The following is a 288,358-nucleotide window of genomic DNA, read 5'->3' on the forward strand; positions in this document are numbered from 1 at the left end:
TTGACAGCACAAGCCGTCCACATGAACACCACCACGGAATGGCTTGACTATTTTTGTCACTTCACCCATACAGACTTGGCTAAAGCAACTCTGTCAGAGCCAAGACAGTTCTAAATCTAAAAGTGGAGACCATTACGCCTAGTTAATAGATGCGGAGCTACAGAAATGAAATACCCACGTGTGGACTGGTAGTCCAACCAAGGGAACAAGTGTGCACTGGAAAAGTAAGTTGCAAAGTTCCTCTGTTTCTCACACAAGAAAGCTGGAGCCCATCTCTAGTCAGCGGCCACACAGCTGCATTTGCAGATCGGCCCTGGGCCGTTCCTTCTTCCAGGAGGAAGCCCAGAAGATGCAGCCATTTTCTAACTGCTGCGAGTGCCTGGGGGAGGGGCTCAAGTGCGGCCAGCACCGGGGAGCCCTCGCCTAGGACTGCCTTGTCCTGAAAGAAATAGCCCAGGCTAGACGTGGACCTAGGAAAACTTTGTATCTCTCCTCTTTACTTCTCCCCACCCCACAGAAGATCTGTTGAAGCAGGGAGACTATATCAATAGGAGTCTCAAATAACCGGTAGGATATCTGTAGCCCTATCCTGGCCATGGTGATGAGCTTTACATGGGAGAATGAAGGCATCAGTGCACCTTACATTACTTAGCCAGGCTACCTTTCTTTCCCTCCCACATGCTGCTTTCTGAGCCACTGCTTCTCTGTCCTCCCAGTTGTAGGAACCCAGTGTGCCTTACCCTAAGGCAGTGGTTGGCAAACTGCCGGTTTCCCGTTCTGTTGACTGCTGAGATCACTCTTAGGGAAAACAGTTAAAAAAACATTTTAATAATGTACTAATGTCTTTAACCTGAAGTCAAAACTTCTGGGTAAGGGAATGCCTCTAAAAGGGGGCTGCTCTTACGACAGGCACCCCTTTATTTGCAGTCTTGCTTTCTTTGGTTTCAGGTTGATTACAAAGCTGAAGAGGTTGGGGAAGGACTGCTTCTCCCGGACTGAAAGTTATTGAACAAAGAAGCCGCTCATTTTAATCTATGAAGGCCAGATTGAAAGCGTAATCATACAAATAGCATGTCCATAATTTCTTATTAACTCCTCCAGATTGTGTAGCAAGCACATCTTGGCGGTTATAACCACGAGAAGAGGTACATGGACTAGGACTAAAAGAAAACAACACAACTTTTTTAGCGTTTTTGAAAAAGAATAGTGTTATACCTGTGTTTTATTATAAATAACCAGGTTCTGTCATTTTTATCTTCTTGCCAGCAAATGAAAGACATTGTTTCATAAAGCTTCTAAAATGTACATGAATATTTAATTAAATCATATTTCCTTGAGAAAATAAAGTTCATTCGCATTTATAGCAGACGGTTGTGAGGAGTATATAATTTTCTTAAGACCAGGGTAGCCAGTACCGGTTGCTTGTGGAACAAAACTCCTCAATTTTTTAAAACTTCTTTTTAAAAAATAAACATACAATCATAAGTGTTCATTTACTTTAAAAATTCTAAAGATGAAGAAAATTATTGTATATATATTTAAGTCCTTGTATAAATTACAAAACTCAAGTTTATGTTACAGAGTCCCTTCCCCATAGGAAGCATAAAGCACTTTTGTGGTACCTTTCACCAGTAAATACTTGTATCACATTGAATTTGACAAACAAAATAAAAGTTGATATTGCATCTGTAAGCCCCAAGTGAACATTCTTCTAAGCTGTCTCTCGTGATGAATGAACTTCAAAAGTCATTTGATTGCCACAATTTAACTCAATCTCAGATAAAGATATATAAAAGTACTACCTATATTGACTTCAGTAGAAATCTGAAAAAAATCAGTGAATTGCAGACTCTTCTTGCTCGAGGTCAACAAACACCCTTTGGAAGACAACCAAGAGTTGTTTAAGACCGGGACAACAAAATAAAATTATGACAATAATAATTATAACAATAAAAATAACAATAATAAAAATAACACCACCAACAATGAGGTAAACTCCCCTTTAAAAAGGCAATGTGTGTTGCCTGGACTGTCAGGAGAGAGTTCGATTGTACCTGACACCCAAATGTTTTTCCAACCAGAGTTCAGCCAGTTGCATGGTTGAGGCAAAAGTGCTTGCCTTGGATCCTAAGCACATCTTATACTGCTTCGGGTCCAAGTTAGGGTCACAATGAACTGGGTGGAAAATATGTACCACTCCTACTTCTTGACTTCTGAAGGGCCTTAAGCCAGATAGAATAACTTTATTGTAGAGATCTACGTCTTCCAGGCCCCAGCCCTGTATTGAGGTATCAAATCCACCTGCACCCAGAAGATCACTTTTATAAATACAGGTAATTCCATATCCATAGTCTCTCCAGAATCCAGTCTTCTTTGAGAAGACAAAGTCATCATCCCTGGGAGGCTTTCCCCCATTGGTTACCTTTGGGTCGTACTGGCTAAAGATGATGGGGTAGTACACCTGTTGTCCCTGAATTGTATTGTCCCTACATCGTTGGAGAAAGTCTCCTCTGAAAATCAAGTCAACGTCACAAAATAGCAGCAAAGTATCATTGTCAAACTGGGAGGAAGCCACTTCGAGGCCGAGACCTCTGGAAAACTCTCCCTTCATGGGGATCAGGGCCATTTCTGCTTCGGGGTACTTGTTCCGATAGTCTTGTATCAGCTCAATGTGCTTGCTGGCATCTTGGCCAGAATCCCCACTGAAAAGGATGATGACCAGTTTTACGTTCTGCTTTGGGATAAGACAAGTATTTTCAAAGCTCTCCATGAACCTCAGGAAAATGTCGTACCTTCCAACGAGAGGAACGAGGATGTGTATCTTCTTTTCGTTGTGCCCTCCCATTTCTTTGCCTCCTTGAAAAGAGGATAGTATCTTTAACGAGTTAGATATAAAGGAAGATGACTGAGTGTCACTGTTGATACTCTCCACGAGACTGTTGACATCCAGCTCTTCCGTTTCTCGGAAGAAAGGCTTGCTGAACAACTGCTGAAGGTAGGCATGCCGCCTCACCGGCACGGTCACTTTTCTCCCCTTGTGCCTTTTGTATAAGAGGAGCAAATCCAAAATGTACTCCACGCCGTGCATAGGATCAACCCTGCGGTAGCCATACTGGATTTCCTTGAAGTCAATGACCCGGCCCCTACTCTTGGCATTCTCATTGATCATCTCCATCACCTGCAGGACGGTGTCATCCAGCGCGGTTCGGAGGATGCTGCTGATGCTCTGTCGAGGAGGCTGGTTCTCAGATGCCGAGTAAAGGAGCTTTCCTGTCAGGAACTCCCATTCTATCACCTCATCCCTCTCCCGAGGCTGGAAGTGGTTGAAAGAAGGCATCACTCCCAGCTGCTGATCCTCTTTGCTCACTTCACTGTCGCTGAGCTTGCTCATCAGCGCCCTCTCGCGGTGGAGCTGGATGGTGCGGTAGCGAAGTTCGGAAATTTTGCGGCTCAGCATGTAATTATGAAGCCTGTATTGGTAGGCAGGCCTTTTGTTGGGATGAAGGGTTATGGCTGCGTGGATTTTGCTGTTGTGAAGGTCTTGAATATAACCCTTTCGATTGTGTTCATAATTTTCATGGAACAGTTGCTGCATCTGAAAAGCAAAAGGAAAACAGTACATTAAATTTTAAAAGAAATGAAGCAATAAACTAAAACGTCAATTAAAATATTTAATAAAATTAGTTATATGGTATTTTGGAACAAAATGGCTTGTCAAATCTATATATAAAAGAAATAAAAATAGATTTTAATGTCAAATTCATATGCTCAAATACTGCAAACTAACCTGTCAATTCATATGCATAGTTCCAACTAACCTCCAGCTATATATTTTGAAGTAAAGAATCTTTGTCCCTCTACCCATTCTAAAATCACCCTAAAGTATCAAAGAAAACAAGAATTGAATATATCCTTAACCCTATAATGGATCACTCTCAGGGAGAGGCACAGTGGTAGAGAATGGATTTTTCAAAATATGGTGGTGGTGGGGGTGGGGTGGGGATGGGTTTTCAACTGAAGTGTGACCTCAATGTCCTGTTGCTTGGAATGACACTATCACCCTCCCAAAACAGAAGTAAATTTTTATCTAGTATCCTGATATACCATTTTTATAGAATAAATTCTTGGTAAAGTAAGGTGGGACAGAAACTACATCGATCTATGCTACTGGTTTAAAGGATCACATCCAAAATCAGACATGCTTGACATCATTATGTACCAGAAAGTCTCTCTGTTAGTCTAGAACAAGTTCTCTACTTCAGGTTAAAAACAAAAATGAGGGAAAGGTAGAATTACGAGAGCACACTTCAAACGGCTAGCTAATTCCTCCTATACCAATCAGTAAAGAGTTCTCTATCACACCCATTAAGATAAGTACTAAAGAAAGAAGAGAAAGAAGAGAAGGAGAAATCTGTGACTTCATTAATGAATAAGGACAAAAGAAATACTGCAAACCTAAGAATACATATCCAAAGCAAGAAAAAGTCATTGATCTATCAAATAGACCAGTGATCGGCAAACTCATTAGTCAACAGAGCGGCAAACCGTGGGTTGGGAGCCGCATGTGGCTCTGAGCTGCAGTTTGCCAACCACTGAAATAGACAATACAATTTCCATAAAAAAGAACTCAAGGAATGGAGAAATGAGCTTAAAGAAGATAATAAAACTACTAATAGTTATATTACAAGAAGCATAGAAACAGATTTCTGGCAAACACAGGAAGAAGAGACTTGAGAAAATTATCAAAATAATAGGAATTAAAAGAGGTTAAAAGTTTGGAGATATATATCTCTGGGTATATATACATACTTCATATACATATACACATATACACATACACACCATATATACACATACACACACATATATATTTAATATAGACTTAAAAGTATGGATACCTATTTAATACTATTAAAAGCTGATATATGTATGCAATTAGGCCAAGAGAAAAACAAAATAAAATAAACAAGTAGAACCCACTTTGGCCCTAAGTAGTAAAAGAATGAATCTTGTCACAGCATTTTCCACAGAAACATTCCATGTTGAAAAACAGTAGACTCCAATGAAGCAAATTAATGAATCATAATTTTATATTCAATCAAACTGGAGCTCAAGTTATTCCAACCAAGTGAGAGTTCAAATTTTATTGCAAAAATAAATAGTTCCTGACATGTAAAAACTTGTGCCAGATTGGTGGTGGTACATTCTTTGACACTTCTCCCACAGAAAGGTGGGGTCTGTGTCCCCTTCTCTTAAGTTTGGGTGGCTTTGTGAATACTCTAACTAGTAGACCACAGTAGAAGTGACACTGTGCCAGTTTCCAGATTAGCGACTTCTGTCTTTTGGCAATGTCACTCTGCAGAAGCCAGCTGCTAAGTAAGAAGTCTCAGTTAGTTTCCTTGTTGCTGGCAAGGTCCTTCAGTCAAATGTGCTATAGCAGAATCCTTGTTCCAATCCCAGAGTCAGAGATGAAGTATCTCTTTTTAAAACATTAAAGTTCCTTTCCAGTGCTAGTTTGCAAAGAGTTTTTATCATGGATGAATTTTAATGTTGAGCAAATGTTTTTTTCTCCACCCAGTGAGAAGATTTTGGGATTTTTTTTTTTTTTTTCCTGTTATAGTGATTTGCACTGGTTGATTTTTTTTTTTTAAATTTTTATTCCTTGACTAAACTCATCATGATCCCGATATATCCTCTTTACATTTGGCTGGAATATATTTACAAATGTTTGTTTAGTATATACTATAAGATATCAACTCTCCCTAATTGGTATAGAGATTCAGTGTAGTTCTGGTATAAATCTCATCATAAAAAGTTGCTATTAATATTAACAAGTTGATTCTGAAATTTATATAGAAATGAAAAGTCAAGGATACTCAGAACAATTTTACAAAAAAGATATACTACTAATGGGAAGTTATTTAGACAGTATGATATTGGTATAAGGATAAATAGAACAAAGGACCAAAATAAACCATAAATAAATGTACACATGGCATAGGACTTATCATTTGACTTATAACAAATATGACACTGAAGAATGAAGGGTGGTCTTTTCAGTAAACAGTATAAGATCACTTGGATATTCATATGGAACCTGATAAAAACATTCCACAATTTTAAAAAATCCATCTCAGATGAATTGTTTGTCTTTTAAAGGCAAAAGAATTTAATTTCTAAAAGTTAACATGAGAAAATACCTGTATGACTTTTGGTTACATGGAGATTCCTTATATATGACACAAGGTACTAATCATAAAAATAGGTTGATAAATTAGGCTGCATTAAAATTAAAAACTCTGTTCCTCAAAAACACCATTAAGAGATCATTAAAAGGATCCCAACTGGCATGGCTCAGTGGTTGAGCACCTATGAACCTGCAGGTCACGGTTCCAGGTGAGGGTACATGCCCAGGTTGTGGGCTCTATCACCATTGGGGGGTGCGCAGGAGGCAGCCAATTGATGATTCACTCTCATCATTGATCTCTCTCTCTCTCTCTCTCTCTCTCTCTCTCTCTCTCTTTCTCTCCTCTCTCTCTCTCTCTCTCTCTCTCTCTCTCTCTCTCTCTCTCTCTCTCTCTCTCTCTCTCTCTCTCTCTCTCTCTCTCCTTCCCTCCCTCCCTCCCTCCCCTTCCTTTCTGAAATCAATAAAAATATTTAAAAAATATTTCCTTTATGATCATAAAAGGAAAACTAGACAGTGGGACAAACATTTTTAACAGATCTTACCAAAAATGACTAAAACCCAGAATATGTAATGAATCCATACAAATTAGTAAGAAAGGACAAACCCAATTAAAAATGAGAAAAAAAAACCTGAATGAGCACTTCACAAAAGATAATATGCAAATACCCAATAAACATATAAATACATTCTCTAGTTCATTCATCATTAGAGTAATGCTATTTAAAGTCACAATGAGATAACATTATGGACTTAAAGAATGCCTAAAACTGAACATACTGATAATGCACTATCAAGATCTGGAACTTTCCTACGTGGTTTGTGAGAATGGAACTTGGTTCAAACACTATGGAAAACTGTATCAACTAAAATGACCATAAACGGCCGAAACCGGTTTGGCTCAGTGGATATAGTGTCAGCCTGCGGACTGAAGGGTCCCGGGTTCCATTTCAGTCAAGGGCATGTACGTTGGTTGTGGGCACATCCCCAGTAGGATGTGATAGATGACTCTTTCATCGATGTTTCTAACTCTCTCTCTCTCTCCCTTCCTCTCTTTAAAAATCAATAAAATATATTTAAAAAATAAATAAAATGACCATATACATTCCTGAGACTCTAGATATATGTCTGATAAAAATGCATTCTACTCTAGATATATGTCTGATAAAAATGCATACATTCGTGCACCTAAACATATATAAGAATTTTCATAGTATCATTATTCAAAATACCCTCAAACTGAAAATAACTCAAATGTACATCAAGAGTAGACTAGATAAATAAATATAATGTATTCATTTAATAGAAAACAAGACATAAATTAAAAAAATGAAACACTATGATTCACAACAATGTGGGCAGATCTCACAAACAAGTGAAAGAAGCCATATACAAAGAAATACATTTGCTTTATTCTATTTATATGGTAGTCAGAAACAGGTAAAGCTAACCTATAGTTAGCTATTAGAATAGTGATCAAAGATCAAAAGAGGGAGCTGGGAGCTGTAGAGTGCTGTTAATGTTGCTCTAGGTCATCGCCACAGGTATGCATTCCATTTGTGAACATTCATTGAATTGTTATTTAAGACGTTTGTCGGTTATACTCCACTGAATAAAATACTTTATTTTAAAAGTATACATATACGTGCATGTAGAATTAGGAAGATTTTCAAATATGTGTGTACATAAACGTGTGTGTGAATATGTGGGTGGAGAGAGAGAGAAAAAAAAAATGTTTTCCTAAAAAAGGTGACCTAAAAGGAATAAGGCTAAGACCATAGCAGATCCTTTATCATCAGTATTTCATCTGGTTGCTTTTCCATACTCAGATTTTTCAAATCAACATCCTTTGGCTTTGAAGATGGGAACTGTAGATATTTCGAGAAGGATTTTGGGTTTGATTCAAGACTGATTTGATTCAGTTTCATCCATTTTTTTTTTTTCCTGAAAACACATGCCAATTGTTATTTGAAACTATGAACTATGTTAAATCAAATTAAATCTATAACATGCAGTAGGTTGTTATATCTCCATTTTTGTAGTATTATTATTTTTACCTGAATTTAAAAAACATTTTACTTTATGTAATTTTCCATATACATTTTTTTTCTTTCTATGCAAGAAGGTTAAAAAAAAAAACCTTCTGATTACACACAGACTACTATTTATACCACCTCTAAAAAGTATTGACTATCTGAAACTATTCTTTCTTAAGGCATGCTTTATATTACTAAGAAAAAGGAAACATTGCTTAGAAATAAACTGTTAAACTGCAGACTTATCCAGCTCTTTTAGTGATACTGATATTAATGCTGGACAATTTGATAAAGATGACATTTTGTAATAGAACAAATGATGTCTTAGTACTGAGAAGTTTAACTAAATTGCATCACTCATCATTTATAACCCAAGCTGTCTCTATAGTGCTTATCTTTCTAATGTATTCCTTTTCACCAAGACAGGGATGGGGGCAATCCTTAAAATTAACACATTACAGCTCTAGCCGGTTTGGCTCAGTGGATAGAGTGTCAGCCTGTGGACTGATGGGTCCTGGGTTTGATTCCGGTCACGGACACATGCCCAGATTGTGGGCTCCATCCCACAATGGTGGGTGTGCAAGAGGCAGCTGACCAATGATTCTCTCTCACCATTGATGTTTCGCTCTCTCCCTCTCCCTTCCTCTCTGAAATCAATAAAAATATGTATGAAAAAAGTAGCACGTTACTACATACTTCAGGAAGTACAGTAATAATGAGAACATCTTGAATTTATATTACATTTTCCACTGGGAAGCATACAGCATACACTTTTATAGTATATATGGGGCTCCAAGCTATACAAGGATAGATATGAAAATGTTACAGATGAGAATGTTTAAGGGTCTGGCTATGGAGTTAGCCAGATTTGGATTTGAGTACTGGCTCCACAGCTCCTAATCCACTCCTTAGCCAGTCTGTCTAAATCTCAGTCTCCTTATTTACAAAAGGGAAAATGCCAACTACCTCAATGTACATTAAAATGTTTCTAAAAAAGAAAATAATATATACAATGCTTAGCATTGTGTGTGGCTCACAGAAAACACTTCAGCTGTATGAACAACAAATAGTTCAGGGATTTGCCCACCTGCCCCTGAGATTGCTCTTTTTAGCTGGGGGTTTTCAGAGAATGAGAGTCGTACTCTGATTGGCTCGCTGCATCGTTGCTCACATCTAGAAACGCCTGGGAAGTGATGATTTGAGCACACACACACTCAGTGATTCAATGTATCTAACATGCCATCGAGGCACCTTCTGCTAACAAAAGTCCTCAACATTTTGCTAAAAGAAAGATAACTTACTGTAGAGATTTCAGAAAACCAAGGCTCGAGAGGGCTCAGTGCCGAAACCGGTTTGGCTCAGTGGATAGAGTGTCGGTCTGTGGACTGAAAGGTCCCAGGTTCAATTCTGGTCAAGGGCATGTATCGATACATTGGTTGTGGGCACATTCCCGGTGGTGGTGGTGGTGGGTGGGGGCTGGAGGCAGCTGGTTGATGTTTCTCTCTCATCGATGTTTCTAGATCTCTATCCCTCTCCCTTCCTCTCTGTGGAAAATCAATAAAATTTATTTAAAAAAAAAAGAGGGCTCTGATTTAACCAAAGTTCTAATGACAAGAATGACATTATGACTAAAGCTAGAATAAGCAGCTAGATTTGCTGCTAAATTTTGCATGTAGCATATTATTTTAAAGTGTACAATTTACTTTTAAATGTATATTACTTATGTGAAATAGCTCTGATTTAACTTGGCTTCCTCTCCTTTACAGAATTTTCAAGTGATGTCATGGTGCCTCCAGAGCCTTATCCTGAAAGGGGAAATCATGTCACAGTAACAAAATCACAGCAGCAATTAACATCAATGTGTCCGTCTGACCCCAGAGCTGTAAGTGCATCCATCACTCAAAACCTCACCCTCTGGGAAGGAAATGATTTGAGAAGCTATAAACAACTTATTAGAAAAATCCAGAGTGGAAGAATAAATGCCAAAATACAGTTGTATGTTATTAATCTTCTACTAGATTAAACTTCCATTTCCTCCTTAGATTTATTACTAATGAAAACATAGCAGAGGTAATTTCTGTAATGATATCAGCCATGCAAATTTAGGGCCTTGAACTTCAGCAATTAAAATCTTAAAAGGAACAGTAAGGGGGCACAAGGCGACTTTTGGAGCAATGCAAAGTTCAAAAAAACTAGACTGTGGCAATGGCTGCACACTGTATCATTTTACTTAGTATTATTAAACTGGGGAGAGTTTGCAGAATGTAAGTTATACCTCAAAAAAGGCTAGTTTTAAAAAGACATAGGGCATGTTAAAAATGAAATACAGCAAGCTCCAGCTTTAAAGTGGAAGAGAGAATGGAACAATATGTCGTCACTAAAATATGCGTAAGAGTTTCCAGAAGTCAGGGAGGTTGAGCAGGATCATCTGGAAGCAAGTGGAGACAAAAGGCCAAGCAGAGCAATGTCAGTGGCAAAAGGGCTCAAAGCAGATACCAAAGGAACCAGGAAAAATACACTGTTTGGCAATGGTTCTATGCATGTGACTGTGGGAGCAGGAGCTACGCTGACCAGGGCGGGTACATGAGGCCCTGGTGGAAATGCTTTGCTTCAGAGAAGTAGAAAGGATGTAGAAGAGACAGAGCCACCAAAAGCAAAGAACTAAGCAGCTCAGCCATGTTTGCATGAGGCAGGTTTAGTCGGAGACAGCAGCGAGGACCAATGCCTTTTCGTGGTGCAGATTAGCAAGCCCAGAACTGTAACATCTCTGCCCAAATAAATCCCTGGCGACAGAAAGAGAGGTGACTGTGAGTGGTGGGCACACAATGCAATGTACAGGTGATGTGTCATAGAAATGTACACTGAAACCTACATAATCTTATTAACCAATGTCACCCCAATAGATGTGATTAGAAAACAAACCTATGGTGAAGGGCTTTCTTTCCAGGAGAGAGTAATGTTTCCAGAGATAAGTATGTTTCCTAAAAAGAGGGAAAGAGTATAGCACTAACACACAATTTCTATTTAAAAAAACGAAAACTAGATGAAAAAACTAGCCTTCATCCCGCGCCCCTCCCCAAAACAAACAAACAAACAAACAAACAAACAAACAAACACACACCTGTAGCCGAGAAACTGAGGAAAACATTAAGCAACTGTTTTATAATACACTAGAGGCTCGGTGCACAAATCTGTGCATGGGTGGGATCCCTCAGCCTGGTCAGCAATCGGGGCCAATGGGGTGCGGGCAGCTGGCTGTGGGAGGGGGCTAGCTGGGGTAGGGACTGCGGGAGGTTGACTGTGGGAGCACACTGATCACCAGGAGGCAACTCCTGTATTGAATATCTGCCCCCTGGTGGTCAGTGTATGTCATAGCAACTGGTCAAACAGTCGTTTAAATCACTTAGTCTTTTATATATATAGATAAGAAGCATTCTACCTTTGAAAATAACATAAAAGAAATATAAGACCTCAAGGATGTGATGGTAAGATGTAATGCTAACTCACAGACCGAAGAAGTAAAGAAAGAATTAAAAATAAACTACCACAGATATGAAAAAAACAAACAAAACCCCAAAAAACCCCACAAAAAAAAAAAAAAAAAAAAAAAAAAAAAAAAAAAAAACAGAAGAAAGATATAGACACTGTGGAAAGCTCAGATAGAAAAAAATGAAAATTAAGAAAACTTGCCGAAACCGGTTTGGCTCAGTGGATAGAGCGTCAGCCCGTAGACTGAAAGGTCCCGGGTTCGATTCCGGTCAAGGGCATGTACATTGGTTGAGGGCACATCCCCAGTCGGGGGTGGGCAAGAGGCAGCTGGTCGATGTTTCTCTCTCATCGATGTTTCTAACTCTCTATCCCTCTCAATTCCTCTCTGTGTAAAATCAATAAGATATATTAAAAAAAAGAAAAAAAAAAGAAAATTAAGAAAACTAAAAAATATAATAGAAAGACTAGAAGATGAAAGTAAATCCTAAAATATGGACTATAGAGCTTCATGCATGCAACATAGATAAACTGGGAAACACTACATGGTATACTGAAAAAAGCATATTTTAAAGGAAAAACATGCAAAAGTGTAGATTTAAAGAAAATAGTAAAATGGATTAGAAAAACAATTTAGAACTTTGAGGAGCATTTGGTATGTAGTAACCGCTATTTGAGTTGTAAGAGTTAGCTATTATTATTGTAGTTGTTATTTGTGTTTACTATTATTATTAGTGTAGGTATTGACTGAATGTGTAAATAAAAATGATCGTGATTAAATTTTCCTCATAAAATAATTGGAATATACTTAGTATAGCCATCTTTTGATGTCAGATCATCAATCAAACACTAAAATACTTACTTGACATTATTGAGATCTCTGCTCAAATGAAGAGAAAATAAGAGGCCAAGCCATGATTGGAAAGCTGTTTGCAAACATCTTTCATAATTGCATTATTATTTTTTTATATTAGGTAGAATATTTCCTTCATTTAATTGTGTAAAGAAGCCTTTTCAATTTAGTGCAAGTTATTTTGTTCCTCTCATGCCACTCATTTTTCCTCAAAAGAAAGAACCCCACTAACTTAAAAAAATTCTCTTTGAATCTCTTCCTGGGTATGAGATTCAGAGAAAAGGATGGATTCTTGTTCTAGGAAGTACAGACTGTAAATGTGAATAATTAATGAAGGTAAATAAGGAAGTAAATCATTAGAGAGGTATAAAATATAATGGTGCATTTGTATCTCAGGGTTAGTTAATTTGCCCTACAAATATTTAATCTAATTTTATTCTCTATGATTTAGTTATGCATTATTACATAACCACATGAAGAGTTTTATTGCCCTTAATGCAAATGCCTAATGATCTTTTTGCTTTAAAATCAGTATTTATAGAATGATTCTAAGCAAAATAGTGAATTTTATAATTAAAACTATTAGTCTTCCTCAATTCTTGTCTTCAAATATTAATAGTAAAGTTCTTAAGGTGTGTCTAGTGATAATGACACAATTAAAACAGTACCTAATTTAAAATTAAAGGGAAATACACTTATATCATTCCACAATTATAGAGAAAATAATAATGTCAAAGGGTACAGCTTGGATAATTTGTCACATAAAATTAAAAGCATTATTTTGCTACTGAGATTTATAAATATAATAGCCCCTGGAAATAGCCAGATCTAATACAGAAACTGTACTTTAAAAATTTACTGTACAGCATGTAATAAAATTATATGGAGCTAAATACATGTATGTGTGCATATATGCACATATAAATACAAGTAAAACTGGGGAAATCTGAATGAGACCAGGTGAATATATCAATGTCAATATCCTGACTGTGATATTTAAGTTCTGTTTTGTAAGATTTAGCCATCGGGAGAACCTAGGTAAGGGATACATGGAATTTTTTTTTGCATTGCTCTTTTTTAAAAAAAATATTTTTTATATTATTTAAAAAAATATATTTTATTGCTTTTTTACAGAGAGAAAGGGAGAGAGATAGAGAGCTAGAAACATCAATGAGAGAGAAACATTGACCAGCTGCCTCTTGCACATCCCCTACTGGGGATGTGCCCACAACCAACGTCCATGCCCCTGACCAGAATTGAACCTGGGACCTTTCAGTCCGCAGACTGACGCTCTACCACTGAGCCAAACCAGTTTCGGCTGCATTACTCTTTTTACAACTGCATATGGACCAATAATTATCTAAAAATAAAGGTTGAATTAAAACTATATGCAGAAAATTTTAAAATAAAGTACTTTGTCTTTTTTTTTTTTTAGAAATCACCCCAAAGTATACTTAAAAGTATCAAGTATTTAAAACTTATAGTCTATAGACTGTAGTTGTGATTTTAATTTTTTTTTTTTTTTGTAACCACAGGGCTTTGAATTAATTTGAGTTTGAAAAATAAAGTGAGGAGTGTATTGTCCAGTGAGTTTTAGTCCCACAAACTTCATGCTTGTTTTATGAATTTTAGTTACATGGGGACATTTATGTTCTTGGGTATCTCTTTAAAGTAAATAAAACATATTTTAAATGTCTTCCTTTTGAAATCCTACCATGTGCTAACAGATGAACCCTGAGGACATTATACTAAATGAAATAAGCCTGTCACAAAAAGACAACGACTGTATGATTCCACTTCTCTGAAGTAGGGAAACTCAGCCCGGCTGGCATGGCTCAGTGGTTCAGAGTCAAACTATGAACCAGGAGGTCACGGTTCTATTCCCGGTCAGGGCATATGCCCAGGTTGTGAGCTTGATCCCCAGTGGGGGGCATGCAGGAGGCAGCCAATCAACGATACTCTCTCATCACTGATGTTTTTAAGTCTCTCTTCCTTTTTTTCCAGAAATAAATAAAACATTAATATATATATATATATATATATATATATATATATATATATATATATATATATATAGTATGGAAACTCATATAAACAGAAAGTAGAATGGTAGTTTCAGGGGCTGGGGGATTGGAATGGAGAGTTGTTTAATGGGCACAGACTTTAGTTTTGCAGATGAAGAAAAAGTTCTACTAGAGATCTGTTGCACAACATTGTGAATATAGTTGACAATACTGAATTTTATACTTAAAAATTATTAAGATGGTGAAAAAAAAATCACTTCCTTTTCATTTCACATGGTCCTCACCTAAATAGGACTATAATTCACAGTCTGGCCAATTAATATACTTTGCTATGAAATTTAATCCAGGTGAGCTTCATTCATGGGCAAGACCTCTCTCACCGTAGCAACAAAGGGTTCCCTTTGCAGGTTCACACGTTGCACATTGTAATCCCACAGACAGAAAGGCAAACCTTGCCACCCAAACCAGCTAGAGAAGTGACACGAGAGAGACAGTGTGTGGAGAGCGTTGCGCTCGGACTTTCTGGTTCTTGGAAAGTAGGTCCTCTTCTGTTTCAGGTAGATTAGTTGTGGCTCTGTCATGTGTGACCAAAGGAATCCTGTTGAAAATGAGTTGATAAACTGATATGCTCTAATTTCAGTTGTCCACTAACGATCTTTATGATTCCTTAGTGCCGCTGCTTGATTAGCTAGTTCAGTCTTGGTTGGAATCCGGTCTCACATGGCCACTCTGTACCATTAAAACTGGTACTTTTCTTCCTTCTACATTGCATTTTGATAGTTATTTTAGTTTTAAAAAAATCTGTCAGACCACACAGAAAATAGCTCCCGGATTTTATAGTATATGATCAAGTGTTCTCAACAGTATATTCTCTACGGTTTAAAAATACTTTCAGGTAACATAAAATAATCGTGTGACACAGGTTTCCCAGCAGGGTATGTTTTGGACATATGCTATCTAGAGCAAATATCAAAGAGATTTAAAATCAGAAAGAAATTACTAAGCTTATCAAATTTCAGTTTATAATGTTATATAGCACCTAGTACATAATCACTTTTAGTTCAATAAACACATATACCTTAATTTAAATTATCCTGTGAGAATTAAAAAAAACAAACAAACCCTTATTAAAAACTACTAATGATAATTGAACGTGACTGCTCATCAATTTGCCTGATATAAGGACATTCAGGCAATGGTCACATAGATGCATCCTGGCCTATAGTTAGGATAATAGTGGATGATTGTCAAAACCTACTCCCTTGTAGATATTTAAACATTTTTGGTAAACTGTGCAGTAAATGTTTGCATTCGCTATTTCCTGAAACTTTTTTTCTACTCATAATTTATTGCAGGGAAGAGGCAAAGAAGAATTTAAAGAGCTTGTCAAGGTGGCATTTTGCAAGCAGCACAATCCTTTTTTCATGTAATACCGATATACACTGAGTGGCCAGATTATTATTATCTCTGAACACATAATACTCTGTGTGCATGTGTGTGTGTGTGTGTGTGTGAGGCCTGGTGCATGAATTTGTGCATGAGTGGGGTCTGCCAGCCTGGCCAGGGGGAGGGGACATGGGCAGTTGGCTGGCCTGCCTGCTGGTCGAACTCCTGGTAGAGCAGACAATTTGCATATTAGCCTTTTATTATATAGAATATACACTGAGTAGCCAGATTATTATGTGTTCAGAGATCATAATAATCTGGCCACCCAGTGTGATTTATCCCTCACGGGTGGTCTGATTTATCACACCGTAACTAATAACAAACAATAGGAAGGAGAGAGGTATCACTTCCAAACTGGGCTTTCAAGATGTCTGCAAAACACAACGTAAAGGCGGCCATACACGTCTGTGAGGCTTAATGAACACATTGCATCAATTGGAGGGAATGTATGGACTGTATGATGGCACTGATCACGCACACAATTACATCTCACTTCCCAAATGAAAAGAAGAGAAAACAATTCGTTTTTTACTCCATGGGTTTTATTCCAGTTATGAAACATTTCAAATCTCAAGTGGATTCCTATGAAACTAAAGATGCTAAAGCTAAAGTGAAAGATTTTCTTGGTTGCTGCTGCAGCTGATTTTTTTATTTCTATTCTCCCTCAATTCCAGCAACCAGCCATTGTACCTCATGAAAAATTATGAGCTTATCTGGTTCTGCGTAAACACCATGCCATTCACTAGCAGGTCTAAGAATGGGGCAGATAAGGATGAGGAAAAACATGATATTTTCTACAAAGACTTTGTCAACATAACGGTTTTTAGTGATCCTCATGAATGTTTCTATAGTAACCTTCAGGGCAATTTGGAAGGCTGTGTGTAGGAAGCTGATGTTTGATGACCTTCCAACAAAAAGAAGAAGGGCCACGGCATAGTGTTCAATGTTAACTGTTTATGTTCAGTTTCTTATGTCAGTAGATCTAGGTTCAAATATATTCTGACCAAACCATCACTGCTCTAAACCTCCAAACATTTGGGCCACCTGATTCACTCATTTAAGAATACTCATTGAGTTTCTAAAATGTGTCAGTTGCTAGAGATAGAGCAATTTTTAAAAAATATATTTTTTTGATTTTTTACAGAAATGAAGGGAGAGAGATAGAGAGCTAGAAATGTCGATGAGAGAGAAACACCGACCAGCTGCCTCTTGCACACCCCCTACTGGGGATGTGCCCACAACCAGCATACATGCTCCTTACCGGAATCGAACCTGGGACCTTTCAGTCAGCAGACCGAAGCTCTACCACTGAGCCAAACCGGTTTCGGCGAGATAGAGCAATTTTTAAAAGAAACACAGTCCCTGCCCTCCTGGAGCTAACTGGCTGGATGGGGGAGACAAGCACTAATTACACAAACTCATAAACAGCTGTGCAACTTGGACAAGTGCTCATTGCACTAATTGTACCATATTGAACTTGCTGCTTTATTTGACCACATGCCTTTCTAGATGGCCTGATTCCAGAGGGTAGCCTGGGCCTGATAACTAATAAAATATTTATGTGTAATTTTAAATGAATACATGCTCCCCAAAACTAGTTGTTGATCAAAGAGAGGTCAAAATATGTACTGAAAGAATTTTAATTCTCCCATGAAAAATCCTCAGCATTCCACATTATTTCCAAGGTTTCTAAATGTTTCTTTAGATCAAAAAGTAAAGTGTAATCAAGCACTCATACATCTGCATTACACGCGATTTGGTACAGATCTTGAAGCTTGTCCACCTTCCCGAAGCAGAGCCTGTAGCGCCTCACAGACCAGTACTGTTGTGCGGTGAGTGAAGGTGGCCGGATGTCTCTTTAGCAGCTGTAATTGATGTAATCATCCACGCAGGGAGACAGGTGGAGAACACCCACCACCGTTCCCGCTCTGCGCCACTGGAATGTGAAGTGACTGTAGGAGACCAAAAGGATTTTCAATAAGGCTAGACTGCTGAAACAGGTTTGGCTCAGTGGATAGAGCGTTGGCCTGGGGACTGAAAGGTCCCGGGTTCGATTCCGGTCAAGGGCATGTACCTTGGTTGTAGGCACATCCCCAGTGGGAGGTGTGCAAGAGACAGCTGATGGATGATTCTCTCTCATCGATGTTTTTAACTCTCTATCCCTCTCTCTTCCTCTCTGTGAAAAATCAATAAAATATATTAAAAAAAATAAGGCTAGACTGTGTCACCTTAATATTTCTGCACAAATAAACAACGTGTTGCTGAGCGGTCACAGTAAATGAGAATGAAAGGTCTTTGCCACCTGCTTCTCCGACTTCTCCCATTCAAGGAACAGGACATAACGGAGGCTTACGTAGGAATTGTTGAAATGGTGTGGGGTAGGCCTGGCTTCTGGGGACATTTCAATTACTTATGGCAACAGAGAGAAACGAACCTCTCCTGCGTGCTCCTCTGTCACTCTTCCAGCTTGTGCTCATGCATGTCTATTTTGGGTCAAGTCTTGGCTCTGGAGTTATAGGCCTGGTTTGGGGATCTGTTCTTTCATTCCTGGTCTGACCTCGGGCAAGTTGTGACTTCTGGGAAAAGAACTCATGGACTGCCCTCTGCACGCTATGAAACATGCCTAAAACAATGTCTGGCATAGATTACTCAATAGGTATCTTTATTATTATTTAGTAAACTTTAGATGGTGAAATTTCTTGCAGAGACATCCCTGTTATATGCCAATATCTAATATAGCAGGTTACTAGTAAGTAATCTTTATAATAAAGTTTGAAGATTTTAAGATTGTAAATCATTTGCCGGTAGGAAGAACTTGTATTTTTAGATCACATCAGGTAAAATCCAGTGGTCTACCAATGGGTGGCCAAGATGTCCTTAGAATTGCCTTCAACTTGACTAAACTTCAGACAGAATTCCTCCTGACTATGGGCCCTGACCTCCCTTTTAAAATAGCATTTACTTTAGAAAGCTTGTAATTGTAAATTCACTCTCTGCCTCTTTGAGATATAAATCTTCTTCCAGCCTTTTTTCAGTATTACAACATAGGAATGTCTTTTTCAAAGAACCCTGGGGCCATCTTCTTCAAATGTAATCCTCAAGAAAGATAGGAGCCTTGTCTCCCAGCCTCTCTGAGAGGGTAGGAGTCTTAGCAAACACAAAGGGTCTAATCACATTGACGAAAGCTCCTGCAGAAGTCCTCAAGTCCTTTTTCACTAGCTCACCCCTAAGAGTATTTAAAAACTATCTTCCTATTGTTTCAGCAGGAGTGGAGTCCAATCTCTCTCCCCTATCACCATAGTCTTGACTAAAATATTCCTTCCCTATTTCATTCTATCCTGTGCCATTTTTCTTTCACGTGTGTCACATGGGTCAGTGTTTATTTAGATCCCTCAATCCACTCTTTGCTCTCATTAACTTAGTAAAGAAAAGTAAAGGAAAGAAAAGAAAAGAAAAGGAAATAAAGGCCCAAATTAAGATCCTACTCCTTATGGTGTAATCAAGGAAATAAGTAGTGCTTCCTTCCAGCTAATTTTATTAACATTAAAGTTTTATGATAAATTTTGAAGATTCCTAGAGCTAAACACCCAATTAAAATGACATAAGCATGGCAAGATGTCTATTATAATGTTTTTCTTGGAAGAAAAATCCTAATTATAGTGCCGTAGACTTCTGCATGGCACAGCGCTGCTGAGGGGATGGATGGGAATCACAGCTCTAATTAAGAGGTAGGTGTTTCCAAGATGGTGCTAAACTAAAAATACGTGAAGCCTACTTTTTAAAAGTCAAGTGTTCTGGGAATGCAAACATAATTACTTATGTCATTTTAACTTTATAATTATACTTAGATTTCCGTACTGGAGGCTTTGTTTCTCACATATAAATTTGCACAACAGAAAAAGATAATTTACACAGCAGTGGGCAAAAGTAGGCTTACAGTTGTGAGTACATAAAACAGTTAATAAAGCTATTTTTATAGTCATAACCTGAGTGCCTCTTCCCATACTGAATAAATGTAGACCTACTTTTGCCCATCCCAATCATTTCATGAGACTCAGTAAGTTTCACAGTGCACTCATTAACTTTGTAAAAGAGTAAAGGATAATGGATTTCAATTTTGCACGGTTATCTTTCAAATGACTTGGAATTAAAATTTAATATATGGGTTATAGGACAATTAGCTATTTATAAAAAATTTAGATCCATACCTATCTCAAATCTTGAACTAAATACATTACAGTATATATACATATACATATACATATACATATATATATACACGTATACATATTTATACTCATATATACACATGTATGCATCTCAGATGTATTAAAGACTTAAATCTTACTGTAACCACCCCCTGCGAAAAGAAAATGATACCATAAGAGCATGGGGAGAAACTATAGGTAAATGTTTCCATCTTCTAAACATGTGGAGAATGTCTGTTTTTAGCAAAAACAAAAGTATTAACAAAAATTAACAAATGAAAAAAATAATAGGTTTTATAGTACATTAACATTACAAAATTTTCATATCAAAAGCACCATAAATAAAATTAAAAAGCAAACATTAAATTGGGAAAGTGATTTTTACAATAATGAATTATGCCATGTCATTAATCTATTATTGCTCTCCTTTAATCCTCATCATCAATTCCGACCTATTTTACCTCCTATCTCTTGAATCTCAACACTCTTCTTTATATCTTTAGAGTAGCCACTCTGGTCCTGTCCAAGCAACCAAGAACCTTCTCTGCATTTCTGCCGTAGTCAGCTGTCTGACCATGTCTCAGTTAGCCACTGTGCAGTTTTCCGTGATTCAGAGTCATCTTTCAAAACCTGAATGGTAATGTGACACCAATGCTGTCAGAATAATAATATTTTCAGAATAATGCCTTCCTCTCCAGCTTTCTCTCTAACCTCTCCCGTTCTATCTCCCAGCCATTTTGGTATCCTCTCTCCTTAGTGCCTTTGCATATGCCTTCTCCTTTACTTGGAAATTTCTCCCATCTTTCAATTCCATTTCTTCTGCTGTTTATCTGCTACTCAGCTTCCATGCCACTGTCTCATGGATACTTTCTCTGACTAGATCAGGACTGGTATATGTTCTCATACCATTCTTCTCCACTATTTTACCCAGTTTTAACTTTACATTTATCTATTCATCTAAATACATGTGTCTCCCCACCAAACTTGGGAGTTTTCTGAAGGCGGGTCTTCTTTTCACTCTGTCTCCAAGGCCAGACGTGATGAAAATGAGGCAGGGCCAGGGCTGTCTGGTGATGGGAGCTTTGATGCACATCACACACCTATGAGCAGGTTCCAGATTTTCATAAAAGACAGAGAACTAAAGATCCACTTGAATAAATCTGGTCCTTATGTTCCCGCTTTAAAGTTTCTATCAGCACAGTGTTATATTGAAAGGGGAGGGGATTGACTAACGCATATACATACTAACACAGAGAAACAAGTATACTCTCTTCTTCCTAGTTCTCTAACTAGTACAGCTGTTTTTACTCCTGATATAGAAGCATGACTCAGACTCCTCCTTACTTCCTTTTCCCAGTGTTCCTGTCAACAAATTGTGTGTTTTTAAAAATGCTCTCTAATTATCCTTTCTGTATTCTTCCCCTCTTACTGCACGTTTGCATCCTGATGCAAGTGTGAATTATTTCAAAGGCCTCCATCACAGGATTCAAATATTAGTGCTCAAGGAAGCCACCCAAGGTGCAGATACAAACGGAATACAAACGGCTGGCTGGGGACCTGCTGACTCAGAGGAGCAGGAGGAAAACCGGAAGGCGTATTGACAGATGTCCATTTCCCTTCTATCAGAGCAGCTCTACTCTAAGCTGTTATGGACTGGGTTTCAAAGTAATAGTTCAAGAAAAATTTCTGCAAGTGGGAAAAAATGCTCGGAAAGAACTGTTTTCAATTCACTGAGGTTGCCCCTTCTGCACCGTCATGACAATTCAAACGCTCCCGACCCTTCCAAATCCAGCGAAACTCCTACCATGAGAGGCACCCTCTACCATGTCCAGGAGAGCCTGACTCTTCTCTGTAAGATAGTACAGGGCTCGCCATATCACACAGCTTGATAGTTACCGTAATACGGAGGGTGGGGCTTTCTAACTTATCATCTTACCAATTATGGGGTTGTTGAGTTATTTAATTATTCTCACTCCTCCCCTATCCACAGTTAGATTTTTAAGTTTATTTTGGCAAAGAAACGACCTAACAGATTCTTCATTTAGCTCCCAATGACGAGTGTTGGGATAATTGGGACCCAAAGTGGAGAAAGATCAGAAGTTGAAGGGAGAGAGCACCATGATCCGTTGGGAATGAGTCCCATGGGCCTGGCATTTGTCATGTGTGCAAGGCAAGGAGATGTCAGGGCGCCCTCTTTCTGCCCCAAATAGCTTCTCTGTCCAAACAAACAGTTCCCATGTATGCTTATATAAGTTATAGAAAAAGAAGGGAAAATTAACCAAGCATAAAATACACTTGATGACAAGTACTTTGTTTTTCTATTAAGTAAAATCGTGTATCACTGTAATAGCTTTATTCTATTCTTCTCACATATAACTTTTTTTTTTAATAATAAGAACCAACTCAGATATTATCTTTGTCTTCCACATGTTTGCTTTCCATATAATCGTTCTTTAAACTTCTTGCTGTGTTTTTTTTTTCCTAGGAGGGTGGGGCTGGGCCTTAAGAAGTGCATAATAAATGATTGAATAATTCATGGCAGCCAAAACTGGTTTGGCTCAGTGGATAGAGCATCAGCCTGCGGACGGAAGGGTTCCAGGTTCGATTCTAGTCAAGGGCATGTACCTTGGTTGGAGCACATGTTTTTCTCTCTCCCTCTCCATTCCTCTCTAAAATCAATAAAAATATATTTTTAAAAATGTAACTTGAGATGTTTATCATAAAATATCTATGGTTGTTGAATAAAATTAGTCAAAAAGTCTTGCAAAGGAGAATATCTTTGAGTGATTTAAATAATGTGATAATAGCACAAGAAAGAGAAATAGATTAATAGAATAGAATGAACAATCCAGAAAAAGTCCTACACAGATAACAGAAATTTAATAAATTAAAAGGTAGTATTTCCAATAGGTGAGTAAAGGATAAATTATTCAACAAATGCTGTTAGCATAACTGTCTATAATACAGAAACATACAATTGATTCCCAATTTAGAACACACACACAAATATATAATTTAGATAATTAGTTTAATATATGCATAGTAGTATTGGAGAAGAATTATCTTTTTTTTCTCTCTCTCTCTTGTTTTTTAATTTTTTTTATTGATCTTTTACAGAGAGGAAGGGAGAGAGATAGAGAGCTAGAAACATCGATGAGAGAGAAACATCGACCAGCTGCCTCTTGCACACCCCCTACTGGGGATGTGCCCGCAACCAATGTACATGCCCTTGACTGGAATAGAACCTGGGACCTTTCAGTCCGCAGACCGATGCTCTACCACTGAGCCAAACCGGTTTTGGCTCTCTCTCTCTTTTTTAAAGATGAAATATGTTAGAGACTACTTTGAATAATTATAGGAAGCATTTTCATAAAAGAAAGGAGTGCACATGTTATGGGGGTATACACAGGAAAAATCCCCATATGGATCCCAAGAATTATCTGTTTCTGCCACTTTAATTTCATAGAAAAAGACTCAAGATTAATAGATTTTACTCTTTGTTCTTTTAAGTAAAGTACACAAAAGCCACTGAGTAAATTTACTGAGGGAACACGGGAAACTTTTTGTTGAGCCTCTTTTAGACGGCCTTCCTAAGTACATTACAGAGAACTTTGGCCAGGGGTGAGAGAACTGGCTGGTGTCAGATAAGACTTGAATCTTGCTCTACCATATATGACACAGCACAAATCATTTAATATTTCCTTATCCTTGTGTTCTTACCAAAACAATGTAAATAGTATTGTGGTGATCGTGAAGATTATATTAAATAGCAACAACACATTTCGAAGACTGTCTGCCATGCAGTAACCACTCAATAAACAAGCATTTCACCATGAATAGAAGTAGTAATCGAATAACACTGAAAGCCCACGGCCTGTGCTTACTGGAAAGTAATAAGAAAGACTAGAATTTTGTTCCACTTTCTGGAGCTGAAATTACCTCTACTATTGGCCATCCCTTCATCCTCCACCCCTGTGATTGACACCATCCCCAGATCAGAAACTTCCTAACAACCGAAGAGTCCTTTCTGGAGGCAGAGTTGAAACCAGTGTAGGTTTTTTCTAGCTACTGTTAGAATATTGCACTTAATGAGAGAAAGAAGGAAGGTTTCCATGAATTTCCTCCTCTGTGAGAAGAAAGGAATCAAAACTTTATCTAGCTCAGAGGCAGGAAACACTAAGGGAGACACCAGAATAGCACAGAGTAGGTCCTCAGAAAACAGTTTAATGGATTTTGAAAGAAAGCAAGAGGCAAAAGGAGGGACTTACAAAGAGAGGAAGGCAGGTGTTTGCAAAGAAAAGATGGCCAGGCCTTTGACAGGAGCAGACATTTCTTGTGCTACATACGAGGGAATGAGGAGAGGGGGGCACAGAGGCAGGAGGGCTGAGGATTTGGTGGTGGGCAGATGAGGGGCTGCCTATAGTAGGGCTTTTGAGCAGCTACTTTCAATTTCGGCGAGTATGGGGAGTAGGATAGTCCAGGAGCTTGCTTGTTCTCAATTTAACTCTGCTTGGTTGGAATGAGTAAATCTGTGATTCTAATTTACATAATCTTTCCATGAACAAAAATAGGATACAAAAACTCAATCTGCTCCAGATTTAGACCCAAACTGCAATGCAAGATTCGAAAGAAATCATCTTCTAAGATGGAATTGTCTTTAAATGGTGCTAAACAAATCTCAAAATAACGTATCTCTAAACACATGTGCCTCTTTTTTTCTGGAGCCAGGGTGAAACCTTCAAACTCTTTTCCACCCACTGTGCTGCCTTTGGCATTCTTTTAAGAAAAGTACTATTAGGGATTTTTATAGGAAGTGCTTCATGTCACAGTAGGTAGGCACTTCAACCTCGAAGCTGTTCCAAGGTAAGTATTGCCAGTAACCGTTTACCTTGGATGCATTTCTTGGCTCACTTACAGTGACCAGTGACGCCCATCTCTGCTCTCAGTGGCCTTTTCAATTACTACCAATATACTACGTTCCATTCACACCTTTAATCAGGTGTACAAAATTGTTATGATAAGTATAATTGATATGTGCTAATTCAGTTTTTTAAAGTAATTAGATTCATTTGCATTCTTACGGAGGAAATTCCTATTATGTAATTAAGATATTGCATTTAAGCTTTTATTTCATGTACTTCTGATGCCTCCATTGAAATGGCTGAAAAGGATAAAGGGGGAAAAATGTAAAAGAAATGTAAAAGAAAATGTAAAAGAAAAGTACTTATGACTAAATTTGAAGTCATCTCAAGTACAACTTATGAGTGAAACACACTTTGAATTATCTTAATACAGGATCCTATATAATAAAAGGATAATATGCAAATAGACCGTAATGGAACAACTGGGGATAATTGGTTGCTATGATGCGCACTGACCACCAGGGGGCAAATGCTCAATGCAGGAGCTGCCCCCTGTTGGTCAATGTGTTTCCACAGGGAGAGCACTGCTCAGCCGGAAGCCGGCTCATGGCTGGCCAGCCCAGCTGCGGTGGCAGAAGCTTCTCCCACCTCTATGCAGTGCTAAGGACGTCTGATTAATGGTTTAGGCTCACTTCCCATGGGAAGCAGGCCTAATCAGTTAGTCATCCCCCAAGGGCTCCCAGGCTGCAAAGAGGGATGTTGATCCCGCCCCCCCCCACCTCCCCCCCCCCACCCCAAGCGAGCCTAAGCCAACAGCAGAACATTCCCTGAGGGCTCCTGGACTGTGAGAGGGTGCAGGCGGGGCTGGGGGACCCCCCCCCCCCTCCTCTTGCACAGAATTTTGTGCACTGGGCTTCTAGTTAAGAAATACATTTCTAAATAATATGCTAAAAATCTATCTGACTACAATTTTCTCTTTCTCTCTACACTGAGGAACATTTTCCAGAGACCTGCTGCAAAAACTTTGGAACAAACTTACAAGTCATCTGGATTTTCCTTTATTAAATATCCCCATTGACAAAATCCATTCCCCTGTCAATAGCTGTCCTGATTTAGAAACCAAAAGCCCTCCAGGGCACAATGCTGAGCCTTTAAAGTGCACATTGTCTAAGGCCCATTTGATGTTAAATGCTTTCTACGAGGCTCCTCTAAGGTAAGAAACTGATATTAAAGACTTACTAGGTGCTCTTATTGGCAATATAACAGAGGGCAGACCCTATTGTTACCTGATTCCTCAAGAACGAGATAACATCAGGGCAAATAGCAGAGTTGGGATTCACACTCGGGCCACACCACTCACCATTGCAGTCAAATGACTGATGACTGGGACTCAGTACCTCCCTGGTTAACAAATTTATTGCTTGGATAGATTTGACTCTCAACAATTTTCCAACTCAACAGGCTTTTGGCCCTTTAACTCTAACTCACTGGTGTTAATTCTAACATCGAGTGTTCCAGTGCCTAAAGCAGGTTCTATTTCTTCTTCCACAGGACATCTCTTCATGTGAAAGATGGCTGTGATCATTTAGGTCTGCTTCTAGCCACCTAAGAGTTCCTATAAACCTTCCAGTCACTCTCCTCAAAACATATTTCTGCTAGATTTTAGTTCCCTTAAAGTATAATCACTGAACTAAACACTCAGTAGTGTTCCAAGTGTGGCCTGATCAGCACAGGACTTGATCTGGCTCATTGTCTCAGCCTTTTGAAAATTTCAACTATCCTTATTCTCCTATGCAACATCGATGCCAATGCTATTCTTCCTCACAGGGCTCTTGCATATGAGTGCTTGTTATCTATGACTCTATCTGCATCCCTGATAAGAAGGAGTGAGAGAGAAGTCAATTCTGGGCAGCTGGCCAATAAAGGTCTTCTCTCCAGGCTGATACTTAACCTTATCGGTTGGATGTTTGGGGACCACAGATAAATTACTCATGAATTTGTGTTTGATTCCAAGCCTGACCTCAACTCCCTCAAGTGATGTGGACAAGGAATTTCACCCATAAACCTCAGTTCCTTAATTCTGCAACCTGGGAATGGCAATCCCTCTGCATAGGTGTCATAAGCAATGACGTCTGTGGATTTTAAGATCTCCTTAGATTGGATATTCAGAAACAAGTATTTCCTTGCTGCTTAAAAACACACACACAAAAAAGTGTCCTTGATGTTGGTGCCACAGAGCTGGGTGTCAAGGAGCCTGATCCTATAGTTTCAGTTAGTAGCTCCCCATATGATCTACTTGCTTACACATAGTTGACCCAGTTCATGTAGTCATTAACTAAACACTTTAATGATGTGTCCCGTTGCTGCATAAGTAAATCTTAGCATTTACTAATATTAAACCCCCGCTGAGCCCTGATGCTGTTGAGTGCGGCATGTCTGGCCTCCCAGGCTGTCTGACTTGGTCCGCTAGTGTTTCCTCACTCAGACATCTCCACGGCTGTCATCCCACTCTTCTGATCTGGATGATGACACTGACCCACCTCACCAGCGTGCTGTGAAGCGGATGCTAATTAATGTTGACTGAATACTTTGAAAACGAAAATTGCTATTTAAATGCCAAATAGGTGTATTCAACAGAGGACAACGGTACCTGGGGACTGACATGTCCTCCATGCGGAAATGGCTTTGCCTTGCTTAACGTGGGAAGCCAAATAAACAACCTGACAGCTGCCCCAAACCCATCTTTTTCTCACTGTTTTGAAGCAACACAATTTTTATGGATTTTGTGACTGAAAGCCAGCAATCTGCAGTAACTCAAATGTCTCTCTCTCTAACACAAATGTCTCTCTGTACCTTAAGGGACTGTCAGAAAGAGAAGCGCCTAAATTGCTCAGGGGGAAAAAAAAAATAATTCCAGGTGGTAGGGTATGGTATGGTGAGAAAGCTGACAGTTCAAGACTTTTTTTTCCTGTAAAAACTCAATATATCTAATAAAGGGATCACGGCTCTCCTCTCAGACAATAAGGCCCATTGATTTGGAGGAACAGATACAGCTTGCTCTCAACTTCTAAACTGCCAGGTTAGGAAAATACTTGGAGATTGCAAAGTAGATTAGGGGTGTGAAGGGCTGACACACCAGAGACTGCACAGCCACCCCAGCCTCCTGCTCTGGCAGCTCCGCCCCAGCCAGCAGCTGCCAGCGGCTCTCACCCATGTGGGAGCGGGACGGCTGTCACCGGCTTCTGAGGAGGAAGCTGCTAACGGTTCCCCAAAATGACTTCTCCCTAACGGCCTCCCTCGCTCCGAGGACATAAAAAGCAAAATGCCTAAACCATCTGGAAACGTTTTATGTGAGTTGTCTTTTTACCCCACCAGGGGCCTGCGGCAGCAGGATTTGCATTTTCGGGGCTTTTCCACTTTAAACAGTTTAATCATCTGGGAGGACGGGGACATGCAAAGCTGGCGGTGCTTCTGGGAGGCTTGATAGCAACTCCGGGGAGGAAAGGAAACGTTTCGAGTCTGAAGTGGAAGGTTGCATTAAACATGAAATAAACACTGCTTCCTGGGCTGCCAGAGTCTAAAAATAGGCCCTTGAACAGATTTTGAAGTGCCAGTCTCCGCTCTCTCCAATGAAGCCACCGGCACCATTAGCCTGATTGCTGCGCAAGGAGAGGGCCAGATGGCTCGCCCTTGAACTGAAATCAAAGGGCCCTCTTTTATGGGAACTTTTTCCCCCCCAAAGTGAGGGCTTCCTAACCAGGAGAGGCCCATGCTTACTGTGCAAAGGGAACCTGCTGGCCATTACAAACTCTCTCCCCGAGTCCAGCACACCGAAGAATGGAAACCACAGTGAGGTCAACTCAGGGAAATGCCTCCCTCAGCCCTTGTCTTCAGACTCCAATGTGTCCCAGAGAGCTGGTCTACCATGTAGCCAACTTCAAATTCTCTATTAAAGAACTGAATATGATGGACTTGCTACTCAAGATGCTGGCAGAGCATGACCTTGGAGTTGCTACAGATGCAGACTCTCAGGCTCCACCCTGGGATGACTGTATCAGAAGCAGCAATTTACCAAGATCCCTAAGTGATTCGGTGCTAGTCAGTTCCTATCCAATTCTGTCTCCATAGCAAGACCTCTAACTTCCTCAGTTTTATTACCTCCCACTCCTAACAAGAACTTTTATTCCTCTGCTGCAATATTGAATAGAAAATAATTTAATCTGAGGGATACACGGCAATATCACAGACACCTCACGACCAAGTTAATGCTTTAACACACTGCTATTTATTGAACGTCTACCAGGTATTTGCTTCATAACATTCGGAAATAAGAAGATACACGTCAACTGAAAGAGCTAAGAATATCTAGACACACAAGAATCACAATGCAGGATGGATAGACACGGAGAAGCACGGCACTGACAGTCTGAATGGGCAAAACTAAGACATGGATGAAGAGAATCTTGGATTAGATGTGGTGATGGTTTGAACTCCATTCTGGGCACAAAAAGAGGCCACATGCTAACCTGACAAGCTCAGAGAAGGCCACCACACGTGGCCTTGCAAACTCAGAGACTTAAATAACCACAAAGGATGGTTTGAAACGAAAATTTCCTAACTGAAAGCAGTTTATGGCAGGTAGTCTTGCCCTAGGCTAGGGCCTTCCCTGACAAAATTCAATCTTAACCATAACTGAGCCTGTCTATTGTCATTTGCATCTATGATAACATACCATTGGAGTAACTTCTTGTTTTCCGGACCCCTCAGGGCACAACCCTTGCACCAGCGCAGAAACTACAGATCCTCTTTGCTATTTTTACCATATTAATTGCTGACTTTTAACTATCCTATACCCATCTATGTAAAGGATGTACATGCCTATTATTTTACTTTTTATCCCACCCCTGAGGTTCCCTCCCCTCTTTTGCTTTCTACTGCATCCCTACTCTATCACCAACAAACTTCATGTAACCCACTTACGTCTTTTCTTTTTATTGTAATGTATAAAATTAGGTGCAAAACTGCCATTCTCGGGCGCGTTATCTTAATCTGTTGAGATTTTGCCTCCCCAGCAATTGTCAATAGTTTGACTCAAACTCACAAGAATCCTTCACAGGATTGAATGTTTCTTACGTTGACAATCCGGAGGCATTTGGAATTTAAATAAAATTCTAATATCTATAAGGATCAGGAGCCCAGTATTGCCATATCTTCTGATTTAAAAAAAAAAAAAAAGTATTTTATTGATTTTTTTACAGAGAGGAAGGTAGAGGGATAGAGAGTTAGAAACATCAATGAGAGAGAGACATGCGAGAGAGACATCAATCAGCTGCCTCCTGCATAGCCCGCCCCTGGGGATGTGCCCGCAACCAAGGTACATGCCCTTAACCGGAATCGAACCCGGGACCCTTCAGTCCACAGGCCAACACTCTATCCACTGAGCCAAACCGGTTTTGGCTGATTTTTAAAACTAGCCAGAAATCCAGAGTTTATGCTATGTGCAATCTCCTGATTTAAGTACTGGCCACAACAAACACACTCAAACAGCAACAAGACCTAACAATGAATGGACCAAACAAAATACCTCAGTGGGCTGAACTTTGAACCTCGGGGTACTTTGATTGAACAGAGGCGTGGCAGCAGCCATACAATGGGGTTTGCATGTGAGGCTGTGACATTCCCAGGGACAGCCAGAGCAAGGAACACACTGTGACATGTGCTGGAGTAGAATCCTGTATGCAGAAGGCTGGGACTAACTTCCCAGAGCAATGAGGAAGGCGAACCAGACCAGGGATAATGAGCTGTGGTTTCCAGATCAAAAGATGCAAAGTATAAAGGAAGAGAGATAATGGGAGAAAGTATTCCAGGTGAGAAAACTGAACTTGCAAAATGTAAAGACTTGACAGAGAATAACTTTCTGATTAAATATGAGAGTTTCAGAAGGGCCAGGAAGAGAGTACACAAAGGCAACAAACTGCTTAATTTTAGAGTTGGGGAATAATATATGATTTCTTTTTAAGAATGACCATTCTGCAGGCTGAGGTAAAATAAATAGGAAACTCTCTCTTATCAGTAATTGCTGTTATGTAATATATCTCTGATTTGACTACACTAGAGAAAATGCACATAGAAGTAGAGAATTTTATACTATTTCACCAGACAGAAACTCATATTCCTTCGGCTAGCAGGTAGTTTGTAATAATTCCTTCAGGTTTTAGATATCACTAGGGAGCAGATTTTGCCACCCCAAAATATGCCTCGTTGGCTAAAGGCTTATCTGGAGCGGGGTACCTATTTTTAAAGAAACAGCAAACATAGGAGAAGCTCTGAAAACTGTGTAGAAGTTACCCCTCTCTAAGGTACCTTTATGTTTATAAGGGGAATCTCCATTTGTAAGGGCGTCTCCTTCTCTGTACCCGGAAGATGAGGATGACTCAGCCTCTTCTCATTGGAGAAGGCATGGACTGAAATCTGCATAACAACTGTACTTTTGTTTTCTGTGCTTTTCCTAGTAACCTCCCATAATCAACCTCTCCCAAGCCAGAACATTTTCGGTCGTCTTTAGTTGGAGAGGGTATTTAAGGTGGTGGCATGGGCCATTTTGGAGAGTAAGCCATTTTTCCTCCCATGTATAGAAGGGGTATACATGTTATTAAATTTCTGTATATTTTTCTCCTCCTAATCTGTCTTTTCATTACAGGGGAATCTCATCCAATAACCTAAGAGTGGAGGAAAAATTATTTTCCTCCCCTACATTACCAAAAATGAAGAGAGGGCTTTCAACAGATGTTCAAAAGGCACTAAGTATTATCAATCAAGCTGACTTCATATTTCTTTGCAAAACAGCTTTTAACAACATCTGTCATTCTTTTATTTGCAGCTTCTAAAGGAAAGGAAACTTTTATATCTATTGCTATATCTGTAGTTTTAATTTTAAGTATTCCATCTGTGATTTTTAGTTATTTATTTACCCCCAAAGTTAGCAAAAGAGCATCAATAACTCTCTGCTCTCTTAGCCATCATCAGAGAACTAATAGAAAAAATTTTAAATGTTCTTTGGTGGAGAAAAATCTAAACACAAAATATCTTTAAAAATTACCAGAAGAAGAGAACTGATGAAAATTATTAGAGTAGTATAACATGCTGTTATGCATATTTTATTTTTTAATATGTGTTCTGCAAATCATCAGTATAATCAACCTACAGCTGCTTCTTTCTGAATACAGAGAGTTAGAAAGGGAAGATAACAGTACCAATGGCAAGTCAACAATTTTGGTTTTGGTCACAAGTTTTGCAAATTAACCTAGCCTCAAATAATTTGCTACTATTTCTTCATAATAATTTTAGAAAAAAATTGAACCACTTTATTGAGTAATGTGTGACGTAAAAAGCTATACATATTTAATATATACAATTTGAAGAATCTGCTGATAAATATACACTCATGAAACTATCATCACCATTAAGGCCACAGATATATCCATCACTTCCCAACGTTTCCTCCCATCCCCATTATTATTATTTGTGTGTGTGTGTGTGTGTGTGTGTGTGTGTTAGGAACATTTAACAGAAGATCTACCCTCCTGGATCAGTGGTTTTTCAGTGTGAACAGATAGCTGGTGGGGGCATGGTGCTTATTAAAATGCAGATTTCCAGGCTTGTCTGCAGAACATCTGATTCTGATTTTTAAAGGTGTCCTAAGTGATTCTGATGCAAATGGTCCCAGAAATATATTTTAAATGATGCTGAGCTGATAATGCACTTAGTATTTGGCTCAGCCAAGTCTTCAAGGAAATTAAGAACTTCTGAGATGTGTCCACACTGATAATGCCAGTGAGGGCAAGCTCTGTGAGGGGGTGGGTTTTCCCTGTTTTGTTCACAGCCATATCCCAGCACTGAGATTGGCACACAGGGAAACTTCATAGTCATTTGTTGACTAAATACATGAAAAAATGAACTGAGCGCTTGCTTTCTGGACTTCATGCCTTTCACTTGTTTCTCCATAGCACACTGATCATCAGTCAGTTAAAGGGCTCATGTCACAACTCATCAAAAGAGGCATTTGCAGGCTCAGAACGATGACATTTTACCAGTACAAAGTCACCAGCAGTCCTGAAACTATAATGTTCTTTTTCTTTTTAAATATATTTTATTGATCTTTACAGAGAAGAAGAGAGAGGGATAGAGAATTAGAAACATCAATGAAAGAGAATCATTGATCAGCTGCCTCCTGCACACCCCCCACCTTTCAGTCCTCAGGCCGACGCTCTATCCACTGAACCAAACCGGTCCAGGCAAAACTATAATGTTGATTAAAATTTTTTTTTCTCACCACCTACAAAACTGAACATGGACATGAAAGAGTTGCAACAACTGGTGGATCACAACCAATCAGATCCCACACTCCAAATACATTCTCTAACACATCACACAAAATATGGCTATAGTCCTAGCAAAATGTGGTGTGGGTCTGAATGATACTGAGCTAGAGTATTCCTTTTATTTTTTTCAGACCATGTGAGCTTGTGAAGAGTTTTTGTATTGGTTGTCATGCTCTGAAACCAATTTGGTATGGTGTTGCAACTGGATCAAGAGGTGATGGGGTACAGACCCACATAAACATATGATTTCTTTTAAAAAATATTTTAGTATTTATCAAGGACACATGAAAATATTTTTTATGAAACTTTAAAGTTATTTAAAACATGGAGTGAGAAACCAATGTAGCTGCAAGTTTTCTCCTGAAGAGGTTCAGAAGAGATGGATCATTCATGGCATTAACCACTAAGCAGACTCAGTGCTCCTTCAAATGTGCTTTTCATTAGTAAGGACATAAGCAATAGTGCAGTTCTGACTGAGGTCCTAATTTATCCTGTAAGTTCGCACATTCAGCAAATGAAAGTTCACAGCTAAAAATAATCGTCCTGACACTGCTTTAGTCCTAAATATCATGCAAGCATTAGAATTCTATTGACAGTATATATTCAAGTATTGATTGTTGTTAACTAATACTAGTTGACTAAACACTTCTCTGCTAATCAATATAATTTTAAATGGTTCTCTAGCAAACATTATCTCTACTTTTTTCATGTAAAGTAATAAATACTTAAACCAAAAGAAAGCCAAAATAGCTATAGTTATATTAGACAAAATAGGCTTAAAATAAAGACTGTAATAAGAGACAAAGAAGGGCATTGAATAATGATAGGTCAATTCAATAGGAGAATATAACATTTAACAAAACTAATGCACCTAACATAGGAGCACTAAATATAAATAGGTGAACCCAATAAAGCAAATATTAACAGACCTAAAGGGAGAAGTAGACAGTATTACAGTAATAATAGGGAACTTTAATACCCCACTTATATCAAATGATAGATCATCCAGACAGAAAATCAATAAGGAAGCACGGGCCTTAACAATGTGTTAGAACAAATGGAAATAGATATTTACAGAACAAGTCATCCCAAAGAATATAAAGCATATTCTTCTCAAGTGCACATGGAACATTTTCTAAGATAGATCATGTATTAGTCCACTACAGAAGTCTTAAAAATGTGATGACTTTCCAGCTGCTGTGGTCCAGTGGTTGAGTGACCCATGAACTAAGAGGTCACTGGTTCAATTACTGGTCAGGGAATATGCCCGGGTTGTGGACTCGATCCCTAGTAGGGTTGTGAAGGAGGCAGCCAATCAATGTTTCTCTCTCATTGATGTTTCTATCTCTCCATCCTTTTCCCTTCCTCTCTCTCTAAAATCAATAAAAACAATTTTTTAAAAAAACTGATGATTGAAGTCATACCAAGCATCATTTCTGATCACAATGGTATGATATCAGAACTTAATTACATGAAGAACACTGGAAAATTCACAAATATGTGAAGATTAAACAATATTAACAAAATGCAAATGTGACATACCAAAATTTATGAGCTGCAGCAAAAGCAGTTCTAAGAGGGAAGTTCATAGCAACAAATGCTCTTCTCAAGAAACAAGAAAGGTCTCAAATAAGAAGCCTCACTTTATACCTCAATAAACTAGAAAAAAGAATAAACCAAGCCCCAAGTTAGAAGAAGGAAGGAAATAAGAAAGATTAGAGTGGCAATAAATGAAATAGAGACTAAAAAGACAATAGAAATAAAGTTAATGAACTAAAAGCTAGTTCTTTGAAAAGATAAACCTTCAGCTAGACTCACACACACACACAAAAGAGAGGACTAAAAACAAAATAAAAAAAGAAGATATGTTAAAACTGATACCACAGAAAGACAAAGGATAAGAGACTACTATGAACAATTATACACTAACAACTTGGACAATATAATAAAGCTTACAACTAACATAATACTGAACAGTGAAATGCTGAAAGCTTTTACTTTAATTAAGATCAGAAATAAGAGAAAAATATTTTTTTGCCATTTTTGTTCAATATATTATTGGAAGTCTGAGCCAGAGGAATTAGGAAAGGAAAAGAAATAAAAGGCATCCAAAAAAAGAAAGGAAGAAGTAAATCTCACTATTTGCATATGGCAATTACATTTAAAAAACCCTAAAGATTCCACACACCAAAAACAAAACAAAACAAAAAAAACAAAACCTGTTAGAACTAATAAATAAATTCAGTAAAGTTGCAGGATACAAAATTAATTTTAAAAAATCTGTTTTAGTTCTTTACACTAATTGTCAACTATCAGAAAGAGAAATTAAGGAAGCAATCTATCTTACATAAAAAAATTAAAATACATAGGAATAAGTTTAACAACTCAGAGGGCAGCCACATGTCCCCATGAGCAGGACATAAGAAAACTTTTTAAACTTAAAATGAAGCAGCTCCTATTATAAAATACTGCTTTTAGATTTTCTTACTAAGCATTGCTCCGATCTATTCTGGTTGACAGCTTTTTGCCTCACTAGCTACTCGGCTTCAGTTTCAAGAGGTAAAGCTATCATTTCATTGTAACCTGGAGCTCAGGCTAAGTAAGACTTCGGTGTCCTGCTAAAGTGTGACAGAGTCCACACCGCTTGCCTGGAGCTTCTGAACTTCAAAAAGTCATTACCTCCTGCAATCTCTCTCTTCTCAGATGGTTTCCCAGGTGTCTTGCCCAAAGGAACACCCTTAGCCAATCTATTACCCTGGCTGAACCACAGTTCTGACTATATTTCTTTTGAGAGGTTCATCCTTATTTTAGTTGCACAAAAGGGATTCAGGTACAAGCTACAGGAAATGTACAAGCTCTGGAGTTAACATACCCTTACCTCACAATTCATCACTATTTTAGCAATCTCTTTCTGATTGATAAATTAGAAGAAGGGCTCATTCTTTAAGTGGCCTCTATTTTCTCTGTATTATCCTTGGCAATGATTATGAAATGGAACCAAATTGGCTAGAATGATCCCTTTTTATATATAGGGCAAAAGTAAGCTCATATGGAAAATAGTACATTAATTAATAAATAATACAAGAGTATACTGTGTTTCACATGCTCATGACTGTATACCTACTTTTGCACCAACATGTATATTACATATGATTATTCCATAAAAGGTAGCTTTTTAACAAAGAATATACTGACATGTGACTATAATATAATAGTTTATATTTTAATATGGGTTAATCTAGCCTTTTGGGACCTGCAAGTAATATTAACATAAATGCTCACTTTGGAAAATTGTGTGTGTTTTTTATACAATATCATAAAACAAAATTTCCTACACATGTTTTTTATTATCATTCTTGTGAAAAATACATCACCCTCAAGCACAAATTAAGAGGAAACTTTCACTTATCTCTCTCCTAGAAGACTTTAAACCACTTTCCATACTATGAAACATTCATTTATTCCACAAATATTAATCAAGCACCAATATACAATGTGAATCGTGCCAGACTAGGTAGTAAAGGCAAATTCAATGATGTGCTACAGATTCTCTACTAGGCTGTTTTCTTTTTCAAACAGTTGATTTCAGATACTCATGAGGATTATCAAGAAATTCTCCTTTAGAAACTATATATATATTTTAGAGGCACAGTGCATGAAATTTGTGCACGGGTAGGGTCCCTAAGCCTGTCTGGCGATCAGGGCTGATTGGGCCTTCCTGTTCTGGCCAGGGCCTTCCTTCCCTGGCTGCTGGCTGCAAGTTGGGGCCTTCCTACATCCCACCCCACCCCCTGGTGGTCAGCGCATGTCATAGTGAGCAATCGAAGTTCCGGTCTCCTGGTCAAACTTCTGAGGGGACACTTAGCATATTAGCCTTTAGCAAAGGGAATAATACACACACACACACACACACACACACACACACACACACACACCTATTTGTACACTTAAAATCATTTTTTTGTCCCTAGAGACTTTAGGTAAAGAATAAAATTGCCTCTGATAAAGTGCCTGATTTTTGTTTGCTTGTTTTTATTTATTTTTATTTTTTTATTATCATATTCCTGCTTCACTCCCTCCTACTTTATCAAGCACCTTTTATCCACTGCGGGTTCAGCGTCATTCTCAGCTCTGGCACCAATTGTTTCTGGACAGAGGATACAGTGGCCTCTCGGCTAATCCATCAGCATCAAGTCCAAGTTGCTGCCTGCTCTTATTCTAGTATCTGCTGTCTTTCTTGCCTTCTTTTCCTATAACCCACCTTCCGCCATGAAAACAGCCTCTGAATTTCCTGCCTCTAAAGCCATGCCCTCTTTAGTGCCCCTGTGGGCACAGTGTCCTTCCTTGTTGGCTTCACCAGCTTTCCAGATAAAGCCTGACTACTTGTTCTGTGGGTGTGAGTCCTCACTGCTGCTGACAGCCTGTCTACCTCTGGCCACCGCCTGCTGCCAGACTCCTAAGGAGAAGCTGCCCTTGGCTAATTTAGATATGCCCTGGCACCTGGTATGCTCAGTCCTCGCACAGCCTCTTCAGCCCATCTGTGCCTCTCTGGCTTCCCACTTCTGCCAAATAAGCTTCAATCTTAAAAACAACATCTGTAGTAGTGACTGGTAAGCAAGAGTTAGAAATCTGCCATATCTGGCATACAGATGTATTTTGCTTGGCAAGTCTGTATTGAAACACAGATATTATTTTTTCTTTTAAAAAAATATTGATTTCAGAGAGGGAGGGAGAGGGAGAGAGGAGAAACATCAATGATGAAAGACAATCATTGATTGGCTGCCTCCTGCACACCCCACATTCGGCTTTTATTCTTTCTTGCTTGCTTACCTGAATATTCTGTATATATGTCCAAATTTCTATATGTTTACATAGACATAGCTACAATTCCATCTATATCTTGTGATTTCTCATAAAAAGTGAGGATTTATTGGAAGTATAGAAATAAATATATTTTGATGCAGTGAAATTTGCCTTTAAAGGTGAAAAGGCAAGTCACAAACTGGGGGAAAATATGTACAACACATAGAGTTGACACAGGTCAACCTTATGCATAGCAATAGCATAAATCAATGGAAAAATAGGCAAAAGATGCAGACATTTCAAACCAAAGGAATATGAATGGCTGATAAATTATAAAAAGATGCCTAACCTTATAAGCAATCAGGGAAATGGACTTAAATCTCAGTGAGAAATTATTTCTATTTATCCAGCTGGCAAATGGTAAAAAGTCAGAAGGTGTTAATGATGATTTGGGCTATGGAAAGACCCCCATACAAGACTGCTGTTTTCTACAAAATATTTAAAATCTTTGAAGTACTGATGACAAAGCAAATAAAAAAATTGAAACAGATCATTCAACAAAGACAGTTTGAGAAGCACCACTCTAGAAAACTCTTGTGCAGAAAGCTGTCAAGCATATTCACCTCAATATTGTTTGTCATCGCAAAACAACAACACGAACCTTAACATCAAAATTGAAATAAACCTATAAGAAGAGAAAAGTCCATTAAAAACCTATAATAAGAGAAAAGTCCATTTATGGGATACCCACATTGTGGTAAAAATTAATGCCTAATATTCTAAAACTACATATGAATATATGAAACTGTCATGGTCTTTCTGTAAGTCCACATATAGTTGAAAAGACAAATAAAGCTGACAATTATATATCCCATATATACAAAGAAAATCACAACTGGTGTTAGAAATTTGGTGTTCTTTCAGAGTTCAAATATTTCTCAGGCACCTATAATACCTTGGGCATAAATCCAGGGCTGGAAGTAGTGAAGATCCCACATCATGGCACTTCAAGATGGAGGGAATTAGGAGACGCAGAGGGATACTAAATAAGTGATCATCCAAACTCATTGGGATATATGCTATGAAGATAATAACACATGGGGACTGTGATAGAGATGACAGGGATATGAAAGGGAGGGGGTGATGGTTCTTATACAGAGTTGTCAGAGATGTCCTCTATGAAGAAGTAGCCATTAAGCAAAACATTTTCCGCAGAAAAAACCTGCTCCTTCCATGGCCCTACATGGGAACAGGGTTGGTATTAAAAGAATAGTAAAAAGATCTGTAAGGCTAAAGCCATGAACTTGGCATTTTCCAGAGGAGTTTTCATGTGGCCCTTGCCCATCATGGGGAAGAGTTTCTCAGAAGTTTGTTCATCAACTTCCTTTGAGATCATTAACACACTTTTCCTGAACATTCAGGTACATCTTCACGCCACACAAAAATTCTCAGACTGTTTTTCCATCTTTTGCCAGACAGCACTGTTGATGTTCAATCCCATATATTCAGCCATCAAATGAACTTCACTTTGTGTTTTCACGGGTTCCTAAAACTCAACAGAACCCAAAGCTGACACATTGCACCTCCCATGAATGCAGTCTCCTGTGTGGTATTCCTGTCCTGTTCACTCAGTGGCCATCCAGAAAGTGGAGTCATCTTTGATTATCTTGTTCTACTCACCTCTCTACCTCATGACTACATACTCTTAATTTTAACTCATAACAGCTGTCTTGTGCCCCCACACCCCCTTCATTCCGTACCATGAACTTTAGTACTTCTCATCTCAGCTAGATTATTAAATGAGCCTTTTTACTGTTCTTTCTGCTTTAGGTCTTGTCCCAGCTCCGATCTGTCTTCCACACAATTTTCACAGTAGACTTCTGAAAGGCCAACTGCTTTCCTTGCCTAGAGGACAAAGTCCAAATTCTTTCTTTCTTTTTTTTTTTTTTTTTTTTAAAGAACACATGAGTAATTGATTTCAGAGAGAGGAAGGAAAAAGAAGAGAAAGATAGAAACATAAATGGCACAGAAACATGGATAGACTGCTTCCTGCATGACCCCTACTGGGGTTCGAGCCTGCAACCTGGGCATGTGCCCTGACTGGGAATTGAACCAGAAACCTTCTGGTTCATGGTATGATGCTCAATCAACTGAGCCACACCGGCCAGGCAAAATCCAAATCTTTTTTTTTTTTTTTTTTTTTTTTTTTTTTTTTTTTTTAAATATATTTTATTGATTTTTTACAGAGAGGAAGAGAGAGGGATAGAGAGTTAGAAACATCGATGAGAGAGAATCATCGATCAGCTGCCTCCTGCACACCCCCTACTGGGGATATGCCCGCAACCAAGGTACATGCCCTTGACCGGAATCGAACCCGGGACCTTTCAGTCCACAGGCCGACGCTCTATCCACTGAGCCAAACCGGTCCCGGCCAAAATCCAAATCTTAATGAGGCATGTAAGGCCTTTGGGATCTATGCCCAGACTCACTTTTTCTGCCATTCACACGGAACGCTCCAGCAGGACTGTGACCACAGTCCCCCCATAGAAATAATTACTCATTGCACTGCATATAAACTTGCAATGAAGAGTATCACTGCTCCTAGGGGATAATTTGCCTCTTCTTTATATGCCCAATGGATCTTCAGGATTTAGGACAGAGTCTGCTAGTCAGGAGGTCCTGGGTAGCTTCTTACTGGATGACTCAGGACTGAATTAAGCTCTGTCTGTTTCATTTCTAGATAAATCTCAAACTATTATTTTCTTTCTCTCATCCCTGCCAATGCTCAGGCCTGTGTTTCATCAGCTCTTGCCTGGGTTATTTCAGTAGCTTCTGAAATGGTCCACTGTCATCTTTCTCAACACCATCTGCCAAACAGCTGCCAGAGCTAACGTCCACTCACATTGCTCCGTGCCTGGACACTCCAGCTGCTCAGAGCTTCCTGGCAGGAGGACCCACGACAGTCCCTGGGACCTCTTTGCAGCCATCACACACACAGTGCGCTCCACTTACGTCAAACCACTTATAGTTTCCCAAATACAAGATGCTGCCTCTTGCCTTGGATTGAGTTAGTTCCTTCTGCTTGAACCTGTCCCCATTTCTCTATCTCTTGCAATGTTACTCCCCAACTCCTTTCTCTAGCTGGCTTAATCTTCTCGGCCATTAAAATCCAAATAAAGCATTATCTTTTTAGTGAAGCCTTCATCTGACCCCTACCTGGTGGCCTTCCAATTCCCACCATATCCAATGCACACCTTGGTTATATTATTTTTCACCCACTCGCTTGTCTCCTTTGCTAGCTTTATTGAAGGTAGGGGCGTGGGACGTTTCTTAGTGAATCTTGAACACCTGGCATAATGGTTAGGCAATACGGGGCCTTCAATAACAGTTGGAAAACAGAACTCCTCACCTCTTCACCACTCTCACCCAGTCCAAGCCAACATCATCTCCCATCTGTCTCCTACTGGCCTGAGCACTCTATCTGAAATATATCCTTTCTCTTCATTTTTATCCACAATTTTTGAATGCATAATATAATTTATCTCTCTCCACCACTAAAATGGATGCCCCATGAGGGTGAGAATTTGGCTCATTTTGTTCACTGCTGTATCCCCAGTTCCCCAGAACACTGCTTAGCCCATGGAAGATGTTTAATTATAATGCATTGAATGGTTGACAATAAATACACCAAGGCAAATTATAAAGAGGGTAATATAGTAAAAATAAATAAATCTATGTTTGGAAGGGCAAAAGCAAAATTAACATTCTTACGTTTGGTCTATTGGTAAGGTACAGCCTCTAAACAACTAGATAAGTGGCTTTTTCTGATTTCTTCTGAGTCTGAAGATTAGCAAGAGTACAAAATAATCTTCTGTCACTCTTACCTTCATTAGGAAACATAATTAAGGCGCAGTCTCTCCTGAGAAACACTAGCTTATTTCCAGGGCAACCGATTCAGTACTATTTGCAAAGCCTGAGAGCTTTCTGCATAGTATTTCAGTGACAGTTTTGACATCCAGGGAAACCAATTCATTGTAATGTGAGGAGGGGAAGAAAAATGATGGCAACAAGACAAATACTATTACATTTGAAACTGTGAAAATTCGTGAAAGAACATGATTGTCATGAGCTCCACAGCTAAATTAAACAAATGAAAATATGTGAAGAGGAATTAAAAGTTTATTTTACAAAATTGAGATGCTTCTGAGGCTCATTTTCCAAAGACAAATCTCAACATCTATTCAGTAATTCACTTTGCAGTTCTTAAAAGGAATGCAGTAAATCTGTATTTGTTAGCGTGAAATATTTTAAGAGGTACTGCGAAGTGAAAGAAAATTAAAGTACAGAAGTGCATTCATATAATATACTCCCTTTTATAGCAAAAAAAGAGCCCATTTATATACACGTGTATGTATATGTATATAAGTGTATATGTGTGTATATCTATAGCTATTTATGTCTCCCCTCTACAGAATATTCTGGGAAAATAAGATTCATAAATGGGTGACTGTGGTGAGTCCAAGGAATGGGCTTTAAAGACTGATATTGGAGAGGAACACTTTTCATTGTTTACCCTTGTGTAGCTTGTGACTATTTAGCCACATGCCACATAGCAATCAGCAGGAAAAAAACAAAACAAAAACACGAAGTGTGAAAGAACACTTAAGTAAATAAAACCAGAGAAGATTGTGCAATTTAATTATTCGCTTTGCTTTAAGAAAACTATGCTGTTCTTACCACTGAAATATGACACTGTGCATAGAGTAAAAAATATGACATTTGGTTAGTTAAAACCTTCTATCATAAGATCTTAAATCAATTAAAGTAATAGTATTAATAGTTATCAGCCATTTCTTTCTTTTGTTTTTATTTATTTATTTTTTTATTGTTTAAAGTATTACAAATAGTAGAACATATAATATCTCCTTTCCCCCCTATTAACCTCCCCCCGGCCTAACCCCTTCCCGCACATGCCCTGATTCCCCCTAGTGTCTGTGTCCATTGGTAATGCTTATGTCCATGCATTCAAATCATTTGGTTGATCTCTTACCCGTCCCCCACAACCCTCTCTTGCCTTCCTGCTGAAGTTTGACAGCCTGTTCGATGCTTCTTTTTCTCTGTATCTATTATATTTTTGTTCATCAGTTTATGATGTTTATTATATTCCACAAATGATGAGATCATGTGATGTTTATCTTTCTCTGACTGGCTTATTTCGCTTAGCATAATGCTCTCCAGTTCCATCCATGCTGTTGCAAATGGTAAGAATTCCTTCTTTCTTTTACAGCAGTGTAGCATTCCATTGTGTAGATGTACCACAGTTTTCAATTTCAATAATGTTTGGGAATAGCATTTTAAACTCGGTAAACAGGTGCAGCTCTCTTTAAGAGAGTCAATGTCTTCAACATGTAAATCAGATGCCACATAAACCCATAATCAGAGATTAGGATTCAGAACAATGCTTCACGTTCTTGACCAGTACCTGCCATTGTCAACCTAATGATCCCAATCCTTTTTGTTCCTTATCAAAATGTATAACCTGTATATTATATTTTGATATTTAAGGCTCCCCTTCTAAAGGTGTCATAAAACTTATGAGTTTTCTAATGGAAAAAAATACAACAAAGTAAATCATTTAAAGATTAGACTAAATCACCATGTGCACCCGAATAGTTATAACTTGGTGATCAGGACCATGTACCGAAGCAGAAAAACCTGGGTTTGAATCCAGATCTGTCACTTACAAACTGTGTGGCTCCAGGAAAGCAATAGAGCTTCTTTCAGCCTCATTGTCCCCTCTAATAACAAGAGGAACAAATCGCGGTAGGCTGTACAAAGGATTGGTAGAAAAATGTACATAAATAATTAAGTAAATGGCATTTAGTAGATGCGCAAATGTTTTAACATAACACACACAGTTGCTAATAATAATACTCTGGTACTATTTTCATAAAACAACTGAAATTAAGAATTAGAAGTAAGCTTAGGGTGAAAGTAGGTGATCAAAACCCAGCTTTTCCCACTGCTGCTCTCGCTCAGGTTGGTGGCTGTTCTTAGTGATCCTCTCACTGTCTTTTTCATCTTATGAACTTATTTCTGTGCTTAACTTCTGAAATCTACTTTTTGGGGTACAGTGAAAATCATAATAGTCATTAATTCCAAGTTCTTGACAATTAAAAGTATAAATTTCGTGTCCCAGAGAGGACCCAAGGCCACCCAAAAGACCATGTGTCTATAACCACAAGGGGTCAATTCCAAGACTGACTCTGAGAAGAAAAACATATTACAAGTAATATGCACAATTATTTCATAGACGATTGAGAGTTTAATGAACACAAAACTATTAAAAGTGTCTAATTCTGCCTTTGTCATAGTGCTGAGATTATGAGTCCTTCTTATGTCTACCAAGAGGAGCTTTTGGTAATTTGGTAAATGACTATATAGTCTTTTACATAAAAATCCCAGGACTCAGTGCTAATAACCATCTCTCCAATGGGTACAATTAAAATACAGAATGAGTCAAGAAGTGCCATACCTTATAGACCCATAGTAATTTCCAATAAAAATTTTCTGAGTAAATTATACTCAGCAAAGGACTTAGAAAGTATTAACTGTGACTTTTATGTCTTTGGGGAAAGACTACAGAAGTCTGATAATGAGACCTGTATTAGGTTGTCTCAAATTTTTCAAACCTTGGTGCTATTGATATTTGGGGCTAGAAAATGTGCGTGTGTGTGTGTGTGTGTGTGTGTGTGTGTGTGTGTAGGGGGTATCCTGCACATTGTAGGATGTAGGAAATTTGGCATTTATTTGACTTCTATTGACTAGATGTACCCCCAGCTCTGACAATCATGAATATCTCCAGACAGGCCATTGCAAAATAAAAGGTGTAGCTATTTATACCACCTTGTATTTTGGCACTGTGGCTTAAACACCAAGAATAATGGATTGGCTCAGTGGTTGAGTGTCAAATTAAGAACCAAGAGGTCATGGTTTGATTCTTGGTCAGGGCACATACCCGAGTTTTGGGTTTGATCTCCCATGTGGGACGTGCAGGAGAAAACTGATCAATGATTCTGTCTCATCATTGATGTTTCTCTATCTTTCTCCCTCTCCCTTCTCTTTGGAATTAATAAAAATATATGTTTAAAAAAAGAATAATGTGTTATTTTACATTATATTATAATCACTTACTAGTATTGTTTTAAATATTTTTTCTTATTCTAGACTGTGAGCTCTCTGAGGTTCAGGACCCTATTTAACTTACTGTGGCATCTCCAATTCCTATTACAGAATTAGCCTCATGACAGATGGCTTAAGTCTGATGAATTTATGATGAGCAGAAATAAGTATGCTTGTTTGAGGTTGTCTCTGAGCTTGGACAGCTTAAAGTTGAAATGAAAATTCAATCGATACTTTCTGAATGCCTACTATAGGGACACTGGGTTTACAACAGCACGGATGTCTAGGCCCTGTAAACAGGGAGGATTTCTGACAAAGCCAGGGGATTCCATTGTTTATGGAAAAGTCTGGGACCCTTAACCAGTGGCACAGCATGCGTAATGAGCATTAAAGCCCTTGTTTGACTGACCCTTTTGAATGAGCCCACATTTCAGGTTGGTCAAACACTGACCCAAACAATCTTCCATGAGCCCATCAGTCAAGGAAAGGTCTGAGCTACATTGATGATACCTTTTATGAATGTTTTATTTCAGGCATACTATACAGTGGAGAATAACACACTGCTGCAGACCATGCACATAATCGGCATGGATTATCTTGAGGACATTGGGCACAGGGGACTGCCTGTGCCCATCCAGTTTAGATGGGCACCCCTAGACGTGAGGAGATAAGTGTTTGCCTGTGGACATTTCCCTAAAGTATCAGCCAACTAGAAGAGCCATCACTTTGCTTGAGCATTGAGTCTTCGGGGGCGCAGGGGCACAGAGGGAATCCCACAGTTTCATCAGTACACACAAGCCCCTGCCCTTCCTTTAATGAGAAACAAGGGTGTTAGGAAATGTCTTTTAACCTCAAAAAAATGTTTTTTAATACTCTGTGGGATTTAGCTGTTTTAATTCCTCAGTATGTGCTCATCTTTAGAACTGAAAACATTCTCATGGAACAAACTAAAAACATTCCTTTTTATATGATATTCTCCATAACGATAAAGTTGGGATATACCTCTCTCAAACTTGGTGAACAATTTAAAGTTGCAAATTGTTAGTGTGGTGGTGGCAATTTAGGTACATACTTCCTTTCTGAGTTGATAAGGTGTGGAAATTGTACCCCATTGCTATATTTCAAAGCATATATTTATAGAATTGAGAACACCAATAGTGCGTAATCACAACAAAGCATCCTACGCTCTGAAATAATCTTTAGAACAAAACCTTGTTAGTGCATCTTCATGAAGAAAAAGCACAAAAAACAGGTTAACCCTTCAGCAGCTGCTGCTAGGTTCAGAATTTCAGCATCGGTAAGTTCCTTTATTTACCTAAGTTGAGTACTCGAGAATTTTGTGACTGTCTAGTGCAGTGGTTGCCAATTGGTGGTCCGCGGACCACAGGTGGCCCATGAAGTCCGAAAGGTTGGTGACCACTGGTCTACTGTTCCCAATGTATGAATTAACAATAGTCATAAGTAACATGAAGATAAAATAAAATACTATTATTCATAGCATTATAGAAAATGACTACCAGATAATAAGTGAGAACAAGACATAATGGTGTTATAGAGTTGGTGGTTGTTATTAATTAAAGAGGCATCAGGGCTTTGTAGAAAGAACACGGCCTTTGAGTCAGAGAGATCTAGGACGCAACCCAGAATCTGCAGTTTATTGAGTAGGCAAATCTCCAATCTCTCTGCTCTTCTTCTTCAGATTTCACATGGGGATATGACACTTAGCTTGGAGGGTGGGTTGTTTTAATGACGAGAGATAAAGCAGGAAAGGGGCATGGTGTATGGCATAAAAAAAGGGCCTACTTCGGATATGTTAATAGAATTGACATAATTCCCCACAGGTTGAAATTTAGAAAAAAGGCAAAATCCATGATGATTAGTTCAAGAGAGAAATCTGGTCCGAGTCACACTGACTCTTGCTACAGCACTTTTGCCCAGCGCAGGGTGTTTGATAATATCTGCTTGGGAAACAAAGCTGCTGCTAGACTCAGATTAGATGCCCCGATCGTGTCTGCTGATGTGTCAGAGAAAAATAGATGCAGCCTTTGCTGGGCGATGCTGGTGTCTTCCTTGTCCTTTAAAAGATGGGGCAAAGCCGGGAAGCCCCAGCAGAGCCAGGCAGCCCTGAGCAGCAGCACCCAGCAAGGCCCTTCTGTGCCTCTGCTGAAGTCAGACAGAGGTGGCTGGCAAGTGACGTAAGAGCGTGAAGGGAAAAAGACAGCAATGACCAGGTGACCCGACAGTTCCTGAGAGCACTTTTCATCCCCAGACAATCATACAAGTGCCTCTTTTATCTCAAACTGTCCTGGTTTGTATGACCTAATATACGGTCATGCCACTCTTAAATTATGGGGGAGAAAATAATTGCCAAGAAATGAAATGTGAATGACCTGACCATCCACATTCTGGCTTACCAGGGCAAAAACACAAAATCATAAATTCATAAGATCAACATGCACGCCTCGGCTTCCAGACAGAGCGGGTGTCTCTCCCATTCTCTCATTCTCGCGCTCTCTCACTGTCGTCTCCTATAACACAATGACATGCCAATCTTATCACTGCCGGGGAAAAAGGCCAGCTAGACAGCATTCTTACTTGGAAGCGCTGCTTAATGCCACAAACAAATCACATCTCCGCTGATTCAGAATTGGTTCCTTCACGACTATACACACGGCCCAACATGGTGCATAAGGATTTGGAAGCAGAGCAACAAGATTGCATGTTACAGCCTCAGACGCAACGATTTTCACGAAGGCCATATAAACCGCCAACCCCGGTCTTTCTTCCTCATGTAAGGTTAATGAGCCCGGCAGAGGCCATTCAGCAGGAAATCAATACACACATATTTACCGAGTAGTCACAATGTGTTAGAGACTCTGTATTGGTAAGAAAACTATACTGGGGACAGACATGAAATCAATTCTCAGCCAATCTCACACGTGATTATTAATTAGAGTAGCATTTGCCAAAGGACAAGAGGAAATAAGTGTATTAAAAGGTAGGCAAAAGCTAAAGCCCATGTATTAGCACAATGAACAATATCAAATATATCAAAGATATATATATATATATCAAAGATGGAGGCACCTGGAGAGCTGGGAGGTTATAGTCCAGCTTAAAAGCTTGGATTAATTGTGCCCCTGTTATTAGCGACAAAGTGGGAGGAATGACATTCCTGGGACTAGTTTGTACAATCATAAGAGGTAAATTCAAAAAGTATAAAAGTCAGGCCCCCTCTACAAGGACATCTTGGAGAGTAGCACATCCTTCCAGAAGCAGCTCTCTGGGACCACTTACCTGTTTTGCCACCATCGATTCAAGACATTCAAAGGCAAACACACCTGCCCCCCAGCGACCATCGCATTCCTGCACAGGTTTGGGATCAGAATGGGGATCAGGAGGCTAAGTTTTAACCCTCTTAATCTTACCGTAAATAGATACTTATTTGGAGTTCGTCGCTATCTCTATATTGAAATTTCATTATTCATAGCTCTGCATTTCTTTTCTAACCCTTCCTCCTGTTCTCTAGGGATGAAGTGAAAAAGCAGAAAAATGCAGCATGAGGGACACTCAATCCATTTATTTTTTAAACAAGCATTCTCTTGGCTAGAATTTTTGCTGACATTGAGAGCAAAATGTGAGAGATGTTTTAAGAATAAGGAGAGAGAAATCACACTTAGAGCCAGATTTTTAAAGAGCCTCATTTCTGAACAGTATAAGTTCAAAGTGCATGTTTTTAATATTCTTACAAAAAGGACTTTTTAGCAAATGGAAGCATGGATAAACTTGTAAGTTGCAAACACAGTCTCCCGTTTTGTAGTCATGGTATAAAGATTACTGCTGCTGCTCCTTCTCAGTAGGGTGTTTCCACAGAGGGATTTGGGGGCAGAGAACAAGGGATATGCAAGCCGAGGTTGGTCGGCTTAGCAGTGATTTCAGTGCTTGGAGACACTGCTCTGCCACCAGAGTGCCCATCCTGTAGACATCTCTTATAAACTATCCAGCAAATCCCATCCTCTATTTTATGATATGACTTTTCTGAAACGTAAATGGTTTAATCCATTCTCTGATTTTCCCCCATTGCTCTTAGGACTGTTTATCTTAATTTGTTTATATTAATTTTTAAAAATATATTTTATTGATTTTTTTAGAGAGGAAGAGAGAGGGATAGAGAGTTGGAAACATCGATGAGAGAGAAACATCAATCAGCTGCCTCCTGCACACCCGCTACTGGGGATGTGCCTGCAACCAAGGTAGATGCCCTTGACCGGAATTGAACCTGGGACCTTTCAGTCCGCAGGCCGACACTCTATCCCACATGTGTCAAACACACGGCCCGCGGGCCAAATCCAGCCAGCCAGGCCTTGCAATGTGGCCCACACCGCGCTGTCATCACTGCACTCCGCTGTCAGTTTATGACATTGTCAGTTTATGACTGTTCAGTAAACCATTCGGCCCGCGATTTAGGCTGGATTTTAGATTTTGGCCCCTTCTCTGATTGAGTTCGACACCCCTACAGAGTCTATCCACTGAGCCAAACTAGTTTCAGCTGTTTACATTAATTTTGTCACCACTGTGTTACAAGCTATTTTATGTGTGTGTGTGTGTGTTTGTGTGTGTGTGTGTGTGTGTTGGCACTTGTGAACTTAAGAGAAAAAGCAGTAACTGATGTGTCTTAACAGACTTATTTGTAAAATCACCATATACATTAGATTGAAAATGGTGAATTTAAAACCTACTCTTTTTATGAAAATGGCCTCTCTATTTGGGACTCAATAATATGGTTTCAAATATCTCCAATTTTATTTTTAACACTCTGGCAACTCTTTAAAATGACTCTTCTACTTTATAAATATTAGGTGGAAATGTTTTTAGTTTATAGCTCTCTTGGCTATTGGGCCTTTAACTAACCTTATTTTTTCTCCACTTTCTGAGGATGGGGGTCACACCTAGCAATTCAAGCAAAGGCGAGTGGGATGGATTCTAGCACATTTGTTTCAAGTGCATGAAATCTAATGGCTAGATAGCATCTGACACCACAGAAAAATTTCCAGGTGGTCAATCAACATCACCTCTCTGGACCACTAATGTGAGAGCAAATGGACAAAAGGAGAGCAAACGCTCCTATGTAGGCAATTCTCTCATGTTAGATGCTGCCTCTAATATGTGTTGGTATAACATTTAGAAGTGACATGAAAGGGAAATGTGTGTGTGTATATATATATATATATATATCCTATATAGTATATATTATAATATATTTATTTAAATATATATAATATATCCTATATAATACAAGCCTAATATACTAAGTGTCTGGCCAGCTGTTCAACAAATCAAAGCATAATATGTTAAATGATAGCGCTAAGGCTGCTTGACTGCTTGCTATAACGTGCACTGACCACCAGGGGGCAGACAGTTGATTGGTTGACCAGTCGCTATGACATGCACTGACCATCATGGGGAAGATGCTCTGACCAGTAGATGACCTTGCTGCTGGGGTCTGGTAGATTGGGATTGAGACAGTAAGATACAGCCTGGAGTCCTTCCTCAGTCCCTCCCCGGCTGGCCAACCTCCGGATCCCTCCCTGGCCCCGGTGGGGGTCCCTCGGCCTGGCCTGCACCTTCTCGCAATCTGGGACCCCTTGGGGACTGTCAGAGAGCTGGTTTTGGACTGACCCTGCAGGCCAGGCTGAGGGACCCCACTGGTGCATGAATTCATGAACCAGGCCTCTAGTGCTTTAAGAAGTTTACTCCTGGCTGACAATAATCTCTTTCCTTTGACTGTGAACTATTTAGGTAGGCCAAAATATTTATAAGTTTCCTGGAAATATCTGTTCAGTTTGAAAACTACCGTAAGCAACATGACCCTCAACCTAACAGCCCACCCTAGCTGTTGTGTAGCCACACTGTGGAAGAAGCACCTTTCTCTGAAGATGGACACAGAGACTTCCTTCCAGACAGCGTTGTTAGAATCGGTGCTACTTGCCACGGGCTCTTAGAGAACAATGTCTGCTTTTTTCTTCCTTTCCAGTAAGGCTTCAAGAACAAGCCTAAGTGGGGAATCGTTCCTCATTAAGACACGAACAGCCACACAATACAAAAGTCTGCTTAGATAAGACCCATCTTTTGCTTTGCCCAAATCTTAAAATCTGAAAAGAGCTTTAATTCATCTCCAGGAAGAAATATAATGATAGAGGGGGGAATAACAAAAGAAGCAATCCATTGAAGAGTGCCTAAATCTGCTGTTATCACAGATTGTTTTCATGTGTGTGTATATTCATTTACTTATTTACTTATTCGTTCATGTATTCATGCCTACTTCGAAATTAGCGACTTTACGACTGAAAAAGGGTCCTGCAGTCACCCAACTCACTGTACTTACGCATCCCACCGTGGGTCCAGGATCTTCACACACGGTCACCACTCCTGCCGGGTTGAGAGCTGTGCAGGGAGGGCAGGGAGGCCCAGAGACACTTGTCTAGGGTCACTGGGCCATGAACCGCCAGGGCAGCTCTTGCTTCCAGTCCATTGCCAGCTCCATTACACCCAGCCTCATCCTTCTCAGCCTCCCTCTCCTCACTTCCAAAATGAGATACGCAATTTGGAGATAAAACAAATGTGTTTTTCCTTATTGCTTATCCATCACCAAAGACAAAGTATGCACTTTTTGTTATTGCTTAGAGGAAAACAAGAAAATGAATGGGTTTAAGTCTATTCAACAAGATTATTGCCCTAAATTCCTCAAAAATTACATAAACATCCCAGCACACAAACATCTCACAGTAATTACTGAACACGAGATGTACCCCATGTATATAGGTATGTCTAGGCCCTGGGGACATGACTTCATGGTTAGGCCTCCAGAGAAACTCCAGGGAACACAGAGAACTCCTCTAATGGATTCACAGTCTGAATTGTGGGGGGAAAATCACCATTCTCCTCTGTCATTTTATCTTTACTTTGCATCTTTTATCTCAATACATTAGAAAGATAGATCTTTAGGACTCTGGTGTGTATGAAATATGGCTTTATCCATCTGCCCCTCCCTTCCTTCCATTCAGCCATCTAGCCCCTGCTATATCCGAAGAACACTTCTAGATCTGAGGACCTTGCTATTTGAAGAGTGGCTCAGCAGCACCAGCTCTCAGAATCACTGAATCAGAATTTGCATTTTATAAGACCCCCCCATGGGCAAATGATTCATATTTTAATTCAAATTAGGAAAGTACTATAAAGACAGTCCCCACCCTTGAGATTAGGAAACCACTATAAAGACAGTCCCCACCCATGAGCAGCTGGGCACATTTTTATAAGGTGCTGATTCCCAGATGGATGAAGCCCTATGGGCACATGGCTTGGAGAGTGGAGAAATTTTTGTGCAAATTAGAAAAAGGAGTCTCTCCTCCCAGGCAGTCCCAGCCACATGCTTGGACTCGGGGCTACAGAAAGCAGCATGCACACCAGAATAGAGCACCTGGTGGACTTGGTTATCCAATGTGTCCCTGAGACAGTCACATTCTTCTTTCTCCCTCCTTTTTTCCCTCCTCCTTTCCTCTCTCTCTCTCTCTCTCTCTCTCTCTCTCTCTCTCTCTCTCTCTCTCTCTCTCTCTCTCCCTCCCTCTTTCTCCAGATCGTCTTTCATTGTGGGAAGACAATGTCATCTGCAGGCATTGGACACCATAGAATCAATCCAAGTTGTGCTATGATCAGGTTTTTTTTTTTTTCAGGAAGAGACCTTAGTGGGAATGTAAGAAAAAAACAAAAAACAAAAACATAGCAGAGTGATTTGAGGGAAGCCCCTACAGATATCTAAACAAGAGGTCATGAGGCCCTGGAGGAGGTGAAGGACACCACGAAGCAAGCATGGAAGCCTCTCCATGTAAATGAGAGGATGGGGGCTGCCAGGGCGCAAAGCAGGGGTTTCTAATTTAGAAAACAACATAGATAATGAGTCAAGAATACAAGCAATGAGCCTCCACCAGGGGAAAGAAATCCCTGCAGCTGGGAATAAAGACTGAATATTCAAACAGAAGCTTGGAATTCGGATGGGAACTCAGAGCCCATGCTGCTCCAGGTGGGAGAGGCAGATGAGTAGCCATGAGGTCTGAGGCCCTTCAAAGGCACTTCATACACTAAACACCTACACGAATCAACCGCACAGAGAACTAGCTGGGGCAGTTAGCACAGTTCCAATGTCCTCAAACATTCAACCCTTACCCCTGCAATCGCAGCCACAAAATGGCATGTTTGTGCAAACAACCTGGGAAATGCTGAACCGTGCAGAAAGAAAATATAGACAATCTGCTCTGGGGTCAGCCAGTTCAGGGTTGAAATCCTGCACATTCCACTTTTTAAATATGACCTTGGGCAAATTATTTCTCTCTAAATCTCAGTGTTCCAACCTGTACAATGGGAGGGTTGGATGCCCTCGTCTGGGGGTCAAAGATGAGATGGCTACCCTCTTGGTGTTCCAGGATAGTCTTTGTTTACCTGTTACCCGAGTAATTATCAACAATGGTGTCATTTGTTCTAAGATGTGTCCAGTATGAAAGCAAACTGGACTTCTGGTTGACTTTCTCCATCCTCCCCTCTGCACACGAAAGAAGAGGGAGATTTGGCAGGATCTTTGCTGGCACGGCCTTCAGGCTAGCATTCCGACCAGTGCCACACAGATGGACTCTGTGTGATCCCAGGCAATCCGTACAGGTAGCAGACTCTGCATTTCAGGAGGAGCAATGGGCTAATGGAGTCAGCTGACCCATTTGGGAAATCATGCATTCTACTGGGAACCAGCCAACTGCCCGAAGAGGTGGAACAATTCATCAGAGCCAACTGCAGCAACATCAGGAAGAAAAGCATGTGCCAACCGAGCTTCTTGCCCAGACTATTAAAGTTATAAGATTAATACTGCCCATGAAGCTTCCTGCTCTTTAATTCAGAGGAACTCTTGTTCAGACCACAGAAACAGACATGCCAGAAGAAGTAAATGTTGGATACAAAAAGTGACAAACTTACTTCTAGAATATATTTAAAAGCATGGTGCTGACCTGGACCCAGAAGACAGTATGTATAGCCTGCTTGTGTCAGAGAGTGAACATTACAATTAATAATGTGTCCTTGCCACATTTTTGTGAACTCTTGTGAGATAATTAGTGTGATTGCTTAAGGCTGTAGGAGTGTAACTAACCCTCCTCTTTTTGCTGCTGGAAATGCTATTGTTGCTATTTGGGTCAGCTATCTTAAAACCTCCCAGAAAGGATTTTCAGAAATAATTCTGGGAGGAAAATGAGGGAGTCGCCAGGGAGATTCTGCAGGAGAAAGGAGGCACTGAGGCACATAAGCTGTGTCACTTTGGGCTCTAGACAATGAACTGGGGGTAAAAAAAAAAATTAAAAAAGCCTCTTCTAGACAAGAAATGAGAACCTCTTGTGTGATCTGTGAGGGGAGACAACTTGGGAACAGGAGCAGAAGGAACCTTTGAGCCATTAGAAGAGGAACCTGCCCTGAGCTCGGAAGACCCATGCTGGGCTTGCCCAGGAAGCTAGTCTGGAAGAAGAACACAGGACAGTTTCATTCCAAAGAGCAGCTCTGCCTTGAGTATCATTATGCAACCTGACTGCTGAGATCAAACGTTAGTTAGCGCTAATGATGACAAGTACTTTGTTCCCACTTGTTTGAATTTCACCAATACAGCTGGGCACAGGCAGGAAGTCAGCAGAGACAATGCTCCAGTCCCCAGGTGAGAAAGGATAGTGGGCTGCAAATTAATAGTGTCACAGACTGGGGCAGAGCTTGTGTAAGTATGAGTAGCTATAGGAACAGAGAGAAAGCTGAATCATTGGTTTAAGAAATTCTGGGAAAAGGGGCAATGAAGTATCAGATTCTGGCTTGTGCAGAGTGATCAGGGCTATCGTGTACAAGGAGCCTCATAAATAATTTGGTGATTTAAGCTACGGCAAGTCGGAGATATAAAACATAATGTTAGAAAACGTTAACATGGAGAAGCATTTTCTAGAAATGGAAAATTCACGCTACGCAGTGACCTTTTCAGATCTAATACTACAACTTAGGAATATAAACATATTTCCATCAAAAATTAAATTTGATTATTTGGTCACAAAATGATTCTGTTTTCTTTATTCATGGAAGTAAAATATATATATATAAAAAAAGAGAGAACTAAAACCTTTCTTTTTGAAGTGCGGAATGGGGAGAGGGGATGCGATTTAAAAAATAAAAAAGGTCTTCTCTGCAATCATCTTTCAACATCATTGGGGAAGGTTTATAAAAAGAAAATAGAATCATCTGAGTCCAATAAACACTTAGGCAATATTTGCTTACTTTTTTCCTGCGCGCGCGCACACACACACACACACACACACACACACACACACACTTTGCGATCATACTCGACATACATGGTTGTTGTCATTATTCAGGTTTTAACCTGTGTCAAATGCACATTCCAAAGGGACAGCTACAGACCCCAGGGAGAGCTGACAGATCCAGGACTGATTTAGGGAGAACTGCTCCACGCTAGAATGGTATCTTCAGGAGTCCCCCAAGGACAGGTGTTCCTGCAGGCAATCAGCAGGAAAAGAAATAGGTACAAGGAAAGGGAGCGGGAGGATCATGTCACTCAGCCCGGAGCTGCTAGACAATATCCTAAAGCAGAGTGAGGAAGGAAGGCAATCTGAAGAGAACATGCAGGCAATTTGAAAATGGCAAGGGCGATTTAAAAAATGAAGTGTTGTGCTTCAGGAACAACACATGAGAAGGCTTTCCTGGAATCTGTTTCTGGCGAATACATTACTGTACTGATCAAACACGCCCCCTGAACTGCATGTTCACGACACCTCTAGAGGTGGGCACTCTTACTGCTGTGAGTGTGCAGAGATTAAAAAGTATTACATGCTTTCACCTGTCTAACTTAGGAGCTTTTTAAAAATTTAATTTATTGGGGTGACATTCATTTACAAAACCAGACAGGTTTCAAGTGTACAACTCAATAGCACTTCATCTGCTCACGGCATCACACGCTCAAGAGCAAAGTCTCTTTCCATCCCCATCCACACCCCCCTGTGCCAACCCCCGTCTACCCCCTCTCTCTTTCCCTGTAGCTATCACCACACTGCTGTTGGTGTCTATCTGTTTTATACATAGGTGTCACAAAAATGTACACACACTTTAACAGCTGATAGTTCAATTGATGTTTCTTTCTTTTCCAGTTTTAACCCTTTGGAATTAACAATGGCAAAGTATGTATACATTTTTGGGATATCATAAATATGATTTAAAAAAATATATTTTATTGTTTTTTTTTTACAGAGAGGACAAGAGAGTGATAGAGAATTAGAAACATCGATGAGAGAGAAACATCGATCAGCTGCCTCTTGCACACACTCTACTGGGGATGTGCCCGCAACCAAAGTACATGCCCTTGACCGGAATCGAACCTTGGACCCTTCAGTCCGCAGGCCAACGCTCTATCCACTGAGGCAAACCGGTTTTGGCCATAAATATGATTTTTATTTTTGCTTAATCCCTTCACCATCTTTCATCCAGTCCCCCTGCATCCCTCCTCTTTGAGAGTTGTCAGTCTGTTCCATGTGTCTATGGCTCTGTTTCTGTTGTTCATCAGTTTATTTTGTGCATTAGATTCCATGTATAAGTGAGATCATATACTTATCTTTCTCTAACTGGTTTATTTCACCTAACTTAATATTCTCCAGGTCTATCCATGCTGTCAGAAAAGGTAAGAGTGGTATTCCATTGTATAAACATATCACAGCTTTTTTGTCCACTCATCTACTGATGGACACTTGGGCTGTTTCCAGATCTTGGCTATTGTACAATAAATAACACTGTAATGAACATAGGGGTGCATATATTATTTCGAATTAGTGTTTCAGGAGTCTTAGGATACATTCCTAGAAGGAGGACCACTGGGTCAAAAGGCAGTTTCATTTTTAAAATTTTTGAGGAAATTCCATACTGTTTTCCATAATGGCTGCAACAGTCTGCATTCCCACCACTAGTGCACTGGGGTCCTCTTTTCTCCACATCCTCATCAGCACTTACTGTTTGTTGATTAGTTTATGATAGCTATTCTGACAGGTGTGAGGTGATAGCTCACTGTGGTTTTAATTTGCATTTCTCTAATGATTAGTGAGGTTACACATTTTTTCATTTGTCTCTTGGCCATTTGTCATTTTCATTTGTCTGTATGTCCTCTTTAGAGAAGTATCTCTTCAGGTTCTTTACCAACCTTGCATCCCTGGAATAAATCTCAATTGGTCAATGGTGTATGATTCCCTGACTAATTGAACCATCGACCTCCTGGTGCATGGGATGATACTCAACTAGCTGAGCTGCAGCATACTTTTATAGGAGATCATTGATTTGTATGTGCCTATAAAAAAAAGGCACTAAAAAGTGACTCCAGCCTGGCTGGTGTTGCTCAGTGGTTGAGCATCAACCCATGAATTAGGAGGTGATTGATTTCTGGTCAGAGCATGTGCTTGGGTTGTGAGTTCCATCCCCAGTAAGGGACATGCAGGAGGCAGCTTATCAATGATTCTCTCTCATCATTGATGTTTCTATCTCTCCCTCTCCCTTCCTCTCTGAAATTAATAAAAAAATTATAAAATGATTCCATTTGCTGATGGATATGGTTGGTAAAACAGCTTACGATGTAAGTCTGTCTTTCCTATAAGTCAGTCTCTCCTGCAACTCCTAGGAAGCATCAGACTGATGAATACAGATAGAGAGAAAGCCATATTTCAGACAAAGAAATCATGTGACAGGAGCAGAACTCATCAGACATCTGATGCCTACTTAGTGCCATGTCATGAAGTAAAAGTGTATCCACTGATATTTCTCTCACAACAATGTTTCTCTTTCTCTCTCCCTCTCCCTTCCTCTCTCTAAAATCAATTTTTTAAAAAAGTGTATCCATATCACCTAACTACTAGGTCTCTTTAAAAAAAATTCTGGATTACTAGCTATAACAGAAAACAGAATTTTGTAGAATGAACTTAAATGCCCTTTGAATAGTTTTGCTTCTGAGTTTGAATACAGTGTGACATTTATTGACTATGAGATAATGAAGTACACAGAATTGTGCTGAAAATACATTCTTACAGAGATCGAAACTCACACTTGTACTTGACAAGGTCATATGAAAGATCTAAGCTCTGACAAAATATATTGGGATATTATAAATGATTCATATAAACACTAATGTTTTGTAGTGGAAATATTACCAGAAAAATAATCTATGAATTCATCATTTATTTTCCCTCCTATGAACATTAGTTGATATTCTGTCTCATTTTTTAACAGAAATTCTCTCTGATATATATGATATATATCATATATAAATAAATCATCTTTACAGCATGACTTACAGTTATACAATTCCAAACATACTAATATATCTCTCATTGTAACACAGTTACACAAGACTCAAAATTAATACTATTACTAGCTTAATTTCCTCTAAATATCATCTACAAATGAGCCCATAAGAGTAATTTCATGCATTATATTGCTAACCACTGAATTGTTTAGCCAAAGGATAATGGAGTAAGAATGGCATAGAACGAAGTACCAAAAGGAAGAAACAGTGGTCGAAGGACTAGTGAATGAGGATACTCTGTACCTACAATCTCACTTCTCTCTCATTGCCTTTTTGTCTATTTAATCTCACTTTCCCGATCTCTCCTCAAAGACTCAGTGGCAACCTATGCAATTTATACATTGAGTTATCAACTCTGAACGATGCCAGCCCATGCCTCTTCACATTGACAAAGAGATAACAAAAGTATTTTTATGTTTATTGGGACCTGGACTTTCACACTTACATCATTCTTATAATTAGAGAGACTACAGTGGAGGTTAGCTGGACACTTTAGAGAGCCCCTGTCCTATTCTGCAGTGGTTTTCCAGGTGTGATGACCAGAGCACAGCAGCAGCACTGTGAGAGTTAGATAGGTAATGCACAGGCCCCACTGAGGTTTACTGAATAACAAACTCTAGGGTTGAGGCCTGAGAATTCGCATTTCTAACAAGTTCCCAGCTAATTCAGGGATCCCACTTGGAGAACCAAGGGACTGGAGCACGGCTTCTGAAGTCAGGCTCACCCCCTCGACAGCTCAGTGGTCTTGAGAAACATAGGTCCATTTTCTCACCTGTACGAGGGGGTAATTTAGTGTACACCTCAAAAAATTGCCAGAAGGGTTAAGTGAGTCAACCACTTAAGACTCTGCCTGACATCTAGCAAGTCCTGTATGTATTTTTAAAAATAAAACTGTGTGAAATCTGTTGCATTTGTTATATCTTACTTGCATAGTCAACTTGTTTTACCTGCTTATACTCTTCCAGCATTTTATTTCCAGATGGCTGAAATAAATCAGTTTAACCCAGTGGTTCCCAACCCCTGCTGACTATTAGAATCACCAGGGACACTTTTTAAAAAATTACTGATTTCATGATTTTGATTTATTTAATCTGGGGTGAAGCATAGGTATTAGAATACTCTAAATTAGGGGTGTCGAACTCAATCAGAGAAGGGGCCAAAATCTAAAATCCAGCCTAAATCGCGGGCCGAATGGTTTACTGAACAGTCATAAACTGACAATGTCATAAACTGACAGTGGAGTGTAGTGATGACAGCACGGTGCGGGCCACATTGCAAGGCCTGGCGGGCTGGATTTGGCCCGCGGGCCTTGTGTTTGACACATGTGCTCTAAATGCTCCCCAGGAAATTCTAACATTCAACCAGGATTGGAAACTATTGCCTTGCCATGGTATGTTCCTAGAATACAAAGGTCATTTTTGGGATCCTTTGTTAATCGATGTAAAGAACTTAGTACTGAATAGAGCAGAACTCTACTGCCATATACAGAGCTATTTAGAAACCTGGGCTGACTGCATAATTTACTCACAAACTGAACATTTGGATCTTGACATATCTGAGGCCTTGATAAAATCAGCCATATGTATTCAGGGCTATAAAATGTATACTTTCAGGCAACCTATTGCAATGTGCTCAGAATTTTAAGCACCTGACTGACTGAAGAGGTGTTCCTTCAATCCTGGCAATCCTAGCGAAAACACAGCCTAGCCGATTCTTGTCCTTTGAGCATTTAACATGACTAGTTTTCATCCTGAGGGTGCATAGCTATGGTGATTTGTACTTTACTGAAACATAACAGATTTGAAGGGTTCATGCCATGGGCCTGGGGAATTGGATTCAAGCTGCTGAACTAGTTTGTAGTGAGCCTTGCCCACCGGGCAGCAGACTTTCCCCACATTCATCACGTTCTCAGAGATAAAAACGTGCAGGTTTGTGGATGGGTAACAGGAACATGTCAGAAATACAATGTCAGCAAAAGCTGGAAAAGTAGCTACTCCAAGCAAAATTTCAATACTTAACAAAAGCAGAGGACTATCCAAACATTTTTAGTTCCCAAGCCTGGAGATTTCTAAAGATCTTATAAATATTCTCCTTTGGAAGATATCAAGAATATGCTGTACATAGACTTTAAAGATCTCAAATGCTACATATTTTATTTAGATCTAATTAATCCCCAAGTTAATAAAATATAAAGAAGCAATACTTCTTACATGAAATAAAAGTAAGTTGGAATTATTTTTTTTAATCTAAAAATACTGCAAGGAATTGTCCATCCATTCTGAAGATTATCGCCCTAAGCTACGAGAAGGATTACTGAGATCTGAGCTTCACACACTGTCAGCATAAAACCCTCTGGGCAGAAGGAAAGCCACAGATTAGATTGTGGTTTATCTGAGTTCCCCCTTGAGAAAGGTTAGAACATATTTCTTATAAGTTACAAAAACTAGAGAAGCAATAACTCTCAATAGCTGCTCCTCTGTGTGTTTTCATAGGCATGGGAGCAAGCTGAAGAAAATCAGATCAGAAGTATATTTTTTCAACCCTAAATTTAGTATCCATTGCATTTAAAAAACAACTTTTTACGGTGAAAGCTCTGACTAAAGGCAAAACTTGAGTCAAATTTTTATCAGGAAATTAAATGAGAAACAATGGTGACTATATCAAACTGATGCTCACCAGAAGCCAAAGCTAATTTTCAAAGTCATTATATAAACAAGGTTCTAAAGCATTTCTTTTAGACAAAACCCAGGGGGGTAAAATCAGAAGCAGCCAGCTTTGCTCTCGATGCCCCTGATCTCTCAATGTTTCTCTTTATCAGGGAAATCACAGGCTGTTTTATTTCCCACTTCTGTACTTCAAAGCCTTTTACTTTAGTAAATGATTAGTGATGGTTTTCAACGTGATTTTGAAGCTCCGATTCTCTATCCCATATCAAAACTGCCTAATACTCCATCTCTAGCCAACTGCCTCTTTAGAGTTCTGCAGTCTTTGAGTCTTGACAGGCTATACAAGAAAACTGTGAAGACTAAATGAGAGGATGTATGAAACTCGCCTACCACAGTGCCTGATTCTGAGTAGGCACTAGATTATTTTCAGATTCCAACCTCTCAAGTCTCCACCCCGTATTTTCAATATTCATCTCCACACTATTTTAAAGAGTATTTCATATGCAAAATTTTGCTTTGGAAATTGCTCTCTTCAGACTAGGAAATTTCGTTATTTAAACAGATGCAAAGGTGAAGTCCTCTTTAATGGAAATGCTACTTGTATTCTACACTAATGAGAAAAACAGCTTGAACTCCTGAAATTAGGAAGTTGAAAAAAAATGTAATAAAGATTTTAAAGTTCTTGTTGGAGACAACTCCAAAGGTATTAATTTTATTTTTTCTTACTTTTACTGAAGATCTTTTAGCTGAGAGCTTTCTACCAAGACTTTCCATTTTGCATTGGTGGGAAGGGCCACAGTGTGTTTCCGAACCTTCTCTTCTTACTACTTTCAATGGGAGATCACCCCCTAGTGGGAATGTAGTAGGGCACCTCGTATTTCTGTGCTTCACTGGTGAGAATTTAAAGAACACCCATGAGACTTACAGTGATGCTTATCCTCCTAAGCAAAGACTGAAAAGCGACTGTTTGGTAAGCAATGTAGATTTCTAAGTTGTAGTGAGTCCCCATTTGCATAAGAACAGGTTAATAGTTTTAAAGTTTCTTGGACTTGTTTCCCAGTTAACAATTAATGCCTATTTCCATTGAACATTTATCTTATTTTTAGAGAACTGTATGACTGCTAAGGTAATTTATAATATATAACTGTAATAGATTGCAATATTCTATCCTCCCAAGAAATCTGAGGGCTAAGACATGCTCAAATGAGTAGTGCCCATGCAAATTTAGATTATTTAGGCTTCTTTGTATAACAAATTGTTCACAAAATATGAAATATTAATATTGACCTTATATTGATTAAATGCCTAATACCAGGACCATTCTGTGGGCTTGAGAGATGTTAATCCATTGATAAACCTTTAAAATACTTCTGGTTAAAAATGCTTAGTTATTGTCTCTATTTGTGGATCCACTCTGAGATATTCTAGTTAGAAACCTAAGTATCAATGAAGTTGTTCTTTTAAATGTGTTAAAATCTTATTATATTTGTATAGCAAGGCCAATAAATTCAATCTCACCTTTGATCAAACCTCACATTAACGCATCACAGCCTCACATAGATATAATAACACAAGTTTGACAATACACTACAACTGGATTGTTAGTTTTACATGGTTTAATCAATACATCATTATATAGTATATTGGTTAAAAATATCATTCCTGAAAGACTAAAACTTCAATCTTAAGTAAATGAGATATTATCACTTAAAATAAATTAGCCAAAGAAACTTACTTAATTGTATTAAGGTACTTTACATAGACTTTGGGTTGCCCTATAAAATCTCTATGTATAAAAGCCTAAGTGACCATTATGACAGGTTACTATGACCCACACTGACCACTAGGGGGCAGGCGCTCAATGCAGAAGCTGCCCCTGGTGGTCAGTGCGCTCCTACAGCCAAACTCCCTTGGCTGGCCAATCACCTGCGGTCCCACTCCCCCCTCCTCCTGCCACAAATTCATGCACCGGACCTCTAGTGTATGTATAAAGCAGAAAGAAAAAAACTTCAAATTTATTTTAATATTAGTACCATTTCCTTTATATAGACATGCGATATACCTATAAGAAATGCTTAATTATTTAGGAAAAGGGACTTCAAGTAAGACAACTTCATTTAAAAATATATATTACTTGTTTTGCTGAGCTGGTGGAAACTCTACATTACTAAATTAACATTAGCTATCAGAACATTGTGAAGAAGGTCAGGGAAATTTATCCTTTATATAATACTTGGATGGCAGAACTGCAATTCAGATGAAGAATAAAAAACTAAGGCTCTGATCCAAATAATACAAATTATGCAAGTACAAATCATTTTGCTTTGAAAAACACAGCATTAACTGAGTAACTTTGATCAATGTTAGGCTACTTAAAACATATTTATAAACTTAGTAACTCATATTTTAGTAAACAATCTAAGATCATTCAATGGTAAAGCCAGAATTGGAACCTTATGGTGACAAATTGACAAACCTAATATATAAAAAGCCAGGGGCCGTTATGACCTACACAACTGGATGGATGACTGAACAAGCAGGCTCCATCGATCGGGGGGATGGCTAAGGAGGAAACTGAGGTCCCTCAGGCTCAGGTGAATCCATGGCAGCAGCGACTGGCGAGCTGGCAGAAGGCAGACTGCTTGATCCCTCCCCCAGCCCGCAGGCTCCCATTCATCAAGGGGTGGCTAACAGGGGAACTAGGGACCTCAGACTCTGATGAATCTGTGGCAGCCGTGACTGGTGAACGGGTGGGAAGAAGGCAGACCTCTTGGTCCCTCCTCCCGGCCCTCAGACTCCAATCGGTCAGCGGCAGAGGTGGGGTGGGGGAACTGGGGACTGGCTCCCTGTGTAGTCCTGCAGGTTCAATCTCCAGAGGACAGGCCAGGCACCAATGGACCAGAACCACTGGCATGATCCTGACAATCCTGGAACTCAGCCTCCAGCACTGCAGCCACTTCCCCTCCCTAGCCACTCCACAAGGAAGAAAGGAGACCGCCAGCAGTGCCAGGGTGACCAGCAATGACTGCTTTCCCCATGCTTCCTCCAGGTCACTCGAGCTGGCCTCCCACCTGCCCAGCTCCAGATGAAGTGTGAGCCCTCCACACAGAAGGAATGTAGTAAAAAAACAAAAACTGATGACCAAGAGAATGCTGCAGTCAATGTTTGGAGTCTGGCTCAGGAGAACGGAGAGAAGGGAGGATTCCATAAATTGGCCGATGCCAAGATATTTCTGAGTGACTGCCTGGCGTGTGACAGTTGTGTGACCGCAGAGGAAGGAGTCCAAGTTTCTCAACAGAACACCAAGGACTTCTTCCGTGTTCTGAACCTTAATAAGAAATGTGAGAACTCACAGCACAAGGTGCTGGCCGTGTCCATGTGTCCTCAGTCTTTGCCTTATTTTGCTGCTAAAGTCAGCCTCAGTGTCACTGATGCATCCAGAAGGCTCTGGGGCTTTCTCAAAAGCCTTGGGGGGCACTGTCTTTGAAATGAAGATAGCTGCGGATTTCAGCATCCTTAACTTTCATGCAGAGCTGACTTGATTTATTTTTATTTTTATTTTTATTTTATTTTATTTTATTGATTTTTAACAGAGAGGAAGAGAGAGGGATAGAGAGACAGAAACATCGATGAGAGAGAAACATCGATCAGCTGCCTCCTGCACACCCCCTATTGGGGATGTGCCTGCAACCAAGGTACATGCCCTTGACCGGAATCAAACCCAAGACCTTCTAGTCCGCAGGCCGACGCTCTATCCACTGAGCCAAACCAGTTTCGGCAGTGTCATTTTTCTTACCAGGCTAACTTCCAGGTTTTATTGCCCATGCAAGAAATAAATGTATTGTACTAAGTGGCACATCATGATGCCTAGAGGTAGGTATCATGACTTCAAGAACAGTAACCACCTGAGATTATAAATCTGGGGACAGACAAGCATAACTGTAACAACGTGTCATACGATTATGAATATTTATAATAGATGATGTCAGGTCTTATCTAGGGCAGGTGAAGCTGTGTTTGATACTTCCCTGCCAGCCACCCCTTCTTACTCCTATCCCACTTTATTTCCTTCAGGGAACTTCACACTGCCTGTGTCCCTGCAGTAGAATAAAAGCTGCTTGAAGGCGGGACTTGATCTATTTTATTTCCTGCTGTATCCCCAGTGCCTGGCACATACAAGGGGTGGTTCTCCGTAATTGGTGTGCTCCTGGGATGTGAATTGTCCTCCTGTACAGCAGGGGGCAATAGGACCTAAAAATGAAGTAAAGGATTTTGTGACAAGGTGGATCATTTACACTATTCAAAAGCATATTCTAAAATTATGTGAATTAATGAAAAAGCATAAGTGCATGGTAGTTTAATACACCCACTCAAGCCATTGCAGAGTTAAGCATAGTTTCTTCATATGACTAATAACATTCTCTTACAATTAATATGGCTGATTAAATGCATCCTATGGTACAGTAAAATAAAATAAAATAAAGTAAAGTAAAATAAAATAAATATACTATTTTTTCAAAAGGAGCCTGAGACTCTTATTCTCATATCTAAATCCACTTGGACTTGTTTGCTTTGAGAGGATATAGTAAGAGCCTCAATCAGAGTGAAACACTTCCACATATTCACAATGAAAAATATACACAAACACAAAACTATTCACTAGAAAGAAGAACGGTAACATCCTAGTTCTTTGGGGAATGCTAGGGAAAGGCATTTTGATACAATTATGACTGGACATAAGTAAACCAATTATTGGGACTTTGAGAACAGAATACTTGAATTGTTACATACCACCTTTTCAAGAATAACTCGATCTCCACCTTTGTTTTCATAACCTTGCTTTACATTTGATGTTTTGATAAGATAATCTGGACATGATTTAATGGTCATAACAATGACATAAACACAACTGAGAAGTACTGATTAAAGGTGGAATACTTTAGTGAACTCTTCCAAAATTTAACGAGTCAAGAGGCTATAAATGTGAATATAATTTTTAATATCTAGCTAGTAGCTACTGTACAGGAATGTGAATATGACAGCATAATCAGAAGCTATTTTCAGAATGAAACAGAGCATGTGATTAAAAGTTATACTTAACTCCGTGACACTTCATTCTAACAGTGTGTTACTTCATGCAGGCCTCTAAAAGAATTCTCAGCATACATTTATTTTAAACCTTCACAGTACATACTGAATATAATAAATGTCCATATAATTTAGCTTAATGTTTACAAAACCAATATTGAATAGAACTCTGTTCCATCACGCAGGTCTTTCTTGAGTTAATAACAAATCTCTGCCTGTCACCTTTGCACATCTGACCTTTGAACAATGCAGGGGTTAGAGGTGCTGACCCCCCCTCCCCCCACACACAGAGACAAATATCCACATATTGCTTCTGATTCCCCCCAAACGTAACTACTAATAGCCTACTGTTGACCAAAGTCTTAGTGACAGCAGTCCAATAACATATTTTCTATGTTATATGTATTATCTACTGTAATATTAAGAGAATTATAAGGAAGAAAAATATTTTTATAGTCCTGTACTGTACTTACTGATAAGTTTACATTTTCTACTTATAAGATGAATTGTTTGCCAGTACCTACATCAATATAATTCAATCTGATACAAAACACTGTAGACGCTATACATATTACTAACATTAGACATCAATGAAAAGATAATGTGAAAAAGCATACAGGATTACAATTATATTCATAGTATAATATTGGAAATACTGTTAAAAAAACCCCTCTTATCTGTGATGATAGACTCATAGGTAGTTTCTTCAATTACAGAGAGTGAAGCATACTTTATGGTAATGTAATTCTTTGAAAGCAGTTATAAAACAGTAAGAAAAAACTAACACATTTTAAATTTCACATTAAATATCACTCACATTGCATATATGCAAGAACAGGCCATCTACTTCCATACACGTCTTGCACATAATGTTCTTCATGATGAAAACTTAGGTGATGGTGATAATGATGATGACACAACAACGTTTCATACAGTTCTTGCTGCATAGTTATTAATTGTTCACATATAGACAATCACACACATGGACAAGTTTATTAATTATGCAGCATGACGATTATTCCCTATTCATTAAGTGGAAGTGGATGGTCACAAAAGTCTTAATCTAGTCATCTCATGTTGAGTAGGTGAAGGAGGGATTCATCTTGCCATTTTAGGAATGGCAGAGGAGGAGGAGGAAGAGGAAGAGAAGGAAGAGGAGGAGGAGGAGGAGGAAGAAGAAGAGGAGGAGGAGGAGGAGGAGGAGGAGGAGGAGGAGGAGGAGGAGCGGTAGGGGAGGCAGGCATACATCATCATTTCCGTCTGGAGTTTTTGCTTTTCCATCTCTCTAAAAGTGTTTCTATTTGGTACCAAGTCTTCTACCATTTGCTTTAGTTTTGTGTCTGTATCAGAGAAGGTCTATGTCATCAACAGAGAAGGTCTATGTCATCAAAGCGGTCTTGAATAATCAGAACACTACCTCCAGGTGGCCTAATGTCAGTTTGTTTTCTGGCACTGCTGCTTCTTCTGTCTTCTTCCTCATCATTGGGCACTGGGCTCAGCTGCATCCATCACGTGGCCTTCTGTTAATTCCTCTGGTGTGGTGCTATGAGCTCTTGAATTTCTCCAGTGCCTTATCTGGAAACCCTCCCCCATTCTCCCCCTTTTAGCCATATTCCCAATCTCATGATCCTCTTGCCTGGCTCTGTAGCACACCCTGTGAAGTCAGCACATCTGGACAGTTTTCTCCAGCAGCATTCCTTGTTCAGGCGTGATGGCTTTCGCAGCTTTTCCTGTAACAACCATGGCACCTTCCATGGTGTGATCCCTCCAGGCCCTCATGAACTCGCCCACTGCTTCTTGCTTGGCAGAAGCTGCTTTTCCTGTTATCCTGACATCTTCTAAGCCACCTTTTTCTAAAATTGTGATCATTTTTGTGTGGCATTAAGTTCCCCAGCTTTAAATCCTTCACCTTTCTCTTGCTTTAAGTTGTATTAAGAAGTGACTTTGCTTTTTTTCCCAAGTCATAATAGAGTCTTGAGGTATTCCTTTCTTATAGCAACCCTGCACCCACATAAAAGCTGCATTTTCAATGCAGGATAAAAAGTTATATTGTAAAAAGCTCGCACATTTCATTTTCTTTTTATTTTACAATGGTCCTTTGGACTCATTTACCTTGAATGTTGGAGACTGCAGCAGCAAACTTCAATCTACGGCACCCAGCCAGCAATTCCGCTCGTTCTTGTAATGTCATGACTTTTCTCTGCCTCCTGGGAGCACTTCCAGCATCACTAGTGGCACCTCGTATGGGCCGCATGGTGTTATTGAGGTTTATGGCACTGCACTAAACATGATGAAAAATATGCAAGAACATATTTTTCATAGTTAATGCAAGAGATCACTTCTGACTGTGACACACAATTTACTGGAGAGATGAACTGCTCACGTGGAGTTGATTAGTGTTGTCTGTGTTTTAAGTGGGTATTAGGAACATGAGCTCACCCCAACAGCAACAGGAGGTGGGTACACAATTATTACAGTAGTTCACTATGTACTACAGGCACTTTTATGCAGCTATAGCTTAAAATTGCAGCTTTACATTTAGTTATATTTTTCCTGACTATGAAGGACATCAAGTACATTGATAAATTTTAATAACAGATTTGTGTATATTTTATGGTAGAAAAATGGTAAAATACACTAGTATCTACATATATTTTATGCATTCATGACATACCTAAATTTTTCTTTCTTTTTTTTTTTAATCTCTAGGCTACATGACTTATCTGTGAGTTTTTTCCAATTGTCATAAATCTCCAAAAATTTTTTCTAATATATTTATTGAAAAGAAATCCTTGTATAGGTAGATGCAAGCAGTTCAAATCTGTGTTCAAGGGTCAACTGTATGTGACTGGATCTGGATCAACTCAGATAACTAACTATAAACTATGTCACAGTGCAAATGTCGGCATGCAGCATGAAATGAACTGCAAACTTTACTTACCAAGGGACCATTTCTGTCTTAATGAATGACTCTGGTAGCGAGACAATTATTTTGTCTAAACCTTAGATATCTTAAATAAAACAGTACTTCGCAGTTCTGAAATTTTTTTGTTCAAATTATTATTACTTTTAAATGTGTTTAAAAAAATGTTTTCACTGATTTTGTAGAGAGAGAAAGGGAGAGAGAAATGGAAACACTGATGAGAGAGAAATGTAGACAGGCTGCACGTCCCCCACTGGAGATTGACCCTGTAACCCAGGCATGTGCCCTGACCAGGAATTGAACCAGTGACATCTTGGTACATAAATCAATGCTTAACCACTGAACCACACCAGTTGGGCTCAAATTATTTTAAGAATTGAGAGAAGAGGGGCAGAGAGAGAGTGTGTGTGTGTGTCTAGGGCTGTATTGCTGAAAGATCTCACACTTAGCCCTTAATCTCATATTCATACTTTCCACTGCCAATTGATCGCCATGTTGTGGTCACATTAATCATCCCTAGAAACTACTTAGGCCACTCTGCTCAAACAGCGAGAATGGTTTCTTTGACCTGATGAAAGTAACCCAAATTCCCCTATCAGCTGAAGCCTTACCCTATTTATCTCACATTAGCACCTGTGATAGCGTTAAAAACTGTCCTGGAAAATCCAACCCTAAGCACCTTACCCCACGTGTTTGCTCCCCCGGTGCTCTCTTCCTTCTCTCTGGTAACCTGACAGCTCGCACTATGACTTTTGCTGCGAAGTCTCTCCTGAAACAAGGCAATTTCTCCCCCAATCCTCAAACCCCCAATTTTTCTTCTTTGAGCCTCATTATGTTTCATCAACAAAGCACATTAGTGACAGAAGGTGGTATTTGAAAACACATTTAGTTAATTTGATGAAGAGTGCTAATTCATTCCCAAAGCCACACATGTATGTGTGAGAGCTCTTTAGTGAGAAAGAATTCCCATAAGAAAACATCACAGCGAAGACGTGCTGAAATATGTGTTTAATCAACAGCTTCCATTTTAATCTGCTGGCGAAAACTGTGGAAGCATTTTTTTTTATTAATGTGAATAATCAAGCTCTCTATGCTTCTGCTGAGCTTTATGGGCAGGTGATATAAGCAGTAAAAGGCAAGCTTCCCAAAGCAAAAATCAACTTTAAAAAAATAACCTAAAATAAAATTAACATAAAAATGTGCTTTCAAGTTCAACTACCAAAAGAACAGATGCATTTAGCCATTTATGAAAAAGGAGTGCTTAAAGTCCATCAGCACACATTTAATCTCTGCCTAGAACAACTGCTACTTTTAAGATATCAGGGACTCCTGGCAACCCCATTATTAATGAATTCTCACAGAGCAAACAATGGACCTTCACAAGCTCAAGAAACGTGGCATGTACAAAGCAAGGGAGAGCCAGAATGAGGGTGATATTTTATGAACAGAGTGCAATGCTAATACATACAAATAAGGCTTGCCTCTATGTGAGAACCTAATGTCTTCAGGTAAGCTATGGAGAACACTGAGAATCTCCTATTTGTACTAGTATATTAAGACTGTTCACACACAAAAATTTTAATTTTCAGTACAACAAAACAAAACAAAAAATCCCACATTTTATACACACATATCTCTATTTTTTTCCTCCCAACTGTGTGAGTTTCCTCTCTTAACACATGTGATAACACAATTTCCTATGTCTAGAGCAGTGGTCGGCAAACTCATTAGTCAACAGAGCCAAATATCAACAGTACAAAGATTGACATTTCTTTTGAGAGCCGAAAACCGACTTCTGCACATGGGCCATAAAGTTTCAATCGCACTGTACATGCACACCCACACGTGGTATTTTGTGGAAGAGCCACATTCAAGGGGCCAAAGAGCTGCATGTGGCTCTCAAGCTGCAGTTTGCTGATCACTGGTCTAGAGAATGCTCAGCAAAAGGGTGGAACTCAAATGGATCAACATAATACAAAGAAGATGATTATAATAATAATGAAACTGCAGCTCATACAGGGAACATGTTTGCATGCCTAATAAGACATACTTAGCTTTTACATATTTACCTTACTTTCTGCTCTCCATGTGGTACAATACCATAGAAGCCAAAAAACTCACCGAAGGAATTTTAACATAATCTTCACAATATCTTAATTTCAGAATTCCACAAATCCCTTCACTTCTGGATTGCCTACAACCCATCTCCTGCATAAGTAGGTTTGTCACACAACTTGCCAATGTGGCCAGAAGGTTAAACAAGACCACAGAAGATGCTGTTGCTAGAAAATGTCAATATCCTAGCAATGACTCTGAAAGTGTGTGGCTTGCTCCCAGTGGGAGTCTCTTAATTAGTCTCTGCCTTATGTTCAGCTGGCTGAATTCATAGTTGTATCTAGGCAAAAGGAAGCTAAGCAGCCCTATTTTCCTGGGAGGGCATGTAATTCAAGTTTTTGTGAGGCAAATAACCCCTTTGTTGCCCTTTGAGATCAGCCTCAACTGGAATAGTATGCTAGAGTCATTATACGGTCTTCTCAGGGAACAAGCTGCTAGGAAAACATGTGGGAAGAAGGTCCATAAGAAAGGGAGCAGGAGATTCTTGGTGGCCCGTTCTCAGATTCCTTCTCCACAACCAGGCCGATATGTAGACTTCTAAATTCCAACTAATCCATATTCATAACTTACACTTCAGCTCTGGAGTCAAGGATTATTCATGGTCACAGAATTATCCCATTCATTATCATCTCATAGCTAGCAGGTAAATGTTCAGGCATGTGCTTAAATACCAGCAAAATAGCAAGCCCCAGCTGCAAGTGGAATCATTGTCTTGCTCTTCAGCTAGACCAGTGGTTCTCAACCTTTCTAATGCTGCGACCCTTTAATACAGTGCCTCATGTTATGGTGACCCCCAACCATAAAGTTATTTTCATTGCTACTTCATAACTGTAATGAATCATAATGTAAATGTCTGTGTTTTCTGATGGTCTCAGGCGAGAACAGGTTGAGAACCTCTAGCAGGGTCGCCTAAGACCATCAGAAAACACAGATATTTACATTACGATTCATAACAGTAGCAAAATTACAGTCATGAAGAAGCAACGAAAATAATTTTATGGTTGGGGGTCACCACAACATGAGGGACTGTATTAAAGGGTCGCAGCATTAGAAACGTTGAGAACCACTGGTCTAGACCATAAAGCAAATGTGGTTCCTGATAAAAATGATTGGAAATATTACTGCTCACAAGGTGGAATTTTATTTTATTTTTTGATAGGAGGAGAGTGGCTAAAAAACAAAAGGAGAATCTAGCTCAGTAGTTAACTCTCAGTAAAGTTTTTGAATTACATTAATTTATTAAATAATTTTAAATTACTTTGATTTATTAAATAGTAAACATTTTACTGTTGTTTTAATTAAAACAGTATTCACAATTGATGATCAAAAAGATAATTTTGGAAAGATTTTAAAGTCCAATGTATTAATACATTAAGATATAAGGAGTTATATTTTGACTTAGATAAAATTCAATCTTGTGATAGGTACTAAGCTCAGTTCTGTGTGTGTGTAGGTGATCACTTTTTTGGTTTTCCAGTTTTGTTGCGATATCATTGACATAACATTGTGTAAGTGTAAGGTAGAGAGTGTAATGATTTCATATACCCAGAACTTATTCATATTATCACTGGAGGTGAAACACTTGGACCATATCTTGGTGAAAAAAAACATAGCTGACATCTTCAGGGTAATAACAAAGCACTTCAATATCATAATGCTACAAACAATGATGTTTTTCTTACTGCAGTCTCATTTTCAACATCCCTTACAAGGTGCAATGCAAAAATTAAATATTCTGATTCTCTCAAACTAAGGCAGAGGGAGCAACAGAATCATGACAAGGCTCATAAAAAATTGAAGACTGATAGAGAGTTAATATGGCTTAATTTTCAGCCATTGGCAGAGTTCAGATACTTCCGAAGTCAAAATACTGAAAGTAATTGCAATCAAGTGACTTTCCAACATCTTTTTATTATACAATGACAGAATTATGCACCTATACATGAATTTCTGAATATAATGACTTACTTGGGCTATCTTACTTGAGATACTTAACCTTCAAGACTGATATAATTTGAAAAATATCTTACAGATTTGATTGATATGGTCATGTCATTTTGGTGATTTATTTTCCAGGAAAAGCTTTTGTGCTGTGCAGTGTTTCTCAGAAGTCTGTAATAATTGCTCCGTTGATGGTAATGAAGAATAATAGCACATACTCTGTTTTTCGATGTGGAAAGTGAGAAAGAAAAAGGTGGCATTTATTTGGTGATTAATCTGGGTGGAACTACTCTTTGACAATGTTAAATAGAAAAGCAAAACCATGGATGAGTTTTTCCAGATTTTGCAGCATTGTGATCACTGGTGAGAAAGTGGGGTATGAAGAAATAGTCTGGTGAATGCCAGCTCCTCAGAGATACTCCAGCTGTCAGACAATTGCTAGCAGCCCTAGTTTTCAATTAAAGAGCACTTTAGAGACTGTTTAATGTGTTTAGATTCAAAAGGGTAGTTTATCTCTTTGGGGCACCTCAACTAGAGAAATTTAGACCAGATAAGACAAGTGAAACATTTACATTTCAAAGCAAAGTCGAAGTGAGCTTTTTCAATACTGGTACAGCTGATGTTTGATTAAATCAATATATTTACAATCTGGGTTAAATTATCTTCTTTAAGCCTCAGTTTACTGTATTATTATCATGAAATATCAGCCTCATCAGGTTAGTTTGAGGATTAAATGATACAGTTCATGCAAACTACTTGATGCAGTGTTTGGAGCATAATGGCAGCTGTTTATTTAACTACTAGAGGCCCGATGCATGAAATTCATGCAAGGGCCTTGGTCCCAGCCCCTGCTCACTGCTGTGGTGGCTGGGGGCCTCTGCAGCCTCTGCCCCGGCCCCCGCCTGCTGTGGCTTTGAATGTAAGGAAGGACGTCGGGAAGGACGTCTGGTCTAATTAGCATATTACCCTTTTATTATTATAAATGATCACTAGGTGACCTAAATTTGGCTTTTGTATTCAAGCTTTAGGTGAAATCTAGATAAAAATCTATTATCAAGTGACAGATACTTTGATACATGAAGCATAAGACATATAAATGAATTGGAAGCAAAAGTCTTCAAATAGCAGATACTGAAAGCCCCCTTTTAATAGTGTCCCTGTGCTCATAAAAGCATTCTCCCATGAATCCTGATGTTTTCCTAAGCACAGTATGTACTTTCTAAGTTGCTCCCTGCAACACTGTCTCTGTATCTTGTGACCATTTCAGATAAAGAGAAGAGTAAATGGCAGATGCCCAGGGGCTCATTACCGATGACTCTGCCCACCTGTGACAAAGCCCGGCATTAGCTGGGCCAGTGTTCCCGCCACACTCACCAGGCAGCTCTGACAGCTCGGCAGAGTCTGGCATCAAGAGATTGACATGGTTCTTAGGTGCCATGGCTTACCTCATGATATCAGCCTGGGAATCTCTGGAAGGAAGGACACCCCCCCTCGCCACCCCGTCAATGCTTCCCCATTTGCCTCTGACCCAATTCTAGGCTCACAAATGCAATTAATAATAATAAACACCTCCCCACATAAAAGACATGAAAATATCAATTGCTCAACCTCACTTTTGTAGGCATTGACGAGTCTATTTAAAGGAATAAATTACATTTAAAATCATTCTTAGCATTCCTATGTGAACCAATATGCTAATTCACTTATAAAGGCCAGGATCATTCCCATTGTTAAGCCATGTGAGTTTTGAGAATTTTGTGAGTTGTCAAACAGCCACTAAATCCCTAGCATATGTGGTACAACGTGATCCAGTTTTGGTGAAAGAAGGTATGACTCACAATGAACACGTCTCCTTGCTTCCATATTGCTAGCAGCCAAAGAAGGCATGGACAATGGAAAGCATTACTGTGCGAATATTTGCCCAAAGAGACCTGTTTGGAAAGGGGCATTGGAGATGCCAGAAATAAAAACAAATTCAATGTGAGTATTCCATTTTACCAACTGCCAAACAAGCAATAGCAGATAGTCTTCAAACCGGTTGATAGGAGGGAGAATTAAGGTTTATTTTTAGGTGTATAGAGCTGCATGACTCACCAGGGGGGAATAAATGTGTTGATTTACCAATATGTTATATCAATTACAGACACTGCTCTGCCCACCTTCTCTGGAGACCTGCGTGCTCAGTGAAAGTGGATTTAAGTCTGTCTGGGCGCACATTTAGAGCTGAGCTGTGAAGTCAAGTCAAGCCCAGATTTTAAAATAAAGTCACCTTTAGTGGGAAATTCTAATACAGTCACAAAATCTCAAGGACACTGATAGGTACTGATTATAGAAAATGAAGAGAAAATATGACTACTCACTGCTATTCAAAGCTGGTCAAGAATCCTTTCCCATTTTAATTCTAATTTCATATTTTCAATTATCTTGATGATTCCTTTTGGTGAATAACCTTACATAAATCTGATTTTTTTTCCTCCTGGGTTTGAGAAAGTAAAGCTAGGAATTTGGGTTTTCTGATGTCACTTGGCTTTCCCTCACTTTCTGAACTCTTCTGGAGTCACCTCCATCAAGTAATTAGTTCTAGAAAAAATTAGTTAAGTACTATAGCAATACTTCAGTCATTAACTTAAATCATTTCATGTAGTTCTCTCTCCACACTTAAAGGTAAAACATCTTTATTCTCCCCTACTCTGGTGAGAAAATTTTATTTCAGAGAATTCCTTTGTCTAATGTCACACAGCCAGTAAGAGACAGAGTGGATATATGATCCCTGATAGCTTGGTGCTGAGACCTATGAATTGACCACCAAACTTTGAGTGCACATAATGATGGTGATGGTAATGGTGGTGATGATGATAAAGATGTATCTGAAAGTCAATATAGTAAAAAAAAAAAAAAAAGCCGAATCTGTAAAGCTACAAGATGCTGTTGTTCTAAACTATATTAGTGCTTCTATTTGGCCTTTAAATGGGGCTGAACAGCTCAAAATTTTGCACCATGGATTTTGTTGTTAATTTTCCCCGCTTTGTTTACATTTTAAATCTTCGGAGCAGTCCACGGTTCAGCTTTAGGAAGGGAAACTCTCTGTCCTCCACGTGGTGGCAGACCTTGTTTCTGGAGAGCAGTCAGATTACCAGGTCTGCCAGGCCTACCCCTCCCTGCCTCTGCAGAGCGTGCTAACACCCAACGGCTCATGTAGACAGTGCTAGTACATTTGTGTATGTGTCATGTTATTTTATTATTACTGTGGGTAGCAGTGGACGATGGTAAAGGGATGGAAACAAACAATTGGCACGGGGTAAGAGAAGGAAATAAAAGAGATTGTAATACTTTTTAGTCAACAGAGAAAAAGTTTCCAAACCACTTCTGATTATCATTGTATGGACTTTTCCTATGTCTAAACAGCAATTTTCTCAAAGTGTGTTTCCTGGTGGTTATTACCCGAGGCTACAAAAAGATACAAGGATGGAAAGCACACACCATTCTTGGAGAAGATGCTATCTCCTTGAGGCATAAACAAGCAGAGAAGGTCATGTCCAAAGCACGAACTTTGCTGTTACCCTGGGCCAGCGGCTGTGTGATTCTGGACAACCCACTACACTTCCCGTAAGTTTCCTTCCATGCAAAAGAAGTCATATAATATATAACTGCCAAGGTTACTGTAATAAGTAAACAAGTTCAAACATAGGTAGCACCCAGGACAACTAAGTATGCAATAATAATAATGACAGCAAATATTAATACTAGTGTGTGTGTATATTTTCTTAGGTGATAGGGAAATCTAATTATATGGGAGTAGCAAGCAGTGTTTAATTTCCAATATAATAAAAGCGTAGTATGCAAATTGTTCCCTTGACCAGGAGTTGTCTGGGAGTTCGACCAGGGAGTGTAGGGCTGGCCAGGGAAGGGAGGGAGTACCCAGCGGGCAGCCAGCAGCTATTAGGGACACTCCCAGGGTATGGATTTCATGCACTGGGCCTCTAGTTTTACAAATAATATTAAACACTTTTAAATAACCATGATTACAAAGAACTTTTATGTGGTTAGATCATTCAAATAAACTAAATAGAATGTGTTTTTTAAAAAATGATAAGATAGCATACACTGATACATCTAAACGTATGTCTGCATCTGACTCTCTTACAGAGTGGAGTTCTGGGAGGCGAAACCAGGCCTTTTTCATATTTGTATCTCCAGGGCCTTCCAACAGTAGATATAAGAAAGCACTCTATATTCAAACTGAATAATAAATGCTTATAGCAATGGCTAGTATATAAAATGAAAAGTGGTTAGGAATGTCTTGGGTACATTAAAAATCTCTGTATTAGGGTAGCCCAGTTAGTGAGATTGTTGTCCATCAGATGCCAAGGTTGCAGGTGTGATCCCCAATCAGGGTACATATAAGAATCAACCAATGAATGTGTAAATAAGTGGAACACCAAATCAATTTCTCTCTCTCTCTCTCTCTCTCTCTCTCTCTCTCTCTCTCTCTCTCTCTCTCAAATAAATAAATAACTTCATTAAAAGTCTACATTTTAGAACTTTAAGGAATCTAAAGAACACTCTGTCTTTGGAATAGAGAGTATATAGTCCCTTTGGGTTTATACTTTACAGTAAAGTATGCTCTAAGTAGAGGTCCTAGCTCAAGACTATGCCAAAATCACAGTGGGCTTTGGCCAATTTATACAAGCCTGGCTTATTCGTAGAGTAGGCCTGCCAGTACACTTCCTATTTTATGACATTTGTAACTCAGATTTGTCCCCCAAACTAGCCTCTTTGCCAGAGTGTGACAAATGGGGCAGGACGGGCAGAAAGCATTCTCCCACAGGAACCAGTCAGTGTTTTGAGGGCTCCAAAGATTATGGGTCCGCCTGCCGCCTGGAGAGGTCCGCGGCAGCAGCACTGAGGTCCATACCAGCAGAGGACTTCCACAACCCTCAGTATCAGACCTCACTTAAAGCAACAGGAACAGAGAGGAAGAAAATGACAGACCCCAGAGAGCCACCGATGGGGTTTACTCATGAAAATAGATGAGAGCAGATTCCCTCTCTGGGATTTCCAAATACAACTGCTGACTTGGAATCCTATTTTAAATCCCAGGCTGGTTAACGTTATTTTATGATGGGGTACCTAGAAATATCAGTTAACTTTGCAAAGAGGATAGTAATATTGGAATTTTAAGAAGATTTCTTGACATACCCTTTTCTCAAGTCAGTTTTAAAATCACAATTATAAAAATATCTAAATATAAATTATAGAGAAAACAAGCATTTATTTCATATCTTATTTTAGACACTGTTATATGACACAATATTCTTATGAACTTTATGAAATATAATTACTTGAATCTTACAGATAAAGAACCTGTTAAAGAAATGCAAAAAGAAATGCAAAAAAAAATTTTTTTCAGTGATGTATGTTCTTAGCCATATTATAGGACTAAGACCTAGAAGGATCTTTGAAGACCTGTTGGCCTAGACCTGCCAGCAAACATTTCAGCTACTTGCAGCTGTTTTGCAGATAAAGCAGTGGGTGCTCAGAGTTTCCCCCTTCTTTTTGGGGGTTATGTTTCAAGAAGAATTCTCTTTACCAAGTAGGGATTCCAATCCACGTGTTTGCATCCAGGATCACAATAGCACAAGGGAAAACAAAAAGCTTCAGAAGATTTCCAAAGCTGAACAGCACTGCTCTCTGACAAAAATAGAGATTCGCACTTTAGCAAATCGAGGACACTGGGATAATTGCACGCTGAAAAGACTGAATCACAGCCCCGATAATAGGAAAGCAAAAGCCTACATAATTAAACTGAACAAAAGCAAAGCCTTTTTTTTCCCCCCCCTCAAAAAAGTTCAGAAACAGCAGATGTGGTGCTTTTGGCAATGGTTCCAATTCATTTGTGGAAAACAGAAATCATAAATACTTCATAAACAGAACATCCCCAATGGAAAAACAGATCTGAAAGGCAAGAATGCACCCAGGAGTCAGCTTCTAGCAGGCTGTACCAACAACGTGCTCCAAACAGCATGTTCATTCGCTCGTTTCATAGACAAAAGCGAAGTATAAAGGATTTATGAAGTCCCCATGTGGGGAAGTATCAATGTGACAGGCCGCGCGGCTCATGAAGTAATTGCTCCCTTCTCTCCTGCAGGTGATATCACGAGCCTGGCACTCTTAAATGGAGACAACTCAATGTTACCCATGAGCAACCTCAGTTCATAAATATGCACGAAGTCCATGGGCAAGGTATGTAACTGTTGGGGAAAGAACATGCAGGCTCTGCAATGGGATACCTGTTCTCCAGAGTTTGGAGGATGCAGGGATTGGTATAAGCTCACAGCTGTACATGTTTCAATGCTCCATAGACCTCGAGCCTTCAGAGTTCGGAGAGAGCAACAGTGGTGAGAGGGGGGAGGGGTCAGAGGTGGACCCATCAGAGAGGGGGCCCACCTTGCATTTTCCTAAAAGCCACGCCCAAGTGACCACAAGGGAGGCCCTGGTGGTCAGGCTCTGAGAAGGAGTTAGGTGTAGGGGTGGACTGGTGGGGCTTCTTCAGGCCAGGGAATTAGAAGACTCCAGTGGTGGCCCTCAGAGGAACCATGAAAGCCACTGTAAATTAAAGTAATCTGGACAGCCAGCTCTCTCAGAAGGTGCCGACCCGTATCCTTTCTCCCTCCTCCTCACCCCACTCTCTAAAACAGAGGCAGCTGTGAGCAGGGGAGGACAGACCTTTTCAATTTAATAAGATTGTAGCTTTGATGTTATGCTGGAGTGGACTTTTTATTGCCTGAAAACAAACAAACAAACTAACAAACAAACAAAAACACACACAAACAAATTCTTAGTATCTGCACTAAATGCAAAAGCCATGGGAACTATGAAGGATGCTAGCCCCGGGCATGAGGGAAAGAGTAGTATGAAAGAATGCCCCTTACTGTGTTCAGCCAGTTCAATAAATCAGTTAAAACTGCATTTTCACATTGAAGTGTAAATACTGCATGAACAGCCTTGTTAGCCACAGGTGCTATCTGAACACATGCTGGCAATAATAAGCTTTCACTTCCTTGTCATCAGGACTTCATGGATACCAATTTACAGAGCTCCACGTGGCATTTATGCTTCTGCCTACACACACCCCCACGGAGAGAAATGTAGGTAATTATACACACACAAATAAGCCACAGAAACCCAGTTCTCTAAATAGAGGAGAAGAGGTCCAGCAGGCCTGGTCAGGCGATGCAGATTCCTCTAACATCAATTCAGCAAGTAATTTTCAACCTATCTACTGTCCCAAATAGACAAGATACTGGAAATTCAAGTCAGGGTTCTACAACTGAATACCCTTTGCACATTTTCAAATTGAAACTACTGTTAAGAAAAATATTAACACCCCTTGAAGGCAGCATTTTTTTCCTTGATGTTTAATGAAATCTATTAAAAATGTTTTCTTTTATTAATAAAATAACTTCATATCAATCAAAATAGGAAATGCTCTGATTTACAAATCATAATTTCAGACAAATTTTCTGATAGTGAGTTGACTCCTTTTAACCTGCTCATGATTTTTCAAGACTGCTTTACATATTACATATCCATGTCACTATTTGATTAACAACATATTTACATTTTCAATTTTAAAAAAGTCTGTTATAGATAAAGAACCAAGATGGCGGCATAGGGCAGACACCCGAATGCAGCTTACCACAAGTTTGAATTTAGAACTGAAAAACAGGGGAAACATCACCCTGAAGCGCCGGACGGCTGGCTGAGGGGAGGCTCTACCATATGGGAAGGAGAGAGAAGGCGCACTGAACCTCAGGAACTGTGAAGGTACAGAAAACTGTGCACGTGAAAAAGCGGCCACAGAGTTCACTGCCACCAACTTGCGGAGCGCGGAGAGGGCGGGCTGAGTTTGCTACCGGCTTACTCCCTGCGCGCGGAGAGTGCGGACAGCTAATGCGTGGCTGGCTTTCTGGTTCGGGAGGAAAACAGAACCACCCTATTGCGCTGATAGATGGCCCCAGACAGGGAGAGGCCAGACTGTCGGGCAGTGGGCTGGGATCTCTTGGAGGTGTGTGAAGCCAGCGGCCATTACTGCGGGACTCAGAAACCAGACCCTCATAGGGAGGGGCTGAATAAAGCTTGTCTGCACCACCGGAGAATCCGCCCCATCCAAGCGGAGCACAGAAGCCCTTCCAGTGTCTAGCTTCCTTGTTCGCTGCCAATAGGACTCTCCCAGGGAAGGGCAGACAGGAATCTAAAGCTTGTCTGTGCCTATACCAAAGAGGTGCGCGCGCCTGCAACCAATTGTGCAGGATTCAACAAAGCTTGTCTGTGCCACCCTGAGACTCCGCCCATCCAAGTGGAATACAGAAACCCTCCTAGCTGAGATACTTCTGATCCTCATAGCCAATTGGCTTGGAGATTAACGCTTCCCAGTGATACCAACAACAAGCAAGGCTTAACAACAATACTGCACACACAGCCCACAAAGGGCTACACCAAGACTGTCCACCTCAGGTAACTGGGAGGCTGACTCACTGAACCATGTAGGACACCTTGGCACACAAAGCCACCCTTTCAACTCAGGGAAGATGTGAAAATGCCAAGACAAGGAAATAGATCACAAACAAAAGAAATGGAGAAAAAGAAGAGACTGGATATAGAGTTCAAAACTACGCTTTATAAGGTTTTTCAAGAATTTACTAGAAAAGGTCGATAAGACCTATGAGGAGATAAAAAGGGATCAACAAGAACTAATAAGGGATCAACAAGAACTAATAAGGGATCAACAAGAAATAATAAGGGATCAACAAGAAATAAAGAATACATTGTCTGAAATAAAAAATATTATACAGAGTCCTAAATACAAAATGGAAGATCGCAAGAATCAAGTCAAAGATTTGGAACATAAAGAACCAGAAGACACTCCTCCAGAGAAGCAAGAAGACAAGAGAATCCAGAAAGTTGAAGATAATGTAAGAAATCTCTGGGACAACTTCAAGTGGGGATCCCAGAAAATGAGAGAGAGCAAGATATCGAAAACATACTGAAAAAAATAGTGACAGAAAACTTCCCCCACCTGGTGAAAGAATTAGACTTACAAGTCCAGGAAGTGCACAGAACTCCAAACAAAAGGAATCTAAAGAAGACCACACCAAGACACATCATAATTAAAATTCCAAGAGCAAAAGACAAAGAGAGAATATTAAAAGCAGCAAGAGCAAAGCAGGTAGTTACCTATAAAGGAGCACCTATATGATTGTCAGCTGATTTCTCAACAGAAACCATGCAGGCCAGATGGGAATGGCAAGAAATATTCAAAGTGATGAATAGCAAGAACCTACAGCCAAAAATAATCTACCCAGCAAAGCTATCACTCAGAATCGAAGGCCAGATAAAGAGCTTTACTAATAAAAAAAAGCTAAAGGAGTTTATCACCGCCAAACCAGAATTATATGAATTGCTGAAGGGGGTTCTTTCAGAAGAGAAAGTAAATAAAGATAAAAACTATGAACAACAAATACCTAACTATCAACAAATGAATCTAAAAACCAAGGGAATTAAAAAAAAAAATCTGATGAACAATATTAACTGGTGAATATAATAGAATCAGAGGTATAGAAGGGGAGTAGACTGATGATTCTTGGGGAAAAAGGGAGAGGGGGGTGTGAGAAGAGACTGAACATAAACTGTGCACCTATGGATGAGGACAATGGGGGGTGGGGAAAGGGCAGAGGATGGGGTGGGAACCTGGTGGAGGGGAGCAATGGGGGGGGGGATGAGGAACATTTGTAATAATATGAACAATAAAGATTTATTTTTTTAAAAAAAGTCTGTTATAAGAAAGTCCCACTTGTTGAAGAGAGTAAATTTCCAGCAATTTCAACTATCTGAAACATAATCATAAATTCAGAAGTCAGTGGAGAAAGGGCCTCTCTAAGGGTATCATAGAGCAGAATAAATAATGTTAAGAGAACTATAAAACATCCTTACACTATAGAAAACTCCAGTTGTAGCCAAACTATATTACTTGATTTAACTCAATTAGTTATTTGGTTACATTAAAGACAGGTAAATATGAGGAGTAGGCAGTAGGGCTATTTAATTGATAAGAATGTACATTTTATATTCAGAAGGAGGAAAATACTAGAATACAATCTCCAAGGTGAAAAAGTAAAAAGAAAACAGAAAGACTAGCACAAGTCTATTTATAAGGATGCCAAAAAAATGTACACTCTGAAAAGCTTCTAAGGTATTACAATACAGAAAAAAATAAAACAACAAAAATTATTCCTTAGGATGTTCTTGAATCATCATAAAAATGTTTAGCGGTGCCCAGCTGGTGTGATTCAGTGGTTGAGTGTCGACCTATGAACCAGGAGGTTCTGGTTTGATTCCCAGTCAGGGCACATGCCCAGGTTGCAGTCTCAATCCCCAGTAGGGGGCATACAAGAGGCAGATAATCAGATAATCAATGATTCTCTCTCATCATTGATGTTTCTATTTCTCTCTCTCTCTTCTTCCTCTCTGAAATCAATAATATATATATATATATATATATATATATATATATATATATATATATATATATATATATATATATAAATATTTACTGGTAGTTGGAAAAATATATATCAAGAATTCATAGAAATATAAATGCATTTTAGAAAGATGTGTTGAAGAAAACATACTATAAGGAAAAGGCATAGGAGGAAATATCTATTATCTAACACATTCATTTATATTCATCATCTAACTGAATAATGACATCAGATAAATTAGAGGTAATCACATGTAATGATTCAAATTGGTTTGAACATTTTTCTTGCCTTATTTTTGGCTAAGTAATAATACCCGATTATAACATGGCATTGTTAGCCTTAGGAGAGTGGAAATGAGTGGGAAAAGAGAATGATAGGATGTATTTTCCTATGCTTACATTTCCATAATATGCTAACATAGCAGAGACATATCCTAATATATAAAAAGCCAGGGGCCATCATGTCTGAAACATCTGAACAGTTGACTGAACACAGGTGGCATGGGGCGACCAGGCCAGCAAGGGAGTTAGTGAGGGATGACCAATGACTGAACAGCTGGCTGCGTGGAGTGACCAGACTGGCAGGGGGGTTAGTGAGGGACAACCAAACAACTAAACAGTAGGCTGTGGGGGGTGATCAGATCAGCAGTGGTGTTAGTGAGGGGCGACCAAACAACTGAACAGCAGGCTGCATGGGGTGACCAGGCTGGCAGGGGGAGAAATTTGGGGTGACCAGACCAGCAGGGGAGGCATTTAGGGGCAACCAGACTGGCAAGGGGGGCAGTTGGGGGTGACTAGGCCAGTAGAGGGGGTAGTTAGGTGTGATCAGGCTGGCAGGGGGGACAGTTAGAGGCAATCAGGCAAGCAGGCAAGTGAGCAGTTAGGAGCCAGCAGACCTGGATTTTGAGAGGGATGTCCGGGGATTGGGCCTAAGCCAGTAGTTGGACATCCTTGAGGGGTCCTGGATTGAAGAGGGTGCAGGCTGGGCTCAGGGGACCCCCACCATGCATGAATTTCGTGCACTGGGCCTCTAGTTTAAAATAATAGAACAGGATCAAGTTAAAAAGATGCCTTGCCAGCTCAGCACTTGCTCTATTTCCACATAAATACAGAGGCAGGACGATGAGGAATTGGTAAATGAATTGGCTTTCCTGATGATCAAATGTACATATCCCAAATATAAAGTAAAATAATCATTTATTATATTAAAGAAGAGAAAGACAAATATTCAGGTCTTGGGCAAGTTAAGTTTCCACACTGTAATCAATGGAAACTTGCTACACTGAAAATACTTGAAGCTCTTTATTTCTGTCATCACTGTTTCTATGACTAACACAGTTCCTTCTTAAAAGGGCTGAAACCAGTTTGGCTCAGTGGTAGAGCATCGGTCTGCAGACTGAAAGGTCCCAGGTTCGATTCCGGTCAGGGGCACGTACGTTGGTTGCGGGGTGTGCAAGAGGCAGCTGGTCTATGTTTCTCTCTCATCGACGTTTCTAGCTCTCTATCTCTCTCCCTTCCTCTCTGTAAAAAATCAATAAAAATATATTTTAAAATAAATAAAAATAAAATAAAATAAAAAGGTCTTTAAACATCAGGAATTGGCAGAGGGATAAATAGGTGGAGCACAGAGAATATTTAGGGCATTGAAAATGCTCTGTGATACTATAACATGTCATTATACATTTGTCCAAAACCCAAGAGTGCATTCTAATGTAAACTATGGACTTTGAATGTTTATCATGTGTCAATTTAATTCATCAATTACAACAAATGTCCCCTCTGGGGGGTATTGATAATAAGGGAAGCTAAGCATGTGTGAGAGAAGGTGGCATATGAGAAGTCTCTATGCCTTCCTCTCAATTTTTAAAAATTAACTTATTTTTATTGAGATATAATTGACATATAACATTATGTTAATTCCACATGTACAACATGATTCAAAATATTTATATGTAAAATGATCACCTCAATAATTGTAGTCAGCATCCATCACTGCATATAGTTACACATTTTTTCTTATGATCAGACTTTTAAAAATTTTATTAGCAACTTTCTCTGAATTTTGTTGTGGTCCTAAAACTGCTCTTAAAAAATAAGTCTTTAAAAAAATGTTCTCCAGCCTCTTAGGAGAACTCCTGAACCTAAGCATGTGCGAGTAACTATATACACCCTGTTTCTGCAACTGGAAAACTAGTGTTTGTTATGTGTTTGTTGAAGACTTTTTATAAGCACAGCCAAGAACATGTAAACATGTCTCCTCACCCCTGCTCCACCCCTACTCAACCACACTCTTTGGGCATAAACACAATATATTCAATAGGGAAAGAGTCATTTTAAAATCAGGAGACAGCGGATTTGGTCCGATTCTTTGATAAGGGTTTAGCACTAATGAGATTTATTCACATAAACTATTATAACAATAGAAGAGACTCCTTTCACAGCATTCAGTACCAAATATAAAGCATCATGAGAAAATGCCCTATTAAATCAAACACAGGATTTGAAACAAACTCTATTGGGATTTCTTATTTCAGAATAAAATATACTAGTAACTGTCTCATATATTTTTTTTATCTATTCATCTACTAATGGGCTCTTGGACTGTTTCCAAATCTTAACTATCTTACCTAATAATAGGCAAACATGTAAAATAACCATACCTCTGCTACACCCACAGCCAATCAGAGTGAGTATGCAAATTAGAAGGAAAAAAATGGCCATCTCCCAGCTGCTCCAGGCATGGAGTGGCCAGATGGGGCAGGACACCTGCTATGAGAGGGAAGGTGGGGGCAAAGGGATCTAAAGGAGCGGAGTGCTGCAGTGAAGACAAGACTGCAGACCAGTCTGCAGTGAAGACAAAGATGGCAGACTCCAGCCAGAGTCTGCAGCAAAGACAAAGACAGCAGTCTGTAGTGAAGATGGCAGGCTCTGGCCAGAGTCTGCAGCGAAGACAAAGACAGCAGATTCAGGCTGGAGTGAAGGCCTGGGTCCCGGGTGCTGGAGGAAAACCGGTGCTGGAAGCCAAGGGAAGGAAGACCCATTGCACGAATCTTTTTGTGCAACGGGCCTCTAGTTATAAATAATGCTACTATGAACACAGGGGTGCATACACAAGGAAATACTATACAGCTGTAAAAAAGAGGGATCTCTTACCCTTTGGGACGGCATGGATGAACCTAGAGACTATTATGCTAAGTGAAATAAACCAATCTGAGAAAGACAAATATCACATGATCTCACTTATTTCTGGAATCTAATGAACAAAATGAATTGACCAACAAAATAAGAATGGAGGCATGGAACAGACAGGCATGCCTCGATGTGAGGATGGATGGATGAAAGGAGATAAACTGAAGAACTTATATACTTATATGCATAGCCCATGGACACAGGCAATAGGGTAGTGAATACCTGGGGATGGGTAGGCATAGCCCTGGAAGGAGGGAAGTAAAGGGGTGGAGGGAAGACCTCTGTAATACTATCAACAACAATATAACTACTTCTCAAATTTGTCACATCCAGAATCCCTTGTGTTAATTCTTTACAGAGAATTTATGTGTTTTTTTTTTTAAAGTAATGAATCATACTGGAATTATCAATAACTTATTTGTTAAAATCAAAGGTCTTTTTCATATAACACATAACCCAGAATTGAGCAGTGTACTCTAAATATCATGTCTGCTGGGCTTTGTAAATAGTGACCATCATCATAATTCTATGAATCTTTCGTGGAGATGACCAATGCTAACACTTGGGTTTGCATTCGTTTTAACTCAGGTGAGAAACCATAATGCATGCACCAGACTGTGGGTTATTCTTGGAAAAAGATTATGTTCAATACAGAATATCTTTAGAATTTAATTTTTTAAAAATATTTTTTATTGATTTTTTACAGAGAGGAAGGGAGAGGAATAGAGAGCTAGAAACATCGATGAGAGAGAAACATCGACCAGCTGCCTCCTGCACACCCCCTACCGGAGGTGTGCCTGCAACTAATGTACATGCCCTTGACCGGAATCGAACCTGGGACCTTTCAGTCCGCAGACCAACGCTCTATCCATTGAGCCAAACTGATTTCAGCTTTAGAATTTACTTTTTACTAAAGGCACATAAGCAGAGAGAATTTCTAGTTTTAGCAATACCTTAAAGATGCTTTCCCTAATGCCTCTGTTAAATCTTTGTGTCAAATATTTTAAAAGAGAGAAAAAGAATATAGGTTGGGTGCAAGATGCTGCTTTGCGATGTTATACAATATTTTTAATTTAATCCCCGCTATGCCATTGGATATATAATCTTCAATTAGAAACAGGGGCTTGGAGAATTTCGAAGACTGACCAGGATCACACAGTCAGTGAGGTATCTCAGCAGAGCACTCAGCTCTTTCCTCTGCGTGCTGCCCACAATTTTTAGGAATTAATGAGACTATCCAGATGGTCTTCTATAAGAGAGGCCAATCTGTTCACTCTGCACACATTGATTTCTGGTCTTGATTATATTCCAAAGATTACATTAAATAATGACTAAAATTTTGTTTACATTCCCAGATTTTATCTAGTACTTTAAGAACAGGGCCAACACATTATAAATAAAACACTAGACTCATTTGAAAATGGCCTGTTTGCAGAAATAAACTGTGAGAAGAAACAGATTCTTAGTGGGTTTCAATTGTCAATTCACAGAAATCATCCCAGTTATAAAACAGTCCTCAATCAATAGGGACAGAGTCTGCTGTGCTGGGGACGGGCAGACTGGGCATCACAGAAATCACAGGCCCGTGGCCGGAGAGGGACGGGCACACGGTTCAGGGACTGTGCAATGGAGGGATGACCTAGGCAGAGAGAGTAGATAGGCTTCCTTGGTAACTATATTTGGAGATAAAAAGAAAGGATACATTTTAAAATCTTAAAAATTTAGAATTGGGAGTTCAACTCATACAAACTCTCCATTTTATAGATGAATAACCTGAGGGCCAATCTATTCATTTTGGCCACGGAGTCATTAAATACATTGAATCCTTCAGTCTTGAGGTGCCAGCTTCATTCAGACAGATAGTTCAATGGTGATGGTGATAATGATGATGACGGATAGAAAGATAGATATGTATATATGTGTATTTGTTTGTATTCATATAAAATATATTTAAGTGCATGTGTGTGTATGTATATAATGTTCAGGTGTATTTCTTTCTTTTAAATCCTCATCTGAGGATATGTGTTCATTGAATTTTTTAGAGAGAGAAATGGAGAGAGAAAAACTTGGATATGAAAGGAACATCAATCAGTTACCTCCTGTACTAGTATGTGCCCCAATGGGGAATCAAACCTGCAACCTAACCATGTGCCCTGACTGGGAATCAAACCCACAACCTTTTGGTGTATGGGACAATGCTCTAACCAACTGAGCCACCTGGCCTGGGCCACGTGTATTTCTTACGGGCTGACAATATTTCCCTGTATGGCCAACTAGGAGCCTGACAGAAAACAAACAACAGAAAAATGTATGGCTCCACTAGGCCATCCAGATCCTAGGAAAGAAGCCAGAGAGAAAGGCGTTAGTGATTTAATTCTTGTACTGAGGTCGTGCCCACAGATGTCTTTGCTTCTGACCTGTATTTTAAAAGCACAGAAGCATCATCATTTGAAACTTATGCTGAGTATTTCCTATGAGTATCTGGTTTCTTAATAACATCTCTGTGCAACAAGCATGATTTTTATTCTATGTTTACAGAAGAAAGAACAAAACAACAAGAAAAAAAATACACAGAGGTAGCTAGTAAGTGGCAGATTCGGTATTTTGAACCCAAGTCTGTAAAATGTTGATCTGCACCCTTGAACTGTCTTCTGCCTCTCTTCAAAACAATGTTCAATGGATCCTGGTGAGAACCTCATCCTACATATGAGAACAATCACTGACATCACAAACGCAAGTAGCAAAAATACTGCTTTTAAGCCTAATAATACAACATTGTTCTCCACATATAGCCTGCAATACATCCCAATGTCAAAAATCAACACTGCACAGCCAGGAAAAAGTTCTCCTTGTAAGATGTGATTTCAAGTCTTTTTCAGAAAGGAATATTCACTTATTCAAATACATCTATAGGTGCATAAAATCTGTTTGAAAGGAAACACTCTTAGAAGAGATGCTAGCAATACAAGTCAGACCTCCAAGCTGAAGGAAGGCAGCTGGGGACTCAGCTTTGAGCTCTGTCCCCTTTACAATCTACACTCAGGCTGGAAAACTGCTAGAATGAATGCTGCCCAGGGTCTCAGAAGCAGAAAAGAGAAAAAAGCAGAGATGAATGGTGTTTTGCTTGCAATGCAACAGCTCTGGTTGTGCAGCCAGTACTTTCATTTGATGTTTGCTGGAATCTTGCACAATGTACTCTCATCAATCCTCAGAATAACCTTTGGAGGAAAAGGAACCTCTGTAGTTAACATCCAGCTTTGATGACTAGGGCATCTTGGACAAGAGAGCGCAGAGGGTCAGGGGACTGGAGGGAGGCTGAGCTGCGGGGTCAGGCACCAGCGGATCCTCTGCTCCTCCACCGCTCTGCACAGCATCCCTGACAAGCACAGCTATTTCCTAGGCAGCTGCCTGTCTTCCTCTGGATGCCAGTGGGGCATCAGCAAAGGTTCAATCCCTGAGAAAAACAGTCAGGGCTGCTTTGATGAAGCCAACAGAAATTTACTTTGGGGTTTTGTGTTTTATGTGTGTGTGTCTTCCTTTTATTTTTCAACCACAGTTTATATTCAGTATCTCCACAAAGTGGCCGGAAAACCACGCACTCTGCAGAGCGGTCCCCCACGGCTCTGAGCCCCATTGCCCATGATCTCAACATCATTGATTGTATTCTCCATGCTGCAATCTGCATCTCTGGGCTACTCTGCAGCTACCAATTTGCACTGCTTAATCCCTTAATCTTTGTTACCCAGCCCCCCGAACCTCCTCCCAGGCAAGGTTGTCTGGGTGGCCCCCAATGTGGTGCACTCTGGATTTGGAGTCAGACAGCCCAATTTAAAATCCTATCACAATTACTTATAAGCTATTTACCTTGGATGAGTTATCTAAACTCTCACATTCACACACACATGCATGTATACACGCATATACATACATATTTCAAAACTACTAGTAGATTAATTGAAAACCTGGACACAATAATTAAGCATCATGTATTTAGGCTTATAGGAACTTTAATGGGTAACATGAGTACTTTTGAATTATCCCTGTTGATATCAGATTTCTTGGATAATCTCAAATTTTCATTTATCAGGATAAAACACCTACTTGTATATAAAATATAATGTGCATTAAGAATTTTCCAGTTCCTTTTCTTGCCTACTTCTCTCAACTGAACATACTGTCTTGAATGGTAGAGAATATTGTTTCATAAGTCCTTTGCATATGGCATATACAGATGTTGTTGGATCAATACCTTCACAAAGACAATGTCCCATATTTATTCTTCTAGCCTCGTTTAAAATTTCTGTCCTGGTCTCTGCCACACTCTATCCATATTATGGTATCTAGCTACTGCACGTTGTAAGGGGTAGTTGCCAGTATACCTTCATTTTGTATATGTGGTTGAAGTGAATCACTGGGAATGTGGGTATGGAATTTTAAAAATTCTGTGAAGCAGTCCATAATTCTCTTCCAGCTGTGTGGGTGCTATTTACGTGTCTCTTCCATCTATTTTTGTCACCATTTTTCCTAATCTAACATTTTTAACTCAAAGGAATGACCATCAACTCCTCCACCCCAAATGTTACATTCAAAGCCCAGCAGGAATAATGGGGCATCCTTAGGAAGAAGACCTGATTATTTTTATTTGAGAGTAAATTTCAAGTAACACTCTACATGTATGTGTATCTAAACATATATTTTTCTTTAGAGAATTTTTAAAGTATGTATGTAGGAATATTATTAAAATTAATATCAAGGAAATGTCGTTAAATCATTTAAGTCTGAAATTATCTATGGTTAAGCATTCATTCATTCATTCATTCATTCATTCATATACAAATATTTATTACTCTCTTACTCAGGATACCAAAATGAAAAAGAAACAGTCCTTTTCCAGTAGGGCCTTTTAAGCTAGTTAGGAAATTTATTTTGAGTAATTATAATGTGGTGTAGTATGGGATGAAGTAGAAATTGAGGTCCATGGGATTTTTAAAAAGAGACACGTTAGCAGGGAGGACGGGATGTCCTGCGACGCCAAGGTCCACGGTGAAATGGAGAACAGGAGAGGTTCATGGGCAAGACTGCACCTGAGCCAGCTGTTTGCAGCATCAGGAAACAATTTAAATAACTGTAAAGGAAGGGCATTGCAGGGGGAGGAGAACAGAAATGCCAGGGTTCAGAGGAGCAATGGTATAGGGTCCACATACAAAGTGGGAAGTAGTTCAAAGTGAGGCCTGAACCAGGAAAGCAATAGGCAGAAAAAATGTAATTTCCTATAAGACACAGATTCGGCCCTAGTTGGTTTTGCTCTAGTGGGTAGAGCGTCAACCTGTGGACTGAGGGTCCTGGGTTTGATTCTGGTCACATGCCTAGGTTATGGCCTCAATACCCAGTAGGGGGTGTGCAGGAGGCAGCCAATCAATGATTCTTTCTCATCATTGATGTTTCTTTCTCCCTCTCTCAAATCAATATATATATATTTTTTATATATATTTTTATATATATATTTTTTATATATATATTTTAAAAAAGACATCGATTCAGAGTCTGGACATGGAGAATGGGGAAGAATTAAAGATTAGGAAGACTTTAAGCCTCCATAGATGAGATGAGGATGATACCTTTAAAAGTAGGAAAATCAGGTTAAATAAAAATAGTATTTTAGGAAACCATGATAAATTCAGGTTGTATATCCTTAAATGTGAGGTACTGAGTTAGCAACATAACTCTCATAAGTGATATGGATAAATTATTTCGGCCCATATGGAAAGGACCTCAGGTGGCACAGGCCCTACTTACCCTCATGCCACTGACATGGCCCTGGCCTCCTCAAAGATGGCACAGCAAGCACTGTCTCATTTCCTGTCTTCTTTGCATTTTGTATTTCATACGCATCTTCCACTGATTTAAACCCTATTAGAAGCTAAGCAATTTGAAGTCAAGATATATACCTGTTTTCTCATCATATTCTTCATAGTGCTTAGTAAAATGTCTTCTGTATATAATAGGCACTTGAAAAAGAAAAGTTTGAATGAATATGGAAAGGAAACGAGTCCACTGGGAGAATCTAAAAAAGATCAGGAGAAAGAGAACAAAGAGGAACGCTGCTATATTCCAAAAGGAATGTTTCTCTATTGACTGAAGACTATTGTGTTAGCTAAAGTAATTAAAGTATATGATATGTAAATACAACCAATCTCTTTAAATTTCACACAGCTTTATTGTGTCATGGCTGGCCCCTGGTGATCAGTGCACTCCCACAGGGGGAGCACGGCTCAGCCAGGAGCTAGGCTCACAGCTGGTGAGCGCAGCTGCCATGGTTGGAGCCTCTCTCTCCAGACTCCGCAGCAGCACTACTGAGTGGCAGCAGCAGGCGCAGCACACCAAGATGAGCATCATGGCACCCAGCCCTGATTCGGGCTCCTCCCTGGCCGTCTGTTGCCTGGCGCACTGCTATATCCCCCCCGAGGGATCCCGGACTGTGAGAGGGATGTCGACTGCCAGCTTAGGCCCGGTCCCAGTGCCATTCTCTGTAGAAGGCATTCAGTCTGAACAACTCAGTGACTCAGGGAAGCGCAGGGAACTCTGGGTGAGCCTGCCTCCGCGCTTGACTCACCCACTCGATGGTGTTCACAGGACAGACTGTGGTGGCCCAGCCTGTGGTGGCCCAGCCCATGCATGTGTATCAGTTGCTGAAGCTCAAGCAGCAGCAGAAAGCCATACAGACATAAGCTGGCAGGCAGTCATCCCCCAAGGGGTCCCAGACTATGAGAGGGTGCAGGCCAGGCTGAGGGACATCCCCCCTCCAGTGCACAAATTTCCTGCACCGGGCCTCTAGTTAAGTATAAAAGCAGTTTTCACCTGGCAGGCATGGCTCAATGGTTGAGTATTGACCTATGAACAAGGAGGTTCGATTCCCAGTCAGGGCACATGCCTGGGTTGTTGGCTTGATCCTCAGTGTGAAGCATGCAGGAGGCAGCCAATCAATGATTCTCTCTCATCATTGATATTTCATCTCTCTCTCTCTCTCCTTTCCCTTTCTCTCTGAAATCAATAAAAATGCATTTTTTTTTTTTAAAAGCAAAGCTTCCAATTGCACTCTATAACTGTTGGATCCCAAGTGTAGAAGCAAGATTTATGTGTGGCAGTACTGAACATTTATGCCACTAGTAGGTTAATGTAAAAATATTATAATTTTTAATAAATTATTTCTTCTCCCAAGACTACTTACTAGAGCAAACTGATTCCTATCTTCAGAGCCAATAAATAGAAGTATTCCAAATATTTCCCACATATATATATAGTTTGACCTTTATAAATACTTTTTGGAGGAATTATATAGCAATTCCCTATTCTACCAATATTTTACTTTCATCAGTTCCAAGATTTGAAGACAGTTAATTTGTTTACATCCAAATCTATCTTCTTATTTCCGTGTTGTTAGTTTTATTCTACAATGTTGCTGTGTCTTTTAGAAATGTGTACCATTTCTCCTCTTAGGCAGAAATTGTTAGATTATCTAATGTGGTTTCATTTTACGAGAACAGATAAGGAAATAAAGTCAAGTGAACTAAAGTCTGACCCCCATTTGGAGAATATTGGTCTTAACATAGAAATTTTATAAACAGGTTTGTCACTTCAAATCTCTGTTATCTCATTTCCCCTATCTGTGAAATTTATTATGAGAATAAGGTAAAAAATAAATGTGAATAAGCTTTGAAAACTTTGTGCAATATACTCTCCAACATGAAAATTTGGAAAATACTATTATACTGATTTCAATTTCGCCAATGGTAATTTTTTTTTTATTCAGCTATATGAACTTTGTTCTGTACTATAAGGTGAAATAAAACTACTTAGTTTTCTCACACAGACATGGTGGGTGTTTTTCCTCATTTATTAATACTGTCCAAACTGTTCAAAGGGTGGGCTCAAATCTTTTCCTAAAAATATGCATATGTTGAGTTTAAAATTTAATTTTGAATGGAAACCTTCATTCATTTCTAGGCAAACATCTAAATTTAAGACTAGGCCATACCAAAAAACTTTGTTCCTATTTCACTGAATAAGATACTTTTCGTATAGAGTTATAAAAATGTGCCTTTACTGGTTTTCCAATTAGTTAAAAAACAACAGATATGCTTATGAGGCTCTCTAAATGGTGCTATTTTCAAGAGAACATTATACTGATTTATTGTCAATGCCAATTTATTATAATACTTGAAGCCTGGTGCAATAAATTCGTGCACTCAAGGGAGGGGGTAGGTCCCTCAGCCTGGCCTGTGCCCTCTTGCAGTCCAGAAGCTGTCAGTTGGACATCCTTAGTGCTGTTGTGGAGGCGGGATAGTCTCCTGCCAGCAGCTCCTGCATTGAGCATCTGCCCCCTGGTGGTCAGTGTGCATCATAGCTAACTGTTGTTCTGCTGTTTGGCAGATTTGCATATTACCCTTTTATTATATAGGATTGGCTTTCACAATTTTTTAAAGAAGTTAATATCATCTTTAAAAATATATAGTTAAAAGGCATTGACATAGGACCATGCATGAAACTTCCAAACCATATCCCCTGCAAATAAAAAATTAAAAAACAAACAAACACCTGACTTCTAATCTTTAAAGCCATCAAAATCTGACTGTTCTTACTGTGTAAATTCCTGGCCAGTTCTATTTTGCTGCCGTGATTTATCTTACTTTTACTAGCACTTCAACAGTATTGAAGATCTGTATATTTCACCAAAGTACTAAAAGTTGAATTTATTTTTGTAAAACTATAATAAATAAGTCAAGAGCACAGCCTTTAGCCAAATAAATGAGCACTGACTGAAAAATCATTTTCCAGTTTCAACTTTCAATAAAATCAATTATATTTAATCACTTCAAAACAGCACTGACTTCTATAATTAATTGCATGTTTGTACCTAAAAGCTATTTTTATTTCATGATTTCATCCAAAAAAATAAATGAGAATGCACTATGATGAACCAGGAAAACTAGATTTTGAGTATTCATTCATCCAAGTCTTTGGTTTTCAATCATGTGTCCTAATATTGGCTCATTTTTGGCTAAACACCCAATTTTCTAGTCTTCACTAGCAAGTAGCTTGATAACACAATATCTAATCAATTCTAGGAACAGCTCAAATTACTTAATTAGTTTAATAGCTACCATTTCTTTGAGTGCAAAACAATGAGTGCATACCAATAATCCAAATGAAATTAAAATATTTTTTCTTCAAAAAATTTTACATATCTTTATTATATATGTAATATATACAGATGTCACGAAGAGAAACATTTGCATAAACAATACTCCTATAAGTTGATATTGAATGGAAAGATGTTTCTGAAGTTCTGAAGAATGTACTGTGCTTGAAGATAGCCCATAAACTATAAAATCCAATTTTTCATTATATCTACTACTAGTGCATTTTTTAAGACATGTGATCTCAATGTTTCTATTTCTATAACCATAAAGTAGATAATATGCACACAAATATATGTGCATATATACACATAATAGTTTCACAAAAAAAGTTAATGCTTCTACAAAAATTTAAAATAAATTGATGAACAAAATAGCTCCAGAGATATACAAACATAGAACAGATTTCAGAGGGAAGCTGGGAGAGAGTGTATGGGTGGGAGGAGAAAAAAGAACTTGTATGCATATATGCATATCCCTTGGACACAGACAATAGGGTGCTGAAGGTCTTGGGGAGGGAGGGTTCAGCGCAGGCCAGAAGGTTTCCATGGTACTTTCAAGAATAAAGATTTAATTTAAAAAATTAAGATAAATGCCAAATGCAAATACTATAGTAGTAATGGTAATAATGTGACCTCTTATTGAAATATTAAAAATTTCAAAAGTAATTCATTATGTTTTAGTTACAGTAGAATTATCAACCAACATCTTACTTTAGAAAAAAATTGGTCATTAGAAAGAGAAACATAAATGTAATTAGTAGAAATTTTTGTTTTCTAAATTTTGAGATTCCTACCTACTAGCAATATCTGGAGCAGAGTATAGAATATGCTATGTATCCTGGAACTTTAATCCAATAATAATAAAACAAAGAAGAAGTAGTATATAATGAATCATGCAAATACTGCCTAAAATTTCACAAATGTTAAATATCCAAGTCAGCAAAAATACGTATGTATATACTTGCGTAATAGGCCTTGGGCAAGGAAAAGAGTTTTCTGGAAAAACTGTTTCATGCAAGCTCTTTTTAGTATAATTAATGAAATGGAAATGTATACTTTGTTCCTAACCATTCTTTTAGTTATAAATGAATATTAAAAATAACTTCCTCCTACACAGTCTTAGATCTTCAAATACATATATGTCCCACATCTGAAAAGATGATATGCAGGTGTGTGCCTGTGTGTACATGTGTTCATGCACAGTCTCTTTGATGATAAGCCTGAACTTGGACATTTCTGTCTCTTTGATAACACTGTCTATTTAATGAGCTCATTAGTACTCAGGTTCTAAGCCCTGCTAAATTAATTTAAAAGTGATTAAAACCTAGATAGCCTAACAGGGAATAAATGAATTTTCTATGACAACATGCTTACAAATAGAATAAAATATGTGCACATATTTTGGGTATCTCATCCACTTACTCATTCAAAAAATAATTATTGAGTTCTAGACTGGTAATAGACTCTGGCACTAGATTCTATGGATGCTAAAATGGCTAAAACTGAATACTTTTACTCAACATGTTTGCTCTATGGGTATTACTGAACTAATACAAATCATCTTTTTCTATTCCTGAACTGTGATTTTTCTTTCTGACAGTAGAAAACACAAGCGTGAACTAGTTATTCAAATAACCAAAAAAATGCCTTGCAAGTCTTGTTTCTTTGGCCAGTGATAATTCCAAACTCTAGATGAAAATAACAAAATGTAGAAGTCATTCACTCTAATATGCAAATATCAGTAAATGTTAACCAAGGTTTACACTATACGTTATCCAAAGCAGAATGAACACACGTTCTCCTTGATGTGAGTGTGTAAATCCTTTAATTGGGTGGAATTTCTCATTTCCTTCCTAGGGAAGCTGATATGAACAATTATTGCAGATACTCCTACAGATGGCCGCCCACTCACAGTCACTCTCCTTGCTGTGAAACGGTCTTAGATGCCTGATTATAGGAGTGCCCCCAAGCCCTGCTCCTGACCAGAGCTTATCAACGCAAGGTGAAGACCCCTGATCCAAGCTGGAACACTCAAATTCTCTCCCCTAGGAAGTTCACATGTGGATGGAGAAGCCAGGAACAGGAAGCCATTGGCAGTGAACTGCTGTAAAGGGCCAGCACCCTGTGATGCCATGGTGGCCAGAACTACTGAGCCATGTTGGTCAGCTCTTCCTTCAACTAAGCAACCCACCCAGGCTTTCCTCAATAAATCCTCAAAACCAGAGAGGGCTGTGTCAATTTGTGTCGCTTGTAAGACAGGTAATTGATAAAATATGCAAGTAATGGGATGGAGGGAGATGGAGGAACAAAATAAAATCACTTAATCGCAGGTCTGGTATTCATTACAGATGATATCACCAAATGTGAGATGACAGTTACCCCTCTAAAGAGCCTGGCCGTTCAGAAAATATGACACATCGACAGGATTAAGAGTACCGTTATAAAAAAGAAGCAAGGTACAATGTGTCTCTCTAACTTTGTAAAAGTAAGTAAATCTCAGTCTACTGAATTTAGAACTGAAGGTTAAAAAACTCATGTTAGTGAATGCTTATCATTCATGAGCATCTTTGACTTAAAAGTTTAATCTATGACATACAATAATCTAACGTTGCTATACAAAATCCTTGTATACATTTTACTTAAATACAACTTAAGTATTTAAAAAGAATCGTTTTAATTTAAACCACAATTTGAAGGTTGTTTTTTTGTTTGGTTTGGTTTTTGTAGCCACAGTCTATAACAGAAAAAAAAAAAAAATGGTATAGAAAACCAATGTATACCCAACTGAAGAAAAAAAATACTGTGACTTGATGGCAGAAGGGCAGTTTGGGAAGAAAGAGGAAAAATATCTCCCCAGTAAATAAGGTGAAAAGTTCCAGGTTTTTACACTGTTAAATCTCTCTATCTTCTTCCTACCACCATCATTTGTGGGGAAATACAGAATTAAATTGGCTAAAAGTGATGTGGATCATTTGTCATGCTGTAGTGACCACGTGTAGAAAAACAAATATGTGTCCGAATAACCCGCAGAAAAATAAGTCTGTGATACTAAGAAGAAAATTTGGAACAAGCCACAGAAAAAGATTTTTAAGTCCATGATAAGACCCCCAAATTTAAAAAGTTAATTATTATTCAGATATATATCAAACTATCTTATTTTTTTTAAAGCCTGCTCCAAAATAAGTATCTGCTATTCTGTTCAATGTTTACAGAAATTAGGATGCTTAAGGAATAGTTGCATTTTTTTTATAGGCACCATTCCTAATCAGGCACAGAGACTATTCAAGAATCCATTTCTTTCTCTGGCCAGGTGGCTTAGTTGGCTAGGTGTCAGCCCATACATCAAAAGGTTGCTGGTTCAATTCCAGGTCAGAGTGCATGCCACAGGCCCTGGTTGCTGGCTCAGTCCCCTATAGGGGGTGTGCAGAAGGCAGCTGATCTATGTTTTGCTGTCACATCAATGTTTCTCTTTCTCTTTCCCTCTCCCTTCCTTCCTCTCTAAAATCAATAAAAAAAAATCTTAAACTAAAAAAGAATCAATTTCTTTAACTTGTGTAGAGAACACTTTTTTATTGACGATTTCTTGGAGGCTTGTCTGGGAGTTGCATACAACCAGTTTCAGTTCCAGTTTTGCTAATAACTACCTTTATGTATTTGAGCATTTTCATAATGAATATCTCCATTTCATTTTTTTTAGTATGTATTTTAATGAATTCCTACTGGAACCAATAAACTCTATTACACTGAATTGTGTATTTCTATGATATCCTATATAATAAAGATGTAATATGCAAATGGTCATTATGCCGTGAAGCATAACAACCGAAAGGCGTAATGTCTGGATCATGGATCAGCAGGAGGGTGAGGCAGTGAGCTACAAGCTGGTGGCAGAGAGCCACAGGAGGGGGCAGGGCAGCAAGGTATGAGAAGGGGGATGGAAGCGGCAGAGGGAACTACAGGAGGGTGGGCACAGGTGGAGAGCTCCAGGAGGGCGGTAGCAGGCTACTGGTGCACGGATTCGTGTGCAGGGCTACTAGTATCTACATAACAAGATTTCCACCCATTTTCCTGATATAAAACTCTGTGGAGAACATAACATCCCCGAGTGTGTATTAGAAGTGTAGCAAGACAAGAGGGTACAAGGAGAGGTGGGCTGCTTGCTCTTCAAGGTCATTTATGGCACTGACGCAATAAAACAGTTAAAATCAGTAAACAAACCAATGAAATAATAAATATATAAGACTATTAGAAAAATTTCTAGCAAATCATTTAACTTAGGCATTAGCCTTCCTTCTTGAACAGCTGGCTCATAAAGAACTACATCTTCGAGGCATCATTCAGGGTGGGCACTCAGGTCAGAACAAGGAGGGAGAGTAAGACCCTAGGAAAATTCTTTAACAAGTGGAATAGGGAAACTGAGACAGACAGCTGAACAAACTAGCTGAGCAATTTATAGCCACATACAGAAGGTCACCAGGGTGGAAAGCCCCAGGTACCTGGCAACGGGCAAAACTGGAGCTGGACCTTGTCCCAGGGTGGCCTTCCCTCCTCTGGCAATGGTCAGCGGAAGCTCCTCCCGGGCTAAACCTCTGAACCTGTTCTCACCTTTGCTCTGACTTCCAGAGAGCTGACAGCAGCCCCACGTGGCTCACTTCTTTCCCATAATGTTTCCAGAGGCCACAGCAGCCCCGCCCCGGCTCTCTCCTGTAGCTTCCTTTATCCTAAGCACGTGGTCAGCAAACTGCGGCTCTCGAGCCACATGCGGCTCTTTGGCCCCTTGAGTGTGGCTCTTGTACAAAATACCACGGCCTGGGCGAGTCTATTTTGAAGTAGTGGGGTTAGAAGAAGTTTAAGTTTAAAAAATTTGGCTCTCAAAAGAAATTTCAATCGTTGTACTGTTCATATTTGGCTCTGTTGACTAATGACTTTGCCGACCACCTAGGCCATTCCTTATTTCACTGACCCCAGCTTTAATAAACTCTCCAAGGCACCTGGGCTCATATTGTGAAATCTTTCCTGCATAAAGTCAAGAACCCACACACTCCAGGCCGGCCTGAGGCAGACCTGCTCTGGACCTGGTCCTTCCCTGTCCAGTAACGTGACCACCTGCTCTGCCAGGCCTAACACCTACCAGTACGAGCTTGGGGACCTTAAGAAAGTTACTTCTGGATTCTGGCTTCTTTATCTGAAAAAAGAATTTGGTAATAGTTCTCACCTCATAGTGTTGTTGTGAAAATGCAATGAAATAATTCACAGAAGGTGCTTAGCACGGCACCTGGTACAGAGCGGTAAGTGTTAGTTATTTTTAATACATTCTATCAGCTTACCTAAAGCAAAGGGTCAGATCTTTGACCTAAACCCTGTCAGTGGCAGACTACAAATACAATGGCTACAAACATCACATACCACCATACCTGGTGAATGTGGTTAGAAGATGTTTTCATAGAATCATACTTTTCGAGACTGCTCTTCAGAAGGAAAGCTATCATGGTGTGACCTTGCTTCCTATCATCTGCCCAGACTTTTCTACTTGGCATCCTTTTTGCCCTGCTATTTCCCTCCCAAAACTCACCCACAGATGGTAAGTGAATTCCCCAAAGATTTTTATATTAGGAAAGAAAATAGGAATTTTGATAAGTAGTCTTTTGTGCTTTAGAAAAGTATGTCACACTTTTTCTGGTGACTACTAACAAATAGGAAATTGGCACAACGGAAAAGAGCCCATCCTGTGAGCACCTGGACCATAATTTACAGTTGGAGGCATCAATTAAAGCGGCAGAGAGACACTTCAGTAATTATGAAATCTTCTGAAAGAGAAATAGGCAATTAGTGGATTTCCATCTTATTTGTAAATCTTCTTGGGAAACTCAAGTGTATTCAATTCTTCCACTTGCAATTATAGGGCTAATTAACAGAATTGGTGGCGCTCTATGTATGATAATGACACTTAGTTGTTGGCTGGAAAACCAACTGCAAATGAAATTTAACTCAATATGAAAATAGGGCACATTGAAGAAGGGGTAAGAAGAGGTGCCGGCAATTAAATATTTAACAGTGACACACAATATATACTTATAGTTTGCCTGGACATTTATGTGCCAAGTATTATTATTCAATGGGACAGTTATTTATAAACTGACAAGCATTAAAGTTTCACAAACTTAAACTATGGCTCAGTTATATTTTCTAAAAAGTCCTAGATATATTTGGGAACCAATATAACATTAAATCATTCAACCATGCTTTATTGTGATAGATGCTTGAAATCCAAAGATGAATAAAATGTAGTCTAACGCCTCTGATATAAAAATTGAGTAAAAAAAAAGGCACAGATATGTCAGCATCCATAATCACTCATATTCTCTACCTGAATATTCCTTTCACCTTCTTGCTCTACCCTCCTTGCTCTAACCCTCTCTGCCATGAGGGCTTCACTCTCCCTAGAACCTTCTTGAGAAGTGGCTCTTTTCTCTCCTAAAAACTCAGCACTATCAAGTAGAGAAATTCAGCAGGTATCGTAACTGCCACTGCATATGTTCCCCTTCTCTCCTCCTCAAAACACCCAGTTCTGAATTTCCAATCATTAAATTATACCCACTATCCCTTCCCTTCTTGTCACAGTCAACTATGGCAACCCTGGACCATTGTTCCTCAGTTCTTGACAAATTTAGCCCCTGGTTCCTCTAAATGCCTTCACTACTCTCATAATTCTTTATTGTGTCAACATCCACAAAAACTAACTTTCCAATATTTTGGCTTCTCAAATCCTTAACCTCTGACCTCTAATAATATAAAAACTCATCACTATTTTATTTCACCCCTTCTCTCGTAAGCCATACTCTCTGTCTTCCAAAAAATGCAAGCAATAATCTCAATTTCCATTAGCCCATCCTATGACAACTAGCTTCCATCATTATTCCAACTCACTCTTTCAGTATCACAACTATTCAACCCTCTAGAACCAACAGTTGATTAATCTAATCATTATTTTTACTTATGCCCTTACTCTCCTCCTTATTTAGCTTAAAACCCGTGGTATTTTATTGTAATCTTTATAATAATATACACCCTCAACTATTGACACTCATCTGCTTACTCATTCAGTTTTTGAAAACATATCTGTAAATACATTCAACTCTCTACCTGCACGGTTGAATAAGTTGGGAGGAAAAAATGCTTTCCATGTCATCCTTACCATCTCAAGTTCTCAGGTCAAAATATGTGGGGTCATCTCTGACTCTTATATTTCTCTCACATCCCCACATCAACTTCAACAGCAAATCCTGTTGATTCTAAAACATACCGAGCACCTAACCACTTCTAACCACATGTACTGCTGCCATCCTAATCCAAGCCATCATGTGTCTTCTGTGGATGAAAGGATTCCTGCTTCCTGCATTGCTCCACTCTGGTATTGTTAACACACCATCCTGTACTACTTACTCTCCTTCTTGTATACTGCCTACCAATCATACTAAACTTCTTTTTTTTTTAAATATATTTTATTGATTTTTTACAGAGAGGAGGAGAGAGGGATAGAGAGCTAGAAATGTCGATCAGCTGCCTCTTGCACACCCCCCACTGGGGATGTGCCCGCAACCAATGTACATGCCCTTGACCGGAATCGAACCTGGGAACTTTCAGTCCTCAGACAGACGCTCTACTACTGAGCCAAACCGGTTTCGGCCCAATCATACTAAACTTCTTGTTATCCTTAGAGTTACCCAGGCACAAGTCAGGACCTTTTTGCACTGACTTCCCTGTCTGAAATGCCCTTCCCCCAACGAGCCACGTGGCACATACCCTGAGATTGGATGGTAATTATAGTATCAAAATTAAGAAAATGGGAACCAGCCCAGTGTGCCTCAGTCCGGTGAGTGTCATCCCAGCACCAGGAGGTCACTGGTTCCATTCCTGGTCAGGGCACATGCCGGGGTTGTGGGCTCAATACCTGTGGGAGGTGTGTAAGAGGCAGCGGATTGATGTTTCCCTCTCATTGGTGTTTTTTATCTTTCTCCTTCACCATTTCTCTTTCTCTAAAAAAAAAAACAAACAAAAAAAAACAAACAAACAAAAAAAAACAACAACAACAAAAAAAACCACACACACACACACAATAAAACCATACTTAAAAAAAAAAAAAAAAGAAAGAAAATGGGTACCAATAAACTGTTGAGAGAAAAGACAGCAAGAACTTTTGGATGGCCAATTTAGCAAGGAGGAGTGAAAAGAAAAGCCAAAAGAATCAAATATGGTAAAAGATGTTATAAAAAAAAATTCAAGAAAGAGAATATCCTATTACGCATGTAATGATTTCTCTAATCAGAAGGTATGCCCTTAAAAATATAGATAGATGAAGCAGAAATAGTCACATAGGAAAATGACACTTTAAAATAACAAATTTATTGGTTTAAATTAGTGTCACTTTTTTTTTTTTTTTTTTTTTTTGGCATGGAAGCTAACGGGGGGTGGGGGGAGGGGGCTCCAATCTAAAGATTTGACACCTAAGAATAACAATTATTAATTATTTCATCTAGTTACTCAAAGGCATTGGTTTCCTTCCTATCTCTCTTCAGTTTATATACTATAAAAAAACTTCAACTCTTCTAAATAAACCCCCAAATTCTGTTTAATATAAATATTCCAGATTCATGCTTTATTTTGCAGCTATTTGAGAAGTTGGGAGAGAGAATAAAATTTTACCTCAAAGAGTCATCTAATTAGAAAATATCTGAGTGCCGCTCCATGCAAACCATTCTATTAAGTTTGTGTAGGATATGCCAATTTTATAAATAGCCTCTCCATGCAAACTATATTACAAAAAAGAACTATAGGGACACAGCTAATAAAACATAGAAAAACGGTATATTCATAGAGAAGTTTAGACGATACTAAATGATTGTGAAACTTAATGGAAACAGAACTATTTGCCTAGTGTAGTGGTCGGCAAACTCATTGGTCAACAGAGCCAAATTTCAACAGTACAACGATTGAAATTTCTTTTGAGAGCCAAAGTTTTTAAACTTAAACTTCTTCTAACACCACTTCTTCAAAATAGACTCGCCCAGGCCACGGTATTTTATGGAAGAGCCACACTCAAGGGGCCAAAGAGCTGCAGTTTGCTGACCATGGGCCTAGTGGAATTAAAGACTTTATGAAGGGGACTATTTTGCTGTTGTTAGCATTCCTCCTTGTGAGTTTTAGTAAACTGTAATGTGATTACTTTAGTAAATAATCAATTACCACCCAAAGTCACTACAACTTGTGTTGTACAATATATATACATAGATATAGATAGATAGATAGATAGATAGATAGATAGATAGATAGATAGATAGATATATACTAGGGGTCCAGTGCACTAATTTGTGCACCTTGAAAGAAACTGTAGACCACGACGCTGCGGTAGGAACAGGAACAGGTCTCGGCCCATCCTCCATGTCCCCACTGTACCCGATCATGGCATGGAGCGATTGGGGCTGGGGCCAGCAGGAGTGCAAGCGGCGGCTGCTGCCCCTATTGCCTCTCAAGAGCAGGGGGAGGTGGAGAAACCTTCAGGGATGATCAGGGATGGCAGCAGCCTCTCGCTCCCGCTGATGGTGCCAAGTGATCAGGACTGGCGCTGGGATCCAGCAGCGGGTGCGAGCGGGGCCAGCACTGACAGCAGGTGTGAGTGCTAGGTGGGACCCTGGCATGCAGGAGCAAAGAATTTTCAGTAACCATCAGAGGCTTACTCCAATGAGTGAGTGGTGCCCTGCCTTGGTCTGGTGCCCCTGCTTATCTACTCCACCATCCCACCATGGCCAACACCCACCATGTTCTGCAAACACCCCGTGGTGGTCAACACACATCATACCAACTGGTTGTTCAGTTGTTCTGCTGCTTGGTCTATTTGCATATTAGCCTTTTATTATATAGGATATGTTTTGTTTTGTTTGTTAATCTTCTTCCATGGATGTTTCTCCACTGATTTTTAAAGAGAGTGGAAGGGAGGGGGAGAGATAGCGGGAAACATTGATGTGAGAGAGAGACAAGGGTTGGTTGCCTCCCACCCGAGCCCCAAGTGATTGAGCCTGTAATTGAGGCATGTTCCTCCACCAGAACAGAACCCAGGACCCTTCAGTCTGAGGGCCGACACTCTATCCACTGAGCAAACTGGCTAGGGAACAAAATATATTTTAAAATAATAAAAATGAAATACACTCAGGATGAGAAACTGAAGTGTTACTCGCCAAATTCTAAAACATTATTATGCAACACATTTCTGATATTATCAGGTCACTGGAAAGGAAACTAGTGCCAGGCCTGGCTGGCAGAAGTCTAGTCTAGGATCAAATAACACCCTAGCTGAAGTAGTCACCAGGAGCCAACGGCAGACCCTCGTTCTGAACATGTGCTAATAAGCAGGGTCAGAACTGGGGGTGCTTGTGTGCTCACCAGGCAACTTGCATTTTTAGGCCTTTTCCTGGTCTGAAGAAGATGACTTTTTCTTTTCTTCATGGAAAAATTAGATTATATACTGAAAATTACCTAAAGATGTCAAATGGCTTATGCAAGTTAAATACAAATCATAAAAAAAGAACAAGTAGGCTAAGCAAACCTTACCCAGAAGGAAAAGGGTGGCAGGGAATATGAGTTGTGGGGAAGCTGTGCCTTGGTTTCTCCTCTCATTCTTTTTGTAGCAGCCAAGCCCTGCCGCCCCAAACAGCCGAGTTCCACTTTGCTTTGAGACCATTCTCACAAAGCCTGTGGCTCCACACAGTGTGGAAAAAACATGGGGCTTGCCGTAAGGGGTCCTGAGTTCAAATTTCATCTCTACTCAGGTGTGGACCTTTGGACAGCACTCTTAGCTCTCACGCTCCTTAGTTCTCTTATTCAAAAGTAGGAAGGTTGACCAAGCAGTTTCTGTGGCCCATCATGTGCTATCATTTTGGGGACAACACGAGAGTATAGCCAGAGCGTTCTGGAATAACACCTAGCACAGCTGTGTGTGAAATCGATAGGAATAGAACTCAATAATCACCTCTGTATCCTCTTTAGGGGTGGGGAACCGTGTTGGTGCCATTTGGATATTAATAACTTCACTCCCGGGCCATACAGAATTGTCAACTTAAACCTTAGCCTGCTCTGTGTGATCAAACATTCAATGAACTCACCTCTAATGCCTTGGCAGTGCCAGACCAAATGATTTCACAGGTCTTATTAGGCCTGAGGGTTGGACTTTTCCCACCCCTGCTCCAGAATATGATAAAAGAGAGAAAATCACGAATAGGGATATGTAAAAGGAAGTGATGATTAGCAGAACCTCCAAGAGAAGTAGCAGATAAAGCGGGCTTGAGGAAGTATGGAGAAGTGGTGGCAAAATCCCTGACTCTTTGTGCTGGTGGTCATAGGGGACGGTATGTCCAATTTTGGGTTTATTTTCCACGGTAGAAGCCAGTATGTGCTTGGGAACAATGAATTAATTAGTGCAGCACAACTGAAAGCACATTGGGGAGATCTTAGTCTAATCTAAAGCAGCATGAACAAGGAAACTGTTTAGAATTAGGACAATAAGGGCCCTGAACCAATGTGACAAGGGAGGGTATCCTGTGTGAACCAGACATTTCAGTTTACACTACTAAGCTGGAATCTCACCAAACTGCAGACGCCCATGAATAGCTGTGATTAAATAATGATGCTAGGCCATAAATTTAGGAACGTATTAACAAATTGGAACAAATGCCAGACTAGAGGTTCCTCTTTCTCTCATCTTTTCATACTGTGGTGAAACAGCAGCGATATCTTACACGTAACCAGCTTTCCTTTTAGGGGAAGTCTTAAGTCCTCTGTGATCTCTACCGGGGTCTCAGAGGCCCCAAGAACAAAAAGCTGTCCCAGGGAAGAGCCACATGCAGGTGGACCTCAGTAAGCTCCACACAAACAGCCACCTCATTTTACATGAAGAGCTTTAAAATCCCTGTCATCAGCCTGGCCAGTGTTGCTCAGTGGTTGAGCGTCGACCTATAAACAGGAGGTCATGGTTAGATTCCCGGTCAGGGCACATGCCTGGATGGTGGGCTCAATCCCCAGTGTGGGGCATTCAGGAAGCAGCCAGTCGATCATTTCATTATTATCGTTTCTATTTCTCTCTTCCTCTCCCTTCCTCTCTGAAATCAATAAAATATATTTAAAAATAAACCAAAATCCCTGTCATCAGAATTGTCTTCCGAAAGGTACAGAGGAAGGGCCGCTGTCCTCCCTGGCTTGGTTTTTGTTTGTTTGTTTGTTTCCTGTTTGCTTTTATAAGCATAAGACTGAGAGCTGAGAGCTACTACTAATTATTCAACGCGTTTTCAAACATTGCTAAGGGAGGACTTGCACACCAGTTAGTTCTAAATGTCAAACTTGTTGGCCAGCAACAGTGCCCATCTTCCTTCAAAGTGAATTTATTCTTTCAGAATAACAAACACCAAGTTTACATATTAAAGGCGAACTGGAACAAGCATCACAGTAAGCAATGGATTTTTAAATAAATTCAATTGTTCTGAGGCATTTGCATCTATTGACTCAGTAGTAGCAAAATAATGGACTTCTTCCAGATGAATGAGTTCCAGGAAAGCAAGTTCTATTCAGGGCATAGGCAGGGAAACATTGCACACACAGTAAAGAAAAGAAGAAAAGGAAACTTGCAAGCTGATGCATGCAAAGTAGAAGACTTGGACCCCTGACTGTTCAAAATAAAAATATTCCTCCCAGGCAGCTAGCTACTCAGAGAGGCACATCCTTAAACTTGAGACAAAGGCGCATCTGAAGGAGGGAAAGAAAACAGTGTTTGGCATGCTGCATGAGTACGTGGTGACCTTTCCAGCCTTTTTCTGTTCTCACGGGGAATGACTCTGGTTGACTGAACTTTCTAGACCCTGAAAATTATTCGGAAGAGTCCTGGGAGCAGCCCTCGCCCTTGGGAACCCTGTCAGATCTAGTTCTAGAGAAGATTCAGGCATCTGCAGACTTAAACATCATACATTCACTCTGTAAAACATGAAGGCAATGAGTAGCAAACGTGACTCTCATCTGTTCCCCAAATAAAGTAAAATTATTTGAACTATTTTCTAAATTCTTAACATGTGTCATAGAAGTAGGTTTGCTCCTGAAACATGCCTGGAGCAAGTCAAGACCATTTCAAAACCACCTCCTTTGTCCCAAACCCAAAACCGATGGCCAATGAAGAATTGGAGCAATAAACAGACCTCACCTCTAGTCATGGCTCAGCTACTGGGTAATTGTGTGCAAATTCCTTAATGTCAGTTTTTCCATACAAAATGGACCTTAATACCTAAGAGATCAGGAAATAATATGTATAAAACACCTGGCATGTTGATGACAGAGTATGGGTAGCTAAAAATGATTGCTAATATGTTAATAATGAAAATACTTTTAAGTGCAAAATGGTCTCCAGCTCAAATGCCAAGACAGTAGTGTTCTGTCTTCGTTAGCACTTCTTTGTTATTTTGAGAAGCCTCCTACAATTCCTCTTTCTTTATTCTAGAAATTTTATATATTTAAAATAAATTTATTGGGGTGACATTGGTTAATAGGATCATATATGTTTCAAGTGTACATTTCTATGATGTGTGATCTGTATGTTTTGTTGTGTGGCCACCACCCAAAGTCACACCATCTCCCATGACCATATCTTAGGCCTCCTCTAACCCCCTCAACCCCACCTCCAACCCCTTCCCTCTGATAACCACCACACTGTTGTCTGTGTCCATGAGTTTCAGTTTTATATCCCACATGAGTGAAATATGGTTAACTTTTCATGGCTGACTGATTTCACTTAGCATAATATTCTCAAGGTCTATCCATGTTATCACAAATGGCAGTAGTATGTTGTCTTTTCTTCCAGCTGAGTATTATTCCGTTGCATATGTGTATTAGATATTCTTTATGCAATACTCTATTGTAGGACCCTTTGGTTGTCTACATGTCTTGGCCACTATGAATAATGCTGCAGTGAACATAGGGACACATATATCTTTGTGAATACATGTTTTTGAGTTTTTCAGGTGTATAAGGAGGAGAAGGATTGTTGGGTCATAAGGTAATTTTTTGAGGAACCGCCACACTGATTTCCATAGTGGCTCTATCAGTCTATATTCCCACAGAGGTGAATGAGAGTTTCCGTTTCTCCACAACCTCTCCAACACTGGTAATTCTTATCTTGTTGATAACAGTCATTTTAACAGGTATGAGGTGATAGCTCATTGTAGTTTTGATTTGTATTTCCCTAAATACATAGTAAAGTTGAACATCTTTTCGTATTGTTGGCCATTTAATGTGTCTTCTTGGGAGAGGTGTCTGTTCAGGTCCTCTGCCCAGCTTTTAATTGGATTTTTTGTTTGTTGTTGAGTTTTAGGAATTCTTTATATATTTTGGATATTAAACCTTTGTCAGAGCTGTCCTTTGCAATTATCATCTCTCATTTGGTCGGTTGCCTTTTTGTTTTGTTGTTGGGTTTTTTTTGGGTTTTTTTTTGCTATGCAGAAGCTTTTAAAAATAAATATTCTTATTGATTTCAGAGAGGAAGGGAGAGGGGAAGAGAGAGATAGAAACATCAATGATGAGAATTATTGATTGACTGCCTCCGAGCCCACAACCCGGCATGTGCCCTGATTGGAGATCAGACTGTGACCTCCTGCTTCACAGGTCGAAGCTCAACCACTGAGCCACTAATTTTAGTTCGATATAGTCACATTTATTTATTTTTTCTTCTAATTCCCTTAATTCATGAAATGTTCTCTATGACCAAGGTCCATAAGTTCAATACCTATATTTTTTTCTATGTAACTTGTTTCAAATATTATATTTATGTCTTTGAGCTATTTTAAATTAATTTTTCTATGCAGGATACAAACTGTATTCTAGTTTCATTCTTTTGCATGTGGCTTTCCAATTTTCCCAGAACCATTTATTAAAAAGGCTTTCTTTTTTTCATTGTGTGGTTTGGCTTCTTTATCGAAAATTATCTGCCATATACATGTGGTTTTATTTCTGGGCTTTCCATTCTGTTCCATTGGTCCATATGTCTGTTTTCTGCCAAGACCATGCTGTTTTGATTACCATGACCCTGTAGTATAATTTGAAGTCAGGTAGTGTGACATCACTGGCTATGATCTTTTTTCTCAGGATTGCTAAGGCCATTCAGGATCTTTTACAGTTCTACATAAATCTGGTTATTTATTTATTTATTTGTGCTCTATTTCTTTGAAAAATGACATTGGGGTTTTGATGGAGATTGCATTAAATTTGTATATTGCTTTGGGTAATATGGCCATTTTACTATGTTGATTCTTCCAATCCATGAACATGAAATATCTTCCATTTTGTTATGTTTTTTCCAGTCTCTTTTAATAATGCTTTGTAGTTTTCAGTATATAAGTCTTTCACATCCTTTGTTAAGTTTTTTCCTAGGTATTTTAATTTTTGGTTGCAATTGCAAAATAATTTATTTTTCTGAAGTTTCATTGTTAGTGTATAGGGAAGCAGTTGATTATTTTTGTACATTGACTTTGTATCTTGCACTTTACTGTATTTAATTATTGATTCTAAAATAGTTGTTTTATTGTTGTCTTCACATTTTTGATATGCAGAATCATGTCATATGCAAAAAGTGACACTTTTACATCTTCCTTCCCAATTTGGATGTCTTTTATTCCTTTCTCTTGTCTGATTGCTTCCAGAACTATGTTGGATAAGAGTAACGAGAGTGGGCATCCTTGTCTTGTTCCTGATTTTAGAGGAAAACCTTTCAGTTTTTCACCATAGAGTATGATATTGGCTGCGGGTCTGTCTATATGGCCTTTATCACGTTGTGTTACTTTCCTTCCATACCAATTTTATTGAGTGTTTTATTCATAAATTGATGTTAAGATAATGTAATTTTTATCTTGAGTTGCCTGCTGAATGAATAAGCGAAGGAAAATTATAAATCAAATCTTTGGGAGCAGGTGATTAGGAAAATAAGGGTACATCGGACAAGAAGTTGAGCAGAGGTGCTGTGTGTGACAGGCTGATGTAGGAAGAGTAAGGAGAATAAGAAAGGAGGGCAGCAAGCCTATGTGATAAAAACTCAAGTTTTCAGTATATTAAATTTGAGGGGTTGAATAAACATTTTTATATGAATATTTTCATCAACAGAGTTAACATTGAAGAAGATACAAAGAGAAAACATCCAAGAACTATAGATGATTCCCTTATTAGCCTTTTTATACTTAAATATAAGGCATTGTTAATCAATAAATGCAAAAATTTAATGTAATTTTTGCCATCAGCTCTGTCAATGAATAAAAAGCTATAAATAGTAATGATATTTTGAGCTATGCCATCAATGACAAATGTTAATTTATGTGATTATTTATAACATTTTTCTTTCAAAAATGGCACAATGCTTTCTGTATTTTTTTAATAAGGAGTTATCTAAAGGAAACAATGATACCAGTAACAACAATTATTGTTTAATTATCTGACAGTAACTGTGGATGTTATTTAATAGTAATTTATGACACATAATATCATAAACTCACAATAATTTCTATAACCAGTTTCAGAAATAAAATCACTTTTATACAATCTAAGATTAAGACTTCCATAATATCAGGTGGTTTCCTTTAAAGGAAATACTAATAGCAAACACATATCAATACATAGGGTTTGCATGCAGCAGGCATTATGCTCTGTGTTTTTTGTGTATTGACTCATGATTCTCTGAACAACTCTATTAAGAAGATATAACTATTGTTCCTCGTTTATTTATGAGGGCATTGAGTCCAGTGCAGTTAAGAATCTTGTCCTAGACCATAGCTACTAGAATTTAAACCAGGATTTTACCCAGGATCCAAATAATTACGCTGAACTACTCTATGTAATAATGCTGGTTTATAAATAAAGGCTGATATTCACTTTAGGAGAATGTGATAGGTATGTAAAGTTCGTTTCTTTTTTATTTAAGTAGAAACCAGCTGTAAAACAAAAAGATCAATTATGAAAGTCAACCTTCCATTTATCCTTTGCTCTTATACTGAGATCAATGAAAATTAATCTTTGACTCCTTTTGAAGTTCCTTTTATTTCTTCCAAATAAAATTTTGAAATTTCCTTTTATTCCCCTTGCACTGTGCTACAACCCAACTATCAAAGCTCTTTAAGCAAAAGAAAGAAAAATAGTCTAAAGATGGGAACCACAATAAATGAAATGCTAACAAGAGGGCAGCATATGTTAAATCAACGTGAACACTAAGCTGTCAGATGAATTGCTCAAGTTTTTTAGTTGTTTTTTTTTCTCTTAAGTTTAATTTCTGATGACCCAGAACTTTCTTTAACCAGCTGAGTCAGAGATTTTGTTTAAGTGCCAAATCAATGCCATCAGATACTTTCTGGGTCAATGAATTACATCCATCACAGAGAAGTTAAGATGTACAGAGGAAAGAAATTACAGTATGGGGTTTTCAAGGCATGCCACATAAACCAAATCCTTAGATAGGGCGTTAGAGACTTTCCTCTCTTCTACCAGGGAAAGTATTAATATTAATAAGCACCAAATTCTAGGCAACATTAACTCTTGAGCTCAAAGAAAGAAAGAAAATCAACATCAGTGCTCATCACCCTTCCAAATCATTCTGCTGGCATCATTTTTCTCATACGTCATTTCTTGGTGGAGATGACCACTTACCACAATGACAGCTCTGCAGGAAAGGGATAAAAGTGCTGCTACCATCACCCTGAATGAGCTCAGGCACTGAATACATCATCTCTTCAAAATGCCTGGGCACCCAGCGTGGAAAATTGAGAACACTCCCACCACAGTGCTTCTGGCCACTGCCGCTGCTGTGCTACTAATGTTTTCAAGCTATCCTTGGGAACTTGGAGGGAACATAGGACTACCACTAAGATACCTGTACCTTCTCATTTTCTGCCCTAAAGACATTATTTTATTCCATGAAAGTAGATAAAACAGCTCCTCTAAGTGACAGCTGAAGAAACGCCCATGCCTCTTCTAATATTTCAGCCCACAAAAAGGCCAAGGACTCAATATTATTGTTTCCCAGTGTTCCCAACTCTTCTTTCCAAACCCAACACAGAGAAGTGAAAACCTCAGCTCACAAGGAAAAGTCTATACTCTGTGACAATATCAAATATATTTAGACACTATAGCCACGTATTATAAACTATAAAACCATGGTCTTATCTTTATAACACTTTTGCAGATTGTCCTATTCTTAGCTAAAAGTGACCATTTTGACAAGGGGCAAATACTAAGACCTACTGGGAGAGAGGTGGGCATGTCAAAATTACAGAATGGTTTCTCAAACAGTATTATGCTACTTATATTTGAAATAATCATTGAGAATCTGCTCGAGATGAAGGTCAGAACACAGGCTGCACTTCACTTTCTTGTCAGAAATCCCTACAAATCACAGAAGATACAGACTCATAAGGAGACACGCCCACTAGGGTGAAGAGTGGTGATACTGGATTGGAGTGGCTGGAGCATCCTCTGCCTCTGCACACACACTCGGGGTGAGGAAGAGAAAACATGCTCTCTCAACCACATCTCCGGACCCTACATGCCCCCTTGGAATAGTCAAAGCCACAGGTGGCTGATCACATTCAGTAAGATCAGAAAGCACCCACACCTAGAAGACACACTACTGGTAAGCTTCTCCCAGCAGCAGCATCATGAGTCTGGATACAATAAAATGCTTCAGTAGTCACACAATATCAACAGCTAGTATTTATCAATACTAAATACTTCATTGCTCTCATAACATGAAAACTTAATGCTTATTGAGTGGTAGGGATGGAGTGTGTGCTAGATTGCCTTCCAAAAGTTTGGCGTATCTTAATAGTTTAAATCTCACAAATACCCTGTGGGATGGGGGCTCTAATTGCCTTTAATTTATAGATGTGGAAAGTGACACAGAAATGTGAAGTTTTTAATCACATACCAGGCATGGGGCTCTCTGGACCTCACAATCTTGACTACTTCACTAGACTTTTTCTTGAGCTAATGGAATCTCAATCACAAAGGTGAGCACACAGACATTTGAGGATATCCAATGTCATGAAAAGCAGACTAAACTGCTTAAGAATTTAAATTAAGTATAATTAATATCATCAGGGAAACAAGAGGCTATAACATCCACAAGAAAGAATCAATCAATTTATAGAGAAATGACAAAAGTGATCATTGACATTTAAATCTTAATAGGTGAGCTGAGAGATTTGAAGATGGTGGTGTAGGTAAATGCCTGTGCTCGACCCCTCCCACAACTACAACAAATGGAAGTCCTACAACTAGAGAAGTAAAGCAGAAAGCACACTGAGACTGGTAGGAGATGCAGAGGTGAAGAATGGGCTAGTCTAGCACCCATGTGTGGCGCTTTTTTTAATCAGACATAAACAGATGAAAGAACATAGCATGTTCATGGATTGGTAGATTCAACAACATTAAAATGCCCATACTAACTAAAGCAATCTATAGATTCAATGCTTTCTATTTCACAGACCTAGAATGAATTCTCCAAAAATGAATCTGGAATAACAATAATAATAATAATAAAAGACCCTGAGTAGCTGCAGCAATCCTGAAAAAGAAGAACAAAGAAGGAGGGATCTCAATACAAGATATCAAGGTGTGTTACAAAGCCACTGTTCTCAAAACTGCCTAGTACTGGTACAAGAACAGACATATAGATCAATAGAACAGAATAGAGAACCCAGAAATCGACCCAAAACATTATGCTCAATTAATATTTGACAAAGGAGGCAAGAGCTTACAATGGAGTCAAGATAGTCTCTTCAATAAATGGTGTTCGGAAAATTGGACAGATATCACCTTCCTCTGAACTTATAATGTTTATCATTATACTACTACTCAGCAGTTAATCATAGGTTTGCTGTCCAATTCACTTCTTCTTCACTGTCTTTCATAGTTACCAATTGTTTTTTGATTATTTATCATGGCTTTTAACATGTTTTTTAAGGCATTTTTTTTTTTCTGGAATTGTTGCCCTTTCTAGTACTTAATGTTACGGGTTTATTGATTCGAGTCCATTTTACTCAGTCCTAGGTAGCTTTGAGAAAACGTAAGTGCTTCAGCTTTTCCATTTTCAAAATAAGGGTAGAAAGGAGCAATCAAAGCTTGTAGGTAGCAGCTAATTATACCATTTAAGTAGTATTAAAGCACAGAAAGTCATGACTAAAGACATAGGCTCCATTAGAAGAGTCAGAAAAAAAAAATCCCCAGGATTGCATTCAGCACTCCTTGATTGGGCAGAAATCTGTTTTTCCTTTTGACTAAAATGTCTGCTTATATTCTCTCAGAGAAGAGGAATCCATAAAATAAAAGTTGTTACTATTGGTGGTGAACTGGTGTGACTAGTGCCGTGGGAACTATGCTCCGCCACAAAATATTTCTTGACAATACTTTTATGAATGATAGCTCCAAAAGGAAAATCTCCACAATGGCTATTATATAAGATTTAAAGACTTACTAGATGGAGACGGTACATGGTTCACTACATAACCCCCCACTGTCTGCGGGAACTTCATCCCCTCATTGGGGTGAACTCATAGGAGTTGTGATTGGACTATGCAACAGCTCACTACTCCTCACTAGAGATGACTGCAGGGGTTCTATAGCCAAGCTTGGCTAATCCAATTTCTCTCTCCCCGCAAGAAGATTTGAGTGAGAGGAAGTCCAGTGCCTCTATGTGCTGCACCATGCGGAGTGGGAGCTGTGGGAGTAGACGACTGTGGCAAGGTGGACTGAGAGTCCATGAGAGAAAGTAAAGAATGACACAAATACAGAAGAGCAGAGTATTGCTCTTGGTTTACTCTAACCTAAACCTTCCAGTACATCCATTTTTGTTTTCAAATCTTAATGGACACAGTTGTCATTCTACAACCAAATTTGTCACTTCAGTGTATTGCATCTACTTTTACATAACTTATCACTCCTTGGACAACTCTAAACCTTGATATGAGCCCTAACTGGGAATGGAACCCAACCTTTTGGTGTATGGGATGACACTCCAACCAACCCGACCAGCCAGGGCTAAAACACATCTTTTTGTTCCTAAATGTTAGTGTTTATTAAATTTTCATTAAAGGGTAAAATTATATATGCTACTAGCTATTATATAATGTTCATTAAAATCATTTTTTAGAAATTGCTTGTATTTCAACAAAGCAGATGGTTAGATCAAGATTTCACAACATAACAATAAATTGGTATTCGTTATGTAACGTAGCACTATGCTTCCCTCTATTTGGCAGATGGTGTCATTTAAAAATGCCCACTTTTAACTATAATATATTGTTTGAAGAGACCACAAATTAAATTAAAAAAATTTTTAAACAGGAAAATATAACAAATGAAAGCTAATTTGAACTAGTCTCACAAAATCTTTAACAACAGATAATAGAAGACAATTGATATACAACTGGCAGCATTTATATTATACCGGGAAGGAAAGCACAAGTTGGAAGAGCAGCACTTAAGCACAACCCTGCTAGAATTGCATGTGTGGAATAGTTCAACGAAGTCCTACAATACGAAGAGGCTTAGGAATAATATTCTGGTTCTTAAGTTCAAATATTAGGAAAATACCGCTTACACATTATAGCCACCAAAGGTTCTTCTAGGTGCCTCTGAAGGGCTGAAGAAACAGTCTTCAGATACGGGGTCTACTTTAAACTCCGCTGGCAAGGCGTCAAATAAATACAAACCACAGAGGGATTCTGCTATCCAACCAAGAGAGCAACACCATGACCAGTTTGTTAACTCCCTCAACTGACTTCACAGAACTTTATTTCCTCCCATCTGAGAACTGCTAAGAAGAGGCATAGTTATTGACAATCTCAATGAAGGACATGGGAAGATATGTAGGAAATGTTTTATCATTGATTGATCACTGGCTGGGGAAGAGAAACACTCAATTATGCGCTAATTAATGAGTTCATCAAACAGCATTTTATCATGATGTTTACAAAGCACCTCCTAAGTGGAGCTTATCCTCAAGCTTATCCTGTGACTAGAGTGTTCTGACAGCTTCTCTCTCTCTCTTTTTTTATTGTTTAAAGTATTACATAGTAGTACATATAACTCCTTCCCCCCCCCCCATTGACTTTCCCCCAGTGACAGCTTCCCTTTCAATTAAAATATGTATATTCAGCTTCAAATAAAACATCCTGAGGGTTTTTCCCAGAAGTCTGGTTAGACTTCCTAATGCTGATGAGCTGCTACATGGTGGCCTTTGGCTTAGGACAACACGGAAGGGAACATGTGAGAATGATTTCTTGTTCTTTTTCAAGGCATGGGCCAGCTATCTGCAGGCAAAGAGTAAGGGGACACAGCTTTAACAGATCATTTCCTTTCATAAGAGAAGCCTGGTAGGACGTAAGCATGTTCCCGGCTGACAGAAAGAGAAACTCCAGTTGCTGTTCATGAGAAAATTTTATTAAATATATTCTTGGAGTGATAATTTTTTCCCAACCATGAAAACCAAAGCTCTCAACTCTGGGGAAATGAATAACATACTTGATCCTTTACTTAGATACTCTACATCCATTTCTAAAATGAGAGTTTGGGATGAATAAACCTATCTAATGGCTTAGGCCCCATTAAAAATGTTGTAAATTATGTAGGTGCTATTTCATCTCTTTTCCTGCAACTACGGGAAAGGGGGAAAAACGAGGGCTGAAAAGTGGGTTTCATGTAAAGCCATATTTTAGCATCTATCTTCATCATCTCACTCACAAGTGGAAGAAGATTGGGAACAGAGAACTTATAGAATAGGTAAATAACAGAGCAAAGAAGAAAAAGAAGAATAGAGTAGAAGAAAGAAAGGATGGAAGGAAAACAAGAAAGGAAGGAAGGGAAGGAAGGAGGGAGGGAGGACGGGGAAATGTGCCTATATCTAAACTTGGTGTGGTTCCTAACTGAAGACAGGAACCTTCAGAGACCCTCAGAGACCTGGCTCTGTCCACCCACTTCCACCGCTACCTCACCCTGTGCTCCATACAGTTGAGGGGACACAAAAAGAGAGGAATGGCATCTGCTGAAATAATCATGCACAGAGTGGTCATTTTTCAGACCACACATTGAAAATTACAAACTGTAAGGTAAAATAAGGACAAGAAATTATAAAGTACATAGAAATATTCATGGGGAGTGCAAGTATATTTCAGGGAGTAGCTATATATTTCACTTTTCCCCCCTTTTTATTTTTTTCTTAATTTCCTTCTTTTTAAAGGCACACACTTGCAAAGGAGATAGGGTTATACTTACTTTTACTTACAAAAGAAGCAAAAAGAATGGATACTACTAAGATTTGCAAGTTAAAACAAAACAAAACAAAAAAATAAACACCTGACAATATATTTGTACAGTAATTATAGAAAGTAAAATGTTATAATAAAAATTGAATTTATAAAAGTAGTTAAAACATATATGCATATGATATGAAATGGCATCATTCTATTTGATCTAATTAGATAATGGCAAAAGAAAAAAGTGATGAAAATGTAAAGCGTTGGTCTTTATTCTCTTGTTTCTACAGTCCAGATGAAATGAGATATTACTGTTATAATGAATGGCATTAGTGAGAATTCAGTATATAGCTTTTGAGGCTTTTTAGAATATATTATGTAAGAAGTATTTTTCTAAATCATCTCAGCTAATAAATTGTACCCAACAGGAATTTTCCTATTATATTGAAGTGATACCTGATACAGAAAACACCTAGATGATGAATAAGACAACATGATGATTTCCAGGTGGCCAATGAATTTCCATCTCAAATACATTGGAAAACACTTTTTTCCCTACATTGTGGCATTTAACTTGTAATTTGGTCAGGGTGTATTTATAAGATCTGTGTGGATAAAAGCCCCTGTCTGATATAGAAATCCACACTCGGAACTCACATAGTGCTTTATACAGAGTCGGTGAAGAATAAATGTTTGTTGGATGACTGAGTCATTACTTTCCTTAAAAGTAGTTAAATCTAAAGAGAGAAATAAGCAAAAAGGTGAGGTGAGCTAAAGTCATTTCAATGCCTTCTTGAATACGAACATAAGTCATACAGGCCAAAGATAAATATTTTCATTTGAAAATATTTTCTCTTTCCTTTATATCAGCCCAAGGATTTCATAGAACCAGATTTTAACAACTTCTCAAATATACTTTTAAAATTTGAGGGGCTTTTTTTGTTGTATTTATGGAATATCTGCACAAAAAAGTCTGACTTTCTAGGCAGACCTTTTACCAGTAAATTAAAAAAAACACACACAAAACTCTGAAATTCTGATTTCATGCAGAGATCTCTGTGAAAATTATTTATTGATGCTTAGATCTTCATTCATTTGAGAAGTCTGCCCTGACACCCTTCCCCAAGTTTAGGTTCCCTAATCTTCCAATGTAAATGGTTCGAGTATTGTAATTGTCTATTGATTGCATCTTTTACTAGATGGTAAATTCACTCAAGTCAGGAAGTATGTCATATTTAATACTGTGCCTGCAAGTACAGCTTCAGTCAGCTCAGTTGTTCAACAGATATTTGAGATATCTGTTGAACAAGATATCACAAGAGCAACTCTATTAGCCTACAAGTTTAAGGTCATAGTGAAAATGTCAAGTCTTGAAGCACCTTATTTACTAGCTAGGTGTTGCTGTTTTTTCCATTATGACCTCCCTCTCGGCATCTCCTCAAACTTAAACCATGTATTTTAGCACACACTAAAAGAACAGCCTAGCATATATGGTATTTCATTATTAACCAGTTTAATTTTTTTGTCATGGATGAAGTAGCTCACCTTCATTTCTATGCTACATTGCTTTCTAACATTCAGAAAGATTGGAAAGCAAGACATCTAAGTTCCAAGTGTCATATCATTTCTACTTAAATGTAATGTGATAATAATAAAGTGGCCTGCCTGAGCCAGTGCTTTCTTCCCTTTAATGGGGTAATCTTAAAGACACGAGTCATAACACCTGTTTCCCACTTTCCAGCTTTATTGCCCTCCATAGAATTGAGACTGTTGCTTACCAAATGGGCAGAAAAGTACATGGAAGTCACAATAAACAAACAAAAAAATTGTCAAGAGCCTGGTGCAGCTAGATACTCAGTGAACGTTCATTCCCTTCACTCCTGGCCCTGCCATCCGGCACGGAGAACCTTCCGAAGCCGTCAGGTTTGAAGCACACACCCCCTGCCAGGGCTGGGAACCTTTGTCCACTCTGAGGACACACAGTGTGTTCCTATTTACTGACCTAAGAGTACGCATTTTCTACCTCAGAAGACTCACCAGATTTTGCAGGACCCATACGGAGGCCGATCAAAGGAGGACCGCACCACGCGTCCACATTCTTCTCCAGAACAGCAGTTCCCAGGCCTTCGCATCACCACACACTCCCACGGAGAGCACCGAACCCTCTATAGCAGATGCATTTTCCGGCACACAGAGCTGATCGATCTTCCTTCAACTCTGATGCTCTCAGGACTAATGGCATCTTGCCCACAGCCCTGGGCACCAGCAAAAAGCAAACCTCACAATCACCTTACTCGCTTTCACCCCGTCTGTTACTTGCACATGTTCTAATTCTTCACTACCCTACGCCCTTCCAAACACTTCAATGTGTCCTCTCCAACCCCTGTCTACACTGGCTAACCTCGTGCTCTTTAAATATTTCCTTCGTGTTCCATACCCAGATGTGAATTACCCTGAGCACATTGTTTTCTTTCTTTCTTTTTTTTAACCAGCCCTCCTTTAATGAGTCCTTCTTAACTTTCTTGTATGACCTATCTATGTGCCTTAGTGCCAAGTTGAGATGAGAGTTCTTTACCTATTTTCCCATTTGCAATTCTTTTAGTCCCATTAAAAACCCGAATCCCTTCTGCCACACCAAGGCGTCACCCACCAAATTTCTCATTAGGGTCATTTATCAAACTCAGGTCATTCATTGACAACATTGGTATCTTCTCTGTCATCCTTCTGAGTGACATCAATATCCTGTAAATGACCCTCCAATACTCTAATATTAGTCTTTATGCCTGATGTAATCACCTCCAATGAACTTTTCCTATTCCCCTCCTCAACCTATTCCCCTAAGAATACCGTAGTCCTATTTTTCACCTGGACATATTCCAGCTCCTTCCTCTTGTGTACAGGTATCTCACACTGACTCAATGACCCTTCCACTTTTTCACTGTCATCACCATCCTCTTAGCTTCCCTTATTTCCTTACCTGGCTCTAATTCTGTGGCCCATCATTATAGTCCATGCCTTGTAAATGTTTCCAGTGTCTTGGCCACCATAGAAAAATCCTCACCCAATTTCAACACAATTTCCTGCCATTATGTGCATCTGTGTCTGAGCATCTAACGTTGCTGGAAGAAATCCAACAGTGGGCTGACTGGTTCCACATTAGACTCACAAAAACAAACAGCACATGGCACTCAAAACTGCCAGGAAATTCTTTTATGCTTCCTAATAAACTCAATTTCCTAGTCTCTGAGATGATTATTTAACACATTTCACTCTCCGCTGAACTGTCCCAATTCCTTCCCCTACTCATTCTTACCTAGTAATTATACTCTTTACATTATTGAGAAAATAGAAGCTATCACATGAGGATTCCCCCATCTTCCCATCATCGAATCTACAAATCGGCCTGCACTTGAACCCATCCTCTTTACCTTCCCTCCTGTCACCATGGAGGAGGCGGTCCTTCTTTTACTGAAGACCAATTGCTCCCCTGTGCTCTGGAGCCCACCTTCCCTCGTCTCCTCTGGGAGTTTGCTCTCGCAAGATATTATCTTTGCTTTGTATTACGAATTCTTCCTTTCTATTAGGTCATTCTAATCAGTGTGTGAAAACATGGTTAAGAATTTTATATCTTTAAAAAACATAGACATCTTTTGATCTCATATTCTCCCTAGCAACCATTTTTCTTCTCCCTGTTATAAAGCAAAAGATTTCACTTTCTTCCTGTCCTCTTTCTTTTCCTACCAATCATGCTTCAGTACCCTGCAATTGGATGTCTGCCTACCATGTTTCTGAAACTTCTCATCAAGGCCACCTACAAACCCCCATGTTGCTAAATTCAATGATGTCTCTAGCTTAATTTTTTAGCAAAAGCTGACATAGCTGACCTCCTCTCCCCTTCCTGAAACAATCTGTTCTGCTGGTCTCATAATACTACACCCTACTGGTTTTTATCCTCCTTTCTTAGTGACTTCTTGATCCTATTTCCTTATTCTTTTTCTTAACTCGACCTCCAAACAATGAAATTCATTATTAGATTCATTTCAGGTTTTCTCAATTTATGTTGTCTTCTTACAGTAAATTTACAACCCTGAGCCCTTAAATGCCATCTATAAACACTGTAGAAATATATATTTGAAGATATGTACTTCCAACTCTCTAAGCTATAGACTCAATTCAGCTTTGTACCTGACGTGCCCATATTGCTGTCTAACATGAATTTCAATGCTAGCATAGCCAAATCTAAGTCCTGATTACCCAGTCTAGTCTCCCTAATCTCATCACCTCAATAAATAACATCACCATTCACCCAGTATACTGAAATAAAAAAATAAAGATAGCCTTGATTATTCTATTTCCTCTTCCTAAATCAGCAAGTCTTACTAGTTCTGTCTCTCAAATTTATCAGTAAGCCATCAATTTCTAATTCTTTTTACTGTTAACACACTCATTTGCAAGCATCTTGGTAGTCTAACTGGTCTAGCTTCTACCTCTGTCCCCCTCTTCTAATTCTCCAGAGAAAGCTGGAGAGATCTCTTAAAGATAGTAATTAGATTACATAGCGTCCCTGTTTTTTTTTTGTTGTTGTTGTTTTTTAAAGTTATCTATTTGTCTATAAGACCATGTGAGATGTGGGCCCTCTCTACCCTTTGGCCTCAGCTCCAGCACTCTCAGTATTGCTTGGTGGGGCACCAGTGAGCCTGACCTTGCCTTTCCTCAAATATGCGGACCCTGGTCCTGGCAGGTTCCTTCCTAGACAATCTCCTTAAAGTAGTCTCCTCTCATTACTTTCTACCACATCACATCATTAGCTCCCTTCGCTGCCTTTTCAAGATGTGTACTTGTCTGTTTTCCTGTTTATTTGACTCCTCCGTGAGGCCTTAAGTTTCATAAAGGTGGGAATCTGCTCTTCCGTTTACCTCAATGTTCCCAGCACTTAGCACAGTGAAGAACATTGAGTATACACTCAATAAATATTTGCTTAATGAACAAAACGAATGAAGAAATGTATGAGAACACACCAAATTCCTGTTCAAAGTCTTCATTTATAAACACTCATTTGTTACAGAACCACAGAGCTGACATTAGAGGCCTTGTATGTTGAAATGGTGTTTTTCAACATAACAATACACTGATCTTAAATCTAGAACTAAACTGTAATTAGGTCCAGAAGCCAATATTTTTCAGTAAATAAGTTTTAAAGACTGCTTCCATGGCCTTGAGCAAAATGATAACGATCATAAAACTTGTGTATACATCAGATGCTTTCCCAAGGATTTCTTACACTAGTTCTGCTACATGACATCGAGGACAATAAGTGAATGACCAGCATTATGTGTGACTTGCTTCTAGGGTAGAAGGCAAATCCCTGTGCAGTAGTACTGCAAAGGATAATTATACTGTCCATGTCCCTCATCTAGCACTGTAGATGAGCCATGCTCTAACACTTGATTTAGGGACCGTGTATGCATTATTCCTGTCAGCCTAGAAATAACGCAACCAAAACTATGCAGACTTGATTGTGAAATAGGGAAAATAGCTCAAGTGGCCTGCTACTTATCTCCAAATCTAGGTCCTCTCTTCTCCAGACATCTGAATCCATGTAAACCTTCCTTTTTCCCCTTTTCCCTTTATAAGTGATGGCCTGGGGCTGGGGCTGGGGGAGGGAAGTGGTCTAGAAGGGATCAATGGGGGTAAAATGGGGACATCTATAACACTTTCAACAATAAATACAAATTTTTTATAAAGTAAAAAATCTATACTCAGGGAAAGATCTGATGGATCATCAACCTGGTGTTATAAATTATAGGATAGCAAAATAGGTGACTTCCTATTTGAACATTTAACATAATCTGAACTTTTTAACAATAAGGTTCCAATTTAGCAGAACAAACAAAACTAACTAAAAACACACCAAACAAACAAAAAGTCAACTCTAACATGGAAGATTTTTGCATTTCTGACCTAGTTAATGGAGGAAGTCTTGAAGACAAGAGGACTGCTTGTTCAGATAAAACTTACGTCAAGACTGAAAAAAAAATCTCAGCTTGTTTACAGGTCAGTGATCGTTTTGCCTAACTTTCAGGATTTAGGATGACTACTTGAGGTCGGTTACTTAACTCCCAGGGATCAAAGTTGGCGATGCCAGTTCTTGATGTTGAATTCTATTATATAAGTCACTATCATGAGCCTGCTGAGAAAGCAAAACATCAAGCTACTTTCCTGAACTTATTTTTTGTTTCTACTAATGAGGTTTAGGTAATATGTGCCTCTGTGACAAGCAGGAACTCCTCTAGGGCACTCCACACAAGAAACAGAATAATGCATTCATGTTCCCTTGCTATCTGGAGAGTGAGGGAAATTAAAGACAGCAATGCACCACTTTGCCCATAACTCTGTCATGCAATCGGTTAACTATTACATATTTCCCTACGTGATAAGTAATTGATTTTATCTCTAAAACAACATCATTTTAAAAATTCAAAACAAAATCTCAAAGAGAACCTTTACCAAGCGTAGGACATAAACACTATAGACATTAAAAAGAAACACAAGTAAATATTGAAAACCTATCTCATATGTGCAGGATGCTAATCAAACAAAATGATAAACCTGACTTGTTAAAACCAGTAGTCAAATATAATTGATACTACAATAATTTAGCATTTTAAAATTGTAATAGGACGTATAAATAATTCAAAATAGAGTGTATGAATATTTATTTTGCCTTCATCTAATTAAAGATTTGCCTGAATGATTACTTTCTGATGGGAACTGCCTATTTGTTAAATGCATGTACAATACATTTATATGCAAATTAAAATCTAGAAGGTAGTAATGATATCTGGTAACAGAGGAGATTGTTGATTCTTAATTTCAAGCTTCCTTAAATTTTTTTAGAAAGCTTTCATCACTTCTACCATGGTTACCCTTTTTGTGCTCTTCCCAACGTATAATTTATAGACACAGGCATCCCTAAAAGATGTAAGAAATAATTTTACATTTCTTAAAATTTAGAATGCAATGATTATGCATTTAATCTCCATCACACACTACTAATTTATGTCTATATTAAATATTATTTTATAACTCTAAGAATAAGCAAAATTAGCCGGGACTGGTTTGACTCAATAGATAGAGCATTGGCTTGGGGACTGAAGGGCCCCGGGTTCGATTCCGGTCAAGGGCATGTACCTTGGTTGCAGGCATATCCCCAGTAGGGGGTGTGCAAGAGGCAGCTGATCGATGACGCTCTCTCATTGATGTTTCTAACTATCTCTCTCCCTTCCTCTCTGTACAAAAATCAATAAAATATTTTTTTAAAAAAAAGAATAAGCAAAATTAAAACAATATATCAAAAGAGAAAAATTTAATGTCCCTACATCAGTATTTTAAAGTCCCTATCTGTGCCTTTCTCTTTCATTAACCTCATCTTTACATAATTATGATATACCTTTGATGAAACAAGATTTTTATTATTATGTCAGTTTATTTAAAAAATAATTCATTATTATTATTATTATTATTATTATTATTATCATCTTGTCAGTTTAGTAAAATGACCAGAGCTAAGTAACAAAAGCCTTTCTAGTCACTTCTGTCATCTCTTATATTTGATACTAGTAATGCAATAGTCTACTTAGAAATGTAGCATTTCTGAAGTCTAACTGCAGCTTGTCTTGTGTTGGGTGCGTAAGTCTGATTAGGGAGCACTTTTGAGGAAAAGGGAGCGAGATAAGCAGATAGAGCAGAAGGAGCTAAGCTCAGCATGGCCTACAGGCCCACCTTCTATATCCCCTTATTATTTGGTCATTGTGTGGGGAAGGGAAGCGTACCTCTGTGGGGGGTAAGACAATTCAACTCCTGTTGGAGACAGGTTGAGTTGCTAGCAGTCAAAACTTAGAGAAGCTGGCTAAGGACTCAGGTTTGTATAGGCAGGAATCTGAGCCATCCCCCACCAGCTGAAATAGCTAGGATCTCCCTTACTACTGTATCTGCTCATCAGTTCGAATTTACTTCTGATAAAGAAATAGCTAAACAATTTTTCTGCATGATTTACTAAATAGCATTTCTCTTCTGAAAATAAAATGACCACTTAGTGTATTTAATCATATAGGTGGCCTCCAAAAGCAATCTGTATGGAGCACACACAGTAGCAAGGGCCTTGAAAGAACCACTTTCTCTCTTTCCTCAAGAAATACTGTCAGCACAGGTTGAAAATTGCTCATTTAGCTGGTTGATGTAAGAATCACTTTTTCTGAAGCCTAACCATTTGCTCATTTTGAATGCCTATGAAGTTTCAAATTATTTGCCTTTCTAATTTCCGTCATCATAGCTGCACAGTATGATTTACAGCTTTCCCTGCTATTACACTGAAAATATTAGGGCCATAAAGCATTTATCATAAATCAATGGGTTACTTCCTTGCTGGTCTGAGACTTTCCCATCGCCTCAAAATTGAATATGTGCAAAGAAAGGCAGTTTTCACAATTCTAACCTTTTCATAGTCTCGAATGCCTAAGATTACATGTCTGAGCAATTTGGGGGAACAACCTTTAGAATGAATATCTTGTCACACAATACAGAAATTGGTACTCTGGATGGCTGATGACAATCTAATCCTGACAGTCGGACAAAGAGAGCTTCCCTGTGACTTGATTTCACAGGGTATCCTCTAAATGCAAGATAATCGCTCAATATTTCCATGAAAATGGCCGCTGATTGGGAGGTGAAAATTCAATTTAGTTTGAAAGCTGCTTTATCTCCGATTTAATGGAAAGACATCTAAAGGCCTGGGTGAGAGCTCAGGTGCCTGGGATCCCAAGTACCTACTTAGCAATAATCAGAGGTGCAGTCTGCAGAGCATGAAAACCCAGACTAAGGTTCAAAAGGTTTATAAATACACATCACTTTTCACCTAGAAGAAATGGGTTCATTTCACCTCAGGCAGTGTCGGTGTCAAAACAACTTAGACTAACATTTCCAAGGAGAACCCTGGACAATTAAGTATCCTAAGAGATTGGGACACCAGAAAAGTTCTTAAAGGTCAACTCCCCTTGCCACAACTGTTGTTCAGGAAGAAAAATGTTTATACCAAGGAGGAAAAATTCCAAATTCCAGACAATGACTGCAACACAACCCCAGTGCATGAAACAATCCTGTACAATTTTTCAGCATTCAACAAAATAACTTCAGGAATATCAGGAAGCAATTACAAAGCTGTCCTCCTTCCCCATGCCCTCCTCACACACACCTATACACACCAATCCAGCATCTATTTTTACTCTCTGAACTGCCCTGTTACTAGAATTCTATCCTGGCAGGTACTCTAACGGCCTCTAAAGAAAATCTTATTCTCGGTGAATCCTTAGAAGTAAATCAAAACCAGAACAGCATTTTGAAAATATTGTAACTCTACGCTCTCAAATTATCAATGTTTTTTTTCCCCTTCTATCTCTAGTATTTCTTATGAACCATTATGTTGTAAAAAAATATTCGTCAAAAATTTGGCATTTCTTTTACTGGTGCTTCTGTTTCTTTGAAAAAGAAAGGAGAAAAGATTGGGAAGTAAAGATAATGAAGTCACTTTGCTTGCTTCTTCCTTCCTAATATCTTTTCTTATAATCCTGCTTAAAAGGGAACGTGCACTCTTGACTACAGTCACAGGGCACATGCCCTGCTCAGCCCGTGGCACGTTCACTGTCTCTGCGGCAGAGGGAGCGGGAAGGAGTCATCCGGCAAAGGAACCAAAGGCCTAACAATGAACTGTGGAGAAGAAGGCAGTCCCCACAAAAGAATGAGCCGATTTTACAGCATCACTCAGGCTTTGATGTATGTCAGCCTTTCCCAATCTCTGCATGCAGAGTATGAACCTATGCATGCAAAATCTCTACACAATTTGCTCTCTTTGGTTCAATACAAACTCATAAGCATATACAACAGAAAGCTTGTCAAGCCATTTTTAAGTCATAATTATGACCAAGGATAGTCTAGTCAATCTGCAAATTAAGTATATTTTCAAGTTTATGGACAATTGGCTATATTATTACTAGAAGGCAATAGACCAATCCTGCCTTGTAACTTTGCTAGGAGATAATTAAAAAGACGTGCCCTTTTTCACTATCACTGAATTCTTTTTGGGGACAAATGTTCTGGAGAGTGAAGGAAAAAATAATTACACGATATTAATGCTCTGCCCTTTTCCTAGGCAGAAGTATCTAAAGTGATTTTCTACAGATAAATACAGCAAATGCAAATTTCAGCAATTCCCTCTGCAGTAGAAATTAACCTATGGCAACAGGTATCATTTTAGGTCAGCAGCACCACGTATCACAGAAGCTCATGAAAGATTAAGCTCCGGTTAATAATCTTTAGCTCACATCTTCTCACAGCCATGCTTTAAGTTAAACAGCACCACCAATTAAGGGTCAAGAAGATAAATGATTCTAAAAATAAATATCTCATTACCAATACTAATGACCCTTGGATTAAAAAATAATCTACATTCTTTTATTTAAGTACGATCAAATGACTACCTTACGTGAAGGTAGAATTTAACTCCTTAAGCCCCAAGGGACAGGCTCTCTCTCCCTGTGGGTCAGGCTCTGGGATACTAACTGCTGCCTCCTGCGAACCCAGCACTGACCTGTGACCTCTGTGGGAAAGATCACCTTTCCCTTTTCATTAAAAAAAAAGAAAAGTAAATAATGAGAATGAATCATGTTGTTAATAAATAATTCAAACAAAATAGGAGATTATGAAGTGAGAAAGAAAAAGTCCCTTCTCTAACTCCTTTTTTAAAGGTAGCCACTATTAAGGTTTTATTGTGTGTAATATCATAAAAGCAGAATTGCTAGGGCAAAGAACATGCAACTGCCTTTGACTACCCTCCCCAACTGTCTTTCTTGCTGATTTTTTTTTTAAATTAATTTTTTAAGGAAATTGAGCCTTTCACTGTTTTATGTTTAAATAATGTTTCTAATTTGCCTTTTTCTTTTGATTTCACCAAATCTATCGGCCTCTGCCCTGTGGGCATAACACAACTCGGCTTTCTGTACCTTCCTGGGCAAGAAGCAGGTGAGGGGGTTGGAGTGTAACACTCCAAGGCCTGAGTTCTTACCTGCCTCCTCACATTGTTTTCAACTTTCCCGGCAATCCTTAGGCAGTTTAACAAGGAACATGGTTTTAAGCAACAAACAAGATAACGTCATGTTTACTTACAAAAGAGAGCATCTGCTTATTTTTGCTTTTGTTGCTTGTGCTTCAGGTGTTGTTTTGATTTTAGGTCTTACATTTAAGTCTTTAAACCATTTCAAGTTAATGTTTGTGTGTGTTGTAAGATATGGGTCTAGTTTCATCCTTTTGCATGTGAATATCCAATTTCCCCAGCACCACCGAGTGAAGGGACTCTCTTTTCTGCATTCAGTATTCTTGGCTGTTGTCATTTTTTTAATTTGACAATCTAAAGGAAAAAGGTCAGTGCCCCTGACTAAAGAGTCAGGTATTGCATGTTTTAAATTTTTTTTGTGGCACTCCAGTTGAAAATCACTGGTCTATACGTCTGTTTTTATAGTAGTTCCACGCTGTTCCAATTACTACAGCTTTATAATGGAGTTTAAAATCAGAAAAGTGTAATGCCTCCTGTTCTGTTCTTCCCAGGATTTCTTTGGCTATCTGGGGTCTTTTATGACCACATGTAAATTTTAGGATTGTGTTTTCTACTCCTTTAAAAATGCCATTGGAATCTTCATAGGGTTTTCACTGAATCTATGTGTGGCTTTTTGCAGTGTTGTTATTTTAACAATATTAATTCTGCACAGCAAAGGAAACCATCAACAAAATGAAAAGACAACCTGATGAATGGATGAAGATATTTGCAAATTATATATCTGATAAGGGGTTATTATCCAAAATATGTAAGGAACTCAGACAACAGAAAAAAAAAAAGAAAAAAAAAAAAGACCACCACCAAAACCCATCTAATTAAATGGACATTTTTCCAAAGAAGATATTCAAATGGTCAACAGGTACATGAAAAGGTGCTCAGCATCACTTATTATCAGAGAAATGAAAATCAAAACCACAGTAAGATGTCACCTCACACCTGTTATAATGACTATTATAAAAAAGAAAAGAGATAACAAGTGTTGGTGAGAATGTGGAGAAAAGGGAGGCCTTGTACACTGTTGTTGGAAATGCAAGTGGAGCCATGATGGAAAACTATGGCAGTTCCTCAAAAACTAGAACTTCCATCTGCCCCAGGAATCCCACTTCTGGGTGTACATCTAAAGCAGGGGTCTTCAAACTACGGCCCGCGGGCCACATGCAGCCCCCAGGGGAGTCTGATCCTGCCCGCCAGGTTTTTTGGGCAGTGAGCGCAGCCAAGGTGTTACAGTAGGAATTAGTAGTTCATATAGTCCGGCCCTCCAGCTCTCTGAGGGACCGTGATCTGGCCCCCACTTTAAAAAGTTTGAAGACCCCTGATAAAGGAAAGGAAATCAGGATCTTGAAGAGATATCTACACTCCCATCTTCATTGCATCATATTTACAATAGCCCAGATACAGAAACAATTTAAGTGTCAGTAGATGACTAGACATTTAAAATATTATTCATTCATAAAAAGAAGTACATTTCATCATTTGTGATAACATGATGTGATAACACGAATGAACTGTGAGCACATTACATTAAATGAAATAAGTCAGGCAGAGAAAGACAAATGCTATATGATCTGTCTTATATGCAGAATCTAAAGACCTACCTCATGGGAACAGAGAACAGATCGGTGGCTGCCAGAGAGGATGGTGGCAGGTGGAGGAAATGGGTAAAAGTGATCAAAAGGTATAAACTTCTTATAAATCCGAGGTAGGGATTCAATGCAGAGCATGGAGATTACAGTTAACAATACTGTATTATATATTTGAAAGTGGCTAAGAGAACAGATATTAAAAGTTCTCATCACAAGAAAAAAATTATGACTGTGGGTGATGGATATTATGTAAACTTACTGTAGTAATAATTTTTCAATATACCATAGACATACATATTTGATATACATATATCAAATAATTATTCTGTACAACTTAGCTTATATAATTTTATATATACCAGTATACTAGAGGCCTAGTGCACAAATTCGAGGGGGGTGGGGTCTGGATGGCCCACCCCAATGGGGCCAACCAGGCCAGGCTGTCAGGGGAGGGGTCATGGGAGGTTGGTTACTGGCCTTGGGGAGGCCCCTGTGGGAGGTTGGCCAGGGAGAGGGGCTGTGGGAGGTTTGGGGGGGGGGGTCAATTGGGGCCCTGATTGGGCCAGATGGCCACCACAGAGCCTAACATAGGGACCAGTTGTTCTGGCATTCTGGTCACTTGGCTTTTATATATATATATATATATATATATATATATATATATATATATATATTAGATAGATAGATAGATAGATCAATTATAGCTCAATGAAACTAGAAAAAATATACTAGAAAAATATACTAGCTCAATTAAACTAGAAAAATATACTAGCTCAATTAAACTAGAAAAAAATATATCAAAACAGGAAATACAGAGGAGAAGATACCTATTTCAAAAACAATATTAGATCATGTTACATAGTTTTTAAATGTGGTGACCTGGGTAAGTTATAATATGTAAATAGAAATGAAATAAATATATTAGGAAAATGATATTTAGATAATTTAATAATGCACACAAATTTTAACGTTGGTAATCTCAAGTAGACAAAATAAAAAGATACAGAAGCAACAATTACTGAGGGTCTGGGAAGGCTGTTTTTGCTCAGTATATTTGCTCAGTTTCATGTGTATTATTTAATTCTCCATCAAATTTTGGAGCTAGTGCAAGAGAAGAGTGTGTGAATTATTGCCATGTTACATTAGAGTGTGGGACAACACTGAGATGCTAAATCCATCTCCTATGTGTGGTAAATAGCCAGTACATCTGGAACCAAAGCTGCTCTCTCCACTGGCCAGTGTGGAGCAAAGTGAGTACATGTTGACATGTGCAGCTTTTAAATTCCGTGATGCTCGTGAACTACGCTCTGCAACACTAAATGAACAGCCAGGTGAATGGCCAGCCTTGGGAAGGTGCTCTAGAATCACCCGGGTCATGCCAGTCTTCTGACCAACCATATATGTTGTTCTTAATTTCAATGCCATAGCAATTAGCTATACAGATTTTAAGGTATAATTTGCATTTAAAAGGAAAGAGATTTAGCCCAAAGCATTTGTTTTCAGAGTGACTAAAGATCTGGTCTATCAGAATGCTGGCTCATTTTCTGCTTCCTGTATCATGAGGCCTATGTGCCCTGTCACTCATTTCTACTCACTTTCTCAGCATTACGTACAGCCTGAGGTCATTTACAGGCCTCATATTGCTTTACTTTTAACTAGAGCCAACTTGGTTTGTTTTTCTTTCTCCTGTCTAGCAATATGACTAGTAAACTCTAAGTGCATACATGATTATATCTGGATTGTAAATACCCACACGCTCTGTAAATAACTCCATCTTTTGTAAATAACTCCATCTTTTGTAAATATCTCTATTTTTTGGTTGTTCAACCAAAAGTTTTGAGGCAAGCTGAACAACTCTGGTTAGTCATTCATTCCCACTGTCGATCTATCAGGAAATCCAATTAGCTCTATCCTCAACACATAACCAAAAAATCGCCTCTTCTCCCCTTTCTCCTCCACTGCTGTGGCTGATCCAGGTCACCATGATCATCTCTCACTGGGATTGTTGCCACAGCCTCCTACCTAATCTCCCTGCTTCTTCCTTTGCCTTAATACAGTGTATTTTGCATTGAAATGGAAGTCAGATGACTCTCATTCCTATAATCAAAATACTTCTATGCATTCCCATCTCACTCAGCATAAAAGTCCCAGTTCCTAAAAAGACTTGCAAGACCTTAACCACTACGTCCCTAGGACTTCTCTCTCCTCGTCTTCTCTGTGCACACCTCTGTCCACTCCATACTAGCTACTAACCATACTGACCTCCCTGCTCCTTCTTTACAATGACAAGCAAGTTCCTGCTTCAAGATTTTGCACTTAATGTTCTCCCTGTGTCCAATGTTCATTCTCTAGGTATTTGTCTGACTCATTTCCTGACCTCTGTCAAGTCTTTCCTCAAATGTTATTTTCTCAATGACAACTTCCCAATTTAAAATTGCAACACACCGTTCATTCTCACCTCATCAGCATACTCTGTCCTGACATTCAGCATCGTTTTTTCATGATAGCACTGCCAAGAGGTAGGCTAAATGCTTTTCTTGCTTATTTCTAATTGCTATCTCAGATTTCTAGAATTTGAGCTCAGTGAAATGAAGGGCTTTGTCTGTTTTGTATATACTTTTATCTACAGCCCCTAGAACTATGCCTACACCGTGCATATCTGTTGAATGGATACTTTCCTGATTCTGAAAGGAGACCGATTAAATGTCAATGATGAGAATGGTGGCAAATGCTCATAATAAAATGTTGCTAAAATTGTCAGCACTCAGATTTCTCTTTGGGGAGCTGAACCATTCTTTCAGAAATGTAAAGTTGTAGCTCTTATAAATATGGAAGAGCTGAATTCTGAATAACTTAGGAAGCTAATAATGACAGTCTCCTGTAGCAGAATCATCCAAGATGAAGAACGCTAAAACCCATCAGAACATTCATTGTAAAAGGAAGTAAAATATGCTCTATGTCATTTATGTTCTTTGTAAATAATAATAGCAAACAAAGCAAAAACAGATCTCAACTTCTGCATTATTCTCTAACATACAAGCTAAAACTAGCCACAATTAATGTATGTCCTATTCCAAGTGATAAACACCAACACAATCTGCAAACAGGCACTGGGAGGCCTTGTTGCATAGACATACTTGAGCAACTGTCAAAGGCAAGATAGTTGAACAAGATCAGTTATTCTTCTCAGCACCTTCTTGGTCCCCAACAAATTCACTCTTTTTGCAACTTGTTAAAATGTAGTTTTCTAAAGCAAAATCTACATTTTTACATTTAAAACTACCTTCCAAACAGGCAGGAAACTGCAAGTTGGATTTCTTGAATTTCTTCTGAGATAGTCATATTTACTCACTTGGCCCACACTAATAGTAAGACCAGTAATTGATAAATATAATGAAACTCTGAAGTTTTAAGAGAAAAAAACACCTCATGGACATGAACAACCGTGTGGTGATTAGAGTGGGGAGTGGAGAAGTGGAGGAGAGTACAGGGGGTTAAATGGTGATGGACGGAGACTTGGCTTGGGTGGTGAACACACACTGTACAGATGATGTGTTGTAGAATTGTGCACCTGAAATCTGTATCATTTTGTTAACCAATGCCACCTCAATAAATTCAATAAAGAAGAAAACAAGTTTTAGTGGGGTAAAAATAAAAAATAAAATATAAAAAAAAGTAAAAACATTTTAAACGTCTACCCCACCTTTGGGCAGCCTGGGCACAAAAGCTCTGGGAGCCTCAGACACCCAGATTCCAGCTACTTCACTTAACAATGGGTTCCTGCCCCATCTATGAGGAGTAGTGTAAGGGTTACCATTTGGTAGGGTTTGCAAATAAAGTGCTTTGTAGTGTCTGCTTTCATTATTATAATTAATGAAAATACATCAAAAGCATATAATTCTTTCATCATCCCATAAAATTCCACTTATCACGAGATAAAGTCTCATGAGAAAGAATCAGTAATTGCACTTCTGTGAGTCAGGGAGACCCCGGAACAGAACGTCCTCTTTCCACTAACGCCTGTGCTCGCTGGGTCTAACCTCTGGGAAGGGTGACAAACTACCTCAGGCAAGTAAAAGAAGGAAGGGTTGAAGAGCAAAGGGAGGAAAGAGAGGAGTCGGATATGTGCTAGGGTAGGAGGGAGAGGAATAACTTGTGGGGGGCGGAATTCAGAATTTTGAGTCATTACTCTAGATTAAAAAATTTTTAATTACTTAAATGGGATTGTTTAATGACTTTTAAGAGTATAAAGTACACAAAGGACTTTTATGAGTATAAACATAAATGCTAGGGGATTTGTTACAAATGGAGATGCCCTACCCAGCTTCCCCTCCAAGAAAGCAGTGGATGCCCATCTGTGAGGAGTATGTGGTGATCTCACAGCCTCCATCTGTCAGCTTCCTCTGGTCTGCCTCAGCTTTTCAGCCGGGGTCATAGTCTTCTCAGGGTGATATAAGCTGATTTTAACAGAAATGTGCCCAAGTCAAACATTTTGATTGAGCAAGTCTCTGCTCCAGGGCCTGCTTATTTCCATCCAACTTGAGTCTCTTCTAACGGGGCACTCCTTAAAGCTCCCTGTTGGGCTGGCAGAGACTTTGCCGGGGCTGCATGGATGACTGATGGCTCCCCTTGTCCTCTTCACAGATGTTACCCGCAGCGAACCACTGGCACCAGTACTCCTCTCTCAGAGTCTGCTTTCTGAACAATCCAGCCCGTGACAGGATTTGTTTGAGATTCACCTTGAGAAGCTTCAACAAACACCGGGAGTACAGGTTGATCCCAAAGCACCCACCTCTTTTTCATTTGTATTCAACTTTGCTTCCTCGGGAATGTTTTAGGCCATTGCACTCTCTCTCTCTAAACTTCAGCAGCCTTATTTGATGTCCCCAGAATGGTCTCTTTAAATCCCCTCTCAGCCTGAGGCAAAGTGGGCAGCACTCCTTGGAAGGTAAGTGATCGGAATGCATAGTGGAGTTTTCTCCAATAAATCTCCTTAAAGGCTGTCACCAGGCTTAGGATGGGAGATGGTAACTCACATCCTTCTCATTTTGAAAATGGGAGGTGGTGAGTCATAGCAAAGTGCTCTCTGAGGGAACCATAGGCAAGATCCGCCAAAGTTTCCATTTTAACACTGTTAACACAAGTAAAGAGAGCCCTACCAGAATATTATTACACTAGTAGACATATAATACATATAATCTAGGTGCTACGAATCCTATCTCCCCAGCAGTAACTATTTTAGGAGGGAAATACAGCCTTATGGTAAAGTTGTGACACATTTCTAATATGTAACAAAAAGTAATTTGCAAATGGACCTCATAAGAGATGGGAGCTAACAGGGAAAAGAACATAGTACAGAAATATGCAACAGATACATTCCAGAGCCATGGTTGGATTTATGGACAGGAAGGAGTAGAGGAAGAGTGGTCCACCATAAGTGAAATGCAAGTTTGCTTTTCCTTGGAATTGACTTAATGTGTAATTGAGTGCCTACACTCTCTGATTTATCAAGTCTCAAATTGCCCAAGTTACATCTGAGCTCGACGTCGTTTTTTCCTCCCGAGTTTCTACTATTCCTCTGTGAAATGTCAAAATGTTTGACTTGGGCACATTTCTGTTAAAATAAGCTTATATCAATAGAAATATTTAAAAAAATAAAAGCAGTAAATCATTACATATATACCCCAATGTCACTTTGTGACACTATCTTGCATGCTTTATGAGGGAATATATATCTATTTGGTTCACTTTTGTGTTCCCAGATCTTATATATTTCAGATACATTGTTGAATAAATAAGTTAACTTTTGTCCAACCATGCAGGGTATGGGTATTAAATATTGTTTATAGAAAAACGTGCATGGCATTTCACATTTTATGTAAGACTAGAGGTCCAGTGCATGAAATTTGTGCATTGGGGGGCGGGGGGTCCCCTCAACCCAACCTGCACCCTCTCCTATCCAGGACCTGTTGGAGGATGTCCAACTGTTGGTTTAGGGATCAGGCCTAAACAGGCAGTCAGACATCCTTCTCACAATCCTGGACTGCTGGCTCCTAATAGCTCATCTGCCTGCCTGGTTGTCCCTCACTAAGCTCCCTGCCAGCCTGGTCGCCCCACACAGCCTGCTTGTTCAGGCATTTGGTGGTCCCTCACTAACCCCCTTGCTGGCCTGGTTGTAGGCAGCCATCTAGTGAGGGTATGAGGGTTAATTTGCATATTACTTCTTTATTATATATATAGAACTTAACCAATTGAAAACTTGTGTAACTGGTATGAATCCTGATGATCAATGGCAGTTGTATTGGTTTACTATGCAAAGCAATGTTGCCACATGGAATATCATAAAGTATACAAATAATAACCCATTATTAAAATTTTGTAATTCTTTGATAAGTAAAAGTTAATTCATGTTCTATTCTACTAAAATTATGCAATTTTTAATACACTGTGTGTATTGTTCCACACAGTGAGACAATACTGCATATTATACCATTTCAAATTTACATAATTTCAATTTGCATAAAATCCATTAAAGATGAGATCCACACAGTGAGACAGTAATATTCTATATTATACTATCTCAAATTTACATAATTCAAATTTGCATAAAATCCATTAAAGAAATAGCAAACATGTACTTATTGGATGAATAAAAACAATTAGAGTCTAATAATATCAGTCCTTGAACAGACCTTCCACCCCTTCTTGTGTCAGTAAAGGCGCAGATGTTAAGGACCCATCCAAATACCCATAAGGATTAGAATCCAGGTTTTCTTTATATACATCACCCGCCTTCCATGTGGCAACATTGCTTTGGATAGTAAACTAATAAGCATTATTTGTTTTTTCAAAAAAAATAAAGACCTGGGATTTCATTCTCACAGGATGTGCCTATACTTTGCTATATTCTAGCTATTAAAATTAAGAAAGTAAAACCTATTCCCTGCTTTGCTTCTGTAATGCAATTAGGCAAAAACCTCCTTTCATTTTTCTTGTAGCAAAATGTTTTGAAAGAAACAAATATGCTAATGAGTCTTCTTTTTTATTATTGACAGTATTATCTACATATGTCTTCTACTTTCCCCCCAGTCAATGCCCCCTCCACCCCGCCTCTCCCCCAACCTAGGTCTTTCCCGCACTATTGTCTGGGTCCATGGGTTATGCATATATGCATGTATGTTCTTTGATTCATCTTTTCCTTTCCCTCTACTTCCCTCCCCTCTGATATCTGTCAGTCTTTTGTATGCATCTATGCCTATTTTGTTTGTCAGTTTATTTTGTATATTAGATTCCACATATAAGTGAGATCATGTGATATCTGTCTTTCTATAACTGGTTTATTTTGGTTAGTATAATAATCTCCAGGTCCACCCATGCTATCACAAAGGGTAAGAGCTCCTTAATTTTACAGATGCATAAAGTCAATTAATATTTGACAAAGAAGGCAAGAGCATACGATGGAGTCAAGACAATCTCTTCAATAAATGGTGTTAAGAAGATTGGATAGGTATATGGAAAAAAAAATGAAATTAGACCACCAACTTACACCATACATAAGAACAAACTCAAAATGGATAAATGACTTAAATGTCAGTTGTGAAACCATAAAAATCCTAGAAGAAAACATAGGCAGTAAATTCTCCGACATCTCATGTAGCAGTATTTTCACCAATGCATCTCCTAGGGCAAGAGAAACAAAGGGAAAAATAAACAAATTGGGACTACATCAAACTAAAAGCACAGCAAAAAGAAACCACCAACAAAATGAAAAGGGAACCCACTGTATGGGATAACATAATTGCCAATGATACATCTAATAAGAGGTTAATTTCCAAAATATAAAAAAACTCATACAACTCAACATCAGGAAGACAAATAATCCAATTTAAAAATGTACAAAGGACCTGACAGGTCTCCAAAGAGGATATACAGATGGCCAGTAGACATATGACAAAATGTTCAATGTCCCTGATCACCAGAGAGATGAAAATTAAAACTATAATGAGATATCACTTCACACCTGTCAGAATGGCTACCATCAACAAATCAACAAACAAGAGCTGGTGAAGATGTGGAGGAAAGAGGACTCTAGTACACTGCTGGGTGGGAATGCAGATTGGTGCAGCCACTGTGGAAAACAGTATGGTGTTTCCTCAAGCAATCCCACTTCTGTGAATATATCCTAAGAATTCCGAACACCAAACAGAAAGAATATATGCCCCCTATTATAATAACTAAGATGTGGAAATAGCCCAAGTGCCATCAGTAGATGAGTGGATAAAAAAGCTGTGGTACATTAATTTTACACAATGGAATACTATGCAAATGAGTCTTATGTGCAGACTATACCTTCAAAAGAAGGCTGGGAAGCCAGAGCCTGGCCTCAGAAGCACCCTGAGAATGTAGCGGCAGAGGGTAAGTAGCACTGAGACCCAGGAACTGTGCAAGACTCAGAAAGAACCCAGCCAAAGGGCGCCGGGAGATCCTGTCTCAGATAAGAGTTTAATCATTTCAAATGTGGACTTTGGAATTAATAATGTCAAATCACTACTAACATAACACTTTGTAAAACAGTACTTAAAAGCTACTATTAAATTAATGGTTTATTTTTAGAATATAAAATAATTAACAGTGTTATAAGAATTTTTCTATTTTGACCTAAGCACCAGCAATTATACAGTCTCCTTTGGGGAAATTAACTCTGAAATGGAGTTTTAACAAAAAAACAAAAACAAAAACAAAAAACTACTCAACTTCCTGATAAAGGAAGTTTAAATCATAGTACAACCACTGCTAGAAAAAAAAATACATAACAGTTTTTTTTAAATTCTCATACAAACTATGGGGACAGTATAAAGATCAGTGATTGCCAAGGTATGCGGACGGTGACGTGGGATGAATAACAGGCAAGTAAGCACAGAGGATGTTGAGGGTAGTGACAGTACTCTGCATGGCACTTATCCATGGATGCATCCCATTATATATTTACCAAAATCCTCGGATTGTACAATAACAATAGTGAGCCCTACAGCAAACTATGGATTTGGGTGATTGTGTTGTCAGTACAGGTTTATCAATTATAACAAAGGTGCCACTCTGGTGTGGGATGCTGATCATGGGGAGGCTGAGCACATGTTGGAAAAAGGGGTATATGGGAAATATCCGTATCTCCCCCTCAATTTGGCTAAAAGCATTAAACTGCTCTTAAAAATGAAAGTCTTGAAAATACTCTTCTAAACCTGCACTGTACAAAACTAATTGTCACATAAGTATGACATTGAAAGATTCTCTTCTCAATTCATTAGAACAAAATAACAGTGATGATAACAATAAGTTAAAAGAGAAAATTCAAGTTAATGTTAAAGTACACACACACACACACAAAAAAAAAAAAAAAAAAAAAAAAAAAAAAATAGGCCTGCCTAGAGAATAAATCAGAGGTTCTCCTGAAAGGAAATAGTAAAATAATGAGAAACAAAAAAATCAGACAACTAAGTTAGGGGGGTGGGGACTTAAGTAGAGGACAGATGTAAACATTTATTTCTGCAGTAACTTTCATTCAGAATACCCAAAGATTATAAAGAGGGTCAATCGACTACTTCTTATGTTGTTCAGCTATACAACCATGATATGGTTGGGCATGTTAAGAATGAGATGTTCGTTCTCATTTCTGAGGGAAAGACAGAGGTGGGGCTGGGGCTGGTCAGGGGAACCAACACGTTCTCTGTGTGTTAATTTTCTCTCTGATGGCAGTAAGAGGCAATGTTCTCAGGAGGTCTAGAAGGTCTGAAACAATCTATAATAATAAAAGCATAATATGCTAATTAGACTGGACGAATGTCCTTCCAGATGACCTTCTGGACGAAGCCAGGCTGTGAGGGCTGAAGGAAGCCACTTTGGCTGTGAAGGCTGAGCCCCTTGCAGGAATATCGGGCACTGGGCCTCTAGTGCATTAAATAAAATCCCACGCAAAAATTACTATGCATCTCATATTTTGTTGCGTGCCTTATTTTATTTAGTCATCACAGTAATCCTATTATCACGTTTACTTTACGGGTAAGAGAAATGCACAGAGAGGTTTGGGAGCTCACCCAGCCAGGATCACACTGATGGGAAAGACCAGCTAACAACCACCAAAGCCACAGCTCGTCTTCCTACGACCGATTTTCCTTCCCCAGAGTTGCCTAGGGTTGTGCTTTTCTAGCTGTCAAATGTCTTTATCTGCTGTAGATTCATTAGACTCATAAAATTTACTAAGTGCCACAGAAAGCAGAGTGTCTTAAAGTCAGTGTAACACCCATGCCCCCATATCTCAGGAGGTACTGAGGTGCTAGACAACTAAAAAGGTTGATTTCACCACGGTGCCTGGAGGAACATATTTAGTCAGAGTTCCTGAAGGGGCTGCAAGGGAAAGTCACCTTTGGGAATGACTGTAAGTGACAAGGCCATAAACACAGTAAACGAGAGCTCTAAGACCATTATTTAAACTACATTTACACACACACACAGAGAGACACACACACACACACACACACACAGTCTTTAGGGAAAATGTTTTCTTCTTACAAATTATTTTTTTAAAAATGAACTAGCCAGTATTTTGTTTTCATCTTTATTGCTGAGAGTATTACAAAAATCTCCCTCTTTTTCCCCCTTTGCCTCCCACCACCTGGTTCCCACCCTGCCCCAGGCCTTCAGCACCCTATTGTGGGTGTTCATGGGCAATGCACATACACATATACATTCTCTGGTTAATCTCTTCCTGCTCCTGAGATTAATGTCAGCCTATTCCATGTTTCCATGCCTCTGGTTTATTTTATTCATCAGTTTATTATGTTGCTTAGGTTCCACATGTGAGTGAGATCATGTGACACTTGTCTTTCTCTGGCTTATTCTGCTTAGTGTAATCATCTCTATGCTGTCTCAAAGGGCAATAGATCCTTCTTTTGTACAGCTACACCCACACACACTCTCCCTCACACATGCTCACCCACTCATACTCTCACCCTCACCCTGCCTGCTGCCATGTCAGTCCCTCTCATCAGTATTTTTTTAAATGTGACAATAGAATAAAATGTTACAAACATTTGGTTCACTACATGTTGTTATTTAATATAAATTTCAATAGACTACTCTGCCAGACTTTCAGAAGGAAGGCCAATTTTGAATATAATTTGTTTTTAAGAACTTAACTTTTAATTCACAACTGAATATAAGTACCCAGAAAAGTGACATAGAATTTTAAAGGCAGAAAAATCCCATTTTCTGAGAATCAACTCAGAACTATAGTTACTAAATATGATTTCCCTGTAAGAATACAAATAGCAAATAAGGCTCAGAAATTACAAGGCATAAATCCACTTACATCAATACCACTAAATATATCACTGCTATTTATAAATACCACCTGATAGTCCATAATAATGTATTTTCCTGATGTAAAGCAATGAATTCTATTGAAAGAAATCCTGCTTACCAGTGTTTTCAGCAGGCAATTTCTTTCAAAAAGGATTATCTTTTTTTACTATAGTATTTAATTATAATGAAAACCGTTTATATTTTAATAATTTCATCACTCACATTTTAATACTTTCTGAAGTAAAATGTGATAGTTTCTAAAATGTTGGGTTGGTGATTAAGAGGGGTTACTGCGGATAAACAGTAAGTCCTACCTATGGATGCAATAGGAAACTACTGAGGAGTTCACAGAAATGCGGAAATTTCAAGGAAGGAAGGCTAGACCACAGAGTGAGAGACATAAACGAACAATGATGACTAAGCTGTAACCCTCCATGGTTCAAGGCAACATGGCCTTATGAGATTTCCTTCACATCCATTCCCATCTCCTCTTCCTCACTCCCTTCGTTAGGGCACCATAATGCCATTATACATAGTCATTTACAAAGCAATGGTAGGAACCAATCATAATGAGCCTACCTCAGGCCGCAAATTTTGTATGGACACTGCCTCAAAGTTCTGTCTGATTTTTCCCTTTATATTAACCAAGGAAAGGCTAAATAAATATAGACAAATGAAACGGGCTTTTATATATAAAAAATTTAGATGAACTACTGCCATTTTGAAATCATAACAAATCCACTTAAACTAGATTTTTTTTCTGCTAGAAAAGCAGGCGGTGAGGTGTGTGTGTGTGTGTGTGTGTGTGTGTGTGTGTGTGTGGAGATATGTTATTCCTCCTGTGGAAAGAATACAGATCCCTCTGGGAGTGGGGACTGCACAATTACGGGACAGGTAGGGAGAGAGCCCAAAAGAGAGCAAGAGCAGCTTTCAGTGCCTTCAGGCCGCCTATCCCAAGGAAGGATGGGAATGGCGTTGGAGCAGTAAACAGGGGGTACAAGTAGGATCCAGAAGCAGCATCTATACTAGCTGCATATTTTATGTGCTACCCTGCCAGGGCATTTTCCATTACACTTATCATTTCATTGTTTAAAATAGATTTAAAAGAAATAAATTATAAATTATACTCAACTGGGTGTTAAAAATTATAAGATTCTCACTGACAGAGAGAATAAATAAAATTGGTAGTACTCTCAAAGACTTTTCTATAATTGTCACTTTTGCTAGGGCCGAATCAAGCTGTATAATATTACTATCAGTGGTAGTATTAATAGCAGCAATTCAAACGCAAGTGTACACATGAAAACCAAATGAGTTATTAGCATAATTTGCAGTCATGACCAACTATTAAGATTATAGATAATGCTAATCTATGCCAAGAATGTAAATATACTGCAGATGGTGTGACTCACAAAGTTAATAATAGCTATGGTATTATTAGCTAGTATAGGTGGAATAGATATTCACTAATCTCATAGGTATAGAGCTAAATTATTTTCTACATTAATACTATAAATAAAATTGTCAAATCAATCCAGCCTCCACGAGGTGCAATATTTCCAAAAGCAAATTCAGCTTTTCAGAGGATGGAAGAAAATTAATCTACTTTTCCAACAAATGATCTAATTCATTCATACAGGTAAAAAAATAATGCAGTTAGTTACCTTCATTCTCCATGTGTCTGAAAGTTATATGGAAGATTCCAACAGAAGGCAGAGAATTATATAAAATGGATATTGGCAAGACAATGAGGAATAAAAACTATCTACTTTCTAATGCTATCGAAACACCAATTATTCAAGAAGTAAAGTCTTCGTAACCCTGTGAGTTGTAGTACATTTTGAAAATGAGACACAAGTGCTCTTCTCATTTCCAAAATAGTTATCATACACATGTATTTAGACAGTATTTACTTTTTTTTAATAAGGAAAACACCACTAGGAAATAGAAATTAACAAATAAAAGTATTCAACTTTATTCTGGTTTTGACAAGATTTAATGGAATAAACTTTATGGTCTATCTTTGGGGGGTGTGTGTATGTGTGTGTGTGTATGTGTGTGTATGTGTGTGTATGTGTGTGTATGTGTGTATGTGTGTGTGTGTGGGTATGTGTGTGTGTGTGTGTGGACAGAAGGTGGTGAGAAAGAGGAAAAACAGGTTGTTTTCATGTTTTGGTGAGCATTCTTTCCTGCCTAAACACACGAAGGCTCCATTTCCATGGAAACTGATAAGAAAAGCACATTTTTTTTCTTACTCTCTTCCCATATTTAACAGGATACGAAGGAAAAATCAGATTGCACTGATGTGGTTAGAACAGAAATCCAATGTTCACTGAAAATAACAGTAACAAAACCTCCAGTATTGCTAGTTAAGTGTTATCACTATTTGGGCCACAACACTGAATGAAACTGGGCTCCTCTTCAAAGTCCACGATGGAGTGGAGAAGATAAAACATGTAAATAACGGAAAATACTGTGGTGTGAGGGGACGTTCGATAAAGGTCTGCACAAGGACACATATGAGCACAGGTCTGAAGCATCTCGCTGCACTCTGAGCAGGGAACAGGGAAACAGCAATTGGCTTCCCGGGGGAATGGCACAAGCAATCGCACCAGCCAAATATAGCTGCTGCTTAGGTGAAGGTCAGCAGCTTTCAGGTTTATGAGTTTGGGGGAGGGGGACAGATTCCTCGGCCTCATTCCCAGAATCTCTGGTTTTGTAAATGTGAGAAGTAGGCTGGGGACTATTTTTTTTTTATTTTTATTTTTTTATGTGCACTCAGGTGATTGAGAAGCACGGGGTCCCGGTGGACAGAGACTGTCGGAGGGCAGTGTGAAAAGTCACGGGGAAGACCTCAGGTCTTTCTCCAAGCAAGGGAGAGTTTAAACTTTAACCCAAAGGATCTGGGGGAGCCAGAAAACACTTTCATCCAGGAAATGGGAGGGTCAAGCTTGTTTTTCTTAGGCTCTCTAAGAAAACTGTGTGGAGAAAGTATCGGAATCCCATTCTTAACATCAGTAACCCATGAAACTAAGATGTTCTGATGTCTTTAGCGTAATGCTAATTGGAGCTTATTTCCCAATATTTTAAGTAAAAAGAATTATAAGGTTCAATATGTCAACTAAAATCCCTAACGTTTTTCTAAAGCATATCTAAAATATGCACAAACTATCGTTTCCAAGTGGAACGATATGAATGCATAACCACGGAGCTTTGGGAAGAGTCACATGGCCTGCCAAAGTACTAGAGTCATCAAAGGTACCTTTAGTGGGCATTCAAACTGATGTATTTTTGCTAAATTAAAAGATGCATAAAAATTTCCAATATAAAGATTAAATGAAAACACCCTCTGCAGTTTTAGTTGCAAAAACCAAAAGGGGTCCTCTCAGGGAAATAGGAGCCAGGTTGCTATTCAGTGGGGTAAGTGTGTATAAGGACCAGCTAATCTGGACATAGATTAATTAGGTAGAAATTGTAATAATCCAGGATGAAAGGGACTAATATTTGAACTATGGAGGAGGGGAGCTAAATGGGAAGATAAGAATAAAGAGAATAAATTTAGAGGTTCAAGAAAATGAGATTGCTGGTGTGGCTCAGTGGTTGTGCATTGAACTACGCACCAGGAGGTCATGGTTTGGTTCCCGGCCAGGGCACATGTAGGAATCAATCAATGGTTTGCATAAATAAGTAGAACAACAACTAAAGGACTTGTATGCATACATAAAAGCCTAACCAGTGGTCATGGACAACAGGGGGGTGGGGCACACCAGGGGGAAGGGTTTGGGATGGGAATGGGGGGATGAGGACAACTATGTGATACCTTAATCAAGAAAGAAATAAAAAAATTCAATCAATAAAAAAATTAAAGAAATTAAAAATAAAAGAACCTAATGGTGTACCTCTTCAATCTACTTTCAGTCTCTTCGGTGGCAATTACCACAGAAGATTACCAGGCAGTGGGACCCCAGCTGTGATCTCCCAGGCCACTTAACAGGGAGCAGAGTGGCTACCACAAAGGAATCCTATGCCCTTCGCACCCATTCTCCGGAGTAAGCTTCCTGGTCCAAGAGGTTTGAACAGGGTTAGAGCTGGTTCTCTCCTCTCTGTGATACCATGAAGGAAAGTCGAAACAAAGCTTGGTTTTGTTACTTTGTGAAGTTCCCGTGTTAAAGGCACTTAACAGCTGCATTTTGTCTTATTTAAATGTGTTCCAAGGCTATGCTTTAGAGAGCTTTATATTCTACAGCAAATGATTGTTCATAGAAGATTTTTTTGAACATGAGTTCGGAGTGTTGAAAGGAAGATGGAGTAAATTTCCTTGAGAAGAGACTTTTTAAAAGCATGTCAAACTTCCTTATTGCAGAAGATAGGATAATAAGGACGTCTCAGGAGATCAGTTCAGCCAAGTAACTTTTTCTCTTTCGTTGCTTTCCACGGCATCAAGATTACAAACGTCCCCCCAGTGCCTGGCAGGCAGGAAAAGACCTATTGGAGAGGCAATAGGCATGGTGATCACTCAACAAAGGCGGGGACAACAGAGAGACTGCTTGTTAGTGGGTCAGCTCCAGAGTGGGGAAACTCCAGCTGCAAGAATCTAAGTGTGCTGCGGCCACTGAGCTCCAGAATATTATCTTCAACACAGACTTTACACACGCAAACCTCCACCCCTGCCTAGCATCTAAATAAAATACAAACTGCCAGCACTAACCTTTCCTCAAAGGACTTCAAAGCACCATACAGAAATGAGAAATAAAGTAAAAACCATGGAAATCTGGCTTCCATTAGTGTCTTTCAATTGCCTTCATCCTGTTTGCATCATGATGGAGAGTTATAGTTGCCTCCTAAAAGACTCAGCTATCTTCAGACTCCCTAATACCACCTCCACTACAGCACATCTTGAGTGATGAAGGATCTCTTATCATCCTCCCTCTACAGAACCTCCTTCCCCATCTCCTCTATTAACGCAAAAGCCCTTCATGGATGGTGCCAAATACCTAATTAATGAAAATACAACGAAGAACTCCAGGTCTAATATACCATTTTAACCTCATTCCTAATTAATCCTCAAGGTGATGGCTACACTTCAGACATTTTTGGGCCTTTGCTTCCCTTGAACATTATAATTTGCATTTTTACTGTTAAGAATTTAAAATTTTCTAGGTAAACAGAACCAAGGCAGGACAGTAAGAAACTAGGGAAATTTCTTTACAAGTGGAATGAGGAAACTGAGACAGGTTGCTGATTCAAACTGGCCTCATCCAGCACCCTCACTCACCTGCCGCCTCCCTTGCACAACCACTCGCTTAAGCAATAAGCCCTCAGAACGATGAAGTTCTGATCAGCATCAAAAAAATCTTAGAAACAAAGCTTCGGGTTTGTTGACCACAGAAACAGAGTTTTGGTCAAACTAGAGATAATATCTAGGCCTCAGTTGTGTTTCAGCTGCAGGCCCAGAAAAGCAGCAAAACCAGAGGAAGAGACACCGTGGCTGACATCAGAACCAGATACATCACCAGTGACATCAGAACCAGATACAATGACCAGTGACCCCCTACCCAAGCGCCAACCAATCAGTAGAGATTATGACCCTGACTCTATATTGTCAATATGATGAATTGGTGTATTAAAGGACACACCTGGAAGGCAGATGAATTGAGATCCTCTCCTGAGAGCTCCCCTAAAATTCCTGCCTTTAGCAAACAGATTAAAAACTCTTAGGACAAAGGACCCAGTTTTCTCTCTTTCTTGCTCTCTCTCTGTCTCTCTCTCCCTCCTTCCCTCCCTCCTCCCTGTCCTTCCTTCTTCAGGCATGTCTCTTTTCTTTCTCCTAAGCTCTAAGAGCCCTTCCTTTGCCTCTGTAACTTGTTTCTGAGTCCACGCAGCCCAACAGGCTCACTTCTTCTGCTTCTGTGACTTCCTTTCTAAAAGGCCAAGGCGGCTCAGTGCACAGCTCACTCGAATCCTCTCTCTGAGCGTACTTTGCAGGTTAAATAAACTTCCTCTTGTGCTAGAGTTCTTGGCTCTGAATTCTTTCCTTGCCAATCTCAAGAACTGAGGGTGGACATTGCCAGTAACAGAACTATTATCACTGTCATTAAAATATATAAAAGTGTTAACCATTGCAAAATATAAGCCTATTCAATTAAAGATACTGCACTACTCATTATTGGTCACTCAATAATCAACTTCATGTTGTGTAATTTAGATAAGAAAAAATATAGTTTAATGTAATAAAAGTGGGTTGAACTGTCACTATATAAATAATCCAAAACAAACAAGAGACAAATTCTTTCTGACATTTTAGCATTTCAAGAGTTACAGTGAATAAATTAAAGCAAGCTTAAGAACTGCATAAATCCAGGGAATATTCAGCTTACCAATAGCTTCACGGGCTTCAAAATGCATTCCAGGTACAGATCTCAAGTAATTAGAGTTCTCAAAAACAAAAAACAAACAAACAAAAAAAGGGCAATTCCATCAAATCAGTATTTAAGTAATATGAGATATTTAGGACAATTCTAAAGGTTTAATAAAAGGTATTGAGTTGTGATGGATCTCTTGATCATCCTCCCTCTACAGCCCCTCCTTCCCAATCTCCGCTATTAGCTAGAAAACTAGACTGTCACATGCAAAAGAATGAAGCTGAACCTGTATCATATACCACACACAAAATCAACTCAAAATGGAAGACTAAAATTTAAGTCTGTTCTGTAAATCTCAAAAAAAAAAAAAAAAAAAAAGATATGGAGGACTCCTATTTTTTTAAGCCCCAGGAAGTAAAAGATTTTATGGTGAGAAAGAATCATTGATTGGCTGCCTCCAGTATACCCCATCCTGGAGATTTAGCCCACAGTCCAGGCATGTGCCCTGACTTGGAATGGACTGTGATCTCCTGGTTCATGGTCGATGCTCAACCAGCCCAGCAGGGAGTACTCTTTGACATAGGTCTTGGCAATAATTTTTTTGGATTTGACACCAAGCACATAGCTAACAACAACAAATAAATAAGTGGCAGTACATCAAACTATACGGGTTCTGCACAGCAAAGGAAACCATCAACAAAATAAAAAGAAAACCTACAGAATGGGAGAAATCATATATCTTATAAAGGGCTAATATAAAAATAAAAACCACACACAATTCAATAGCAGAAAAACAAAAACAAAAATACAATTAAAAATTGGGCGGAAGATCTAAAAAGATCTTTTCCCAAAGAAAACATACACATGGTCAACAGGTACAAGAAAAGGTATTCAACATCACCAATTATCAGAGAAATGCAAATCAAAACCATAATGAGATCTCATCTCACACCTGTTATAATTATTATAATAAAAAATACAAGAGATTTTTAAAAAATCTGATAAGGATGAGGAGTAAAAGAAACCTTTGTGCATTGTTGGAGAAAATATAAATTGACCAAAGAGCTTGTATGCATATGTGCATAAGCCATGGACACAGATAATGGTGTGGTGAAGGCCTATGGTGGGAGATGAGGGTGGGCTAGAAGGGGCCAATGGGGGGGGGATATCTATAATACTTTCAACAATAAAGATTTTTTTAAAGAAAATATAAATTGGTGTAGCCACTATGGAAAACAGCATGGAGCTTCCTAAAAATAAAAAAGACACACTCAGAACTGCCATATGATCCAGCAGTTCCCCATCTGGATTTATATCCAAAGTCAATAAAGACAGGATCTCGAAGACATATCTGGATTCCCATGTTCTTTGCAACATTATTCGCAATAGCCAAGACATGGACACAACCTAAGTGTCCATTGGCGAATGAGTGAATAAAGAAAATCTGGTGAATATAAGGTGGAATATTGTTCAGCCACAAATACATTCTGAACACTATTCCAGTGTTTTTCAACCTTTTTTGGGCAAAGGCACACTTGTTTCATGAAAAAAATCACGAGGCACACCACCATTAGAAAATGTTAAAAAATTTAACTCTGTGCCTATATTGACTATATATAAAGTAATTCTCTTGAATAGGAATCAAATAAACACAAAGAAAGTATTTTATAATTACTTTATTATGAAATATTAAGTAAACAAAATAGTGAAAAATTATAAAATTCTTGTCTTGTCTGCACCTATGGCACACCAGGCAACATCTCGCGGCACACTAGTGTGCCGCGGAACAGCGGTTGAAAAAACGCTGCACTATTCAGAAAGAAGGACATCCTGCTATTTGAGACAACAACTTAAGTAGCAGTAAACACCCTCTCCGCAACACTGAGGTACAAGACATGGTATCTGAGGATTCCCACAGCTTGTCTTCAGTCGTTGAAGGACAGCTTAGAACAAACCAGTATGAGTAAAAATATTACCCAAGAACTCCTGATAATGTTCTTGTGCAAAGCAACACAAGGAAACTTGGAAAGACACAGGAAATTTAAAAACGAGGCAAATAGAAACAGGAATACAAAAAACAAAAAGGGAAAGCATTTATTAGGTTGGAAATGTGGCTATGCAAGTTAAAATAATTAGCCTCACACAAAAAAAATAATAAAATATAAAGTCAAATACACTTAACACAAGTGTCAGGTTGCAATTGTTGAAATTTATGTCTCTAATCTGCTCTCAGTGGCTCATTGATCTGGTACAAGGTTCAGGATTGTCTGAAAATGATTCGGGGCACATTTTTCCTAGATAATATGCTAACTGGGATGGAGGATCCTCTCTCTCCTGACAGGAGGGGCCACTTAGGCTCAGTTTTCCATGACCTCATCCACCCACTGAAGGAACTGTAATATCTCAGGGGTCCTAAGGCCTGCGTGCACTGGGCAGCTGGCATTTCTGGGCTCTTAAACAGCCGAAATGCTCAATCCAGGCTGTTGGCACCCATCAGCCTGTGTATTAGCCTCTGGCAGCATGGTCCAGCAGCCCCCTAGCCATGAGACATTTCTCTCTGGAGAAGAGGCACCCAGTCTTGTCTTCTCTTCTCTTGTTGATCCTTGGCTATATACATCTTCCCCAGAAAGCCTATTTTATATCTGTATTTGCTTTATGGTTAAGGCAGAGGTCCAGGTGGCTCTCATAAAAGATAACAGAAAGAAGCCACCTTGTACCACCTTCATATGCAGGCCACAGAATGCCATCTTCTATTGTTAAAGTTGTGGATTTAAAAGAATAGACCAAGGGCAGAGAGAATAATTGAAATGTAAATACAAGTATTGGCTTATATAGCACTAACCTAAAGGAAACCAGGCAGAATTTTAATTAACTGTTTTACTTTTTCCATCTCTTTGCTTTACAGGAGATTATGTTTGTGGGTTAAATCTCTTGAGTGTCAATTGCAGGAATTCAGGCTTTTTGTATCCCCCTAACCTAGAAGTACAGAAAATGGTTGGTGAGAGCATGTTCAGCATAAGGAGTGCCAATTTTTATGAGCATAAGGATCTTTTAAAAATAATATGCCATTCATTTCCATGAGGTAACTGTGAAGAATAGCAAATGCACAGGCTTTTCAATTACTCTATATACATACGACCCGGCCCCCTTACTAGAAGCAGCAGTACGCAAATTCTCCGAGAATGCTCACTTAGTGCTATTCCTGCGGAATAAAAGAGGGTGGAGAGCGGGGGTAAGACATTCTCAGTGAGGTCCTGCTTATCTTGGTTCCCATCCCAGGCCCTTCCCTGGAACCTGGCACCAATCCCTGCCACAGGCACAAAATGACAATGCCTGATGTGTTATTGCCAACACCTCCACCATCTGGTAATTTCTTCAGTGACCTACTTACTCAATTGTCTTAAAAGGGGAAGAAAGGAGAATTAAAAAATTCCAGAGAGACCCATATTCTAAAACCTTTGAGTCATGACTGTTTCTCAAATCATCTTTTCTTTCCTGTGGGAATGAACTCAGCCTCCGAGGAACCGGAGGACGGAGAGGCGGAGCTCTCTGCCTCAATTCCTGACACTCACACAAGGCAGAACCCAGGAAGCATACCTGGCTTTGACTAGAAACTGTAAAAAACCCGTCAACTTCAGGTTATATAGATGAAGAGAGAAAAAGAGAAAGAGAGAGCAAAAACGTAACAGATATACAATTAAAAGGTAGTAGACACAATATATCAAAATATAAATCCATATTAGAAAGATCTTTTAAGCTTACAGAGATGATGTAGATTTTTAAACAAAGTATAAATTTGGGTTGCCTTGGAATTTAAAATCAGAGATAATTCTGTAATTAAGCCCTCCATTACTGACAGTTGAATAAAAATTACACAACCTCATTCTATCTACCTTGTTATTTGTACTGTTACCCATAGTGCTATTTTGATAGTGTTATCTGTCAAAATTTTACACCAAAATATAAGGTGCTTTTAAATGAAAAGACAGAAAAGCATACTTGGCATATCATAAAAAGCAACAATAGGTAAAATACATGTTATTCTTAATCATTATCTTTAAAAACTGTGTCTATTCTTTTAAAATGTCACGAGTTCTTTAAATATAGTGATCATCTTTATGAAAAAATACTTTTCTCACTGTTCAAAGTTAGCTGTTTCTGAGACATAATGCTGAAATTCACCACAAGTTCCTTGGCCAGCAAGGAATTATAGCTTCCTGAGTGAAGAGGAAGATGTGGGAGAGAGAAGTGACAACCAAATAAGCCAGCCTCGCAAGGAGAAGCAGTTCTTAGAGCAAATATGAAATGAATCCAAACACAGTCTTCCATGACTGGTACCAACCCGGACTGGATTGAGGGTCATGTTTTTAAAGATATATGCATATGCCAATAGGACTTGAGCCTGTGATAAACACACACTCTGAATAAATATATATTTAAAGGGAATGAATTATGTCAAATCACTTATTACTTCCTTCCAAAGCTGTTCATAACGGGCAAGTGGCATGTCACATGGTGGGCATATCACGGGGAGTCACAGGCAGAGTGCGCCTCACCTTATGGCATTTATAGTCGAGTGAGCAACACAGAAAGTGGATGAATAATTATACGTTGAGATATAATTATATTGTGCTAAGCGTTATTAACAGGTGCCCTGAGAGATTATTTAGAATGGGACATCAGGGCAGAAGCCTTAGAAAAGATTAATAACTATGCATTTTTTTAAAAAAAAAAAACATCTATATAATGGAGAGATGAGGACACGTATGTAATACCTTAATCAACAAAAAATTTTAAAAAATCATCTGTAATATTGTCAACAGCTTTTTTTTTTTAAAAAAAGGAATATATCTGCATGAAGCATATAGTTAAGTTTTTAAAAAGGCCAAACAACAAACTGAAAAAATAATTTTGCCACTTATGGCAAAGAATCAATTTCCTTATTGAATGAAGTGTTCCTACAAATCAGTAAGAAAAACCAGAAATACAAGAGCAAAATGAGCAACAACAACCAAAAAATAAATATAAATGGATTTCAAGTGAATAAAAAGATCTTGATCCTTTCATATAATAAAAGGTGCACGTGAACACTGCTTCAGAAGGACCCGTTAGCCCTGGCCGGTGTGGCTCAGTTGGGCATCGCCTGTGCACCAAAGGGTTGCCAGCAGATTTCCAGGCAGGCCCACACGCATGGGCTGCAGGCTCAATCCCTATTAGGGGGCATGTTGGAAGCAAGCAATGGATGTTCTCCCTCTTCCTTCCTTTTTTTTCTAAAAATCAATAAAAATTTCTTTAAAGGGACCCTTTCTTTTCCACTAACCAGATTAGCAAAATTAAAAAAAGATCGATAATAAACAATATTGGCGAGTAACTGGCAGAATAGGCATTTCTTTTCAGGATTGCAAATTGTGGCAACAGACTTAGAGCAGAATTTGGCAAGATCTAATATCACTTGGAGAACACAAACCCTTTGACCCCCATTTTACTAAAAGAATTCATCCTATAAATATTTTAAATGTGTATATAAAAAGTACTTACAGCAACATTTATTGTAGCTTTGTTTTTAAATATTAAAAGGCTGAAAATTATCTCAGTGCTCATTAATAGACTAACGATTCAATAAGTGGAATTATATCCACACAATGAAACACTATGCAGTTGTTTTTAAACAACAGATCCTCATGTACTAATACAGAAAGATTTTTAAATTATATATTTTTTATTTTTTAAATTTTATTTTTGAGTTCAAGTTTACATTTAATATTGTTTTATATTACTTTCAGCATGGTTAAACAATAATATAATTCACATGATTCCCCCCCTGATAACTTAAGTGCCCACCTGGCACCATACTTAGTTATATATTGACTATATTCCCTATGCTGTCCTTTACATCCTGTGACTGTTTTGTAACTACCAATTTGTACTTCTCAGACTCTTCACTTTTTTCTGCCAGTCCTCTCATTCTGTAAGAATCCTTATATTTAAGTATATAGAAATAAATGGTTATAACCATGAATATAATACTCATTTAGGTATATACTCACACATAGATGCTAGCATAGAGTAAAATGTTGCTGAATATTTTACTACAAATTAAATAAATGATTATTTCGTGGCATGTAGCCAAGGGGTATATATGAGGTATAAAGGGTACTTTCATATCATTGTATAACCAATTTCTTAAAACTATGCATGGATAGCTTTTTCTAAAAAAACAAAACAACAACAACAAAAAAACACTAGCTTAAGAAAAGTCAGATTAAACAATGGGTAATACTGCTGATTGAACTTTGTTATCTGAGAGAAGGTGAGATGGCCATTATCTTTTGGTCATATAAATTGATCTTGACAGCCGAGACCGGTTTGGCTCAATGGATAGAGCGTCGGCTTGGGGACTGAAGGGTCCCGGGTTCGATTCTGGTCAAGGGCATGTACCTTGGTTGCGGGCATATCCCCAGTGGGGGGTGGCAAGAGGCAGCTGATCGATGACTCTCTCTCATCAATGTTTCTAACTCTCTGTCTCTCTCCCTTCCTCTCTGTACAAAATCAATAAAATATATTAAAAAATAAAAAATAATAAAAAAATAAATTGATCTTGACAAAGTAAGTGCAGACGATAAATTAGTCTGGTTTTCTTTCACTCATTCAAAAATCACATCCTCTAGAATGAAACAGAAGAGCTGGAAGTTTTAAAACATGCTTTGAATTATCTCAGAAATGTAGACTTCAATCATCAGAAGTTTATGTAAAGATGATTCCAGAAGAAACTAATAAACATATGGAAGGCATAGTTATGAGCCAGACATTAGCACTTCACATGGTTTCATTCATTAGTTCAAAAAGCTCATACAAATTCAGGGCCTTGCACTAGGGATATTGAAAACATGTCATATAATATCTCTAGTTTTGTTTTGTTTTTTTGTATGGTGGGCAAGACACATCACAAACAAGTTTGTTACAGATATGATAAATGCTATACAGAAGAGATAAAAGAATGATGTCAGTGGTGTGTGTGTGTGTGTGTGTGTGTGTGTGTGTGTGTGTTGGGGATGGCAGACCTTAGTGTTACTGTGCTTGCTACTAAGACAATAAGAAATTCTTTGAAACATCCAGTCTGAATTAGAAGTCCTCTTCCTCAAAAACTTAACTTGATCATATGAAACTTATCCATGATATTCATCAAAGCAGGACTTGGCTATGCATTTTTAAAACACAGGTTTTTGCCCTGACTGGTGTGGTTCAGTTGGTTGGAGCATCATCCATGAAACAAAGGGGTCGTAGGTTTGATTACCAATCAGGGCTCATATTCAGTTTTGGGTTTGATCCCCCGTCAGGATGCTTACAGGAGGAACCAATCAATGTTTCACTCTTAAAAAAAAAAATCTTTATTGATTTCAGAGAGGAAGGGAGAAGGAGAGAGAGATAGAAACATCAATGACGAGAGAGAATCATTGATCGGCTGCCTCCTGCACGCCCCTTACTGGGGGGTCAAGCCTGCAACCCAGGCATGTGCCCTTGGCCAGAATGGAACAGGGGACCCTTCAGTCTGCAGGCTGACGCTCCATCCACTGAGCCAAGCTGGCTAGGGCCAATGTTTCACTCTTCTCTCCCTGTCTCTCTCCCTCTTTGCTTCTCTCCCTCTCCCTTCTCTCTCTAAAAACCAATAAAAACATATCCTTGGGTGAGGATTAAATAAATAATAAATAAAGTAAGTAAAACAATGTCTTTCTAATAATCAACTAAGAAATCCAATATATTGGTTGGAAGATAGAAACTACTGCAGGCATTAAGTTCTACAACATTTTTAAAAAGTTGTAGGGAGATGTAAAATAAACACATCCACACATCAACAGCTCTAGGGTTCTGAGAGGCAAAAATGCCACATGTTCCATTAGGTTTCCTATGCAGTTTGTTAGGACATTCACAGATGGTGCATGAAATAACAGTTTTTCAAAAGAACTATAAACAAACTATTCCATCAGCTCGAAAAGCTTGTTGATCAGAACTCAATGCCTTATGTACTGTTTACCTTTATTACTGTTACACTATTATATGAGACTGGGATATTTCTGGCATTAAGTCAGTTACAGTTACAACTAGACAGTGAAGCTAAAGTCTATAAAATATTACCCAGCCATCTTCAAATATGCACATGGCTTCATATTCAATTTGTTTAGTCAAGAGGTAAACACACCTTTTGAATTCAATCTTATTTAACACTGGCTGATGGAAAGGCTAAAGAACCAGAAAACAGGACACACACACACACACACACACACACACACACACAAGCCTACAAACACATGCACACGCACGCACACAAGCACACACATTCAGAGCACTAGCCTCTATTCCTGCTGCATCCCAGTTTCTCCACTTAAACCAAATCATTGGTTTCAGCCAATTACATTTATATTTTTTAAATATATTTTGAATCATATTGCTTGATTAACTTGAGAATTTCCTGCCAGCAATTATCAGACACTTTCATATTATAATCATTTTGTATGTTTGTTTAAAATTAGACCTTCAAATATGCTATGTGTTTATAGATATTGGAAAATTCTATATGTCCATGATATGTTGATTGATATACACTTCAAAAAGTGGAATAAAATATCCAATCATTTTGAAACTTGATTATATATTAAGCAATATTTTAAAAAAGGGTCAGCAAACTATAACTCCTGGACTCTAAGTTTTGGTAAATATATTTTTACTAGAACACACATTTACACTCATGGATTATCTATGTTGCATGGACAGCACAACAGTGGAGCTGAATAGTTGCCCAGGGACCACATGACTTGCAAAGTCATATTTATGTATTATCTGTCCCTTTGCAGAAAAAGTTTGCTGAATGTTGTTCTAGGCACTTCACCTTTACTAAATCATTAAATCACAAGCAACCCTATGAGAATGACACTGTAATTATTCCCATTTTGTAGATAATAAACTGAGGCACCAAGAGGTTAAGCAATTTGTCCAATGTCACGAAGTTAGCAGGTGGCAGAGTTGGAACAAGGCACTCTGATTCCAAGCCTTTGTTCTTAGCCATTGCCTATCAAGCTGAATTAATAGAAAGAAACTAAACAAAGAATGCTATTCAAAATCTCTTTTTTTTTGTTGTTGAATCTACATCTGTTCTAACTTTCTTTTTAATGTTGACACTATTACAAATGTCCCCATTTCCCCTTTTGGCCACCTCCATCTTAATTTTTTATTGTAAACATCTATTTTATGAAACCTGATGTAATAGAGAAGAATTCGTTTCTGCAAACTGGCAAACCTGGCTGCCAGTGTTTTTATTCAAGTTAACCTGCAGCATGTTAAATCATTCTTTAAGTATTCAATAGTAATACATTTTCATAACAGTAGTGATTTATACACAAAACATAGAGTAGTATCCTTCAGAGTCACGCTATGAGTACTGAAATCCAATAAAATCTACTTGAAATAATTAATCTTGATGCTTTCTTCCTTCCTTCAGTGATACACTTTTTTGTTTTGCTTCTAAAAGGTGTAGCTTTAAGGCCGACTTGTTAGAAAGCATCAGAATTGCCAATCATTTCAAGTAGATTTTATTGAATTTCAAAATCTTTAATGTGCACCTCCTTACATATGGAGGCAGAATGTTCCGAGCTGTCCTGCCAGGAGGGGTAATGGGCCTCTCTGATGGAGCCAGTACAGAGTCCGCCCTTCTTTAAATTCTGATGGATTTACTAAATACTTCCAGAAAACACACACACACTTTTTCTAAAACCTTGAAAAAAATAGTTAAAATAATATAATTATAATTCTCTCCTAAAAAGTCTGTAACTCCAAAGGCTCCACCTTTGACTTGATTAGCCCAATGATCTAGTTACAATTAATGCAAGTGGTAGTTCTAACAGAATATAAATAATGCATTTATTCAGTACTGTTTATTGAGTGCCTACTATGTGCTAGGCTTTGTTCTAGCTACTGGGAATTCGGCAGTGGACAAACAAAACTGATTTTTTTTTTTTTAATCCTGACCTGTCATTCTTAAAGTTTATCATAATTTTACTCTAAAGTGGCTGTAAATAAAAAGTCGTGCTCAGGCTGTGGATGTGCCAATGGCTGGATCCTGGGTGGAAGGTAAGAGAAGCCTCCCTACCCACAATGCTCTGTGCGGGACCTGAAGTCTGGTGCTCTGTGCACAGCATGTTTCTGCTGACAAATATTTCATGCTGTCTTCCCAGAACCCTCCTTCCTTTCCAAACGTGTTCTCCTTTGTACTCCCCATCTCTGCAAACAAATCTCCATCTGATCAATTCTCCAAGTCAGACTTCCTCACACCGCCCCCCAATCCAGTTAGGCAGACAAAGAAGGTGCCTTCTTATCTTATGAAAAAGCAAAATGCACAAAGGACTAGAGTTGTAAAAGTAGGAGAATGAAAAACACAGCTTAGAGACCCTGACTACTCTCACCCACCATTTTATAACATCGTTCCAGAGAAAAAGAAAAATCACATCATTGAACAGAAGAAACGCGCAGGTTTGAAGACTCAGTGCCGCTCTATAGCTGTGGCGATATCAGTCTGGATTTTACTATCTGGATTCAAAGTTACTAACACAAAGAAGTCTGATATGAAAAAAATAAGCTATAAGAATAAATGTTTAATATTCTAATTAGACCAGACAGCTGAACGACCTTCCAGACATCCTTCCAAATGACCTACTGGACGAAGCCAAGGCTGTGAGGACCCAGCCCCTTGCACAAATTTTGTGCATCAGGCGTCTAGTAATAAATAAAATAAAATAAAAAGCCCTGCTCTGGATTTTAAAGAACAATGAAAAAATATATAATAAATTTGTACTTATTTCTTCAAAATTAAGACACATAGAGAAGCAAAAAAAGTTTTACTATTTGTGTACTGAACTGTAAGAAGATCCTTCCTATAGATATTACTTTTCAATCTGGCTTTATGTGCCAGACCGCCCCATTGGCTATATATTTTTCCTTAGGAGTTTTTACACATGCTCTTGAAATGCTGACACTTAATCTTTTCCCTCTTGTCAGAAAAGGACTTTTTTCATGGGAAAGTTATGACTTGGGAAAGTAAAGGAAGAGAGATTTTTGGCTCCACACCATTACAGTCAGTAGACATTCCATTATTTATATAGCGAAGGCGTGTGCATTCTGAGGACACAGTAGATAAAGTGCAAGACACAGAGAAAAGGCGGCCATCCTACTTTCTGAAAATGTGCTCAGAAATGGTGACCAGCACAGACTATCAGCAGTCACAGACAAGAACATTTCTGGAAGACACTGTGAAAGCCAGTGGGGCTTCTTGACTATCCTTACCACTGCCTAGTTCTCTAACAATGTTCCTAAACAGGTCTGCTTCCCAAAAGCCATCTTGTCAGGAAGGAAAAGGAAAATAATGATAACCTTTTAGATGAATGATCAAGGTGTGGCTGTTATCAAACATATCTTCATCCTGTGGACTTGCCTTCTGAGTGGTTAAACAGGATGAAAATAACCTAAGAGACCTGCACTTAATGTCAAATGGCTCTGGTGCCCTCATCCAAATGCAGGGAACAATACATACGCCATTGTCAGGGGAGTAAATTTCCCTAGACAAGCACAGTAAGTAGTTTTTAGCCCTGGGTCCAGGTGTCACTGTATCTTTATAAATGTATTTCATTTCACTCCTTGGTTCACTAAATGCATAATTCCAGCTACCTAAAAATTTTAACTGGTAATTATAATTTTTTTTTTTTTTTTACTGGCCAGTTATCATTTAAGAACAATTTATACTCAAATAATGCATAATACAAATATGTCATGTTACACATATAACCAAGACAGAAAAGAAGTATTAGTTAACATGACAGTCTTCTTTTTTAGAGGAACTAATACCAAGCCACAGAATAGCACCGACTCTCTAATATCTATGGGTGAGATCGTTATTTCCCTTGAGAAGTCATTTCTTTAAACACGATTGTTTCAAATCTTTGCTACAAGTCCAGTATATTTTAATTCAGAGGCTATCCCCAAAATATTATAAAGAAGCCAAAATCATTAGTTAAAAAATATCTCCTATTATTAATTACACAGAAAATTTCCTAAAATCTAATTAGTAAAAAGTATCCTATATAATAAAAGCCCAGTGACTGGAACAGTGGAACGACCAGAACAACCAGAGAGCAGAACAACTGTGGCCCCTCATACTGGCCAGCCCAGTCCCCCAAGTGGACTCCCCCACTCCCCCTCAATTGGGGCATGGCTGGCCGCAAACTGCCCAAGGTCCCTTGCCCCAGCTGGCCCCACCCCCCAGCAGGGACCTCCACCTTGATCTGGGGCTCCCACCAGGGCAGGCCGGCTCCCACCCATGCATCGGAACTCTATCCTATATAATAAAAGGGTAATATGCAAATTGACCCTAACAGTGGAACGACCAGAACAACCACTCAATGAGTCACTATGAGGCACACCGACCACCTCTCAGTCCTTTTCCCTAGCCAGCAGGCTCCAACTGCCCGATGGTGAACGGGAACGGGGGTGGGGGTGGAGGGACAGAGATGGTTGAAGGCTGCTGGGGAAGATGGCCCTGATCGCAGGCCAGGCCTAGGACTGTACCCTCACATGAATTTCATGCGCCGGGCCTCTAGTATTAGAACAAAACATCTCATAGCTCTGTTAGTAACATAATGCTGAATTCCCTGCATATGGCACATAGAATTTTATGAATAGACTGATGAACATAATTTTTTCCATCACAAGTTAGATTCTAGAATAGTGGTGAAATCTTTATGCTTTCTGTATTCTTTAATATTTTTACTTCATTAAATGTCAAGGTCTCATGTAACTACTATACTTTGCAAACAAAAAGTACCTTTAACAAAAGCAAATTTTTAAGCAATTTAAATACTTATAAAATAATGGCGATTTTTACTGCTGCAGTTTTTCTGCTTTGCTCAATCTGTTTTTAATCAAAAAACCTCATAAATAAAAAAAAAATTCCTTTGAAATACGTAAAATGGCAATAAACTGATTATGCTGGTTTTTTAAAAATCTGTAGCATATGGAGAATTAAAATAGAGTCTCAATCAAATAAAGTGTGGGTCCTTGATTGGAAGTAATACTTAACAAATGAGGTTTCTGATGAACTTTGTAGTTATCGTCAGGCAGACAGCCCTCCTTGTTTACTGCTACTTTTTTTTTTTTTTTTTTTTTTTTTTTTTTTTACCAAAATGTATTAGGATGTTTTCCTTAATATGCAGGAAACTATCATGATCATAAGTGAATCTTCACTGATGACTGAGGGTTTGGTGATAATTCAGAGATATAATTCTGAATATAATTATCATTCTACCTTGTGAAGAGTTGTTTGGGCTGAATTCATTTCCTGGAAGCTAGATTAGCTGCTATTCCCCTAGTGTGTTATGCACGGATTGGTCTTAATACTTAATACATGACACTGAAATGAATTTGTACATGCCTGATCATTCTAAAGGCAATTTACATGGCTATATCATTAGCAACCACTCTCCCACTTGGCATCCAGTTGGTGCTCAATAAATATGTGTTTCTGATTCATTCATAACCCACATCAGAAAAGAATAAAAACATTTTACTTTCCTCAGAGTTCAAAGAATATAAGCTTAATCTAAGTGTAGATAGTAGAAAAAATGTTAATGTGGTTCTAAAAATGGAGCAAATTATTTTATTTCATTTAAAGTATGTCTTACATATAACTTCTAATTGACAAATATTGTTCTAAGAGAACTAGGAATACTAAGCAAAAAATAAAGCAGATTTAATAACACTGTCCTGTGAGTACAAATTTAAAAGAATTACAATTTACCGCAGCACCAAAAACTGCCTGAATTAGAAACTGAAAGTCTAGAGATTTCATCTTTCCATTCTGGAAACAGTTATAGAGTTGATAAACAAAGAGAAGAGAAATGAGGCAAAGGCACAACTAAAAATATACAAAAGATGTATTTTATTATGCTTTTGAACTCAGTAAATATATAATATAGTCTTTTTCAAAGTATACCTTACAAGTTTAACTTTTATTGAAAAAAAATTATGCTTCACCATAACATACAAACTGGTTAGTTTAATGATAAAAAATAACATACAAATTCTAACCAGAAAATTAAAATGTACATTAACCTTTAATAAAAGCTACCATTTTATTGAGCATTCATTGTATACATGTACTGTGTTAACCCCTTTACCTACATTGTGCCATTCAATTCTTAAAACAGCTTTCTGGAATAAGTATCATTTTCACTTTTATCAGATAAAAAATTAAAAAGTGAAATAAACTTCATGTTTAAATCAAGAGTATCTACACTTCTAATCAAGTTTTAATTCTTTTTTTTTTAATCCTCACCCAAGGATATACTTTTCATTGATTCTAGAGAGGGAAGGAGAGGGAAAGAGAGAAAGAGAAACATCTATTGGTTGCATCTCATGAATGCCCCAAAAAGGACCAAAAGCATAAATTGAGTATGTACCCTGACTGGGAATCTAACCTGGACCCCTCAATGCACGGGCAACGATCCAATCAACTGAGCCACACCGGCCAGGGCTCCAATCAAATTTAAGTATATTAGTGGTTATATGACCTGCTGAGCACTGCTTCTGACACTTCACTTTAATTAAATTAACATAAATTTTCTATAGCCTGGAAGGGAATGTTTCATTTTCAATTGATTTTGATGAGATTGCTAAAATACACTGGGAAGAATGAATGAAAAGTAGATTATTTAAAATAGTAACCACTCTTCCCCTATCCCCTTCTTTATCAAAGCTCTGAATTGTGCAGAAGAAAACTACAGATTGGGTTAATGATCTAAGATACAAATTTTGATCAAATTACACAATTGCTTTTACTAGGAAGACATTATTCTGTTCCAAAATGGAAAAAAATGATGAAAGGAATGTGTTTACATTTCTACATGTGATAAAAGGATGACAGAAATACACTCTTTATCTGTCCTATGTTTTAAAATATTAGTACTTATAAAAACAACAAAGCCAACTGTGTGAGTGCAGGGTTCATTGAGGGGTTGTTCTTTTTTCATCAGAAGAATATGGTTAAACATAGAAATATGTGAAGAAAAGAATCAAGGAAGACTGAATTCCTGTTACATAAATGAGTTAAATGCATAGTGCCTTACAAAGAACTTAAAAAAAGATTTGCATGAAAAACTAAATTATGGGACCAGATTACTAAAAGATAATACATCAGTAAAATTAAAAATATACATGGTACTCAGATCCTACTAAAAGGCAAGCCTTTTATCTCTAATTGAACCAGCTGTTATGAATTAAGAAGTTAAAATACTACATTATGTAAAATACTACATAAAATACTCATCCAGTGAATGAGTATATAATCCAGTGAATGAGTAATATAAGAAAGATCTAAACTTTAAGTCAATTTTTAAACTTCACTTATCATTTTAAATATTTAATATAATATTTAACCACAGATTTATTTCTGGCTTGTATTGCTCACTACTGAATAATAACAAATTTTTCTAATAACAGCATAATACTAATGGATATTTTTCTGAACTTGTAGATAGCTACATAAATGCATAAATGCAGTTGTAGCTGAGGAGCTAACCATATTTCAAGCTTAAAAAATAAATTACAAATCATGCTCAGTGTTTTTTTTTCTTTTTTCCAGGTAGATTAAGACTATTTTTATATTTAAACTAGAGGCCTGATGCACGAAGATTTGTGCAAGAATGGGCCTTCCTTCCCCTGGCTGCTGGCATCACCTTCACTCTGGCCGGAGCCAACTTCCCGCCTTCCCATGCTGCCCAGAGGCCCAGAGCAAGCGGGGGTGGTGTGTAATGCCTGCATCGCTGCTATGGTGATGACACAAGCATCCCACCCCAATCCCAGCTGCTCTGCACCTGTATATGCAAATGAACCCATCTTTGTTGGGTTAATTTGCATACTCACTCCTGAATGGCTGGTGGGGGTCTTGAAGGAATGGTCAATTAGCATGTTACTCTTTTATTAGTGTAGATAAACTAAGATAATGTATAATCACTTTAGAAAAATCATCAAAGCATATATGAACATACTGTCAGAATATTGGTTAGACTTAAAGGTATTTAAATTTTTAATGGATTGTCTTATTCATTTCTGACACATAATTTTCTCTTAGTAAGAGTATAATACAAAAATAAAAAATTATAGATGTTTAGGATTACAGGCTCCATTTTTTTGTAACAGGGAGCATAGTGCTTCCCTCTGACCTATTTAAGGCACATTGGGGAAAACATTTTTTAAAAAGTAAAGGCTGTAATTATAAAATATAAAGGAGCAATTATATTGTGACTTGAGCTCATTCCCGACCTGGTTTCATATATCTCATCCCTGTGCATATGCTCAAATGATTGCTGTAATAGACATTCATCTAAAGACACAGTGCATTTTGGAGGGGGATCATTTGAATCAAATGCTATAGAAAGGGATTGGCTGAATAAATGATATCTAGGGACCTAACCTTTTTGGAAATTGTATTCCTTTAACAATATTTAATATGGATCTTTCCAGTTCATAAAAGACTGATTCTAGTTTCAAACTAACTGATCACATCTTTCTTCTTCATGAGACCTCCACTCCTCATCTCCAACAGCTGCAGGTGTCCAAGACAGGAGAGTTTCAAACCAACTTTTGTATCAAAAAGAGAGCAAATAAAACAGCCAGTATTCTCAAACGAAATGGATCTCCACAGGTCTCATGTGTGCTCGATTGCTCAAACCAAGGGGAATTAATGCAATGGCTTCAGGCACCTGAGCCAGTGTGCTCAGCTCCTAAAAAGCCCCTCAATACTAATCTAAAAGCCTTAATAAGTGTCTAAGTCATCTCTAAGGTAGAGAAAGAGATGGCCCTGGTGCATAATCGGTGAGACATTTGATAGATGTTGAATTAATAAATGCCTTGTGCCCAACACTCCAAAGTTGCATTAAGGTGTTAACTAAATCTTATGGCCATTTGGGTAGCAGAAACAACACTCGATTTGCAGTAAAGAGGTTCTACTCCCAACTGGCTACTGATATGTGGCCCCTGGGAGGGAGGCACAGGGCAGTCACTTGGTCTGCCTAGTCAGCAGTGTCTTGATTTACAAAACAAAGGGTCTTGACAAATGTCTAGTTCAGGCTTTTGAGGGATGCTGTACAAATGGATCTAGGCTGTGCCTCTGGTTTCAGTCAGAGCTCCTCTCTCTCTCTCTCTCTCTCTCTCTCTCTCTCTCTCTCTCTCTCTCTCTCTCTCTCTCTCTCTCCAGAGTGTAGAATTGGCTCAGAGCAGCTGGGATGCAACTCTGCTGGCGGCCACTGACTCACCGGGGGAGTTACTGCACCTCTCCATGCTTCCGTCTCCTCGCAGCTACAAAGGGGGGATGGTGGTGCCCACCTCATAAACCAGCGCATGTCATCCATGTAACAGCCATGTACACAATACTTAGGATGCTGAGCTGCACTTAATACCAGCCCAGACTTCATACGGTAACCATCATGCTGTCATCTTCACTGAAGAGAAATCTCATAGGAAAGATGATTTAGAAGTAAATTCTTCATTACATTGATGTTTCATGATGCCGAACACATGGAAAGTTTCAAAGGAAAACTATTCACATACTCATGTAGAATGGCATACTACAATACAATGTATACAAAAAATGACTTACAAATGAACGAACTCATCAAATAATCAAGTCAGAGAAAATGCTTTCTGCTTAAAATGTATATTTCATCATAGATGCATTTTCAAAGAAATAACTTCCTTACATATGAAGTGATTAGTAATCCGTTGTATTAAAACACTGCTTGAACCTTAAAGATCATAATACTCAGCTCATAATCCATGCTTTGCTTACATTCTTTTGCTTGCTGCTTCCTTTGGAAATGAAGGGTCAAGGAGAAGTCATTTGGTCGGATTATAAATTATGACAACCATTTTTAAGAAATAACTACACAGAGTTTGAAAATGAAAGTTCTGAGCAGCTGCTGCTGCTATACATCAGAAACAATGAAAGCCAAAGTCTTGGCAGATTTTAATGTCACCATGTCTAACAGTACTTCTCCACACTGTATTTTATGTCAATGACATACTTCCCCGTACAAATTATAAACGGAGAGCCTCTGTGCAGGAGAAGCCACGAGCACTTTATGGCGGCCTGAGATCTGTAGGAGCAGCTGTGTTTCTCTGCCCACCATGCCCTAGAAGGAGCCCTGGGCTCCGCCCTCCGTCCTCAGAGACCCTCACAGCAGAGCCACACAGGAAAGGGCACGGAGGACCCCATCTCACGGAGGACCGCCCCCAAGCAGCAGAAGGACCCAGGGGCCTTTGCTTTTTATTCCTGATCCTGCTACTTTTATTTCACCAGGGATAACTTTAAAAATCCTGGTGCTTTCAAATCCCACTTTAGAGGTGAGCAAAGGAACTCTAGCAAGAGCTCTGTTAGAGGGATGAGCACAAACACGCTTGAAACATTTTCCTTGGAATTACTGTTCCTCTGACTGGTCCAGCTTTCCTGAGCCAGAGTCAGTCCTCAGAGGGGCCAGCGAGCTTCTCCTTCGCGGGGTGATAATCTGCACACTCAGACGGGGACATTCCATCCCTTGTACGTGATTCTCACGGAGCACCAGGCAGGCGTGTAACCGGGCCAGGATGAGGGGTCGCAGCAGCTCCGGGCATCCCTCCTGGCCGAGGACCACGAGGAAGAAGCCACGTGCCAGGAAACCCCATGTGTTCCAAAACAGACTGGATGAAATTCTAACATTTCAGATCCAGCTACTCGGGCTAATAAGTTATTTGGATAGCTGTAAAAAATTCAGGGGTGGTCGACCTATTAAGAATGCATAAGGCAGACAGGAATTTGCCAAGCAGACAAAGTGAGAGCCTTCCGGCTGAGGATCCAGCTTGTAAACAGCCATGGCGTTGTGAAATAGCATGTGGTTCTTAGAGAAAATACAACTAGCTTTGGGTTTAGAGGCAGTACAGTAATTTTTACTAGAATGTGAGCAGGGGCGTATCTTGCAAGTCTGTTCTTTGTCAATAGGGAGACATTGGGGGGAAAAAAAACCCTCAAAAAACTAAGCATAAGAATGCCTTATCCAGAATGACGTGTTTTAGAAAGGCTACTGTGGAAGCAGTCATCCGGAGAGGGCCCGGGCTGGGAGGCCACGCCTCATCAGTCCTCCAGGAGATTACAAGGCCTTTCATCAAAGCACTGCCTGTCGAGCTCCGGGAAAATATTAGATTTTACCGAACGACAGCACAGACTGCTGAAGACGTCTGACAAGTCATTGAGGGGAGCGGGGGGATAAACTTTGAAATCTAGAAGAAACCAAGTTGCATTTGAAATGACCTCAAAAATTTAGCGGCTATTCAAAAAGAAACGTTTTCTATTCATTTGAACAGGAATAAGCATTTTATATTCAGAAAATAACTAGTCGTCCAGGAATACAATTTGCTCAGTTCAGTTGAACAATGAAGTTAGAGGCAGCCAAGCTAGGACTATAGTAAGATTCCAGATTCTCTAAAATTCTTCATTAAAAGTATAATTAGGGAAGGCGTGGGTGGAGGTGGAAGAGGGTAAACTTTGTCAAAAAAATATAATTAAATTAGGACAAATAAAATAGGGATGAGCTCTTTCCGGAAAGCCTATGATCTTGCACTGAGTAATACGAGGTCCATCAGCCATCATGGCTGAGAGGGCTGATTCCTGGTAAGGTCTGACTGGGGTAGGCAGGATCTATGACACAAGAGCTTCATAAACACCATAGCTAAAGGATAACTCAGGAGAGGGGAAATGAATGAAAGAACATCAAAGGGAACAGAGAAGCGGGGAGCATCATGTGAGAGAGCTACAAAGACAGTGTGAGAGCAACAGCATGCATAAGGCTCATCATGAGATTAGAAAGCATGAGTGACCCATCACAAGACCCAGTCCGTGGGCTAAAGAGCACGTAGAAGAGACAGGGCAGCAGACGGGAGAAAAGGGCAGAGCAGGCAACACAGGCCTCTGACACAGAGATGAGGCCACGGGAAGACACAGGCAATGCAGCACACAGGCGGCAGGGAACATACAGGAAGGCACACATAAGAACTGGATATTGCTAGAGGAACAAAAATGAGAGTTTCCCTACTTCTTCCTTGGCTGGATTTGAGTGCATGATGGGTGATTCTTCAGGGTCTAGTTGCAGGGGATTTTCCGATATTCATCCAGACACACACACACACACACACACACACACACACACACACGGCTGTAAAAATAGGCCAATTGCTGTTTTTATGGTGCAGCTTTCCCAGAAAAAAAGCTCCAGAAACAGACATGAAAGTTATTACTTAGCTAAGAAGGGCTGCTACCATCAAGAATTTTACCTTATGAAAAAAATACCGGGATGCCTACTTCTGTACATTACAGGTTGGGCTTGTTCACCACCTCCTGAATACTAGGAATAGAAGGTAGAAAGGAAAATGTTCTAGGGACAGGAGTCAAGTGGTCCCCTCTCTTGCATAACTTTTCATCCTTTTATCTTTCCAGAACCCTGACCTCTGTTAAGCCCTGAGATTTTCTTAGGATGCTTCATTTTGGTATAGCTAGAACTATTAATAAACTAGAGACCTGGTGCACAAAATTCATGCACTGGAGGGGGGTCCCTCAGCCCAGCCTGCAACCTCTCCAATCTGGGACCCCTCAGGACTTCTGGCTCCTAACTGTTCACCTGCCTGCTGGCCTGATCCCCATAACTGCTCTCCCCTGCTAGCCTGATCCCCCTAACTGCTCTCCCCTGCTGGCCTGATCCTTCTAACTGCTCTTTCTGCTGGCCTGATCCTCCTAACTGCTCTCCCCTGCCTGCCTGATTGCCTCCAATTGTCTCTGCCTCTGCCCTGCCACCATGGCTTTGTCCAGAAGGAAGTCCAGAAGGTTGTCCAGAAGATGTTCAGTCTAATTGGCATATTACCTTTCATTAGTATAGATTCTCAATATAGATAAAAAAAATATGTTGTTTTTGTCAAAATGAACATGCACTAAAATACTAGATGTAAATTAAACACATTAACATAGAAGTATTTCCCCCTTTTAATGAAAGGTCTGGCGAAGGAATTTCAGTCCAAATCACTCTCTCCTGGGCAATGGATGGTTAAAGACCCAATGGGAAGAGAGACCACAGGTGCACATTAGCAGAGCAGTCACCTCAGATACTGAAGAGCTCTTCTCCCCACCCTCTATGCACCACTCAGCTTTAGTGCTAAAAGCTGAGTTTTGAGTGAAATAAAAAGAAGTATTAGTCTCTGGTACGTTGCATGTGAATTTTGTTACACAAGTCATAAAAAACTTGGAAATGCAAGTTTACAGCTGGCACCCTGACAACGGGTTCTTACAGTAAATAGACACATTCAAGCTTTATTACCCAGTTAAAGGCCAAACAAAAGCCAAAGCACACAGCCCAGGATGACCATGCCAGAAAGACCATTAGGCTGAAAGGACAAGATGGCAGTTCACACGTTTGTTGTGATGGTGTTCTGTGCACATTTTATGTTCATAAGCCTTTAATGGGTTTCAGCATGCGAGTTCTCGTTTTTAAGCAAAACAATTATGTTTTTGGGAACCTTCAAACCAACTGAAATATCATACCAAGAAGAAGTACAAGTTCTTTCATCGCAGATTCCTTGTAACTAAAAAGTGTGTGCCTTTGGCCCTCTCCCTCATAGGGGATGGACAATAATCGCAAGTAGGTACTTAAGATCAAACCTTCCCCTACTGGACTACTCCGCGCTGAGGAGTCAGTCCTAGTCTGATGAGGATTCAACTTGAAAGGAGTCAAGTAACTACAGCTGCTGGTCCCTAGAAAGTACAAGCCCTGACCCAGTAACGGGGTTTATTAATTGGGCCTACGTGCACTAAATACCAGTGGAGGCTGTCATCCCAGTTGGGTGTTGCAAAAACAAACACAGAAATGAATGTATGACATGTTTGCAATCTACTTGAAAATACAGTCACATATTGAGGATAGAGACGAGTGAGCACACAAAAGGGGGTGGGGGGAGACAAAGGATGGTGGAACAATAGGGGCTGAGTTCTGGGAAGAAGTGATTAATAGGGACGGAACCGGTTGAGAATGTCTTGCCAGGGAAGGTGTCTTGAGCCAGACATGCAATACGAGTCAGATTTGCCAAAGCAGCAAAAACACTCCCAGCACAGAGAACCCTACAGCAAAGGATCCGTGTCAGCAGCCACCAGAGCAGATTCGGGGAATAAGGAGGTAGAGAGCCTTTGGAATTAGTGGGTTCAGAGTGGTAATCTAGAGGCAGTCTGGAAGGTTTTTAGAAAACGATGATGTATTTCCTAAGTCAATCTAAATAATTTAGATTTGCTTACTCCACAGGTAGAAAGCAGCACTAATGTTCTCTTTGTTCAAAATGCCTTCTTTAATTCAGTCACAATTCCAATCTGATTCATAAGGGAAAATTTGTCTCTTGCCAGAATTATTTAGTCACTGCTGGTTAAACAAGGCACATTGAGAGTCACTCCAGGGAAGGCAGCCCTTTCACATTTTTAAAGTAGCTAGAGATGAAGAGACGTAGCTGGATTCCCAGGAACCCCAAGCATGGGAAGGTTTACAGTCACTAGAGATGATCTCATTTTACAAAACGAACATCCTTGGAGACAAATTTCATGCATAATTTTAGACTATCCCCAATTCTCAGCCACACCTAGTCACTTCTTAAGAATGTTTGTTGACTGACTAAATAGAAAACCGAAACTGCATGAATAATGTCTCTGAGTATTATTTTAAATTGCTAAAGCTCCCGTTCTAGAAGCAATGTGATACAGCTTTAAAAAAAATGAGGATTGAAAGCAGATAAACTTGAGTCAGCAGGTTTTTTTTTTAGCAAGATGGCTTTAAACCAATAACTTCTGTGAGCCACAATTTTCTCATTTGTAAATGGGTAAAATACTTCCTTGCAGAACTGCTGTGAAAATAGATATGTAAAAATCTTGCCTAGCTCAGTGCCTGGTAATCTAATAACAATTCAACCTATGGCACATAGTATTCTGATGCTAGTCTCATTACTCAACAAAATTTGTGCAAGGGGCTTGGCCCTCGCAGCCCTGGCTTTGTCCGGAAGGTCATCCGGAAGGATGTCCAGAAGGTTTTTCAGCTGTCCAGTCTAATTAGCATATTATGCTTTTATTATTATAGATGACTGAAAATTTATAAAGCTAAATGACTGGCCTGTAAAAATAAAATTAGGAACAATCCCATATTTTTATTATGTTTGCATATCTTTATAACAGCATCTTCTAAAAACAACTTGTTATATTTGCCTAATTAAGTAATATATTAAGTGTCTCCTATTTCTTTCTGTTAAATAATGCCAAATCTAATATTCAGTCTACCTTATTAATATTAAAATAGATGCAGTCACTTCCATCTTTTTTTTATCTCCACCTAAAGATATGTTTCTATTGACTTTAGAGAGAGAGGATAAAAGAGAGAGGGAGAGAGAAAGGGAGCAAGAAACATAACAATGTGGTCAGGTGCACCGACCAGGAATCAAACCTGACAACTCTTCAACCAATTGAACCACCCAGCCAGAGCTCACTGTTCACTATATTCCCTTAGAATTTTAAATATTCCATTTTCTTCTAGATGTTTTCATATACATATTTTTGTTTTTTGTTGATTTTTAGAGAGAGAGAGAGAGAGAGAGAGAGAGAGAGAGAGAAACATTGATGGGTTGCCTCCCATACGCACCCTGACTGGAAATCAAACCCGAAACTAGGCATGGTACCAAATCAAGAAATTGAACTCACAACCCTTTGGTATATGGAATGCTCCAACCAATTGAGCCATCCACTCAGGGCTTCATGTATTTTTAAACAGAACACCAAAGAATGTGCTAAGTGGACATTTTATAGGTACATATTGCAATGAACCTTAATTTTCTAGCTTTGTGGAAAAGAGCTGTCATGACCTTCTCTTTATCTGACACAATGGAAGCAGGTACATTGACATTTATCAATAATAATTGAGAGTTGCATATGTCAATTCACTTTTCCCCTAATGCTATCCCATACATCACCAGGTTTAGATATTTATCCAATTCAAATCACAGCCTGGCTTCTAGCAGCACAGCTTTACAACCTAGAGTAGCTAGTGGCGTTATTAATCAAATCAGTCCACACATCATGCTTTGTTCACAAACAGGAGAAAAAGTGAGTCCACAGTTATACAGAGAAAAATCACATCTATAGTATCAACCAAGTCACACAGAACAGTGTGAATAAAGTACACAATCCACAAAATGCTCCTATATGATCAGTCCTATTTCTCTTAAGTGGTTTAGATAAATATAAAATTACTCTGAGGGCCCGAATGCTTAGAGTGCCTGCTCATGGATTTGATTCTAGTCAAGGGCACATACTTCAGTTGCAGCCTCCATCCCTGCCAGGGGTCTGGGCCCATGAGGTAGGCAAACAGTCAATGTTTCTCTCTCTCTCTGCCTCACCTCCTCCCTTCCACTCTCTCTTAAAAATCAATGGGAGAAAATATCCTCGGGTGAGGATTAACAACAATAACAAAATTGCCAAGGGGCTCTCCACTGATCAAATGCAAGCATCATTTAACGTTAGCATGCCATTTAAGATATGACTCACTGTAAACATTTTCAACCTAACAGCATTTATTATTCATCTATCTGTCTGTCCTTCGGCCCACCCATCTGTTCATCCATCCATCCCTGAAGTCAAACAGATGTATACTGAATACCTCTTATGTGCCAGTCATTCTGCTGGGCCCTGGTTATGTAAATGTTTATGAGAGAGAGATTTTCTGTGATTAAAAGTTGCTCACACTCCAGTGGGAAAGACAGAAAAGAAATGAGTCAACAGACAAATAAGTCAATTACAAGTTGTAATAAGCCCTAAGAAAGAAGCAAACAAAAGGCTGAAGTAGAGATCTACATTAAATATCACAATCAAATGAGGCTCATTTGAAAAGAGGCTTTGGATGCCAAGGAGGCAGCTTTGAGAGCAGAAGGACCTCTCTAGAAGCAGAGGCACAGTCTGTGGCAAGAACCCCAGGGCAGGAACGAGCTGGGAGCAGTTGGAGAAACTGAAGGAGACACAGCACTCATTTTATTTACTCAGAAATAAATATGTGCATAATGCTTCATTAGCCTTTGGCTGTGGGTTCTTTTCTTACCCTTGATTCAACAGAAAGTAACTGCCTTAATGAATTAAAGTAGAACATTGTGCTCAACCTTATATTCCTGGCTGACCTTCAGCTCTTGTAGAAATTGCACTTAAGACTACCTTAACAAATTGATTCCACCATTGAATAAAAGATAAAAGAATTTAAAAATGGGAAGGAAGATGTATTTTTCTACTTCAAAGAATCTTGAAAATCCACTTACACTATGCTTTGAAATTGCATGTCCTTTGTGTAAAGAGAAATGAGTTAAATACTTTACAAGAGAGTTTTTATTCAGGCCTGAGTTCAGTCTGATCACTGCCTGCCAATGTGATTCAGTGGACCTATGAGCTAGAAGGTCACAGTTCGATTCTAGTCAGGGCACATGCCTGGGTTATGGGCTGGATCCCCCATGTAGGGTGTGCAGGAAGCCGATCAATGATTCTCTCTTAGCATTGCTATTTCTACCTCTCCCTCTCCCTTCCTATCTAAAATCAATAAAAATATATATTAAAAATAATAAAAAACTGCTAGTTTTTGTACCATATTTCAAGTTAAATGTCTATAAAGAGCAAGAAAATGTGTTTAGCACGCAATCAGTATACTTAATAACTACAATTATCTAATGCTTAGTTGAAGAAAATATGCATCGTAAAACATGATCCATTTAATTACATTAAGTAATGTTTAAGCATTAAACATTAATGAGTAAATCATTACCTTGATAATGAAAGTAGTATCAATTACTTTAAATAAAGTGGTATTTATGCTGATTGCAGAATCTGGTCCCACACTTATACCAATTTATTTAACCCTAGCCATGCTACCTTGAACCTCATGTGTGTGTTTGTATAAGTACAAAGTAAATTTTTTGAAGTATCATTTTACAAAAAATAGGAAAGGATCTATTACAATGGTATCAAGTTTCTTCCTCTGACCCTTAGACACCTCTCTCTTTTTAAAAAAAATATATTTTATTAATTTTTTACAGAGAGAAAGGGAGAGGGATAGCTAGAAAAATCGGCCAGCCACCTCCTGCACACCCCCTACCTGGGATATGCCCACAACCAATGTACATGCCCTTGACTGAAATAGAACCTGGGACCTTTCAGTCCACAGACCGATGCTCTATCCACTGAGCCAAACCGGTTTTGGCATTAGACATTTCTCTTGAAAAATATAGTAATTCTGTAAGATATACACAAATATATAACAACATTGATTAAACTGATGTGCTATCCATTAAGTATGAACACTTTTCATAGCCATAAGTCTCTCCTCCAAATGCTAGCGAGATACTTAAACCAGTGGTTAAGAAATGCCCAAGGAGTGAGTTAAATGCAGATTCCCAGTCTTCACTTCTAGAGATTCTGACTCATTAAGTCTAATGTGGGGCCAAGTGGGGCATCCCCAACCACCCATACATTTCAGATGCAGGAGGACAGCACTGGCCTGGCCTTTGGGAAGCACTGCCCTCCAGGGTCTGGAACACCTCGACAAGAATGTTCAGTACACATTGGCCTGTTTGTTCCGGGATCTTTTTGTCACAGAATGCCTACCATTTCACAAAATTCTACAGTCAAAATTACTGGTCCCCATTTGCTTTTGCTCCTACAAAGTCTGAGGAAGATCTGTCAGTTGTAGACAGTTCTACCTGAACTCAAAAGAACAGGTGAGAATCCAGCTGCTCAGACCAGATGACTAAACTCTCCCTATGCACACATGTGGAGTTGGAAAATCCTTACCTGGCTTTTCTCAAGGTCAGTGTTAAAAGTTCCAAGTTTTGGCCACCCATCGAAACAGTTTAATGTAGCACAGGGCATTTTGCACTCACTATTCAGCTTAAGTTTGCCAAATTACAGTAAGGCAGATAATTTGAATATTGCAAATATAAATTGAGCATACAAAAATAGAAGTTAGCGTTTGACTTTAAAAAGAGGCCAGATTTGAGAGCACATGGCACAATTTCAAAAGCATTAGCAGCACAGATCAAACTGAAGACAGAGTTCAAATTCATTTTAAACCATATGTAAGTGTGGATGCATAAAAACATATTATGAGATGTCTCTTTAATAGAAATAAAAAAAATGAATGTATATTTCCAGTACAGAATATATTTAACAAGACACAATCTACTGACCTCCTAGCCGTAGGTATGAGGACTGCCTCTTTTTGTATCTTTATGCTAAGAAAATATTTTATTTTCATTTGTAGTGGGTTTTAGTAGAGGACACCATCATAGTGTTTAATGAGGGGAGAGGAAACTGACCCGTACCTTCACATGATTTATTCCTATTATATCATATTTGCTCCTTTCTTGCCATTTCAACCAAGCAATCATGCAAAGTAAAAAAAAAAATTAAAAAAAAAATGACTTAGCAGTAAATTAAATTCCATGAAAAAAAAAAACTAGACATTAATGTTGCTTCTCAATGTGTCCTTTAAAAACCCTAGGACCGCTGATTCCAAACACTCAGGCAAATTGATGCCTGTCAGATGAAGTGCATAATGCTTGGGGCCATGGCCAGCTTTAAGCACGGTTTGCCTTTGAATGATCCTTCCCCGTCTTCTATATAATTAATAGCCACTCTCCCAAATCACATGCCAGTTAATGAGATGCAGATAAAGGCGTAAAGGTCTGTGCTGCAATTCAGTCTTAATGAAAGCCAATATCCTTTTGCCAAGAAAGCTCAGCTCACATTTGGCTTTCTCCAATAATTAGGAGGGTTTTTATGAAACCAAATAGTGGCAGTGACTGGTAAATATTAGAGCTTTGAAATAAATGCCATATTTAGCCTGTAAAAACACAGCTTAGCAGTCATTTTTGAGAAATAAATTTGTTTTATTTTCTTCAAATGATATTTATAAGTAAGATACACGTATGCTAATATGTGCATATCCATAATCTGCATGTCATAGAAATACTTTCTATAAAGTATGACCACTTGAAAGTCATCTTCATTTCTTGATTCTCCTTGGATTGAATATTAACTCTTTAGACTGGTGTTAAAGGCCCTCTATTAACTGATTCCACCTTCATTCAAACCTTTTTCTCACCCTATATAAATGGACCTGGGAAGTTTAACACACTATCCTGTCCATCAGCCCCATTCGCATCCTCCTAAAACGGCACTTCATGCCCTAAAATGTTCTTTTGTTCCTCTCCACCCATATGCGTCAGACGCTAAGCTTTCACTTGGAGTCCTCCTTGCACTTGGAGTTCTACTTAGAATTTGCTCTGTGCTTGTTAATCCTGCCGGAGGGAGATGTCTAAACACGTGAGCACAGTGTCACCCAGGAACCATGGTCCAGCTCTTTCCTGCATCCAAACATCATCCCATGGATTTCGTTAAACAACCAGGACCACTGTCTGTCCTCCCCCGGCCACTGCCACCTGAGTCAGGCAGACTTTTTGCAGTAAATTTGATGCTATTCAGTCTCAGTTAGGTAAATAAAATGATCTGAAGAGAGAGGTAATATTTCTATTTTCCTCCCTCCCTTTTTTTAATGTTGAGAATACCATATTCATATAAGAGAATGAAAAATGAGGGGAAGTGTGAGGAAGGAAATCCAGATTAAGATATTTATACCAAAAAAAAAAAATCCTGATTTTATTTCACTGATCATTTATTACTTAACTTTTCAATTCAATTTCAATCTAATCCCCAAGTTTGAGAATGATTATAAATTGCATTTTAAAAATTATTGTGATGACACATTTGAAAAAATCTGGGCTTTTAAATATTTAAATTTTGAACGGTTTTAACAAAAGATCATTGACTTTCAATTCTAAAATATGAAGAAAATTGAAACAAGGGAATCTAAATAAGCTATTTCCTATCCTCATATATATGGAAGAAATATTTTGTTGTGCATGTGGAAATACACCCTAGGTCAGACCAACACCAAATGACCACACCTTCAATAAGTTTGTTAGGGTTTTGATGCTCCTCCGAACTAAGACTTGCATCAAGCTGACCTCAAATAATCATATTTAATTAACATGCAGGCAGTATTGCTTAGGAGTGAAGTACATTAAAACAGAGAGTCGGTGACGAAACCGGTTTGGCTCAATGGATAGAGCGTCGGCTTGGGGACTAAAGGGTCCCGGGTTCGATTCCGGTCAAGGGCATCTACCTTGGTTGCGGGCACATCCCCAGTAGGGGATGTGCAAGAGGCAGCTGATCGATGACTCTCTCTCATTGATGTTTCTAACTCTGTATCTCTCTCCCTTCCTCTCTGTACAAAATCAATAAAATATATTTTAAAAAAATAATAATAAAAGAATAAAACAGAGAGTCGGTGAGAGAAGGCTATCATTTTTATTTTACAGACGAGGACCCGAGAACAGTGGAGGAGTGACTTTAAACATAAGGTCCTTTGATTATAAAAGGAATGTTTTTTCCATTACAACCCTGTCGCTCTGGACTGGTTATATAAATAGAGGATGGTCAGAATCATTCATTTATTAACTTCTAAAGTTGCTTTCGACACAAGTAACACTAGACACGTTGAGACCCTGCACAAGGAGTCCTTTGACGTTAGGTGTAAAATTACTTGCGGGGCGCTCCGTGTGAGACAGGCAGCGAGGCCACCGAGACAGAAAATGAGGTCGGGCGTTGCCTCCCCTCCCATTGTTACTTTTTACTGCCATCTTCCTTTTCCTTTTCAAGGCCAGAGCCAGACACACTTCAAGACAACTTATCCTCAATAGTAGGTAGAGTCTCTCCCTCAAGTAGCCACAGCACAAAACTGGAACATTTTATGGAACTGGAATTTAAAAAAAAACAAAACAAAAAAAAAAACACCCCAATTTACTCAAGAATCGTGGCTGAATTTGCAGGCTATATATACTCCAAGCTGATGCGAGGGGAATCTTTCAATGGTGGTTCCTCTAAAAGGTATTAAGCCCCAAATACATACAGTTATTCATTGTTAAAATTGCATTATCTAATAGCATCTTGTTACCCAACGTAATGCTGGCGACTGCCCTATGACACGGGGCTGCGATGGCCCCCTTTTCACACAGAAGTTCGAGAGAGAGAAGGGTTACCAGGCAAGCAGGTGGCAGGGCCAGGATTCAAACGTGGGCCATGCGGCAAGTCTTATAGAATGGCCTATGTACTTGCTGAGCAGGGCACTAAGAAACAAGACGCTGGTTACTGCCATTCACCATTACATCACAGGGTGTTACGTACAAGGCAGTGGATAGTTTGCAAAGATAGATTTATTTGGGTGAAGAGATTAAACAGAAGAATAATATTTCATCCTTGAGATTTCACCACACAAACATGCCTTGAACTTTCAGCAGCTGCTGCTCTCCAACTGTTTGGAATTTCTAATACTTTAAAGAGGATTTTTCTAGAAACAGCCTACAATACAATTACAGGATAACATCTGGAATAAGGCATGTCGTCAGAAATGTTAGGAAGACTCTTTACATCTTTACAAGTGTGTACAGATCTCCCCTCATCAAAATATGTTTCTGCTGGATGGAATCCAGACGTTGAAATATGAGAAGCGTTAGTCAACGATTCCTCATCTAATAGCTTTTAAAACAAGAATTTAAGACTCTGATCTCACTAATTGAAATGTTTTTCTATCAGAAAACGTTACAAGAAGCAATTAGTTTATGAACAAGTGTTTTATAATATCGGACAACGTCTCTGGTGACCCCCCTCCTCCCAAAGAGACATGTTCTACACTTCTTTCCTTACATCTGCAGAAAGAATTACTGAAGAAGAAAACGTTTGACAAGTGTGGAAAGACAACTACCCTATAGCAATTAATTATGTGTTAGAATTAGTAACCTACTATTCCAGGCTTCGTTTTGAAACCTGTCTATTATCTTGTTTCAATGAAAACTTCCTTCAACTCCTCTCAAAAGGATTGCATTAATACACAGTGTATTTAAAATGGAACAAGCTCAAGGCACACTACAACCTCAAAATAGCTTTCCATAACTAAAATTGAGAAGTCCACAAAGCAAGTGCCTACAGTGTGTATTTAACTGTCAGTGAAAGCTAACTTTTGATGACCTACATGTGAAATAGACTGCCTTATAGGCAAATATAACTTGGAAATTCTTCTGCAAAATGGAAGAACATGTGATAGTGTCAGATTTTAAAGCTGGCTGTTATGGATCAGATGCTTCGGGTACCCCCAAATTTGATGGTAAGTGAGAGATAATTAGGACACGAGGGTGGGAGCCCTCAGGATGGGATCGGTGCCCTTATAGGAACAGACATTGAAGGTGGCTGTCAACAAGGCAGGGATTACCACTAGGGACCAAAGTGGACTGCACCCTGATCCTAAAAAATGTCTATTAGTGAAGCCACCAGTCTAACAGCAGCCCTAGTTCACTATGATACTGACTGGCAAAGGTCTTGAGAATACACCCAGCCAAATCCTGCTTCTTTTAAAATGACAAATCTAATTACTAAAGACACAACATCGTTTACCCAACATCAAGTGCCTATGTTTTCTAGAGGTTGGCCTAAAAACCTAATTTCTGATACCCATCTTGGAGTTTTATTTTATGAAATAATGTGTACCCACACCACTGCCCAATCTCTCGCCTCCTAAAATGCAAACTCCTCTTAAATTTGAATTCTTGGGTATGTGTTTTTGCTAACACACATACCCAAGAATTCAAACTAATGATGAAATTTGGATTGACAAAAAAATTGTTTTAAATTTTTTAAAAAATAAATGTGTGCTGGGGTGCCGGAGGCATGTGCAGTGTTGTCTGTCTCGCCTATAGCTCTCTGTTGGGCCAGCTCCAATGAGGATATTGTCCTGGGTAACTACGACCACACTGCAGACAGTATCGACATAGGGATGGGGTGACGCCACTAGCCAATCACCCACAGAAGTGATGGAGAAGGTCCTACCCCCCTTTTTGATGATTCTAGCACCAATCACTGAGAGAGCTTCCACTGGCTCCCCAGCTCACCCAAAGGAAGAGCAACATCCGACCATGGATTCCACTCCTGCAACAGTCTGCTCCCACCCCAGCACCTGACTGACCTCATGCGACTGTGCTTAGCTTTGCTCGCTCCTCTCCTTGCCTCCCAGGCCTTCTTCTTTAGCCTGAGCCCCCAGAGCATGTGCTTACAGCTGAGCCTTCGTCCTTTCTCTGCCTGGATCACTCCTTCTTCGGGTCTCTCTGTCTGTGCTCCTCGGAGAGGGCTTTTCTTCATTTGACTGTACAGCACTCGCCTGCACTTGACATGGAATAATGAACTAGTTGGTTTGCTGCCTATCTTTCAGTGCTAAAATGTACATCCTAAGAGGGCTGAGATTTAGTTTTCTCACCTTGGAATCCTTAGCGCCTAGAACTCTTCTTGGCATATAATGAGCAATCATAATTTTCAACAAATAAGTTTAACAAAACAAAACTTTCGTGAACGCTCTTAACATGTTTATGAAAATGGCACACTGCTATTAAATAGACAATGACTTATGAATGTCAATTTGCGCTCTGGCTACAAAATAATTAGTTCCAGGGTATGAACAGTAAACTTGCCCCTCAAATGCCAGTTCACTCACTCACTCACTCATTCGGAAGTGATTTATCGGGTGCCTGCTACGCACCAGACAGAGAGATGCAGGCAGCAGAGACGCAGCAGTGAACAAAGCAGGCTTTTTAAAAAGAAGCTCCTGTCACGAGCTTACATCCTATGAATTGCAAAAAATAATAATAATAATAATAATAATAATAATAATAATAATAAAATAAAAATGGTCACAATCCCAGACACTTGCAGCTGATAAGATGAGAAGTATAACTTTTAACTAAAAAGACATAGTTGCCACAGAAATCGGTATCAGCAGAGATGGCTCCTGGCACATGCAAGGCCTGGCAGCCTGACAGTTTCTCACACCTACACCCATCCCTATCCTCCCATCTCTCTCCCTCTCTCTCTCTCTCTCTCTCTCTCTCTCTCTCTCTCTCTCTCTCTCTCTCTCCTCTCTCCTCCTTCATCTGTCTTTCAAACTGCAGACAGGAAATACTCTAAGGCAGTGTCCTGATGGCAGCGTGAAGCTCAGCCTGAGCCTGAGGACAGGGGCCGCCACAGTTCGTTGCGCCTGGACTGGCAGTAAGGAGGCACCAGCACAGCATTCTCATGAAACATGTGAAAAGGTTTTCAATTTTTTAAAAATCAACGGTATAAATTGGTAGAAATAAAAGTCTGTAAATGATTTAACTTTTATTTTGTCATAGCAGATTAAACATATTTCAAAAAGAGATATCCATGCTTGAATAGTAAAAACACAGGGGGAGGGGGAAGAAAGATCAAGAATTCTTTACTTCTAGAGCTGTCTTCAGTCACAGTTCTAAAAGGAAAAAAGAGAGGAAATGTGTATACCATGAGCGGCTTCATAGCACAGAGTTTGTGCTGGGAGGAATACCCTTCCTATTAATTTGAATTTCACACATACCAGAATTACTAATAACCTGTCTCCTGTCAGTAATTAAGCTTACTTCTAAAATGATTAAAATTCTGTGCATACTGTTTGCTATCCACAGGGGGTGAGGAGCGGAGGTGGTGATCATACTTAATAACTCAATCCCAGATTGCTAAGTCATAGCAGTTAAAGCAAGGAGAGCTGAAGACCACGCGCTGAGAATCCTGGGCAGAACAAAGACACGTGCTCTTGGCAGGAACGGAGCGGGAGCTGCTGGAGCCTCCACCTGCACACGGATGCACACTCCAGCTTCAGGGGAGATTGCAATTACTCCCTTCTCTTTCCCGACCTCTGGGACCTTCTTCTCCTGCCTTCTCCCCAAGCGGGGCAGGAGTCTGACGGATGGGCCAGCAGAGGGGATGGCGGCATTGGGGGAATCCCGAACCTTATGCAAGGACACAACTCCTCTCCTGCACCAATGCACACGTCAGCCAGACACATCTGGTGCTCTTTTCTCGAAGCAGCTTCCAGCCCCCACAGCAAGCCAGGCCGCAGAGCGGCTGAGCCTCACTCCCAGCCTGTGGGGACTTCCCTACCGCTCACGAGGTGGCCTGATGGGGAAGCTGCCCTCCTTATCCATTCCTGACTGCACACACGTTTAAGAGGGGAGGATGGGGGAATCAATATTATCATGACTCAGACATTTTTTCATCACAACTGACTTACAGGGGACATACACACACACACACACACACACACACACACACACACACACACTCACACACACACACACACACACAGAAAAATCTTAGGGTTTTTCAAATTCTTAAAGGGAAAAAAAACACACCTGACATTAGCGAGGACTGAAGATCAGCTGCACCAATACTGTAGAAGAAAATAAAAGTGTGTGCTTCCTGAGTCCTATGACGTCTGTAACATTCAAATGATGACTAAGGGCAAGAAACACCAAGCAGAAGGTTGTAGACGCTATTCAGTCCTGCTCTGGGCTTCAACCCAAACACAACTAAAAATAGGGTGATTTCACTGCTGAGAGAGGGCCGCATTGTGAAAACCAGCTGACAGGGGCCTCCTCGGTGTCCTCGGCCAGCATTTTCTCCCAGCACCGCGCTTCAGTAATGTGTGGCCAGCGCACAGGGCGGCCAGCAGAGTGTTCCACTCACACCCACCCTTCGAGGAGCAGCCCAGGCATTAGACGTGGCTGCTCCTTCTGACTTTGAAATTCAAGTGTCATAATGAAATTGCAAACTTTCTCTTTACTTCTTTGTCTAGACAAAGATTTTTTAAAATATGTGTTGCGAGCTATCTACCTCGGCAGTAGGTGAAAATGGGTTCATTAAAATGACACACGTGGTAATGTATTTGTAAGAATTATAACCTACCTCCTTAACCTGAGAAATAAAATAAGGTCATACCTTTCTTAATAATCAATAGGATGCTGGCCCTTGGCTCAGCACGAAAGCCATCTCTCTCCATCGCATTGCAGTTTGGGTCAATTCTGGTCGTTCATTCTGGCTCCATGATTGAAGCTTGGCAGCTGCCTTGAGTTTCCTAGAAACCGCCTTAAGGTTCGAGACATACAGTACAAACCCCACCTGGAACTGACTGCCCTGGCATGGCTACCAACAGCCAGGATTGCTGTAACCTAGGTCACAACCCATGTGTTCTAATCTCTCATAGAGTTGATTTACCCTTCTAGATAACTGCCGTAGTTCTAGATAATTCCTCTCTTTCTACTGGAGTTTTCATGTGAATTCAATCCCTGAAGCCGGGATTCTGCCACTGAGTTCATATGTGCAAAAGAGCCAGAGCCAAAAAAGAAGAGGAAGCAGGACGCCTTTGCCTGAGTGGAGAGAGGAGGCGGTGTGACTGGAGAGCAGGGAGCACGGGGAGCGAGGGAGGCTGCAAGTGCAGGCAGGATTCCGTCCGTGTGGGATCTCGCAGGCCATGGAGCGGAGCGGAGCGTGGTTTTTATTTTGCTTGCTATGGGGAAGTGACGGAAGAGTTTGAAGCAGAGGAGTGGCAGGTCGTATTTGTACTCAGAAAAGATAAATACAGCTTCGAATTGGAGAGCAATCTTGAATTAAAAGTCTGTTGTAATCTCTCTGGTAACAGGTGATGCTAGCCTAGGATCAGAGTGTTCAGAGGGGCTGTGGAAAGAGGGAGATACTCTGAAGACCTTTAAGAAACAACGTCAGTAAAAATTGGGGATAGATTGAATTCTGGGAGAGGAGAAGAGATCTAATGAATAACTCATGTTTTTATGTGCAGCTGACTTGGAATGGTGCTATTTACTGAGATCAGAGGCTCAAAGGCAGAAGATGGTGTTGAAGGTCATGGGTTCAATCATGGAGTTGTTGAGTCTGTCTTGATTGAAGTGATTCCTATGAGATAAAGATGGTATGGGAAAGAGGAGAGGGTAATTATCTTGGAGATTTTGCGAGACAGTGGGGGATATAAGATACAAAGCCTAGAGGAAGGGGTTGGTATAATATGAGGCAGGACCCCTGTGATGTAACCAAGGGGAAAGTGGAAAGGATGTCTGCAGATACGGGGAGCTTGCCGGTTTAGGCTGAGGGAGCTGAGTTTCCCTGTGCTGGCTTTCTTTTCCTTCGGATGGAAGAAACAGGGTCATCTGTGGAGAATGGCATAGGAAATAAGAGCCAGGAAAGTAGAGAAGGTATAAAAATATTGAAAGTTTGTTTTTGTTTTTTTTTTAACTACATTGTCCAGAGAAACAAGGTACAGTTGTTGTACAAGTTAATGTCAGGTTGTGCTTTTATAAGAAAGTTTGAACTTAAAGGGAGTTATGAAATAAAGTTTCTGAAATGATAGTCCATGTTGTAAAGACACACACACACACACACACACACGGAAGAAAAGCAAAAACAAAAAAGGGGTAATAGAAAGGAAAGTAGGAAACAGTTGAATGATTATGCAGAAAAAAACAAAACTGTGATTACAGAGGGACTGTGTGAGGTAGTACTGAAAATCAGGAACACAAAGGGTGAGTAAAGCCTGAAGTGTTTAGGGCTTTGGGTGTCAGAGAAAAATCCCAGGGCTGAGTGATATTGCGTAGAGTATGTGCACACACTTTACATGGAGGTAAACTGACCATTGTTCCTTAAAAGGAGTAAGTGATTTAACATTTTATTCTCAAATCAAAGGGTTCAACGTGGGCAGTTCAGACAATGTTGAAGAATAATTTTCTCTATTTTGCTATGGTTTCACATGCAAGTATTAGAAGAGATAATACACCAATGTGAACACATTTGTTATTCTCTCTCAATACAAACCCTTTTATCACTCTCATACACCTCCCCTACTTTTACTGACTTTATATGTTACAATTAGGAAAGTAAGCATCTTGAGCAACTTTAGCTATGTCAGAAGTACTAAATTTAAAGAGGGAAGGAAGAAAGAAATTACCCCTTGCGGTGTATTCCATGCATTAGCTGTAATTTCCACTGCCCATTTTCTGAAAACTCACATCTGTACCATTTATGGTGAAAAGCAAGTCAGACTTGCCACAGTCAACCTAACATTCCAATTCAAGTCACTCTGGGAAGAATTTCAACTCAGAACACGCTGTGGAAATTTTCTACTGGTTTGAGCATATCCACTGGTGGACAGAGTATTCAGAGAAGCCTAGAACATAAATTATAATTTCATAATTCAGAACACTAGACTCAAAATAAACTATTACCAGGGCATGCCTTTATGACACTCTTTCCTATTTATGCTAAGATTGGGAGTAGGATGTTTATATAAAATGTGCCATAAAAGCCTGCTAGGTAGATACTAGGGAAAGAATAAACTATTTTACTTCTTAAACAATGAAACAAATGAATTATTTTTAAAAGTAATAATTAGTATATAAGACAATTGGTTTACTAAAAACAATTCTGATGCAGTTTCACACTTACAAAAATATCAGAGATTATTACATTGAAAGTTTTAAAACATCAAAAATAAATAAATCTAACCAAAGCTAGAGTTGAAATTAAATTAGCTTGTTTATCATTTCCGTTTTCTCATGTATTCAAGTAAAATATCCAAATCCTTCCTCATCTCACTATAGTTGTCCATTTTAAGTAAAAAAATAAAATCTATAAATTGATTTAAGTCATTTCATTAAAAAATATCAACCCTGGAATTATTTTATTAAAAACTTACCAAGTAATGAAATCCCAACATCAATAGCCATTTTAAAAAATATGAGAAAATAAATTTTGAAGACACATTTTTCACCATGTAATTTGGTCAAAAATCTTCAAAGATTCTCCAACATTTGGGAAGTGAAAATTCACTCTTTCATTCACGTGTTTTAGCGAGTATCTCCTATATGTCAAACACTAACTATCCTTCTATGCTCCAAAGCAGGTAAAGAAAAAGGCTGGAAAAGCCAATAGATGCAGGATAAGGGCCACATTGGCAGGATGTGCCAAGAGCAGAAAGAAGCTGGGCATATTGCTGCCTGCAGTGTGGGGAAATTGCACTGATGGGATCCCAGAGAGTCGTTTTAATTCCACCAAACTGCTGTCTATTGTCATAAAACCAGCAGGTCTATTCGGCGTTCTTGAGATTAGGGATTCCCTACGGTTTGTGTGAACAACAAAACCAGAGTCAGAAATGCTTAACTCAACGTGACTCAATTCTGAGGCCATGAAATAATCAAAAAAAGATATCAGGGAAGTTCCAAAGTGCTCTTAAGAAGTTAAAAAAAAAAAAAAAGGATATACTATGTCAATTACAATAACAAAACAAAAAAAAACAACTGCTGTAGTTCTGTCTCGTTCATGGAGGATGCGTAAAACCTCGGATAGTAATGAACCCCACGTATACGGTGTTTTTTCCTAAACATACATACTGATGACAGCCTTTAACTTATAAATTAGGCATAGTAAGAAACTAACAACAACTAATAATAAAACAAAATTAGAATAATATCCTGAAATAAAAGTTATGTGAATGTAGCATCACACCTCTCTCGCTCTCTCCCTCTCTCGCTCTCTCGCTCTCTCGCTCGCTCTCTCTTTCTCACTCTCTTGCTCTCTCGCTCTCAAAATAGCCTATTATATTGTACTTGCCTTTTTGTCTAAAGGAAGCATTTTACAGCTTCTCATTGGCAAATCCAAACTGCCAGCCTCACTGTTCTTGTACTTTGGGGCCATCATTAAATAAAACAAGGGTTGCGTGAACATGACCACTGCGATACCTTGACAGCAGACCTGATAGCCAAGGCTGTGACTAAGTGACTAACAGGACGGAGCGTCTCAGTGTGGAGACACAGGAAAAGGGAATGATTCTTGTCCAGGGCAGAATGGAGGGGCGGGATATGGGATTTCATATGCAATTTAAAACTTATGAATTATTTACTTCTGGAATTTTCCATCTAATATTTTTGGACTGCAGTTGACGGTAACTGAAACCATGGGAAGCAAAACCAGGCATAAGGAGGGAATACTATATAACAAAATGTACATAAAAAGTAAAACTGTGATTAAAGAAAGCTTCCAAATGTGTTATTGCTCTCAGCATCTTTCCCATGCTGGTGACAGGAATCTTAATGCAAATAAGTCTAAAAATGCTGCCTATGGAAACCTCTTCTATTTATAGTTTTACCTCTTTAGTTGCATATTCAAACTGAATAACAGTAAGCTCAACTATTCCAGATCATAAATATGTTTATTGTTATTTTTTCCCTACTTAACAATATTGAAAGTGGCACATCTCATATTCTTTCACATGCAAATTAGGGGTTTCTTTGCTCTACTGAGTGAAAATAAATATGAATATGAAAAAAATAGAGAAGAGAGTATTTGTGTTCAAATCTTTTATCCATAACATCCAAATTTCAAGATGCAAATCATAATTCAACATACAAACTCTAATCCCAGGGATAAATTTAGGAAGTAGAAAAGGGTAAGCATCACCAATAACATATTATTATTGGGAAATGATGAGACCAGCATTGTTCCAATCATTTGACCAGTATTATTTACATACCTAAGAAACATACAAACAATACCTAAGAAATATAGTTAATTAAAAGTTAAAACCTTGTTCATAACAAGATTAGCAGCTAACATTTACTATAATATTAGTGCACAAGTCAGAATATAAAGCAAGAGAGGGAGAAATGAGGTTGTCAGAGTGAGAGCACAGTTCGTTGGGGTTTATCCAGGAGGACTTTACTAAGAGCGGCAAGATTCAGGCTGACGGTGAGTGCTGACGAGGACTCTGCTATGTTTGGCCAATAATCAAGAGTAACGACTCATTTACTTCAGCAAGTAGGGAAATACTGAGTGCTGTGTTTTATTCTTTTGGGGATTAATCTTTACAAATTTATTTGGCCATTCAAAAAATGATCTCTCTCTAAAAGAAATTACTTCTCTATTTTCTTTTTTAAAAGGCACTGAACACAATTTAACATGGCGGTTAAATGACCTATTTTTCAGTGTCAGATTCTAACTTCTATTTACTTTAGATCTTCAGCAGACTACCTACTTTTTATTATACCTCTTTTTCTTTTCATATTTTTCTATGAATAAAAAAAACAACAACAGGAAAGCAACCTTGTTAGAAAAACAGGGACTCATAAAAATCATTGAAGTCCTATTTGGACATAGAGAGAAAACAGTGTGGTGATTGCCAGAGGGAAGTTGGGGTCGGTGAGATAAAAGAAGGGAAAGGGGGGATAAATGGTGATGGAAGGAGTCTGGACTTGGGGTGGTGAACACACAATACAATATTCAGATGATGTATTATGCAATTGTACACCTAAAACCTGTATCATTTGATTAACCCATGTCACCCCAATAAATTCAATTTACAAAAAGAGATAAAGTTCATGATTTTAAAAATTGTATGTGTGTGTGTGTGTGTGTGTGTGTGTGTGTAGACAGATGATGGATGGATGGATAGATAGATAGATAGATAGATAGATAGATAGATAGATAGATAGATATTTTATTGAAATTCAAGAGAGGAAGGGAGAGGGAGAGAGGGATAGAAAGATCAATGATGAGAGAGAATCATTGATTGGCCACCTCCTGTACACCCCATACTGGGGATCTAGCTGAGCTGGGCACATGTCCTGACAGGAATGAAACCATGACCTCCTGGTTCATAGGTCAACACTCAACCACTAAGCCACGCTGGCCAGGCTAAAGTTCATGACTTTTCTCTAAGGTTTTTGTTACAGATACTTTGGAATCTCGGTACTTCTTAAAATGTATTTTTAGATCTGTTTTGCAGGTTGAAAATAATTGACTCTTATCTTGTTAATAAGTAGGATTCCTCTGAATGTAGAACCAGCAGTGGAGTAAAATTTAATGGATGACAGAAATAATCCAATGAACGTATATGGTTTATAAACACGTTAAAGCTTTCTAGTGCCGGCTAGGGGGTCATCCACTTGGCACCTCCTTGTTTGCCCATTTGCTCTGAGCAGCACCTTCCCAGCGCCGCTAAGCCAGCGCTTCTCCCTCACACAGCCCCCTGCCATGCCCCACTCCACAGCGCTCAGCAGGGAGCAGGCCTAGTTGCACATTAGAAGAAACCCACTCTGCCACCTTACAGTAATCAACCAAAGCCTTCATTCCAATGCAGGCAGACAACCAAACATCACCAGATTTCCAAGGAAAATCAACAGCATGAGCAAAGGACAGGAAAACAGTGCTAATTAACACACAAACTAATAACACTCCAATATTCTAGAAGGGTATCATATCCATAAAAATAACTGGATGGTCTGTGGGGGAGGGCGGGGGGGGAAGCAACCTGAAAACCCTTTAGAAAGCTACAAGTTTATCAATTTAAAAATCAGTAGGAGGGGTGGAATATAAATCTGAATATATTGCTCAGGATGTAAATTTGAGAAAGAAGAAACTATAAAAGATAAAGCAGAGAGAATCAATACTGCAGATAAAAGATCTGACTAACAACATTAATTTCAGGAAATAAATGAGAAAAGAAAATGGAGCAGAGTAACGTATCAGAGAAAGAACAGAGGGGGGAAATCCCAAGTCTGAAAGACATAAAAATGAATATGAATCTACAACACCTCGATACATTATAATTGTGTTGTCTTGCCAATATAGTATTGATATATTCGTACCCACATTTGCTTTCGATAGAGCCAAATTGGCTCTTTTCATTGCTCTGAGCTAAGGGTAGCAGAAGAGCGTCAGACTGCATATAAAAATAAATTATTAGAACCAAAATGAAGATAAAAATATCGTCAGTGCACACTATGAGAAAGGTCTTGTAGTAGGTCAGAGAGATGACTAATTATTTAGTTGTCATCATCTGCTGAAGATTACATAGAATTACTGGACTGGATAAGTTAAAATTGATAAGATTAAAAGATATTCTTAGAATACCTGTGTGTGTGCATACTAGTTTAGTCATTCTTGAATGGAGGTGGATTCTAAAAATTTTTCTCGAAGTTTCCATGGCACTCTAACATATCTGAGTATTAAGCAGTAGAGACATCACTGTTTCCTATTTATATTCTTCCAACTGTTTCTCAAAAATGTTGCTCACAGTGGAGACCTTATATGTTTTGGGGTTTTTTTGCACTAGTGTTGCACATTAAATTTATTGGCGATTTGACAAAAAACAGAGTAATAGTATTAACTTTCCAAATATGGGAAAGGCATTGGAAAAAACAAAAATACTATATTTGTTCTCATACTGCCTTTTCTACCTGATCACATTTATGAATAAAAACATGTATTGCTTCAATACAATTACTCATATAAATGCCAATTGTTAAACACTAAAAGCAACTCACTAGTACACTAAAATGCTTCGGTATTTAATGTAACCCATATTTTATGTAAAACAGAACATTTCATATATTTTTGTTTAAATGTACCTTTTTTAATTTAAAGAAAGTGAAGATTAATGCAAAATTTTCTATGAACTTACACAATTTCAACCTAAACAAAAAGTTCACATAAATTTATAATTATGTTTGGAATGTTAGATTTAAAACATTTACTTTCAATGTTATAATTTGATATGTTACCTTGACCTAACTTTGCATAATAATATCCTTGTCTGAATAAATCTTTTCTGGAAATATTTACTCCCCAAGTCCCCTAATCTGTCTTTAAACTTACTCTTTAGGAAGCAGCTATGAAATTAAAAAAAAAAAAAAGTTCCAGAAAGCTCTATTTTTTTCTAGGACAAACAAAAAATTACTTCAACCATGCTGCTTAAAATCATCCCACATACATAATGATAAAAGAAATAGCTGAAACTGGTTTGGCTCAGTGGATAGAGCATCAGCCTGCAGACTGAAAGGTCCCGGGTTCGATTCCAGTCAAGGGCATGTATGTACCTTGATTGCGGGCACATCCCCAGTAGGGGTGTGCAAGAGGCAGCTGGTCGATCTCATCGATGTTTCTAACACTCTATCCCTCTCTCTTCCTCTCTGTAAAGATCAATAATATATATATATAGATATATAAATAAATAGCCGGTGGACAAAGCAGCTATATTCATAAAGGTGAAAGATGCAGACCGGCACCTCCCTGTACCTCCCCCAGCACCTCACCAAGTCGAGCTGTGCTTTTCCGACGCTATTTAAGTCACTGCTAAGTGTGGGAAGACTGTTAAAAATAAGTTTTGTGGCTTGAATAATATTTTTATAGTTTCACTTCTCTCAAAGTCTTGTTCTTTTTTCTCTCTGAGAGAGTCAGAGCCTTTTAGACCTACACGATTAAAAATTTTTAAAAGTACCAGCCTGTTGATGATTTAAAAAAAACCCACTGGCAAAGTTTCAGAGCTGGTGCTCAATAACCAGCATTATTTTTCCTTAACAAGAACAGAAACTGAATAAGAAAGCCCACAGGCATTTTTACATGTCCTACCATCTGTAAGGTATTATGCTACATACTGTGAGGAATAAAAACTTTTAAAAAATTAAAAAAAAAGAGTGAGAAATGCTCAATTTTTATCTATCCGTCTCTTCTCCCATACTATCCCCAATGAAAAAAACCATGACTCTCTTCTCTCATATGTGTATCCTCAACATATAACAGTGTTTCTCAAATTTATCCAGACAAAAGTACCCTGAAGGGCAGAGGATATAGATCCATATCCTTAGGGATTGATGGTATATGCTTAATGCCTAAAAAGAGTTTCTTCATTAAACTTACAAATTCCTATAAATTAGGTGCTTAGTTTTTTTTCTTTTCTTTATTGATTAAGCTATTCCATATGTGTCCTTATCACCCATCGCCCCCCCCCCACATACACACACTCATGCCTGCACCCGCTATTGTCTGTGTCTAGTGGTTATGCTTATATGCATACATACAAGTCCTTTGATCTCTCCCCCTTACCTCAGCCCTCCCCTACCTTGCTTCTGAGGTTTGAGGGTCTGATCCATGCTTCTCTATCTCTGGATCTGTTTTTGTTGATCAGTTTATGTTGTTCATTATATTCCAAAAATGAGTGAGATCATATGATATTTATATTTCTCTGACTGACTTATTTCACTTAGCATAATGCTCTCCAGTTTCATCCATGCTGTTGCAAATGGTAAGAATTCCTTCTTTCTTACCACAGCATAGTATTCCATTGTGTAGATGTACCATAGTTTTCTAATCCACTCATCTGCTGATGGGCAGTTAGGCTGTTTCCAAATCTTAGCTATGGTAAATTGTGCTGCTATGAACACAGAGGTGTATACACTGAGTGGCCAGATAATTATGATCTCCTCTGAACACATAATAAGTAATGTGGCCACTCAGTGTGTGTGTGTGTGTGTGTGTGTGTGTGTGTGTGTGTATTAGAGGCCTGGTGCATGAATTCATGCATGGGTGGGGTCTGGCCAGCCTGGCTGGGGGAGGGAACATGGGTAATTGGCTGACCTGCATGCAGGCAGAACCCCAGGTCAAGGGGAAAATTTGCATATTAGCCTTTTATTATATAGGATATACACTGAGTGGCCATATTATTATACATTCAGAGATCATAATAATCTGGCCACTCAGTGTATATCCTTTCTGATTGGTGTTTCTTGTTTCATGGAATATATTCCTAGAAGTGGGATCACTGGGTCAAATGGGAGTTCCATTTTTAGTTTTTTGAGGAAATTCCATACTGTTCTCCACATTGGCTATACCAGTCTGCATTTCCACCAGCAGTGCACGAGGGTTCCTTTCTCTCTACATCCTCGCCAGCACTTGTCATTTATTGATTTGTTGATGATAGCCATTCTGACAGGTGTGAGATGGTACTGCATTATTGTTTTGATTTGCATCTCTCAGATAATTAACAACTTTGAGAATGTATTCATATGTCTCTTGGACTTATCTTTTCTTTCAAAAAGTATCCATTTAGGTCCATTGCCCATTTTTTGATTGGGTTGTTTGTCTTCGTTTTGTTAAGTTGTATGAGTTCCCTGTAAATGTTGGAGATTAAACCCTTATCGTTGATAACATTGGAAAATATGTTCTCCCATGCAGTGGGCTTTCTTATTGTTTTGTTGATGGTTTGTTTTGCTGTGCAGAAGCTTTTTATTTTGATGTAGTCCCATTTGCTTATTTTCTCTTTAGTTTCCACTGCCCTAGGAGCTGTATCAGTGAAGATATCGCTTCGGCATGTGTCTGAGATTTTGCTGCCTGTGGGTTCCTCTAATATTTTTATAGTAGTTTCCCGTCTTATGTTTAAGTCCTTAACAAAACTTTATTTCATTACCAGGAGCCAAGTGCGTGATTCGAAATCACACAGCGCGCCCACCTGCCAGTTGCCGGTCCGGCCCTGCCTCCCTCTCCAGCCCTGAAGCAGCCACGGCCACTGCTGATCAGGCCCTCCCCCAGCGCAGGCTTGTGGAGGCCTCCACCCCCGACACTGTGTGCGCAACCTCCTCCTGTCTATGAAACAGATATTCATAGACAGTAACTTCACTCTCCTGTCTGGTCGACCCATTGTGGTGTCCCAGTTAATTAGCATTTTCTCTATTAGATAGATAGATAGATAGATAGATAGATAGATAGATAGATAGATAGATAGCTTTCTTTTACTTGTCCTTAAAACTTCAAGAAAAGCTGAGGCTTCAAGAAGCTGTGCCATTTTTATCCTGTGGCTTTTCTTGGGGTGCCCAGGCCAATTTGAAAAAAAGAGACTTAGTGATTTTTGTTTCCGCTTCTTCCCAGTGGGCGTACGTGCCCTGTGCCATGTGCCACACGCCTCCCGCCCCACAGTCTCCGAAGGCCCATCCGCACCTACAATACCCTGGGCAGTGGCTCACAGAAGGCTGCGGGATGATTCACTGGCTGTGGCTACGGGAGTAATCAGATATTTAAGTAGACATCTGTTTTTACTGAAGCCCAACATTTCCAATTCAGTTAATTTGGGGAGACAAATTCAAAGAAATAAGCAGAAAATAACAGATTTCTTACCATGAAATAATAGTGTGCTAAAATTACCATTTGACATCAGCATTTGCTTAATAAAATGACAATTTTCTTAATCGTGCTGTGTCATTCACTTTGTATTCAAAAGGCCATTGTTTGGACTAAAATATGAACACACACATTGTGAAGGGTACAGAGAAAAGAGACTTTTTGTTCCCCTGGCCTATATATAGTGTGACTTGATAAGCAGCATGCATTACTTTTGTAATTCAAACAGTTCAAAATGCCAAATTAATTTAATGTTGCAAATGAATGGACGGAAGGCCCACAGGCATTTTACAAGACCATCTTCCTACACAGCTTGTAGTTCTGTTTAAGCAAATTAAAGCAGAGCTTTTTCTTATTACCTTACACTACCAGCCTCGTGCAGCTAGTCTTCTCCCTCGTCCTCACCTCTGCCAGCAAACTACCTGGGTAGTTAGATGAGTCACTTATCTTGGTCCAAGAAAGTAGACCTCTGGGTTAGAGGTGCTGACTCTTCCTCATGTTAATTTCAGCTGGCCCTTTCCCAAACTCCACAGGAAAGAGAGCTTGTAGATTAAGTGCTTATGCCAAGAGGAAAACAATAGTTCTGTCACTATTGCTTATCACTTTCCAAGAGGAAACCCTAAGTTTAAGAATCCTGGAAGAGCTATCGTTAGAAAAGAGAGTTAGCCTTGAACAGTAGATAGATATTCATAGACAGTAACTTCACTCTCATACATGTGTGTTCCCCAGCTCTGTGCAATCTGCCTAGCATTCCTCTAATTTGGTGAGATTTCCAGTTAATGTCTTCCAAATTTTATGACAATGTTTAATAGTTGACCCCCTAAACCTCATTTTTTTATAGTGGCAAAACACAAACATGGCCATCCATTAACATCTGAAGGAACCTTAGTATAGAAATACTTTGGTGTCACAATTGTTCTGCAATTTATTTAGGGCATGGGGTGCTTTGGAGACCAGATGCATCTAGATCACCATTCGATGAAGCAATTCCTCCAGCATTTTCTTCTCTTTGCACTACTTCAAAACCTTTTCCCCAGTGGACATTGTCGATGTTCTAATCTTCGTTATGGTTTTAATGCACTATATCTATACCCTTCACTCATGATAATGAAGAGAGTCCTATTTGGCTCCAATGAAAGAGTAAACATGGATATAAATATACACAGTGCATGGCAAGACCTCATAAAGATGTTATCCAGAAGATCCATAATCTCTCCATGTGTCATCACATATTTTCAATTTTTAGCAAAAAAAAAAAAAAAATGCAATAACTTGTGAAGAACTTGCGGACCCATAGAATGCAACTTGATCCCCAGAGGTCCAAGAAAGGACCCCAAGGGAGACTTCCCATTGGTGGCAAGATAAACATATGGACCAAACGAAGCTAATCTGTGAACTGTTATCCACTCAATCAGCAGCACACCCTAGGTGAAGACAATGGTAGACATAAATTCTGCCTCCCAAACCCATCATCAAATAAAAGATTGTGAAGTATCAGTTTTCTTTACCTATAAAATGGGGATAAAAATACATACCCTCGGGGTTATTGCAAAAACTAAGTAAGTTAATATATATCACGTTATGCATGGTGTCTGGTTCAATAAATGTGAATGCCTTCTTTTATTCCAGCTAATGAAAAATAAACTTTAACATAATAATAATAATTTGGGAAGAGGATGGGCCAGTGAATACAGCTTAATAATCAGTATGACTTCAAGTTCCACAAAAACGACAAAAAAAAAAACAAAAAAAAACTGAGACATGGCGCCTCTTCTTGAAGAGCTTAAGTGGGGATGAGACAGAAAACAAAAAGGGAATGAGAAAGCAAGAGAGAGCTGGAGCTCTAAGCGAAGGAAGATATTTCCTCCTGGGGCAGAAAGGAAAACGGCAAGGAAGACATGGTTATTGAGGTCACCCTTGAAGGACAGTCTCCGTAAATGGGAGAGGAGAGAATTCCAGACTCAGGAAACAACCTGAGTAAAACCACAGTGTCAGAAAAGTATAAGCGATGTTGAGGATAATGGGGAGTCTATGGCCAGAATGCAGAGAATATGAGGCAACATGAGGGTGGAACTGAGTAAGCTATGAAGTTGGTAGTTTAAGACTCTGCCTGCCACATACATTTTCATTTTTTTCTGAACTTTCATCATTTATATTCCATTCTGTGTTTGAGGGATCTCCCATTTTATATGTGTCAAAAAAACAAAACAGAAAAAAATTGGACATGGTCAAGTTCAGCACCTTTCTTAGAGCTAGGGTGAGGAAACCTGGCCTAGGAATTCCCCGCCAGGCCCACCTGACCCAGGAAGCCAGTGACGTGAAGAGGCATAAACAGTGCAGGTTGCTGGCCCGCAAGGGTGGAGGATCTAGGGCAGCCAAAGCTGCTCTCCTGTGGCTCCGGGGGCAGTGCCTGCTGTGTGTGCAGCCACGGCGACACCTGACATCACACCAGATGGGGGTTGGAGCATAAGTCTGGGCTCTGGCAGCCTGGCCTCAACCTGGGTCTCAGGTTCCACCAGAATTCTGTGAGCTGCCCAAAATCCTTTAATAAGTCTCCTCTGTATAAATTAGCCAGAGGTGGTGCTTTGCTTTCAACCAAAAATCCTGACCCATAAGTCATGCAAAAGTGTTTGACCTTTATTTTGTAGGATATACAGAGCCAAAAGTCAACTAAAGGCAAATTCATTTTCTCCAAATGTGGGTTTTGTTTTAGAAGTGTTCTTTCTTGCCGAAACAGGTTTAGCTCAGTGAATAGAGCATTGGTCTGAGGATTAAAAGGTCTCAGGTTCAATTCCAGGTCAAGGGCATGTACCCCGGTTGTGGGCACATCCCCAGTAGGGGGTGTGCAGGAGACAACTGATCGATGTTTCTAACTTTCTATCCCTCTTCCTTCCTCTCTGTAAAAAATCAATAAAATATATATATATTTTTAAAAATAAGTGTTCTTTATTTTTCTCTTCTAAAGAATTTTATAAACTTGATCAAGTTTTCCTAAAGTTTTATATAAGGACATACGTATTCGTTTTTATTATTTAATTGTAATATAAAATAGATTAGCTTTAATTAGTACTTTGCTAGAGCTTTGAAATCCTGACTTTTTTTAAACCTCCAAGTTATTTATTTTTTGCCAAAAGTTGCCTTCCAAATCAACAAATAAAAAGTTGTCAAAGAGGTAAAAATCTTCAACAAAATATCAGCAAACTGAATGCAGCGATACATTAAAAGATCATACACCATGATCAAGTGGAATTTATTACTGGGTGCAAGGTGTGTACAATGTCCATTAATGTGATATATCACATACACAAAATGAAGGGTAAAAATCATTTGATCATATCAGTAGATGTAAAAAATGCATTCCACAAAACCCAGCACTCACTTATGATAAAAACTTATAGTAAAAAGTGGGAATAGAGGTATCATACCCCAACATAATAAAGGTCATATATGACAAAATCAGACTCAATGAGCTAAAGGCATTTTCCCTTAAGATCAGGAACAAGACAGGGATGTCTATTCTGACCAAAGTTATTCAACATATTAATTAAAGTCCTAGCCACAGCAATCAGACAAGAAAAAGAAATAAAAGGTATCAAATTGGAAAGGAAGAAGAAAACTGTCATTTGCAGATGACATGATACTAAATAGAGAAACCTAAAGAGTCTACTAAAAAACTACTAGAATAAATGAATTCAGTAAAGTAGCAGGATACAAAATAAATATTCAGAAAAATCAGTTGCATTAAATTTTTTTTTCCAATTATGGAAAAAAATTTACATTCAATATTACTCTGTATTAATTTTGGGTGTACAGCATAGTAGTTAGAAAATCATAGGGTTAATGGGGCAAAAGGAGACATCTATAATACTTTCAACAATAAAAATTAAAAAATATATACATTATTTTTTTTAAAAAAAGAAAATCATATGCTTTACAGAGTAGTCCCCTGATGTTTCAAGTACCCACTTTGATGACAGCATGGATGGGCTTAGAGGATATTACGCTAAATGAAATATCAGACAGAGAAAGACAAATACATATGGAATGAAAGAAATACAATTCACTTATATGGAATCTAAAGAACAAAATAAACCAAGAAAAAAACTGAAACAGACTCATAGACACAGAGAACAGACTAAAGGTTGACATAGGGGAGGAGGTTTGGGGGGCTGGGGAGGGGAAGGTGAAGGGATTAAGAAGTACAAATTAGTTTTTATAGAATAGTCACAAAGATGCAAATTACAGCATAGGGAATACAGTCAATAATATCATAATAACTATGTATGGTGCCAGGTGGGTAGTTGAAATATTGAAGTGAACACTCTGGAAAGTACATGATAGTCTAACCACTATGGTCTACACCTGAAACTAATATAAAATATTAGCTATAAACAGTAATTGAAAAAAATTTTTTTAAAGATCTGTGTTTTTGGAACATGCTCACAGCCATCTGGATTTAAAAGCACCGAACAGGATACCATCCTGTGTCAGCTCTGCAGATGAACGTGGTCTAATGGCTGCCAGAGGTGTGTGAGCTATTGGGAGTCAACACCTGAGTGTGGCAACCTTGGTTTAGAGTTTGAGAGTGGTGAATGTCGTGTTATTGCACTTACTTTAAAACACAATATTTCCATGTGCCTGACTCAGAATTTAGCGAAAAGTAAATAAATCAAGAGTATCTCCATCTCATTTCCAAGTACAACAATTTTCATTTTTCTTTTTCATCCATTCCTCCTTTTCATCCAAGCAATCTGTTTGTGAAGAATTCCCCTACACAGCTATTTGTCATCCTTGTTGTGGATGAATGAACTCTGAAAATGCAAACTGTGCCAAATGCATATTTTGTCCAAATGACAGATTGTCAAGAACCAACCTTCTAATTGGATGAATGACAGAGTGACTTCAAGAGTAATGTCTGCCCTTCTTTATTTGAGTCAGGAAAATGAATGTTCTGAGGTAAGGCTGTGCAGCGAGTCTAATTTAATGACACAGAAGAAAGATAGGGACTGCCCAAAATAAACAAAAGTTTTCTCTGAGTTTCTTACTTCATAACTCTAATGTGAACATTAGAAGGAAAAAAATGATACATAATTTTAAAAAAAACCCACTTCATTTATAATTTTGATTAGAAAGAGAAATTATTTAATCATTAAAGGGACTGCTCAAAACAAAATATTTCAGAAACTTTACATCAGAAATGTGCATTTGAATACTCAAAATTTTTTCGCACATAAAAAAAAAGAGAGAGAGAAAACATGTTGCAACCAAGGAAATTTTATCTTCACTAGAAATGTACTCCGTAGTGCAGTAGTTAAAATAGGTCTTTTTAGTAATTTGTCTTTTTTTTAAAGCCCAGCTGAGTATGTTTCACGTAACATGAGGTTCAAATTCATTTTCTTTAATTTATTTATCATTGACACTGTTGCTAGATGTCCCCCATTTTCCCTGACTATGCCCACCTCTACCGAGCCCCGTACCCTACCCCCTGGCTGTCACCACACTGTTGTCTATGCCCACAGGATCTGTATCTTTATTATTTGGCTAATCTCTTCACCTTATTTTATTCAGTAGCCCCTACACCCTCCCCTCTGATATCTGTCAGCCTATTCCATATATCCCTGCCTTAGTTCTATAAGTGAGATCATACGGTGTTTATCTTTCTATGACAGGCTTATTTCACTTAGCATAACAATCTCCAGGTCCATCCATGTTATTGCAAAGGGTAAGAGCTCCTTCTTTATTACAGCTGCATAGTATTCCATTGTGTAAATGTACCACAGCCTTTTTATCCACTCATGTACTGATGGGCTATTTCCAAATCTTAGCTATTGTAAACAATGCTGCAATGAACAGAGAACATATTTGTCAATGATAAGGGGTTAATTTCCAAAATATATAAAGAACTTATATAACTCAACACCAGGAAGACAAACAACCCAATTTAAAAATGGGCAAAGGACCTGAAAATACCTGTCCCCAAAGAAGACACACAGACGGCCAAAAGACATAGGAAAAAATGCTCAGCCTCACTGATCACCAGAGAAATGCAAATTCAAACTACAGTGAGGTATCACCGCTCACTTGCCAGAACGGCTACCTCAAAAAATGAATACACAACTGCTGGCCAGAATGTGGAGAACAGGAAACCCTAGTACACTGTTGGTGGGGATGAAAAATGATGCAGCCACTGTAGAAAACAGTATGGAATTTCCTCAAAAAGTTAAAAATGGAACTGTCTTTTAACCCAGTGATCCCACTTCTGAGAATATATCCTAAGAATTCCAAAATGCCAATCAGAAAGAATATATACACCCATATGCTCATAGAGGGTCTAATTCTTATGATAAGATTCTTATTATGCCCATCATCTGTCAATAAACACACCATTTTTGTGTGTTTTCTTAGTTTCCCCACATACAAAGCAGTCTAAATTTTATTAGAGCACCCTCAGTATTTTACATATTAACATACTGTTATCAAAATCGCAGTGCAGTGCAATGTAGTATCCCCAAAGTCCTAATTATACTACAATATATAAATAGTAGAGGCCCAGTCCAGGAGCCCTCGAGGAAGCCCAACTGACAGCTTAGGCTTGCTCTCCAGGGGGAGCAGGCCTAAGCCGGCAGTGGACATCCTTAGCGCTGCCACAGAGGCTGGAGAGGCTCCTGCCACCACCACTGTGCTCGCCAGCTGTGAGCCTGGCTTGTGGCTGAGCGGTGCTCCCCCTGTGGGAGTGCACTGACCACCAGGGGGCAGCTCCTGCATTGAGTGTCTGCCCCCTGGTGGTCAGTGTGCCTCATAACAACCAGTCGTTCTGCTGTTCAGTTGATTTGCATATTAGCCTTTCATTATACAGGATATTGAAATGAGGTAATGATGTATACCCCATTTTTATCTCATTCTGTTTATAAAACATTATGTCATAAGCATTTTTCTCATTCATGTAATAAACATAGAAAATCATTTTAAATGGCTGTCTGTAATTCTGTCATATAAATACACAATAATTGAACTATTTCCCTCTATCATTTAGGTTGTCTCACATCCAAAATATTACACACAAATCTAAAATCACCTCTACCCCCCCACAGAATAAATGTCTAAAAGTGAAACTGCTAGATCACAAATAACCAACACGAAAAACTTGAAACAACTTTGAAATTTTGAATGTCAGTTTCACATGATCAAGGAAGAGAGTTAACAGCTAGTGCTTAAGAGTTTCAAAATCAATACTTTTAAAGAAATTAAACTGCTAGGTGTACATCATAAATGAGAAGTTGGTAGCATATGTAAGCATTAAAATCATTCTCCCAAAGCATTTAGAATTACATGAAATAAGTCAGAGATCAATATAAATATAGTCAGGGTTATGTAAATCCCATTCAGCAGATACATTTATAATCAACTATTTTTGGAAGTTTAGCTGATTTTGATATGCTTGAAATGATGGCTCCCTAAATTAAGAACTTGTCGATGATTTTTAGTTGTGAATAATTATTCTAAGTAAAATTAACTAACACAAAACTTTTTAAAAGCTGTTCTTATAAATACAACATTATATTACTCCCTTATTTATTTAATTTTTAAAAAATTAATACTTAGCTCTGGAACTTTGTTCTTAAAACATTTATTAAATTGATTTTTGCCAATATTAGTGGAATAATTGTTTCCAAAGGAGAGGGCAGAACAAGAATGGACTGTAACAGCTGCCATGCTGACCAAACCTAGCAGCCTGATGTTAATTTCAAAACATTCCTCATTCTGCCAAGAAACGGTCCCGGATTGCTTTCCTCAGAATCACACTCATGACGTGCAAGTTCCCTTGAGGCTCTCTGGGCTAAAGTTTACCCGATCAGACTCTGGCCCAGATCATTTCCATGTCTGCCTCAGCTCTAACCTTCCCATTTGGCAGCTCATCAGCCAAGCCATCCCTCCGATCAAAGAGGTGAGGAGAAGACATTTTTCTTTATATTCTAATGTCTCTATATATTTTTATCATCCATTTCATAAACCATTTTTAGATCTATTATCTCATTCACTGTCACAATCCAGCAGGAAAGGTGGGAAATCTATTACGAGTCCTCTTTATAGGTGGTTCAGAAAGACAAACTGATGAGCTAGCTGATATCAAAGCTAATAGAAAAAAAACATTATATTTAGGCCAGTCTACATTCCACTATCCCTCCTAGCATGGTCCATTTAGATAGAAAACCAATCTTATTGGTTAAAAGGCTATAAGTCATTTACCACCTACAACTAAATAAGAATATAAGCAATCTCAATATGCCTTTCTTTTCAAGTTATTCCCTTGTTTAAGTGGATATTAGCTTTTAACTGTTTCAGAATTAACATGAACATTTTCTTAGATACATAGAAATTTTTTTTAATTTCCATGTTTTTTAATTTTCATATTTAATACACAAAAACTAAACATGAATCATAAAGATGTCAACACACTAAAGCTACTACTGGACTTAAATATGGAAAAATTTTAAACCATTGGCAATGATCAAATCTTAGTAACGAATGTAGGTGCGATGGTTAATTATATGTGTCAGCTTGGCTAGACTATGACACCCAGGTGTTTGGGCAAACAGCAGTCTAACGGTTGCTATAAAAATTTTTTTTAGATGCGGTTAACATTTAAATCAGTAAAGTTTGAATAAAGCAAATTACAATTCAGTGTGGGTGGGCCTCATCCAATCAGGTGACGACTTCAAAAGAAAAAAATGAGGCCCCCAAAAAGCTAAGAAGAAAGGAATTCTGCCTCCAGAATGCTTTCAGATTTAAACTGCAACATCAACTCCTGCCAGAGTTTCCAGCCAGTCTTCCTTCCCTGAAGACATTGGACTTGCAGGCCCCCAAAGAGTGTAAACCAATTCCTTAAAACCTTTCTTTATAGATAACTAGATAGGCAGACAGATAGACATACATCCTATTGGCCTGTTTCTCTAGAAAACCCAATACTGTAGGTTAGCTGTATTCACACCTGTTCCAAAGCTCTTTCTCCTTTGCTTCCTTTTGCTATGGAAGCCAGAAGTACTCAGTGTACCCACCTCTCTTGCAGCCACGTATGGCTACATGGCACAATTCCAACCGGGGATATATAGGCAGAAGTCCACGGGGAGAAATAACATCGCTGAAAGTAGGACTAATCTCAAGCCGAAAGAAAGTCTTTCCCCTTCCAACCTGGAGCTAGGATCAGATACTTAAAAGTGCCTAAAATCGCCGAAACCTGTTTGGCTCAGAGGATAGAGCGTCAGCCTGCAGACTGAAAGTTCCCGGGTTCGATTCTGGTCAAGGGCATTTACCTTGGTTGCGGGCACATCCCCAGTGGGGGTTGTGCGGGAGGCAGCTGATCAATGATTCTCTCTCATCGATGTTTCTAACTCTCTATCCCTCTCTCTTCCTCTCTGTAAAAAAATCAATTAAATAAATAAATAAATAAAGGTGCCTAAAATTTGTTAGCATGAGACAGAAGCCAATGCTCTTAGAGTCTAAGCAAAGGCAGAGCAAAAGGGCAGTAAAAGCATGGGGCCATTTAGTCATGGCCTCCTCACCTTTGCATCTGGACAAAAACCACTATGGCCCCGTTTTCTGTTTTCTTCTATCAAACTCATTCTTATCTGACACAGTAACTTGTAAAATGTCTTTACACACATCTACACAAATATCTATAGCATTGCACTGATAAATGTTGATTTCCATATAGAAAGGTTTGTAAAAATAATTTTTAAAAAATACAGATATTAAAAGCCCAGGTATAATTTGTTAAGCACTTAATAATTTTCTTTAATTAAATTTTGAGACAGCAAATAATGAGTGTCTTCTTTTCAAGGGCCTTCTCTTACAGCTACGCTGGGGAAAATAAGCCCTGCCAGTCACTGAGACGCGTGAGGCAAAGAGTTAGGTTCTACGTAAGTGCCAATGGTGTTAGAACAGCACAAATAAATAAGGATATTGCCACATTTTTAGGTTACATATATTTTAGTTTAGATATAATTACTTACAAAGTTTCACTAAACAGTAACTGTTTTCAGTAGATTATTCAAAATTAAAAAACAAACTTTTTTCAATTAGCATGACAGAGGAGTCTAAACTGTTGCTACAGGCAAGTTGTAAAAGTTCCTGGAGGCTGAGTGAGATAGAGGCAATTGGATTGGAAAGACTGAGACACATTTGACAAAAATTTGAATAAAACTGTTTGCAAAGAGGAGATTAAGGTAACCTAGTGGCCTGAGGGTTCCCTGAATTCCAATGAACCAGAAGGCTAGAAGACAACCTCAGTCCCCAGAGGTGAAAGAAGATTCTCATTCATACTTTTCAGGGTTCATTCATCATCTCTTGTCTGTGGTTTTTGCATTGCTTTTCGCCAACAGTTGGACTCTTATGTAGTCACCGGCACAATCAGTCCTATGTGGGTAGAAGCTCTAACCCACATTTTGGTGCCATGACCCCCTCTTCTGTAGCTCTAACTTAAGTGAAGCCAGCCTTCCCAGCATGCCCTAGGGCATCGTGCGCAGCCCATGTTTGGAGAACGGACCTTGCTATTCTTCAAAGTCAAGATCAACGTTTCCACAAAGCCTTCCTGCCTGAATTCACAGTTCCCCCAGTGATGGCTCCTTTTAAACATCTTTAGTGCTTGTCTGTGGGCAACTCATCAATGCCATGCTCGCTTCCATGCTATTAATATTTTCAGTTGGCCATCTTCTTTTCTAATTAGACCCTAACAATACAGGGAAGGAGATTGTGCTTAGAACAATACATGGAATTTTATACTTGATAAGCGCTTCTAATACACTCATTCAGACATGGTTTAATGTTCTGATATTTCTACTGTATGACCTTACATTTTGGCCAAAAAAGTAGCAGTACCTTTCTTAATCTGTTACCAAAATAACATCTCTGTTTTCATGGGCTTCCTATAGCTAAGCATCTATTTGTCACTCAACCCCAGCCAGATCACTAAAATAACTCTAGCAAAAATGGTAATAAGCCCATATATCCTTGGGAATTTTCACAAGAATTTGTTAGCAATGTCCATGTAAAAGTCACTCCTATAAATAATTATAAAACACTCATAGCAGCCCAGTTGGCTTGGTTCAGTGGTTGAGTGTTGACCTGTGAACCAGGAGGTCAAGGTTCAAATCCCAGTCAGAGTATACGCCCAGGTTGTAAACTAGATTTCCAATGTGGGGCATGCAGGAGGCAGCCAATCAATGATTCTATCTCCTCATTGATGTTTTTCTCTCTCTCTCTTTCCCTCTCCTTTCCTCTCTGAAATATATAGAAAATATATTAATAAACCACTCATAGTAAAACTAAAACAATAAGGGTTTCTGTAAAATTTTAGCTCTTTTAAGTAGATGCATATTTAACTATTCCTGTAAAATCTCTAAGTGTATGTATTACTAAGCAGTAAATGAAAATCTTCATTCTATCATAAACTAATTATCAGAGGAAGAAATATTTTCAAGATAAAATAATGAGTTCTCAGAGTATACTGCAATAAGTGAAATTCTAGCATGACAACATATGTTCATGCGCTGTTGCTTTTAAATACAATTTAGATAAAACAAACAGCCCACATTTTTATTCTTGCCCTGAGGTAGAGTAAAATATACAATTTTCCATTTCTATTGAAAATGAAAACTTTATTGTTGTTAGGTATTCTTCCTGTAAATCTACATGCTAAGCACTGGAAGAACTGTAACAATTTTGGTCCTTTCATTCCCTTTTTAATCTCTAACAGGTAACCACGTCTAGTGAAAAGAACGCTAGAATCGATGACAGCAGCTCTCCATCTAGGGTCTTTATCATCTGACCTTTGTCACCTACCTCTTCTCTTTATGATTTCCTCATATTAAATATACTTGAACTCTCTATTTCAATCTGACATTGTAGTTTTAAAATAAAAATGAAATATCATTCTTTGAATCCTTAGGCAGAATGTCAATGTACATTTATTTCAAGAAGAATATGGTTTCTGAAGTCAAATAAACCAGAGTTCAAAGCAAGACGCTAACAGCTCTCTAGCTGTGTGACCTGGGCTGGTTAGTAACCTGCTCTGAGCCTGCTGTCCACTTGTGCCATAGGCAAGAAAAACTTCATCTCACTCCCCCTCACAGCCCAGTACAGCATGTGGTATTCAACTAATGATCAACAGTTTATTTTTTATAGCTAGATATAAATATAAATCAATTTGACAGTTATTATATTGTACACTCAGGAATTAGGTTAGAAGCCTAGATTATTGTTCATTTTAAGCATAATGAAATTCTACACACTTCAGATATTTCCAAGCATAGTATTTATTCTCAATGAGCTAGATTAGAAATTAATAGCTACATATAAGCATTTGCTTTTTAAACTATTGTACAATAAGACCTTTGTCCTGGCTTCCATTGTCTTCACGGGTTATATACCTTAACTGTTAAAATGATGCAGACTCGTCTAAATTTACATCAATAGTAGGTGCAGCATTTAAAAGAAACAAATCTTTTGTAACTTAAGCCTTGCCGGTGAGGCTCAGTGGATGGGGTTCAGGATGTCACACTTCAATTCCCAGTTCAGGGCATGTCCCCGGGTTCTGGGCCAATCCCCAATGGGGATGTGCAGGAGGCAGCTAATCAATGATTCTCTCTCATCATTGATGTTTCTATTTCCCTCTCCCTCTCCCTTCCTCTCTCTGAAATCAATTTAAAAAATATTTTTTAAAAAGAACAGAATAAATAGACAAACAAAATGGAAACAGACTCATAGAGAAAAAAACAGACTGATTGCCCTCCCTTCCTTCCTCTCTCTAAATTCAATAATTTTTTTAAAAAAATTAAATAGGAGAATAAAATTAAATTTTATTAAAATTAGGACTTTAGCCCTGGCTGGTTTGGCTCAGTGGGTGGAGTGTCAGCCTGCAGACTGAAGGGTCCCGGGTTCGATTCCTGCCAGGGGCACATGCCTGGGTTGCGGGCTCCATCCCCAGTGTGGGGTGTGCAGGAGGCAGCCGATCAATGATTCTCTCTCATCATTGATGTTTCCATCTCTCCCTCTCCCTCTCTGAAATCAATAAAGAAATATATATATTTTAAAAGCTTTTAAATTAGAACCTTATCAGACCTCATAAAAAGGCCAACGCTTTACAGGGTGTGCTTTGAGTTTTTGTTTTATAATAGAATTGTCATAATAACATTATGATCATAATTATATATTCCAATTAATATATTACCATTCACTATCTTGCTTAGATTTCAAAAACAAATTTATGGTAGACTATTAAATTCTCTTCAAATGAAAAAATAAATCAATTTTAATGAATTTTGAAATTATTTTTTAATTAAGTGTTATGCAATCTCTATGCAGAATTTACTGGACTGAATGTATAAGTAGTATAACAAATATATAACAAATGTGCATAATAACTACAGAAATCATTAATTACATGCATATAACCAATAAAAATAAAGATTTATAAACACTAAAGTAAAATATATTGTGAGAAGGGCAAATGCTGATTAGTGAAGGTTATTTGATTTATAGTGAGTTTTTCCATAGATTTTCCAAAGTCAGAAGACATTCTTGCTGTAATTTAATAACCACAATTTCATAAATCTTTAATGTTAAATTTTAAAGAAGAGAAACCTCGACAAGAAAAAGGTTAAATATGAGAAATGCAGAGTTTTAAACAAATATAGGGGAAAGACATAAATCTTAATATAAGTACTTACATGGGTAAGAAATCAAGGGTGATGGATTTACATGCGGTGTAATTAATCTGAAGGTATCCTGCTCTAAATCTATTTGTAGCTACAGCACTACAATTGAACTAGTAGTTAAGATACAAAACAGAACTATATTATGTTCATAGTTCCAGAACTCCAGTTCCACACAGTAAGATATGTACCTTGAGAGATTTGGAGCACTCAGCTAAAGCCGTTCCAGATAGACATTTTCTAAATTGATTCTACATTATAAGAATAACCTCCAGCTGTAACAGCTAATGTCTTGTAAATATGCAATAAATTACTTATCTAAAATTATCAACCAAAACCTCAAGGGAAATAAAAAGAACTTTTGCCTATTGCCAAAGTAATAAAGTTCCATTGTATAATCTTTAATGACTCAAAATTTGTTTTGTAATCGCATTGCAGATAATCATACAATGACATAATATATTGTATACAAGTTCTGATAAATCACATATAGTGAATGGAAGCCCAAATTTATAACAATACTTATTGTGCTTTATGTCCAATATCTACTTATTGTTCATTTAGTAATACTTTTGTGACTCTCTATTAAATCTGTCCTGACAAGGTCATATATTAATAAATGTTTTATGTGTATATATACATATACTAAGTATAATGTACATTACTAATATATATTTATATAACTAATGTATAACGTAATATACTAAATGTAATATTTAGTATGCTTATATTTAATATGTATTTGACATAAATAACATTAAAAAATTCAGTGTTTTTAAATGTTAACAGTTTGCATCATGATCACACTATATGTATCTAAAAAATCAGATCATTTGATTTTACAAATACAAATTATTATTTAGAATACAAAAATAAGGAACTTGTAGTCAGAAATGTCACACCACTCACTCAGCTCTTTAAAATCTTCTCATTCTCTTATTAAGCTTCTCTTCTGCCCCCTGGCTCTCACCTGTCTGGAACCTCATCCTCATACCACTTTCTCTACGGATTTTTGTAGTTAAACCACATTGGTCACTTCCACACACACCTCAGGGCCTTTGCACTGGCTATGTCCTTAAGCTATATATTCAACTCTCCCAAATCCATTCTAATGCTCTGCCTCTGGGCTCAAATGTCACCTCGCCCCAGAAGCCTTCCCTGGCAAAGGAAACAAAAGAAAACTAAAAACATTTGCACAGGAACGGAAACCATCAACCAAACAAAAAGGCAAACTACTGAGTGAAAGCAAAATATTTGCAAATGTCATATACGGTTAGGTACTGATATCCAAAATATTTAAAGAACAGATATAACATTAAAAAAAAATGAAACGATTCGATTAAAGAAAAAAATGGATAGAGGACCTAAATAGACATTTCTCCGAAGAAGACATACAGATGGCTAAGAGACACATGAAAAGATGATCAACACCACTAGTCATCAGGGAAATGCAAATCAAAAGGACAGTGAGACATCACCACTTACCTGTCAGAGTGGCTGTTATAAAAAGACAATAAAGAATAGTGCTGGTGAGGATGTGGAGAAAAGGGAGCCCTCTCAGGCACTGATGCAGGAATACAGATTGGTGCAGCCATTGTGGAGGTTCCTCAAAAACTTAAAAATAGAATTACCATATGACCCAGCAATTAATTCCACCTTTGTCCAAAGAAAATGAAAACACTAATTTTAAGAGATATGTGCACACTATGTTCACTGCAGCATTATTTACAATAGCCAAGGTATTCCATCTCCTTACCCACTTCCACTTTGACTTTCAAGACTCATCTCTCACTTGGTCTGGCGCAACAGCCTCCTCACTGTCATGTGTGCTATCCCTGGGCACAAGAGCCTCCAATCCGTCCTTCCATGCCACAGACTGCATGGTGATCTGATCATAGAGCTCACCTATGAAGAACTTGTCAAAGCTCCCCAATATCCATGAAACTGATTTTTCACTCGTTTGTTAGAATCTCCCAGAGAGATTTTTAACATACAATTCATGGGCTCCATCATAATGGAATCTAAACCAATTACATCACCCCCAGTAATTCTAAGAATCACTGCTTTACAAGGTACACGCTAAGCCTTTGCAGATGATAAACATGGTCCATCAAGTTTTACCAACAGCCTTTGAGCCTCATTTTTCCAGCCTCCAGATATATTTGAGCCAAACACACAATTCCCTATCATGCTACTCTCCCGTCTTGGCCTTCCCATGGATCCCCACTCATCTGGTGTGTCCGTATGCATGACTTCTAGTTTGGAGAAAGCTTTGCACTTTCCTATGCTCCTTGGGGACTTCTTCCCTTTCACGCCTATATATCCTGTACTTACCTGGATTGTAGCAGTAGGCTAGGGCGGTAGGCAGGAAAATACTGGTTGAGAATGACTGATCGAAATCAATTACCCACTTATTAAATAGGTTATGGTTTCTGTAATCATCAAACAAATCAATCTTTTTCCCCCCCTTTTGAGCCTCAATTCAAGAAGTTAACGTTAAAGCAATCAAGTCAATGAAAACATTCATCCTATACAGACATATCTTGGAGACACTGTGGTTTCAGTTCTAAACCACCACAATGAAGTGGGTGTCACAATAAAGAGAGCTGCAATCTTTTTGCTCATGAAGGGCCTTGCTTTCAATTTGTAAATAAAACAAAACAAAACAACAAAAACATCTGTGAAGCACAATAAAGTGAAAAGCAATAGAGCAAAGTATGCCTAGTAATAGAGTTCTTAAAATACAGGCATACTTTTCCTAAAAATGTTTTAAAATCCATTTTGAATTTTTCTTTTTTTAAAAAAGGAGCTCTATGCAAAAATGAGCATCAGACCATAAGAAAATATACTATAGTTGTAAGTAATGGCTTTATATTTATTTACAGGGCTTCTGGTGCATGAAATTTGTGCACAGGGGTTTGGGGGGTCCTTCAGCCCAGCCTGCACCCTCTCGCAGTCCAGGAACCCTCAGGGGATGTCTGACTGACAGCTTAGGCCCGCTCCCCACAGTGGAACATCCTTAGCACTGCGGTAGAGGCAGGAGAGGCTCCTTCCACTGTCGCTGCACTCGCCAGCCGTGAGCCTGGCTTCTGGCTGAGCAGCACTCCCCCTGTGGGAGTGCACTGACCACCAGGGGGCAGCTCCTGCATTGAGCATCTGCCCCCTGGTGGTCAGTGCACATCATAGCAACCAGCCATTCCGCCATTTGGTCAATTTGCATATTAGCCTTTTATTATATAGGATTGTCTTTAATCCAGTGACTAGCTCTTTGGAACAGATGTAGAAAGAACTGCAGAAGTGTTTATTACTTTACTGTGATTTTCCCAAAAGGAAAATAAAACAAAAAGTAATTTTTAAGGAATAAAGAATAGATTGGATATTTGAAAACAGAAATTAATAAAAGAATGTACTATACAGTGGTCTAGACCCTAGAGACACATTAGAATCACTAATGCGGGAAGTTTTATGCATACCACGCTGTACCTGTAAGAGATTCTGGTCTCATGGGCCAGAGATGGGCTTCAGCATCAGAAGTGTTCAAGTTCCCCAGGGGATCCCACTGTGAGTCAGGATAGAGAACCATAAATCAGCACCTTCCCCCCTATGGTGAAGCCTATTTTTCAAAAAGCAACTGCAATTAACTCTTTCCAATCAATGTTATTTTTCTCCCGTAAGGAGAAAAAGGGAATATGAACACTGTTAACTGGAATATATTAACAACAGTTAACAGATATACTGGAATTATTATGTGTTAAGCATTATTCTAAGAGTTTCTAATACATTGACCTTTTTATTCCTCACAATGGCTCTGGAGAGTTGGCACAATTTTATGCCATTCTGCAAAAATAGCAAACAGTTGCATAATGCTTAACACTGCCACATATTATTCTGAATGCTGCTGTATACATGGCTCGTTCAATCTTCACAAAATCTCTGTGAAGTACTGTTGATATATCCATTTGATAGAGACTAAACTAAGGCACAGAGGAAAATAACTTATGTAAGGCCATACAATTAGTGAGTGACAGCTGGGATTTGAAGCCAGATAGTTGTCGAGCTCCAGACTTAATTAAAAAACAAGATCCTAGTGCTCTGTGCTATATAACAGGCACAAAATATGGTAATATGCAATTGGGTTACTAAGCATGTCTTTATTTTTTTCCTCTTCAGAAGACAGTAATACAAAGAGAAAGATGCTTATTTAAGAAAAGTGAAATAAAAATCACTTGATTTAGGTCTGAGACAGTTAACACTGCTGGACCCAACTGAAGTTTTCATGACTTAGAATGAAAAAGAGTTAGAGATGATGAAGAAAGAAATCCAATTCTCTATCAGACATGAAGGCAAGAAATTGATTGGAAGCCTGACTCCTCCCCATGAGCTCCATGAGGACAAAGAACGCGTGTGCCTTCACTGCTCAGAAAAAGTGCTGGGTAAATATATTTGAGCAAATGAAATCAGAAGATGTAAGATGACTGAATTCTAAGGTACACTATTTTTAATTTTTTAACACTGTTTTTCGTATTTCAAGATATTTATCATGTATGTTACATGTCCTTATTTCATAGAAAATGTAATTCTGTACAATAGAACATTAGATGCCTGAAATATGTTATTTTTCATCAAAATGTTGGTCTTTCAATATCTTAACTTACGCATGCAAGTTTTACCTTAAAATTAAATATATATGATAAATGTAATAAATATATAATATATATAAATAAATATATAATTATTTATAGATACTCATATAATTATTAAGTTTGTGAAAACAAACATTTCTAATAATTAGCTCAATGCAATAGCTAGGTGACCACATTGCTAACTCAAGGCCAAGTCGTTAGGCAATCTCTTGGGCCTGACTGCTCCTCAGGTGGGGTGGCCATCTGTTTCTTTATCTGGTTTGATTCCTCTGCCTTCCTCTTGATTATACTCCACAAAACAATGGTCTAGGGGAGGAAAGCACAGCCCTAGACCTCCCCTTAGCCAATGACACCACAGCTGCCCTCTGGGTTCTCGCCAGAAAATAAGCACAACTCAACCTTCCCATTGACCAACCTAATACACAACATTTGAGTGAGAACATCCTTAAAGGGCTCTCTGAAGAGCACTCTAAATTTTAAAACAAAACGAGCAAGGACCATAACTGCATTGTCTCCAAGTAGAACTCCTCCTGCACAACTGCCCTCTGCGTGACAGTCCTGGCCTACACTGAGGGGAGAGCTAAGAAACACCCAGGAGAACCATGCCCTGCCACCTACACAGAAGTGCTGCTAAGGATGGGATCCTCAGCGCCTCTGTGGCAAAAATTCCTCTCAGACTTCAGTATCATGGTGAGCTAGGGGTCTCTTTCATGTCAGGAGTACAGATACCCAACATGTCTTTTACCAATTTTTTTTTCTTATTTTTCTATGTTTTCCCTTTATTTTGTCACATATTAATTTTATTTTATTACGCGTTCTTTTATTAATATATATGTTTCTTTAAACATCTCTTTTTGAGGTACTAGCATTCTAGGAATAAACAATTCTCCTATAAAAATAAATGAACCTAAAGGGGATAATGAAAAGTTCAGGTGCCACTGACTGTGAAAAATGAGGGATATGACTTTCAAAATGATAAATGGTAAGTAAAGATTTCACAGTCTCAAAATATTAAGACATCACTTCATTCATTCATTAGTTCCAAACAGTACCTGTTGAATTTTTTTCAAAAATTATTTTGATTCAGTTAATTTAGAAACTTGTAACATACTTATTATACTAAGTATAATACATTAAGCGTTATGGCATGACTCAAACTGATTTGTATTTATTCGGTGAAGTCTTAACTAGAGCATTGTTTAATAGACACTAGAGTATTGTTTTACACAGAGTAAATGAAGAGGTGATTAGAATTCTGAGAAACTGCAACCCCTCAATATTAAAGTTTACCTAGGTTTTCTTTAATAACCTAAAAAAAAAAAATCAAATAATGGCTTAAGACACTATTTTTTCAAATAATGATTTAAGACACTAATGTTTTTATTTCCATGAAGTTTATGTTGAGCTCAAATGCCTCATTTAAAGTTATATCTTGGTGCAAAAGAAATGACATGCTGTAATCAAAGTAAAATGTAGAATAGTTATATGACAGAATAGATTTCTTTGTATGTTGAGCATCAATCTACTATGTAGAAAAGAGACTTACTGAAATAAATGTTTCTCAAAACAGCTTTTTGGGCCTGGCCAGCGTGGCAGTGTGGCTCTGTTGGTTGGGCGTTGTGTCATGCACTGAGTGAGGGGATGCTGGTTCAATTCCAGGTGATGGCACATACCCGGCTGTGGGCTCCATAACCTAGTGTGGGGGGCTTGCAGCAGACAGTCGATCAATGTTACACTCTCACATTGATGTTTCTTTCTCCCTCTCCCTTCCTCCCTCTAAAAGTCAGTTTTTAAAAAATACCTTTTTTAAAAACAAGCTCTTTGGAGACCAAGACAAAGAAAGTGGAAGTAGAAAATTGATTTGGAATTTAATTTTTTTTAGAAAATTAGAATCCTTATGCTCAAGAGAAAGAGTATCCAAGATTTTTAAATTAATATGAATATTTATGTTATCATGGAGCTTATTTAAATTGCATAAAATCATTGTCTAAACTTAATGTGTTTCACAACGGTTGAAAATCACCTTGGAAAGCATACATTGTCACAATCCAGGGGATAAGGCATAGGCGAACAATGAAAATGAACTAAGACTTACAAAATATGGAAAAACCATACTATGCTTCTTCTTCAACTCGAAATACAATTTTATTTTGTACAATGAAGAAAACAGTGTGGCAGAAAAGAAATTTCATAAAATCAATGCATGGTGATTTCATCTGACAAGGTGAATGGCGGTAGGAAAGTAGGTATGAGAAGCTTACTGCCTTTAGTAAAGTTAAAAACTAAATACTACTGAATCAGAACCAAGAAAAGATTTTTGAAAGACTAAATTTTAGATAAAAATTCCAGAGCTATACTTTCCCACAGATATTAATATACCTCTTGGGAATATACCATGTTCATGATACAATAAAATCAGCATTACATAAGATGAAAGCCCATAATAGGAAGAAGCCACAGGACATGCAATAGCCCTATAAGAATGCATGCATATTTAACCTTAATGGTAATGTTATGAAGAATTTATATGTAGTTAAATTTTTTATGGTGTAAATCTCTGGTATTACAAGCCCAGGGAAACACTTCCAGAACATATCCTTTTGTGAAATAATGGAATTTTCTAGGGTGTTTATAGCCTTCAGGGGTAAGACATATGACATTCTGAATTTACCGGTAATTCTTTAAGAAATGGAATAAAAAACTATTTAGTCATAAGAAATGGTTTCTTCAACCCATAGAGAAATATTTTTTTGTGAATACAAAGCTAAGTTTACTTTGAAACAACATTTAATTAGGTGAAATAAAGATATATATTCTGTGGTTCCATTTAACTGTAACCATTAAAAAGATAAATTCAAACTATTCTAAATATGACTCTTAGAAAGATGAAGTGCAAAACTCCCTAACAAGGAAACAAATCCTTAAAATTAAAATTATTTTAATGCTTAAATATAACAGATCCTACTAAAACAAAACAATAACAAAAAACAAAACAGAATTTCCAATTCTGCTAAGACACCAGCTGAAAATGAGTTATATAAATAACTTTTTAACAGTGGGGACATTCTAGTTATTTAGTAAAAACATACCTATAAAAAGAAAGTACATGTAACTATATTGTATGACATACTGATTCTAACAGTCAAGTTTGAAAAAAAAATATTCCTTCCCTAAATTATTTAAAATACCCATCTTTCTCACTAGAAAAATCACTTCATTTTCTAGAGAATATTTTAATGAAATTTGCAACATGTGGAGTATCTGGTTCAAGATATCAAGATTCTTATGCCTACCTGAACCACTTAAAATAAGCGCACAAGGAAAATTCAACATGCAAGGAGTTAAAAGAAACCTGGGAGGAGAACCTTGTGGACAACAATAGGACATGAAGGGGACTGAAGACTGCTAAAGTCATCAAAACACAGAAACAAAAGCCCTAAACCGCTCCATGTCTCTGCCAAACACCGTTTAAGAGCCATATGCAGCCTCCCAGGCTGCCAGATGGCAGCTCAGACAACTAGAAAAACAGTAGCCAAGATTGAGCTCAACCAAAATGTGAACTGAGCCAGCAGTGGATGCCAACAAAGTCAAACACTCACAGACTGAATAGGATAGAATAATTTTTCACAAACATTTAGTAATTTTTACGGATACATCTTGAGGTATCGATGAGTATGACAGCGATCCATTGCATCTGTTGGTATTAACATCTGACACATGTCCCTGAAAACTAGGTGTTTCCACCTCCAGGTGAGGAAGGGAGAATCTCAACTCTGACTCCAATGGCCTCAAGCTCACAAAGAAGCAGCCGGTCTGAGGATGACCATTTGGAAGAGGGCTAGCCATTCCTGGGTGATCTGGATGAACATCCTGGGAGCTCTCGGAGTATCGGGCTTGGCCTGCCATGAGCACATTAGTTGACTGAGAACCTGGTGAAAAGCAGTGCATATCAATATGAATTTATAACTTTTGTTTTGCTTTGTTTTATAATTAAAGACAAAGGGAAAAGAAGTGGTTGGAGTTGATGGAGAAAGAAACAGAGCAAGACGACAAATCTTCCCCAGACCACCAGGGCCTTAATGTGAGAACTAAAGCTATACATCATTTCCTGAGAAAACCAAGGAACTTGGAGAGATGATTCCAGCTGCCTGGAGAGACAGGTTCCTGCGAGTTGACTGCAGAGTGGGATATTACAGACTCCCTTCTCTTCGGAAAATTCTAGAGAAACTCGGAAAATGGGTTATTGTTTCTGGAATAATCTAGAAATCTACACAGTAATAATTTTTTATTGTAGATAAGAGTCTGATCTGTTTGATATTCTTTAATTATGTATATTAAGTAATTGCTTGTTAAATAATATTTTCCACAGTCTTCTTTTTTTAAATATGTTTTTTATTGATTTTAGAGAAAGAGGAAGGGAAGAGAGAGAGAAACATCCATGGGCTGCCCCTGCCTGCTCCTGGATGGGGGACCAAACCTGCAAGCGGGGCTTTTGTCCGGACGGGAACCGAACCAGCGGCATTTCGGTGGAGGAACAACACTCCAACCAACTGAGCCGCCCCAGCCAGGCTGCCCCACTATCTTCTCAAGATCAGTTATTAAATATGATGATGTTCAAAGGCTGAAGCAAATGTTTGTTATGTGTATTTTAAATACTCTCCATGTTTTATAATAATGGATTCCTCATACTTCTAAAATACTGAAACAGCCCTGGCTGATTGGCTCAGTGGATATAGCGTCGGCCTTCGGACTCGAGGGTCCCAGGTTCAATTCAGGTCAAAGGCACATGCCCAGGTTGTGGGCTCCATTCCCAGCAGGGGGCATGCGGGAGGCAGCTGATCAATGATTCCCTCTTATCATTGATGTTTCTATCTCTTCCTTTCCCTTCCTCTCTGAAATCAATAAAAATATGTTTAAAAAAATAAAAATAAAATACTGAAACATATTGGTTTCTCTCTCTCTCTCTCATTTTTTTTTTTTGCCAAAAAACCTTAAACTTGAATTTTTAACTAAAAAAAAAAAAGTATTGTCTAACTTTTTTACTATTTTGTACAGAGGAAACAATTAATCCCTGATATATATAATATAGTAAGTACACGATCTATTCAGCATTATAATAATAATAGCTAACATCTGACAATTTACTATGTGCCAGACACTAAATTAAGGGTTTCACATGAGATCATTTATTTTACTATTTCACGCAATCTCCAAAATCAATGAGGTAAACACTGTTATAATTTCCACTTTTAGTTCAATTAAACCAAGGCTCAGAGAAGTAACTTACAAAAGACAATGAAACTAGTAAGTAGTAGAGTGATGACGCCAACCCAAATTCAAGTTTATATTTTTTTCTCTGTGTTTCTCTCTCTCTCACTCGCTTAATTGTATACACAACACAGATAAAGTAGACTTCAACTGAACAAACAGTAAAGAAGAATACTAGAAGATTCCTATCTTTATAAAAAAATATAATTTTTTAAAAAATATTTTGATTTTTACAGAGAGGAAGAGAGAGGGATAGAAAGCTAGAAACATCAATGATGAGCCAAACCGGTTTCGGCTACTAAAAAATGTAATTTATATTCAAGAAAAGCTACATGAGCCGAAACCAGTTTGGCTCAGTGGGTAGAGCGTCCGCCTGCGGACTGAAAGGTCCCAGGTTCAATTCCGGTCAGGGGCATGTACCTTGGTTGTGGGCACATCCCCAGTAAGGGTATGCAGGAGGCAGCTGATTGATGTTCTCTCTCATCGATGTTTCTAGCTCTCTGTCCCTCTCCCTTCCTCTCTGTAAAAAAATCAATAAAATATATTTAATAAAAAAAGAAAAGCTACATGATATGTAGTTTAATATTTTTGTCCAATTCTTTCCTGTCAGATCTGAAAGCTTGTTCATCATCTTTTAAAAGATATAATTCCATCATGAATGTTCCATCTATTCAAATTCAAAACGTTTGAGCATGTGTCCCTAACAGTTCTGTTACTACTGCAAGAACTTTTTATTCAGAAGAAAAGTCACAAAATCCTGAAATCCATGGAAGACATAGATAAAAGAAATTCAAAATTTTGAGAAAGTTCTGTCACAGATGGTTCTTTTAAAATAAATATAGAAACAAAATTACTGATCAATTTCATAACTTACTCTATTACCAGATGTGAAATCTCACCTTTATTCAGAATGCCAGCCCAGAGTGGAACAGATCAGTTTTTCCACATCATGTGAACGCTAGAAAAGATGGGCATCATTTCAACTAACCTGAAATCCCAACGGGAAAGCCCTAATGTGGCTGTGCCCCAACTGACCTACTCAGGTGTTTCATAAATATAATATTCCTTGGTAATGAGGTTTTCCATCATTCTTTTAATGAATACATTGAGACTCTGTGCAAAGATTAAATCAATGCCTCCTCTAAAATAAATATTGTTTACCTTGCTTCTTTAAATAGTGAAATCCCAAAACAAAATAGATTCTATGTAATTGCTTAGCAAAACATAAAGTCAACATTCTGAAACAGTATTTCTTCAGAAAATAATATTTTCTGTTGCTAGGAAAAAATGTAAAAGTGACTTTTTTTCATACAGATTCTGAACTCAGTGATTGACAAGTATCAGACTAAAATTCAAAATGTATTGCATGAAGTTAATAAAAATATGGCAATCATAAAGTTTTATTCTGTAAGACCTGGAATCCCTTTTGTTTGTCTCTTCCTTTACATCAGTTAACCAAAAGATCTCAGTTTCCACTATTCTAACAGAGAGGACACCAATCTATGATAACTCCCTTTCACTTTAACCAAAACAAATGCCCATGTTATAAATAAATCATTAATAAATTCTTGAGCTTGTTGGTCACTTGAGCGTATTTTATTCTCTTGGAACATGAATGGGTAGATGCTATGTAAGGGTTGTACCTTCATAACAGAATCAATGAAAACTTGAACAGAGAGACACAAACAAAACCTCAGAGTATTTTATAAAACAAATCACTGCAAAATGGTGTGTTAAAACTTTATGTATGATGTGAAGACAACAAAGTGTCAAATAAAAGAATAATTTTCCATCTTCATTTTTAAATACGAACGATTTCTTTTACTGATCCATTCACAGTGAGTCTGCAAAATAATATCCACAAGTCAACAAAATCCACTATGTGTTTTCTATGATGAGCATTTTTTTCCTTTGCCTTTTAGTTAGTTTTATATTCTGGGGCAAAAGACAGTTTTTTCATTGAGTTTATATTTAACTTATTTTTAAACTATAATGTGCTTGCATAAATTCTATTCTAAAAGTTAATTGTAAGACAGTTTTATAAAAGAAAAATACTGTTTTTCTTACCAAAACAAATGAAGTATGTAATAATCTTAAGTTTGCTTAGTACATATTCCAAATAACTACTTATCAAATCATTTTTACTTTCTGTAATAAATATAAGAACTATTTCTCCACAGTATAAATACCACAAAACTTGGGAGGGGGGGAGCAAATTTTACAAAAGTAGGATTCAACTTCTAAAAGAAAATTGAATGAGTGTGCAATCTTGAGGTATAATGACTTCAGAGATAATACATATATTTTCATAAAATGTTTTTCCTATACTAAGAGACATGAAAATTTGAGAAGTAAATGAGTTATGTTATCATTTACAAAGGTAAGCACTGGGTAGTTAAAATAAGTTATACACCAACTACTTGAAAGCCAAACTATAATGAAAACCTCAATATACTAAGTGTTAAATTGATTTTTACTAGGATTACCTTTCAGGAAAATTATCTTTTGTAAAAATTGTATTTAACTTAAAAACCAATTTCTGAAGGAAAAAACAACCTCAGAGTATTTTATAAAATAATCATTTCAATTAAACAACAGTTCACAGCTCAGATTATTTTAATAATAGTTGCTGCTCAAAAAACAAAAGGACAGATATAAACAACCTCTAGGGAGCCAGTCAATATGTTAAGCAGTTACTTAACATCTTCTAAAAACAGAACTACTTCTGTTTTTCTAGATAATTCATTTACTTTAAAATTTTGTGCACAGCAAAAGAAACCATCAAAAACACAACAAGAGAGCATGGGAGAACATATTTGCTAATGTTTCATCAGATAAGGAGTTAATCTCCAAAGTTTATAGGGAACTCAGACAATTTAACAAAAGAAAGATAAACAATCCAAGCAAAAAGTGGGCAAAGGACCTAAATAGACACTTTTCGAAAGTGGACATACAGAAGGCCACGAGGCATATGAAAATATGCTCAAAGCCTCTAATCATCTGAGAGATGCAAATCAAAACAACAATGAGGTACCATCTCACACCTGTCAGAATGGCTATTATCAACAAATCAACAAATGACAAGTGCTGGAGAGGATGTGGAGAAAAAGGAACCCTTGTGCACTGCTGGTAGGAATGCAGACTGGTGCAGCCACTGTGGAGAACAGTATGGGGTTTTCTCAAAAAACTAAAAATGAAACTCCCATTTGACCCAGTAATTCCACTTCTAGGAATATATCCCAAGAAACCAGAAATACCAATCAGAAAGGATATATGCACCCCTATGTTCATAGCAGCACAATTTACAATAGCTAAGATTTGGAAACAGCCTAGGTGCCCATCAGCAGATGAGTGGATTAAAAATGGTCATACATCTACTCAATGGAACTCTTACCATTTGCAACAGCATGGATGGACCTGGAGAGCATTATGATAAGAGAAATAAGCCAGTTGGAGAAAGAGAAATATCATATGGTCTCACTCACTTGTGGAATATAATGAATAACATAAACTGATGAACAAAAGTAGATCCAGAGACACAGAAGCATGTAACAGACCATCAAACCTCAGAGGAGGGTATGTGCAGGGGGGTGGGGGGGATCAGGGGAGGGAGGGGGGCGGAATGTGATCAACCAAAGGACTTGTATGCATGTAGATAAGCATAACCAATGGACAGACACGAGGGAGGCGAGGGCATGTGCTGGAGGGTGGAAGCAGCCAGGGAGAAGTCAATGGGGAAAAAGGAGACATATATAATACTTGGAACAATAAAGAATTTATATTAAAAAATAAAGAAAAGTTTGTGAATAAATCTATCATAACTGATATATAATGAATTAACTTTTCCTAAACTTTGAAAGAAATACATGTTAAATTTTTGCATGAAAATCTTCATAGAAACTTCAAATTTTAACTGTTTGAAAAAAAACCACACAGATGAAATTACATACCTAACCAAACAACAACAATAAAGTACCAGGTGCTAAAAGCTACAGCCCAAATTAGTCCTCTTGTTAGAGACAGGAAATGGATACGCATGTATATAAGCACCAATAAAGCAAATAGAAGGGGAGAGCATCTTCAGACCATATTTCTAGGCTGCTGATTAAAGTTAAGGATAAGGTGGTCACGCCAATGAGCAAACCTCAGATAGGCCTCGCTCTAATAAGAAAGGTATGTCCCACAATCTCCCTGTTTCCATCGCCAGCTGCCGCTGTCATTTTCAAGCAAATGCAAAGATACAGACAGAACAAACAGAACCACTGCCCAGGCCGTACAGTGGCATGTACCTGCCATATGTGAACATTTGCAAAACAGCTCAAGTCTTACCTCATAAGACCAGACACACTGAGTCCCACCAAACCGTCGAACACATCTTCCTACTTCCACATCTTCGTGAGTCGTGTACATTTCTCTGAGGCACTCACCAATGTGTGGCACCATCCTCCGGAGCACCTCTCGGCTGAAGATCATGCCAGGGCCGCCCATACAGAAGTTCTCCCCAGGCTCCAGGCCCAGCTTTCCGAGTTCTTCGATATTCCCCAGGCCAGTCTGGCCCAGGTACAGGGGCTTGCTGCTATTCAGCGATCTAAGAAACTCTTCTAGCTTGTCACCTACAAAGAGAAAGGCAGCAGTCATTCTTTCCCTAATTTCATTCTTTTCCTAATCATCTACATGGACAAAGTAAGGAACAGAACTTCCAATATGGTGTGTAAACTCCCCATAAGTCTTCAAGAAATGAAAAGAATAAAAAACTCTCTGAATATTCTATTATTTTTTTTCAGAACTAATTTAAAGAACCAATCTTCTAATCAAAGTCATTGAAAAACTTTAATAAGTCTAACCATCATCAGATTTTTATTTATTGATTTTTTTTTTTTTTAGAAAAAGAGAGAAAAACATTGATTTGTTGTTCCACCTATTTATGCATTCATTGGTTGAGTCTTTTATGTACCCCGACTGGGAATCAAACCCATAACCTAGCGTATGGGGAGGACACTCTAACCATCTCAGCTACCGGGCCAGGGAGAAACAGTCAACAGATTTTTAAAGGTGAAATAATTAAGGATTATTATTACTATATTGGAAGTAATAAAATTCCCAGAAATATTAAATGTTGATATTTAGCATTGACTGACAGTGTTAATATCCAATCATTTTTTTCTTCTGACAATTGATTCAGTTTAGTGTTTTGTCCTTAACTTTTCTTGAAATTTCACTTTGGAACTTTGGAAAGTACCCTTTTAGAAAAATAAATAAATATTTAAATTAAAGAATAAAATTGGGTTTCTTACAGCTTGTTGAGTCATTAGGAAAAACCATGTAAAAATTAACTAACACACTTCAAAAGCATCTGTTAGTCTACAAAACGGTAAAACTGAAATAAGGAGCCGCCTTCTTCTATCCCCAATCCCACCGTCTCTGACATTTGGGATGAGCACAGCATTTGCGGTCTTTATCTTGGTCCCATGCCACGCCCCCTGCGCCTCAACGAGTTTCAGCTGTTAGTGGGTTCTTAACACAAAGTGCATTTCATTCCCAGTAGAAATGGGGAGACTGAGGCCATTTCAATGTTCTGGAGGACAATCTTTCAAAGCGTCAGAGAAATGCTTGTCCTTCCCTGAGCCCTGGGGAAGGCACCGCTTCCTGGACCTGGGGGGGGGGGGGGGGGGGAGCAAGGAGGCTGCAGGGAGAGAGGCTCAAACCGGGGAAGGGCTGCCCCGTTTTGGCCAAGAAGCTAGGAAACGCGGGACACCCAGGGCCACCTCCGTTCCACACCCTCTTCTACTCCCCTCCATCCCTGTCCATCCTCGCAGTAGGCTGGCCTGGAGAGGGTTGCCCCAGCCCTCAGCAACTCCTCTCTGCTGAGCTCAGAACTCGGGCCAGAGCCCCCCACACGCGGGCGAGGGGCCGCGCCCTCCAGGAAGCGGACCAAGTTCTCTCCGCTGTGGCTGCGCGTGGCTGGGGCGCTTCCAGCCTCTGCTTATCGCGGCGGCCAAGCTGGTCTGGAGAGGATCGCACTGCTGTGTGCTCGCTCAGGGGGAGCGCCTAGGGTCTGGAACGTTCTCGGATGCCATGCCCTCCCTCCCCCCACCCAATCTGACCACACACGGCCGCCCGGGGTTTGACTGAGGCGGAACGGGACCGCTGGGCGCTGCCCGGTAGCGGCCGGCGGGCGCGCGGGGCGCTGGAGATGCCCACGGACTCCTGGCACCAGCGGGTCTTGTGAGCGGGAAGGAAACGCACGAGGGTTGGGGGTGGGGGTCCAAGGCAGGGGAAAATGACTCCTCCATCTCCCCAGTCCCGAAATTGCGCTACATCCAGTTACGAGGAAAAGGTGGGGGAACAAAAGCAAGAACAGCGATCCCCAGGCTGGCGCAGCCTCCCCTGTCTCCGCCGGGGACACGCCCCTCCGGGCTGGTTTGGGAGCCCGCCGCCTCCCCGGGCTCCCGGAGTGGGAGCAGCCTCTGGGTGAACCCTAAGGTCCCGGCCCTCACCTCTCCCGCACCGGGAAGAGGGGGCTGAGCGCGGGGGGAGGGCAGGAGTGAGGAAGGCGGATGGGGCCGGGTGGGTGTGAGGACAGACAGCCCAGACCGCAGGAGGGGAAGAAGAGCGGACCGGGGATGGGGTGGGGACGGCGGGCTGGGGGCTGCAGGAGCCCGGGGCACGTGCTGGCCGAGCAGAGAGGCGCTGGGCAGGGGCCGGGGTAGGTGCAGAGGCAGGAGCGGGGCAGGCGGGGCGGCCGGCGGCGCTGGGAGGTCACCTTTGATGTAGACGTCGTCGTCGGCGCGCATGAACCACTCGTACTGGTCCAGGTAGTGGTCGTGCATGTACTTGATCATCATGAAGGACTTCTTCTGGGGCGGGTAGGAGTCGTCCACCCCCGGCAGCTCGACGACGGGCAGGGGCGGCGGCGGGGGCAGGCCGGCGGCGCCGGGGGGCCGCGGGCTGGAGAAGAACTCCACGCGGCCGGGCACGGAGCGCGCCCAGGTCCGCTGCGCCGCCAGCGCGCGGCTGCCCAGGTACTTCTGCGCCGTCATCACCCCCACGAACAGGAAGCCGCGGGGCCCGGCGCGCGGGGCGGCGCGGGCGCCCCCGTCCCCGCTGCCGTGGTGGCCGCTCCTCGGCCGGCCGCCCCGCCGCCGCCCCGCCGCGCCCCCGTCCTCCTCGTCCGCGGGCTCCCCCTCCGCCGCGGGGGCGCCGCCGCCCGGGAGCCCCGTGGTCGCCCCTTCGGGCTCGCGCCCTCGCCGCCGGGGCTGCAGCGGAGGCGGCTGCGGCCGGGGGCTGCTCCGATCGCCCGCCTCCCCCGCCGCGGGCTCGGGCGGCGGCGGCCCCTGGCGCTCCGGGCGCGCGGGGGGCGGTGGCTGCTCCGGCCGCGGCCGGGGCTGGGGCTGGGGGAGCGGCTGGCCGGCGGCCGAGCGGCCGTAGTAGGAGCAGAGGCTGGAGCCGCGCCTCCTCCTCTCGCTCAGCTCGGCCACCCGGGGGGCGATGAGCCAGGACGCGGCGGTGAAGCCCAGCACCAGCCCCAGCGCCACGCTCAGCCACGGGCGGCGGGAGCGCACGGCCATCGCGGCGGCCCGGCGCCGGCGCTAGCGGAGCGGCTGCGGCTGCGGCTGCGGGGTCCGCGGCGCCCACCCGCCGCTCCGGCGCCCCCAGCCCCGGCGCTGCCCGCTGCCCGCTGCCCGCTGCCGCCCTCCGGGGCGCCGACGCCGGCTCGGGCTCGGGCTCGGGCTCGGGCTCGGGGCGCTCCGGACGCCCAGCCCGCCGGGTCCAGCCGCGGCCGCGCTCCCCCTGTCGGCTCGGGTCGAGGGCTCGGAGCGCCGGGCGGGAGCAAACTTCTCGGCGGCGGCGGCGCGCGGAGCTGCTGCGGGAGGAGCGGAGGTGGAGCGGCGGCGGCGAAGGCGGCGGCAGCGCGTCCGCTCCGCGGCTGCCACCCTGTCACTGCGCGCTGGTCCCTCCTCCTCCGCCTCCCTCCTCCCGGCCCCCGCCCGCCCTCGCTCCCGCCTCCCGCCGCCCGCCGGGCTCGGGGCCGGAGGAGGAGCCTCCAGCGCCGCCGCCAGCGAGGGGCGTAGCGGGGCCGGTGCTTCCCCGGCGCCGCCCTCCGACGCCCCCTGTGCGCCCGGGGCCGGAGGCGGCCTCCCCTCCGGAAGGAAACGATCGCAGCCGGGCCGCCTCCGGCTGCCAGCGCCGCCGACGCCCCCTCGTCCCTCCTCCTCCGGGGCCCTCGCTCCCGTCCCTTTCCCAGCCCCGTCCCGCCCTCCGCCGGCCTCCTCCCGGCTCCCGCGTCCCGGGCTCCGCTGCCTCCTCCCGGCGCGACGGCTCCGCTGACCTCATCGGCGGAGCTCGGGTCCCCGAGCCCTGGCTGGCCTCCCCCGGCCCAGGGCTTGCGACGTCCCGGAGTGACCCTTCCCCATCAGCCGCCCTGTCCCGTCTGAGCTCCTCTCGGAGTTTTCGGTCCTTTTCGGGTTTCTCTCTGGGCTCCTGGTCCCGCTCCTCGCTGCCCGGGAATCCAAAGGTCCCATCCCAGCACCTCCTCCGAGACTCACTAACTCCCCAGGCCCCCCACCTGCATCTTTCCCCACCGCTCGACAGAACGCCGTTGTCCCTGGGTGTCCTCCTAAGAAAAGCTCAGGATTGAGAAGACAGCCCTGGAAGGCCGGGAGAGATGGTGGGAAGCAGGGCTTAATCCCCAAAGAACATTAAAAAAAAAAAAAAAACAACAACAACAACAAAAAAAAAAAAACATGTTCCTCACCTGTTGAGTTAGGAACTGTGGGCCTGCGCGGTGGTCCCCTCCTCAGCTCTCCTACTGTGTCTTGTCTACAAGTGAAAACCATGAATTTTTCGGTCTTGGTAATAGACTGGGTCAGGTAAGACTGAAGAAATGTAAACAAATTATAGGGCCCAAACCTGGAAGATTCAAACTTCGAAAATTCTTCCAACCCTGCCCCCCCCCCCATAAGTAACTTTAAAAAATAAAATGTTGAATCTTGCCTAGTAACCGTGTTATTTTCGAAGGCAATGACAATTAGGGAGGTGAAATCTCCAGCAATAGAATCTCAAAAAAAAAAAAAAAAAAAAAAAAAAGTTAAAGTGTATTGGCCAAAGTCATTGAAAGTTACATTTTTATGAAGAAATTACCTAAAGATATGTGACATTTTGAAGAAGGAATCATTTAACAAGGCTCTCTCTAGAAGTTGTGACTCTGTCGTCTGGGTTGCATTCAGCATCCCAAACCTTCCCTCTTCTTCAAATGTCAGTCTTCTGTTTTGTACATCAAATGCAGGAGGATGGTATTGGATGGCATTAGACACGGGGCTCCGTCCAGCCAGGGGCTGGCCGTGTCCCTGGAACGTGGGCCCGCCCCGGCCCGCGGAGCGTGGTTCTTTCCACACCATTCACGGCTCTGCACGAGCTCCTCTGACTAAACGTTTCAGCTGCGGACAGCGAAGCTCCTTTTCAACATTACAGGCCTTGACCAGAAACACTTGGGGATACAAATTATCGGATTCTTTCTCAAAGTTTAATTTTTATTAGCATACAAAACTAGTCAAACAGGCCCCTTCCGATTTAAAAAAATCATCTTCCTAAGGACATTTTAAACTTTCTGAAATAGTGCTGTTCAATATAACTCTTGCTTAATGGGACTTTTCTTTGTGCTGCCCAGTAAGTCAGCCACTAGTCATGCATGATGATTGAGCAATTGGAGTATGCCTTGAAATGATTGTTCAGTTTTATTTAATTTTAATTAAGCTTGATTTAAATAGCCTCATGTGGCTAGACGATGCCATGTTGGACAGCGCATTGTCAGAGGAAACCCATACCATATGGTCCCGTTGTCTACGGTAAACTGTGAAGAACCAGTAGTTCCCCTACATACCAGCACACTCTCCCTGCAATGTTCTGCCAGGCTTTATTCCAATGGGTGCCATTCAGGTAGTTGATCTACAAAATCATTAATTGTCATCATTAATTCTCACAAACAACCCACTCATCAACTGTTATAACATTTGGGAGAAAATGAACTTGATTCGTACTTTTTATTCAACAAGAGATGATAGAGATTAAGCATTCCACAAGGTGGAAGGCTCTGGACACGGAAATGTCAACAAGATATTCACTACCATGCATCATGACGTGTACAGTACAATGGAGAACACAGACATTGAACACCACACGACACAGTGAATTATAACAGCGACAAATGATATGAAGGGACAATGGAGAGCACATACTCTGAAGGAGTATTTGTAGGAGCAACTAATGTAGTCTGGGAGTCAGGGAAAGCATTTGGCGACACTGAAATAAAATGAAAAGTATTGAAATGATGTTCTATATCGGCTAAGTGACTTTCAGAAAGTTATTTAAATTACCTGAGCTTTAGACTTCTCATCTGTAAATACCGTTTGTGAGGATTTATTAAGATATATGTAAGTGTTTGGCACAGTGTCTAGTTTATTGTAGGCACTCAGAAAATGTTAGTTCTTCTCATTTTTCTAACTATTCCTTTATAATAAAATCTGTTAGATATCACCTTATTTTTGTGATATCTCATGTTTTCACTTATTTAAGAAATTTTATTTAGTGTCTTACCATAAGCCAGACACTATTCTAGAAAAACAGCCGTAAATGAAACAGTCTTTGACTGCACAGGGTTAGGGTTAACATTATAGTGAGGGCTAGGACTAGGGTTAGGGTTAGGCTTAGGTCTAGGGTTCGGGTTAGGTTTAGGGCTAGAGCTAGTGTTAGGGTTAGGGTTAGGTTTGGGGCTAGGGTTAGAGTTAGGTTTAGGGCTAGTGTTAGAGTTAGGATTAGGGCTAGGGTTAGGGTTAGGATTAGGGCTAGGGTTAGGGTTAGTGCCAGGCTCCTTGGATGCACAGTGAAATCTCCTGGGGAGTTAGGGTCAGGGTTAGGGTCAGGATTCCTGCTCCACCTTCAGTGATTCTGATTCAGAAAAGCTCCAGATTTATTATTTTTATACACCTTAAAACATTAGAAATATTTTTGTTGGATTCCTGAGGATCCCATTTTGAGAAACTTGACCTAGGTGCTAAAATTTTAATTACGCGTAAGCTGTCACTGCCCGTTGGGTTCCATGTGCCTATATGACTTGATCTGACTGACTAACGGCTATATCATGTCCTGCATTCCCAATTCTGTGCTGCTAATACTAAAACCTAAATTTAATTTTAGTCTGGCTCTGATGGTGCTGTTGCTATTCCTGCCTGCTTTCTGTAAAGGCAGACATGGGAAGAACAGACTGGGGAAAAAAGAAAAAAGAAAAAAAAAAGGTGTGGTGTAGAATGGAGGGTGTGGCAGCAGAACCCTAGCACAGGTTCAAGAATGTAGAGCCCCACCCCTCCGTTATTTCTAGGACGGGCCTCAGCCATGTCTTCTTCTGAATCTCTTTGTGACAGTTTGGGAGGTGAAGGCAGAGAGCACCGCTGAGAAATCACTCGGCTCGGAGGCCAACATTTGCTCAGATTCCTCTCTTGGGGCTCACCTTCTAGTCCTCTCTCTGCCCAATGGAGACTCAGAGGTAAGGCCACTGAGGCCCAGCGGAAGTCTCATCACCATCCTCCCCTACTCATACTTTCCATCTTGAACAATATTGTTCATAAAGCTATTTCCTCTAGAAGTCCAATGCGCTATCCATTGCGCCACGGAGCCACCTCCTAAAGCAATTTCCATAGAATGGCCACTTGTTTCATTTACAGAAGCCACTTGAACTTTTTCAGTCAGTTCACAATTTTATTAGGGTTTTGCATTCTTTCTATTCCTAGAGCTCCAATTGGCTTCAAAAGGCAAATAATTGCACCTTCTACTTTATTGGTATGGCAATGCTATCTTTTTTTCTTCACTAAGTTTTAGGACACTCCAACTGTAGAATTAACTTACTGAGACATTCTTTCTTTGGCACAGTAATACAAAATAACCATGTTCTGCCTGCAGTTTGTTGTTATAGAAATGGAAAGTATAACTCCAAATTCATTAGAGATATAAATTAGAAAGCAGAAATATCTGAATGGTTTAAATTCTACTTGTCTCAAGATCCATCCCTGCCATTCCCTTTTAACAGCAGCATTTGTAAAGAAAAGCCAAGTCACTGGCATCCTAGAATGCAATAGGCGTGGACCTAAAAGAACAGAGGCAATAAACTGTCATAATAGAAGCATAATATGCTAATGAGAGTGGACAGAGCCGGGGCTGCGAGGGAAGCTGGTGCCAGCGCCTGGAAAGGAAGGCCTACTCTTTCTATAAAAAAAAAAAAAATTCTTTATTGATTAAGGTGTTACATATGTGTCCTCATTCCTCCCCCATCCCCCACTCATGCCCTCGCCCCCCTGTTGTCCGTGACCACTGGTTAGGCTTACATGCACGCATACAAGTCCTGTGGTCGATCTCTCCCCCTTACCCCCATCCTCTACAGCACATATGTCAAACACAAGGCCCGCGGGCCAAATCCAGCCCGCCAGGCCTTGCAATGTGGCCCGCACCGCGCTGTCATCACTGCACTCCGCTGTCAGTTTATGACATTGTCAGTTTATGACTGTTCAGTAAACCATTCGGCCCGCGATTTAGGCTGGATTTTAGATTTTGGCCCCTTCTCTGATTGAGTTCGACACCCCTACTCTACAGGAAGGCCTACTCGTGCCCGCATTTCATGCATCGGGCCTCTAGTACACTTATAAGCCTGTTAAAGCTTCAAAATGCAAATTCAAGGATAACCACTCTCTTGTCATCCCAAACTATTGGAATTCATGTTCTATCAGGAGCAAGACATCCTAACTCTTGATTATCCCTTCTAAAAAAATTGTGCTATTTCTAGGAGAAAAAAAAGATGAATGAAGGAATTTCCTTAGACCAGTGTCCTCAAATGTTTTGTTGTTGGGATCCTTACACAGTCTTAAAAATTAATGAGGAAATATTATAATAAATATATATTATGTAATATATAATGTAAATAATGAGAAATATTTATTTTATAAGAAATTAAAGATCATAAAAAGTTAAATATTAACTCATTAACATATGGAAATAACAAATGTATTACATCTTTTTTCAGTTTTTTATTTCAAGAAAAACGATCTTAAATATAATAATGTTACATGAAATAAACATTAATATCTCAAGAAAAACAATTTTAAATATAATAATGTTAAATGCAATAAACACCAATTATTCAAGAAAAATGATCTTACATATAGTAATTTTGCATGCAATAAATATTAATATTTCAAGAAAAGAATTTTAAATATAATAATATTACAAAAACTATACTAACATAATATGATATCACAAAAGTTGTAGGGAATATTAAAAATCTGCAAATAACAGGATTACTTCTATCATATTCTAGTATGCTTTCTCCCCCTCTGGCTCTATTTTTTGTTCATCAGTTTATGTTGTTCATTATATTTCACAGATGAGTGAAGTCATATGATAGTTATCTTTCTCTGACTGGGTTATTTCACTTAACATGATGCTTTTAAAGTAAATTTTGTCGGATATGAGTATTACTACTCCAGCTTTTTTTTTTCTTTTCCATTTGCATCAAATTTTCCCCTATCCCTTCACTTTCATCCTGTGTGTGTCTTTTGTTTTGAGGTGGGTATCTTGTAGACAGCATATAGTTGGATCATGTTTTTGTATCCATTCAGTACCCTACACCTTATTTTTTTAACCCTACATCTTTTGATTGGAGCATTTAATCCATTTACATTTAGAGTTATTATTGAGAGGTACTTATTTATAGCCATTTTAATTCTGTATGGATAGGTTTTTCTCTCTGTTTCTTCTTCTCAGCAATCCCGTATAGCAATCCCTCTAGCTGGCTTGTATTGCTGGCTTGGTGGTGAAAACTCCATTTAGTGTTTTGTTGTTATTGTTGTTTGGGGGTTTTTGTTTGTTTTGTATTTTTGTTGTTTTGTTTTGTTTTGTCTGGGAAGCTCTTTATTTGACCATCTATTTTGAATGAAAGACTTGCTGGATATAGTAGTCTTGGTTTCAGATCCTTGCTTTCCATTACCTTCAGTACTTCATGCCATTCCCTTCTGGCCTGTGGAGTTTCTGGTGAAAAATCAGGTGTCAGCCTTATGAGAATGTCTTTTCTTTTTTTTTTTTTAATATATTTTATTGATCTTGTACAGAGAGGCAGGGAGAGAGAGAGAGAGTTAGAAACATCGATGAGAGAGAGAGTCATCGATCAGCTGCCTCTTGCACACCCCCTACTGGGGATATGCCCGCAACCAAGGTACATGCCCTTGACCAGAATCAAACCCAGGACCCTTCAGTCCCCAAGCCAACGCTCTATCCATTGAGCCAAACCGGTCTGGGCTTATGGGAATTTCTTTGTAAGGAACAGTTTTCTTTTCTATTGCTGCCTTTATGATTCTCTCTTTGTCTTTAATTTTTGGCATTTTAATTATGTGTCTGGGCGTGGGTCTCTTTGGGTTCTTATTTCGTTTTTTTTGTGCCTCCTGAACTTGTGTGAGTTTTTCCTTTTCCAAGTTAGGGAAGTTTTCTACCATTATTTTTCAAACATCTTCTCTATTCCTTTCTTCCTCTCTGCCTCTTCTGGCACACCTATTCTAATATTGTTATGTTTCACATTGTCCCACAGCTGCCTTAAGCTGTCCTCCTGATTTTTTAATTGTTGGTGTGGTTTTTTTGTTTGTTTGTTTGTTGTTTGTTTTTTGTTTTTTGTTTTGGTTCTCTAATTGAGTGATATTTTCAACTTTCTCTTCTAATTTACTGATTCAATCCTCAGATTCCCCTAAAACAACGTGTTCTTTATTTGTCTTATGTCATTCTTTATCTCAGACTGCTTTATCTCAGACAGTTTTTCACTGCTAGATGTGGGTACCCTCCTCAGTTTGGTGCTCTCTGCTGAGGAGCCCAGCTTAGGGGTTAGATCCCAGGGTTCTCAGTGGCTCCCCTGACAGCTGAGATATCTCTCCAGGACTTCAGTCGCCCGGCCAGCCCTTTCATGCCTCTGCCCCTCCTACCAGTCTCTATACCATCTCCATCTTTAGTCCTTGGGCATCAGGGTTCACTCTTGTAAGTTTTCCATTGATTATTCAGGAAGCCTTTTCGTATTTCAGTTGTAATTCCAGCTTGTTCTTGGGAGCATGTCCATGAAGCATCTCCTACTCTGCCGCCATTTTTAATCTCCTCCAAATGTATTCATCTTAACATGAATAAATAAATATAAAAACATAAGTGTATTTTCCAAAACAAACAAACAAAAAAATGTCAAGAATGGAATAAAAAAAAAAAAAGCTTTGGTCTTTCAGGGCTAATATTTTATTGGAATCCATAATACCTGACCTTCAAGACTATTGAAAGACTTGGGTCATTGTTAGCTCACTATGGATTTAAATAAAAGTACACTGCTGGAAGTTCTAGCCGGTTTGACTCAGTGGGTAGTCAGTCTGCAGACTGAAGGGTCCTGGGTTCGATTCTGGTCAAGTGCATAAGCTTGGGTTATGGGTTTGATCCCTAGTAGGGGAACATACAGAATGCAGCTGATCAATGGTTTTTCTCTCATCATTAATGTTTCTATCTCTTCCTCTCCCTTCTCTCTGAAATTCAATATATATATTTAAAAGTACACTGCTGGATACAGCAGCCTTCAAATGAATTATAAACTGTACTAGCCTCATTCACTCAAGATATAATGACAATGGGTTGAGAAGTGTAATATCTACCCTTTTTTTTGCATCTTAGAAAAATATCCTGAAATTTAATAAAAATAGGAATAACATAAGAGAAAAAACCCCTAATCCCTCTTCTTATGCTTGTTCTATAATGATAGTGTGGATATAAATAATAGTGTGGACATAAATAGTGCCTTTTTACTTACAAAAGCTTGATTGGGTGTGTTTTGCTTATGTCTGAGAGACTGTCGTTGGAGCCCAGGGGGAACTGAAGAAATCTGAATTTTGATATGGTTACCTCTTGACCCTTTCAGATATATCTATATAATATTTATATGTATCAGTATGCAATGTATGTATTGATGCATAAGAAAGCAGCACAGTAAATCCTATAAACATTCTGAAATCCAGTTATCACTTTGTTATTCAAAAAGTGACCTTTAAGAATGATCAGAACTGGATATGCTGTATAAAATGAAATAAAGTATATTATTAAGATGAATTTCCCCCATTTTTATTTTTTAAAATGTGGTTATTAGAAACATGTTAATTACATATGTGATTATTGCATTATTTTTTTTTTTCAACAGCGGTTATCTGTAGGACAGGAAAAGAGACCAAGAATTTAATAGGGGCTGAAAATTAAAGAAAAGGAAGGTAACACATGCATTTTAACTTTTCTATGAGAAAATACTCGGATTGGAGCTCATTAGCATTTTAGAAGAGTTGTGAAAGGAGAAAATCAAAATAAAAAACCTTGTTAGAATAAATTCAGATGGGTGATTAGGTGCTCTCTGAAGATGTTGCGGCTCACTGCCTAATCATAGACTATTACTACTTAAGAAGAATAAATATCCGCACATTATAAACAGTGCCTCTTTATTTGTAAGAGCTTGATTGAGTGTTTGTTTCAGTTATGCCCAAGAGTCTGTCCCTACAGCCCAGGGCAATTGAACTGTTAATTCTGATCTGGCCCCCTCTTGACCCTTCCATAGTGCAGCAGCAGCCTCATTCTCTTCTTCTCAAAGTACCCTGATGGTTTGAACAAGTGGACCATCTCTGATAATTCTATAGGAAATAAAACTGAATGTGTGCTGATCTTAAATAAAGTATTTTCTTTAAAACTTTCTGTTATAGGGAATTTCAAATCTACCCAAGGGTAATCACTCAGATCCAACAGTCACCAATACCTGATCCATCAAGTCTCATCCGTATCAGCATCTACATAACAACCACCCTCAATGCCATATTATTTGAATTCCACATATTTAAATATTTATCTTCAACTTTCATTACTGATCAAACTATGATATTCCCATTTGTACCTTTTTTTCCCTGTAATTTTAAAGTTATTGCTAATTCCTTCTGGTCAATTGAAACACACAGTGTGGTACCTTCAGAGCAGTACGCTGAGTGGCTCTGAGTGTGTCAGACTCAGTTTTGGGGTATTTGACGTTAATGTCATGCCAAAGCTAGGGACACAGCTTCTACCAGAGCTCTGCTTCAGAGTGAATGCAGATGATCCCGATGTTCTAATTATCTTTAGCTCAGAGAAGGTGGCAAATGATTCACTAGTCAAATGTGGAGACATTTCTGAAATTGTTATAAGATTTAGAGAGGACAAGGAATCCGTTATCATTTTCTAGAAACTATTATAATTTAAAGACATTTTTGTTTGATTGTTTTTCTCAAAACATATTGGAGTGCTTCTTAGGGATTTTATCTGGTTGTTCAAAAGTATAACTATGGAAACATTCTTGTTATATAAGAATAGCAATCCCATCAGTCACTTTTAGTCAGCAATATTAGAATTTCTGTATTCTCTCTTCCAACATCGCATACAGATCTATCTAGATTTCAGTAGGCATTTATTTTGTTTACTTTCCTTCAATGACAGAGTCTATACAAATTTATCCTTTTATCCAAATAAAGATGTCTTCTTAATTTCTTTCTAGAATGTATTACTTTATTCTTTTTAAAAATATATTTGTTTATTGATTTCAGAACAGAAGGGAAGGGAAGGATAGAAATATCAGTGATGACAGGCATTAAACCTGCAACCAGGGCACGTACATCTCCATTTTAACACGTTTGGTGTTCTCTTGTCTCTGCACCACCGACAGCTGTGCTGTGAGGAGCAGGCAGGGAGCAGACGAGTTTTATTTGATGTGAGTGGCCGTCCTCAACTTTGAATTTTAAAAGGAGTAGTGGAGAACAACCACCTTCTTGTTCCCAGGTCCCTAAAAATTTTTCAAATATGTGCACAAATATGACCACTGGAGCTTTATTCTGAAGTTCAAGCAAAAACAAGGTAACTTGGAATATGTTGAGGCTAACGTTAGTGAAAACTGAAGTTACACTTTTAAGAGATTAGAAAGCAAGCTGAAAATTGGGTTGAATAAAAATTGCTCTTGAAAATCCCTTACTTGTCCATAAAGTAAATTAGATGTGATCTTTGGATAGAGATCACTGTAGGATATATTTTATGCCGCTTATGTTTGAGAACTGCTAACATACAGTAAGAAAGATTCAAATGTGTGGACACTCTGCCTTCAAGTTAACCTATTGAACCCTTGCAGTGATGAGAGAGTGGGTGGAGAATTCAAAAATGCCCCTGCTTTCAAGGTTTAACTTCTATTGAAATGCCTTGGCAGGGGGCTGGGTGGGTCACACGAGCTAAACAAGATGAGCACACCCACAGAGGTTCTGGGTCCCAGAGGTACTTAATAAATATTTCCTATATTTGAATATGATTCTTAACTATATGCATGTTTTTAAACAAGTGATCAAAGTTTCCTATATAGTTGTGTTTGTATGTCCACAAGAAGCTCCAACGACAGTTTGGACTAAGACATGAAACTGTCTTTTCACACAGACACAGACATCTATAAAGAAAACTTTGAGCATTTGCTCTGGTCTTTCTAAGGTGGCGTTTACTCTTTTATTTCACGGATCGTCTTGACCTCTATTTGTTTATTCAACCAAGATTTCCATGCGGCATTGCTATAGGTGCTGGGGTTTTATTTAAAAAAGCAAACCAAATTCCCTCGCCGTTGTTTTGGGGAGATTACACACTAGCTGGTGGCAGACAATGAAATGCAACACAGCATTAAATTGCGTAGTATGGGAGAAGGTGAGAAAATGTATGAAACGTAAGTCAGGAAAGGGGGTTAGGAACTTAGAGACAGAGAGGCAACTTTTAAGTGTGGTGATCAGGAAGGGCCTCACTCAGAAGACGGCATATGAGCAAATGCTTGAAAGCGGCAGGTATTTTTGGAGGAAGCCAAATACAGTGATGTCCATGTAGCAGGCAGATGGGAACACTTGTGGTATATTCTAGCAACAGCAAGGAGGGTAAGGTGGCTAAGAGGGTGTGAGCAGGGAGAACGTGGGAGGAGATGAGGTTAGCATGGTAAGGGGTGTTTGAAGGAACACACCCATTCAGTATCCCTTCACAATATAACAGTTTTAGGTTTACTTTCTGATTTTCATTATAGAGTTAAACATAGAGGGGAAAACAAGCTATTTTTTTTTAAGTGGACCGCCAAGCCAACATTTCCAGAAAGCACCTTTAAGACCCTTTGTGACCCACAGAGCAGAGGCTGATGACTTCTGAGTCGGAGGAGCTTCTTAGAGACTCTCCCGGAGCCAACAGTGTCCACCCCTCAGCAGCAGGGCACCACCCACGCTGGCCTGACTTCCACTTCCTAGCTGCAGGTATTTCTGCCTGGCCTTTTTAATCTGTTCTCCAGCAGTTTGTAAGTATTTTTTCTGCATATCCTGCATATCTTCCTAATGGTATCTCTGCATTCCTTCACCTAGCTGCTGTGTGGGGATCCTGCTGGCACCCATTCTGGGCAAGTCCTCCAACTCGGCGGAGCTAAGACATATTTCACCAACTGGAGGTGATGAGATTTCTGGTCACATGGTATATACTTTCATTGTCTATGATTCAAGCTGCAGATCCTGGTTAGATATTTATAGCAGAGCAATTAAAAAAACACTTTTTTTTTTTTTGCTTTTACTGTTTACCAAACTTTACCTTTGATGTGCCTGTATGCATTCCTATAGGGCAAATGTGTATTCAAGTGAATAAAAAGCAGACGGGATCCAGTTTCAGAAAGCTTCTCCACTAGAGGGAAGTTTTCCAACTATCTCCCCTCACCCCCCCCCATGCCTTTTAAATAAAAAAAAAAAAAAAATATATATATATATATATATATATATATATATATATATATATATATATACATACATATTGGGTCGGCAACTAAGTAATTGCGGATTTTAAAAAAGAAAATCAAAGACAATTTTTTCATGGAACTAAATAACTTTATTCTGTAATGTATTGCCCATTTTGATCAATGACCTTTTGCCATCTTTCAGGCAGCATCATAATCCCACGTTCAAAAAACTTCTGGTTTTTATTAGCAAAAAACTGAATCAGGTACGATTTGACATCATCATCATTATTGAAATTTTTACCATTCAAGGAGTTTTGTAAAGATCAAAACAAAAAGTAATCAGATGGTGCAAGGTCAGGACTATATGGTGGATGTGGCAAAACATCCCAACCAAGCTCCATTAATTTTTGCCGAGTGACCAAAGATGTGTGTGGCCTTGCATTGTCATGATGGAATACAACACCTTTTCGATTTGTCAATTCGGGCCGCTTTTCTTCAACTGCATTGTTTAATTTCGTTAGTTGTTCAATGTAGACATCAGAATTGATCGTTCGGTTGGGTGGTAAGAGTTCAAAGTAGACAATTCCTTTGTAATCCCACCAAACTGATAACAAAACCTTCTTTTGATGAATATCAGCTTTTGATGTTGTTTGAGTTGGTTCACCTGGCCTGCTCCACGATCTTTTCCGCTTGATATTGTTGTAAACAACCCATTTTTCATCGCCAGTTATCAGTCGTTTTAAAAATGGATCATTTTCATTACGTTTCTTTAGCAAATCACAGCTGCTAATGAGTTGCGTTAACTGTGATTCTTTCAGTTCGTGAGGAACCCATGTATCGAGTTTTTGAACATAGCCAAGTTGTTTTAAGTGATTTTCAATGCATGTATGTGATACATGAAGCTTCTCTGCAATCTCACGTGTTGTACTGTGACAGTCCGAATTGATTATTGCTTTGATTAGGGCGTCATCAACTTCAACTGGACGACCAGAGCGTTTTTCATCTTTGAGTGAAAAATCACCAGAACGAAATTTGGCAAACCAATTTTGACACTGCCGTTCTTTTAAGGCTTCGTCACCATAAACAGCACATAACTTTTTATGAGCTTGCGATGCGTTTTTCCCTTTGCGGAAATAAAAAAGCAAAATATGACAAAATGTTCCTTTTGATTTTCCATTTTTCAACGAACGCCAAACGAAAACTACAAAACAGATCAAAAAACTTTTTTTTACTGATTAACAGCTGAATAGCCAACTATCAAATAACAAAATGTGTTTTACATTTGTACTACGTCTGCAAACCTAAAAATTCAACTGAAGCCATATATGTGTGAAACCCGCAATTACTTAGCTGCCGACCCAATATATAGTTGTTGACAGTATTATAATTGTCCTCTATCCCCATCTATGCACAGCCCTTACCCCACCCTAGACCTTCCCCAAACTATTGTCTGTGTCCATGGGCTATACATATAAGTGTATAAATTATTTGTTTTATCGCTTCCTGTGTCCCACACTCCCCATCCCTGAGATATGTCAGTCTGTTCCATGCTTCTGGACTTATTTTATTGGTCAATTAATTTTGGTCATTAGATCCCACAAATAAGTGAGATCACATGATATTTGTCTTTTTCTGACTGGCTTATTTCACTTAGCATAATAATCTCTACATCCATCTATGCTATCTCAAAGAGTAAGAGATCCTACTTTTATTACTGCTGCATAGTATTCCATGGTGTAAATATACCACAACTTTTTTATCCACTCATCTACTGATGGCCACTTGGGTATTGCCAAGTATTAGCTACTGTAAATAGCACTGCTATGAACATAGGGGTGCATATGTTCTTTCCGATTGGTGTTTCGGAATTCTTGGGACATGTTCCTAGAAGTGGGGTTGCTGGGTCAAACAGCAGTTCCACTTTTAATTTTTTAAGTTCCACTCTGCATTCCCACCAGCAGTGCACTCCACATCCTCACCAGCACTTGTCTGTTGATTTGTAATTGTTGATAGCCATTCTGTCAGGTGTGAGGTGATATCTCATTATAGTTGTTTTTTCTTAATTCTCACCCGAGAAATTTTTTCCATTGATTTTTAGAGAAAGTGAAAGGGAGGGAGGACAGAGAGAGAGAGAGAGAGAGAGAGAGAGAGAGAGAGAGAGAGAGAGAGAGAGAGAAACTTCGATGTAAGAGAGACACATCTACTGGTTGTCTCCCGCATGCGCCCAGACCAGTTGTAACCTGCAACTGAGGTACATGCCCTTGACCAGGAATCTATCCTGCAACCCTTCTGTCTATGGACTGATGTTGATAGAACATCTATCCACTAAGAAAACCAGCCAGAAATCATGATAATTTTAATTTATGTGTCTCTGATGATTAGTGACATTGAACATTTTTCATATATCTTTTGGGCATCTGTATATCCTCTTTGGAGAAGTCTATTCAGGTCCTTTGCCCATTTTAATTAGGTTGTTTTTCTTCCTTTTGTTGCATTGTATGAGTTTATATATTTTGGAAGTTAATCCCTTATCAGATGTATCATTGGCAAATATGCTCTCCTATACAGTGAGTTCTCTTTTCATTTTGATGATGAGTGTGTCTTTTGTTTTTTTTTCTGTGCAAAAGCTTTTTAGTTGATGCAGTCCCATTTGTTTATTTTTTCCTTTATTTCTCTTGCCCTAGGAGATGTATCAATGAAAATTTTGCTACATGAAATGTCTGAAATCTTGCTTCCTATGTTTTCTTCTAGTACTTTTATGGTTTAACAACTGATATTTAAGTCTTTTATCCATTTTGAGTTTATTCATGTGTATAAGTTGGTGGTCTAGATTCATCTTTTTGCATGTGCCTGTATAATTTTCACAACTGAAAAGACTGAAGAGACTGTCTTTACTTCATTATATGTTCTTGCCTCCTTTGTCAAATATTAATAGACCTTAATAGTGTAGGTCAATACCAGACAATATTTTTCAAGATAATATTTCTGTGTCTCTCCCTCCTATTTTAAGCTGATAGCCAGGTCATTTGTAGTTCCTTGCTCCTGGACTTTTTTGCAAAACTGGAAGTAGAGGTCTTGAGGAAGACAACAGCCATTCCTTTGTTTTGTAAAAGTATTAGCTTACGAATGAGATCTTTTGGGATAGCCCAATAGATGAGGAGAGAGGAAGAGGAAGTCCTTTGGGGCCAAATAGTGAGAGGGATGACATTTCTAGAACCAGTGAATGGGCCCAAGATTTGTGGGTCCTCTTGAGTCTCACTAGGTAGTGGCCTCCAGGAAGCCTGGATCCTAGACACAGTGGTTTCAACCTCTCTGAGGACCTAGGGCACCCTAGAAGCAGAAAGCCACTACACCTGAAGGGACCATTCTACCATGCATGAGGAATGATGGAAGGATGCAGACTGTAACTTCCGCATTATTCTAGATATTTGATGCTGCACACAACCCTAGGATTTTAGATAACCATGGGGGGTGATAGATCCCGGCAATATATTACATTTAATTTCTTACTATCTACACCAATTGGAGGCCTGGACATGGACTGAAGATGGTTTTTAAAAATAAAGAAATGTGACATGATGTGTATATTGAGTATGCAGTTTAAGATTTATACCAGCTGAAACCGGTTTGGCTCAGTGGATAGAGTGTCGGCCTGTGGATGGAAGGTCCCGGGTTCGATTCCGGTCAAGGGCATGTACCTTGGTTGTGGGTACATCCCTAGTAGGAGGTGAGCAAGAGGCAGCTGATCAATGTCTCTCTCATGGATGTTTCTAACTTTCTATCCCTCTATCTTCCTCTTTGTAAAAAATCAATAAGATATATATTTTAAAAATACAGATTTATACCATATATGGCCCCTCCTCCCTTAGGCAATAAAGACCTCTAAACATATTAAAAAATAAGTTCTTTTCCCCAATGACACTTCTGTTATACACAGAATGTTAATCAAGTACTTGCTGTTGCTTCAAGTTCTTGTAACTTCTGAACTTGTTTCATTTAATGTGTGCTTCGCAATCACATTTATTCAGCTAAAGAATGTGAATAAGGCTGACATTCATCCAAATGAAATTTCCACTCTTTGATTTTATACACTCAGGAAATTGCAAGTAAGAGTTACGATGCATAGAACATGAAAATGTTTTTCAAAGATTAATTATCACCACACACTGAAGGACTAGACCAGATGAGTGTCTAATTTCACTCATTTAAGTGTATTTAATCTTTTAAAATAAATGAGATACCTGCCATGCAGAGGCCATTTGAGAATGACGAGAAAGAAGCCACCAGGAGGGAAAGAGACAGGCCCCGCTGTGATTTCAGCATCTGGATCCAGCAGTGTTTGGAAGCCCACTCCTAGATGTTATGCCTGGTTTCAGAAGCCAGTTTACAATAACTTTCTGTCCTCACAACTAACAGAACTTTCACATAAGGATTGTTAAGTGTGCACTGGATTGGACCACATGTTGTCAAAGCCCCCTTCTGCTTGCCAACTTTAATCCCTTGTGCCTTAGCTTCTTCCTCAGTATTAGAGGCATCCCTGTGATACCAGCCTCCCTACGTGGGAGCATTCGTTGTGTGTATTATCACACAAGGCCTGGCCCTGGGTAAGTACTCAGGAAAGGCAGGCTACTACTGTCAATGGGCACACTGAAAAAATATCACCTGCTCAAGAATAGATGCATTAAAGCAACCGAGTAATAGTAAGAAATTGAAAAACAACACCAAAGCACAGTAAAGGTAGAGAAAATAAAACACACTGAGAGTAATTGGAACTCTAAGAAAAGGGAAGAAATTCCTAGTTTAAAAAAAAAAGGAATATATAAAAAATAAAGACATAAATTTTTATATTTGATGACACCCACAGCACAAAACCCATGAATCAAAAGTTGCCAACCAGACATTCTATTTATTTTATTTTTTTAAATGGAATCTTTGATGACGGGTGTGTGTGTGCACTAAAACAAAAACTCTATGGATAGCACCAAGCAGTAGCTATTCTAAACTGGCAGAATTTTTGTTAGCTATTTCAGTACCTTAGTTGTAAATTTTCCTTAATTTTTTTTCTGAGTACTGTTAACAGAATTATATGAAACTTGAATATTAAGTTTCCAGGTTCCTGAGAATTTTATACACACAGAGCAGACATTTCTACAGACATGTTGTAACAGATACTTAACGGAATGCCGTTCCAGTCTGAGGCATTTAATTAGAGTTTGAGGCAAGTAAAATAAGACATTAAAGACCAAATTATTCTATATTAAAATTGGAAAATAAGTTATATGGCAGCAATTTTTATATTAAAATGATGATTTGTGTTAATATTTTATAGTTTCCTCTTAAATATAGCTGCTCAATTCCTAGGCTTGAATCAGAATGTAAAAATCAGAATGGATGAAAAATAATACAAGGTAAGGAAATAGAACAAGTCATCAACTTTTCTGACTTTAACAAGATATTTTTATTGCTGGTTACTTATAAATGTGTGGGCTTTTATAAATTATATTCTATAAATATTGGGCTTTTATTAAACCTTAAGATAAAGTTTATTACTTTTTCTCTATAATGAATTCAGTAAGAATGCTCTGAAATGGAAGTATTAGCCAAATAGTCTAAAATACTATGAATTGCATTATTTTACATAAAATAAATGGGTGAGCCTATCTGAATATTATTGTAACTAATCACTCTTATCATATCAACATAACCAAATAATTTAAAGAAATATTTAAACAGCATAATCCCTATATTTTTCTACTTGGAGTCCTATGTTTCCAAAATGCCTGTGACTTAGCTTATATATATAATTATATGCACACAGCTACTATCATCAAGCTCTTTTAAAGAGATAATTATCATGGTAGTAAGTCCACACATGTAGTCAGAGATGTCCAAAGAATGCGAGGATCCTTTTCTAAAATCTCCACAAGGAGAAATAGGCACTGGATTGGAGGGGAATTCTAACAATAGCTCATTACCTTTTGTCTTAAACGGTGTCTTTTGATTAAAATCTCTACTGTATGAATATTCTCAATCTAAAATTAAACTTCCTACAGGGCTCCCCCTCCCTGTCACTTCCTTCTCTCCAGTAGAACCAGGGTACAGGGGAAGCTCTGCCGACTTCAAGGCATGGGGCGAGGGTTTCCCCATCTTGCCTTATGTGATCCTTCTATCAGCCTTGGCCCTGGGAGCCAGTCAAAGTGCCGTTGATCCTTGTAATCACCTCTCCACCAACTCTATTACCCCCCTCCCGGTGGAGAGGGGTCAGCCTGTGGGTGGTCTGCCAGGGCTCTAAGCAGAGAACAACGTGAACGCTATTCTGTTCTCCACATTCTCCAGAACATGTCTAATAGCCACTCGGGGATTCCTAGGGCACTAGCCTGGAAAGGGGAAGTCAGGACACAGGACATAGACTGTCTGTGTTCTTTTTTCCCCAGGTCAATCAGGGCAGTCTCTCTCCCTCTCTGTATGATAAGGACTGCCCTCACCTTACTCTGCTCCTGTTCTATTCTTGGTTTATGCTAACATTCTATGATCCGATCAACAAAGCTTGGCCCCAGATATGTTCATGAAATCCTCTTCGAAACAAAGCCTAGCTTTCATGCCTATTTTTATATTATTCACTCAAAACTCCCAGTCTAGACATCAAATACTAAATGTTAACTCCGTCTTCCTCTTGCCACTCTCACATAACAATCAAAATCTCTGCTGAAGAAACATAATGCTGCCCTGACCAATTTGGCTTAGTGGATAGAGCATTGGCCTGCAGACTGAAGGGTCCCAGGTTCAATTCTGGTCAAGGGCACGTACCTTGATTGTAGGCACATCCCCAGTAAGGAGTGTGCAGAAGGCAGATCAATGTTTATCTCTCATCGATGTTTCTAACTCTCTATCTCTCTCCCTTCCTCTCTAAAAAATCAATAAGATATATGTTTTAAAAAAGAAAAGAAAGAAAAATTATGCTTGTGGAGTAATGAAGGAAGAAGAGTAAAAGGAATTTTTCAAATGATAATAATACACAAATTTATTTCCAAATCTATTAGCTACTTTTCAATTAGAACAGGCCTACAGGTGTTTTTTTGTTTGCTTGTTTTTATTCAGATTCAGTGAATGGTCACAGCTGTATTGTTATGATCAATAACAACAATGAGCTAAATATGTTAAGACATGGAAATTTATGGAAGGGTATGGGAAATAAGGTCAGTTGTGATACAAACATAACCATACAAAAACAGAAAGGGAGAAGAGCAGTTATACCTCTAGCAACAGCAATCTGAAGATTTGGAAATGTAACTATCCCTTCAAGAGAATTTGCCCTGTGCACCATCTCCTCCTCCTCCTAACTATTGTGTAAAAATTTTGTGTAAGAGTTGTCTGTAAGTAACACAATAGTCCGTATTGGAAGGCTAAATTGGAAGAGTAATTAACATAGCACAGAAAGGGAGATGACTCTCTACCAGAGATGCATACCGTGGACGGAAAAGGGGCCACACACGGAACCTGAGGAGCTCAGGGGAGGCCTGCATGGCCGCCTTACAGACTCAGAGGCCTAAGGGGTCCACAGAGGATGGATGTCTGAACATAGACATGCCAGCTTAAGAGCGGATCAAGGTGGTAGCCAGGTCCTGGGCCTGTAGCTTCCTTGACAAAGGTCAACTTTTACCCTCACTGAGCCTGTCTCTTGTCTGCATCTGTGACAGCATTTCTTTGGAGTCCTCTCTTTTCCAGACCCCTCAGGCCACAATCTCCCACCAGAGCGCAAGACTGCAGAACCCTCATCATTGTCTTGTTCCCCCAAAATACCATCTCTGTAAATGGTGCTGTGAATGTTAGGTATTGACTGTCCTGTGCCACCAACGTGAAAGAAGGATGTGTCTCTCCATTTTACTTTTTACCCAATCCCAGAGACATCTCTGCTTTGCTTTCTCCCACCTCCTTAATCCACCACCAATGTACCTTACATCAGCGTTTTTCAACCGCTATTCCGCGGCACACTAGTGTGCCGCGAGATGTTGCCTGGTGTGCCATAGGTGCAGACAAGAATTTTATAATTTTTCACTATTTTGTTTACTTAATATTTCATAATAAAGTAATTATAAAATACTTTCTTTGTGTTTATTTGATTCCTATTCAAGAGAATTACTTTATATATAGTCAATATAGGCACAGAGTTAAATTTTTTAACATTTTCTAATGGTGGTGTGCCTCGTGATTTTTTTCATGAAACAAGTGTGCCTTTGCCCAAAAAAGGTTGAAAAACACTGCCTTACATGACCCTCCACCACTTATATCTCCTCCTTTGATTCTAATGGGTAAAATAAGTTGTAAAGCTGACCTTCTCCAGAGCATTTTCTTACTCTGTTGAGATTTTGTTTCCCAGAAACTGTCACTTGGGCTGAAATAAAGTCATAAAAAATCTCTACAGGTTTGAACGTTTCTTTTTTTATTATTTTAAACTTGTTATTGATTGATTTGAGAGAGAAGAATGGAGAGGAACATCGGTTTGTTGTTCCACCCATCATGCACTCATTGGTTGCTTCCCATATGTGCCCTGAGATCAAACCCTGAACCCTGGCACATGTGGACGACGCTCAGAACAGCTGAGTGTCTGGCCAGGCCTTGGCCATTTCTTACATCGACAATGTAATGGCCGTTGGAACTTGGCTTCTTTTTATTTGGGGAGAAGAGAACATTTCCATTTGTATGAAGAATAGTCGCATTATGTTAGGTGGAAATACGGAATTCCCAATTTTTATCAAAGATTGTATAAGGATGCTGAGTAGTCAAAGATTGACATGCTGGTTATTAAGCTATTCTCTCTCAGCTCCAAACTCTCCTTCCATATCATTTTGAGATATTAGGGCTGAAGCACTACAAATCCCACTGCTGCTCTGGGTGACTTCCTGTGTCTGACTGACACCCGGCACCAGAGAGGGAGAAGCTGTGGGAGGGAGAAGAAGCTTGTTCCATCCTGTTTGCCTGGGGTTTGCCTCCTGTTTGCTGCCCACTCCCGTGTGCATCATCTCATCAATGCTTCAAAACACACTTTTCCAACAACGGAAGCTGTGGCTTCTTTCTGTAGCAGTGTTTGAATCCAGTTTATATTTTTCCAACACTTTCAGGGTCAGCCTCATTGAGCTGCCTTCAGAGACCCTCATGCCAGTCCAACATAGAGGACCTTCAATAACACAGATGTGAACTGCATGCATCCACTTATACATTTTTTCCCTTTGTAAACAGATTATGTAAATTTACAGCATCAATAAACACAGTTCAGTACTGTAAATGTGTTTTCTCTTCCTTATGATTTTCTTAATAACATTTTCTTTTCTCTAGCTTACTTTATTGTAAGAATACAGTATATAATACCTATAACACATAAAACTTGTGTTAATCACAAGTTGGTATTATCTGTGAGGCTTCCAGTCAACAGTACACTATTTGTAGTTATGTTTTGGGGGAGTCAAAGTGATAAGAGGATTTTTCACTGTATGTGTGTGTGTGTGTGTGTGTGTGGGGGGGGGGGGGTCAGTGCCCCTAACCCCATGTTGTTCAGTGTCAAGTGTAGTGTCTTCCTTAGAGACCTGGGTTTCAGCTTCACTGGGCCCCTCCTTCAAGCTTCAAATTTATACTAATTTTCACCTCTTCACTTTGTTTTCCCAAACGTAGGGGGGATAGCTGCTTCCTGCAGCTGCCCCCCTTGTGATACCATAGTGTTCTTTTTTGGCCTTTTGTGTTAACGAGATAAAGATTGCTTTTGGAGCGGGGAGGGTGGTAAGAGATCAACCAAAGGACTTGTATGCATGCATATACGTAAGCATAACCTGTGGATGCAGACAGTATGCGAGCGAGGGCATGTGCTGGAGAGGTTGGGAATGGCCAGGAAGGGGGGTGGGGGGGGGGCGGGGCGGGAGAGACATATGTAATACTTTAAAAATAAAGAATTTAAAAATTTTTAAAGTATATTAAAAAAAATAAAATGATTTTAAAAATTGCTTTTGCTAAATGATCTCTTCTTTAAAATATAAATCCTTCCTTTTAAAATACCAGACAGAGCCAGGACCGGTTTGGCTCAGTGGATAGAGCTTCAGCCTGCAGACTGAAAGGTCCCGGCTTGGATTCCAGTCAAGGGCATGTACCTTGGTTGCGGGCACATCCGCAGTGGGGGGTGTGCAAGAGGCAGCTGATCAATGATTCTCTCTCATCGATGTTTCTAACTCTCTATCCCTCTCTCTTCCTCTCTGTGAAAAATCAATAAAATATATTTTAAAAAAATAAATAAAAAATAAAAATAAAATACCAGACAGATACAAATGATACATTTTTGTGGATGCCCTATGTGTTCTGGAAAATAAAATATGTGCTATCTTTTGGTGTGTTGATGTTCTATGCTACAGACATTTTCTGAAGACACTATATTAATTTATTTAACTAAAAAAAAGGGAAAAAAAGGAAACCCTGGGTGATGAGTAAAAATATTATAAATCCCATTTATAGGCAAAAACAAACAAACAAAGTGGAACATAGCAAAAAAAAAAAAAAAAAAAAAAAAAAAAAAAAGGGAATTCACTGAAGATCACAGAGCCATTATTAAATGTTAGAGCTTGGATACCACAATCATCAGGATATTGCTCTCTGCCGCCAGAAGTGATATGTGTGTAATGGATCCAAGATCATATCAATCACAGTTCAGTGCAGGAAACAGAAACCCATTTAGATATTTTAAGCAGGGGTTGAAATATATGGGATTTTTTACTATATGGGATTCGGACTTCACAAACCCACTGTGTGAATGAAGGGGTCCCAAGCTGTCACCAAACTGGTGAATTACAAGTCCTCCCTGCCACGGCGATCCAGAGTCCAGGAGACCACTGCCGCCATTCCTGGTTCTGGAAAGGCTGCCGTCCCTGCAGCACTGTGCTGGCCGCTGCTCTGCGGCAGGTTCTCACAATGGATTCAGATTACCTCCATGCCCCACTCTCTTCCCGTTCTTGCCGCCTTTAAACCACAACTTCCATCAAGTCCCCACAATAATGACCCCAAAGATGCCCACATCCTGCTAAAAAGATAGCTAAAGCATCCTAAAAATGTCAAGAGTTTTTTCTGGCAAACATCAAATTAGGCAGCTCCCACCGGGAGAGTGGTCAGGGCGCTCTGAGGACAGGGGCCCAGGAAGGGCTTTTTAAAGCAGCTCTGGGAGCAAAGCAAGGGGACTCTCTGATTGGCTGTGATTTAAATGGTTGCCTTATTTGGGAACCCAGTAAGGTCGATGATCCGGTGTTCTCAAATTCCTTCTTCTGGGATAGGAGAACATTTACAGGAATTGGCTCTGGCTTAGGTTTGGTTTGTTTATGGCGGCTACCAAGGCATTAGAACCACCTCAGTCCAATGGCCTGGAAGGGGAGCAGAATTTGGCAGCCCAAAATATGTCTTTAGGCAAAAATGATTGTTTTAGGCTGATTATTTTGAAGAAATATCAGACACAGGTAAAGCTCTGAAAGCAGAGTAGAAGCTACCCTTTTATAAGGGACATTTACATGGAAGAGAAGCCTCCATTGGTACGGGTGTCTTCCTCTTCTTTATTTAAAAAAAATATATATTTTATTATTTTTTTTTTACAGGGAGGAAGGGGGAGGAAGAGAGAATTAGAAACATCAATGAGAGAGAAACATCAATCAACTGCCTCCTGCACACCCCCTTCTGGGATGTGTCCGCAACCAAGGTACATGCCCTTGACTGGAATCAAACCTGGGACCCTTGAGTCTGATGGTCGATGCTCTATCCACTGAGCCAAACCGGTTAGGACTTTTTTTTTTTTCTTTAAAGTAGGGTGACTAAAGCTCTAGAAAGTGCTATCACTGCAGAAGGCAGTGACTTAAATCTGCACAGCAAATCTGTGCTCTTCCTTGGTAACTTTCTGCAACCAGTGTCCCTCTCCATCCCAACATCTTTTGTCTTTAACTGGAGATGGATGGTATTGAAGGTGGTGGCTTGGGCCATTTGGGAAGTTACCTCATTTGCTTGGATATCTCCTATATATACAGGAGGTATACATGATGCTGAATTTCTGTTTGCTTTTTTTCTTGTTAATCTATCTTTTACTACGTAGGTGCGGGGTTGGGGGGTAGAGTGGGGTGGGCATGGAGTGTCTCAGCTCTGAGAGAAAATCTTGTTTCCTTTTTAATTGCTTTAACAATTCTAATCCCCAGGTCCTGTGAATATGTTACCTTACATGGCAAAGGGTCTTTTCAGGTGTGATTAAATTAAGTATTTGGAGATGAGGACATGATCCTGAATTAGCTGGGTGAGCTGAATGTAACCTCAAGGATCCCCATCAGAGGGAGGCAGAAGGATCAGATCCATAGGAATAGAAGAGGTTGTTGGCTCTAAAGGTGGAGGATGGGTCTATGAGCCACGACAGGCAGGGGGCCCCCAGAGGTAGAAAATACAAACAAAAAACAAAAAGCAAAAACGAACTCTCCCATAGAGATGCAACAGAACCTTGCTGAACATTTTAGGACTTGTGATATCCAGAATTCTATGAGAATACACTGGTGTGGTTTTAAGCACTAAATGTGAGGTAGTTTTTCACAGCATCTATAAGGAAACTAACACAACAGGAACAAACACAAAGTCGGACCCAAGAAGAGACAACTTACCCTAAAAAAGAATTGCAAGTCAGGCCGGTGTGGCTCAGTGGTTGAGCATTGGCCTATGGACCAAGAGATCACGGTTCAATTCCCGGTCAGGGCACATGCCTGGGTTGCGGGCTCGATCCCCAGGGCAGGGTCTGCAGGAGGCAGCTGATCAATATTTCTCTGTCATCACTGATGTTTCTATCTCTCCCTCTTCCTCCCTCCCTGAAATCAATAAAAATATATATTTTTAAAAATATAAAAAAATGACAAGATTTTTGCTAATTTCTTTAGAGAAATCTAGGGAATGAGTATAGAAGGGCCCAACTAATGCCATGTTCCTTCTCATCTGACCCAGAACTTTTAAACCCAATTCCATTCAGAGGATGGCATTACCAGGTCTTTCAACAAGGCAGAGCCAGCTCAACACAAGGGAGAGGAGAGGCGGCCTCTGCTGGTCAGAGAAGCTCTGGAAGGTTCCTGGGTTCCGAGTTCCTGGACTCATTCCACTCCAGCCTAACCCCAACATTCCAATTCTCAGGGGTTCACTGGTTTTCAACCAACCCGCTGCTTTCACACGAGTTCTACAGAGCCTGGGAATTCTGTGATTGCAGGATCAGACTCTGACTTCTGGCTTATTTTGCTACCAGCCAGGCACATTCTCCACCTGTACCTCTGCTCTCTCTGAAGCGGGTTGTGTTTCCTTTATATTACCACTTTGCCACTTAGATGTAGCCTCTATTCTCGGTTAACCAACATTTCACCCATCTTCTAAAATCCAGTTTATGTTTAATCTTCCTTTGTTTGTTCTTTCCTCGTTTTTCTCTTTAGAGCAAGCTATACTTCTGAGTATTCATTATACTTAGTGTCTATTAAAATTTTAGAATTTGATATAGAAGAATTTATTCCTAGTCATGATCCTGTTTGAGGTAAACTTGATTATTTAATAGTGCCTGTGCCTATCAGTGCTTCATGAAGGGTAGAAAGTCAACAACTCATGGCTGAATGGATAAAAGGTAGGTAGTTTATGTCATTTCTTAAGTAAAACAAACTATTTTTAGGGTTTTTCTAAATTTCAAAAGTCACATTGGCTGAGGTTGCAAGCTTTTGGCCTTTCGAGGCATCTTGATTTTCTTTATGGATTGCATTGCTTTACATGAAGCTGGAACTATCCCAAGGAAATGCCTTTTTACTAAAAGCATGAGTGAGCAGCTAAGAATTTGCTGAACATTTTATAGGTGAGATGGAAGAATGTATTTAAGGCAAAATCACTAACAAATAATTGGGTAAATCCTCATTAGGCATGCGTAGTCTGTAAAAGTCTTCCCTTAACCATGCTACCCATCTCTCTGAGCCTTAGTACAACACTGAGCTCCCTCTGCCTCCCTCCCCCACATTTTATTTAGCAGAGCTGCTTCCTTTTCTCATAGGAACCTGGGAACTAACCTGAGATGCTTTTGTTCCTCTTAATAAGCTTATCAAAATACCTTACTCAGTAAAGCTGTTCGCCCTACACTCAAATTATTGCACTAGTTGCTAAAATATTTTTTAAAACATTAAATTTACATGGACAGAGATAGCTGTCTCAGGTTGTATGCATAGGTGGTTATAGCTATCCATTGCTGAATGTCTACTGGTGATACAACTTTATTACATTGAAATATTTACCTTCTATATCACACCTTTATTGCTTTTTCAGACATTACATTTTCTCTTCCTTTACTATTTCTTAATTCTCCTTAATGTTCATATTCACAATAATCTCTTTTTTCCAACTCTTTCCAAACCCCTGATTTTCTTCCTTCTGTGACAAAATTAATCTATTTTCATTAATAGATGAAATTACTTTGTGGTTTTATACACAACCAAAGCTGCTATAAGAATTTACATCCGAAGAGTATTGGGGAATTGTTCAATTCAGAGCACTTATTTCTGTAATCCATGGGGTGCATCTTCCTTCATCCCCTGAACCCTCACATTTTCTCCCCTTCGTTAACGTGGTGCGCCACATCAACTCTGACTCTTGGTAGCTCCTACTTTCTCTTTCAGTTAATGACAGGGAGCAGTGGGTGGTGAAATGCTGGGTAAACGCCCCCTGAGTATGCCTCATACCCGACGTTCACCACCGGCCTCTACCACAGCAATGAAAAATAGAAAGTGAGAGCTCAGTGAATCACGCCAATGCAAAGAACAAAAATGGTGCTGTCAGAAGGCAGATTCATGGTTGCCAAGAGTTGCACGTTTGCACTCCAAAGAAAAGGAAAAGCAAGTGCCTGGGAGAATAATAAATGCACGAAGTCATAAGGCTTGATATCTTTCTCTTGAATAACTCTTACAGCAACACTTATTTTAGAATAAAATCTAATTCTTTGTGCTATATTTGCATTAAGTGAAATCGTGACTGAGTTTTATGATTTTCAAATTAGATCTATGACACTACCTTAGGTAAATGTATGTATCTATCACATTTCTCAAAGAAAATACAAATAGCCCTAGCCAGTTTTGCTCAGTGGATAGAGCATCGGCCTGAGGACTGAAGGGTTCCAGATTCGATTCTGGTCAAGGGCACCTACCTCGGTTACAGGCTCGATCCTTGGCCCTAGTCTGAGTGTGTGCAGGAGGCAATCAATTGATGTGTCTCTTTCACATCGATGTTTCTCTCTCCTTCCCTCCTTCCCTCCCTCTCTCCCTCCCTCCCTCCCTCTCTTCTTCCCTCTCACTTCCATTCTTTTTATAAATCAGTGTGAAAAAATATCCTCAGGTGAGGATTAAGAAAAAGAAAAAGAAAACAAATACAAATAAACCCACTTATCTATTGCTTTTCTTTTACTCAGTCATTTCCTTTGGATTTTATTGTAGAGATAACAATAGCCACATGTGGGATGACTTTGCCTTCCCCACAAATGCAGCTGAAATGAGAGATTAAATATCAAGTCTAATTCGCAGGTGCCCTGGAAAACAGGAAGGGTTGACACAGCAAGACCTGGAAAATGGGGACTTCCTGAAAGACATCAACTCAACAGTAACAAACTGATCTCAAAATCTAGAAGATTGGAAAACTCTAAAATTCCAAAAGGTACTATAGATGAACTCAACAAACAAACAAAAACCTGAAGTCCAAAAGGTCGGGTTGTTTTTTGTTTTTGTTTTTAGTAGGACCTAAAAATAACCACAAGATAACACTGTCCCAGGACTGAATAAAAATGCAAATAATACAAATCAGGAGAATAACAGAGGCAGTGTGAACCACTGCCTATTGTGTTTAGCCTTGGGCCATTCTCCAACCTCCACCACAGTCACCTACGAATGGATGTTTTTCACCCAGAAACTGTCACCTTACACATGTCCCCCAGACCCACTCCCACGCCTGTACAATTAGTCATGGAGGTCAGGTTCCAAATCAGAATTTTCTTTGATTCTTGGTGAATAAATTACTTGGGGTGATATTATTTAAACTTGTTACATCAATAGAGAAATATAGAATGAAATGTTAATATTTTAAAGTAGGAAGTTAATCCTGTGAAATACAGAATTCTGTAATAGTACTTTCTGTAGTAGTAATAATAATAATAATAATAATAATAATAATAATAATAGAATTCTCTAACAGAAGACAATAAAAGAGGAAAAAATAACATTAATCCAGCAAAGGTGAAAAGTAAAGAGGAAACATTATGACAAATATAAATTTTTAAAAATAGAAGAATAGCCTGGACCAGTTTGGCTCAGTGGAGAGAGCGTCGGCCTGCGGACTGAAAGGTCCTGGGTTCGATTCCGGGCAAAGGCATGTACCTTGGTTGCGGGCACATCCCCAGTAGGGGATGTGCAAGAGGCAGCTGATCGATGACTCTCTCTCATCGATGTTTCTAACTTTCTATCCCTCTCTCTTCATTTCTGTGAAAAATCAATAAAATATATTTTAAATAAATAAATAAATAAATAAAATAGAAGAATATAACCAAATGCTATTTCCCTCAAACCTGACATTGAATTGCTATCAATACTTCATCCATCTATGTATCTCTCTACTCTCCCACGTGTAGGGATAAAGTTCTTAAGATGCCTCAGAACACCAAGTCCAATGTCAATCCATTTGAGTCTCATGAGCCAGTTCTTAGGGTAGTGCTTATCAGAGTAAGAATAGAAGGCTGGATTCGGGTAAGGCTGAAGTTTAGCAGAGGTGAGCATGGGACGGAACTGTGCAGGTGTTAGTCCCTCACTCAGGAGGGACCCAAACCTCCGGGTCTGTGAGAGTACTCTGGGACGCCTGTGGGCTCTAGACCTAACATGAGTGACACAAGGCACAGGGGGAAATAAGGTCCCCTTATGCGGGGCCATGGTCTTGTCCTTTTCCATGTCTTGTCAGTGAGCAGAGCAGGCAAACACTGTGGAACATTAACCATGAGATTTATACTTTCTCCATCTTGACCAGAGTCCATAGGAAAACCAGAAGCTTTCTAGGTTTACAGACGTATAGGCTCATGTTGACCCTTTAATAATTTATATTCCTTCTCTCTATCCTGATTTTTAATCTGCATCACATACCCAAATTCCTCCCTAGAAAATCTGAAAATGCAAAGGGAGAGGAATCTAGGCAGGTAATCAAGTCGAGATCTGTCTCCAAGTTACGAAGCACATCATTTGTATGAGTCTGTTTCTTTGTTATAACATTCTTAATATAGGATAGAGTCCCTGTCATTCAGGGCATTCTGGACAGCATTACTGAGGTATAATTTGATTTTTTTTTACAGCTTTATTGAGACATAATTAACATAAAGTAAGTTGCACATATTCAGTGTACAATTTCATATACTTGACATAAGCACATATCCATAAAACAATCCTGATAACAACACATGCAGCACCCCTAGTAGTTTCTTGTGCTCTTTTGTAAAAACCCTTTCTTCCCACATCCCACCTCACTCACTACCGATCTGCTTTCTGTTACAATAGATTGCTTACATTTTCTAGAATTTCCTACAAATGGGACACTGGGTATGGACTGTTTTTCATCTGGCTTCTTTCACTCTTCACAATTTGACATTCATTTAAATTGTTGTGTTTCAATAGTTCATTCCTTTTTGTTGCCAGAGTAGTATTCCATTGTATTTACCACTATTTGCTTTCTTCCACTGACCTGTTGATAGATATCTATGCTCTTTGTAAGATTGGGCTAATACAAATGGAGTGGATTGGCTGGGTCGTATGATCGGCAAACATTTAACTTTAACTCTTCTTCTTTGAGCGTCTGAGCTGGCTTTGCACTCTTGTCGGGTTGCTATGATAGTCCTGCATAATCACAGGCATAGCAGGAGTAATTGTTTTCCCAGTGAACCCCCTGAATACCAAAGCACTGCCTTTCCAAATTAAGTGTCAGCAACCCTTAAGGCCTCATGACATGCAGGGCCACTTATCCTTGCTGGTATAACAAATCCATGCTTTGCTGCTGGCTTCTTAGCATGATACATCTAAAATGGCCCAGCTGGAGTCTTATCTTCAGGTTTAATGGAACCCATGCTTCTGTCAGATAATGGAGGTAACCCCATTTTCCCCAGGAACCAGGGCCTCTAGGTCAGAAAACTTTAAATTTCAGGAACAGGGAACACAATGTCTCCCAAAGGGCCACTTGGACTGATGGGGAGGAGAGCTGTTTTTGCTTCTTCACTTTGATTCCTGGATAAGTGTATTTTATCCATTGGGGATGCTGAACCATAGGATGACTATTGGTTCAAAGTATACACTGCATCTTGAAGAACAATGTCCCAATCCCCTGGAGGGTGTCATTCTTATGCTGATAACTTTAGTTATGCCTTAAGAGGCCTCTATCAGATTGGCATCTTATGAATAACTAGAGGCCCGGTGCATGAAATTCGTGCATGAGTAGGGTCTCTAGGCCTGGCCAGTAGTCAGGGCCTATCTGTGGGGCTACCAGCGGGGCTATGTGGGGGGGGGGGGGGGGGGTAGATGGGTAGGGAGGGCCCACTGGCCGGCTCCTCTCCTGGTCGCTGCTGGCCTAGAGGTCAAGGTCTGCAGGCTTGTGGCAGCTCCTGCATTGAGCGTCTGTCCCCTGGTGGTCAGTGTGCATCATAGCAACCAGTGATTCTGCCGTTCAGTCAACCTGCATATTAGACTTTTATTATATAGGATGTGTGCATTAGGAGCAGTGAGGATGTGCCAAATATTACACCTACTTCATCACAAAATGGGTTGCCTCTTCTGAGATGATATTATGTGAAATTCCACAATAAGTCAGAAACTCCCAGCCATCATACAGCAGGAGGGGAACACAATGAACTAGTGTCTGATGTTGTATAGTTGAGACTTTCCTCAATATTCACCCAAGGACCAGGAAAGGATGGAAAAAATATAAACATGTATCAATTCTTGTAAACCCAAACTGTTGTGTCCTCCAGGCTGAAAGAAGTCTGATTTACTCAACTTGTGTGGTTCTTGATGAATGGTGCCATATTTAGAGTTTAACATCAATTTTTTCCTATTGATTGGTTGAAATCTAGCACTGGTAGTAACTACTCTGGCAACCTTGGCATGCACATACAAAACCTCATCCCTGACTCTCTGGATACCACATTTAAAGAATAATTTTTTTAAGCACTGTGCTGCCATGGAAGTAGCCAGCGTATCAGGCATATGTGTATTCACACCTCAAAACACTCCCCTTCCACACCTACCTAATGGCCAGGTATACCATTTAAAGATATTCCAACTGGCCCTGGAAGGTGTGGCTCAGTTGGTTGAATTTCATCCCATATGACGAGAGGTAACTGAGTCAATTCTCTGTCAGGACACATATCCAGGTTGTAGGCTCCATCTTCAGTAGGGGGAGTGCAAGAAGCAGCCAATGGGTGTTTCTCTCTCCCTTTCCCTTCTTCTGTCTCTAATATAAATAAAAACATATTTTAATAAAGATCTTCACACAGGAGAATTTAATTCTGCTACTGTCTTTTGGGGACAACTTAGAGTGGGGTTGTAGTGTAACAGCAATACTTTTGAATTTTACCAACATGCCAACCTGAACCTGTCACATTCTGTCAGCTGGGCATAGGGAATCCCCCACAAGGCTATGGTTATGAACTGGGGGGTGGGGAGATCTGGGTCATCTTTAACTTTCTTATCCCATCCAACCTCTTGGCCCTGAACTTGAATGTATCATTTCCATCTTATGCTTTATCTTTCAATCTTATTACTCGATAGGCCTGACAAATTCCAGATATTGATGGGCATCTCCATCACATAGTCGCTTGATATTTCACAGTCAGATGCCAGGCTTCTATGAGGATCCAGGAACATGTTAGGAGTTGATTTTTAAATGATAAATCGTTCTCTGTCACATATGGCATTGTCTTACTCCAAAAGTATAAACTGTCTATGCTGCGATTCTTCTCTTAGAGTTTGCAGAAAACGGTACGTAGCATTCTTACTGAGAAATGTCTAGCATCATAGGATCTGCCATGACATATGGCCCATGGAGCAGCAGGGCTTGTAGGGTAGCCTGAATCTACTGAAGAGCCCAACTCAAAAACGACAGCCTTCCATGCTGGCCAATAAATGGGTTCACGTCATCCGTCATAACTCATCGCACTTTTTGAGGGTTCAGACTGGTCGGTTAAAGGTGGATATAATGGGAACTTGGATCCCTTTACATTTTTGAGGGCAGCACTAATCCCTGCAGTTCCACACAGGATGACATACGGCTTCTGATGTAGTATCTTGGCCGGAGTCAGCAAGTTCAGGAGCTCCCACTTGGCCTTTCCTCCCTTCTGGCTCCTGCTGCCAGGGGACCAGCGCGAGGGTACTGCCAGCTACGAAGCACAGCCATACCAACTATGTACACAGAGACCACTGCAGGAGAAATTTTGAGCCAAGCCACTATCACCAGCCTCTGCACTCTTACAGGGGGACCACAAAAGCGGTTTTGTGCCCTGTGTTGGATTTACTTCAGACCCTATATCCAACTACATACACCTAAAAGGTTTGAATCTCCACAGAGAGTACACACCACCTGGGGAAACGCTCATCGCTCCCTAAGGAGAAGGACTGGGGGAATCACACTATAAACATTTCCGAATCTTTCCTCGAGGGCACCCATCTTTCCTTACATGGGTGGGTCCCAGGGCTGAGGAGAGGCCCAGCCTCTCAACCAGGCCCTCCACTAGCAGATCCCTGTCGTTAGAGCGGAAGGAAGTCTCTGGGGCCTTGAGGGGAACACAACCAATTAGGGTCTGATGGTGTATAATAAATCCATTCTGACATGACTAGTTTTCTGAGGCTTTCCTCAATACCCACCCAAGGACTTCCAGCTTTTCCATCTATCATTTTTTCCAGCTTCCAGGAGCTACATGAGCAGCTTATTAGGAATAAGTGTAGGAGATGCGGCTAGGACATGAAACCCTAAATCATAGGCTATTCTCATCCAGTACCCAGCATGCTCTTTCAGTCCTGCCAGTACACAGTCGCCAGGTGCAGAGGTGTTTTTGATGAATAACCCATTTCCCGCCAAAGCAGGGCTCATACTTCCCTGGTCAGGCCACGCTGAGACTGAACTGAGTTAGCGGTTCAGAAGCACTGAGGGAAGTCAGGGCAGATCTTGATAAGAGCCAGACTCACCTCAAATGAGGCCGTTAGATGGTCTCCAAGCAAGAAGAGGTGCTTATCTTGTAGCAACAATGGGAGGGACACGCTTCCGCTGGCTTTGCAGGTTCAGGCAACTCTGGAGGTCTAGGTCTCGAGCACAGCCATCTGCATGTTCCCATCCGGATCTCAGGATCTCATGCCTTTATCAGAGCTCTGACATTAGCACTGAAGACTTGTGAGGGCTGTTCACCCAACAACCTTTGTAAACCTTCTAGTGAAACAACAGCGCCTGGGAGGGAACCTCAAACAGTCTGCCCTCTGCCCTCAGGAGAGGAGGAGGTTTTCATCTGATGGTCCGAGTTGGGAGTTAACACGGTCATTTTCTCTCCTGGTGCATACATGGTCTGGAACAACTACTGATCTTCCTCACAGCCCTTACCTTGCCCCATCTCCCTCACATGCCCAAGGTACTTGACAAGCAGTGCAATGCCCCAGAGTCTCAGTCTTGCACCCCTGAATATGTCCTTAACCCCACAGGCCCCACTGATAATTAGGCTCTTACTGGCATCAACAGTTCAAGTGGCCTCTGAACTGAATTTACTCCCCACTCAAAAATAAACTGCCAGATCTCTCTCACTCCTCTTCCCCAATCTCCTGAGACAAGCTCATCTCATAAGGTTACTGCATGACAGAAAATGGATGAAATCACAAAATACCTACAGGCAAAGAAAGTTATTGCAGAATGGGGTGGAAAAGCATCTTCCTGTCAGCATCCAGCTGGGGTGAAAGGGAGGGAAAATGGGGGAAGGGGGAAGGGAGGAGATCTGGAGAAAGAGTAGAGAGGGAGAAGGGGGAGTAGGAGAAAGAGGGAAGGGAGAGGGAGAGGGTGGGAGGACGGAGAGACTGAGATAGAATACAAGAAATTGACTTCAACGAGCACCCAAACTTTTAAGTTATATACATGATAAACTAATTTTTCTCTAAATATATTCATAGTAATTTTTTAAATCCTAGCCAGAGGATATGTTTATTAATTTTAAAGAGAGAGGAAGGGTAGGAAGGAAGGAGGGATGGAGGGAGGGACGGAGAGAGAGGGAGGGAGGGAAAGGTAGGAGGGAGACAGAGAGAGAGAGAGAGAGAGAGAGATTGACACATTGACTGGAGATGCATTAATTGGTTGCCTCCTCTATGTGCCCAGAATGGGGATCAATCCTGTAACCTGGGCATGTGCTCTGACCAGGAATCAAGCCCGCCATCTTTTGGGGTATGGGACAATGTTCCAATCACTGAGCCACCTAACCAGGGCCATAGTAATATATTTTTTAAATAAATTCTTAATAAACAAAACATAGTATAATGGCTGACTGGATAACAGTAGATTTGAATGACTAATGCTTGTTGCTTTTCTGTAAAAATAAGCTAGAATCACCTAGTGAGGACAGTGCACTCTGGGAAAGAATTTGGGCCTGTAGAGACACACTTCAATACTTTCAGCACACTAGGCTGTGCCTCAGGGAGGTCTCGCTGTCATCTTGCAGAAGCACTGGTGGGACCTGGCAGCTTTAACGAGAGTTTTAAATTCAGTGGGAAATAAAGACGATGCCATTGAGTCACAATAATATTCCTAGCATACATCACAGCATGATGGATTTTTTTCTACCTGCTGAGCTCATTCTTGCTTTCTGTAGGGTTTGGTGGTTTGGCCAGACAGTTGATTCTCTGAGACACATCTGGCTATGTCATTAAGTTATTCCTGAATGTTTTGGCTATTGCCAAAGTGGTCTGCTGGTTTAAAAAAAAATCCGAGTACCATCTTGGGAAATATTACTCTTGCAGACTGCCCTTTCCAGTCCAACCCAGTCATCCAGACAAAGCTATTTTTTAGCATCCCTTAAATCCCTGGAGAGAAAATGCTGGGGAGAGTTTCTGCCTTTATTTATCATTAAGGTTAGTCACATCTGTTTTCTCCCTTATTTGCAATAGACTGATTAGAAGTGTCAATATGCTCTTAAGGAGAGAAGCTCTTCCAACATATTTCCATTTTCCGGGAAATAGAAAATATCCTCCAAGAGCCGCTCCCTTCGAATTCTTGGTAGAAAACAGACACAGAGGTGGAAACCCTAGACATTCCTTTCATGTGCCCTTTCTTTCTTTTATGCTCTCGCTGCTCTTTGACTTTTTGGGTGTTCGACGTGGTGAGAAAGTATTTCCACGAGGTGAGTCATCTCCAGGTAGCAGATAGAAAGTGTTGAAATCCTGTGCTTTTATTCTCCTTCTAAAGATGGAACCCTCTTATGGGAGACAATGCCATTTTCACAGTACAGTATTTAACAAACAACTATATCCTGATCTTTCACAAATATAAAAGCTAATTTTTTTTAACCCTGCCTCTATGCCAGGCACTCTTTAAACACCTTCCTCATATTACTCATTTCGTCGCCCCCACAACTCTATGAAATGAGAGTTCTATTTTTAATCCTTATTTTACAGACGTGGAACTGAGGCACCAAGAGGTTATGTAAGCTGGCTGCCTGAGTGAGTGGTAGAGCTGGGACGGAGAGCAGCAGGCTTGTGTCAGAGCCTGAGTTCTTACCTATTTCGCTAACCTGCCTCTGGGTACTCTTCCCTTCCTCTCATCGGAGAGGGAGCCAGGTAGATACCCTGATGGAACCGCCCCCATTCCCATTCTCTTCTTTGGCATCTGCTTGGAGGTTGATGGTCAGTTTGATGTCAGAAGCCTCCAGCGTTTCTTTTTACTTCCCAAGGTGACACAATGAATGCTAGGATGTAACTGGGTGCAGCTGCAACTCAGAGAGCTATCTCTGACAGGCTGTCAAAACGTTGGGTTTTAGGTCATCCAGTGCTGCTTCTAGTTGCCTTCTTTTCTTCATTCAAAAATACAGAGCATGTTCAAAAACCACCGGGGTGTAAAGGAGGAAATAAAATGAACTTGAGAGAAAGCAAAATCCCAACAAGCCCGCCATTGTGTCTGCTTTTAGCCATTACCACCACTCCAGCTCAGGCCACCAGCCCGCCCATTTGGGCCATGCCAGTACCCTCCTAACAGTGCCCTTGCTTCTGTGCCTGCTCCCACTCTAATAGTATCAGTTCCCACGTTAGTGACATCTCCTTGCAATCTGAGCACCTCCCATCTCTTCAAGACCTTCAAGTCTTTTTCCTCCTGTCAACAACGTGCCAACCTCCCTGAGCTCCTTGAGAATTTTTAACAACACTTTGTGTTCCTGAGGCTCTTTGTACCTGCTATTCCCCTTTTCTTTACCTACGTGTGAGACTGACCCCTATACTCATACATGTTTTATACGTTACCTCCTCAAACAGGCTTCCACTCACTTCCACTCTCACTGAAGTATTTTTATTCTGTTCTCTCTTTTATTAGTGTTCCAATTCTTCTTTGAAATCATTGCACTTTGTTATAATCACTCCTATGCGTCATTGTTTAAGTCTATCTTTTTGCTCATCAACTGAATCCCCAGCACACGCATCACAGATTCTGTCACATAGCATTCACCACCAGGTGGCACCAAAGCACAGCAGGGACCTGGGTGGAGTTGGATCACAAGACCTTTGGACTCCGGGCTTTCCAGGTTAGTATTCCACTAACCTGATGATATCACTGACCTGCACTGGAATTTTTGGACCAGCTCCCTCCCCAAATGTATTGGATTGGGGGTTTCATAACAGTGTGTCCTGTTCTGATACTACACTCTAGAAGTTTGATCTATGGGAGAATTAGAATATAGTTTTGATGAACTAGACATGTCTTGATTCTAAAGACCACAGCTCAAAAGCCTTAGAAATACAGAGCTTATATAAAAATAAATGACTATTCTAATAAAACATTTATACTTAAACCTTCTTTGGATGTAATGACAAAGATCCCTGCCACTCTGAGCTGTTCAAGGAGATAAGATGTCTAGTTGCCCAGATACTGTGTAAGAGACTGAAGACTCTTTAGGAGGTTGGATTAGATGACCCCACAGAATTTCAGTCTTGAAAATATATGCTTCTATATTCCAATTTAAATGTTTAAAGATATATAAAAGTTATTTTTTTTAAGTAGGGACTGGAAGAAAATTGTTGTGTTTTTTTGTTTTTGTTTTTAAATATATTTTTATTGGTTTCAGAGAAGAAGGAAGAGGAAGTGAGAGATAAAAACATCCATGATGAGAGAGAATCATGGATTGGCTGCCTTTTGCCTGTCACCCACTGGGGATTGAGCCTACAGCCAGGCATGTGCCCTTGACCTTGACCAGAATCAAGCCTGGGACCTTTCAGTTCACAGGCTGATGCTCTATACACTGAGCCAAACCAGCCAGGGCTAAAAGTTCTTTAAGAATTGTAGTTTTGGAACTATTGGTATTACTCTTCAGTGGAATATCAATTCTCCTTTATGTCGATAACATATTAAAAAGTGCTTAGATAATGGAATCAGACTGACCTGAATTAAAACCCAATCAACCACTCTACCTATTTTTTATCTCTATTTCCTTATTTCTTAACTGAATATTAAGACCACATTACTGAGTTATCATTAAGCCTCTATCAAGCCCAAACTATTATTTATATTTGGTTTTTAAAAACTAGCTCATTCTTCTGCAATAAGGTATATATGTAATTATTAAAAACTAACAAATAATTGCTACCACCATCAACAACAAAACTCAGAATTTCTCTCTTGCCTAATTGTTTCCAAGTCACTTTTAAATAGCAAATAATGAAATGTGCCCCCTTGCAAGTATGACTCAGTTGGTTGAGCATCATCCCATGCACCCAAAGATCACTGGTTCGATTCCCAGTCAGGGCACATGCCCCAGTTTGGAGCTTGATTCCCAATAGGGGATATGCAGGAGGCAGCTGACTGAAAATTCTCTTCGATGTTTCACCCTCTTTTTCCTTGTCCCTTGCTATTTCCCTAAAAATCAATTTAAAAAAATAAATAAATGGCACATAATGTGGAAAGATTGAAGTTAAAGATATTTTCTACTTATTCAATCTATTTTAAAAATAGAAACAGTTTGGAAACTCTTTCCCCCTGTTCAAGTAGGGGCTGGGCACAAATGGTCTTTGGGTTTCCATGCTCTGGATAATTAGGAAACAAGAGGATTTTGTGCAAGAGAACATGGAAAAACACTTCTATATCAACAGGGGTGCTAGAGAGGCAGAAAGGCCTTTATTTTTATTGGCTCCGGCAGCTTAGTGGAATTAGAAAGATCACCCGTGGCTTATCCAGTGAGAAGCAATATTGAGCAGCCCACAGACAAGTGGCAGGGGCTTTGACAATAAGCCAGTTTAGTGCCAGATGCTCCCTTTATGCTTAAATCCTGAAAATGACTGTGACACTCATCTAAGATTTGGAGTGGTTCATTCAAATATTTTAATCAATAACTGTATATAAAATTAAAGTTAGAATTTTATTAAACACATTTTTCTATTTCCCCCCCCCTCCCCAAAAAAATGAATCTATAAATATGGCAGGGAACTCTTACAGAATCACCATAGAACCCCTTTATTCAGGAAGTGAATATTGATAAAATCCTGTCATCTAATTGTCTAATTCACAGACCCTATGCCTCTTCACATTTTGCCAACCACTGCAACGGGGATCCCACCCAGGAACACAGGTTGCGTGAAGTTGTCATGTTCTGTGAGTCTCCTTCCATCTGGAAGAATTCCTCAGCCTTCCCCTTGACAGCTGTACAGAGTACAACCTTCCCTTCTGAGGGACAGCAGAACCTGCATTTTCCTCAGTGCAGTCTCAGGCCATGCCCTTGTGGCAGGAATGCCACAGAAACATCACTGCACTTCACAGTACCTCACCTCAGGAGACACACAAGGCCAACCATTCCCACTACTGTTGACTTTAACCTTGCTCACCTGCCAATTCAGTTTCTGTCTGTCAGATTTCTCCACCATCTTTACCAAAATATAGAGAACATTTTCCCATTTTTATTTAATTATTTGTATTTAAATACATGGAGAGATATCCATATATTATGTTAATATTTTATCCTTCAAAGGTGTTATTACTTTTGGGCTCTTTCAACAGACAGAACCAGGGATCATATGCCTGTATACATGTACACAAACACATGCACTTATATACACATGCATACATATATAGCTATTTCTGTTTATATATATATTTAAAGTGTGAATTCATACCAATACTTATAACTCTAATTCAACACCTATGGACAGGTTAAATAAGATGAGAACTAAGCTTGTATTTAGCAATGTGGAATTTCTTGGTGACTTTTCTAAGATATTTCTAATGAAATGATGAAAGGCAAAATCTGTTTGAATAGAGTCAAGTGAGTAAGAGGAAGAAAATCAGAAACAGTAAGACAATACTTCAAAGAGGTTTTTCGGTAAAGGTAAAGAGAAAAACATAATACTCATTAGAGTTATTATTAATCTGGAATAAATAATAGTATAGCTATATACAGATGTGAATGTTGCCAAAGAGAAGAACAAAAGTATTTTCCATGTACAGTACCAAGAGATTAAGTAGAGTATCTGGACAAAGATGCAGGTCAGTAGGTACATGTGGAGGGAGCTTGTAGAAATTTTTTTTCTGAATGAGGAGAGAATAGGAATTAATCATTTGGCAGAGTGATAAGTGAATGGAGATAAGGAATCTAGTGTGAGTGTCAGGCAACTACAAGTCTATAGGTTAGTGATCATGTCTTTAAAATGAGACAAGGTGACATAATTGTGTATTTTTCTTTTGGCTGCAGTGTTGAAATGAACTGACCAAAGGTAGAACCAAGTGAGAGAGTGGAAGGAAGACAGAGCAGGGAGTTGAGAACATTTGCCAGGAAGTGGTTATGATTGACTGGAATTTAATCTAGGAAATGAAAGATGCACTGGTGATAGGATCAATGACTTGGATGTCATGGTGATATCTAAAGGTTGATGCAGAGGGGTTATTAGGAGTGACTTGGAGAGATGTGAAGTCAGAGAGCAGCATCTTTGAAACTGAGATTATGGAGGATTGTAGTTATTTATAGTGACAAGGTCAAGGTTATGACTATAGAGTATAAGTGAGGTAAGGTGGTGGGGAATATATCAAGGATTAAGAGGCCAGAGGTCATTTACATGGTCATTTAAAGCAGTGGCAATTCAATATTAAGTGGACATTACCAAGCAGTGACAGAGCTTTACATCTTACATAAAATCATCAGGGGAAAAGGGGAAATGTCCCAGCAGCGATAGATGATGGTGATAAAAAGAGGAAGGAGGTCACTGTTCAATTCCTGGTCAGGGCACATGCCTGGGTTTCAGGCTCAGGGCATGCAAGAGACAGCTGATCGATGATGCTCTCTCATCATTGATGTTTCTAGCCTTCTCCTCTTCCTTCCTCTTAATATATATATATATATATATATATATATATATATATATATATATATATATTTATATATATCAGGTGTACTATACCCTGATAATATGAGATGCATAACTGGAGATTTTTAGGGATAGAGGAAGAATGATCTGAAACCAGCAATGAGGACCAAGGAGGATACTGATATACTGATCCCTTTCTACAGGCCAGTGGCATGAGGGGAGTGGGAAAGAAAGCAGCCATTCCATGGAGGGAAGCAGAGAAAGTAGTGTCCTCAACCAAGGCCCAGATATTTTTAGAGCAAACCATGAAGGAAATGCTCAGAGAGATGGATGGGAAGACAGGGAATTTCATTATTAAAACTTTTGAGTTATAGAAGGCACACGAAAGGGCATCAGAAAATTGTAGAGGCATAAAAGATGGGGTCATAAAAGGCAATATACAAAGCCATCTGGAGATTAGAGTGGGGGTTGAGCAATGACTTAGAATGTGGCAGTTCACCCTCACAGAAATGAGGTGATGAGATTGGGCCCCATGTTCCTACGATGATCATGGAAATCGACCGAGAACACTGACAGAGATGTTGAGATTCTCATTAGCCACATGCAGGTTTAGAGACCTCAACTGACTCCTGAGGTCGGTGGTATAAAATCCCACAGAGGCACAGTCTCCTCTGACCTCAAAAGCACTCTCTTAACCTCCACTCTCAGGCTCGCCTTCAATCCTGTTGACAGTGGTAAACGGGACATATAAATGCCCTCATTTATAATGCACATGTGTAAGTGTGTGTGTGATAAAATAAATCTCTTTGGAGATGTTTTAGGAAATTAAACCACATCAGTAAAAGTGACAGGGACACCTCTCAGAGGGTAGTCCCCATTGTTGGTGTCTGTCACAAAATTGGGCACCGAGGAGATGATGCAGAGATCAGAGAAGAGAAATAGAAGTGACATGAGCCTAAAAAGAGCTGAAAGGGAAGGAGAAGACAGACACATTGAACGATGGTAAGCACACTGGCAGTGATCTTAGGAAAATGAAAGAATCGTGGAGATGGTTAAGTTGTTGAGATCCTCACTCTGAACCATGAGATGCTCCCTCCCTTCCCTGTCTCCCTAAACAAATGTCAGTAACATTCTGCGCTGGGTGTGTTATTTTTGTCATTGCTGCTGTTATTTTCATTGTTAGACGCGATGATATGGGAGACTGGATTCCAGCCCGGGGCTGTGGGAAGCCCGGCCTGCCCACGGCGGCCTGGAACCAGTCTTTCTCCCTGGTTCTATGGAGGCGCCACTTTCTTTGGAGGCAACCGCAGCGCACTTACATCTCTGATAAAGCCTCTCTGCCAGTGTTGGACATCCCTGCATTAGCATTGTAGTCAGTATTTCTGAATTTCCTCCCTTAGGAACTTCAAATTCAAACACTAAATGTGATAAAACTGGAACCTCACGTTTTCCTGCTCAGCCACAAGCACTCTGTCTGCGAGGCTCCAACCCCAGCCTTTGTGTCCCCTTCCCAGTGCTGCGTCCGCACGGCCAGCACCGAGGGGAGCTGTGGGCTCACTGCTCAGCTTGCAATGTCTCCATTTTCTGAGCAGCCTTGGGCTACAGGTTAAAATGCCCATGTTCCGATTCTTCACCTGTAAAAACTGAGCGAAATACATCTGCTAGAGCATGTAAATTCCTTAGCACAGTGCCCATCACAAATCCCTTAATGAATGCTAGCTAGGGTTAAAGTTATAATCCCTGATTTTGGAACATTCAATGTGCTATTTCCCATTAACTTTGTTCACAATGTTCTTACCACCACCATATATATATATATATATATATATATATATATATATATATATATATATATGCCATAGCTTAATGGTTAGTCATAAGATTGTATTATTTTTAAATGGAGTTAACTCTTCTCCCCTGGAGTTTTCATTATAATACCTATTTTTTTAAACTTTATATTATTTACTATGTTCTGCTCCTCAACTTAATTAATGCTTGTTAGTTATCCACAACTGATACTATTTTATTATTTTTCTTTTCTAATATTCTCTGTTATCATAGTTGTAGAGTTGCATTTTCCTCTCACATAAATTCATTCTCTAAGATCTCTTAGTTTTCCTCTAGCTTATTATTATTTTTAATCTTCACCTGAGCATACGATTTTTTTTTATTGATTTGAGAGAGAGGGGAAGAGAGAGAGAGATAGAGAGAGAGAGAGAGAGAGAGAGAGGAGAGAGAGAGAGAGAGAGAGAGAGAGAGAGAGAGAGAGAGAGAGAGAGAGAGAGAGAGAGACTGGTTGCCTCCTGTAGCACCCTGACTGGGAATGGAACCTGCAGCTTAGGTATGTGCCTTGACTGGAAATCGAACCCACAACCTTCTGGTGTATGAAATGACACTCCAACCAACTGAGCCACTGGCAAGGGTTCTAGCTTATTTCAGTCATCACACATATCTTGTGATTTTGGCATTTAAGAATTTCAAATTTTAATATTGATACATTTTAAAAATACTTCTATTACCTCAGAAATAACCACTACCCAGTACTGATCTGTATCATTTATAAGTCAAGTGGTTGGCTTTCACTTGACAACTTGATGTTTGTGCACTTAACAAAAATCTCACCTCGCTGAGGCTGGAGGGAAAGAGTCTAACACCATATGTGTATCCTCAATTAATCAATAATAATAAAAAAAAACAGACAGGCAAACAAATGTGCAGATAGATAGGTGGATAAACAGATGAGAGTGCATCAATGCTGCTCTATTACTTGGATTACCAGAATCTCCAGGAAATCCTTCTTAGCAAAAAGACCCAAGGCTACATCTTTAATGCTAAAAAAAAAAAAACAAAAACCAACAACAAAAAAAAAACCAACAAAAACACGCACACAAACACACACACAAACACAAACACACCTGTCCTTAGCCTCTTAATTCACTGCAACTCTCTCCTGTCTGATCTAAATGACTGCTCAGCTCCTTTGGTTTCTCCAATAACCTTTCCTTTGGAACAGGGCTGAATTGATCTTCACTACTCATCTCTCTCGATGGTCAACCATGATTATACAATTTACAGCAAAAGGGTAAGCAAACTAACACTCTCACTCTTGATTAATGAAAGGAGGGTTAGGTTTCAGTAACAAGTTAGCCCAAGCTCAAAATGGCTCAGTTTAATAGACGTTTACTTCTTGCTACCTTAACAGTTCTGTCTGGGCCAATGAATGGGTGTGGTTGATCATGGCTGCCCTTTTAATGGCTTTTTGGAAGCTGAAGGGATGGCAGTGAGATAAACAGAGGAAAACTTGCCATTTTTAAACTAAGTTATTGGAATGGTTTCCAATGTTAAGTGATTAGAAACATTGTAATATGTTCTGAGAGTCCGTTTTTTTAACCTTGGAACAGCAATTTAGAGGGTTCCCTAATTGGTATACTATTTTATGACATTTTATTTAACAAAGAATCTTGCATTCTTTTAAATGTATTTTGCTAAATGGCATTTTTGGCACCAAGGCACAACTTCATTAAGTGATCTGCTCTCTGAAATAGGCTAATATTTCTTTTTAATAATCCAAAGTGGTAACAAGTAACAAAATGGAAGGAACAAAAAATATGCCAGAATTACAGCATGAGTGTCTCCACACTATAATAGACATATCCATACTACCAAAACATCCATATCTAGGCTCTTATGTCTCCATCTCTGTCTCCAGGACTGAGCCTTATGATGGCAGGGCTCTGTAGAGACAGCTTACCTGATTCAGTTATTTCCTATCTTACCTAATAATAGACAATCGTGTAAATTGGCTCTACCCCTGCTACACCACCAGCCAATCAGGAGTGATATGCAAATTAACCCAACAAAGATGGCAGTTAATTTACATACACAGGCACCAAGTGACAGGGGTGAGTGCCATAGCGATGACCATGATGCAGGTATTCTGCCCCACCACCGGTCTCTCAGGGCCTCTGGGCAGCGTGGGAAGGCGGGGCCAGAGCAGAAAGAGGTGGCTCTGGGGCCTTAGTGGAGAGGGGCTGGGCTGGAGTGGAAAGGAGGTGCCAGCAGCCAGGGACAGGAAAGCCCATTCTAGCACGAATCTTCATGCACTGGGCTTCTAGTTTTTATATATTTCTTTATTAACCTAAAAAAAATGTTTGGAGCATACACATGTAGAAAAAAAAAGCTGATTTGGTGTGAAAATGATAAAAATAGGAAAAATCTTACTCTATCAATTTCTATTATACCCACTTCACATATATATATATATATATATATATATATATATATATATATATATATTGATTTTTTACAGAGAGAGAGAGAGAGAGAGAGAGAGAGAGAGAGATAGAGAGTTAGAAACATCAATGAGAGAGAGTCATCGATCAGCTGCCTCTTGCACACTCCCTACTGGGGATATTCCTGCAACCAAGGTACATGCCCTTGATCGGAATTGTACTCGGGACCCTTCAGTCTGCAGGCTGAAGCTCTATCCACTGAGCCAAACCGGTTTCAGCTATTTTTTAATATCTTAACATTGTTAATAACTTCTCTCACCTTGGCCTGAAATTTCAGTCGATACTGGACCGATGAGATGTTTGGGAAACTGGGCTCTGTCTTGGAGAAAAGCTCAGAGAGTGCTGGCTTGCTATCCATTGGTCACTATGAACTTCTGCCCTCTAGGTTCTGGTGTTTGCAACTTGAACTTGAGCTGGTGTAGAAGATTTTGGGGGAGATTTGGCATCTCCAGCATCCTTTAATTGCTCTGTGATTTTGACCATACGTGGAACATCTCACCATTCATTTCCTTCCTTGAATCAACATGATGAAGAAACATGGATGGCTTTCTTACAGTCTTTTACCTACCAGGCCTTCTGCCAGCATCTTTGATTTTGAACAATCTATTACAAAATTCTCCACATTGCTCTCCTTGGTGATGGCAATAGTGCAGATGATATTTGTCCTTCCAGTGACAAGCCTGGCCCAGAGTGCCTCTAGAACTGGAAGGGCCTCAAAGCAGCGTGCTGGCAAGGTCAGATAATCAGGGATCCATCTGCCATTAGGACTTGGACTTCTTCACTTCCAGGCCAGCAAGACCATACTGCCTTTTCCCTTCTCCAGTGTTTTGTCTTCTGTGTGTCACAGACATGAAATACAACCCATTTGCCTCTTTCTTCTGTGTTAACCGACACATAGGATGGATTTCGGAACAAGCTGTTTCCAGCGTGCTTTCTGCAGAAAGGGGGGAAAGAAGTTTAACAAATGGGAGTTCCTATTCAGAAGCAGTCTCTCCCCAACTCACTCCAAGCCCCCGCATCATGGAGGCATATCCTGCAGGGCATAGAAATGCCACTCACAAAGGCACAGTCTCTCCTGGCCATTTCTGCCCATGGCAATGGAAATGCCTCTGGCCCGGACCCCCTCCCTGGTGTCATCTCAAACCTTGCGGTCCTAAGAAGTGTAGGGCCAGCCCCCTAGACACTTTCTCTTATTTTGATTGCAATTATGATAAAATCCAGATACAATACCTGAAGGGTTCCTTTATCTTATCACTTTATGGACGATACCTCCCTAAATTTTTTATACAATTAAATTAGCACAAATGCCTAAATCATATGTAACCAATTTCTAGTATAAAATTGTCATTCCTCTTAGCAGAATTTAGTTAAAACATTAAGCTAGCGCCTCAAGAATCCTCTTTACTCAGTTCTGGGAGAGGTTCAGCTTCTTTAATCAGTCAAGATGACTTGGGCCATATGTTGCTACCACCTGTTCTTGTCCAAAATGCTGTGTTCAAGAATGGCGACCGCTTGTGGTGTTCTTTCCAGATCATCCTCAACTGCTACAGCTGCAATGTATCCAAGATTATAGGTACGAGATTTTATTATTGTGTGTTTACAGAGATTGTCCCCCCCCCCCGACACACACACAAACATTGCCCATTTCTAAAAGGCAGAAATGTTCTCCTGCCTTTAATTCCCTGTCCATTCACTTGCCTATGATTTTTTTGCCTATCTAAATGTGCCTGCGTTTTATAACTACCAAAAGGTTTCTTATGAGAATAAAATATATATTAGTTTAAGAATACTTGCAGTTTTAGGTTCTTTTCCATTTTCCATTATTTCTTGCAGTTGTTACAACAAAGATTTTGTGATGAAGCGGGTAGATATAATCCAAAGTTTAGTTAATAGTTTGGTCCCTCCAAAGAAGATTAACCACTCAACAAATGAAAACAATAGTTTAGAGTCTAGTTTCTCTAGTCAGGGCTAACCTAAGCAGTCCCATATCTTCTGTCTTGATGCAGTGTCAATTCAGAGAGATCTTAATCTTAATTACAGCACTACTTCTAATTAGCATATGGCCCTAGGTATTGATATGGGCGACCCGCGAATGAAGACCACCAGTCAGCCAAATTGGAATTTAGGAAGCCTTTATTACGAACTCGAGTCCGGGCTCCCGTCTCAACTGACACAAGAGCGAGCAACGAGAGCCCCGACCCACTCTAAGCATGCTACGTACTTTTACCCCCGTCTTAGGGATGCCTGGAAGATTATGATTGGCTAAAAGTTTTAACAAAGAAACTTCAGTTATAAGTTATAGAAAAATTCCACTAGTACAGTAACATTTAAAGTTTATACAACACCTGGGGTGGGGGTTTATTTTCAGCTTAAGCAGTCTCTGTTTGACCTGGTTTGGTCTGTTTGTCCTGCCTTGCGGCTACTGAAAACAGGACGTGCCTGCCTGGGGGTTGAGCCTTGCAACAGAACTATGTTATGACTAAAAGTTATGCTACATTCTTTGTTGTGTGTCTGGTTGCTCGTTCCTTCCCTGGCCTGGAGTTCTGCCTCAATAGGGCCTTGCTGGCCATCTAGAGCCCTGCCTTGACCGGGTCTTGCCGGCCACAACAGGTATGTCACTCATGATCAGTTTTCTAATCTGTAAAATGGAGGTAATAATCTATCTAATAGCTTGCTGTAAGGACTGAATGAGGTTATTTATATGGAGCTCCTAAGACATTGCCTTTTACATAGTGAGAGTTAATAAATACTATCAAATATCATTGAATTAAGACAAAGTCTGTGTTCTTTCATCCGATCACTTTGATGACTTTGACTTTTTCTGATGTTGATTTCAATTTTTTTTAACCTAATTTTCTTTAAAATTCCCTAGAAGAAATACCTGCTTTTTAAAATGGAGTTGAGAAGGCATAGAATAAAATATTGATCTCAAGAAGCCATATTTGGATTCAACTCATTGACACAATGCCAGAGAGTCAGTGTTTCAGTGCCTGTTTCCAGGACGTTCAGATAATCCAATCAAGGAGATTGAAAAACATGGCGGTGGAGACCCCGTAGTTCCTGGAATGGTCCCTGGCCAGGGGGTCTCTTCTCTTACACTCTCTCCTCTCCTGCCTGGCAGAGGCCCTGCAGAAAGGGGAGGAGAGCTGTGCTGCAGAGACCCAGAGAGCGCGCAGGCTCCATGTGAACGCAGAGAACTGGCGCTGGCACTGGACCACGCTGAGGAGGAGACTGCGCTTTACGGACAGGCCTGGGGTCCTATTGCACATCTCACCGTCAGTTTCTAGCTCTGCAGAATGAGAGCCCACAGGAAACAGGAATCTGCTGGTGTGTGTGCATTATCGTCAAGAGATAAGAACCTTCCATTTGCCACAGGGAAAGTGATAAACATCAGTAATAGAGGAAACATTTCATTTTTCAAACCTGCTAGCAACGAGGGGAGATAAAAAAAATCTATAAAAACTTATTTGCATGCCCTTTTAAATGTAAATCACCAAAAGGCAACATACTTAATAGAGAACAGTGTGGTGGAATAGACTTATATGAGTCAACTGCAGCTTCTTACTAATGAAATAAATCATTTTCAAAATCCTTTGAATGTTCAAGGCATGGCTAGTGGTTTTAGATATTTCTCACTAGTATTGAACCTCTGTGGGGGAGGAATGGATAACAAAGGGCTACCTCACAGGCGACACGCTGGCTTCTAAGGTTTAGTTTCTACCTTCTGAAATGATTCTCAGGGGAGGATAAAAGCATTCCTGCCCCTCAAGGAAAACAGGTTATGTAACACAGATGTCTGTTGAAGGAAATAAGGTGAAAGTGAGGAAGAGAATGCATTTCAACCTTACAAGAGTTGTTAATATTTGCAAGTATGGAGGCACAGCTTATATTATTCCCTCTGGCAGATCATGGTCACCAAGGATGAGGAATAAGAGCAAGTGTATGCCCAGAGATAAAATGCAAAACATCACCTTTAATGAAACCTTTTAGGTCTGCTTCTAATGCTCAATATTTGAGAGGCAGTACTATAGGCAAGGAGAAATTCAAATGTTGTTAATATGCATAAATACACATTGAAGACATCAAAATTCCACTGACATATGCTTCTAAAATTAGTATTGCAGATACAGTCTCTCATAACTTAGTCTCAAACATCTATACGTATACTTCAGCATATTCTTCTAAATTGAGAAATAAAGCAGTTTTATAAAACTGAAAATTAATACAACGATATATTTCTCACTTTTAATGACCTCTTTCATTTTTTTTTTTTGTCTTTTTTTTGTTAATCCTCACCAGAGGATATTTTCCCCAATGATTTGTAGAAAGAGTGAAAGAGTTGGAGGAAAGGGAGTCAGAGAGAAGGAGACAGATACAGAAACATCAATGTGAGAAAGACACATTGATTGGTTGCCTCTGGACCAGAGCAGGAACAAAACTGCAACCCGGGTACATGCCCTTTACTGGGAATCAAACCTGTGACCCTTTGATGCATGGACTAAGACTCCAATCACTAAGCCACACCAGCAACAGCAAATGACCTCTTTTAAAGCAATGATATGATACTAGAGGCCTGGTGCATGAAATCCATGCACAGGGCAGGAGAGGGTCCCTCAGCCCAACCTGTACCCTCTCCAATCCAGGAGCCCTTGGAGGATGTCCAACTGTTGGAAATCCCTCTTGCAATCTGGGACCTCTGGCTCCTAGCCGCTCACCTGCCTGCCTGCCCTAAGCACTCTGTCTGCCTGCCTGATCCCCCTAACTGCCCTCTCCTGCTGGCCTGGTCACCCCTAACTGCCCTCCCCTACCAGCCTGGTCACCCCTATTAACTTTAAAAAAATATATATTATTCCCTTCACACATAATTGTATTCGACTTCTGTATTGGCTTCTCCCTCTCACAATTTTTCTCTCTCCTTTATGTAACACTTTTTCCTACTGACTCATCACTTATAAACTTTTCTTTCCTCCTTATTTCCTACTTCTGTTCCGTCATCCTGCTTCCCATTTTTCTCCTACCCGCCCCCCCCCCAATTCCTTCTTTACCCCTTCCCTTTCTCCCCTTTTCCTTCCTTCCCACCTTAATGGTTTTCATTTCCTCCCTCAGACCTGCTTTGCTCCCTCCCCCATTTCTTCCTTATTTCAATTCTCCTTTTAAACTCTGCTGGCTCCCCTCTAAAACTTCTTGCCTCCCTCTTTCTCTGTCATCCTACCTTTCCCATACATTCTTCTCTACTTACTTCCACTGTTTTAATACCTATCTACCTGCCTAATTATTCATGATCATTTATCTTTTTTCTTTTTTTCTGACTCCTACTTTTAAAATCTGTCCCCAGTACACAACTATACTTGGTTTTCATTATAGCTTCTACAGTTCACTTATACATCCTCTTTCCTTCTTTAACTCTGCAATCTACTGACTCCTTTATAAAGTCCTTCCTTCCCTCTTAAAGCTTCCATTATGGGGGGAGGCATTAACTCCCAGCCCAAGGATCAGCCCCAACCAGGTGTTTGCCACCCTCCTCCCTCCCTTCCGTGGCCTCCCTGCTGCCATCCTGATTCCATTCCCTGCCCAGGACACCCAGCCCCGCGAGGGTGGCCAAGGCCTGCACGGCCTGGGCACTACTGCTGCCGCCACAAAGCAGGAGCGCCTCTGCCCAGAAGGCCTCGGACTGTCTACCCCTCCATCCTGGACCCGGGGCCACCACTCCCCTCCCACATCAGAAGCTCCGCCACTCACCAGGCGCACCTACTCCCCCCCACAGTCGCCACCACCTCCCGTGGGCAGCCCCACATTTCCTTCCCATTTCCATTTCTGCGTCTTTTTCTTCTTCTCTTCCTGAATTTCTGTTTCTCCTCTCGGCCTGTCTGCATGCGGGCCTTCCTTCCTCTCCCTCTCCTTTCTTATCCCCTCCTGTTGTATCCTATCCTACCTGAGCAGAGGGTGGGGATGTGACACTGTAATGGATAATTTGCATATTTCTCTATTATTAGTATAGATAGTATCTTTCTTACTGGCATGAAAAAAAATGAGCAAGGTTTAGATTTTAAAGTGCTCATAATATGCTTTGTCGTTAAGAAAAGGACTTAACATATACATGGAACAATTCTTATAAATACTTCCCATTATCTTTTAAACCAAAACTTTACCTGGCAAATTTAATAGTCTCAAAGATAGAACATGCAGGAAAGACTTAGTGGGTCACTACCATCTTGGGTTTACCTCCCAGTATTTCATTAGAAGCATGCATGTTGGGTCTGAGTGTTGTGCATATAGTTGAAGCACTTCTCAAAACATAAATAACTGTAGATAAGATGATCTTATAATCATTATAAATTTCAGCTACAAAAATGTTTATATCTTGTCTGATACACTCTGCAATATCACCTGTATATTTCTATTCAATGCTGTATTAAAAGATATGTAACTGTGTTTTAAAATTTAGGCTCTGGAATAGCCTTTAAAAAGTATAACCCTTTTAAGAATGAGGATTCTTGGATGGAAGATTAAACCATAAAATGGTAGGAGACCAAAACATGATAGTAAAGAGGTGCTGGCAGTCATCAAATACTGTTTGAGAGGTGGAGTCTTCACTTGAAAATGGAAAGTGAATCCCTTCTGGGTGGGTTGTCACAGGTTCAGGACACATGTAGGGAACTGTGTAGACCCTCTAGTAATGCACATGGAGTAGAAACCTGAACATAAAGAGCAAGGATCGGAGCTAATAGTGATATGGGCAAGCTGAGGGACAATGCCAATGACTAAAAATAATACTTAAAAGCTTTCCAGAAGGACAAAGTTCACTAGGGTTTTAATACTTAAAGTTATTTGCCCTTGAGCTAACTATAGATTTCCTGGAGAAAAATTTAGAAAACAATTATGGGGTATTATTCTACTTAAGTACCAGATTCTACAAAAGCACTAAATGGGATATCTTTCTTGTTATTTCATTTGCCTTTCCTTAATCACTGACGATGTTGAGTATCTTTTTACGTGTTTGTTAGCCAATAAATTTGAGGTGTGTTAATATTATTTGGAGAACTATTTATTTATATCACGTGCCCATCTTTAATTGGATTATCTGCTTTTTTGTTGTTGAGTTATATGAGTTCTGTATATTTTGGGGGGGAAATAACAAATGTTGGCAAAGATGTGCAAAAATTGAAACCTTCATTCATTGCTGATGGGAATGAAAAATGGTGCTGCCCCTGTGGAAAAAACTTTGGCAGTTCCTCAGAACGTTTAACATTGAGGTACATGATCCAACAATTTCACTGTTAGGTACATATCCAAGAAGATTGAAAACATATGTTCACACAAAAACTTGTAGACTTAACATATGATCACAAAAGTATAGTTCACAGCAATATTTTTCACAATAGCCCAAAAAGAGTAGAAATAACCTTTAATAGATTAATGGATAAACAAAATGTGATATGTTCGTATAATAAGATATTATTCAAGAATAAAAAGAATGAAGTGCTGATTCATATTACAACATGGATGAACCTCGAGAACATTATGCTGAGTAAAAGAGGCCAGGAACAAATGGTCACTATTACATGATTTCATTCACATGAAATACATAGAGAAAGTAAATTCGTGATTGTGAGGAAAAGTGGGGAATTGGGAGTGACTGTTCACAGTACAAGATATTTTGGGGAGTTTTATTAGAAATGTTCTGGAATTAGATATGGTAATGATTGCACCAAGTTGTAAAATACTAATAAACACTGGATTGTGCACTTTAAAATAGTATATTTTATGTTGTATACATTATATCTCAACTTAAAAAATGAACTAGAATTACTGGTACAATGAGCAGACATTGGTACCTGATTGGTATCTAAAGGTATATCGGTTCATTTGTAGACTCAATGATACAATTTGAGACTGAAAGTGAACTGAGCACCTCTCTGAGGTTGCTGCTCCTGGTTAATTTAGACTTAAGAGAGAGGTTCCTGAATATCATCAGAGCCAGCTACTGAATGTAGACATTAGTTCCAAGGGAAGACTTCATTTCTGACAATACTAGTTGAGAATTTAGTTATAATTCTGCCAAAGACAAACAAAAACAACCACCAAAAACTCTCTTGCATACCAGCCATTGCGTCCAGGGCAATAGATCATTCATATTCCAGATTTTTAAAAACACACAAATTCTTGTAGAATTATTTTCTCATTCACAAGGTCCAGGTTGGTATTTTGAATTTTAAAAGCTATTGTCAAGATTTCCTGGCAGCTCTGTTCTTTTTTTGTTTGAGAGCATTTCCCTCACTGAGCTCTCAGAATTGTTCCTCTGAAAAAATGTCAACCCGTCATCTGAAAAGAAGAAAAACGTGTGCATATTTGGAGAGTGGTGGTAGTTCTGTGATTTGGGGAAACTGTATAGGCTAACACTCCCTTGGAGAGCCTACATAATTCTTATTATCACATTAAGATTTTGAGAAGTCCTGTTGTAAAAACCAACCAATGTAAGAAACACACACACACACACACACACACACACACACACACACCAAGCCTGATCAGACTTGCTTAACCCAGGTTATTGTAATATTGCCATTTTCAAGAGATACAATTAACATCTTCCCTATTTCTTTGACTATTGTTTATAAACAACTTGGTTAAAGCCTAGCTTTGCTCTATTAATTCAGAGTTTCTAATTTTGGTTGGACATTTGAAAATGCATGCTGTTTTTTGAAATTTCAGGATTATGTTTAGTGCAAGTAGATTTACAGTTGGATGTTTATTATCCCTTTAGGGGAAAAAGCCTTGGTCTACTTATCCCTGGGCAGGAGTGCAGTCTTTACAAAGTAAAGAGAGAGAGTGCTTTAATTCCTATTTACAGATAATTCAATCAAGGAGATGAAATTGCTATCATCTTAAAAAGTGTTATTTTCAGACTACTACTATGTGGCCATATGAAAAAAAAATTTAAAAGAATGTGATTCTATTTAAGAATATATTCAAGAAGTGTAAACTCTTAAAGCTCACCTTTCAATGTTAGAAATGATTTTTTAAAAAGAAACAAGACTCAAATACTTTAGAAAAAATGGCCTAGGCTATATTTATGGTTTTCCCCTTCCCTTACAATATGCACATTTGGGGAGCTTCATTTTCTGATAGTTATGTCCTATTAATGACACTGAAATTCTAATTTTATACAAAATGATGTCTACTAAATAAATGAATTTGGCAATGTAGCAGTATACAAAATTAATACCCAGAAATCTATGGATTTTTTTATACAACAATAATGAAGTCACAGAAAGAGAAACTGAAAAAACAATCCCATTTACAATTGCAACAAAAAAAATTAATATACCTAGGAATGAACTTAACTAAGGAGGTAAAAGATCTGCACTTGGAAAATACAGGATGTTGAAAAAAAAAAGATAGAGGAAGATATAAGCAAATGGAAGAATATACTGGGTTCATGGATTGGTAGAATCAACACCATTAAAATGTCTATACTACCCAAAGCAATCTATAGATTCAATGCAATCCCCATTAAAATACCAGTGGCATAGTTCACAGACCTAGAACAAACTCTCCAAAAATCCACATGGAATTAAAAAAAAGACTCTAAATAGCCACAACAATTCTGGAGAAAGAAGAACCAAGTTAGAGGGATCACAATACCAGATATCAAGCTATATTACAAAGCCACTGTCCTCAAAACTGCCTGGTATTGGCACAAGAACAGACATATAGACCAATGGAACAGAACAGAGCCCAGAAATCCACCCAAGCCATTATGCTCTATTAATATTTGACAAGAGTATACAATAGAGTCAAGACAGTCTCTTCAGTAAATGGTGTTGGGAAAATTGGACACATGCAAAAAAAAAAAACCTACAAGTTACCACAAACTAGGACAAACTACCACAAGTTTAGTGGCTTCAAACGACACAGAGTTAGATCAGAAGTACAATGCAGACTCACTGGGCTAAAATCGAGGTGTTGGCAGCGCTGTATTCCTTTCTAGAAGGCCTAAGGGAGGGTCTGCTTACTTGTCTTTTCCAGCTTCTAGAGGACATCTACTGATTCACATGATTGCATTCTCATACTTTCTGATTCCTGAATCACTTCCTCCACTGTCAAAGTTAGCAAAGCCAGCCCAGTCCCTCTCACACGGCTCTCTCTGACCTGTGGTTCTCTATTCCACTTTCTAGGACTCTCATAATTACCTTGGGCCCCGACTGGAGTATGGTCAGCTGATTAGCAGCCTAATTCCACCTGCCAATCACTTCTCCTTTGCCAGGCATGGTAACAGATTCACAGGTTCTGGGATTAGGCTGTTGACGTCTTTGGGGGCCATTATTCTGCCCGCCTCACCCTGCTACACAGCGAACAGCATGGCACTCATGGATCTCACAGACATGACGGTGGATGGATAACACAATGAGAAGAGAAGTTATGGCTCTGTCTATAGACAGTTCACAAACAGGCCAAACCAAGCCTATTTTCCTTTGATGAAAATGGAATAACCACCCCCTGACTCAGCGGTAGTTTTCTGAGCACAGCACTGGGGGCGGGGCCAGCAGTGCCCACAGCCTCCTGGTCACCAGAAAGCTCCCCCAGGCCACACGCTCTCCTGCTGGGGCCTGGGCCCTGGGCCGGCTGCTTCCTGCCTGTGGAGTCCAGGGCAGCTTTGGGGGCTTTCCTAGAAGCTACCCCTAGATTCCATCGCTTCAGCCCTCCCCAGCATGCTGGAAGTGGCTTAATTCTCAGAAACCCTCTCTGTTTAAAGGAGCTTCAGTGGAATCAAATCTCTAGGGGAAAAGTTGTCAACATTATGAAGCTTTAGCCATAGCTGAGTCAAAGCTCTTGTCAGACTGAAGTATGAAGCATTGCACTAACACTTTACAAATTTTATGCCATTTAATCCCAATGATCATTGGGTATTATCGTCCTCTATCATAGGTGTTGCGATTGAGAATCATGGAGATTAAGTGGCTTACCTGCAGCTAGTAACGGTGGCGTTAGCCGGAGGCCGGAGCTCAGCAGGCGCTGCTCCTGGTGCATTGCTGCTCAGTCTCATTACTCTTTAAGCGTTAGTGTCCAATATAGTGATTTCACCTGAGTTCTTCCAGTAACGATCTGAGTAGCTCCAAGAAGCATTTAGAGCTTGATTTCCATCCCCCTCAATTTATGAGCCTCAAGGGTATATCAGTCAGAACGCTTCATTGTGAACAATAGAATCTGTTCTGGCTACTTGAATCAGAAAAGCAATGTATTTGAGCATGTCAGATGGCTAAGACATTCACTGGGATAGTTTGAAAACAAAAAAGCAAATACTCAAAACTTAGCTCCTACCAATAATATTCCAAAACACAACGTGGAGCTAAACTATGGAGGAAACTATGTCCACGGCCTCTGCTGGGTGCCGAACACCAGAAATTCAGCGTGACCGGCGCCGATGGCCTCTCTGCGTCAGGAACTCAGCCTCGAAGCCACCGGGATGCTACTGCTGTCCCTGCCCCCTCCCTCCTGCAGCCCGTCACTCCCATTGCTCATTTCTGAAAACAAACAAAACAAAACAATCCACACCCACACACCCACACACCACACACAGACCCAACAAGCGTGTCTGATTGCTATGCTCTGGGCACAGACCTTCACCCTGTCTACAAATCATGCTTTTGACTTCCATTTCCACACTGGAGAGATAATGGTCATAAATGTAGATACTTCTCCAAAAACAGAAAGGAGGAATGATGGGGAATGAAGAATGTGATCCATGTCCATTACAGACAGGGTTGAAGTTTAGTCCTTACTCTCTTTTCTAACCACCTACTGAATTGGGAGCTTAATAGTTCACCAGTAAGTAGAGCTAGACACCATTTACTAATCCATTTCGAAAGCCTGTCATTGGCTGTGCACTGTTTAAAACAAGCTTCTTTTTTAGGGGAAAAAAAAAGTTTAATGCAAAACTATAGTAGAGAATATTCACTTCACAAATTACCCATCTCACAAATAAATGAAACAAATGGTTATTAGCATGCTGCTGAGTTCTCAGTTTATTTTTGAGCCTATACAGGCTCCTATGTGTCCTGTGTTTGTAATTGCATTTTTAATACTCAAATGTTAAAGCAATCCATGAAAATAATTGAAGAATTATGAATTGGACATATACATTTTAATCACCATGCCTTTAATTAGGCTCATTTTGTTTTTCTTCTGAACATATGATTTCATTTCACTAATACTTTGTGGGCTTTTAAAAGACACTGTTAATAACCACAATGTAATATAGGATTTCAAAGTTCCACTTACTAGATATACATAGAAGAATTGAGTACAACTTTACATCAATCAAAAATCAGTTCCTCTTTCTGAGCCCCCACAGTTGGTACTCTCCTGTGGACACTGCCTTGACATAGACCTGGTTAGCACACATCCTCTCTTCAAGATGCACATTTTTCTGAGAGTTAAAAATAATTTGTATTATTATATTTTTGAATTTTTGTTATATGTTACTCTTTTGTCTTTCATATGTTAATTAGCTGCCAGGGCCTCATTAGCATAAGCATTTTGAGGTTTCTTTCAAGTAAGATGACAACCAGCTTTGTTGTTGTTTTTTAATTGATTTCAGAGAAGAATGGAGATGGAGAGAGAGATAGAAACACCAATAAGAGAGAATCATTGATCAGCTGCCTCCTGCACATCCCCTACTGGGGATCGAGCCCACAACCTGAGCATGTGCCCTGACTGGAAATTGAATCGTGACCTCCTGGTTCATAGGTTAACACTCAACCATTGAGCCATACCAGCCAGGCTGATAACCAGCTTTTCATTTCCATTGTTTATTAGGAACAAACTATAAGCCTGCCTTACATTAAGGAGCAATAAAAAGGTACTTAATTAATTTAATCAAATGTATGACCTTCTGTGATGTATCAGATAAATTGTAGATGCTGATAATATATAGAGAGATTAAGTTAGACCTCTTAACTTAAGGTACTTTGTAATTAAACTAGGCAGAGACACACACGGAGATAATTACATAAATAGACTATTAAGCCACTTCATGAGCTGGATATCACTATTCCCTGTTACAAAACCCTCAACCATCCTGTGTCCCCTTCCCCACTTCAGTTTTCATGTTCCCCTCTCCTTTCCTTTTAACTAAATTTCTTGATAGAGTTGTTGTCTCAAATTTTTCATTTTCTACTTCATCTAAAATTGTTTACTTGTGAATTCTGCTCACCTCTTACCCACAAGGTCACTGGGACATTTCTCACCAAGGTCACCAAAGCCATTCCCTACTTGATCCCTTGACCAGAATTTAGCACTGCTGACCACTCTGTTCTTATTGAAACACTTGGTCCTTGATTTCCCTGACACTTCCCTCTCCTCACTTCCTTCCTCTGTCTTTCTTTGGACATTTCATGTTGGCCTTCTTTGCAAACGCTTTCTGCCTGGCTTCTTAGGCTGTGTCTTGGGAGTTGGTCCTACTTCTCTCTATACATTCCCTGGGGCATTTCAACCAAAGCTACTGCCGAAATGATCATCTACATATCAACGACTCCAGCACATTTTTTAAAAATATTTTATTGATTTTTCACAGAGAGGAAGGGAGAAGGATAGAGAGTTAGAAACATCGATGAGAGAGAGACATCGATCAGCTGCCTCTTGCACACCCCCTACTGGGGATGTGCCCGCAACCAAGGTACATGCCCTTGTCCGGAATCGAACCTGGGACCTTTCAGTCCGCAGGCCGACGCTCTACCACTGAGCCAAACAGGTTTCTGCTCCAGCACATCTTAATCACATGTGGTGTCCTGAACTCCACGCCCACTATGGGGCATGACATATGCACTTAGAAGCACCTGCACTGCTGAAACGCAAGCAGCATTTTAAGCCATCACCTCATAAGATTTATAATAATATAAAAATTATTTATAATAATCGGCTACCATTCTCTGAGACTTTTCAGCGCTTGTAACTCCCCATCTGTGGAATTTAAGGAGGATGTGACCAAAATGTAGATTCCAATCTTGAAGTTCTTACAGTGAAATGATTTTGCTTTGAATGTCCTACTCTTCTGACAAATGCTATGATCTAGTTTGGACTGAAATCCGTCAGGAATGCACACCACAGCCCTTCAGTGGGGTCTTCACAAGAATGACTTCATGCTGACTGGCCTTGAAGAACAGAAAGTAATGGAAACTCTACATGTCTTGGTTTTATTTATGAGAAATTGCTTCACACTTATAAATCGAATGATTTTTGTCTCTTGCTTAGGGAAAAAAAGGTGACATTTATAAATTTTAAGCAAGTAAAACGTGGCTTTTCAGAAAAATTAATTTCCTAAGTTCTAGCAAATGGAACGTGTACCATTTCCTGAGTTCCTCTAAGAAATACATGTCTGAGATAATGCCAGTTTATATTAACGGCATTCACACAAGACACTGAGCCTTCTTTTTGTGACAGTGAAAATTGGAAGAAATTTACCTGTGAAACCATTTGGGCCTGGTGCTTTATGTGGGGTAGATGCTTAATAACACTCTTATTCCTCTATAGGTAATGGTCTGCATAAGCTTTTTAATGTTAATAAGATTAGTTTATAATCTGCCAGTACCCAACCGTCCTTCTTTACTCAAGGGTGCCTTTAAAAAAGTAGAAAGAAGGGGCACCTATGAGTTTTGCCACAGTTATCTCTCTGTCAAGAGTTGAGTTCAGCTACTCTATGGTGTTGCCGCCTTTGGCACCCATGTTATTTGGCCAAGGAGCCTGCAGTGGCTCTACACTCAATCAAGACCATGAAATCATACGATTTCTCAAACCCTCTTGTGACCGAGTGTCCCCTGCCTCCCGTGCCTTCCCTGGGGCACCATAGAGAAGACACCCGTGTGGAGCACAGCCAAGGCCTTCCTCTTTGGTTTCAATGGACCAATCTGGCCCCAGCCTTGGAAGCACTGCACCCAGAGATCCTAACAAAGGCTTGTGCCCTATCTCCTGCCTCTCTCTTATCCGCAGGTGACCTCCCTGTGTGAGGCGGTGTTCCAGGGGCTTCCTCCAGAATCTGCAATTGATAAACAATTCACTGTCTCTTGTGGCCTGATTGTTGAACCTTTTTTTTGTAAATATTTTATTGATTTTGTACAGAGAGGAAGGGAGAGAGATAGAGAGTCAGTAACATCGATGAGAGAGAGTCATCGATCAGCTGCCTCTTACACACCCCCTACTGGGGATATGCCCTCAACCAAGGTATATGCCCTTGACCGGAATCAAACCCGGGACCCTTCAGTCCCCAAGCCGACGCTCTATCCACTGAGCCAAACCGGTCTCGGCTGATTGTTGAACTTGGGCAGCTCACCATCCCGCACCCTGTGCTGCACTTAGGAAGTGTTTATTGGACAAATTTGTAACGTTCTTCCTAATGGGACCTGACCTCATTACCCAGAGTGCTCTGAGTTTTGATCCGATGGAGGCATGAGACCTAGGTAGAGATTGGGACTTTCTATATTTGTGACTCAAGTCAGGCCTCTGTTCCCCAGACTTAGATTTTGGGGGTTTTACAATTCAAGTAAGATCAAATTGGCTTTCTGGTCATTTTATTTGGGTGGGCCGCTATAATTATTTAAATATTCTAGGGA

At 39.4% G+C, this 288,358-nt stretch overlaps 1 protein-coding gene across 1 annotated transcript; it reads right to left on the bottom strand.

Annotated features, from left to right (window-relative positions):
- Positions 1–1,342: 1,342 nt before the first annotated feature.
- Positions 1,343–227,988, bottom strand: CHSY3 (chondroitin sulfate synthase 3). Its single transcript, XM_084886772.1, has 3 exons — positions 226,787–227,988; positions 224,353–224,636; positions 1,343–3,595 (listed from the first exon to the last, which is right to left on the bottom strand). The coding sequence occupies exons 1-3, from the start codon at positions 227,589–227,591 to the stop codon at positions 2,033–2,035; spliced, it is 2,652 nt and encodes an 883-aa protein (XP_084742898.1). The 5' UTR covers positions 227,592–227,988; the 3' UTR covers positions 1,343–2,032.
- Positions 227,989–288,358: the final 60,370 nt, after the last annotated feature.

This window comes from Pipistrellus hanaki, assembly GCF_964339955.1.
Source record: "Pipistrellus hanaki genome assembly, chromosome: 5".
Taxonomy (NCBI): Eukaryota; Metazoa; Chordata; class Mammalia; order Chiroptera; family Vespertilionidae; genus Pipistrellus; species Pipistrellus hanaki.

What these genes read in the sequence shown, in the direction of transcription:
- CHSY3 (XM_084886772.1), bottom strand. Translation starts at nt 227,591, where the DNA reads ATGGCCGTGCGCTCCCGCCGCCCGTGGCTGAGCGTGGCGCTGGGGCTG. An exon ending in CGACGACGTCTACATCAAAG is followed by an intron (nt 224,637 to 226,786) that starts GTGACCTCCCAG and finishes TTCTCTTTGTAG; the next exon opens with GTGACAAGCTAGAAGAGTTT. An exon ending in AGTGTGTCTGGTCTTATGAG is followed by an intron (nt 3,596 to 224,352) that starts GTAAGACTTGAG and finishes TTTGCTTTTCAG; the next exon opens with ATGCAGCAACTGTTCCATGA.